General features: G+C 44.5%; 1 protein-coding gene and 1 non-coding gene across 4 annotated transcripts; both read left to right on the top strand.

Moving 5' to 3' along the window:
• The first annotated feature begins 44732 nt into the window (after positions 1–44732).
• Sash1 (SAM and SH3 domain containing 1) lies at positions 44733–269239 on the top strand. Of its 3 annotated transcripts, none has more exons than XM_029482360.2 (20): positions 44733–44813; positions 141691–141819; positions 178437–178487; positions 178605–178654; positions 202950–202990; positions 206819–206905; positions 209047–209159; positions 212588–212689; positions 234958–235090; positions 240271–240617; positions 245535–245609; positions 247109–247252; positions 249229–249364; positions 250124–250293; positions 251347–251556; positions 252247–252397; positions 257989–258102; positions 261120–262228; positions 263570–263701; positions 265763–269239. In XM_029482360.2, exons 1-20 carry the CDS (start codon positions 44793–44795, stop codon positions 266024–266026), a joined length of 3579 nt encoding a protein of 1192 aa, XP_029338220.1. In that variant the 5' UTR covers positions 44733–44792; the 3' UTR covers positions 266027–269239. The 3 variants fall into 3 exon arrangements, with proteins under 3 accessions (XP_029338220.1, XP_021029900.1, XP_021029899.1); XM_021174241.3 differs by lacking the exon at positions 44733–44813 and adding an exon at positions 105389–106120; XM_021174240.3 differs by lacking the exons at positions 44733–44813; positions 141691–141819; positions 178437–178487; ... (3 more) ...; positions 209047–209159; positions 212588–212689 and adding an exon at positions 228967–229558.
• LOC115032204 (small nucleolar RNA SNORA36 family) lies at positions 168759–168886 on the top strand. The gene has a single exon (XR_003837861.1). It is a non-coding gene; the product is annotated as a small nucleolar RNA SNORA36 family (small nucleolar RNA).
• Positions 269240–287484: the final 18245 nt, after the last annotated feature.

The following is a 287484-nucleotide window of genomic DNA, read 5'->3' as shown; positions in this document are numbered from 1 at the left end:
GTGGTGACTATGCACACAGGAATGCATCATCTGCCATGTTAGGGAAACTGGAATAGATACACAAAATCCATTTGCCTTGGTTACCTTATAACTGCGGTTATAAGGCAAGCAAAGGTTTTGTTTTTAGCTTTTCTTGCATGCTTCACTCCCATCTCAGATCTGTATAGGAAGTGATTCCTGATGTCAGCAGCTCCCATGCAATTAGAGGCTGGGGCTTCCATTCCAACCCTATCACAATTGCTCTTAACTGACCTCTTACCTCTCTTGGCTCTCATCTTCTTATCTGTCTAATGGTGGTAATAACAGCTCAGGGGCAAACTCACCTTCAGATGAAAGGTAACTGGAGCTCTGTAAATACTACCCTCATCCCCAAATAGCCTGGTCCTTCTGGGTGTGGCTGACACAAGAAGAGGACACTCTTGAGAACTTCCCCCAAAAGATTGGATAATAGAATGACTCTTTTTTTATTGGTTATTTTATTTATTTATATTTCAAGTGTTATCTCCATTCCCAGTTACACACACACACACAATCACCCCATCCCCCTCCACAGTGCCTCTATAAGGGATCCACACACACACACCCCCCATCCACTCGCACCTAACCGTCCTAGCATCCTCATACGCTGGGGCTTCAAGCCTCCACAAGACCAAGGGCCTCTCCTCCCACTGATGCCCAACAAGGCCATCCTCTGCTACATATACAGCTGGAGCCATGGGTCCCTCTATATGTACTCTTTGGTTGGTGGTTTAGTCCCTGAGAGCTCTGGGAGGTCTGGTTGGTTGATATTGTTGTTTTTCCTATGGGGTTGCAAACCCCTTCAGCTCCTTCAGCCCTTCCCCTAACTCTTCCATTGGGGTCCCCGTGCTCAGTCCAGTGGTTGGCTGTGAGCATCTGTCTCATTATTAGGCACTAGCAGGGCCTCTCAAGGGACAGCTATACCAGGTTCCTGACAACAAGAGTTTTTTGGCACCAGCAATTATGTCTGGGTTTGGTGTCTGCAGATGGGATGGATCCCCAGGTGGGGCAATCTCCGGATGGCCTTTCCTTCAGTCTCTGTTCCACCCTTTGTCCCTGCATTTCCTTCAGACAGGAACAATTCTGGGTTAAAATTTTGAGATGAGTGGGTGCTGTCTCTTGAAGGCACAGCCTGTGTTCAGGGGCATAGACTTGAGGGATTCGGGTGTACTTGGTGGCAGGATGCTTGCCTGCCTTTAAATCCTCACTTTCAGAGGATAAAACAAAATCATCTCAGAGCCTAACTGGATATAACTAGATGTCTGGTTTGCTTCTGACTGGCTGGGCAGGCCTTTCTCACTTCTCCCAGCTGTGACTCATGGCCTCATTATGGCCCCTCAGAAGACTATAATTAGGAGTATACACATTATAGGAGTATTAAGTTCTTGGGGCAATGCTTTAATTAATTTCGAAGTGCTGTGTAAAATTAAAATTTCACAATTCTAATAATACTAGGGTAAAGGTCTCTCTGAGTCTGAAAAATCACAGTTGTGACTGTCACACTCACGTCTGTCATTACTGATATGGTCAGTTGCCACTCAACAAGAGGAAGGTAGAAAGAAGTTTCAGCTGGTACAAGAAAGAAGCAGCCACTAGATATGGCCAGGTCTCCACCATCAGTCTTTAAACTGGTCTCCACCATTGGTCTTTAAACTGTTGCGTCTTGTTTCTCAAGACTGTCTCTTCACCTAACAAATTTTGAATGTGATATGCAGAATTATACCTTAGCCTTAAATAAGTGTGATTTCATCACTCTGTTTGTGAGGAGGCTGCAAATTTGAAATAAGATACAGGCAGAATGTAGTTGTAAAAATCATCTCCTTATTAACATTTGAAACTGAGGACTGGAAAGATGGCTCAGCTGTTAGGACCTCACATTGCCCTTGCAGAGGACATTTGCAGGCCACTACCCTTGTCAACTGGCTATATAACTATGATATATATATATGTTATGTGTGTGTGTGTGTGTGTATGTATATATGTGTGTATGTATGTGTGTGTGTGTGAGATTTATCCCTTCAAAAGGCGGAGCATGAGTCTAGGTAGCGATGGTTAGAATCTCAAAGGTGCTGCACAGGCCCCTGTTTTAAATACAGGAATCCTCCCATGCAGCACTGGCTTTGAGGATGTGGAGGCCTGAGGAGGTAGTGCCTGGCTGGTGGAATTAGGCCACTAAGGGATGGGCCTTCCTTTGAAGGTCATATCTAGTTCTGGTTCTGATTAGCCATGATGTAACCAAGCCACTGCAGCACATTCCCAGAGAAGGAACCCATTCCTATCAGGATGGATTTAGATTGCTCTGAAATTGTGAGTCAACTGTAATGAGCTGTTTCTCCCTTGCCTTGTTCCTAAAAGGTTTTGCCACTCATGGGTAGCTTCCCAGCTCCCTTTATCCACCCAACAGGTGGGAAAGTACATCCCCTGTTTTAGTTAGGGAAAGCAATACTGTGATCACCTGTTAGAGGATAAGATAAAATAGACTAGAAAGTGAACGGGTCAGAGATCCTGCTGGATGTGGGGTGATAGAAGTCTTGGGACTGCTGTAGATGTGAGATGGCCTTCTCAAGGCTACCCTATCTTTGTTCCTGGCCCAGTACACAACAGATCTCAGTTATCTCTGTGTACTTCTGGTATAATGTACAGATAGTCAAATGTGGAATTGTACTTATAGTGATGTGTTTATTAAAAACTGTATACTTGAGTGTCTCACATGTACCCATTCACTTGTGGGAGTGTATGTGTGTGGAAGGCTGAGGACAGAGAGCCAGTTCTCTCCTTCTACTGTGTGGTTCCCAGAGATTGAATTCAGGCTGTTAGGCTCGGTAGCAAGTGCCTTTACTCACCAAGCCATATACTCTGTGTGTGTGTGTGTACATATATGCAATAGGTATACATATATGTGCAAATTGTTAACATTTTTGCTTCAAAAATAGAAGCAGAAGGAATTGGGTGTATAGCTGAGTGGTACATCATGTGAGAGGTTCTGGGTTCACTAAGCAATCAGATAAAGAATGAATTGCTAAATGGTGACTGGGGTTGCTACTGCCTCTTTCCTTTCTCCAGAAACTAAAAAGTCTTTATAAATATTAAAGAGCTTTGACGATGTCGAAGTGGCCAGCAGAACACCGCAAATGAAAAACGGAAAATATTTGCAAGACAATTGATGTTTCATTTTTAGAGAAAGTGGTTCCCCACAGAAATTGCTCAGCAATTTTTTTTCTGCTTTTGCTTTATTTCAAGGTAGACCCAATAGAAGAACTAACTGTAGATAGAAGAAAAGGCAGCAAGACAAGGCCTGTGCTCCTCCCTCATCTCCATACATAATGTACACTTGAGGGGGCAGGAAGCAGCTGTGGAATACACTCATTGGTTGCAATGCGTATTCCACATTTATCCTACCAATAAAAATGAAAGGCTGGACTCGACTTCGGATGCATTATTAAATAAAGGAATTTTAAAAATAACTTGATTTATTTGATGTCTTATTGTGTTTTAAGCATTTAGCCAATTTGTAAGCTTTTACTTAACTATCACAATGCTATACAATAAATTGAGGGTTGGTTTTTTTTTTTTAATTATAATACATTCAGGCCTTTATTTTCAACCCTGAAATTTTCTAATTATACAGTTTCTTTTGCCTGGAGTAAAAATAAATGTGACAATCATGAATGGAATAGAGAGGTAATTTTGCCTCCATATACATTTAATCAGTCACTCATTACGTATGTGCATTTCTCTCTACTTTGATCTGCTAAAGAGCTTTAGGCTGCTGGTAGTGGAGACCCAGATAAAGTGGCTTTAAAAATAGGAGGCCAGGGAGATGGCTCAGTTGGCAAATGCTGGCCAAATAAGCATGAAGAGCAGGATTTGATCCCTAGAACCTAAGTTTTCTTGTTTTGTTTTGTTTTGTTTTGTTTTGTTTTGTTTTGTTTTGTTTTGTTTTGTTTTGTTTTGTTTTAGTCAGGTATGGTGGTGTACCCTTGTGGTCCCAAATCTGAACAGTCAGAGGCAGGCAGATCCCAGGAGTTGCTAGTTAGCCAGCTTAATGGCAACTAGTAGCCAACAAAATAGGGAAGTTCCTATTTTGTTAACATTTTTGCTTCAAAAATAGAAGCAGAAGGAATTGGGTGTATAGCTGAGTGGTACATCATGTGAGAGGTTCTGGGTTCACTAAGCAATCAGATAAAGAATGAATTGCTAAATGGTGACTGGGGTTGCTACTGCCTCTTTCCTTTCTCCAGAAACTAAAAAGTCTTTATAAATATTCAGGAGCTTTTCAATAAGCAAGGCCTATCTCAGAAACCAAAGTGAATGATGACTAAGGAAGACACCAGGGCCGGGGTTCATCTCTGACCCCTCACTCATGTGCATCTACCACACACACACACACACACACACACACACACACACACACATATATATATGTATATGTGTATATATATATATATATATATATATATATATATATAAAACACATAAAAATAAATAGCAAATAAATAAAGACACTGCATTATCACCCTGCAAAAATGTTTGGAGTGTGATGTCTTCAGAGCTGGACTATCTGTTGGCCCAGCTTTGGCATCAGAAAAATAGTTTCTCCTCTGCTCCCTTCTGTGTATCCTCAGCATCCTGGGCTCTGTGCTCACACTAGCTTTCCTTTGGTTACAAGATGAATGTCACAGTGCACAAGTCTTATCCAGAATGTCAGAGTGACAAGAGTTCATCCCCTTTCCTAGGGACTGCAGTCAGAGTTCAAGTCCTGCCAGCAAAGGTTGGGTGATATGCTTCTGCCTAAGATTGCAGTCAAGGGGGTGCAGGTAGGAATGCTTGGCTCTGGTGCAGACTTATTCAACCCATAGCCGGCAAGTTGCATGCAGCCCAGGATCGTGATGAGTGTGGCCCAGTGCACAGTTGTGAACATACTATATAGATATTTGTAAGTTGTGTGCATCTTGAGTGTCGATTTCATACTGTGTCACCGCGTCAGAAGATTGTACCTTAACGATGGTCAAAGGTTCAACTGGACCTGTGAGTTCCATAGAAAAGGTACAGACTCAGAAAAGCTTGGGTTGCTAAGCATGGAAGATTTGGGATGGTGAATCATGAGGTAACACATACCTGCTGGAGATGAGACAATATGGTTCTAGTTGTCTTTCCATTACTATTACAAATGCTTGAGGCCATCAATTTAATGAGAAAAAAAGTTTTATTTTTATTAAACAGTTTGGTAGGTGGCCTTTGTTGCTTTGATTTGTAGAGATGCAATGGATCATGATTGGAAGTTTGGGGTAGAATAAAGCTATTCACCACATGACTTGTATAAAAGCAAGAAGGAAAAACAGGACTGGATCCCACAATCTCCATGAAAGGAACACCTCCTGCTAGAGCCTGCCTCTGAAAGATTTCACCACCTCCCAATAGCACCACACTGGGAACTTTACATGTAGACCATTGAGAGAGACACAGCAGGTACAGAGTAGAACAGCAGATCCTAACCATACGTTTGTATGAATATGGGTTTTGGAATATGAGTTACCATTCCGATATATTTGCTACAGCTTCGGTCACTCTAGCCCTTAAAAGAAGTGACCTGGAATTCAGCCTCCATAATGCTTCATTTTCTGAGTGACCATCAAGAAAATGTTTTCTGAACAGTTTTTAGTTTGGCTTGGGTGTTTTCTCTTTTTTCCTATAGAAAGGAAATTAACAGTAAAAACTATATGTGAAGTGTTGAGTTTCACCTCCCTCCAGCACAGTAAGCACTTGGGAAATACTTGGACAGATGTTCAAGGTAGAGGATGTGCAATCTTTCTTTAGCCACAGTATAAATGGGAAGATATGTGCTTTTAACCTACAAACAAAAAATGGAAACCCCGGGGCTGGAGACATGACTCAGCAGTTAAGTGCCTACACTGCTCTTGCAGAGGACCTAGGTTTGGTTTCTAGCACCCAAGCACAGCAGCTCCCATCCATCTGTAACTCCAATTGTGTGGATCTGATGCCCTCCTTTGGCTTCTATGGACATGGTACACACAGGTATATACCCACACCCCGACACATATCGATACATATAACTATAAATAAATAGTTCCGATGTAAACTCTTTCATCATTTCATAAATAAGTACTCAAGTTTCAACCCTTGACACAGGAGAATTCAGGTTGTCACCCACCTTTCCCTGAAGAGATGCTATGATTTGGAGCACAGAGGTTTGCCTATGTCTGCTCCTGCACAGCCCAAGTGAAGACCCAAGCTAGCACCTATGAGTGTCATCATAACACACACAGAGCTTACCCGAGCATTAGACACAGACAAAACAGGAAGCATGCAATTGCAAGAAATATTCCATTTCAAGCTAGTGTGGCCAGGCTTGAAAACTATGAGATGATTTATTCACTGTACTCTAAACATATCATTGAGATGCTCATGCATAATTATATTATGAATAATTGAAGAAGATTAGGGGTAGGTACTTACTCTAGCAGAGCTTTTTGATAGGAACTATCTCAAGTTATTTTAGAATTTGTGTATACAGAATGCATTTTTCAGATATATATATCCCCTGATGGTATTGAGATCTAATAGTACTTTTAATAGTACTGAATATTTTATTTATCTATTACTTCTAACACTTAGGAAGCATCCAAAACTTCAGAGAGGTAAAAGTGTTAGGGAAAGTACAATTCCTCTTCTTAAATATATTATGGCCTAGAGCAAGGATTGAGGCACACCTTGTGAGTAATCACAATCTGCACACGTGAACCACTGCTAAAGGGGCATGGGATGTCTCAAGGATGCCGCAAAGAAAATATAATGGTAAACTGAATAGAAGTAAATATGTATTCTGGCTGACACTGTCAGAGAAAGGCCCATCAAATACAAAACACTGAATCTGGTCAGGAAGCTCTGGAAGGTGACTTCCAGAGAGGGACAGAACTAGGTCACAGAATGGTTAACTGAAGCCTGGAGCCAATTCTATCTTCAGGTAAATGTTTAATGTCCCATCAGCCCTTGACCTCAGTTCTGTCCTCTTCAATGTTTTATTGGCATCATAGAGAAAGGGTTTGCAACACAGAGCAAGCAGCAACAGACAACAACCTGGACAACAGAGTAAGGATCCAAGAAAGCCAGTCATCACTAACCAAAGTCTCAGTGTGTACCAACAAGATACAAATTTAGCGGGCCGGGCGTGGTGGTGCATGCCTCTAATCCCAGCACTTGGGAGGCAGAAGCAGGCGAATTTCTGAGTTTGAGGCCAGTCTGGTCTACAGAGTGAGTTCCAGGACAGCCAGGGCTACACAGAGAAACCCTGTCTCGGAAAAAAAAAATTTAAAAAGGTACAAATCTAGAAATAAAGGGAACACTTTTTCCAAAATTATTTTAAGATTTATTTACTTTATGTATATGGGTGCTCTATCTATATGTACATCTGCATGCCAGAAGACTGCACCAGATCATACAATAGATGATTATGAGACACCATGTGGTTGCTGGGGATTGAACTTAGGACCCCTGGAAGAGCAGACAGTGGTCTTAACAGCTAAGCCATCTCTCCAGCCCCAAGGGAACATTCAATATTTATTCAAAAGATTTTAAAAAAAGCATTATTGCCTAAGAGCCAGGTACATTGATCTGGCTTAGCAATTCACACAAAAGAGATGCATAGAAACTAAGTGGATGACTATGAACTGTCAACCTACAACTTAATGCAAACTGTATCCATTTGGTTCAAAAGCCATTAATTCAACTAACAACATCTTTAACTTAAATATTCTGAAAAAACACTCCTCTGTGAGGAAATGAAGATATAAAAATGTAAAATGACCCTCATCCCTGGGGACATGCTTCATACAGGGGATGAGAATAAATGAACATAACAGCGATATAAATAGACAGGTAAGTGCAGGTCTGCAGAAGCTGGCGAGGTTCCTCATTGGTTAAGAGCACAAACTGCTCACATAGAGGTCCCCACATTGCATGGCCCACAGCTGCCTGTGGTACCTGCTCCAAGGGTCCAGTGGCCTCTTCTCAACTCAATGGGCACCCACATACACATGCATGCAAACACACACACACACACCAGTAAAGAATAAAAATGAATCTTTTCCTTAAAATATAAATAACTCAGAATAACAAATAGTTCCAGTGAGAAAATTCTGGTCCAATTGTAGGCAAAATAAATAAATAAATAAATAAAAATAAAGTCTTGAATTGAACATCACATTTTAGAGAGAATCACTGAGATGTGATTTAAATAGTATAAAATTCACAGATTTAAAGTGGACAAGTTCATGGAGTCTAATGCGATCCCTCCAACAGCACTACAGTCTATAGGCTAACGCATCTCTATCATGCCTAAAGAGCTCACGTTCCCATTAGCAGTCATTCCCCAGACATCCACATCCAGTCCCTAAGCAACCATTAACATACTTGCATTCTTATGGCTTTCCTACTCTCCATCAATACTACCCCTTTGTCATTCCTTTTATGACTTTTTATGTTCTGCATGTCCGTCCGTATGATTCCTATCTTGTTCCTCCGATTCTACAGGTTGTCTTCACAGTTTCTTGTTTGCATTGTCTGTAACAGGAGTGTCATGGTATTAGTTATATTTGTGTTTATACACATATGGATATCCAATTTGTGGCATCATCGCGTTGCAATATCCTTTCTTTCCTCCTTTAATTGTCTTGACACCCTTGTTAGCAAGTCATTGGTCATTTGTGTTAGGACATATCTCTAGACACAATTTTTTTTTAATATTTTTATTTTCTAGTTATGTGACTATGTGGTTATCTATATGTGGATATGTGGATATGTGTGTGTGTTGGTCTGTGCAGTCCAGAAGAGGATCCCCTGGAGCTGGAGTTATTGTGGTTGTGAGTTACCTGATGTGGGTGCTGGGGACCAAACTCAGGTCATCTGCAAGAGCAGTATAACGTTGAACCACCCAACTTTCTCTCCAACTTTTTCCTCAAGTCTACAGTTGGACTTGAGTTACCAATAGTCTATATGAATGTGATTTTCATTTTTGGCATTTTTTATTTATTATTATTATTTATTATTATAGGTACATATGTATGTATGGATGTGTGTGTCTTCGTGTATATGTGTACATGTGTGTGTTTGTGTATGTGTATTCATATGTATGTGTGTATATGCATGTATATGTTTGTGTATGTGTGTATAAGTGTGTGTTTATCTATATGTCTGTGTGTATGTGTATATAAATGTGTCTATATGTGTATATGTGTGTAGGAGGTGTATGTGTGTACGTGTGTATAAGTGTGTATATGTATGTGTTTGTATGTACGTATGTATATGTGTGTATATGCACATGTGAGTGTATGTTTACGTGTACATGTTTGTGTGTGTGTGTGTGTGTGTGTACCATAGTGTGAGTGCGATATCAGAGAACAATTTGTTGGTACTCTCTTTCCACCAAGAGGTTCCCAGGGGTTGCACTTAAGTTGCCAGACTTAGCAGCAAGCTCTTTAACCAGATAAGCTATCTCATTATCCCCACTAAGTCTAATCTTAAATCAATACCATACAAGTTTAATTACTGTCACTTTGTACTGTGTTTTAGAAACCCTTCTTTGTCATGATTGCTTTGCTTATTCTGAGCCCATGGAGGTTTCATGATTGACTTATGATGGGAGCTTTAAGCAGGATACTCATAAAGTGGATTGGAGCCAGAGGTCGCTAAGAGAAAGATTACAAAGCTTTGTGGTAATTAATCAGTACAGTGAAATAAAAAGTGGAGCATGAGAAATGAATCATAGCCTTAAATGTTCTTCTAATGTGGAAAATGAATTCCTCATTACCCCAGATGGTTTCAATGACTGAACAGGGAGTTTCAGCCCTATAGACAAGGGAAACCTTAGAACAATTAAATCTGTTCATATATAGACGAGGTTTTCACACACTCTAGTCAACTCATGCTTTAAAGATTCAAGCCAAGGCCTGTTAGGAATGCTATGAAGACATTCCAGCATTGGATGGAAGATCATGACTCTGATAAGAAACAGGAACTTGTTTTGAATTGTTTCAGTTGATCTCAGATTCATGAGATATGAGATACAGACACTCTTTCGGAGACTGGAGCCTTCAACCAACCAGTCCCCACCTTCTCTCTTTCTTCCTTTTACTTTCTAGCCATCCAAACAACCTCCTACATCTTTGAGAATACATACTGCAGATGTTCTTCTGTCTGTCAATCTTTGATCATAGAGAAAGACAAAAAATCAACTCCATTCAATGCCAGTGTGGGCAACCTAGTGAGATCATGCCAAGGAGGCGGGAAGGTGAAAGAGATAGTGGGAGCTATAGCTCCATAAGAGAGCACATACCTAGGACACACAACCTGAGATCCATCCCAGTACTGCAGGGAAAAGAAAAAAATGAGGGAGAAAACTATACCTACTTTCACGATGAGAGCACAACATTAATCAAAGAATTACATAATTATCAAAAGTCTCTAGGTGCCCCTCCATAGTCTTATAGAAAACAAATAGAATTCAGAAAGAAGAGGGATGAAGTGGTCAGCTACCACAAACAAGAACCACTTAGGTAGCTAGAAGGTTTAAAGTTTAATTTTAAGGAGAAATCAAGGTGAGCGATTCTTACTTCTACCAAAATGTGACTTTTGGGTTATTGTCTCTTTAAAACAACCTTAGCTGAAAAACAAGCGATTGTTTGTTTTCATTGCTTCAAGAGGTTCATAAGAATGAAGTGGGCCACTTGGGGAAGGCCCTTTACCTAAATGTTCACATTTGGCTTCTCCTGCTGAGGGCTCCCCAGGACTCCTAAGTTGGTCAGGGTTCTGTCCTTTTCCATGGACTTCTCTCCCTGTACTGAATTAACTACAGGAGAAAAGGTAAAGAAAGGGTGGTAGGTCTGGAGCTAGACCAAAGACAAATGAAATGCTGTGAGACCTCATTTTCTGAAATCGGGAATACTCTCAAAGGTCGCTGGATGGATCCACAGGCCCAGGGGAAGCAGACAGAATCTATTTGGGGAGAATCTGCTAGCACACACCCAACCAAATATGCATCCCAGATCTGCTAGCTCACACCTGACTATACATGCATCCCAGTCCTCCTTCCCCATATGACTTTGACTCAGATGTCTCTTGAAAACAAAGGTTGACAGCCCAGAGTTACATGTGTCAGAATGAAAAGTGTCTAATTTAATCACATAACTAAATCAAATTCTGCAAAGAACAAAAAATTTAAAAGCAATTGGTGCATTGTGGCAGAGGTAGAAGCAAGGGACTGTGTCATATGAAAATTGATCAACCCTGACTGCTGACCTTATATAATCATGGTCCTTAATCAGGTCAGGTGTAACCAACTCGCAGGAGAGGGGAAGAGGAGAGAGAGAGAGAGAGAGAGAGAGAGAGAGAATCAGAAGAATAAATACCTCTACTTAAAGAGGTATTTCTGTGTATTATGCTACTATTGACTTTTTTGGCCTACTCAACTATGGAAGGACAGCTAATACTCTTGTTTATATATTCATGATTACTTTCCATAGAACATGGTATAACTGATTATAAAGTGTGTAATTTTGAAAATGTGTGTCTGTGCCTGGTCTAAATTGTACATAAACTCAGTAATTTCCAAGCAGTAATAACATATCTCGGGGACCATATGGTTGGCCCCCGTATTATGATGAGTCAGGCCCACACCTCCTTATATTTCATTCCACTTAGTCAAAGGGACCAGTATAAACATGTTTCTAGTAATTGTGTGCAGAAAATAATAGTACGTGAAGACATGGGATACTCTTGGCTCCACACCAAGCTCTCCTACCAAGCCCAAATGCTCTCCCATTACTCCCCACTTGATTAGTTGTGTGTTGTCTCTAGAACCTTTGTTATGTTTATAGGTGATAAAGTCAGCCAAGCTTTGAACTGTCACTCACAATAAATGGAAATGTCAAAAGATGGCCATGTAGGTTAAAGTCCTCTTCATGTTTTAAGCTAACTTCTTCCTGTTCACGATTCATGATGACCACTGGACTCATAAAGGAAGCAAGCATGGGGATAGTTGGAAATGCCACAGCCCCTGGAGCTTTGTACTCACACAGAAAGGGTGTTGACAAGAAAATGCCAGGAAGCAGGAAACTGTCCCAGGCTATCCAGGGGTCAGAGGACCAGACCAAACTAAGGTACACAGACCAGAGCAAGATTTACACTTTTTATTTAATTCTTGTAAAACACAGAGAAAAGCCAGTTTGAAATAGTAGGGTCTGTTGCAGTAAATATTATTTGAGGGGGTTCTACCCCACCTTAGATCGTTTAGTTCCCAAATAAAAGACACGTCCCTTTATATTTATAATAAGCCTTAAAAGCAGTAGAGCTGGGCAGATATCCACCCTCTGTGCAGTTTTGTCTACTTCCTTGTGGATAACCCAGAAATATCATTTGCCCTGTCCCATGTGGGCAGCTCCTGTTCCCACAGGCTGGGCCTTCATGGCCACGTACTCTCAATCCATGGTGGCTTCTTCTTTCAGTGTCCTCTCTTCCCTTCTCCTGGTCTCTGCCTGCCTCAGACCCCAAGCCTGAGAACTTGGCTCTTCCGCCTGTATTCTGCCCAGCCCAGGCTATAGACATCTTTATTAACCAATGAGGAATAACTTGGAGGGCAAGTTTTATACAACAAAGATGGAGGTCTACATGGTGATCTCCTCACCATGGAGCAACCAGTTCTTGGGTACAAAATTTAGCATTTGAATACAAGCAGCACCTGACCAACCTCCTTCCAGGGTCAGTTCATGAGGAAATCAGGCTCTCGAGTTCTAGAATAGGCACACCCCATGCCCTCTTCCTCTGCACTGGTGGTCCAGCTATAGGCACTGGGTGTAAGCAGTGGAGTCCACACACAGAAAGCCCATGAGCCAATGATACATGTTTGCTCTAAAAGAACAATTCAAGAACAGGGGTCTCTGGCCAATTAGCTTGCTGAACAAAGAACTTGTCTGCATTTTCACACAATTCAAGTGAGGACAAAATAAAATCATGTAGAGGGATACCGGTGCATAGCCACTCTGGAGACGACCCAGCAAGAGCAAAAGTCAACACTTATAACTTGATATTTCAATGCAATTTTCAGGTAATATTATCGTTTGCTCCGTCATACATCTCAATCACTCTATGTGGTTTTGATACATCTTAACACACACTAAATTACTTGTTATCGTATACCAAATGCAGTCTGTGAGTTCTGCTTAGGCTGTGGAAATACCGACTGGGCCCTTAGCATGTAAATCCATGATTTATTAGGAATTTCAATCATCCATTTCTGTTCTTATCCTCTAAAACAAAATTCACCATTTGCTGATCACAGGGCCAATTCACATTCTAAAAGGTATTGGTTAGGGTAAACATTTTTAATCCAATGGGAGTGAAAGGGCTGAAAACTTGCTATGCAAAGACATATGGCTTGTTTCCGTTCTTCACGAAGCTCAGTCGTTAAGAATTACATCTGAGGAGGACAGACTCAGTACAGCCATTTTAGAGCATGTTTTTATGAGTAAAGACAGCAGTGGTATTGGCTGATTATTCCTCATATGTAGCTAGTGGGAGGAACCTGTAATGCCTGCCCCTCTACTTCAGACTCTCTATAGCCTCCTTGTGGCTCCTAGAATGTCCCTGTCTTGTGACAAGTTGGTCATGTCTTCCCCTACACATGTCTCACAGCACAATTCCAGCGGATGCCGTTAGTAACCTACTATGAGAACGGTATGTGATAAAAATGGGATGCCAAGGTGACTGAAGCTCAGAACTGTGCTTGACTCCATGCCTAGAATGTTCTACCCTAGGTGGCTTCTGCTTACTCTAATTTCTTCAGGTTTTGTTCAAATATTTCCTGTTTCACTGAGCTTCATCTTATGGCCTTTTTTGGAGTTTTACTCATCATCTTCCCATCTCAAAACTCCACATTCCTTGTTTCTATCTGTCGTTACCCTATAGTACTTGTTGCCGACCAAAGATCATACAAATGTTTCCAATGATTTGGGTCATTGTATCGTACCCACCCCATTCCTAATACAGGAAGAAGTCTGTAAGAGAAGGGATGTTTGCTTGGTGTATTTTCAAAACAAGAAAACTATCCCAAACATACAGTGGATCCTCAATAAATTATTTGTTTAACACATCCACTCCACCCCCTTATCACAACTCTACACATTTTCTTGCTGTAGTTTGTCTCTAAAATGTCTCCCATAGAATCATGTGTTGAAGGCATGGTCTCCCAACTGGTGATACTAGCAAGAGGTATATTGATCATGAGAACACTAACCAACCAATAGATTATCCCTGAGAACCCCTTAGATGAACAAACTTGGGAAGTAGGGTCTGATTAGCAGAAGCAGACCTTTGAATGGTATACCTGTCTGAAGTTCCACATTTCTTTCTTGCTCCTTTCCTGCCTCTGCCTCTGTCTCTCAGCCTCCTCCCTCTCTCCCTTCTTTCCTGTTTCCCTTACCCTGCCCCGTCGCTCTGTCTCTCTGCTTCCTGGCTGCCATAAGGCGAACAACTTTAGTCTACATTCTCTTTTTGTGTAAAAGTAGGGGCTTTTCTATGCCCACCCTTGCTCTGAATAATGACATAGAAACATTGCTATTTATTAAAATCTTCAGGCACTGCAGCTGGGTAAATATTCAGCTATTCTAGCCCAGCAATGCTGGTCTGGCCTACTTTCCACACACATGGCCTGTTGCCTGCCATCATCATCTCTCCCTGGGCATCCTTCTTCATCTGTGTGCCAGTGGTGACTCTCCTGGTCCCCACCTGAGACCCTCTCTCTCTATGCATGGAAGCCCTGCCTTTTACTTCCTGCCCTTGGCTGTTAATTGACAGGTGATGCTGTCACACAGTGCAGGAGAGCCTATCCCTACATTCTTGCTGGGATGGATGTTCTGCCTCACCAAGTGCCTACCACAGTGGAGCCAACCCACCATGGACTGAAACCTCTGAGACCATAAGCTGAAACAAATATTTCCTCCAAGTCATGTATGTCAGATACCTTGTCATGGCTGAGGAGAACAACTACTCTACCTCCATTATGAACTCTGCCTACATACCAGAGTAGTAGCAAAAAGTCAATAAGTCTGTTCAAAAATATTTTTACATTCACTCTGGGAAATGTTGTCATTCTATAACTAAATCAGTAGGCAGATTACAGGAAGCCGGAGAGGATCGTGGTCAGGTGGAAGCAGAGACAAAAACTACAAATCTGCAATTGCCAAGTACTTGACTGGCCTATGAGTTTGTCATGCCATGTGGCTGCTTCAACTAGGGACATAAGACTTATGTGTGCATGTGTCTCAGTCTATTGTGAGCTGCTAAAAGTCAGAATCACAGATCTCATAACTTTTAAAGGATGTAAGCTGATTGGCTTATAGTTCTTGGGACTGAGGAGTCTGCCATAAGGTTTGTGTCTAGAGAATCTGTTCTTTCCCTCCAACTTGGTGCTTTTCACATTCTCCAGCAGGAACAAAGCCTGGATCCTCACCCTTCAGAAGGCAGAAAGGGCGGGAGAGAGGAGCACATTGGACCGAACTCACCTTTCTTTAACAGTATCATAACATTATATCAGCATGCTTTGATAATATCCACGAAAGCCCATTGCCCATTGTTAAGGTTCCCACCTTTTAATAAAGTTCATTAATGTCAATTATATTCCAACCTGAGTTGGAATGAGGACAATAATTTCTGCTCGTGGCAGCTCTTATCACCAGGACCTGATTAAGTGAGTTTTGCATCAAGCCTTGGACTTGCCAATCCTAAGCAAAAAGTGTAGGTTTCCTCTCTAGGGAGCCGTGAGAGTTAAAGAATTGGGTGTGTTTGCATTTCCTAAAGCAAATGGTAGCATCCCCAGTGTGGTCCTGCCAGGAGTATATTAAACCAAGACACTTTCACTGTAGCATAGCCTTCTAGGTCTTGCCAGAGGGAGTAGCAGTGAAAACTGGCTCTCTCACATCGATTCGGTCCAGTGTTCGTTCTGCCATGAGTTGGCGGCTTCTAGCTAGTGAAAGACAACCAGGTAGATGGTATTGAGGAACATTTCCCAGAGTTGTCCTCTGGCCTCCACATGAAATGAACACACACACACACACACAGAGAGAGAGAGAGAGAGAGAGAGAGAGAGAGAGAGAGAGAGAGAGAGAGAGGTTTAAATGGCATACCCCACCCCCCACACACGAAGTCTTGGGCATTTGGATTCTCCATCTCCAGTTGGTGGTGCTATTGGAGTAGGTTTAGGGCCTATAGTCTTGTTGAAGGACATATGTCATTGTGGTTAGGCTTTGAGGTTTCAAGAGCCATGCGCTACTCCCACTAAGCTCTCTGCTTCTGATGCCTGCTGCTCAAGATGTGTGCTCTCAGCTTGCTCCTCCAGTTTCAATATTTGCCTGCCACACTTCCCACCTACCACAGTGATGGACAGTGATCTTTTGGAAACCCAAAGAAACCCTTCTTCTTATGTAGCCTTAGACATGGTACATTACAGAAATAGAAAAGTGATGAATTCAACATGTATTCACAAACAGCCTCGCACACACACACACATGTATACATACATACACAAGCACAGCCCATATATACACACACAAATGTTATTACTCTGAGTGCTTTTTTTTATACTTCATCCTAATTGCAAAAACCAACCTTCATTAATACCCAGACAAGATACCTAGGAAGCACCTGGATACCCAGCACATACTTCCATGCCTCGAGTAACACACGAGTGCTCATACACACCCCAGGTAGGAGGCAACAGGTGTCGGCTCCTTCCTAACCAGTGCTCATGCACGGGCCCTCAGACTGCCTCTGCATGACCTAGTTTCTCAAGCAGTTGAAAATTTCAGAGTTGAACCAGAGAAATATCCTTCAAAGGTTCTAACAGAATTCCTGTGATTCAAAGCCGAGGTACCTTTATTGTGTGCATTTTTCAGTCTCTGGGGATGAACCAGGGTTTCACTGAAGGTGGGGAGCACTCTGACACACATAGCCGGAACTGGCCGTGCTCCCCACACAGTATAACATAAGTTGACATTTGGCCCAAGATTGCACTGCAACTCTAGTTTCCTGGGTTCTGTGAAGGGTAACGTCGACTCCTCCTTGTTTTCGTGGAATAATTGCTAATGAATATAATCATGTTCCAATGTCATCTGTTTCATTTGCAAGTTGGCAGGGACAGAAAAAAGGCAGCTTTCTTTAGAAACGATTAAAACATGGTATTGGGATGAGATCATCAGCTTACAATTAAGTCATTATTTTCCCCTTACATTAATAAATTTCAGTGATGGAACCCAGGATCTTGTAGCTGGCTCTCCAGCCAAAGAAGATCAAGTGTTCAGCATGTGGGCTGCCTTCCCTGAGTTTTCGGCATACTTTCCCACACCCGGGCTGTGGTGCCTGACAGGCTCCGCGCTCTACATGCACTGTGTGGGGCCTCTGTGGACCAAGGCAGCTTGCAGCACTGGCCAGCTCAGAACTGAAGGCTTTGCAACCCAGAAGAGGGGAAAGAGATTTTTTTTATATTATTTAAAATTCCCAGTTGCCTTTATTGTCACCTGATCTGCTCTGAGCTAGTAAGTGGAAGAGACATTCTTTAAAGAGGAAGAAAAGCTAATAATTTTGTGCTGGAGGAGGTATCCTCCAGCTGAGGTCAGAAAAAGTTATCTGCTGCAAACTCCTAAGGCAGATTTCGTCTCCCACGTGACTCATTTTGTCTTCCTTGTCACTGTCTCTTTAGTTAGGTTTTTTATCTCTTTTTCTCTCTTACAAATGAAACATTTCAAAGCATCCAGAGACCTATTTGTGGTAAGCTCAAAAAAAAAAAAAAAAAAAAAAAGTCTGTAAAATATTTAAAACCTATCTCAGGGAGAGAAATATCCCCTGGAATTAGAGCCGTCAGATTCTGGGTTCTTTGAAATTCCATCGCTCTATTAAAGATTATTGCTATCTCTCTCTCTCTCTCTCTCTGGCCTTAAGACAGAAAAATAATCAGAAGAGCCCAGAAATGAGAACTGAGACCTGTCATCCCGCCCATCCCTTTAGCCATTTGTCAGACACTGAACAAATCATTTAACCTAGATGAAGAGCTGGATCGTGTCCACAGGGAAACCTCCCATACTCTGAGCACTTCCGAGCAAGCAGACATGGACAAGTACTGTGAGCACCAATTTATGAGGGTGGACTTCTAGAACTTTCCTAAACATACATGCTTTGAGATGAAAACAAGCAGACAAATGGCATCTCCCCCTACTTCTAAAACTTGAAATTTATAGTCCCTTTGAGTTATGTCTGAGGAAGCTATAAGACTATACCCATTGTAAAGTCTCAGGGTACATATCTATATTCTGCATAAATATTTAAACAGAGAGTTTAGAATGCCTCTCAGTCACCATAGAGGGAGTAAGCTATAGCATCATACAGTTTCATAAAGGAGGCAAGCCTTGTGGTTCAGAGAGTGGAGTTCTGGGAGCCACAGAGCTGGGATTTATGTCTCTGGCCTTGAGATATTGATTTGGCCTCCCCGTACTTCAGTTTCATCTGTACACAGGCTAAGTCCAGTACCTACAACTGTTGTAAGGACTTCAATAAATCAGTGGTTCTCAGGCTGTAAATCATGACCCCTCTAACAAACTTCTGTCTCCAAAAATATTTACATTTTGATTCACTACAGTAGCAAAATTGCAGTTACGAAGTAGCAAAAATATGATTGGGGGGGGCAGGCACCACCACACAAGGAACTGTATTAAACGGTTGCAGCATTGGGAAGGTTGAGAACCAGTGCACTAGATAATAATAGATTATCAGCACATAAGTAGTCAAATATGTATTTAGGTATGACTTTTATGAGCTGAGAATTTGGTTGAAGATGAAGAACATTAGTTCCTTCTGTATGGACCGGCTACTTCATTAATCCTTCTAATAATTTTCTTTCTCTTTCTTCTTTATAGATTGGGAACTATGTTTTATGTATACATTTTATGTGCAGGTGTGTACGTGTGTGTGTACATGCTTGCGTGCTTTTGTGTGTAAGTGCATGTGCACATATGCATGTGCATGTATGTGTGTGCATTTTTGTGTGCATGTGTGTGTTCGTGTGTGTGTGTCTGTGTGTGTGTGTGTGTGTGTGTGTAGACAAGTATGTGTCTGTGGTCTAGAAATCAATCTCAAATAGTGTTCCTCATTATACTACCCACCAAGCTGAGTTAATTGTAACTCAGCTTGGAGCTTGCAGATACCACTAAGCTGACTAGCCAGCAAGCCTGAGAGATTCCCCCTGTATTACCTCTCCAACACTCAGATTACAAGTGTGCGCGCTCAGCTGGTTATTTGGTTTTTGGGGTTTTTGGGGGTTTTTTTATGGATTCCGGGGGGTGAAGCTCAAATCTTCATGTTTGAGAGACGAGCACTTTATCATTTGAGCTATCTCCTCAGAACCAAGTTTGGTTTATGTCCCAAAGCCTTCTCCTTATAGAAAACACACGCTCATTTTATTTCACTCTCAGCATTTGGGCTTTATTAACTGTCAGTCTTCTTCAGTTGTGTTCCATGTTTGCACTTGGACAAGCTTACATCCTGATGGTTTTATTAGCCTTCTCTGTTTTACCTAAATCTAGTCTTCGGCTCAGTTTTAACAGACCATTTTTCTTTTGCAAGTAACTGGCTGAAATCAAATCCTTATGATTCAGAGGGGGCAGAAAGGGTGGGAAAATATGTGAATGACTTCTCCAGTGTGGTGGGAACCTGGAGGGAGCACTCTTTGGGGAAGCCAAAAAGGCAGAGTTCCGTTTTACTTTTTTCTTGGCAACATAGACTCTGAGAGTCTGATTGTCTTTGGACTCCCTGTTTTGGGAGCACAGAATTGGCCTGGGAACATGTTCATGCCCAAGCCATTTCAAAGGCTCTCTTCAAACAACAAGGACTCTGATTTCTAGTTCTCAGTCTTTCTCAGGGTAAAACAAAATGTGAAGATGCATCTGTCCCAAGTCCCTGTCACTTGTCCCTCACACCCCATTATTTGTTATGATTTTCACAGAGACTGTTCTTATCATTGGCAGCATGATTTACAGGTTCAAAGATCGCCTCAAAAGCTGATTAATACTCCCTCTAGATTATCAGTTTACCACTGAAATATATATACTGCATTTTACTCTGATCTACATTGATTAATCTATCTATCTATCTATCTATCTATGTATCATCTATCTGTCTGTCCATCCTATCTATATTTTGGTAGAAATTTCCAGGGATGCTTTAATATGCTATTAGATCATCTACAGCTTTATACTGTTTTTTAGTATTGTCTTTTTCCTCCCACTGACCAGCTCAAAACAAAAAAGGAAAAATAATGGCAATGAGCTGGTGCTATATGCTGTAAAACCTCTAAGTGCTCTGGTCTGTTGGCACCCAGTGTGCAGTGGTGTTATTTTTAGCCTTACTAATGGTATGACCCCCATATGTTGGCCACCCTGTTGAAACAGGATGTTGCAGTTGGCAGATCTTATGGGAGAGTTGAAATTGGATGTGAGTGAGAGGATTGGAATCCTGCTGGAAAGCTGGCTCTGAACTTCAGCTCTGTAGCCATGATAGCCATTGTTGAGATTTGTCACCCACTAGTCCCTGTGAAGCATGTAGAGGTGACTAGCAGTCTTAGTTTAAGAAACAAGAGAGGAAGCCAGACCATCAGAGTTAAATCAAATACACTTTTCCAAAGTGGGCTGTGCAGGGAGACTCACCTCAAGGCCACATGAGAGACCCATAGACTCATTACTTATTTAAGACCCGAACCTCTTCTGTGACAACCACACGAGTCTCAGAGGCCCCAGCCTCCCTCTAGCCATCTCCTCATTTGCTAACCCAAGACTATTCTCAGAATTCCCGAAAGTTCCCCTGAGACAAGACTGGAACACTTATAGATAGGCCAGGTAAAGGACAGAGGATGGCATAGGCTATGGATGCCACCCTCCGCTCAGAGCTCATCTCCTCCCCCCTTCCTAGCTCTGATCCAGCATCCCACTGCCTGCAAGCCAAACATCACCACCCACTGCTTTCTGGTTCTCATCCACAAAAAGCCTGTTTGACCCTAGAGAATAACTTTCTACCATGCAGGGAAGCTGTCTTTACTCATAGGGCATGGCTTTTCCCATGACCTCTCATGATAACCCTATCAGAACACTGTGTTGATATCTGGATGGGTAAACGCAGTGTCAGGAAATTATTTTACTGGTTATTATAATAATAATATTGGTTGGACAAGTGTGCTTAGGTGTGAAGAGACTGCTTGAGGTCTTTGCTATGGTACGGAATGAGCAAGACAGTGTTCAAGAGCCACTGGCAATCTGAAATGTCTTTAGGAGAGCATGTTGATTGATGCTCAAAGGGCACACTGCAGATGACACTGGCATTGCAATAGGTGCTGATGATCTTTCTGGAGTTCTGTGTCTGGTGGCTGCTGTCTGGTGACCACAGCTGGGTCACAGCTGAACCACTGTCCAGAAGGTTCAACTAAGCATGTATCCCTGGGGATGTGGGGAACAAAAGAAGAGAAAGGTCACACTGTTTGACAGAGTGGATTCTGGCTTTGCCTGACCAGGAGGCAAAAGACTATCTATCAGTTAGCTGCTCACTGTGTGTGTGTGTGTATGTGTGTGTGTGTGTGTGTGTGTGTGTGTGTGTGTGTGTGTGTGTGTTACAAGCTGCGTCTCTCAGCATTCAGCATTCCTCTTTTAAACCCAGATTCCAGTACCCCATGTTCAGCTCAGTTGGTTGCCAGGAGCCCTCCCAAGAGAAACAGCTGCTTGTAAAGAGAAAACATGCACGGCTCTGGAGGGTTAGACTTTTAGAATCTGCCGGCCTGATAACTTCCTGTCCGCTTATGAAAGCAAACAACAGTAAATCTTCTCTCTCCCAGCTCGGTTCCTGGCTGATCCTCTCCCAAACTTGGCTGTGTGCAGAGGTAAAGAAGATAACAACCAGCCCATAACAACTCAACTACAGATGCCGCTAATAAAATCAGGTCTTGACAGTAGAGCGCGCACACTGCTTATCATCAAGCCACAGTCAAAACACGATCAGAAGACAGGGTACAGATGATCTCTGCTTAGGACCCCTGAGGTCTTACTCTTACCTTGGCCCAGTGTTGCTATGACAGAAGCCACTGCTGACTTCGATATGTTATTAATTTACCACAGTTAATTATCCCATCGCTAACATCCTTAGCAGTCTCCACTGTGTCTTTTTTTACAAAGGTACAAAACTATCAGCACAGTTTATAACTAGAGGTAACTTTCTTTTGGAAAATGGGAAATTATATTAAAGACAATGGGATGGAGTATGTTGTTTTGGTTTTGAGTTTGAAAAAAATAAGAATTAAGCTTTGAAACATCTTTGTGTGTGTGTGTGTGTTCTTATTTCTTTGTGTATCTGTTTCCTCTCTCTCTCTCTCTCTCTCTCTCTCTCTCACACACACACACATACATACGTGTGTGTGTGTGTGTGTTTGTGTGTGTGTGAAGTTAAATCAAAATAAGAGTAAAAAGATAGACAGACAGACAGATAGACTTACCCAAACAAATGTCTTTTTATTTTTATTTTGAGATAGGATCTCATGCCACCCAGACTGGCCTCAAGTTAACTATGCAACCTAGGATAACCTTAAATTTTTGATCCTCCTGCCTCTGCTTTGAGTTCTGGAATTACAACCATGCACCCCCACACCCAGTTTTGTGCGATGGAGGAGATGAAATCCAGGGTACACATGCTAAGCAGACATTTTGCCAACAGAATAGGGTCCCCAGCTCCCTAAAGAGAAGTTTTTTCATTGTAATTGCTGTCATTGTCATTCAGTTCGTGAATTTCCCTCTGGAAAGACTTCTCTAAGGCACAAAGAAGATGTCTGTTGCTGCTGAAAGTGATCTTGAGCGACATCAAGTCTAGTCCCGCCTGTTGTTTCTCACAGTCTTCGATAAACGTCTTCACCTAGGAATAGCTTTTCCTTGACTTGAAGTTTCTCATCACTGCTGGCGAAGACATAAGGACTTGCCATGCCACCAATCATCTGCCTGACACAAAACACGCAATACTATATATAGCAAAGGGCAGAAGTGCAAGGAAGGAAATGCTTTGCCTCAACCATAGGTGTGAAATGTATGAAATGTATCTGATGACTACAAACACACAGAGGAAGGATCTTCCACCTCCAGATGCCAAACACACTTCCATGATGAAAATAAGTAAGTAAATAAGTAAATGGTAGATAGATAGATAGATAGATAGATAGATAGATAGATAGATAATTTTGAGCTAAGGAGATAGCTCAGCGATTAAGAGGATGTGTTGCTCAAGCAGAAGACCAGGTGAAATTCTTAGCATCCATGTGATTACAACTTGGAGTAGACCAATCTTGACCAATTAAGAGAAGACTTACAACTGCCCTTCCTTCCAAGTCCAAAGAATCCTGTACCCTCTTCTGGCCTTCAGGGGCATGCCGTGCATGTACATACATGCAGGCAAGCATTTTTTTTATACATAAAATAACTGAAAATCTTTCTAAAATGTATTTGTAAATTTCAGTTTGCCTTGCTATATGCTTGCTAGTTCCCAAAGGAACCACATAGTTTCTATTATTCCATTTATGCATTCTGTGAGCATTTAGTGAGCCCTTCCTTTTGGGAGCCTTTGTACTAGATATGCACAATGCAAATGGCTTCTGCTAGAAATGAGCTTACAGTCTTTGAGGGTAAAAACAGTTTCAATCTTCTGAGTATAGTGAGGCAGGCCTGTAATTCTAGAGATAGGGAGGATAAAAATAAAGAGAATTTTGAGTTCAAAGCCAGACTGAACTATGTAGCAAGACTCTATATCAAAAAACATTAATGATAGAAATAAACCATATTCATGGTGAAAAGTCCTCATAAGGAAGACAGCCAAAGAGTATCTGTCCCTGGAGACATAAGGTTTACTTCGGTCAGTTTGCTGTGGACTTCGGTGTAGTCTCATAGAGTTGGAGGCTCAGTATGAATGGTCTCTCAGAAGCAGTCTCCCATTGGCCAAGCAATCACAATAACTCATACAAAGCTAATTTTATTAATTCATCACCAGAAATAGAATCATCCAAAGATATGATTTAAGTACCAAGCCTCAGCAGGCACTTCTATCTTCTATCATCATGACACTACTTGATGAGCACAAAATAGAAAAAAAAAAAGAATGCTGCTTATTGAAAGACCTTGGGGATCTAATTATATTGGGCTAAGGTACACACATCCTTCCCCTGCAGAGGACAGACCTGATACCATGATGGCGCCAGCCAAAGCTTTATGTAAGAACACCTTCTCCAGTGGACATGGGCATGCTCAAGTTTGGTCTACCCCAACACGCAATACAAATACATTTGAGAGTTGCCTACCCAGCCATGTTGACTGGGTGGATACCAGCTGCTGTGTTCAGGGTTGGCCACTTCAAGGATGAAAAACTCAAGTCTGAGGGATGATGAAACCTGCACTGGTTTGTGAGGCCCCTGTAGTTCAGCTGATAAAGCGTTCATGTTGCACGCCAATAGTTCAATCTATAGTTGTATGTAAAGCCAGGAACCATGGTGGCTCATGCCTATAGTCCTGGTGCTAGGAAGTCAGAAGTTTACAGTCACCCACAGCTCTATAGCAACTTCTGCAAAAATAAATAAATAAATAAATAAATAAATAAATAAATAAAATAAAAAGAATTACAGCCCTTTTGAGGCATACATGTATGTATGGTCACCGGCGTCCAAATCTTGAGACTCCCCTTGCATATGTTTAGGTACATACAGAGCAGGATGTTACTCATGACATGAGTATGATTGTTTGTTTAGAGAAGGAATTACTATATCTTTATAAAAATTTATTTATTTTCATCGTGGGTATGAGTGTTTTGCCTGCCTTTATATTTGCATATCACAAGCATGAGGTGCTCATAGAGGCCCAAAGAAGAAATTAGAACCCCTGGAACTGGAGTTAGAAATGGTACAAGCTGCCTTATGAGTGGTATGAATGCTGGCAAGTGACTCGAGTCTCTGCTAGAGCAGCCAGTGCTCTTAGTGGCAGAGCCATCTCCAGCCCCAGCAATTATTACATTTGATTATAGACTATTGTTTCCAACAAAATCATCCTCACCAACGCTCAGGAAAGTGTTGCTTCTCAGAGTCTCTACATTTCAAATCAAAAAGGAACAGTTCAGAAAAGCAGTTGCATTCCCTGTGGGTCTCCGAAGGAGATTCGTTTGGCACTAGAAAACCCCATGGAGTATGTAGCTGTGTGTTCCCAAAGGGGAAGATGCACAAAGGATGCTGGGAGAAAATGTGTATCTTGTTGAAGCTGTGAAGTAGTGATAGAATTGCCTGTCTCCTGGTCGTCAGTGGCAACCACAAGAGACAGTCAAAGAAGACAAGCGACAGTTCTGCTGTATCCCATCCTTTTAAACTAATGTATATAAGCTGTGCTATTAGGATTCAATGCTTCGCATACTAATAAAGTCTTGTGTTTGGTTCATAAAACATCAGCAATTTACCTAGTACAGGATTGCTACCCAGTAAATACTGGGTCAATGACTAGAAAACAAAGGACTGAATAATAAATGTACGAGTGATTAAATATGCAAGTTGGCAAAAGCAGATGCAGAATCAAATATGAAAGATGTGAATTTATATTTTTATTGATTGTCTACCAAAAAGTAGACAGGGCCTAGGACAGTGTTCAGAGAATTTGGTAAATATATGCCTAGTGGTGTAGATTCTGCAAGAAGACAAACTCCTTACTAGAATAAACAGTAAATGAAACATTATAGACAGGGGTGTATGTGAGAGAGAGAATGCTTGTATGCTTGTGTGCATGCATGCGTACATGTGTGTATGTGTGTTTGTATGCACACACATGCATGGGACTTAATGGAGAGACCTGGGGGGCTTGGAAGTAGCATCCCCATGCCACAGATTACTGATGTATAAGCTTTCTGTGTCACTTCAAGCTGGACATTGAGTGCTTCTGGGGCACCAATATACCATAGGAACACATAGGCTTTAGAGCCACACAGATAGGATGCTAATACACAGCCTACCTTCCATTTGACCTTGACTGAGTTTTTCCTGTCTTCCTGAACTCTCTCAGTTAACTCATCCTCAGAGCAGTGACAGTAGCATTTAGCTCCAGGTTATCACAGAGGTATCTATCATGAGCACTAACACTCATGTGTGTCAGGACTGTCCCATGCATAACATCTTTAAACCTCACGGGAGCCATGTGAGATAAAACTCTTTGCAAAAGAGTAAAACTGAGACAAACAGAGACTCAGTCATTGCCCAGTAATATAACTTTAGTGTCTGTTCTCATAAGGCCCTCCACTGATGATAAGAGCCATTATCGCACTCTAAATGTTGTTTATCCCGAGAACAAATCCGTGTGTCTAGAACAGTGCCTTGTAGATGTCTGCATTTTATGAACACTTGCTAAGTGAGAGAACTCAATCTTTCCCATACAGAGAAATAACCCACAATGTATGAACAGCTTTCCCGTTCACAGAGCAACAGATGAACCCCAGGGACCTTTAACCATGCCTGTCACTTTAACCATGCCGGTCACTAAGGGTCTCTGAATCCATCTCCTGGATCAGAGAGGGGGAAAAAGGCACAGGATACTACAGAGGTGGGTCCCCAAAATCTTGGCAGATACAAGCATGAAGGTCATTTAAGGAGCTAAAACAGAACACCTAGAGGGTTGCTCAAAAGCTGGGCTGTCATACATCCTCTCGCTCATTCTGTCTCTTCATCCTTGAATCCCTAAAAATGTCTCTCTGCCAATTTCTACTTTGGCTAGCAGGGAGGAAAATATTAGAGATTCTACTTGAGCTATCCATCACTCGACTGATAAATCCTCAAGGGTTCTTCAGTAATCAGTCACTTGCAACTTGGGATTGCATTCAGGGGAGAGGCTATAATGAGAAGGATAAAGGACCTTGTTATTCGTCTTAATAGAGCCTTCTTGTGGGCTGCAAAAACGGGGTCCAAAATCATCTAAAATGTAAACTGCCCTTTACGGTGTAATAGGGCTGGAGAAATGGTTTGGCAGAAAAGCACCAGCTATGCAAGCACAAGAATCAGAGTTTGAATCACTAGACCCATGATGTTAGGGGGCGTGGCAGTTTGCCTATGTTTGAATCACTAGACCCACGATGTTAAGGGGCATGGCAATCTGCCTATAATCCCTATGATGCTCTTGGGAGGTGGAGACAGGGATCCTCAAAGTGATCTGGTTAGTCAGACTAGCACATTGATGAGCTCTGACTTCAATCAATAGACCCTGCTTCTGTGAACAAGATGGAGTGTGATCCAAGAAGACACCTGACATTAACCATGGGCTTCTGTACACACATGTGAAATACCAAAATATGCATGCATCCCCACACATGCAAGCATGCATATGCACATATGTATATGACAAACACATTTTAAAATCAGTGTAATGGGTCTCAAGTATTGCGCATTGACTTGTAATTGAACATGAAAATGGATTAATTCACTTTATATGTCTTTGTCAATAGTGCTATGTGCACCACACTTCCAAAAGCTATTTCTTTGGTTTAGAATTTTAAAATGTGGGCTGGACATGATGGACATAATGGCGCATGCCTTTTGGAAGACAAATCTCGGAGCTTGATGCTATCCTGGCATACAGTTCCAGGACAGACATGGCTACATTGAGAATCCCTGTCTGGGAAACAAACAAATATAGTGTGTGCTTGTACCTATATCGATGGACTATTAAATTCTCTCTCTTTCTAGCTCTGTGTGTGTGCATGTGTGTGTGTCTGTGTATGTCTGTGTCTCTATGTCCGTGTCTGTGTTATGTGTGTCTGTGTGTGTGTGTCTGTATGTGTATCAGTGTCTGTGTGTGTCTGTGTCTATGTGTGTCTGTGTGTGTGTTTCTGTGTGTGTATGTGTGTGTATGTGTGTCTGTGTGTGTGTCTGTGTATATGTGTGTCTGTGTGTGTCTGTGTATATCTGTGTTTCTGTCTATGTGTGTGTCTCTGTGTGTGTGTGTGTGTCTGTGTCTGTGTCTGTGTTTGTCTGTGTCTGTGCATGTGTGTGTTCCTTCTTTTCTTTTTTGACTTTTTTCAGACATTGTCTCTGTCTGTATCCCATGCTGGCCTTTAGCTTGCAGTCCTCTGTGTCCTCCTGAGTGTCGAGGCTACAGACCTACATCAACCATGTTGGCTAGATTCTATCAACTTTAATCTTTCAGTGTTTTGATGTGATTAATCACATAAAAAAAAAACTAAAATTAAAAAAGAAAGCAAGAAAAGTCCCTCACCCAGTATGGTACTGCATCAGTAATTTCACGCCAGTTTCTGAAGGACACTGTGCCTAGTTATGACAAGGAGTTATTCATAACGAGTACCTAGCATATAGATGGCATCCTTTATTTAAAACAATAAAAGAGCCATCTTTAGTAGCTGATGGAAATAAATAGGCAGGCAAATTTTAAAGGGAGGAAAGAGGAAAAAAAATAAAAAAGACCAACCAGCAGGGCTCTATAATAATTGCGTGTCACCATAACATCAAGCAGTTCATCCTTTTAAGGACTCGTTATGTGGCTTTGCCCATTATGTTCCAGGGATGGAAAGAAAATGTAGTCATTCACAGAAAAGTAATGGCAGGATCCTGCCGGGTTTCCTAATAGTATTGACTAGACGGGAGAATTATAGCTTCCAAGCAAAGAGTAGCTCTGTATTTGGAATTGTTTTGCTGCCAATCAGAATTTTTTCTCCTCTTAAAAATATCAATACCCTTGAAAAATATCAAAGAGACTGCAGCCAGGTTTTTTTGATCTGACTCTGAGAGTGCACAGTTTCCAGGTTCTGGCCCAATTACTTGCCTGCAGAAACCTCTTCTGCGATTGCTGGGAAGGATGGTGGAGAGATGCTGTTTTAGTGCCCCTTGCTGGTCAACCTGAAGAAAATCTGGGCAGATGATTACCCAGAACCCAGGTTTCCACAGCCGAAGTGGCACGTTCCATCGCTGTGGGAAGGAAGGCAAGCAGATTAAAGCCAGACATCTGCAGCAAGCCTTAAGCATCCTTAGACAGATGAGAAGGGGCGCCTGGAAACTCACAAAGAAAAACTGTGTGTTAGCTCTAAGCTCATTTCAAAATAAATCCAGGTAAATGCATTCTTTCTATGTATAAATAATCATTTTACTTAATTGTGCCCCCACACAAATATCTCTGGCGTCTCTAGCCATATGGGAACTTGATGTACCCCTTCGAAAATTCTCTTGAATTCTCAAGGCCCAAAAAATAATGGAAAAATGTCTTTTACAGAGAAACAAAGTGTCTCTCCAAATGATGCACTAAATGATTGGTAATTATTTTATAACTTATGACAAGTGAATTCCAATTATAGTGATTTCTTCTGCTTATGATTTTATTTTAGAAGATGATTAATTTTAAACAATAACGACAACAAGGTTTGGTAGTAAGCTGTCCATCAAAGCTGATTAAGTTTTAGGAATCAAAGAGAATTATCAGATTAAATGTGTCTATCCTATTTGGAATACCAGCTCAGTGGGGCCTCGGGCTTGGAATTCTATCTCTTTCTCCACAAGGAACTCATTAGTAACTTGAGTTCATGAGCTCCAGCTCTAGGGACTAGAAATGTGTGCTCTGGCATACTAATAGTGATGTATGGACACGAGCCTATGAGGGAGTACTGGAACACATGTGTCCAACCTGATGCTCCAAGCTACAGACAAAGAAAGTCTGGGGATTCAAAATCCTAGACAGCATCAAGAAAACAGAAGAGCCAAGACAGTCCGTAAAAAAGCTAGAACTGGGGCGATGGCTCAGCGCGGAAAGTGCTTGCCTCACAAGCATAAGAACTGGAGATCACATACTCAGAAGCCATAGAAGCCTAGACATAGTAGCATGTGTATATCATCCTGGCGCTAGATGAGAAGCAGAGACAGAAGAATTTCCACAATTCCTGGGGCCAGTGACCCTGATATACACAGTGGCAAACAGTAAGACACCCTTGAACAGGGAAGAGATCAAGGGCTGACACAGGTACTTTGACCTCTACACATGGCCGATGCCTGTTGCCCATATACAAACAAATGAGCACACACACACACACACCCTCACACCCACATCACACATAGTGCAGAGGGGGGAGGGAGGAAGGTGGAGAGAGAGAGAGAGAGAGAGAGAGAGAGAGAGAGAGAGAGAGAGAGAGAGAGAGAGAGAGAGAGAGCAAAGCTGGGAATTAGTTCAGGTAGATAGATTGCTTGCCTAACATGTACACAGTAAAATTGGGTTTGATTTCAGCAGCACATAAATCAGGCGCAGTGGCTCACACCTATAATCCCACCCAGCACTTGGGGGAAGTAGACACAGAGGATTCAAAAGTTCAAGGTCATGCTTACCTACATAGTGAGTTCAAGGCAGAACTGCATACATAAGAGCATGTCTTTAAAAAAGATAATAAAATAAAAGGACTCAGGCTAAAGAGGACTCACGTCTCAGTCTCAAAGCCTGCTGCACAGCTATAGTTATCAAGAGAAATGTGCAGATCAATGAGATCATCCAAAAATAAATTCTTATATTTATGATCAATTGATTTGCACCAAGCATACCGAGCAGGGCTGGGCAGATGACTCAGTGGTAGAATGCTTGCCTAGCATGCATTAGGTCCTGGATTTGATTCTCATGATCATAAAACTAGAGTGCTGAGATGACACTATTGGGAGGTGAGCAACCAGGGTAACTATATATCATGTCCGAAAGAATGTACATCAACCCTCTATGATCTATAAATGTAATCAAAGATCTAGATGCAGAATGTGAAGAGTGGATGCTTCCCTAGGTCTAAGACAATTTTTTAAGCATGAAACCACAAATCAAGCAAAAACAACAAAAATACCACTTTTGCTTGTTTTCTGGAGACAGTTCCTTACTGTGTAACTGAGACTGTCCTCGAACTCACGAATGTCCTATACCAGCCTCCCAAGCACTGGGATTACAGGCATGCACCACCATACTCAGTAACAACATTTTATTTGTTAAATTTCATAATAATTAAAACTTCAGCATCTCAAAGAACACTGTCAGGAGGTAGCCATACAATGGAATATATCTCTTGCAAAGCATGTGTTTGGCAAGGAGCTTTTATCAAGAATTTACAAAGAATGAGTGGTCAAAAAATATCAAAAATAGGCAAAGGTCTGGATAGATATCTGTCCAGAGAAGACAGACAAATGGTCACTAAATGCTGCTTGAAAAATGCAAATCCCAACCACAGTGAATTACACTTCACGCTCCTTAGTAGGACCAAAGCAACAGACAGGCTCTGTTGACTAGGATGTAGGGAAATTACAATAAAGCAGCCATGTCAGAGTCTGGAACTTCCCCAAAGGTAGCCACATGTTCCCAGAGTTCCCAACACTAAGTGTATAGGGGTGTCATTCTGAATAAAATCTGGCTTGAACCTGAGTCACATAGATTTTTCCCAGAATTTCCTAAACTCCTGTCCCCACCTAGCAGAGACATCCTAGCCTAGGGACAAGAGGGTTTGAAGCTAGAAGTCAGCGGGGCCTGAACCAATCTCTCACATCCCTGATGTCTCGCTTCCAACCCTTTAGAATCATAATGTCAGACTCAAGCTGGCATGCAGCCTTGTCACATTCTTCTCTTGGAAGTTCTGGGGTTTTAGGGCCCGAGTCTGCCATGCTGTCTTGTGGAGCACAAATGTCTCATCATTCTTGAAAGTTTATTCATACATCTGTCCCCCTGGAATTCAAGATGCTTGAAGACAGGAGCTGTTTTAGATCTGCCTTCCAAGTCCCACCCACTGCCAAGCCCATAGAAAATGCTTGTTGCATAAATGAGTGCTTGGTTCTCTGTTTTCTACTCGTTAGAATGCACATGGCACTCCGTAGTGCAGTAAACCATTTTTCAGAATTATCAAACTAAAGAACCCTAACTAAAGCATTGATTTTCCTGAGTTGACATGGTATCAATAATGGTAGTTTAGTGTGTATTGAACTGCTCTGGACTACACTTCACCCTATGTAGTTTGCATTCAGTTGTCTCCTTATATTTCTATTAGAAACCCCTCAGTGGGTGTTTTCATTGAACCCATCTCACAGATGTGGAATTGAGATGCACAGACATTAAATGATATGCCCAAAGCTAGAAAGGCAATAGTAGCCATTTCTCTAAGTGACTTTGTCAGGGGAAAAAGGGAAGAGAAGTAATAGTATGACTCTGACTTGTTCATGTCATGTTCTTGAGCCTTTGGGCCTTGTGTGTCATTTCTTGGCTTCACAGTTTAGGCAACCCCTTCTTTATTTCAGATTCATACTTCTTCAAATCAGGCTGAGGCATCTAGCGCTCCTCTTACCTAGACCTCTAAACTACTAACCAAAGAGACAGGGACTACCAAAATGGGCACACACAAAGACCGGGTAGGTGTCTTCCATCTGGCCACAAACTTGGTGATCAACCAAACACAGAAAGCTTTTAGCTATACCTCACAGTGGTACATTATCTCCTTCTACTTGAGATAATTCAATGTGAGTTAAACACCTAGCATAATGGCCATAATTCTGGCATTTCTGGACTGCAAGCTCAGCTCGAGGTGCCCCAAGAAGGCTTGTATCACATGTCTTAGAAGTTGTTACAAGAGATTAGCAGCTTTCCTGTTGACCTCAACCTCAAATTAAATGTTTACTCATTTCATGGTTGTCATGGCCCCAAGCAAACCACCTGACATTTTGCCCATTCTCTGTTTATCTCCGTTACCTTTCTCGTGTTGTGACTAAACAGTGCTCAGGCGCCATTACGAAACCCTGGGGTTAGAGATTAAGGGGATGGTCATGCTGAGGCAACTCTGTAGAAGAAGAACATAGAATCATGCAAAACACCACCTACCACTAGAAAAATGTATATAGCTCTGACTCTGCCAAAACTCCTCCAAAGGGGCAGGCTTGCCCGGGGCCATGGTATAAACTGTCCTTAAACTTCTGTGGACCTCAGAGGTGCAGACAATGGGAGTCCAGCTTTTGTTCTTTCTTCTTGTTTCAAAGCAAGAGTAAAATACCACCCACCCTTGTCATCCTAGCCAAACACACACATTAGCTGCCCGTTAAAGACCTCAAAAACATGCCTTTAGCCCATGCTGGCCCTTTCCATTGGTACTATTTGTGTTGTTGTTGTTGTTGCTGTTGCTGCTGCCGTGTATTGCATGATGGTGGATCCACAGCTGGCTTTTAAATCACTGTACCACCTTAACCCAGCACACGCCTAACTTAATATATTTTCCTTATGGCATAGATAAATTATACAGTCAAAGGTGAAGAAGTGCGTGGAAAGACATCAGACAGCTTGACATTTTTGGCTTTTTTTCTTTAAGATTTATGTATTATTATTATAAATAAGTACACTGTTGCTGTCTTCAGGCACACCAGAAGAGGGAGTCAGATCTCATTATGGGTGGTTGTGAGCCACTATGTGGTTTCTGGGATTTGAACTCAGGACCTTTGGAAGAACAGTTGGTGCTCTTACCCACTGAGCCATCTCGCCAGCCTGATTTTTGGTTTTTGAGCAAGGGCCTTAGTGTGTGGTTTGGGCTGGCCTGGAACCTACTATGTCTTCCATGCTTTATAGTAATAATCCTCTTGTCTCAAAATCCCAAGTGCTAGGATTATAAATAGAAGGCACCACACCCAACCAAGTGGACACATACACACACCACACACTCACACATATACACACACACACACACATACACACACCCCTTCCTGAGTCAGAGGCATACCAGTGTGGCATCTATTTTCCATGAATACAGGTTGGGTCTTCAGTGTGTTTGTGGGCTTGCTTGTCTCCCGCTTACACACATCCCCACATACTTAGGAGACAGGACAGATGATCAGACTATGGTACTCACTAAGTGGAAATTCAAAACAGGGCCATGTTTGATGAGTGGAAGCTGCCCAGCAGTGGGAGTTCCCCAGCACACAGACTCCCTTGATAATGATGGAAGGCAGTGTCAGGCCAGGCCAGGAGGCCAGTTGCAACACCTGCAGCTGCCAGCTTGAAGGGAAATCCGGCCTTGGGTTGGACAGATCCCAGGAGCAGAGGGAACCGATTGCATTTCACAGATGGAGCAAAGGATTTCTAGGTACAGGTGGTGGAAGCAAATTGCTTGTCAAGAGATTTATTGCAGAGAGAGCCCAGCCATGTAGAACAGCCACTGTGCCACCAGGGCCCAGAGCTGCTGGCCCAAATCTTCAAGGCTCACAAGCAGGCTTCAGGAATGACAGCCAGTGCTACCCAGAAGAAACCACATCCCTCTGGGGAGGGCTGGAGGCAGACAACAAGGTTAGTACCACCCCTTCACACTGCCACTGAAACCATCAATCAAACAACAGGCAGAAAAGGAGGGAAAAATGTGAAGTCATGCATGGTGGGGGTGGGGAGGAGAAGGAAATGGAAGAAAACGACCATTTGTCTTCACGATCTTTTCTCCATTGCCTAACAGGTGATGGGTAGACAAGAAGCAGACGATTGTGTCCTGAATTGTCTCTGTTAGGGGTACTGCAAGTTTGATCCACTCAGATTCCCATCAAAACCTTTTCCCACTTCTCAGATCTCTCTCTCTCTCTCTCTCTCTCTCTATATATATATATATATATATATATATATATATATATATATATATGTGTGTGTGTGTGTGTGTGTGTGTGTGTCTGTGTGTGTCTGTGTGTGTCTGTGTGTGTGTGTGTGTGTGTCTCTGTGTCTCTCTGTGTCTCTCTGTATGTCTCTGTCTCTCAGTGTGTGTCTATGTGTCTATGTCTCTCTGTCTCTGTCCCACTGTCTTTCTCTGTCTCTTTGTCTCTCTCTGTCCCTGTCTCTCTCTGTCTCTCTGTCTCTGTCTCTCTCTCTCTCTTTCACACATACACACACACACACACACACACACACACACACTTCCCTGTGCATGTCTTATCAATGAGAAAGCAGTACTATGGCCGGGAACTGACCTTCTTTCTCACCACTGAGCTCCTGTATCAGACAGAGATTTTCACAGACAACCAGACAAGCTCAGTCCCAAGGTCAAGATCAGCTATAAATCACTGACTCCTGCTGAGAAGAACTCCATCTCCCTCCTCAGTCACTATCCTCACCCTGTCGGGTCATTAAGGCCACGGGACAAAGAAAATGCTATATCATTAGTGGCCCCTCCCAGCAGCGGGGATCTACAGCCCGATGGCAGTGCCAGGGAAGGCCAGGAGGCCAACTGCAGTGCCTGCAGCTACTATCTAGAGAAGAACAGAGCTTACCATCAGGTAGAGCCAAGAGACCAAGTCTGATAACAAAGTGCTCAGTTTTGCATTTAGCAGAGTAGAAGTTGGCAGTGTAGTAAATTTGGGGTGACATTCAACATCTGGAATCTCTGTGTTGTTGAGACAAGGCCCTTGGGAGAGGTGACCATAATGAGCTTTGAGAGACATTTCAGATCTAAGTGGAAGAGAAGACGAGAAGCAGCAAAAAAATCATGACAAGGCATCTGGAGACAGACTTCTTAGCAGGACTGATATTGGCTTCTCTGGGGTACCTGGTAGCTAGTAAATGCCCAAGAGAAACCCTGTGTATGCAGGCAGTACCGCTGCGTTCCCAGCAAAAGCAGAAGATGACAGGCTGTGCCCCTGTTCTTAAAGGAGTCTAACTTTTGAGAAGCCAGCATCTTTGGTTACTTCCCCTGCCCCCTGTCATTCTACTGGCCAAGTGTGAGGATATCAGGCATATGCCATCACACCCAATGTGGGGCTGGAGATCAAACACCAAGCTTCATGCATGGTAGGTGAGCACTCTAGCAACTGAGCTATGTCCCCAGCCCCTGAAATCTCCTGTCCTAGGGAAACAGACGGCAGTGCTTGGGACCACTGAGCTAGAACAGCATCTTGATGCCCGTAGACCTGGGCCTGCAAAGTTATACACTTGGCAGGTGCACCCCCCCCCCCGAGTTCAGACAGAAAGCACATCTATGCCTCATTGATAGCATAATAGCCTACATTACAGTGTTGTCCAAGAACACCTGTGCAGGGCTCAGAATGCCAGCCCAAGGCAACCATTCTGATGGAGGCAACATTAACAGCTTCCATTAAAACCGATGACTGTAGCTTTGCCCAGGACTGTGGCTGCAGTAACGTCTGCCCGAGGTGACACCATTGATCCCCCAGTTTGGGAGTTCCTACCTTGATCATAGGAATGCATTTCATCTTGAATGGAAATCTGAAAAGAAAACTCTCATGGGATAAAGAGAGTTTGCCTTTCAGGGCTGTAAAAATGCTACATTCCATCTGTGTATGACACTCTCAGGATTGTTAGGGGCCCTATGATGTCCTTGTCTACCTGAGTAATAGAAACAGACTGTCTGAAGGTAGGAGATTCGTTGCTGGCTGGCCCAGGAGAAAGTGGACAGTCTTCCCTAACGTTATGTGTACAGGGAATGCCAAGCCTTCTCCCCTGGTGGGAGGTAATACTTATCTGAGGATCAATCCTGCATCCGGCCTTATCTTCAAGTTTGCTTATCTCAGCCTGTCTATAACGTGGAAGACAGAAATTCTAGTGTTTTACCTGGGATCCAGTGAGGTTAAATGTGAGTGGAGGTTTCTGGCTTTCAACACAGCACCTGTCTCTGATGGAAGGGCAGCATGGCAGCATGTCACTGATAGCAGTCTAAAAGGATGCTGGTATCTTTTGTATTGACCCACAAACACACCAGAGTTGGCAAATGTATTCCTGACCTCAGCTTGGTAGGTTATCACTAGATGGTCTATAAATTGAGTCCCAATTTTAAATGTAGAATAACCATTGTGCCTTTTTTAAAAAAAATGGGAAGGAGAAGGCATAAGTTCACAGAAGATTGCTTTAAAAAAAATGCATGCAGATTTTATAATTTCAACATTTTCCAGGAAGTGTCATCTGGGTAGAAAAAGCTCACTATTGTCTTCAGTATTCTCTGGTACTTTTTCCACACACCACAGGAAGTGCATTAAGGCACAGTTCACGCTGCTTCTCTGTTTAAAATTCCCCAGTGGTTTCTTACTAGGTTTTAGGTAAAATCCACCCTGCTTGCTATTGCAGGTGGTGGCTGCCCAAGATGGATGCTCAAGAGCCTATGGCCTCCTGTCCGACCCTCTCCTCCTCCCTCTGTACCTCATGAGGCTTAACTTTCCCCAGCATTCACTGTACTGACCTTCCCTCCCCCACCAACATTTAAAATTTTTTGCCTCCAGTGTTTTCTCTCCATACCCAGAACAACTTGTAGTTCAAATGTTGCCTCCACCTAACTGCCCTGCACAAGTAAATGTTGTCTCCCATCCTCTCCACTCCCTGTGTGGAGTTTTTGTCAAATTTAACACCAACTGGGCCCAGGGATATAATTCAGTTGGTAAAAGGCATGTCTAACATACAGAAAGTCCTGGATTTGATCTCTAGAACCTCAGGACCCCAGGAATGGTGCGCACTCAATGATCCCAACACTCAAGGGTGTAAAGTTCCAAGGATTGGAAGTTCAAGGCCTTCTTCAGCTACAAAGCAAGTTTAGTGCCAGCCTGACCCATGAAACTCTGCCTACTAAACACAAACAAAATACCATTTAGCAACTGCTGTTTTAGTGATCTGCTTTCACTCATGTTCTTGGTCTGCATGCACATAGAAAACGTGACTACAAGAGGGTAAAAGGACCCAGGCCACCATTGTGTGCCCAGTGTCTAGCACAAGTGAAATGCCCAGTGATATCTGCGAATGAACTGAGCTTTGCATGTAAGCTTAACCATTAGTGGCAGAAGGATTGTAAATTTGAGACCAGCTGAGTTACATAGTGAATTATAGACCAACCTGGTTTATATAGCAAGACTTTCCCACTCCTGGCATTCTTCAGTTCTCCGTGCAAGGTTGAGGCCTCATGGGTCTTTCCACACCCATTTTGGCAGCCATTATTGTCATCCTTGCTCAACGTGTGTTTGAGCAGTCATGTTGGCAAGACTTTATGGGTGTAGCTTGTGATGCTACTAGGCTTCGCCCTGACCTTCTGGCTTTTACAGTCTTTCCACCCCATCTTACACAATGTTCCTGGAGCCTTAGGCATGGGAGTGTTTTGTAGGTGGGAGCCACTGGGACTAGCAAACAACCAGACCTGAAAGGTATGTACAATTATCATGATAACTGAGTCGGCTATATTTAGGAATATATATGTATACACAACTACAGATAGGCATACAATAGCAATGAAAAAAGAGGTCATAAAATTGAAAGAGAGGAAGGAGGAATATATGGAAGGGTTTGGAAAAAGGAATTATGTTATAATTATAATTTCAAAAATTAATAACAGTAAAAGAAATAAAAATTTAAAAGCCATGAAAAAAGATGTCCCACACTTGTGCAATGACAAGGAACCTTTGAGTCCCACCGTACCATCTAATGAGCTTTCCCAGGGAGCAAGGCTGGGAGCCAGCGATTTCTACAGCATCCTTAGTTGGCTATCAGCAGCCAGTGCCAGGAAGCAAGGCATTAAAACATCCCTGGGGAGTTGGAGGGGGTACTGCATGCAGCCTTCACACCTGGATCACGCCAGACCCACATGAAGCCTTACGAAGCCCAAGAACAGCAGCCCATGCGTGCTGAGCAACTGCATGAACAGCGAGTGATACAACAGTTAGCTGGTTCTCTCTGTGGAAGGACATCTTGATTGATGCCCAGGATTTTCAACATTGTGAAATCCTTTCTTCGAAAAACACATTGGAGCGGCATGAAACGCGCTGGGAAAACTCTTTCATTTGAGAAGATGTGTCTGAACTGTGAAATAAGATTGCACAGTGGGCTTTTTGGAGTGTGTGCAGTGGAAACTGACTTGCACACGAAGCAGCCATAACTAAATTTTACTCTTCTTCCTCCAAAAAGGATATATAGCAGGGATCTATAAAGCCTTCAGAATTCCTTTTAGTGCTAGTGAGAAACTTAGGCAGATGAGGTTTATTGTGAATTATGTACAGACAAGCTGCCAGGTCACAGTCAGATGATAAATATGTGAAGAAATACAAAGTTAAGCAGCTATTGAGTTCCAAGTACAGGAACTAGACTCAACTCTGCCCCACACCAGACATCTCCAGATGACCTCGTTACCAGCCATCAAATTCCGTGAGAACCACAGATCTATGAGTTCCTGGACATTTGGATGCAGTCTCTGAAAAGTCGCTTCCAGGAATCCTATTCCCTCTGGGCCCAAATCCACCTGCTTGGCCTGTGTAGTTAACCTGCAGGTTTCCCTCTCTCCCATTTCCTGCCGTGTTAGAAGCCTGTCTTACTTGGTCCAAGTTTTGAGTTATAAACATTGTCAGTATTTACAGACCGGTTTCCTCTGTGCTCTTTGAGAAGAAAGACGCTGGAGATGGGCTTTAATAAATCTAAAAGTTGGGGAATTTATGAGTGCTTCCTGATGGCTTTACACAGGTTGCTCTCGTTGGAGCTTTGCCAGAGTCTGCATTGGGGACTGACCATGTTAGATTCAGTCTGCATTTTATCTTTGGAAACTACAACTTGCTATGTGTACTAAGTGCTTGTGTGAATGTAGGTCTGCCACCCCCTGCCTCAGTATCTGTTACTTTTCTTTTCATTGTTTCTGTGCTAGAAATCAAATACAAGCCTCATCCATTTGAGGTAGATGCTCCTCCACTGAGCTGTGTCTACAATGGCCCTGTATTTAGACAAATTGCTGTAAAGGGAAAATCAATACAGCCTGCCTTTTTGTGATATGAAAGAACACGTTGCTGCCTTTTTTTATATTTGGAGAAAAGTATTTAAGCGGGTATATCATAGACTCTGGGAGCCATGTGCTGCATGCTTGATTCCTAGATTATAGAGCTGAGCAGCCTTTTCTCTCAACTTGAATGTGGGCGGAGTCTGGAGTGTCCCTGCTCTGTGTCCTCTCCTCGGCTAGTCTCTTTCTTTGTGGAGAATTTTTTTGGTGTGCTTTATTGGATCATTTCAGTCTTAACTTTGCATGAGAGGTGGAAGACAAGAGAAATGTAAGGAACTTTTTAATTAACATTGGTTATATATAAAATTATGGACTTCATTATGAAAGTCTCATATGTGCATGTGTACTTTGATCACATAAAACTAAATAACTAGAGCAAGAAGATAGCTCCGTGGCTAAAGGTGCCTGGTAACTTTGTGTGTGTGTGTGTGTGTGTGTGTGTGTGTGTGTGTGTGTGTGTGTGTGTGTTCTAAGATGAAGTCTCACTATGTAGTCCTGGCTGACCTGGAACTAGATATATAGACTAGACTGGCCTCAAACTCACAGAGAACCACCTCCCTCTGCCTTCTGAATGATGAGTATAAGGCATGTAACACTATACCTGACTCTGATAACTTATTGTCAACTCGTGGAAGTTACATAGTAATAGAGACATTCTCAGTTCCCCAAGGCTACCCACTGATCTCCAAAGGCATGTATATACACACATACACACATGCACATAAATAAATACAATTTTAACTTCAAAGAAAAGCTAAGGGCTGGAGAGATGACTCCGTGGTTAAGAGCACTGACTGTTCTTCCAGAGGTCCTCAATTCCCAGCAACCACATAGTGGCTCACGGCCATTTGTAATGAGATCTGATGCCTTCTTCTGGTGTGTCTGAACACTGCTACAGTGTACTCACATAAAATGAAATAAATAAATCTTTGAAAAAAGAAAAAAGAGAAAAGCTAAATAACTAAATATGAATGACTACTGAAGAATTCCCCTTGGTCAGCCCATTCATGGAGTTCATGTCTTCCATCCCACCATCCTCAGGCACTAAGATGCCTTGATTTGTGTGTGGTGAGAATCTGGGACAGAGTGGGATAAAGGTACAATGGAAAATCCAGGCTTTGGAAGATGCTAATTGTGTTTGCTAACTAGGGCTGCCAGAACAAAGCACTGGTGTGGTGGATCACATGGTTCATTGCCTTAATGTTGTAGAGTCTGGAAGTGGAAGTCTATGACCAAGGTGTTGCAAGGGCTGGTTCCCTCTGAGGACCGAGAGAGGAGGATCACTTTCAGGCTTTGGCTTGCCAGTGTCTCTCTTCCTGCACAGTGTTCTTGTTGCCCATGTGTCTCTGTGACCAAGTTTTTCTTTTTTTTATAAGGGCACCATTAGAATTGGACTCAGCCATATCCTGATTGCCTCCTTCTTATTTCATTCCTTCGGTAAAAACCCTTCCCCAAATGAGGTCATATTCTGAGCTATAGGGACCAGGACGTTGGTATTGGGATTTGGGGATGGGGGTGAAACACAATTTGACACAACATCGGTATTATACGTGTTGATTTTGAAGAAGATTCTTTTGGTATCAAACCAAGAAATGAAAGTAGGTGCATGAAAAGAAAGTCTTAATGGTGACACTAACAGGACACTCCTGAAGTATGTAAACTCCTTCATAATGGTGAGCAGATGTCTCTCTTGACTGTGAAAAAAGAGCATCTCAGGGGAGCACTGTGGTTCTTTGATGAAACTCAGAACCGCTAAGCACTGGACACGGGTAGACACTGCTTTTATGAGCATAACAAACTATGCTCCTAAGACCCAAATTCAAAACCAAACACGACATCGTAGGCCACAGAGTTCCTCTTCTGGCTGTTTGGGGAAGATCTAACAGACCAGCACTTCCTTTGTATGGATGAGCCAGGAAAAAGGTAGAAGTCAGTTGTGCTGGGTAGTTTTGACCCACTTGACACTCACTAGAATTGTCTGGGAAGAGGGGACCTGGAGTGAGGAATAGCCTCCTTCAGGTTGGCTTGTGTCCATGCGGCATTTTCTTAATTAATAAATGATGCAGGAAGGCCCAGCCCTCTATGGGTTATGAGATCTAGGCAAGGAGGCCTGAGTTGCCTAGGAAATGTATTTGAACAAGCAACAGAGAAAGTGAACCAGCAAGCAGCCCTTCTTTATGTTCCTCCATGGTTTCTGCCTCAGTTTCCCCCTCCAGGTGCCTCTTTGAGCACCTACCCTGGCTGCCCTCCATAGTGGACTTTAACCTATAAGTTAAAATAGCACGTGCACACACCCGAGCCACTTTTGGTCGGCACATTTATCACAGCAACAGCAAGGAAACCAGAACAACAGGGAAGTGCCAGGGGCAGGGTTATACAGTCAGCTAGATCGACCCTAGGACTAACAAGCAGTTAGACTTCCTGACTCATAAGCCAGGAGTCACTCCCAAACACTCTGCCTTCGTGTTACCTGCACTTTTTAAAATGACCCACTTTGATTTCCACAGTCTCCCAGCCACTTCCATGCAAAAACATTTTTTTCTTAAACCAGTCCTAATTATTTAATAAATATATTAGTGATGCCCATAACCAAGGACAGAATTTAGAAATGACATTTTTGGGAGTAGTTTCTCTTGTATCCTATGCAGCCGACCATGACGATCTAGGTTCCTAGTGCTTATGAAGTCGCAAGTTTCCTTGTATATCAAGTCCCATTTTTAAGCTAAATTTTGCCTCTCAGCTTTTGTTATAAATTCAAGCTCCAAGGTGGGAGAAGGCCTTGAAATGTTAGCAGGATGGTAGTTAATGGTGATTTCAAAAAACTGGAGAGAAGGCCTCACTCTCCGGTCCGCCAGGGCTTAGCTAATATGCCATCACTGTGTGTGAACTTTGCTTTAGAAATCATTTATTGAATTCAGCCTCTGTACAAACAGACAAACTGACTATGGTGATGGTTTATCTAGGTCACTTCCTTTAAAGAGAGATGTAGGGAGACATCCCTTTCTGTCCTATCCAGAAATCTCAATACCCCTGATACTGATGCCTTATAACCCAGCAATAGAGGCACATGCCCAGCACTAAAGACAGAAAGGTCAGGAGTTCAAGGCCATCTTCAGCTACATAGCAAGTTCAAGGCTAGCTTGGGCTACATGAGACCTTGTCAAAAGAATAATAAGCCCTCTATCTTTCATCTCTTCTCCTCCTCTTTTCTCTGCTCATGCACCCTTTCTCTTTCTCTTTCCTCCCCGGCCAATCTCTCCCCATGGTGACTCCCCTGGCCTCAATCTTTAAGGCCAGGGAACATGCCTGAAAGCAGCTTCCTAATAAATTTGCTTTTAATATAAAAATTTAAGTAATAATGATAATCATTATCATCATAGAACAAATAAACAAGAATGAAATGAAAAGCAAGTACTGATGCCTGGAGATGATTTAACACATTCTTAAGAGAGAGTTTAATGAACAGTTCAGGTCTTTCCCCTTGAAGACAGAACTCACAGCTCCAAGGGTCTTTGGTGATTCACGGTACTTAGCTCCATCATGTCACATTCACCATACGAAGGAACAAAATTATTTTCTATTTATATATTAGCACTAGTACGTGGCTGTACATGTGTGTGCATGCCAGTGTTCCTGTAGCAGTTAAAGGATAACTTTCAGGAGTAAATGCTGTCAGTCCACCCTGTAACCCAGGATATCTGTTAAGCTTGTATGGCAAGAGCCACTGAGTACACTCTAAAGTATGTTTTTTAAAAATATACACATTTTAACGCAACTGTCTTCTCTTTCTTCACTGATGCGACTCACACATAGACGTATCTGTGTGAACCAAACACAATACACACCAACTTTTAAGCACTTTATGAAACTTGTATTTTGTTGGGTTATTTTTAAAAGTATTAAAAATTGCTGGGCATGGTGGCACACGCCTCTAATCCCAGCACTCGGGAGGCAGAGGTAGGCAGATTTCTGAGTTCTAGGCCAGCCTGGTCTACAAAGTGAGTTCCAGGACAGCCAGGGCTATACAGAGAAACCCTGTCTCGAAAAACCAAAAAAAAATTAAAAAAATAAAAAATAAAGTATTAAAAATTTCCCCTTGAGATGCCTTCAAAAATTAATGTTTTTATAACCTTTCTTTTCAGGGTTATTAAACTGAATGAAGTTATAGTAAACCCCAGACAGAGTTTGTGTGGGTGGAGTTAAACCTGGAGGATGGGACAACACCATAAAGCAGCCTCTGGATGGGGGTGGAGGTGTTTGGAGGTGTGCTTAGATAGAGACAGTTTGTGCCCTGAGAGCATTAATTCTAGAACATTAAACTTGCCATGTTAAATGGATTTCTAGATGTTTCTCTGTGGAACTCTTGGACTAGCCCCCTCCCCCTTCCTTTTCATGAGCCAAGAAAAGACAACCAGAACAATTCAATTTCAGTTTTTGGAAAAACTAAACACAAGTGAGCCAAACGGTATAAAGCGTCCTGGAGGCCCAGGAGGGAGGGGCGTTTCGATCCCTGATGTTCGCTCCTGATGCATCTGAAAGTCTGGTTAAGCGCTCTGAAATATATGTGCAAGCTTGTTTCTAAGGCATGTTTGCAGCCTTCGCTTTACAGGCTGAGAACCTAATAAGCCAGGCTTGCTTTCCTGTCACAGTGTCATACATTAAGTGTTTGGAAGGAGCCCCCGCGAGGCCTCAGGAAGCAGATGCCGCCTCTGGACTTATCATCCTCCGGGCCATTTGTTTTAAAGTTCATAAGCTCAAGGGCTACATGAGTGTCCCACATCTGCCCTGAATTGAAAACAGCTTCCCACTAAGAGCCTTACATCAGAGCTGTGGATGCGTGAGTCAGAGAGGAAGTCCAGTATCATTTGAACGTATGGCTCGCTAAGCCACGAGCAGCTCTCTCCATGGAGGACCAAGACTTCGGGGTACGTAGGCTGTGGATTTTCAAGTTCTAAGATATTTGTTTTATTGTTCTGGTTGGTGTCCTTCTCACTGTGAGACATGAGAGGACAGTGGGGCGGGGGAGCGTTCTGTGAGGAAAAAACTGAGCAAACTTGCAAGGAGTCAGGCAGCCTCCGTCTCCAACTGTGTTGCCAGGCGTTTGCGTTCTTTTGCGACTTGATATTCATTATACACGATACATTGATTTAATTATGCAGATACTCATTTTTCTCTAGGGCTCTAAAAAAAAAAAAAAGATTTTGTAAGCCAAGAGAAGTTTTTACTGTAAAACTCCAAAGTTTTTCCACCCTCCGTTTATCTACAAAATCATTTTAAAAGATTTCCACACATGCTAAGAATGAAGGCTGGGACTCTGAACTTCATATTACAGGCCTCTGGGGACCTGGGGCCTGCAGAGTAACCATTTACTGTCTGATAATTCACTGAAATGGTGTCTTTCTCAGCTTTCTGGTTAACTGGGTATTCTCTGCAAGAACAATATTTTGAAGAGTGTGAAGTGTGTGTGTGTGTGTGTGTGTTCCATATGTATATGGTACATGTGTGTATATGCATTATGTATGGTGTGTGTGTGTGTGTCTCCAAGGAATAAAATTAAAAGGAAATAGAAAAGCACAAAGCTCTGAAAGTCAGGCTACAGGATGCACAGTTGCTGAGACTCCGTATATACCGTTTTAACACTAGTACTCTCTCCATTTGCTGTCTCTGAACAAGAGTGGGCAATATTTGGTATGGTGACCAGGTCTCGGGAAGACATGTCACTAGAAATACATGAAGTTAACAAGCCTCTGCTTGAGTGGGTTTCCACATTCCTTGGTACAGTGGAACCCCAGAAGTCAGGAATAGGGGGGACAGGTAATTAAAAGGGTCAGAGAAATGGTAGGGGAGGTACGCGGTGCTGTGGTTATGATTTGGACCAAATAACCATTCTGTTGTATGAGTCCTGCCCTGTGAGAATGTTCAGGAACCCCAAGGAAAGCTGAGAGGGGAAAGTGACCTGGCCCATTTTCCTTTTTCAACTTGGTGCAGATGTGTTCATCAAAGGCATCCCAGCGACACAAACCTCCTCTGTTCCTTATGTTTCCCTGGTCCCAAAAACAATAGGCCAGAACAACCCAGTTGGCAGGTGGTGTTCTCATCTCAGGGCCCAAAGACTGCTTGCTCTCGACTGGTTGCCTTGGCTCTTGAAAAAGGGAAGGTTTATTCGAATGCCAGAATTTGACTGGAATCTGTGTCATGGGACTATGCCCTCTTAATGCCCCAGAGACAGAGGCTTTATTTTAGAGAAGGAAGCAAACACATTGGGGTTTGTACTGGAGGGTAGAGAAGATGGATTGCTCAATGCGGACTGAAAGGAAGACTGTCAGGCATGGAACAACCATCCCTGACCTACCTAAGGCCACTAGCGAAGGTGCCTTAAAATCTAGAGGCACAGTGAATGCGGGTCAGCTCGCTGTACAGAGATGATTATGCCCACAACTTAATCTAATTTGTTTTGTGTTTTGAAGCAGGGTCTCTTATAGCCCAGGCTAGCCTCCAATTAGCTATGTGGTTGTGAATGAGCTTGAACTTCTGATAGCCGCCACCCTCTCCAGAGTGTTGGGGTTATAGGCCTGTTCTGTCACCCGCCGCCCCCAGGCAGATTATGCAGTGCTGGAGAATGAGTCTATGGGTCTGTGTATGAGGCACACACACTGTACCAACTAAACCACAATCCCAGTCCTGTGTCTTGATCTAACTAACCTAGTAAATCCTCTTGTTAAGTCTCGCAGCTGTAGAGGCATGGGAATAACACTCAGGCGATATGCTAGAGGCTTCCACAGTGCTACATAGAAAATGGCTTCTTCAACTGCCTCTTTCCTCACCAACAGAATGAGCAGGGTTTTCACTGTGGCCTGTGTCCCCTCCCCTCAAGCCTCTTTTTTTACTCACAGCCCCCTCTTGGAACATCATTTGGTGCTCTACAATTAGGGCACCAACCAGCCCTGCCGCCATGCAGGTTCACAGGCCCTTGCTCCTTGGAAGTTCTGAAAGCCACACTTGGAATTCAGAGCACATTATCACCCAGAAACAAGCCCCGAGCTCAAGCGCAGAATGCAAATTTATCCTAAAATAGAATCTTCCAGAAACTTCTGGAAAGGAACAGAAAGAACGAACATTTGACTAACAGCATTAGAAAATAAACTTTACAATGAGCTCTAGTAATAATTGTGAGAATGTTTTTAGTATTCTTGCCATTCTTGCTTAGTCTTGAACATTCTTGCTTAGTTCTTGGTCTGAACCCTAACTCTTTGTCTTGGTACTTTGCCATCCCCTACTGCCTCGAAGAGTCCCCTGGGTTGGAGTCCAAGCCAATTATTTGTGTGTACTTTTCCTCTTGTGGTTTCTTTTGTCTGGTCCATGTTCTTCCCTTTCTAAGATCTGACAACCCTTGCTCCACTCAAACATCAAAATCATGAAAACATCCATGTGATGTCCCAAGATGTCTCTACTCCCTGAACCACAGACCCCTCTGAGAAAACTTGGTACACAGCTTCAGGTGTTTTCTCTACTGATGTAAAAGTTTGAGGGCTCCATTTAAAATCAATCTCAGGGCCAGGGAGATGGCTCAGCAGGTATGGGTGTGTGCTGCCAAGCCTGAGGTTTCTGGGACCATGTGTTAAAAGGAGAGAAAAACAATTCTTACAAGTTATCTTATTATCTTCACACATGAACATGAGCATATACACACAGAAATGTAACAAAATCCATACACTATAGATAATAAATATATATACATATAAATGTAATAACGCCGTAAATTACATACACATATATATATACATAAAATAGAATATTTTAAAATCATTCCACCAGGTTTAATGGTGCATGCTTTTAATCCCAGCATTCAGGAAGCTGGAGCAAAAGTTCAAGACCAAACTGGACTGGGCAGGGAGAATTCTAGAAGAAATGTATCCCCAGAAAAGTTATAAAATCCTCTCTTTCTACATCTGCAGTCTTATGACATCTCATAAGCCCCATTTCTACTAAGATTCCCACATGACTGTGATATCTATTGTCACTTTCCTGTGCTCAAAACTGCTTAAAGATGGGGCTTTCTTCAGAGCATACTGCAATGCCTGCTGTGAAGAAAATACTTGATGCAAGAGTCCATGTACGCATAACCTGAAGGAGAGCACTCAGGATGGGAGCACGGATGGGATACTGAAGGGAAGACTCCTTCCTTAGAGACTGGTGGGAAGCTGGGGAGATGGTTGTGCAAAATTCCAAACGAGCATTTATGGCAGTCTCGTGAGTGTGCGACCGTCAGAATTTGTCCCTCTTCGGTGTACTGCTTACTCTATGTGGGCAGAAAGGGGACAGCAGAGATGCAATAAACAGGCTCCAGTTCTGGTCTTCCGCCCTGCGGCGGAGTGGCCTTGGGGTTTCCTTGCCTTCCTTTGTTTCTTTCTTTTTTTTTTTTCCTGTAAAACAGAAATGACACCTGCCTTCAAGGTGTTGTTGTAAGGATTAAGTGATAATCAGTCAGAAAGAATTGGCCAAGAGTTTGAGTCCTGTCGGGTGCAAGATGGATGTAAGTAAACAATGTACCTGAGTCTGGGCTGGCAGGCACCAACTTTGAAGCAAGAGGAACACCAGCCTCTCTGGCTTTGGATGCTTCTCCTGTGCTATTGGATCACCATGTTGATGTAACACGTCAATCATCTGGCTCTGCCTTTTATCAGCACCTCTCTTGTCACTCAAAAGAAAATGAAATGAAACCTGGAATCACCCGAGGGAGAAGTGAGGTGAGCTCAATTTTCCATACATCAGAAGCAGGCAGTCTCTCTCCCAAACAGTGTCTAGACAGGTCTCAACATTCTTTCTGAAACTGTAAAGATACTATTATATATCCATACCCCATTGTTTCCCAAATATAAACATAAAGACAATTGTGCCAGGTATGGCAGTGCCAAACTATGGCCCCAGCACTCAGGAACTTTATGAGTTCAAGACCAGCCTGGTATACCCGTCTCAAAACAAACAAACCAACAAAACAGAGGGCCTAGTTTCCACAGTATTAGAATTCAAACCCAGAGTCTCTTGCATGCCAGACAAGCATTCTGCCCTTAGGCTCCATACAACACTATTCAAAACCCAGTTTTTACTTAGACTTAAGGAAGGAAGGAAGGAAGGAAGGAAGGAAGGAAGGAAGGAAGGAAGGAGATCACTGACTGTTTTCTAGATTAGGTTTTGACAGTTTCATGTTCTAAAATAATTCTGTTATTCTTTTCTATTTCTAAATCTTAGTTTGTGTGTCTGTGTGTGTGTGTGTGTGTGTGTGTGTTGCCTACATGCATGTCTGTGCAACATTTGCATGCTAAATAACCACAGAGTCCAGAAGAGGGCATTAGATCCCTGTAACTGGAGTTACATCCTGTTGTGAGATGCAGTGTGCTTTGAATAGAACCTGGGTTCTCTGGAAGAAGAGTCAGTGCTCATAACCACTGGACCATCCATCTCTCCAACTCCAAGTTCCAGTATTCCTATGCTTAATTCTGACCTCCAATTTCTCTTCAAATTGCTCTGAACCCTTGATCTCATTGTCTTCTATCAAAAATAGGCATTTTATCAGAGTCAGCACATTCAACCAAAACCAAAGTCTGACCCAATGCTGTTAGACAGGTATTGTGTAGGCCCTCTTTTTTCCATCTGTCTCAAGTTAATATTTTAATTTATATTTTACTGAATTTATAGAGTTAATAATTTAATATTATAAGTACTTCTACGTAAAGCCTTCCAAGGCTATCTGATTCTCTGGCTGTTTCTCCCATCCCTATGTTAAGTCATTAGCGTGACGCTCAGATGATTTGGGTGGGGTTTAGGTGAATAGGTGGGTTAGAATGTGTGAAACATTCCCAAAAAGGGTAGTGTGACTCTGAAACATCCATAGAGGAGCTCTCTTTTATGTCTGACTTCAAAGAATGTGAAATCACATCCTATATCAATCAGGAGAACACACACACACACACACACACACACACACACACACCAGAGAATAAGAGAAGCCCCAGTAGCCTCCGTGTATGCTAGTGAAGAAGAGGCTCTGTTAACTGTTGATGGACTTGCCCAACCCTTCCTTTGCATTGTCTTCTTTCCCAGCTTCACAGAAGAACCAACCTAAAGCCCATTGGTGGGAACTCAGTGCCCTCCAGAGTGTGTGTGCAGCAGTTCAAGTGTCCTAGAAATAAATATTAAATTAAATTTTAATTTAATTGAAATTCTCAGTCAAAAGGCTTTCCATACGCTGAATAAAAAGAGCTGATCTGTCCAAAAGTAGGTCAGATAGAAAAAAAGGCACTTTTGAGTGTTTGAAAGAATCCTGATCTTTAAAAGAATAAGTTTCCACAAATTCAACAGATACCTATCATAAATATCAAATCTAGTTAGTTGTGCCTAAACAAGAACCATTTTGTTTGGTTCATCTCATCATTAAACTGCCCCAAAACACAAGAAAGCATAAGACATTAAAATGAAATCTAGTTGTCAACCAGACTTGAATTTTGAGTAACTCTTCCATTGGGCAAAGGGATATTTAAGAAACTAAACTGAAGCCAACTGGCTACCTAGGAGTCGGGGGACATTTGTGAGAATAAAAAGAGATTCCATGAATATAAAAATCTCCATATCTGGTGCATAAAATGTACTGGACACTCACTATTTTGTTAGATAACTGCTGGGTTATTCTGGCCTACCTTAGGCCAGCTCCTTGACTGTCTCATTAGAGCCTGTTACCCTGAGCTATGGCACAGCTGAGAATGGGTGGTTGTTGTGGATAATTCTCAGACTGCACGTAGGTAGCACACCTAGAAAGTAAAGGCTCCTGGGAAACAAAGCCCAAGGATTATAGAACGTGTTTCCTAGCCTCCTACCAAAGGACTTGCTCTGAGCATTCAGTGAGGTGACACCCCTCACCTCCCTCCATTCGTGATTAAAAAAAAAAAAGAATCAATTTAGTCAGCCAATAAGGCAAGCGTTGTTCTCATGCTTGGGAGATGGTGATGGGAGAACTGCATACGGTCTCTGCCTTGGTGGACCTGTCATTCTCCCGTGAAGCACTTGGCATGCACAAAAGACTGTTGCCTAACATCCATCTCTTCTTTAGGACTGACAGCGAAGTGCCCCAGAAAGAGTAATCAGGTTAGATGTGAGATGACCAGTTTGAATCCAGCCTTTGAACACCTTGCCTGCTGTTCATTTCTTGAAAATCAGAATGTCCTAGGAGGAGTTTATAAACTGGAGTCCTCTCCATAAAAACGAGTGTGATGCCCACCTTGAAAAGGTTCCTTGAACCTCAAAGGAGGCATACTGACTACAAAACACACTCTAGCAACTAGAGCACAATAGTCACTCCATTGATTGCATTGCTTTATTTATGTTGTTTGAATGGCAAGCCTTTGTTACATTAAAGAAAAACTAGTTTAGAGGCCCATCAAAGAAGAAAAACATCTAGAAATTAAAAAAAAAGAATAAGGAGGTTTTCTCTAAACACACTCTACAATGGAGGTGTGCTTTCAGTGACTTTGAGGTAGTACATTGACTGGCCTGAAGTGTGTTAGCAAAATAAGTAGCGCAGAAGTGACTTTGCACTATCAGCGACGTCTTGAGCACACGATCATGCTGCGAGGGGCAGAAGTGGGTTACAGAACGAAGAATACCAACAAAATTGGGGAATGTAAAAACGGCTTGAGGGACACAGTGGCAACTAATTAGGTGAGTCTGAAAAACTCCTAAGGAGAACCTTACAAGTCTCAGAGGAGGAGGTAGAGTTGGGGTGCAGGGAAGGGGGCCAGAGCATGTGAGAGGGCTGAAATTGGGGTAGGGGTGTGAAGCTTTGGAAGTCTGTGGTGGAAGCAATTAGAATCCCAGGTGCAGCTCCAGTTACCATCCCAGCCCTGTCTGAGTAGCCAAGAAGCTGAGCCACCTGCTCCTATCACCGCAGAAAAGCTGGGGAGGGTGAACCCCAAAACTGTCCTGTTTCCTGAAACTAGCTACAAAATTAGTGAAACTCTATCTTCTGAACTCAGCTTCCAAAAAGTGATGTTAGGCAGGATTCATTTTTAGTTTTTAGTTTAGTTTTTTGGTTTGGGGGTGTCTTTTTTGTGCTTTGGGGGGTTTTTGTTTGTTTGTTTGTTTGTTTGTTTGTTTTAGTAAAGGATTCCAGCCAAGACAGATGCTCCGTCCAGCCCTTCCAACACCAACCCGGCATGGCTTGTGCCCCTGACCTTTCCTCTCTATTCTGTGTTCCCTATTGCTTATCGAGGGTGCTTTTTCTCTCCGTGCAGGCCATGTCTCTTAAGTGTGTTTGGGGGCTCATTGTTCTTGACATAATCCAAGGAATCGCATACACCACGCCAGTTGTGTCACCAGCCCTAGGATGAGTACGGAATCCAAATTCAAAGATGGTATCCAATATGGTCTTGTCTAATTTGCCTGATTTTGTTTTGGGGGTTTCCTTGGGTTGTTTGTGTGTTTGTTTCTTAGATACTATTGTATTCCTGGGATCAGAGACAGGTAGCTTTTGTTTTCTTTGAAGGAGTCAGTAGGTCCGACTAGTTACTGCGTCAAGAAGGCAGCCAACCCTCAGGCAGCCAAGGAGGAAGCAAGTACTCAGACAGTTTTTACCCAACCTGGCCTTCCCTGCCCACCAGCAACCCAGGAGATGAAAGGCTTCCTCTTTGTTGCAAGGGGTATTATTGTTATATTATCATTATCATTATTATTATTAAATTAACTGCCAGCATCTAACAAAGAAACAAAAAACAAAACGAACAAAAAACCCACACATCACTGTGAAATTTCAAAAAAGAGGAAAAAGGAGTTTCTAAAAACAGTGAGGAAGGAAGGAATGGAGGGAATGGAGGAAGAGGGAGGAAGGGAGGAAGGGAGACAGACAGAGAGAGAGAGAAAGAGAGAGAGAGAATGACACACAGCAACATGAATCCAAACAGCAGTCCCTTCCATCAGGAAGATGAGACACCAGGAAGCAGTGACCTCAGGATTATAAGGACAGGTGATGTCTGAGACCTTTCCTCAGTAGACCAACAACATTAATCTCCTCCTGGAAGTTTCTGGAAGACCCTGTCCAATAAGATTATGAGAGAAGACTAGGGATGTGGCTCAGTGGTAGAGCCTTTGTCCCCACATCTGAGGCTCTAAACTCCATCCCAGCACTTCAAACCCAACAGCAAGCAAATTAGAAGGAAAGTCCTCAGGGAAGCGTGAGGTGTGCTTCCTCAGAAGTGTGGCTCAGTGTGCGACATGCTTGCCTTGCTTGTGTGCAGGCCTAAACTGGATCTCTAGCACTCATGGGGAAAAAAACCAGTCGGAACAGTGACAGTGTGTGGGTGTAATCCCAGCACTGAGGAGCCAGAGACAGGAAGTGCCTGGGGCTCACTGGCCAGCCAGTCCAATCTGTGGACTCCCAGTTAAAGGGTTTAATGTGAAATCCTGTCCAAAAGAAAAAAATGGAGAAGCAAGACACTGATGAAAGAAATTGAAGGAGATACAGATGAAGAAAAGAATATCCAAAAATAAATGAAGGAAAGTGGAGAGCAATTGAGGGGGGCATCACACACACACACACACACACACAAATTTCTAAATACAAAAGGAAACTCCAAGAAATAAAACAGTATAAAATCTGTTTATAGCATATACTAAGGTAAAGCCCTTAATAGGAACAGATCCTAAAGTTATAAAAATATACAAATATAAACCTGATAGCCATAAAGGCACACTGCTCTCACCTGCCTTTAAAGCAGCGGCTCTCAGTGTCCCTAATGCTTAATACAGTTCCTCATATTGTGGTGACCCCAACCATAAAATTATTTCATATCTGTAATTCTGCTTCATATCTGTAATTGTGATACTGTTATCAATTGTAATATGCAGGATATCTGATATGTGGACCTCCAAAGGGTTCAGGACTCACAGGTTGAGAACCTCTTGTCCTGAGGCTGGCTTGACTAAGGAGTGTGTCACACTGAGTCAGTCCCCTGCTGTCCTCACAGAAAACAACACTATCTGAGCATAGCAAGAAGAGAAATGAGCAGCTAGCTGGTCCCACCCAGAACATCACGTGGCTCTGTTTTGAATCTCCCTTGAGAGTGACTGAATTCCTCAGAATCTCACTACAGTCTAAAGCTGTCCCAGGCCCCTTCCCTCCCAGAAGTCCTCAGACCTTAACTGAGCCTAGACATCTTTACCAATAGACAGTGTGCCGTTCAAGTCCCGCCTGCAGCTTCTGCCTGTCAACGGTATTGACGTAATACAGTGAGAACAGAAGAAGGAAAATGACGGGGAGAGCAAGATGGATGATTAACTATCACTTGTAAGCTGGGCCCAGTGCAGCAGACCTGCAGTCCTTGTGACTTGACAGACAGGCTGGGCTTGCCTAGATTATGGAGGGAGCCCAAAACCAACCTGGACCACTTAGTAAGACCCTGCCTGTAAAGGTCAAAAGAACTTTGGGGACACACCTAAGCAGCAGGGAGCTTGCCTGGCGTGCATGTGGTGAGGCTCCAAGTTCCAATCTGCAGTACTGAGAAGAAATAAACAGCTTACAGTTTAGGAATCCGATGCATAGGAATGTTCAGTTCTATCTTATAGAATGAATTATGGGCTGGTTGTTCTCTGAGACAGGGTTTCTCTTTGTGTAGCCCTGGCTGTCCTGGAACTCAATCCATAGAGCAGGCTAACTTCACAGAGATCAATCCACCTGCCTCTGTCTCAAGTGCCGGAATTAAAGGCATGTGCCACCACCACCTGGTCATTGCCTGGTTCTTGAACCAAAACTAAAGGCAATTATTTTTCAGGTCAGTAGATAATACCTATATGTTCCCCATAGGGAGACAAAGAAATAGCAAAAATAAGCTCATGCTTTAAAAATGAGAAAATGCCAGAATAAAAAATAAACAAAAAGCAACTGAAAGAGTTAAGAATGGTTGTCAGAGGAGGGGTAGACAGATGTGTGGTACAGGAGGGGATGAACCACTGGGCGCTGTCTCACTTGATGTGGGGAGAAGTTTATGAGGCGCTTTGACCACCATCCTGATAAGATCACATATTTGCATAGTGAAGTGTGTTCAGTGAAATTTAAGATAAGACCCCTACGTGGCTTGATGGATAGCAATCAGGAAGCTGAGACAGGTGGATATCTGTGAATTCAAGGCCACATAGGGGGTTCAAAGACAGCCAGAGCTGTATAAAGAGACCCTATCCAATGTGGTATCTCTTCTCCAAAGTCCAGCTCAAGCCTGGCCTTTTGTCCTAGGCTCACTTGTCCCTGTTACAACCTCAGGTTCTGAGCCTCTTTCTCTGCTAAAGAAGACTAAGGGGAGGGACCCTTCAAAGACCCGTATCCCAAGGATGCCTGGAGAGATTCCCCACTGCCTCCCAGTCCTCTCCAGCAAGATTGCCACTTGCTTGCCACCAAGCTTGCTGGCCTCCTTGTCCTGAGACATCATGGGTCCTTAGAGTAGTTACTTACCTTTTGAATGGCTGAGTGGACAGAGGTAACTGGAGGTCAAGGCCATCTTCCTCACGCCACACTCCCATTCCCATCCCCAGCCCCCACAGCAGCTGTGATACTCACCCTGAAGCCACCTGGGTTCTGAGACAGCTGCCACGGACTCCTGCCACATGCCTGCCTTCCACAGAGCTCTAGCTGGGCAGGAGGTGGGCGGAGTGGCAGGGTGGTGAGTGTGCATGTGTGTGTTTGTGTGCACGTGTCTGCATGAACACTCACACACACATGGTCACAAGGGAAACCTGTGGTCATCACATTGCACCAGTATACACAGATGAGCAAGAACACTGCCTGCTTAGAGCATGTGTGTCTATTCAGATTTCACACTGAGCCAATGAGGTGCTTCCCCATTGATGGGGAAGTACAGGAAACAGAAAATAGTTGGAGCGGTGTCATCTGTATCAGGAAATATCCACAGTAAAAATGCATACAAGAGACCAGGAACTTCCAAATGCCCGCCCATAACTCTACAGCTTAGCAGCAAAGTGCACCAGCTGCTTGGGTGGAGAGGCAGAGGCCACCCTGCTCAACAATAAAAGGAAAACCTACCTGGGGTGTTTTAATGACAAGAACCAATAGCCAAGCTGTTTTTTAATCATCTTTCCAGTTCGTAAAAGAGTTACATGCTCACATGTATAAAGATGGAAACTTTCAGGGGCTGGGTGCTTAGCTCACCATAGCCTACGCAGCATGACCAAGGCCCTGACTTTGGTCTTTGATCCCCAACCTTGCAAAACAAACAAAAACTTGGACACAAGAAAAAGCTGTAATTACAAACCCAGGGATACTTCCTACTTGCTGTATTTTCTTCTGCTCCTTTTTTTTTTTCCTTCAGTCTTTTCCAGGACTTTGAAGTCTTGTTTTATGCATAATTTAATATTCTGATTTTCTATTTAAAATTTTATCAAATGCTCCTTGTACCACTAAGACCGCTTTGTAAGCATCTTTTTTGAAGTCTGTGTAATAGAAGTAACATAATTTTCCCTAGTCCTTCTTCTTTGTTGTATCTTTAAAAGTTATTTCCAATTTGAAAAATTGCAAATAACGCTACCGATGAACTTCCAGGTCCTCAATTCAGATTATTTTCTCCAGTGCAGTCCCTGAAGTAGAGCCTCTCACACAACTGGCATGAACATTTTTAAGGCTAAGTAAACCTTTTTTTTCCAAGATGGGTTGTTGTAAAGTTTATTTAATATTTAATACTAGACTGTTTAGATTAGATGAGTAAATGGCCAAGTTCATGGCCAGAACACAACTTAGCAAAGACACCACATGCACAGGGAGAGCCGCTGTGGGCCTCCCAGAGCTCACCTCCCTCCACTCGAAAGGAAGCAAGTCATCTAAACTGTTCTCAGAGGGGGGTGTTGTTATTCTAAGGACTAGAATTTGAACATCCAGCCTTGTTCTTAGATGATAGGAGTTCTGGGGTGTAGCCCATTGGGAATGTTCTTGCCTACCATTTGCAAGCCCTGGGTTCTTTCCTCAGACCTGACAAAACAGAGAGATTCTCACCCAGCACTGAGTGTGACCTCTGGGTATTACACACACACACACACACACAAGCCACTCATTCTCCAGAGTCATATCAAGAGAACTCTACAAGGCTTTTCAAGAAACACATTTATATCACCCATGCTATTTATCCAAAATCTATGAGAGGTTATATCTTTTTATCCTTCCCATAAATTTCCACACATTTCAAGGAGATCTATATGCAATGTCCGTGTGGGGTTTCATCGATGATGGTTCCATATATATGGTCCATGCATAGAGTTTCATTGATAGTTCCAATAAAAGATTTTGACCCTAGCTTTATTTTCATTTTTAAAGCATGTATGTATGTATGTGCATGTGGTATTCCTATGTACAAGTACACTTTCACATGTGTGTGATACATGTAGGTATACACACCTGTGCAGGTACAGATGTATGTGCATATGTATGCAGGTACAAGTTCAGACAGTAGAGGTTGCCACTGGGTGTCTGCTCTTGTCTCCACCTTAACATAGAGGCCAGAGCTCAGTGATTTAGTCAGACTGGGTAGCCAGCTTGCTCTCCACATCCTGACACTGGGACTACAAATGGGCCACTGTACCCACCAAACTTCTATGTGGGTGCTGGAGATCCGAAGTATGGTGCTCACCCTTACAGGATGAACTCTTTACAGGTTGAGCCATCCGCTCAGCCCCGACTTTACTTTTAGGTGAAAATGAAATGTTCTAAGCATGTCAGGCTAGCAATCCTGGCCCGGCTTGTACTGTGCTCAACCACGTGATCAAAGCAGCTCTACCAATTCTCGGTACAGCCTTCAAAAAATGAGGGTGGCCAGACGTCTGGACTTGAGATCTGGTGACCTGTAACAAGCAGGTGTCCCAGATTCTCCCTGAATTACTATAACCTCAAGTTGCCTGTGTGTGTTAGAGATTGAATAGGTCCTGTTTGTTAGAGTTGAAATTTGGCTTCGAGAGGAACTTTTGCACTACCTAGGCATAGACAGTGCTCGTGAACTTTCTTATATCATAAATCAAGACTGAATCCTTCCTAAAGGATCGATCCTTGAACTAAAGGGTGTGCCTAGTTGATAAGTGTGCTTGCTTAGCAAGCAATAAAGATCCCCAGCACCACATGGTATTATATACCTACAATACCAGCACCCTAGAGGTGTAGGCAGGACAATCAGAAGTTCAATGTAATCCTCTTTATGTAGCAATTTGAAGCCAGTATGGGATACATAAGTCCCTGTTTGGGCATCAGTGGTGACGGCATTGGCAGCAATGGTGGTGGTGGTGGTGGTGGTGGTGGTGGTAGTCATCGTCACCGTCGTCATCATTGTTGTCGTCATCATTGTGGTTGTAATGAATATATCATTCCTCTAAAATGTTTCTCCGCATCATGGGATTAAAGACCTCTTTGTCTCTGCTTCATGCCCCCCTCTTTTAAAATCCTATATTAGTACATAAAACTGCTGTAGAAAATCCATGGTCTGAATGACTTATTTCACAGGAATTTATTTTCCCCGTCCCAGAGGCTGCAAGTCTAAGATGACATATCAACAGGATTGGTTATTTCTGGAGCCTTTCCTTTTGGCTTGGAGGAGGCCATTTTCTTCCTGTATGCTCATGTGTCATTCCCTACATGTGACCATGTCCTAATGTCATGTTATAAAGTCACCATTCCCATTGACTTGAAATCCACTATGATGACCTCATTTGGACACAAGCACCCATTCTAAAACCCTCTCTCCACATCAACATATAAATCTAGAAGGGTGCCCAATTCAGTCCATAGCAAAGCCCCAAGCTAACCAGGGATCTATAATCCCGTGAGGTACAAAGACTTGAACAGCAGACACAGAACTTCAGCTCAGGTACTATGTCACCCAGTCCTCCACATGCCTCTGCCTATTACCTGGCTGCTTTGTGTGTGTGTGTGTGTGTGTGTGTGTGTGTGTGTGTGTGTGTGTGTGTGTTGGCCCAAGAGCCTGCCTACAAAGTCCAAAGAGTCACATCTGAGGTGAGATGAGAACAGAAGTTTGGCTTTTGTCCCAGCTCTCTGACAGTATCAGGATGAGACAGAGGGTCCTGGTCATGCTCCAGTTCCCTGAGGATACCTATGTAATACCTAAAGTAACCTCAAGGAGCCTTCATAGTGGCTTCTGGGGAACCAGGGAGGCAATGAAGGGTGCCAGTGTGATCCAGGTCCAGGTTTACCTTCCCTCCACTACAGAGGATGGGATAGGCTGCTGTCTCCTTAAAATCTTGGAAAATAAAGGACTTTGGTTACAAATCTTGAGTCTAGAGGCATGTCAGTATCAGGCCTTCTCCTATGATGGTTGTAACGGTGTTGGGGACCCCCAGACTTTCCCCTCTAAGTGTGAAGATGTTAGTGTCTCTGCCCCCTCAGCCACAACTTTCCTTGGAGAATCCCAAAAACATTCATCAGAAGTGAAGAATAGCTATTTCTTTTCACATGTGTATGTGTGTATATGCATGTATATGTGTGTATATGCATGCATATGTGTGTGTGCATGTATATGAGTATATGTATGTACAGGCACTCTTGAGTCTACATGAGCTACAGTTCTCGTGTGAAGGTCAGAGTCTGGTCTTACCTTTCACCTTGTGAGATCAGGATATCGAATTGAAGACTTAGCAACAAGTACCTGTTGTAGTAGATATTTAATCTTAGTCAGTGTTTCTCCTCTCTCTTTGATCACTCAGTTCCCAGATAAAAAACACAAACCTTTATATTATAATAAGCCTTCATCAGCACTAGAGCTGGACAGGTATCTATCCTTTCAACTATTAGAATCTACTTCCCCACTAATAACCCCATTATAACTTGTCATGTTCCATCTGGGCTGCTCTTCACTCCAATTGGCCAGCCCTCATGGCCATGTTTTCATGACTCACCTACTCCATGGCATCTTCCTCTCTCCATTCTCTCTCTTCCCCTGTGGTCCTCCTCAGACCCCAAGCCCAGGAACCCAAACCCTGCCTATCTCTCTTCTGCCCAACTATAGGCTGCAGGCATCTTTATTCGCCAGTCGGGGAAGAAAGTTACATAGCATTGCTTGGGTCTGCTTGCAGTTTCTCTTTTGTCCTTGTCTTGTGTGTGGGGGGGCGGGAGGGGGTCAGTATTTAACATTACAATACATAACAAAAGACCAAACCTCAACAAGTGCCACTGAGCCATCCTGCCAATCCTGAATCTTGCCATTCAAGAATTCTCAACTTAATTCTGGAGGGAGCATATGCCGCTGCTGTCTATATTTATGATGATTTAATCTCAGGTTTGTTTGCCAAGCCAACGTTTACTGCATTTCCTGCTTTGTGTGCACACATGCATGTAATTAGTGTGTGTGTGTGTGTGTGTGTGTGTGTTTCCTCTGTTGTTTGTAACACCTCCCAATTGGGAATCATTTGTACATTTAGTTAATGAGCATTTAACACATTCTCTTTGATGAAGCTGTTAAGTCTGCGTTCCACACAGGCATCCCACCAGACATCTCCCCCTTGGAAGAGCCGTTTGTATTTACCTATTCTTAACTGCTCAGTGATGGTTTCTTATTTGTTGGCCCAGTAGGGAACTAACCTTTAGTCTTCTTGAGTTTTGTAAGAAAATGCCTACATCTGTATTCCAAGCAGCTCCACTCTGCTGGCAGGCTTTCATTTTCACCAAACAAAATGAACGGCAGGCAGAACAAACATTTCAGAGTCACCTTAACTGGCCCTGCCAGTGTCAGCCACATACAATCCAGAACTGTGGGCTTTTGCAAGAACAAATAGCAAATCTAACACCTGCGGGCTCCACCGTCAGCAAGGTTTCCTGGATTTAATTATGGCTTGATCTCTAGAAAGGGAATGTGTGTCAAGTACGCTTTTCAATCACTTAGAGAAGGCAGAGTAGGCAAAAGAGTGGCCCGAGGATTTGCCCATAACATGAGCCCTGCTCCCTCCCTTACCACTAGCACATCCGGGAAACATAGACTGTTCCAAAACAAAGACTTAACCAGAAGCAGCAGACAGGGACTCTAAAAGATCAGGTACTTAAAACTGAACATAATTGAAAATCTACAAGGAAGAAGAAGGAAAAGCTCCGGCCAAATATTCATCTTTACACAAAACAGAAAGCCATCTCTCGGCTTAAAAACACCTTCTTACTTCATAAATCTGTGGGTGTGCACATACAGGGGCAGGCATGTGGGTTCCAGTGTATGAAGGACAAAGGATACCTTTTTGAAATTAGTTCTCAATTTATACCTTGTTTGAGCCTGAGTCTCTACAGCTGTGCATCCTTCTCCAGGCTAGCTGGCCCATGAGCTCTTGGCCAACACTCCTGGCTCTACCCTTTCATCTTGGCACAGGAATGCTGTGCTGGGAGACACCACATGCAGTTTTTTAAGTAGGCTCCAGGGATTGAACTCATGTCATCAGGTTTATGTGGCCTGTTGTTTGACCCACTAAGTCATCTCCCTGACCTCTGACCCCCAGAACCACTGTATTCATACTTGTCTGCTATATACCCATGGTCATTTTTCTCTGGAGTTCAAGAATATTTTAATTCTGCAGGTTTCTACTTCTCAGTAAACTGGATTTCAGTCTTCAAGCCAATATACAGACATACATGGAATGCACATTCCTGAACAAGTGTACCTGAATGCACATACACACACACACACACACACACACACACACACACACCCCAAACTTTTGGTCTACTTTAAGGCCAGAAAAATGGGTCTTGGTAGCAGTTAGATTAACAGTGAACATAGCGCATTGACAAAATCGTCTGTAGCCAAATATGGTTACCAATCAAGACAAGGCACATAGAGTTTACCTTCTGATCTTTAGACTGCTAGGTAGTCAGTCAGTCAAAAGAAACTGCTGAGTCTCATGGAAGCACAATTTAAGGGCATCCCTGCCCACCTCACCCCCTCCCAACCCGCACAAGGACAATGAAAAAAGAAGACAATGGGCAGTGTCAAGTTCGAGGGAGCATTCCTAGCCAAGTCACCTAGCACATTGTGAGTGCATAATGAGAAATGGAAGGAACCTGCCACTGTTGGCTCAAGGTGGAGCAAGAATGACTCACCCTATGCAAATGTTGTAGGCTGGTTTCCCTTGCTGAAGACTTGATTGACCCAAATCTCCCTGATGACAGATTACGTCACTGTCTCCAGAGCTGCCTCTCACTTCATTTTCTGTCATCACTGTCCTTTTCTATGGCTTTGGGATAGAGTAGTAAGAGGGCAGACTCATCCCTTGTCTGTCTCCAGGCCTCAAGTGCATCTGTCTGAAGGAGGTTCTATGGGGAGCCTCAGATCTTCATGGTCGCCAGTGGTGGCCTTTGTCATGGGAAAATCAGCTTCTTGATAAGACCAGTCAGCTTCAGAGATCTAGCTCTAGATTGCTGGCACTAGCAAGGCTCTTGGATTTGGAAAACATGTGAAAAATAGAAACTAAGGCCAAGAGCAATGAGCTTTCCATTGTATGTGTACACATACATGTAAGTTACACATGTCTACCTGAGAAGACATCTGCTAGGAATCAGTTCCTTTCTCGCCCCACCCTGCCCCCAAGTCTGGATCCCTGACATCAAACTTAGATCTTTAGCCTTGATGGCAAATGTCCTCATCTACTGAGCTAGCTCGCTGGCCCAAGGGCAATGAGCTATATACAAGGACTCCATGGTTCGGTTCCGACACTGGGATGCTGCTTGTTAATATATGACTGCCATGACTGCAGTAAAGAGTCTTACGTGTTCATGAAGCCATGACTATTTTTATCTGAGAGCACAGCCAACACCTCTTAGATGTTAATCTTTGGTTCCATTGTACATGATACCTCAAAGTTAAGCACTAGGATTTCTGATACATTGTACCATGATTATTACGGGAATATAAACAGCCACATTCTATTGAATGCAAGTCCTTCTCCATGAGACAGAAGCCATCCCCAACACTGATGAGGCCAAGAACCTGAGCTGTATAGGCCAGGGACACTAGGGACAAGGACTTACTACTATGACTCTGTCAAAGAGACATGGAATAAAAATCACTCCTAAAGATACACTGCTATGCCCATAGACCAATGCTCAGCCCATGTTAGAGAAACTTCTTCTTTTTTTTGTTTTTTTTTTGTTTGTTTGTTTTTTTCGAGATAGGGTTTCTCTGTGTAGCGCTGGCTGAGCTGGAACTCACTCTGTAGACCAGGCTGGCCTCGAACTCAGAAATCTGCCTGCCTCTGTCTCCCAAGTGCTGGGATTAAAGGCGTGTGCCACCACCACCTGGCAAGAAGCTTCTTCTTACAGATGGAAACTAAACACACACACACACACACACACACACACACGAACAATGTGCAGAGACAAGAGAAAGCCTTTGGAGCACTCAGTCCTAAATGGAACGTCTATATCGCAGCCCTGACCTCAAGGCTCAGGGAATCTATCTATGTGAAAGAGGAAGTGGAAAGACTGTAAATGTCAGAGGTGGTAGGAGAGGACCACAAGGAAACAGGGTTTTCCAGACACAGTAAGACAGGTAGATGCACAGAGACTGTGATAGACATGGACCTGCCCAAGCTAAAGCCAGACAAAATATCAGCAGAGCGGGGCACAAGTGGGCATGGAGTCCCATCCCTAGTGAAGGAGCTGTTGGCATTAGATTGCTGCAGTGAGCAGAAAGGTTCGTTTCTTCAGTGGAGCTACAACTGGTATATCCACCACACTCCAGGGCAGGCTCCAGGCCTAGGAGTAGCTGACACAAACTGGACTCCACAGTGTTTTGGTTTTTGAGGGGAGGGGGAGTACTGTTTGTTTTTCTTTGTTTTTAAAGAGAGGGGATCGGAGTTTGAGTGTCAGGATGTGGGGGATGATCTGAAATGAGTTGGGGGAAAAGGATAACTCTAATCAAAATATATTGTGTAAATTTCTCAAAAATATATATTAAAAGAATAAAAAGGAAGAAGAAGAAAAGAAAAGAACTGGAGGACTGGGGAGATGGCTCAGTGGTTAAGAGCACTGACTGCTCTCCCAGAGGTCCTGAGTTAAATTCCCAGCAACCACATGGTGGCTCACAACCATCTGTAATGGGATCTGCTGCTCTCTTCTGGTGTGTCTGAAGACAGTGACAGTGTACTCATATATACATAAAATAAGTAAATAAATAAATCTCTTTTTTTTTAATGAAAGACGTAAGAGGGACTTTGTTCTTTGTCCCCCCCCCCCCCCCCATCCTCGGCTGGTCCACATCATGCCATTCCTAGCACTTCCTGTCATCACTGTTCATAACTGCTCAGCTACACAGTGCAGACATGACACTAACACCTCCGTTTTTCTATAGGAAACAGGGTGATTAGGACAATTTCCTGGTGCTGCTTCTTTTTATTGCTATTTTTAGAACACTATTTGCCACATGTCGTCTACTCTTTCTCCTACTGAGGAGTGAATATCACAAAAAAAAAAAAAAAAAAAAAAAAAAAAAAACAAGGAGCCATCCTGTGACTCAGTGGTAAATCACTTGCCAGCATATGAGAGGCCCTGGGTTTGATTCCTAGAACTGTAATTAATTAATCAGTCAATTAATTAATTTAAAAATTTTTTAATTATATTCTCACTTTTTGGTCCTTGTATTGCAGATTCAGTGGGAAGTCTTTAGAATACCTTAAGGGGTCTGACCCATGTGGTCACATCTCAGAGCAGATAGCCCTGAGGACAAGCCTCTCAAAAATAAAAAAGCTTTCAAACTCTAATAATCAATTCTGTTAATGTTGATCCGAGGGGAGCAACACCTCCAATGTGGGAGATACCCTTACTTCTGTGACTTACCAGCCACAGCTAACACACACTCTCTCTCTCTCTCTCTCTCTCTCTCTCTCTCTCTCTCTCTCTCTCTTCTTGATTCAAATTCAAGATACTCTGAAGTCTGCTTTGCAAAATCGCAGATTACAACAGCAAAGAAATTAAAGTCTGATTTCCTTAAGAAACGTTAGGAGGAACCTTGTATAGCTGAGAGCCAGGCTTCTCCTGTGGTCTTCTACCTGTAATTCTCATTAATTGGAATAATGATACCATTCAGCAGTGATTGTTCAGACTCCTGACAATCCTCAGAGAAGAGGAGCTATCACTGAGTTTATAAGCCTGAATTTTCATTCCATAAACTAAAAAGCCTTGAAAGAACCAGTACAACAGAATTTCCACTAAGAAGAGTCTAGGGCCATTCTCCTTGTTCAGGCTACTGAGCTAATATCAGCAAATTTGGGAAGCCAGGAGAGTTTGTTTCTGCCTTTGGTCTTCAGAATTCTTCTGTTACTTTTGTGTGTTATTTTCTTTCCTGCCTCCTTCTAAAAAAAACTATCTGTATTTTGATATTTAGACATGTCATAGTTGTAGGTATCAGTGGATTAGAGTGTAACATTTCACTATACAGCTGCAATGTGTAATATCCAGGTATTAGATGTTCGTAACTTCAACTATGTATCCTTTTCTTGTATTGGAAACATGAAAGATCCTCTCTGCTACCTTCTCTAAAATACTCAGCAATTTGTTATGAACCGTAATCATCTACTGTGCTCTGGATCTGACATCGTCACACTTAACCCTGCCTCCTTTTTCTCCTTCCTAATTAAAATCAGACATGCTAGGACATTTGAATTCTACTCTGACTACACTTTGTCTCACCTTTGCCTTTTCTTTCCTATAACACTTGTGCCCCTTTCTGCATCTAGAATTGAATTGCTTTGACCAAAGACATTTCAGTCTGTGAACGGTGGTGCACACCCATAATCCAAGCATTTGGCAGATAGAGGCAGGAAGAAGAGAAGTTCAAGGTCATTCTTGAGAATATAAGGAGTTGGGGGCCAGTCTGAGCTATATGAAGTCCTGCATTGGGGTACAGAGAGAATCAGTCACTGAATTCACCCCGGATATTCCCATTGTGAGGGCCAATAATCTCCCTTGGGTTTAAACCGATATGAATAGCTGGATAGTGTTGGATAACAACATTATCAAAGAAAACCTATGTAAATTCACACCAGTGACACTCGTTTCTGTAGGATGCTCCTCACTGACGCCTTAAGTGCCGTGCAACATAATCATCACATACATCATTAAGTCTCTTCCAGATTAATTTAACGTCTTGAGTTTTAGTCGATGACATTTATAAACACCATACACATGCACACTCTGGCTTTTCACTTCCTGCTGCATAAAAATCGACCATCTACTGATAAGACTTTTTTTTCTTCAAAGTCCATAATATCAGTAGATTTATTTGCAAGGAAATGAGGGACCAAAGATTGGTACACGAAATTATCACCCTCATTCCACAGGGCTGTATCATCCCTGACTAACTAGGACACGGTTGAAAAACAGAGATTAATAACTTGCCCATACTCGCTTCAAGCAAAATCAGTTTGAAGTAGCCTTTAAAAGGGTGAAAGATTAATGCAAAGAGGCAGGACAGTAGGGGGTGGGACAGGGGTGAGGGGCGGAGAGCATACAGCAGAACTGCCTTCTTTCAGCCTCTCTAGCCTCGGTGTTTAGATCTGTGATATGGTTCTGCCTCATGGGATTGGTAAGGGACTAAATGGAGTGTTGAAAATAGTAATTAGGGGATGGAGAGATGGCTCAGCAGTCATGAACACTGACTGCTGTTCCAAAGGTCCTGAGTTCAATTCCCAGCAAACAGATGGTGGCTCACAACCATCTGTAATGGGATCCAGTGCCCTCTTCTAGTGTGTCTGAAGACAGTGTATTTACATAAAATAAATAAATATTTTTTTAAAAAAATGAAAGAAAATACTCTTTAATAAGTACTGAGATTGTCATGTATGGACACAAGTAGGTATCTGCCTGCAGGTGGCTTTTGTGAAGGGCTTTTATGTGAAGGGCAGTCAGCCTGTTCTCCTGCCTGCCTATGTAGGTGTTTCCATGAGGATCGTGATAGTTCAAACTTATGTAAGTACTGGAAGTGCTATGTAGAGTCCCCCCAGTCTCGACTGATGAAGCCACATTGTGAGAACCATTGGTTCAGTCCAGTGAGGTAGGCTGCACATTCTCCAAGAATGCTAAATAAAGAGGAGAAATAATGAGCTGAGAACAAAGGAACGAGATAGAATTTATCCACTAAGTATCCGCCAATTCATTGAGGACCAACCCAGCAAAACCTAGGGCTGGGAATAACAGCACAGCCTTGTCCACCAGGTGCTTTGTGTCATTGTGATTGTGTTGTTGCTAGTTTCTCAGGGGACTCTGGGGGCTAAGGTAAAACAAAACAAAACAAAACAAGAGTTGGGAATTTCAGACTTGAAGAAGAGATGTTTAGAGCCAAGAAAAACTGATCTAATGTGTAAGAGAGTTTGGTTATGTTAAATTCTTTCTGAAAACAGAGCAGCTAGTATTTTTAACACCAGTTACACAGATCAGGCAGGAAGCATAAAAAACACTGGCTTGGAACAGGAGAGAACTAACTGTGGGGATGTACTTAGTGGAGTGCCTTCGGGTGCTGCGACTGGAGATTAGAAGGTGGGCAGAGCTGGCTTCTGGAATCCTCTTCTCACTCACACAGCTGGAAGACAGTTGAGTCTGGAGTCTGATTGCTTGCCTCAGGGAACTATGGGAACTATGTAACTAATCCATCCATTTTTAATTCCTAGCCAGTTCAATTTTTAAAAAGATTTTTAAACCACTGTCTCCCCCAAATTCTGTGCTCATCTGCCATCTACCACAAGCAGAGAGTGACAGAGCTACTTTGGGGGGTCCCTTTGCAGAACCCCACGCCACTTCTTTCTAGGATATGGGCTAATGGAGCCTTCCACAGAAATGTGGGGATAGGAATATTAATACAGATACTAGCAGCACTGGGCCTTGAGGCACTTACAGATGTTATGTACTGCCCTGTGGGGCTCTTCCCCTATAAAAGTCACCACTGGGAGAGGCTCTGCCCCCTGGGAGTGGTGTGAAGGACACACTGCTCAGGTATCAAGTCCCACGGGAACTCAGTCACCTAAAATGTGGTCAAAAGCAAAGCTGACTGCTGACAGCTCTGCTGTCCCAGTAAATGAGCCCTGGAGCCCAGCAACATGAACAAGTGACGTGCCAGTTACATTGTTGATAGATTCCGTACCAAGTCTTTTTTTTTTTTTTTTTTTTTTTTTTTTTTTTTTTTTTTTGGTTTTTTCGAGACAGGGTCTCTCTGTGTAGTCCTGGCTGTCCTGGCACTCACTTTGTAGACCAGGCTGGCCTTGAACTCAGAAATCCGCCTGCCTCTGCCTCCCGAGTGCTGGGATTAAAGGCGTGCGCCACCACGCCCGGCCCGTACCAAGTCTTTAAAAGCAGCAATGAGAAGTCAATCTGATCCACCATCATCTACAGAGAACCTCAGTCCACCCAGACGGTCCGGAATAAATTGCCTGATGCAGATGTACCAAACCCTCCAGGGGCCAGCAGTGCAGGGACCAGCCCTGCAGACGTTCTCAGAACCACGGCTCCCCTGCAGCAGAGCTTGGCAGATATTGCACTTTTCCTTATGCCTGCTCTTTGCATACATATCCTCCACCCCCAGGAAATCGGCAGTCAATGAAACACCCTCAATCCATTTGCACTTCCTGAGCGATGGATTTGAGATGGTCTTGACAGCTTGCTCTTCTCCTTTTCAGAGTGTAAGTGAAGTGAGCCGTCCCAAGGGATTCCCAGGAGTCTGCAGATTAATGTGTACTCTGTTGATCCCCAACGCAGGCTGCATTGTGCGAGGCATGTTCTTTGTTCTTTCTGGAGCTGGAGACCCAGCTCATGTCGGAAAGGGGAGAGAATCAGAAAATTACACTCACATTACTGGTGCCAGATCTGTATTTTCTAAAATCTGCATACTAGCATCCTGTAATATGTCCATGGATACAGTGAGTTAGAATATTCCCCACGTCACTAAACTTGCCAATCAGTTCTCTACCAATTGCCCTGTAGGCTGCTGTAGGACAGTCAGGCCAACTGGCCTTGTAAGAAAAAACAGTAAAGGTTCCATGCACTAATTGGACTTGGGAGATATTGGTTATGTTTATACATTTTATGGACATTGCCATTCATTGGGCAGCGAGGGAAACCTGAGGAAATGTCCCCTTGCCTGGTATGAGTGGGCCACACTGTTTCACAGAAAACCCTATGAGTTACAATAGAACAGCAGTTCTCAACCTGTGGGTCACAGCCACAGGAAAGAGGTCATATTTCCAATGGTCTTAGGCACCCCCAGCCACAAATTTATTTTCGTTGCTATTTCATAACAATAATTGTACTGCTGAGCAGTGTCAGCTCCTAAGGCCATCAGAAATACGTGTCTTCGGCTAGTTATGACCCACAGGTTAAGAAGCACTGCAATAGGGCCTTGGCATGGTGCAGGAAAGCCAAGTGAGGCTCCAGCTTCTGAAAAGCATGGCATGTCAGTATCTGCCATATCCAGGCTGGTCCCACCCCAGAATATGGGTGACACTGATCATTCCTATGTTTCTAGAGTGATGCACTTTTAACTTCATAGACAATTTCAGTTCCATAGGTCATCATTGTGTTTGCAGATGTATGGTTGGCAACAAGAGAAAGGAGGCAAGAATTAAACCGATGCTACACGGTCAGGAACCTGACACAGGGTCAGGGGACCCTGACCAGGGCTAGAGATCAAAAAACTAGTTCAAAGCAAAGACCAGTGTGGCAAATTTAAAAATGGCTGGTAGCCGGGCATGGTGGCACATGCCTTTAATCCCAGCACTTGGGACGCAGAGACAGGTGAATTCCTGAGTTTGAGGTCAGCCTGGTCTACAGAGTGAGTTCTAGGACCGCCAGGGCTACACAGAGAATCCCTGTCTCGAAAAAAAAAAAAGGCTAGAAACAGACTTCAGAGTCAGTTCACAAATCCCACTCCTTTACCTTAGTGACTCAAAGACACTGACCAAACGTCCTCACTTCCATGGAGAGGACAATGGGAAGGTCCTCTGCACTATAGTGAGGTCCAGATGGGAATTATACACTAGGTTCTTTCTCACCAGGATGCAGAGACTCAACAACTAGTTATACACTTGCCCAGCACCTGCCTGGAGCCTGAAGGTCCTTGATACACAGTTGCCTCTGCTCTTTTGGGTAGTACCAATCAAAGGACTGCATTTATTGCTAGTGCATCCTTGCTAATGACCCACACTTTCAAATAATACTTTGTAAGCAGCAATTCTGAGCTGCAGACCTCAGCCCATGAGACTCGATCCAAGGCTCTAATTTGTCATAGGGAAAGAAGGAGGCACAAAATAGTTGGCTGGAACATTTGAATTGGGTTTGCCTCATGTTGAATTGGAGTGGGAGGAAGCACCTGGATAAAGCACCAATTTTCTCTCTAAAATACCTCAACAGCTTGGTAGGGTTTTCCAGCCTCAGCTCTCTGGGCTACACAATGACATTTGCCTCTTCCAAAGAGCATGAGTTGAAAATCTTAGCACAGTCATTTACTAAAATGCACCGAGTCTGGTTCTCATTTCTAACTCAGGCAGCACCAAAGTATATAGATGCCTGCTAAGTCCTTTCCACTGATCAATCTCTTCCTACTTGAGCTTGCTCTCTCACCCTCTCTTGTTCCCCCAAATTTGCCCTATTCTGCAGAGAAGCCAAAATAAACAAATCAACAATAAGGCCCTTTCCCGAGCAGGATAGATACACTGTTCTTTAGGAGAGTCTGAATCTACCTTCTGACTTCTGTTCTAGCTTTTCCCTTGAAGGAGGAAAGGGGGTGAGGGTAGGAGAAGAAACGTGCAATAACACTCAAAGAAATTCTTTTTTGATTTCCCCTCTGTGCCCTGGTAACTAGATACCTGTGCCCTAGAGTATAGTGCCATCTTCTTGGTGGCCTATGCCATGTTCAGACATCACTGATGCCAGCAAAGTGCTAAAGAGAAGCCCTATCCCTGCGTGAAGAAGTCTAGTCCACCAAATGAGAAATGGCTCCCAACATGTCTCTCTCTAGCAGGGCACTGCACAGGTAGAGATTGCATAGTGACAGCAGCCTGGGCTTCTCCACTGACCACCCGCTGTCAGCATTCCAGGGGTCTGGGCTGGGTTCTTCTGCTCCAGCTCAGCGCAGACATAGTATCAGTTCGTTGTTTTTGCCCCTCTGCAAGTGTTGGGAGTCTAATTGCTCAGAGTTTTCCCAGGACAGGAAGTGTGAAATTGTACACTATGATGCAAATATATATATGATATTTCCTGTGTTAAGCATTTTGCTAGTTGCCATTAAGAGCTGCTTGTGCTGCCAGAGAGATGGTTCAGTAGTCAAGAGTGCTTTCTGCTCTTGCACAGGACCTGGGTTCAGTTCCCAGCACCCACATAGCTCATAATTCTCCGTAATTCCGGTTTCATGGAATGTGGTGCTCTCTTCTGGTCTCCAAAGGCACCAATCATGCACACAGTACAAAGACATACATTCAGACAAATAGATAAAATTAAAATAAATGCGTTGTTTATAAAGACCTGCTGGAAGTTCTTATAATTTTAAAAGAGAGAATACTTGCTAGAATACCAATTTTCCATGTAATAGCTTTGTATACCTAAATACATATTTTACTTTAAACCAGTGTGGTTTAATTAGTATGTACAGTGCTCCTGTTGTTCTACAGCAGTGTACCTGCGGTAACCGTACCACCATAGCACTCGGAATGTGCCCCACCTCATCTGAATGCTTCCATCACTGTCTCCTGTAACTAGACAGGCCGCATGCTACTTCTGAGCTCCATTTTAGAGAAGAGAAAATTAAGCCTCTATAGAATTGAACAGCAGTTCAGCAAGCGGCTTTAAGTGATTCTCTCTCAAGACAGCAAACCTGGACCTGCAGCCTTCCTGAGTGTTCTGAGTGTCACCTCCTCCCTGAAACATGTCTACCATCTATTGAATTGACTTGAAGCAGTATGAGGAAGGAGCTAAGAACAGGGAGAAGGAAGAGAAAGTTTTCTTAGCACAAAGCACATAAGAGGAAAAATTTGCATGATATACTAAAATACTATGCCACTCAGCACCAACATTTGAGTGTTGTTGAAAGGGTCAGAGGCCTTCCACGGCATGTACAATACACAAATCTGCAGGCCTGTGAAGGCAAAAACCAAGAGCCAAAGGTCTGCAGATGTGGATGATCTTAACAACTGTAGGAGGGTATGTTGATCCCACCAAGCAAGAATAAGACCACTACCACAATTTTGGAACCAAATTTGAAGCAAACTTTATTAAAAACTGGTCAAGACAATGGACACTGGCCAAGTCCATACCAGGGAGTCCCAGAAAATGGCCGTGAATTACAATATTCAGGTCCTTACAAAGGCAAACCTCAGAAGGCTACATATGTCCCACCTCCCTCCAATCAGGGCAAGCATATATCCTGACATACTTCCTGCCTGTATATCTCCAGCCTGTGTATGATCAAGCACATCTTGTGCAGTTGGAGCAACCAACACTGTTTATAGAAGAGAAAACATGTGGCTTGTTATCTTACATGAGCAGCCTCCATCGCTCTAGAAAGTTATCTGTCCTTGGGCAAGTAGGGCTTATGGGTTAGATGTAATTTTGCGTTCTAGATCTATTCATCACAGTAATTAAAGCTTAGAACATAACTTTAGCCCTCATACTTAACCTAGCCCAAGAAAGGTCCTTGGGGGATAAAAATCTCTTTTGCTTCTTTAATAACATTTTTGGTATTTCCACAAGGGCAGGAAGTGCCTTGGGAAGTGGGAGAAAGTCCTGGAAGAACACCCTCTTGAAGGTCTGTAATGTGAGTCATAGGCGTTCGGCTGGTCAGCATGGAGAGGAAAATTCCAGGTCACAGTGTGCACAGCCACAGGGATCCTCTAACCTTAGGAAGGAAAGGAGCAGCCCTGTGCAGCATCACACCAGGGTCTGAGGAAGAAAGTCGTCATTTCCCCCACTTTGTTTGTTTGTGAAGATAAGATAGCGCAAACTGAGGACACTGTTAGAAACAAGTTTCAAGCTTTCATTCTTTCTTTAGAGCTGCAGCAGTCAAAACTACTATATATATATATATATATATATATATATATATATATATATACACACACACATATATATATAGATATATACATATATATATATGTGTATATATACAAACATGAATTTCAGGGGATGTGTATGTGTGTATATGTGTGTGTGTACAGATGTGTGACTATGTACATATGTATATGTATACACATATAAAATTATGGGTATATATGTATGGAAAGAGAGAGTACAATATTTAGGATAGAATTATGCCAAGAATGTATATTTTCCTGCCCATCCCCATAAAGCAGTCATTTTAATAAAATACTATTACCTTTGATTAAAAATTATGTGACTATAAATTAGTAGTTTTAAGGAAGATGGTCATTAGAATAAATTATAACTTCAAACTTGCCATAATTTCTCTTTCTGTCTGAGGAAGGTTCTAGGGACCACACAGAGGACCTTTGCACATGCTAGGCAAGAGCTCTAACATTGAGCTGCTAACATCCACAGCCTTTATACAATATCTCAGGTGGTAATTTTCCACTTTAAACAAATCTGTGAGTTTGCTGTCGGGGAAGCAATTAGGTGAGGTTTTTCTCTTGAGTTGAAGTATCTATCATTAAGTGTTCCATAAATGAAAGCACACAGACAGCATAGCATGCCTTTGAACTCCTTTATGCTTTTAGAAGTAAACTCCTGTTGAGCCTTTGCTCGATGCCCAGCACGGTTGATGAGATGTGGAAAACAGAAGAAAACAAAGCCATCACCTCCGCCTTCTTGAGACAGACTCTAGAGACAGTTTCCTGAGGAGGTGTAGATCTTTAAGCAGAACTATAAACAACAGAGTCATGATATTCTGTGTGGAGAAATGCCACATTATAAGGATTCCCATTCAGAATGGTTTTAGAGCTGGCATTTATTTTTGTTTACTGGTGTTGATAGAATTACATATCCTGATCATTGAATTCCTTTGCACAGGTCTCTGACGTTTTATGCCTGAAAATTGTATAAACTTAGGAAGTGGGTGGATGGGGCTGAGGATGTAACCCAGTGGCAGGCTGCTTTCCTAGCATGTAGGGAGCCCTGGGTTTGATCCCCTGCAGGGCATAACGACTAGGCATCAAGTCCCAGGCCTGTAATCCCAGCACTGTGAAGATGAAAACTGGATAATGGAAGTTCAAGGTCATCAGGGACTGCTAGTGAGTTTGAGGCTAGCTTGGGCTCTATAAGACCCTGTTTTCAAGAAATAAAAATAAAAATAAAATAAAAAAGTCTTTAGGGTGAAAAGTAAAATTAAATTAGGAGGGTACAAGAAAACTTGTCACAAAGACTCAGCTCTGATCCAAACATAAATTGCCAAATAAAATAGTCGGTTCTTCTTCCCACATTTCTGGGCATAGGTTTAGAAACAGAAAATGTTGCAGAGATGTTGAGAAGGAAACAAAATTGAAAGTCCCTGGCTGTCATAGCCAGTGCAGCACAGGGAGACTCCTATCTGAAAGGCAATAAAGGGCATGGGGTGGAGACGAATTAGCTCTTTGCTGTGTCTACATCACTATATTCGCTGTCAGACATGACTTAGTAACATGACTATCAAGGATGAAATCCTCAGTACAGTTCCAAGAAATGAACTGACTGACAGCTTGTGCTTAGTCTGATCAGATGCGGTTTTAGGCTAATGTACGTTATTGTGGCTCCTATTGTCCGAAGCAGTAAACTCAAGGTCGTTGAGTCAGACCTTTCTGGGCCTAGTACACGCTTGCTCCCTCTCTAGTACCCTCACTGAATGGTCAGACCTTTGGCAGAGCCCCAAGTAGAGACATGGCTACCAAAACTAAACTAAACGGAACCTGTGCATCCCAGAAAAACAGTTCTGTTCTTTGATGTAGGACAAGGGCTGAAGCTGAAGCTAGAATTTCTAGATCCCCAGAGTGGCTCTGGGCATTCTGTAATCTGTAATTCCAGGTACTCAAGAGGCCAAGGCAGTCGCAGCAATTTTAGAAGTTCCAGGCCAGGTGAAGCAGCATAGCAACCCCTCAAAAACACGAACAGCAACAACAAACATCAAAAGACACACAAAACCAACCAACCAGCAAACAAACAAACAAAAAACCCCACTATCACCAAAGTCTCAACTCCGATTTTTTTTTTTTTTTTACTTCAGGGAATAAAGGAGGATGAAAATCCGTTTTTTTTTTATTTTTAATATTTTTATTACATATTTTCCTCAATTACATTTCCAATGCTATCCCAAAAGTCCCCCATAGCGCCCCCCACTTCCCTACCCACCCATTCCCATTCTTTTGGCCCTGGCATTCCCCTATATTGGGGCATATAAAGTTTGCAAGTCCAATGGGCCTCTCTTTCCATTGATGGCTGACTAGGCCATCTTTCCATACATATGCAGCTAGAGACAAGAGCTCCGGGGTTCTGGTTAGTACATCATGTTGTTCCAACAATAGGGTTGCAGATCCCTTTAGCTCCTTGGGTACTTTCTCTAGCTTCTCCATTGGGAGCCCTGTGATACATCCAATAGCTGACTGTGAACATCCACTCCTGTAGAAAATCCGTTATTAATGGGGATGTTACCAGGGAGCACAGAGTCTGTCTTGCAGGTAGCACAGTTCTGTTTTTCCAGGAACATGGGACCTGTTTTGACGGTTCTTATTCTTATAGATGAAAGAATACAAAATACAGTGCTCAAAGAAATGCTAGGTAAAATGTACTGGAGGAAGGAGGAGGAGAAGAAGAGGAGGGAGAGGAGGAGGAAGAGGAGGAGGAGGAGAAGGAAGAGGAGGAGGAGGAAGAGGAGGAGGAGGAGGAGGAGGAGGAGGAGGACCACTGACGGCCAGTCAAGCTGATGACCTCAGCAGCAGCCAAGGGGGTGGGGAGGGAAAGGAGAGGAAGGAAGAAAGCTGTGCTTTGGGGTTAGAGTCTGAGAGTCAGGCTCAGCAGTGGTAATCTGTAAGCAGCTACATGGATGGAGTAGGGTCTTCAGAGGAAGCAAATGCCCAGAATTTCTGGGTAGGAAGGCTGCTGTCTGAAAAGAAAGGCAGAAGGAGAGAAAAGAAAAAAATCATTGAGTATTGGGTGCCAAATGTACTAAATTATTTTCATGCAACTTCTCCTGGCATGAAGTATTTATTAAAAACAGTATCATTTAATTTCTGTAAGACCTACACAGCTCTTATGTTCTGGGCTGATAGAGATGAGTAAAGCCAGAGGTGGATGCATAAGTAATTTGGCCACCTCCTGTACATCAGAAGAGCCCTTTGGAGTTATAAGATCCATCTTTCGCTAATTTTAATATAAGATCTACTTCGGTCCTTGTGTGAGAGAGCTAGTGATGGAAATCTCAGAACCCGGCTGTTTTCATTCCTTCATGGGAAGCCATAGAGCAAGGCTGGATAGGGGAGTACTGAAATCATTCAAACTGAGTTTTCTAACCACAAGGGGATTGAATTATTGTAAGTCAATACCAAAGGGAAATTGGAAAATATGAAACAATGAAATCTATGATGGCCAAGGCGGCAAGGAAGTTATCCCAGGAGAATGAGATGTTTTGAAGTAAAATAAAACAGTGTAGCCGCTGAGCTGCAGGCAGGGGCTGTTATAGGCTGTCAATTGCTATCTCAAAAGCTGGATGTCAGCTGGGGGGTGGTGGTGGCGCAGGCCTTTAATCTGAACACTTGGGAGGCAGTGGACCTCTGCGAGGCCAGTCTGGTCTGCAGAGTAAGTTCCAAGACAGTCAGAGCTACGCAGAAAAACTCTGTCTTGAAACAAAACAAAAAGAAATGGGTATCTCTTAAATCAAAAAGTAAACATTCTACTTCAAGAAACCTGAAATGACCACATATGTGAGCTCACATTTATAATCCCAGCACGTGGGAGGCTGCGGCAGGAGGAAAATAACAAATTTAAGACCAACTTTGGTTACACAGTGAGATCTAGGCAAGCTATCATCCCTGTCTCAAAAAGAAAAAGAAAGGAAAGGAGACATTACAGAAACAGAAGGAAAAAACCCTCAAGATCTAGCACTAAAACCTCTTGGTGTCTAAAAAAAATTTTTTTCAATTACTTTTATACTATGTGCTAATAAGTTTGTGACTAGACAATTCTTTGGCATGTATCCACCTTGACTCTCTATCCACTTTTGGTGGTTGTTGCAGGATCGTTTTATATTGATATTTGTGGGGCCGGGCTTACTTTCTCAAGTCCTTCGTCAGTATCAGCCTAACCTAATGAGGCCGTTCCCAAGGAAGTCGACAATTCCACTTATTCTTGAGGGTTGTGGTCAGGAGCCATCAAAGCTCTTGCACGGTCCTGAACATGTTTACTTTGAATCCTGTTTTTGTCAGGACGCAAGGGATGGTGCTCTCTGTTTGACTACTTGCAGGAGGACACTTTTCAATAGAGGTGTGAAGAGAGTAAGATAGTAAAAGGCAGGACATTAGTGACTTTTCTCACCGAAGTGATCAAATGCCTGACCCAAACAACGAATGGGAGAATTTCTTCAGCTCACAGTTGAGGGGGTACTGTACATGGTCATTGGAAAGTCAGAGCTGTACCGGTCTGTAGCAGATGGTCATACTGCAGTGGGAGTCCTTCTTTAGTGACTTACCCACCAGCTAAGCCCTGTGTCCTAAAAGGTCCACAGCTTCCCCTCAAACAGCACCCCCTGCTGGGGATGAGCGTCTGACACCATAGCGGATGGCAAGGCACCAGACACTAGAAACACCAAAGCAGCCTCCACTGTCTCCAAATCTGAGAGCACAGTTAAACCAAGAGCCAGTACCCTGGGCTAGGTGCTACCCTGATTCCTCATATGTGATGGTGGAATAACAACTTCTAGAATATCAACAAGCACGGGATGCAGAGAACAATAGATATAATGGGATGTTTATAGGCCCTGCCTCTTCCCTGGCAGCTTCTGCATCCTCTGCCACTGACCCAAGCAATGGAAGGCAGAGGAGCATCTCCTCTCCTCTGGGAGGATGGAGATGGTCTGGGGGCACATGGAGACCAACCAGCTTAAACTCTGGATACATCAGAGCCAGGGCCTCTAAGCTCCAAGCTTTCAAGCGACACCTCAGGAGCCTCTCTTAGACCATCCAAAAAACTTCACCCTCCTGCCACGCCCTCTGCTGCTCTTCTTTCTGATACCTGGAATATCTGAGGGTTTCAAAGGAAGTCAAACAAACAAACAGACAAACACTTCCTAGGTTTCTTCAGGAACTTTGACCTTGCTGAGATAGGGAAATGTCCCTTCCTATTTATAGTCCTTCCTTTAACTGAGTCAGGAAGCCAGTTCTTTACAGTTTTATAGTCTCCACTCCCTAAAATCGCAGGCAGGTTTAATCTGAATTGAGTCTGGGTTAGCTTTCTCACTTCCCCCTTAGGAAGAGACTGAAGAATACAGCACCCAGAATCCTCTATTGAGTTCACGGAGAGGTCTTTAGTGGCCAGTTGCTATTTCCTTTACTTGAAATTTAGATGTAGCAGGAGGAAGTTGTATAAGAACAAGCCTCAGTAGGGCCAATAGGATGCCTCCTTCCATCACTGGAACCCATGTAAACAAGAGAACTAACTCCACAAAGTTGCCCTCTGACATTCACCTGTAGGCTGTGGCACATACTTGACCACAGACAACATGCACACAAGCACACACACACACACACACACACACACACACACAAGCACACAAATAAACATAATCAAATTTAACTTAACTTACTTTTTAAAAATTCAGAGAACCAGGCAGTGATGGTGCACTCCTTTAATCCCAGCACTTGGGAGGCAGAGGCAGGTGGATTTCTGAGTTCGAGGCCAGCCTGGTCTACAGAGTGAATTCCAGGATAGCTAGGGCTACACAGAGAAACCCTGTCTCAAAAAAAAAAAAAAAAAAAAAAAAAAAAAAAAAAAAACCTAAGAAAAGCGTGTCTTCAGTAGGGTAGGGCTGGGCTCTAGCTCAGTCGGTAGAGTGCTTGCCTAGCACATACAAGTCCTGGGTTGGTGCTGTGCAAAGCCAACTGTGATGCCTTTAATCCCAGCACTTGAGAACTAGAAGCAGAAGAGGCAGAAGTTTGAGGTCATACTCACCTACATAGTGACCTGGAGACCAACTGTGGATATATAGGATCCTCTTCTATAAGTAAATAAACAGATAAAAAAATTTAAATAGATAAATAAAAAGAATGGCCTCGGTATTTATATCGGTAATTATTGTGTTTTGTTAGTAATGTAACAATAACCCCACAACTACTCTCAGGTCAAACTCAACGACGAAGAATCCGCTCTGGGAATTCAAATTTCTTTTGTCACTGTGTTGCAGTCAATGCTTGTAAGCTGCTCCCTGTGTGTTTGATCATTTTATACACAGACCTGAGTGGGCTTTCTGATGCTGCCCCTGATGAATATTATACTTTTAGTAGCTTCATCCTAACTTGCAGGCCTTTTCATCTTAATTCTGAGTGTGTGTAAACTAGTCGAGGTTGCCAAGAATCCGACCTCCACAAAAGTCTTTGGCTTCACTTAAGTTGTTTCCTTATACAATGGAGCCATCCAGTGATCGCTACATTCTGAAATCCAGTGATGTGTTATGTTTAAAGAGACAAAAGTAGAAGACGGATCTGAACAGCAGCTGTCCTGGTGGGCATAGTTCCTAAACCAGCAACAGTCTCCTAAGAACCTGCTAGAACTAGTCATCTTCAGACTTGGACCACTTCACCTGGATCAGACCCTCTGGAGCCCCTCAGGGCACTGTGATGGGGTCAAAGCCTGAAAAACACTGGGCAAGGATCTGAGAGAAAGCCCTTGAGTGTGCTCTATCTAGGGTCTTTACAGTGCCTGAATAATGAACATTACCACAGGAAGAAGGCTTTGTATTCTAACTGCCAGGCTCCTTCCCGACTGCTTCGGCGATATTGTACAAAAAGGAGAAATGGCACTGGGCTCACTGGATGTTAGCAGAGTCATCAGCTCCCCATGTTTTTGGAAATGTCAGTACCCAAGGTCTGAGAGCAGAGCATTCCAACCACGGGGTTCAGCCTCCTTAGAGACTTGCTTTGTACAATGTGTTCAGCTAGACCTAGGTCAGATGACCCGATCTTGGTATTTTTAAACATACGTGGAAAAAAAAAAACTTCTTTTTAGTCATCTTTCCGTGCCTCCATAAAACTGGCCACTTTCTACATTCATAACACCACCTTCATAGGCAACTGGAGAGAAGATGAGAGAATCCTGCCCTAGAAGAGCTTACAGTATAATGAGCTGCCAAACCCTCCTGGAACAGGATATTTACGAGTCAGCTTCTGCAGCTGCCCCAAGCTCTGTGCCTCCCATTGTATGGCTTCCACTCCTTGTTGCTTACAGGCTTCACAAGATGATGTATGATTTGCACAGAGAATGTGGCCCTACCAGAACGACCTGTCACCTCCCTGGTGTGGCTAATGGCAGCTCCTGGTGAATTAGGTTATTAAAATTTTGCCCAGCCTCTTAGTAGATTTAAGTTGGCTCTGTTTTACTGGAAAGCAAATCGCTTGGTTGGTTGGAATGAGTCAATTTGATCGCTTGGCTCGTGGTTTAATGGGTTTTCCATTGATATTTATACAACAAACATATTTTACTTAATTTTACCCTGAAATAACTCAGATAATCTGATGATTTGGGTGTGGAAAGGGAAGGCTGGTTCCAAAATGAGTTCTGAATATTAGGACAGAAAATATGGAAGAGAGACAGCTTGGGCGCTCCTCAGAGATTTGCTGCGGGAACAAGCAGGGCATAGAATAAACATAATACTTTCTGTTGTCTCTTTCCTTTGCCTCATCTGGATCTGTCTTCCGGTGTTTTACAAACACCGTCTCCCTCTGTCTTACCTCTCGCTCTGCTGTATCACACATGTTTCCTTTATCTACACACATACATCGTATGCATGTATGTATGTATGTATGTATGTGTATAAGCATAAAACTTAATGGCATTTATCTGAATTAAAAGTATTGTTTTAGGCTGGCCAGTGGTGGCTCAAACCTTTAGTCTCTGGTCAGGGGAGGCAGAAGCAGTTGGAGGCCAGCCTGGTCAACACAGTGAGTTCCAGGACAACCAAGGCTGCACAGAGAGACCCTGTCTTGAAAAACAAGCAAACAAGCAAAGAGTGAAAGATATTGTTTTAAATGCTGGGCATGATGTCAGACGTCTGTAGCCCCAGAATTTGAGAGATGATGGCAGGAAGACTGAGTTTGAGGTCAGCCTGGTCTCACAATAGCTTCTAGCCTCAGGTTGCTCCAAGCTGACCTGTCCACTGTCCGAACAGACCAGCAAATGACCATCTCTTAGGGCATCCAAGATATGGACACAATAGAAGGATGTGGCTATAGGAAACGCAGTTACCTCCATGCCATTAATAGACTGAGATTAAGACTTGCTGCCAACTTTTTTTTTTTTAATGGAAAGGCTAGTTCCTTTATCCTTATATTAAGGCTTAAGGTATGGAGGTGAACTGCAATAGAGGCGCATGCCCCACTTCACATATACAAGCACCATCCTCTTTTTGCACAGACAAGTCAGAGACTTTTAGTGGGAGCAACTGTATCTGAGACACCATGCCTTGTGGGATGCAGAAAAGTCTGTGCAAGAGTTTGGAGCACAGTAAAGGAGACTGGGAACCTAGCTCAGTTAGTGGGGTGACTGCCTAGCACGTACCATGCTCTAGGTTTGACCTGCAGTACTCCACATAACCAGGCATAGTGGTGCCTACCGTTAATCCCAGCACTTGAAAGGTAGAGGCAGGAGGACCAGAACTTCAAGATCACCCTTGGCTACATAGCAAGTTCAAGGCTGGTTTAGGTTACATGAAATCCTATCTCAACCTTCCACTCCCCAAGATCAAAAATTAGGACCCAGTAAAGAATTCAGTGTATGAATAACCCAGCAGCAGGAAGTATATGGTAAGCACCCAGACTCTAGAACCAGAGAAACCTGATTTCAAGTCAGTCGTTTACACAAATGTTGCTGGAACTGGACACCATCCATGTGTTAGAAAAAGAAAGCGATTCTCCTCACGCTCTATCAGTTACTCTCCTCACAGCTGTGACAAAATATCTCAAAGGGGCTGGAGAGATGGCTTAGCGGTTACGAGCACTGACTGCTCATCTCGAAATCCTGAGTTCAATTCCCAGCAACCACATGGTGGCTCACAACCATCTATAGGGTGATCTGATGCCCTCTTCTGGTATCCAGGTGTACATTCAGATAGAGCACTCATATACATAAAATAAATAAATAAAAACCTTTAAAAAAAAATCTCAAGATAACTGAAGTAACTCACACGAACAGAGGTTTATTTAAGCTCATGTTTCAGGGAATACAGTCCTGGTGGCATGGAGGACAATGGCACTCTATTGCTGTGAAGAGGCCACAACCTCCCCATTGCTCTACTTCATAGTTACCCAAATGAAACACAAAACTTATGTCCACCTAAAATCTGGCCACACTTGTTCAGAGTGGATTTGCTCTTACAGTACAAAACCGAAAAATAGCCAAGGCTGCATCAGCTGGCAAGCATGCAGACTACGGTACATCCTCACAGTGGACAACTAAGCAGCAATAACGGGGCATCACCGGCACCTAAGTGGCTATCACAGGCTTCCTCCTGAGTCAAAGGCTCCAGGTCTCCAAGGCTACATGCCACGGGATTCTGTGCATAGAACATTTTTTGGGAAAGGCAGAATAGGAAAATCCCAAATCTGATTAGCGTGTTCTAGAGGTTGGGGATAGGAGGAGAAGTTGGCTACTGAACAGCAAAGAGGATTCAGCGGGGTGAGGGAACATCTTGACTGAGATGCTGGCTGCATGGTATAAAGCATACTACACTGTACTGTGAAAGAGTCTTTGCATTATATAAAATTCACCTCCATTACCCAGACTTAGGCCTGGGAAGATATAGCACATTGGTAGAGGATATGCCTGGGTTTAACCCAAAAATCTCTCTAAAGGATGAAAATAAAATAAAATTTTGTTTTAAAAAAAAAAGTACTGAAATATAGACAATAATGGGTCACTTTCAAATTTCAAAGCTAAGTAAAAGGGCAGAAACATTCGTTGTTGACTTCTTCAACATATTTATTCTTTCGTTGATATTTGGAAAGGATGGCTCATGGAGCCCAAGCTGACCTCCTTTCTGATCTTCCTGCCTCTACCTCTCAAGCGTTAGTGTTATTAACAGGTATTGGTTATCTTGCCAAGGTTTGCATATAGCTGGATCTGGCACCCAGAGCATCATGAATATTAGGCAAGCAGTTTGCCAACTGGACTACACCCCCAACCCCGCCTTCCTAAATTTCTAGTTCCTCATCTTGAAGTTGTAGGAAAAGCCGTGGTAGCACTGCCAAAAGGCCTGTTCTGAGAGTTAATGACATAGACCATGGAGTAATATGAGCAGAAATCTGTGCCTATTAGCCTCGTGTCTGGCTTTCAATATGCCTCTGTTCTCTATGTAAGTCAGTGTGAATAGTCTCGGGTGGGAGATGGGTTCTGCTATGATCATGCATAGGGCAGTACCCACCATAGAATAAGCCCTCTGGAAGAATCGACTCGTATATTTTGAGCATTTTAAATTTCCAGGCATTATGTTAGTGCTAAGAATAACGGCTGGGGGCTGCGGGGTGGGGACTGGGGGTAGGGGTGGGGGTGCAGGTAGCAAGCCACTGTAGTCTGTAGTTCTGCCACTGGAGAGACACCACCCTGAAGGACAATGAGATAAACTAACAATTAAAATGCAGGGTGGTAAGACTCTAGGGAGTGGGTTTTGCAGGATGCTGATGCAGGAAGAGGAGGAGGGGAGGGAAAAGCTGAGTGCAGGCGGAGGAGGATGTAGAGACAGTGTGACCCACTGGGAAGAGACCATTCCGAAAACCTTCTAGGGAAAGGAACATCTGGTTGCATCTTGATGGACGAGTAGATGTAACATTAGGAAGAGGCCCAGTGGGAATCACAGTGAATTGGGAAAGAGATGCATTAAATGATACCAACGTGCACACACACACACACACACACCTAACCCCCAAAGCTAATACCAAACTGAAGAGGATGGGAGAACCCAGAGATCTGGGGAAGGAGCAGCCCTGGCTTCAGTCCCCTGAAGCACATAACCCGGTGCATATGCTTATAACCCCAGCACTCAGAAGGTGGAGATGGAAGATCAGAAGTCAGAGGCCATCCTTGGCTACAGAGTGATTTCAAAGCCATGGGAGTTAATGTCAGAGGAAGGAGAGGCGAACGGAGCCCAGCCTCAAAGTTGGGCTGAGATGTTGTGAGTCGGACACTGTGTCAGCAGACCCCAGGATGGAGGCCTCTGGAAGCCAATGTGACATCCTGATTCCAATGTGATGTCCTCCTGTCCAGATCTTTAGGGAAAAGCTCCCATAATCCTCTCGTTGCCTACTCTGGTGCCTCAGGATTCATCCCTGAAAGTGCACTAGAGCTCAGAGTGGTGGCCCTCTAGGTTAGTGTAATTGTGAATGCACATGTAAGGTGACTCAGAACCCAAAGCTGTTCATTGTGCCTGCCCCAAGCTAGGTCTACCACACAAGCCCTGTGACTTAGCCGCAGCTTCTGCTCTTCTGGGTACCAAGTGGAGCAGAGCAGTGGCTGCAGGAACAGGACATTGAATGAAGTGACCCTTTGTTTGCATGAAAATACAAACCTGTGTTGAGAGTACCCATTCCCCACCACCCTACAACCCCTCAACGGGTGGCAGAAGCTTGGTGGCATTTGCACAGCAGATAGGGTGTCATTTTTATATTTCTAACTTTTGAGGACCTTGGTGACTGTGTCACATGTTGCTGTTTCTCTCTCTCTCTCTCTCTCTCTCTCTCTCTCTCTCTCTGTGTGTGTGTGTGTGTGTGTGTGTGTGTGTGTGTGTGTGTGTGTGTGTGTGTGACTGTGTATGTGTAGTACACTCGTTCATGGAATTCAAAGTTGCTACCTGCTCTTGGCAGAGATCACAATTCTGTCAGCTGCCTTGAGTGTACTGTTAAGTCAAAAGACTTGCCTGGCTGATATGTCTCCCTTGACTTGCTCATCTTTCCCTGTCTTCTTGAAGGGCTCTAAGTTCTGGAAAACCTCATCAAGGGAACCTTTGCCTCCTGCACTTAGCCTTAACATGAGTCCAGTGTTTCCCTGTCCAGAGTTTCATGAGCAATGAACAATTCAGGTTGTATTAAATTTGTACCACAAACAGCTTGGGCTTCTCAAAATAGGAAGCAAGGAGGACTAGGAAGTGGCCTCAGAAATCCTTGCAGGCTACCAACAATTCCAACAGGAAGACAATGTGCGGGCAGACATCATGCCCCTGAACAGCTGTAATTTGTGCAACTTTTTTATTATAGAGCCATATGTGAAGGAACGCATCGGCATGTCATGTCCTAGGAGTAAGCAAAGGCAATGCCAAGGCCACACTGCCCCTCACCCAGTACCCAAGGCAACCCTGCACACTCATCTCACACACACACACACACACACACAAAACACCTGGTGAATTTAGGAATGGACTCTGAAATTCTATTGGTTTTCCTCCATTCATTCATTAATCATATCCTATTCGATCAGACTTGAAAACAATTTATATGGTAATGAGGAGTGCACTGAGCACATTACCTTGTGCCTGATGTCTGAGGGTTGTTTCTCAGACATTCATGGTCATTTTTCTATAATCAAAGGGGCATATGCTTTCATTTGAGTTCCTCGAACTAAACTTTGGAACATGATCCCTTCTCTCCCCTCTAGTCAGCAACACTAAGGTGTTCTCAGTTCAAAGGAAGGAACAAGAAAGAGCAGAGAGCACGGGGGGGGGGGGGGGGGGGCAGGGGACATAGAAGGAACTTTTCTCTCTTAAGTGCCAAGGATCTTCATGGGGAAATACTGTATATGATTTCCTTTTTAGGGTCTTAGATCAAATCTAGGGGTTTCAGCATGCTAGAGAAGTTCTCTACCTATAGGCTGCGTCCCTACCCTCTAATTGATTTTGTAAATCAGGCAGGGATCTGCAAATTTTCACGGGACTACTATTTATTATTGATATCAAATGAAAGTTAGAGTAAGCACTATGGCAGTCTATGTAATCATGCCTTGTGCCTGGAGCTAGCTAATAAGATTAAGCGCTTTTCCGTGAGATATGTTTTCAAAAGTAGAAGGGCTTCTTAGGGTGGCAATGGCAGTCTGTAATCCTAGCACTTAGGAGGCTATGGTGGACAATGGTGGAGGGAGACTGACATTTGAGGTTGAGGTCAGCCTTAGCTTCATAATGAGCTCCAGGCTCCAGGCCAGCCTGAGCTATAGAGTAAGACCCTCTATAAGCAAATAAGTAAGTAAGTAAGTAAACGAATAAAATAAAGCTAGTATTCTTTTGTTCATCATTAACTGTGGGCCATTTATGCAATATTTGTACCTGAATTTACTAACCACTCTTATCGATACTTTGGCATCTCCTTGTTCACTAGGCCCCTTTTATCATGAAGAAAGTAAACTTCAGAGACCAAGTTGCCAGGAGATGAACCTAGTGTGGTTGAAACCAAAGCCCCTATACTCAGTCCCTTTCTTGAAGTTTAGGTAAATTTCTTAGAAGGCAGGATTTTTAAAAATTTATTTATTATATGTAAGAACATTGTTGCTATCTTCAGACACTCCAGAAGAGGGAGTCAGATTTCATTAAGGATGGTTGTGAGCCACCATGTGGTTGCTGGGATTTGAACTCAGGACCTTTGGAAGAGCAGTCAGTGCTCTTAACTACTGAGCCATCTCTCCAGCCCCCAGAAGGCAGCATTTTTTTCCTGATACAAATAACCTTACTATTTGGTCAGTTTTATATGACTTTGAACACTGGGACCCTAAGAAAGACATCACCTGAATATCTCCCATGAACACTTGGGGCTCAGACAAGGGAGTATATTCTAGCCAACCTTCTTCTTGTTGCTCCTCTTGAACTAAAGGCAGCATGGTGCTGATGTCTGGAGGAGACAGAAGGAAGAGTTGAAAGGTTTTCTTACCTTGTTAAATCAGTGTTTTGTCCTGGCAAAAATCTCAAAACTCAATGCAACCTGCCAGCAGCATCCTGGCCATCTTATGATTTCTGGATCCCTGTTCTCTGGCCCAGTGGGTGCACCCCTCTCAGCTCTGGGGACACAATACTCCTTCTGTTCACTCACGTCTTGGAGCACTGAGGTTTTCAAACCAGAATCACACAAAGTCCAAATGTTCCTTCTACGTCCTTCCTCAAACGTCCATTACTGGTACCAATGACTTGTCGTAGTTGGATGTTTACTCCAGGAGCTTGGGTTGTATCTAGGTTTGGAAAGCAGTCAGATGTAGCTTCCATGTCTCCCCTTGGTTCCTGGAAGTCTCGGGGACCCACCAGAGTCTTAGCAGCACCAGCACTGGGCTGACTGATCTCTTGGACTTTCAAGTCACTGAACATGAAGGGAGTCGCTCAAAGGTTGTTTTCAGTCTAGACAGGATATGAGGATAATAGCAGAAATAAAAATTCGTGTATTCACGCCAGGAACAAATTAAGTGGGTACGTGACACAGATGATATACGTCATGGTACTATTGACGTTGAGTGACCCTCGGTCCCTGCCCACTTCAAGGCATGGTGCCCAGATTAATTGGCTTGTCCAGAATGAATTTTGTGATTAGCAGAAAGCTCTCAGGAAATGGTGGGCAATGTGAATTCAGACCCTTATGTATATATTTTTCTTCTCTTGGCATTAAAAGTGAGGTATCTTAGTGTACAGATCAAAAGAGCGGACTTGGCATGACCAGTTTCTGAGAGGTTTTGATGGTTTTCTGTCATAGACTATAAATGTCTCTGAGTGAAACCTGGCTCCTTCTGTTGAGAGGACACAGGTAGAATCAATCAATCAATCAATCAATCAATCAATCAATGCTTTACTGAGATCCTCAGTCCCCCACACAGTTGAGCATTACAGAATCGTGGGACCAGGTCTGTATCTCTAATAGGTAAGCACTTGCAAGAGCAAATGAGGATGTGTTTGCAGTAAAGGCTGATGAAACCAAAGAATGGGAATGTTTCACAATGCTGCCACTTGGGCCTCCAGGAATACGGTTTTGATCAGACACAGAACTGGCTACGTTTGCAGTAGATTCTGAGTCAGCCAGAAAAAGGACAGAGTCAGGAGAAATGGCCAATCGTTCGAAAAATAGTACCTCTTAGTGGAAAACCTAGAGATGAACAGTAAAGGAGGCAGACTCTATGTCCAGGAAATTCTAGCGGGAACTTGTCCAGAGGCTAACTAGTTGTCTTGGATGCAGGCATGAGATTCCAATGGCATCTACAGACCTAGGCAATTGTAATACTCGGTCCAAAAAGGAGTTCTTGGTCACCCATGACACCTTGTTAATCATCAGACCTGAAAAACCAAGAAAGTGAAACTCCATGGGTGGATCAAAAGAGGTGGTTCTGAGTATCGATTATTATCGCCAAGCTTTGAGGCCATGCTTAAAGACTTACGGCACTGTGGACTTAGTGGTTTAGGCTTACTGTTGTTGGATAGGCTCATTTGCCATTTGTGAGCTATTTGCCATGCCGTTCTGTCTTTCTTCAAACACTGCTTTTTGTAAACCTTCTATGACATGCTCCATCGTTTGGGGGGAGGGGGAGGAAAGGGCAGGGGCATTGAGGAATGCTCACAAGGAAGGTGAAAGGGTACACTTCTATGGCTGTTCCCAGAGGAACTTTCCCTTCATCCCTCAGTCTCTGGAACCCAGTCCTTCCAGTTCTGGCAAGTGTTTGCTCAGGGAGCCCAGGCATGAGTGAGAACTCAGACTTCTTAAGTGCTGAGATTTACTGACTATGCTACACACTGGGATCCTTGTGGTCTAAAAGACCTGTTAACGAGCCTCGGTTTCTGTCATACCCATTTACTAAGGTAGCCTGCTGCCTGCTTGCCTTTGTTCCCTTTCCTCCCTCCCTCCTTCCCTGTTTCTTTCCCTCTTTCCTTCTCTTTCCTATGGGTCTGCTAGCAGTTGAATTTGCCTCCATGAATCCATGAATCTGAAAGCGGAAGACTAGCAGCCCCGTGTTAGAAGGTAACAAGTAGGTTGTATTACAAAATATTAAGCTGGACATAGTGGCGTGCTCCCGTCATCCCGGGAGGATCTGAAATCTAAGGTCAGCTTCAGCCACATAATGAATTTGAACTCATCATGGGTTCCAAGAGACCCTATCCCCCAAAATAAATTTTAAAATAGAACTCAAAATATTTCCCATCTAAGGGAGCGCCCACACAGAGTAATTCCCGAGCAAGCATTAGTTACCAACAGTAACGGTGTCTGTTATTAAGTAAGCATAGTAGCAGCACAGAAGACTTTTCAAAGATAATTTAATTCAAATTTCAACCGTCTTAATAGTCAACAGTTTCTGTTTCATAGTCACTTATTCGTTAAAAAAATAAAATAAAACCCAGATCTCCTACCACACCATTGCAAACACTTGCATAGGATGTTTGTGAGCCCGCCTCACCTGTGTGCTCATGCTGGGTACTTTATTTCTGAGGAATGTTTTCCCACAGAGGCTCATTAGCATGCTCGTGACATGTGTTTCCACTAACATCTTAATCTATACACATTAAGCCTTCAAGACACCGTATCACCATTGATTCGACCATTCTTTAGTTATAAAGTGGGATGTTTCTTTGCAAATCTTCAATATCACATACAATTCAATAATAAACCTCTGGGCAGAGCTTTTGCTCCAACAATTTACAGGGGTAAATGACCATGATTCTGAATGCTGGGTCAACGGATATGAATCCTGCCAGATTTTGAATCTTGTCGCAAATAAACAAGTTACAATTTTCCTTACACCAGTCATGTTCCATTGGCAGCTTTTTGAAGATACTGTTTGCTTTCCAGGTAGAAAACTTTAGGATGCTTTTAGTGTCCTCAGCGAGGTGTACATTTCAGGACTGGGCATGTTGCTCAGTGGTTGAGCTCTTGCCTAGTATATACTAAGGACATATATATAGCACTGTAGAAATAAAGGGAATAGAGAAAGAAAGGGAGGTGGGGAGGGAGGGAGGAGGCAGAGGGAGGGAGAACACAATGCCTGCATTTTTAAAATGGGATGATCATTCTACTATATAGAATATATAGAACTGCTACTAAGTAGGAAAGGTATTTCTTTGGTTCTCAGTCTTTCAAAGCCTCCTTTTAAAGCCAAGTGTGGCACATACATACAATCTCTTTACTTGGGAGGTAGAGGCAGAAGGATTAGTAGTTCAAGGCCATGCTTGACTACATAGTAAGTACAAGGCCAGCTGGGGCGATGTGAGTCTGTCTCCAAAAAGCAAAGGTAAAATCAGGGCCTCCCTTCTGTTTGGGGCCTGAAGTCATTTCCACTCTGAAAGTGTCCACTTGTAGATTACAGAATGTTGGGGATCAAAAAGACCTTGGGCATTTCCTTTAATGCCCTTTTGAGTTTGGGATAAAGGAGACCAAAGGTGTGAAAGGTGACGTCACTTTAGATTGGAGACCAGACAAGACAGTCTGAACCAAGACCTTCTGGGAAAACTCTGCTGCAAGGGAGGTGGCTTTCTTAGTCCCTGTTCTGTTGCTGTGAAGAGACACCAGGTCACAGCAACTCTTACAAAGGAACGCATTTAATTGGGGCTGACTTACAGTTCCAGAGGTTTAGTCCATTATCATCGTGGCGGGAAGCATGGTGGCACATGGGCAGACACAGTACTGAGGTAATAGCTGTCAGCTAACATCCTGATCTGTATACAGAGAAAGAGAGACACTGGGCCTGGCTTGGGCTTTTTACTTTTTTTTTTTTTTTTTTTTTTTTTTTTTTTTTTTGGTTTTTCGAGACAGGGTTTCTCTGTATAGCCCTGGCTGTCCTGGAACTCACTTTGTAGACCAGGCTGGCCTCGAACTCAGAAATCCGCCTGCCTCCGCCTCCCGAGTGCTGGGATTAAAGGCGTGCGCCACCACGCCCGGCTGGTTTGGGCTTTTGAAACCTGAAAGCCCACCCCCAGTGACCAACTTCCTCTAACAAGGCCACTCCTCCCAATCTCTGTCAAATAGTAACATTCTTTAATGATAAACATTCAGACACAAAAGCCTATGGAAGCCATTCCTAGCACAGTGGCCCACTGCTAATGTTAAAAAGAAAAAGAAATTAACACTGCTGAATAGTGTACTGACTTCTAAAAAAGGGAGCCTTATGTCTGTCATTCCTCATTAATGCAATTTACTATCACCAGCATCTCTGTAATCTCCATCATCATGTCACCACCATCATCTTCATCATCACAGTCCTTATCTCTGAGGCATTATTTTTATCAGAGCTTTCTCTTAAATCTTAAAGTCTCCCACTGTAGTAGTTTTGGGCTTTTTTTGTTTGTTTGTTTTGCTTTTTGTTTTGTTTTTCGAGATAGGGTTTCTCTGTATAGCCCTGGCTGTCCTGGAACTCACTTTGTAGACCAGGCTGGCCTTGAACTTAGAAATTTGCCTGCATCTGCCTCCCAACTCCCAAGTGCTGGGATTAAAGGAGTGCGCCACCACGCCCGGCTCTTTTTTTTTTTTTTTTAATTTATTTATTTTATGTATGTGAATACACTGTCTATCTCTTCAGACACACCAGAAGAGGGCATTGTATCCCATTACAGGTGGTTGTTAGCCACCATGTGGTTGCCAGGAATTAAACTTAGGACCTCTGGAAGAGCAGAGCAGTCAGTGCTCTTAACCACTGAGACATTTCTCCAGCTCCGATCTTTGATATTCTTAAACATTTTTCTTTAAAACTCCACCACTAGTTTTATTTAAAAATGAACCTATGGAAGATGGCATTGTAGTGAGTAACGGAGCCCACTCACCTCATGATACACAAAAAGCAGAGGGTGGGGTGAGGGAGCCAGGGACCAGTATAATCATCTTCAAAGGCACATACCCAGTGTCTTATGTCCTCCAGCTAAGCCCCAATTCCTGACATTTCCACCATTTCTTACAACAGGGCCACCACTGGGGATAAGCTGCTCAATTAGTGGGCCTAGGCAGCCCCAGTTTATATTCAAATGTAGCAAACACCTTCTCAACTCGTTCCTTCAAGTTTGATCCTGTTGCTTTGAGTTGGCTCCTTAAAGTACAAAAGTCATCCTTAGGACTACGGACGTAGCTCAATGGTAAGGTCTGTGCTTAGCAGTCCTGAGGCCCCAGCTCAGTCTGCCACGCCCAAACTGAGCAAACAAATTAAAAAAAAAAAAAAAAGGCAAATTCTTGCACAGTCTGGAATGAGTCAGTATAAATGATCAGCTAAGGCGAGTTTATTTATGGGTTTACTGGCAAGCGATTAGCCTGAGCCTTTGCTCTTAGGACTTCTACAGAAAGGAGCGCAGGTTCTGCGTATGCTGATGAGCAAAGCAGAGCTCCTTCTCCAAAGGCTCCTTATCTATGCCGCAGTGAAGACTGCTTGGGCAAATGAAGACTGTTTTTCCTTTCTCTCCCATGTGTGCTCCATTTAGATCAGGAAACTGGCATCTCAGCCTGGAAGCTTTCGGGCCAGATGTTGGTTTGCTGGCTGAAAGATTTCCTGCCCCAATAGGTGACCTTGGAAGCAGAATAGGCTTTTTCTTAATGGGTAGACTGTCCAGATGACCTAATTTCCAGAACAAGGGTTCTTTGTGAAGTGTCTCTTTGCTATTAGAATCAACATCATCTGATTCTCGAGAACATTCATTAGACAGAGGGTAGATAGCACCTAGTTGTTCCATTTATGAGCAATGAGAACAAATTAGGCCCAGGCATGTCATTAAAACATTTTCTTTCTTGCATTCACTGAGAGAGAAAATGGTAAAAAGAGAATCTGGTGCCTGCTTGCCCAGGCGACTATTTTTTTTTTTTTTTAAATTTCAAACCCTTTTCAGGCCAGCCCCCACCATAGGAACAGTGAGTGGTATATACTTCCCTAAACAGGGAACTGTTTCACCAAACTCCACCAAGGCGTTAATTAAAGAGGCCCTTCTGACCCACTGTCCTGTAACTAGAACCTTCTGTATCCTCATGTGAGAAGCTCTTTGAGGCAGTCCCCTGTGCCACCTCTTTTGATGAGTTTGTGACAAGGCTCATTTATTAATATATGCAGTTGTGTAAGGATTCTCAGAGAAGCTGCAATAACTGAGCCCCCCCCCCCCCGCCTCTATCTGTATGTGTGTGTCTGTGTGTCTGTGTATCAATGTGTGTCTGTATATGTCTGTATCTCTCTGTGAGCCTGTATGTGTAGGAGGGTCTGTCTCTCTGTGTATATGTATATCTCTCTGTGTGTGTGTCTATGTGTGTATGTGTCTCTGTGTCTGTATGTCTATATGTCTGTGTGTCTATGTGTGTCCATGTGTATCTCTGTATGTTTGTGTGACTGTGTTTCTGTGTGTCTTACATGTATCTGTGTATGTGTGTGTATGTGTGTCTATGTGTGTATGTGTCTCTGTGTCTGTATCTATGTGTCTGTATGTGTATGTGTTCATGTGTCTCTCTGTGTGTGTCTATGTGACTGTGTAATTCGGTGTGTCTTACATGAATCTGTGTGTATATGTGCCTGTGTGTTACAGGAAACTTGATGTGAAAGAAAGGATCCAGGAGAATAAAATGACCTTGATCATCTCTAGGAGAGTCCGTTAGACTCCACTTTTCATGGGAAGCAGGGAAAACTGTATCTCATGAGAAGGAAGAGCTACAGTACTGAGATTCTAAAATAATAGAGGTTTACAGCTGGAGGGACAGTTGGAGTTCTTTTGTTCGCTTTGTAACAGGCAGTGGGCGAAGGTTACTAGGAGAGAAATCAAGTTTCGTGCGATCCAAAATCTGGGCTTCTGCACGAGGGACAGAGCAGAATGAAATCAGCCACGGAGAGCTAATGCAGGCCTGGGTATCCTCGAGTCATGCCTATAGCAAATTTCTTAGGCTTTTAAAAAATGATTAGTGAAAGAAATATTACACTGTCCTTCTAAATTTTGTGCTGAGCCAACACATATGTTTTGTTGTTGTTGTTGTTATTGTTGTTTTGTTTTGTTTTTAAACAGATCGTTATACTTAACCAGAGGCTTTAGAAATGAAAATTACTCAAGGCTGAGGAAGTAGCTGACTGTGTAAAGTGCCTGCTGAGAAATCACCAGGACCATAGCTTGATCCCCAGAACCCATCTAAAAACTTAAAAAAGAAAGAAAGAGAGAAAGAAAGAGAGAAAGAAAGAAAGAAAGAAAGAAAGAAAGAGAGAAAGAGAGAGAGAGAGGAAGAAAGAAAGAAAGAAAGAAAGAAAGAAAGAAAGAAAGAAAGAAAGAAAGAAAGAGAGAGAGAGAGAGAGAGAGAAAGCTTAATGCATGCTTGTGATGCTGATGCTGGGAGACAGAAGGATGCCTGGGGCCCAATGGCTAGCCAGCCAGCCCTTATCCCACACGCACAGTAGGTTCCAGGCCAGTGAAAGACCCTGCCTCAACAACAGCAGCAGCAGCTAAGAACTCTTACAGCCTGTAACTCTAATTCCTGGGCATCCTCATCCCCTTCTGACATGTGGGCTCCTGCATGCACCATGTGCATCACATACCCTCAGGTGCACGATGCCTGAAAAGGACCCAAAATTTCCTCTGGGCTCCTCACCAGAAGCGGAACTGGTGCCCAATGTACCATGACACTGAGACAGTTTTTGTTTCTGTTTTTGTTTTTTTGTTTTTTTGTTTTTTTTAACATTCTCAAAAAGTTTAAGTAAAATGATAAATAGCAAGGTCTTGATTCTAAGTATCAGTCTCCACGGGTTCTTTTTTTCTTCTTGTGGCAGGGCCCTCTCCTATAGTGTCATGGCTTTCCTTCCCATCTTAGTTTATTTTTTAGTTTATATTGAGTTGGATTCCTTTGGTTCTTTGCTTTCAACAAATAGCAGTCAGCTCTAGTTGCTCACATTTTTGGTCCTCATAGGTACCCATAGACAGCCTACTAGAATCTTGCTTCCTGCTAGTAATGCATGTTTCTGAGTGTATTCCTTTTGGCTGTGACCAAAGTTCCCAGAAGAGACAAGTTCAGGAAAGAAGCTGATTTTGGCTCATGGTTTCAGAGGGCCATACTCCACCACAGTAGGAATGACAGTAGAAACTGCGGACTGGAACATCCAGGTTCACATGCAAAAGAATCCAGTTAGCAGAGGAAAAGCTAGAAACCCTTCCTCACTTGGGCATCATGGAATAAACAGAGCATGCTCAAAAAAAGTCTGTGCCTTCCAAAGTAGAAGCAAGTGTGATGTAAATATCCTATACAGAGCTATACACCTGGTGGCTCAGTCTCAATACTCTTGAGGGCTTTCCCTCAGCACACTAGACCACGCCCACTCTTGCTAATTTTTTTCTTTCTTAATAAATACTATCATCTATCTATCCATCCATCTATCTATCCATCCGTAACCTATCTATCAGCTATCATCTTTCTACGATCTATCTATCTATCCATCATCTATCATCTTCCATCCTCCTACCATCTATCTATCTATCCATCTATCCATCTATCCATCTATCCATCTATCCATCTATCCATCTATCCATCTATCCATCTATCTATCTATCCATCTATCTATCCATCCGTAACCTATCTATCAGCTATCATCTTTCTACAATCTATCTATCCATCATCTATCATCTTCCATCCTTCTACCATCTATCTATCCATCTATCTATCCATCTGTAACCTATTTATCAGCTATCATCTTTCTACGATCTATCTATCCATCCATCATCTCTCATCTTCCATCTTTCTACCATCTATCTATCTATCTATCTATCTATCTATCTATCTATCTATCATCTATTTTTCATCTATCATCTATCTATCAGCTATCATCTATCCAGCTATCTATCCTCTTTTTAACTATGTGCCCCTGGTGCAGTCCCTTGTTCTGGAGCACAAGAGCTTGGCGTCAGATGCCCTCACTATGCATGCTCTTCCTTTCCCTTCCTCTTCTTCTTCTTTTTTTTTTTTTTTAAATCTCTGTCTTGCATATTGACCATCTTAGTTAGAATTTCATCGCTGTGAACAGACACCATGACCACAGCAACTCTTATAAAGGCAAACATTTCATTGGGTCTGGCTTACAGTTTCAGAGGTTTCATCTTTTATTGTCATGGCAGGAAGGTTGGCAGGCCCAGGCAGACGTGGTGCTGGAGAGGCAGCTAAGGATTCTACTTCTTGAACCACAGGCAGCAGAAGGGGACTCTATTGCACACTGAGAGGAGCTTGAGCACACACATCCTCCAACAAGGCCACACCTCCTCCAACAAGGCCACACCCACTCCAACAAGGCCACACCGTATAATGGTGCCACATCCTATGGCTTTCAAACATGTGAGTCTGTGGGAGCCATAACTACTCAAACCACAACACTGGCCAAAAGCCCAAGCACACTTTCTATGATTGGACTCTCTCATTTTTTCTCTGAAGCCTCTGTCCCTTCCACAATGCAACACCTCCTGACCACTATAGCTGAACATGCCAACATTTTGACCTCTAACTCAAAAGGCTTGACGTTCTTGCTTTTCCCTCCTCACTGTGCTATCCCACCCCCACCCCCTCCAAGCTTCCTAGATTTACAGATTGCCCTCCCCGCTGTTCCCCTCTCTAATTCCGATGACATTGCTCTTGGAATCCCTTCTATGTCCATTTTTAAATTCTTTACTGATAAAATTAAGAACCCAAATGGGAACATCAAACTCCTTGGTCTCAGTAGCAGAGAAGGCAAGACAGAACTGATGGCATCAGGAGTGTGTGACAGACTCCGCGTGGCAGCAGGCAGGACACAATGACTATGTGCAGGAAACAGGAGAGGGCATGACCTCCAAAGGCCTGCTTCTTTTAATCTACTTACATCAGCCAAAGTTCCAAAGGAGCCCTACTTTCCAAAGGAGCACAGTCTTCCAGATAGTGTCTCAACCTGGGAACTCAGGGTTTAAGTGAGCCATAGAGACATATTTCAGATTCAAACCAGAGCTCTATATAATGTGCCAGTTGAGAATTACATATGGCTTTAGGAATTTTCTAGGCTGCCTGGGCATGATGGCACACATTGCCATTCCGGTGCCTGGGATGTTAAATTAGAAAGATCTCATATTTGAGGCCAGCTCAGGATGTAGAGTTGGACCCTGACTTAAAGAACAAATGACTTAAAATCTATTTTAAAGTTATTTGTATGCGTGTGTCCACCTGTGAATGTGTGTGTGTGTGTGTGTGTTTGTATGTGCTCATGGTGTTCAGGTGACTGTGGAGGGCAGAGGCCTCAGATCATTTGGGGTTGTAAGCACTAGGCACTTGTGAGCTGTCTAACATGTGAACTGAACTCAGGTCCTCTGCAAGAGCAGCATATGTTCCTAAACGCTGAGCCATCTCTCCAGCCTCCTGAGTCTGATTTTCATTGTTGTTACATTTGTTTGTTTGTTGAGATGGGTCTCACTCTGTAGCTCCAGCTGGCCTAAACCTTAATATATGGACCTGCTGGTCTGGAACTCACAGAAATTTGCCTGCCTTTGCCTCCCAAAGGCAATCGCCACCACAAATGGCTAGTAGTGTGATCTTAGATTATGGAATGAAATAGCTGTGATGTTACTGTTGTGTCCAATAGAGTCACTCACAGACAGACTCTTGATATTTCTATGGCAACTACCACAGAGGAAGACCTGTAACCAGCCAGGGTTAGAAGTACTGTTGCTTCTCATAGTAGGAGAGATTTCAGCCGGGGTTAAAGAGATGACTCAGAGGGCAGAAGAAGTTGCTGTTTTCATAGAGGACGGATCTAAGTGTGGTTCCCAGTACTGACATAGAGAGAGGTTAACAGCCATGTAGAATCCCAGCACCAGGAGATCTGTCATCCTCTTCTGGCTTCTGCAAACACCCACGTGCACATGTTTTTATAAGCATGTGTGCATAGGCTCACACACACACGCACACACACACACACACACACACATACTAATAAACATATCAATTAATAATGAAATGTACAAATAAAGAGATTTCACAGGAATGTAGACTTTCCCATTCTTCCTTCATTTGCCTTGTCATCTTGACTTTTTTTTGACAATATTCAACATAAAAAAAGTTCTCAAATTATTATTTTATGTTTTGCCTGCATGTATGACTGGGCTCCATTTGCAAGTCTGATGCCTGTGGAGCGCAGACAGCTTGCTAGATCCTATTTAGTAAAATTGGAGTTACAGATGGTTGTAAGCCATCATGTGGGTGCTGGGAATCGAACCCAGGTCATCTGGAAGAACAGGCAGCACTCTTAACTGCTGAACCATGTCTTCAGCCCATGTTTTCATTTTTTTTTTTTTTTTTAGTTACTCCTTACCTTGCTCTCAGATTTTTTTTTTTTCTCATTTCTCTCAAGTATTTACAGCAAAACAACAGCAACGGAACCAAATCAAACCAAAAAGCCAGGCACTTGATTTTGTATGGAATTGGATCACCTTTCAGGTCTTTGTGAGGAAAAAAAAGAAATCATTGGAAAATTTGTTGGAGAGAAACATTTTAGCCTGTCAGATGCTCCTGGAATTCAGTTCCCCAAGGCACTGTGGATGCCCCACTTGGGAGTGCCAGAGAGGAGCCATTACTGATGAGTGGCAAAATAATTAAATGGGCTTCTCTGTTTTCATTGCTCAACTTCAATGCCAAGTATAAATTAGGGTATTTATAATCTCTCAATTTTAATATATGCTATACAAAACAAGTATTTAACTAATTTGTTAACTAAATTTTGTTCCGAAGAAAGGTGTCATGCTTGCAGAGAGTTTATTACTTTAGTGTAGATACTTAATTTTCTGCCCTTTGAAACCTGGGTGTGAAAATGTGGAAGCCTGGGATTCTGGCATTCAGGAAGCTAAGAATATAGAGAGTTTAAAGTTTACATAATAAGACGGCCTCTCACCCAAACAAAGCAAGCAACAATCAAACAATCAAAACACCCTGAAAAGTAGCTTCAGGCAAGTAATTCCATTTTCTTCCCCTTTTCCTTTTTCCCTTTCTCCTTTCCCCTTCTTTTCCTCTTCCTTGTCCCTCTTCTTCTCTTTCCTTCCTTCCTTCCTTCCCTCCCTCCCTCCCACCTCTTTTTTTTTTCAGACAGGGTCTTAGGAAGTTCAAGCTGGCTTTGGGTTTCTGGTTTCCATGCCCCTGCCTCTCAAGTCCTGGGATTATAGATATGTGAAACTACAGTTGCATGCTTATCTCCCCACAGCATCTTTAATCAGTGATTTCTCCTTCCTTCCTTCCTTCCTTCCTTCCTTCCTTCCTTCCTTCCTTCCTTCCTTCCTTCCTTCCTTCCTTCCTTGGTGTTGAGCCTAGCCTTTAATGGCTAAACCTTCTCTCTAGCCCTAATCAGTAAATTTTAAAAGTTGCATATTTATTCATTTGTGGGGACACACTGGTGTAATTTTTCAATATAGTCTGTTAAAACTTCACATTTTTTCAGCAGTACCCCACTTTTCTTGTTTCGGCTTGCCCAAAGTCTGTCACACTTGAGCCCACAGCACCATCCCCTGTGAAGTGGCATGTACAAATTGCCTGGCCAGGCATGAAGGTACAGCCCTCTCATCCCAGCCCTCAGGAGGCAGAGGGAGGTGGAATTCTGTGAATTTAAGGTCACTCTGGTCTACAGAAGGAGTTCCAAGTCACCCAGGTATACATAATGAGACCCTTTTGAGACCCTGCCTCAAAACCAAAACCAAAACCAAACTGTAAGATCTGAAGGAACACAAAAAACGAACTTGTAGATGATGTTGTGATTGTGCCCTCGAGATGGGAAGAACTGCTATTGGTAACAGAGTAGAAAATGATAACAGAGGCTGGCAGTGAAGATGAAGGAAAGTGGATCAACTTGACCCAGTTCTAGGAAACCATCAACTGGGCTCATCTCTGTTTGGGGTGGGCGTGGTACGGATCAGAGGAAAGAATGAAGAGAGAGCCAGGGTGTGGAAACCAGCAGATGAATGGAATGCAGGATTCAAATGGGAAGGAATGAGTTAGGGGTCCAGCTCACTGGATGAACCCTTGACCAACTTGCTTAAAGCCTGAGACACTCATGGGGGGTGGGAGGGATGTACAAGACTGACCAGCTGGCTCAGGAGTTAAGAGCACTTGCAACACCACCTTGAGGACCCAAATTCAGATCCCAGCGACCACCTAGCAGGCGAGGAATGACAGGTGTTATTCACACCTCTAACCCTAACCCTGGGACTGTGGAGTGCAGGGATAGGAGGATCACTGGAGGTTGCTGGCTGCCAGCCTATTTGAAAAACAAAACAAAAAACAAACCCAGAGCTTTGGCTTCAGTCAGAGACCTGGCCTTTATGGAATTAGGCACACGTTAGCCTCCCATCCCCGCTACACACGCAAACACAACTTAAACACAATGCAAAGGAGCTGGGTGGAGGTTTGGATGGTGAAGGGGAATCCTCAGCAGTGGTTTAAGAATGTTGACGTTTACAAGACTTGTTTGTTTGTTTGTTTGTTTGGAGACAGAGTTTCTCCATGTAGCCCTGGCTCTCCTGGAATTCAATCTGTCCTCTAACTCAAAGACCCGCCTATCTCTGCTTCCAGATAGCTGGGATTAATGGCAAGTGCCACCACACCCAGTCATAAAATGTATCTTAATTTTAAGCACAATTCCAAAGAGAAAGTATGGGTAAACAGATAACTGTCTTTACTGTTATTATTATTATATTCACTGTGAAGGCTGATGAGAGATGGGTAATACAGCTTGGTGGGAGAGGCTGGGCTTGATCTCCAGCACACAAAAATGAACAAACACCCCAAACACAGAAAAACAAAAACAAACAAAAACAAAAACCAGAGAGTACAAACGGAGGTGACTGCAGAGTCCTTGTGACCACACCCGGCCAGAGGTAGCCTCTCAGCTTTGTGACTCATGACCACATTCCAGGGCTAGGAATGACTTTGTGTGACCCAAGACCTTAGGTATGATGAACACGGAAGGAAACTCAGATCTGGCCTCACTGGATGAGTGTGTGTCTGTGTGTGGGGAGGGCTGGGGAAGGGGGCAGAGTTCTCCTGGGTGAAGATCCTTGCATAATCACCAATAACCTCAGAACTCTGAAAACAGGCGGCGTGGCCCTCTTTTACATAGGACATAAATAATTTGCCAAATGTTTCAAAAACATAACCGTAACTTGTCTCATTTCTGATATTTGTGCTTTCTGGGTTGGGATTTAGCTCAAGCGGTAAAACACTTATTAGCAAGCCTAAGGCCTAGGGTTTAGTCTTCAGCTCCAGGGGATGGGGGTGGAGGGCTGGGGGCAAATTAATATTTGTGCTTTCCATGGTAAATCTGTACTTTCACCACCACACCGCCTGAAGTCCAGTTGCCTTTCTTGTTGTTGTCATAATGGCTTACTCAGACTGAATCAAGAAACCTAACTACCTAGCTACCTTGCAACTTCCAGTGACGGGGCCTGAAAACTTGGAATCCTGACTCACTGAAAGAACATTCACAAAAAGTCATTATAAACATGTATATGTAGTCCTGTGTTTTATAATAACATACGTGTAACATATGACATATGGTGACAATATGTCAGCCATTTCTAATACATTTACTTGAGCTGACCACATTGATTTGTAATGGTCCAGACCTGAAATCCCAGCACTTGGGAGGCAAAGGCCAAGGCTATCCTTTGCTACATTGTGAGTTCAAGGTTAGCCTGGGATACTGCCTTAGTCATTGTTCTATTGGTGTGAGGATTCGCTCACAAAAGCTCAATTCTTTTATTTATTTGTTTGTTTATTTATTTATTCATTCATTCATTTATTATTTTTTCAAGACAGGGTTTCTCTGTATAGCCCTGGCTATCCTGGAACTCACTCTGTAGACCAGGCTGGCCTCGAACTCAGAAATCTGCCTGCATCTGCCTGCCTCTGCCTCCCAAGTGCTGGGATTAAAGTCATGAGCCATCACCCTGGCAAAAACTCAATTCTTAATCCTAATCCTTTCAGATAGCACCACTCCCAGGTGATTTAGCATTCAAATACGGGAGCCAAAGGGGGACATTCTTATTCAAACCACCACCAGGACCACAGAAGCTCTCGTAGAAGAAAGCATTTAATTGCTTTTTGTTTCAGAGGTTTAGTCCCTCATCATCCCGGTGCAAGCACAGCTGACAACCAGAGCAGGAGGTGAGGGCTAACTTTCTGGTCTGCAGACAGACAAAAAAAGGAAAGAACACTGGGCCTGGCCTGGGCTTTTAAAACCTCCAAGCCTACCCCTGGTGACACACTTCCTCCAACAAGGCCACACCTACTTTAACTAGGGCTCAACTCCTAAATCCTCTTAATCCCTTCAAATAGCACCACTCCCAGTGGTCTAAGCATTCAAATACTGGAGCCAAAGGGGGCCATTCTTATTCAAACCAACACCATACATAATACCAACAAACAAAAGCATTGGTCAAGAGTGGCAGAATTGATTTCCCAATTCCAGCAAGCTGGAAGAGAGCCTGGGTGGAAAGGACCACTTGGAGCCATAGGATCTTAGTGTACTCTCTCTCTCTCTCCTTTCCTTACCTTGACAGGGTTTGTGGAAATCAAACATAGACCAAAATCAGATGAAAAATGAAGATGAGCGATGATTGTAATTCTTTGATAAAGGAAAAGGAATAGTTTAAAAACCTGAGAAGGCATTTTAGGAGACAAGACCCATTTTAGGGCAATGTTTAGTTACATTTTAAGTTAGTTTATGAAATTTGATAAGGAGATTCAGCATATACTTATGTTTGTTTGTTTGTTTATTATTTTTTAGTGTTTTATATAGCCAAAGCCAGACTTTAACTCCTGATCTTTCTGTCTGTGTTGGGGTGTATAAGCTTAAGTCATTAAAAATAGACAGAACACACACACACACACAGAGACAGAGAGAAAGAGAGAAACAAACACTTCTGTTTCACCTTTTTAATTATTATTATTTTATTTATATGAGTACACTGTAGCTGTCTTCAGAGATACTAGAAGAGGGCATTGGATCCCATTACAGATGGTTGTGAGCTACCATGTGGCTACTGGGAATTGAACTCAGGACCTCTGGAAGAACAGTCAGTGCTCTTAACCACTAAGCCATCTCTCTAGCCCCTGGTCAAAATGATCTGTTCCAGAAGTAGAGAGGCAGACATTCAGGCAAAAATGTAATTTGCCACCATAGACATAGCCATATGCCCACCCCCAACATATTGTTTATCTCCTTCCCCCAGCCAGGTGTAAGGCACTGCCAGGAAAGGGAGCTCACTGTGGAGCAGATTCAAGGGCAGCCTGCTATAAGCGCCAAATGCTAGCTAAGGTTCAGATGTAGCTCATGTGGTACAGCAAGGCCTTGCTAGCTTTAGGTGACCTGGAAGCACACTGGCCTCTGAAGGACCTGCTGGGTAGCAATTAGCTTGGCCTTACTTCCTCTTGGATAGGGAAACTGTTGCATGGAAAGGCCCTCAGGTCATCTGAGTCAAGAAGACATAGAGTCCTGATTGGTGTCTGCATGGGTTCTTCTTAGACCCAACCCGAACTCCTGCTTGCATAACTCACTCTGTAGGTTTTCATGCAGAGGGCAGACTGCATGTCTCCACCTTAAAGATCTCTATAAAGTCTATTTTCCTTTTCTCACCATTTATTTTGGTGTCTTTATAGATAAAACCATTTTCTTTCTTAGTGGAGTTCGTTTCGACTCCTAGCATCAGACAGCACCAGTGCTGCTGGGACATAGGTTTCTCCGACGATAGGATAAACCAATTCAAGCCAAATTAAGTTAGAAAGGCAGGTTTATTGGAGGACAGCTCTCAATCGGTTCACCAGTCCCAAGGAACAAGACCAGGGAAGTCACCATGCAGAAAGGAAGAGGGTGGGTGGGGGAGAGAAATTAAGAAAGAAAGGAGAGAGAGAGAGAGAGAGAGAGAGAGAGAGAGAGAGAGAGAGAGAGAGAGAGAGAGAAGAGGTTGAGGGAGAGATAGACGGAGGGAAGGACAGAGGGAGGAGAGAAAACAAAATGTCTGATTATATAGGGAAGAGCCCCTGGGGGAGGGGAAGCCCAGGTCTGGTAGGCCAGGGCCAGGCAAAGGGGACTGAGGGATTCTGGAAAAATCTAGAGGCTAGGTCCACTTGGAAATGTTAAATGGGCACCTAGTTCACTCCTCCCAGCCCTGAAACCCAACATCTGGAACTGCATTAGCCCAGAGAAACTTCTGGCCTGGCTCCACTCATTCAGGCTCTAGGGCTCTTCTTCAGTTAGAACACCACACACACACACACACACACACACACACACTATCCTCCAACCTAAAAAGTGTGAGAAGGGGTAGTAAAATCTTGTGTGTGTGTGTGTACATTCACTTATACACATACCTGTGGACGGCAGAGTAATGTCAGGTGTCTTTTTCTACCATATACCACCTTGTTTTTTGAGACATGATCCATTCTCAATGAACCTGGAGCTTAGCAGCTGTCTGGAATGCCAGCCACTAAAGCCATGAAAATCCCGATGTCTCTACTTCCCAGCCTTATAGGCCCATACTGCTATGGTAGGGTTTTACTTAGATTCTGGGCCTATCAGGTCACCAGGCTTCCCGAGCAATCACTTACACCCAGCACTCCATCTCTCCTGCCCACCTCCCACTTCTTTTTAGGCTTTGACATTGTGAATGAGAGCTATTCACCCATTGCATAGAATGGTGTTCTCAATGTATGCAAGCTGAGAAAGAGATAGAGACACTTCAGAAGTAATTGTTCTATCCGGGGGACCCTCACTTCACCCCCTGCCCACTCCACCTCCTTAATTAAGAGGCAGATTCCGTGGGTTTCTTTAGTTTCACAAAGTGAGCAGCCACAAAATCAAATAGGATAGGCATTGTCATCTCTTAGAAAAAATTTTTGATTAGTTTTTAAAAGGAGGAGGAGGGGGAGAAGGGGGAAAATGGACCTCTTCGGGGATATTTCCCTCTGGCATTTTCACTTGGTTAAACATATCGAGGCCTGAACTGTGCATGGGCTTAGCGGCCATAAAATTAACTTTTATTTTGAACATACCCCTTGCCTGTTTCTTCCACGAAAAAAAAAAAAAAAAAAAAAAAAAACCTTACAGCTCAAAGAGGGCTGAAACCCCTAGAAGTGCACGGCACTGCGGCCACTCGGGAGCCGAAACGCCCGGACTTACGACCCAAACAATGGCTCGTGACCAGGCGAGCTTTGTCACACTTTGTTTTCCAAGAAGCTTGACAGACAGGACTGTAATTTTAGGGGTTGTCACCATACGGACTCCTCTTGAACTCAAACTCAGCGAGAGGCTTAAAGATTAACTTTCTGCAGTTTCCGTGGCGGAAGGCGCAGGGTGAATGGCGCGATTGGGGACTTGTGCAGGGCCCCGGGCCCGTGGCGCGGTGGCGCTTTCAAAAGGCGATTTGTTGGCCAGGCTGAGGCTCATTTCCATGCAAAGCGCCTGACATCAGAGCACCTTTTGTTGCTAAACGCTTTCTTGAGCCTGGAGGGGAGGGAGTCATGTGGAGTTGGAAGAGCTCATTCTTAAGAGAGGGGTCCAGGACTAACTAGCCCGGGTCCACAGGCGTCACTGTCCCCTGCCCAGCCTTACACAAACTCTCCAGTAGAGGCGAGTCGTGTGCCACCCGTAGCCGGTCCCCGAAACAGGACGCAGCACCCGTGCGGTGTGGCTCCTGTTTCCCTGGTCCCGTGAACTCCCCGCCGCAGACAGTGTTGTGGACTCCGCTCCAGCTACCCTGTTGCTGCGCCCGGCCGGGCTAGGAAAAGTTTCTGGAGTTGTCAATCGCGGTCACCCGGGATCGAGGTGCCAGTCTAGGCAGTGGTGCTCGTACCCAGAGGAGCCTGGGGCATGCGACGCGGGGGCGCGGCCCGGTGACGCCGCGGGCGGAGAACTTGCGCCCCGTCTGCCGACGCGCTGCTGCGAGCCGTGGGCAGCGCGGGGACCCGGACACACGGGGACGCGGCCATGGAGGAGGACGCGGGAGCTGCTAGCCCGGCGCCGGAGCCCGAGCCTGAGCCGGAGGTGGATCCTGCCCGGGAGCTGGAGCCCGAGGCCGGTGTCTCTGAGTCAATCTCCCGCCTCTGGACCGACGTGATGGGCATCCTGGTGAGCTACCTGGGGAGGCAGGCGGGGGAAGCGGGGCTCACCCCTCGCCCACCTATTGGTCACCTTTCTTCTCTCCGCTGTGTTCTCTCTATATAGGGGTTGAAACTGTAATTTAGAAAAACCAAACCAAACCAAACCAACCAAACAAAAAAAACTCTACTCATCGGGTCGTATCAGAGACACCTCTTGAACAATCGACTGTAATTAGGGACACCTGCTTAGAAAAGTTGGCGTGGAAAAAGCCAGAAAGAGTAGATGTAAATACTACTTGTAAATATTTGGCGAGTGGATTCCTAATGGCCTCTTGGTATTGATGTTTATCCGCACAGGGCTTGTCCTGTGCCCATGAGCGGAAAACAACCGTTTCCTTGTGCAGAACTACCACGGTGTTTACTTGCTCTGCCCTCAGCTCTTCTAGTTTGTAGAATTACAGGATATTTGTTTTATATGTTTGGCGCGGAGAACAATAAGGCATATATTGCTGAATCGGTGCTGATAAGGGGTTGTGAACTGCCGGGCGTGGTGGCGCACCTGGGAGGCAGAGGCAGGCGGATTTCTGAGTTCGAGGCCAGCCTGGTCTACAGAGTGAGTTCCAGGACAGCCGGCACTACACAGAGAAACCCTGTCTCGAAAAAAACCAAAAAACCAAAACAAAACCAACAAAAACAAACAAAAAAAAAACCCACCCCCCCCCCCCCAAAAAAAAAAAGAGGTTTTGAACTGTCCAGTGGTTAAAACTGCCTCTGGATTTATCTTAGTTCTGGAAAGTAGTTCCACTGAGGATGAAATTTTAACCTGCTACGAGTTTACCTTGGATGGATAGGGTGTTAGCCGTGTCTCTTTGGGAACGATATAGTTTTCTTCATAGTGATTACAGTCTTGGGCTTTGGAGTTAGTCTGGTTCAAATCCCTGCTCCCTAGGGTTTTAGCAGTGCCTCTTTGGGCATGATACAGTGTGTAGTTTTCTCCATAGTGGTTAAAGTCTTGGGCTTTGAAGTGAGTTAGCCTGGTTCAAATCCCTGCTCCCCAGTTGTCTGTCTACAATTACCATATCAAGGTGATTCACTCCTGATTCTCCATCTCACTTGAAAAACAGGAAGATGTGTCCTGGGTTTTATGAGAGGCACTAGGTCCATGTTTATGAGGTACTCAGCATATTGCCAGATGAATGGTAGATGGTCAATGAATACAGCTCTGTATATTTTTTTCTTGCAAATAGAGCCTATGTCTCATCTTTTTGGGCATCTTGAAGTTCAGTGTATCTCATTTTCCTGGGTTAAAGATTTCTGTCTGTGCTTTCAAATACATAATAAAAGACATATTTACCTACGTTAGAGCTTTATGTATGTATGTATGTATGTATGTATGTATGTATGCTGTGTACGTAAGTCTTGTGGATTTAAAATCTGTTGCATCTCCTAAACTTTTTCAGAGATACATACAATTCCCAGTTGAATTGCAGGAAATCAAGCGATTGTTTTGTGAGTGGTGACAGACAATCTTAAGTTTTAAACCGGCAGACACCTTATCTTGGTTCTTGCCCAAAAGCCACTCTGACTTTTTCAGTCCCAGAGAGTGCTGCTTTGATAGTATCTCCCGGTTGCCATCCTTAGGTGGGTGTGCCGTGGGTGGGTTGGGGGAGGGGAGTGCTGGGAAAAGTGCAAGTCACACCAAGTGCTGTTTGGGGAGGAGGATTGGCAGGTCACCCTTTCTGAATATTTGCATCCCTTTCCCTGGCAGATTCTAGCCCAGTTGTAGCTGAGTGTTCTTTGGCTGAGGTAAAAGAAGGGGTGGGGCCCTAGGAGATCAAACCTGGTATTCAAAGAGCAGATGAAAGAGAAAATAGATGTTTTCTTACTCAGCCTGGAGTTGAGTGTGAAGCAGGAGAGAGCGTCAGTATGGCCCAACCCTTCTCCTATCCTTTATACAGTCTCCATTTCCTTTGGGACAAAAAAAAAAAAGTTGGGCATTCGGTAGTAAAATGCAGAGAGGTAGACCTGGCTGCCGTGCCTCTGTACATACTAGCGGGAAGGTCCTATGTTATGAGGAGGGCTCTTGCTACCACTAGAGAGCTGCCTTACAGGTGTTTATTAAAACCTACACCTTTGGGGCAATATTTCAAGACACAGAGGTGACATTTGGGTGGCCCCGTTTTTGTTGAAACATGAGGTACAGTTTCTTTTATTTTGTGTTTTTAATTATGGAAGTCTATAGTCATCTGAAGGGTTTGACTATAATGGCCTGTACATTGTTGGTGACAATGTTTGAGCTGACCCCAGACCATTGCCTATCACCCGAGTAGGTGAACACCTTTGTAGGTAGAGAGCAGGACCCTATCTCTGAGAGTGCTGAACAATGAGAGGGGGCCCCCTGTTCCTAACAGGGCCAAGGCAGGGGGAGGGTGGAATTTCTACGTTATAATCTAGGGAAGGCTGTGGCATGGCATCATTAGTTAATTAATTAGCTCTAATTCAGCAAACAAGGTATGAATATTTGAGTTCACAAGAACACCTTTTTGCTTATAAATTAATTCAGTCAGTGCACAGATAAGCAGCAAATGGTTGTGTTCAATTGTTAACAAAATACTTGCTGAGAGAATAATAAAACAGTCTAAAACAAAGTAAGCAGTGGAAAGTAATGGAAAGTAAGCAGTGATAGAATAAATATTACTAATAAGTCAATACAGAAATTGTAAATGAAGAGACTGTCTCATGGAAAGCTCTACTTCTCATTATCTAGAGAATGGAGTCGGCCGGCATCTGAATCCAGTGTTCAGTTCCCAGTGCCGGGAATTAACTGGGTACTAAGAGCATAGTGTCAAAGTCAAAAAAGAACTGTGTACTTGTGAAATACAGAAGTCTCATTAAAATATCCCTTATAACAAGTTCCTTTTGAGGGTGCTAATGAATTCTGTTCCTGCAGAAGCTACCATTTGGGCAATTCCATCCGCCAAACCAAAACCCAGGCGCTTCAAAGGTAATAGCAAACTGTGAAATGTGTGTGAATCCTAAGCATAAACATGCCATCCCCCCTGGTGTGACAGTGTGGCCAGGCCTAGATTTTTAAAGCACAGCACCCTTCCCTATGGCATGATTCAACAGATGTCTGCCCAGAAGTGCAGAAGTATTCAAGTCCCACATAATTGTTCTCTATTTACTGTGGCTACCCTCAGGTTTTTGACTGGTGACAATACTTGGTTTTTGGGTTTCATTTTGTTTTTGTTTTTTGAGACAGGGTTTCTCTGTGTAGCCCTGGCTGTCCTGGAACTCACCTTGTAGACCAGGCTGACCTCGAACTCAGAAATCCGCCTGCCTCTGCCTCCCGAGTGCTGGGATTAAAGGTGTGTGCCACCATGCCTGGCCAATACTTGGTTTTAAGAGTGGGAATTGCCAAATTTATTTAAAATGTGGTTTAGATATGAGAAGTTTTTTTTTTTTCTTCTCTTCCCTGGTTTATTTTATTTTTATTTTTCTAGGACTGCTTAATCTTGTGGCAAATGGGAATGGTCATTTAGCTTTGGCCTCCAGTAACTAAGGGCCTCTAAGGCTAAGCCAGGCCTCATAGCTACTAACTGGGAAGAAGTTCAGTTAAGTCCTTCTTGTTCCCAGGATCCTGCAAGGCACACCTCCCCCAACCCTGAGCTTCCTCTGTCCCTTGCAGACTCTGTAGTTTATCCTCAGTTCCTAGCACTGCACTGAAAATACCCATTGTGTGGAAAGGTCCCGAGTCTTAAGCAAGTTGTGGAAAACTGCAGAGTTGACAGGAATCCTCAGAGTTATTATATTTAGATGTCTTGCTGCTTACTTCAGTTCCGAAATAAAGCAGAACCCCGACCTTCAATGAAAGGAGAAGAGGAAACTGAAGAATCCATTCCTGTTTCTTTGTCAGGTCAAGTGTGGGGGAGGAGAGTTGTTAGTGAGATCCTGAGGGATTTTAGCAAGGTGACTCCTCAGGGAACAGTTAGTTCATTTACAAGTACTCTTGGGAGGTGTCTTGAGTTAAGCCTATCAGCTAATGATCTAATTAAATTTACACATTGGGATTTGAGAGTCGGGGACTGGAGGGGTGGCTCAATGGGTAGCCTGCCGGCCTAGCCTGCCCCAAGGAATACCCACCACATCATCCCAGCCTGGTGTGATGGCCTACAGTCTTTCCGCCCAGCACTCCACTGGAGGCGGAGGCAGGAGGGGCCGGAAGCTCACGAGTGTCCCTCAGCTACAAGGACCTGAGGCCAGAGATGGGGCTGGGGTAGGCTGCGGTGGAGAACCTTGGCTTAACAGTACTGTGACCTCGCTGGAATCTTTCCTTCTGTTGAAAGCCTGTGCCTCACCTGCACAGGCTGGGAGGGTCCCCAGGTGAGTTTGGTTGATGACTTGGTCCAGGAAGTCCTGAAGGTTACTTGTCTTCCTGAGAAAACCAACCAAACCAAACCAAACCAAACCAAACCAAACCAAACCAAGCATTCAGAGTGAGAGGGGAAGTTGCATTTTCTCCTATAGGAGGCGCCTGTTCCCAGCCACCTACGATCTTGGTCGCTTGCCGATTGGCTTTCATTGGCCATTCTCTGCCTTCTCTGACCCTTTTGCTCCATTGTAAGAACCTTCTCTCTTCTCTGTGGTTGGATGTGGCTATAGGGTAGAGGCAGCCCTTATCAAGTGGGAGGATGGTGTTCCATTGCTAGACTGAGCCTGTGTGTGTACCTGATCCTGGATCCTTTCAGTAGGTAAGACCTGTTCCAACAAACCATGCTTGTGCCTGCATCCCGATTTGTCAGTGAAAAAGACAAGTCCTGCGAAAGCAGAGGAAAGCAGTGTATTCGGTCACTATGGCCGCACTGGCGGAGGGGCGTGTCAAGACAGACCCCAGGTTGGTCTTTGGGTACTGACTTGAGGATTGGGTTTAAATAGCGAGTGAAGCAGGCCTGGTCAAGGTGTGCTCCTGAAAAATAATGCATGTTGGTGTAATAGACTAGCAGTGAGGTGGAGGAAGAAATGAAACACTCACAGAAAGGGTTTTTATACCTGCAACAGCAGAAGAATCCTGTGAGTTTGGAGGCTGCAGTAGTGGGCCAGCTAGAGGTGATGAGAGCAGAGGCTACATGTACATACATTTCTTCATTCTCTCTCCTCTGCCGGGCCAAGCCCCACATTTGACTCAGTGTTAACAGAAATGAAGGGTTCCTCACCAACACTTAGAAAGATCATATCCGAGTCCTCTTCTGACCTCTGTGGCCACCAGCACACAATGTGCATATACATAGCACACACACACACACACACACACCAAATACAATATATCTTATTTTTATAGTCTTGTATGTATGTAGCTCAGGTGGCCTGAAGCTCTTATGTAGTCCATGCTGGACTGAAGCTCATAGTCCCTTCTACCTTGCTCTCCCAAGTCCTGTTTACAAGTGTGAACCACCACACCCAGCTACAAATGAACTTTAAGAAAAATAATAATAATAAATGCTTCATTGCTTAGTTCAGACCAGAGGTTCTCAACCTGTGGGTTGGGACCCTTTGGGATGTCAAATGACCCTTTCATAGGCGTCACATATAAGATATCCTGTACATCAAATGTGTATATTACAACTTGTAACAGTAACAAAATTACAGTTATGAAGTAGCAGCAAAAATAATGTTATGGTTGGAGGTCACCCCAGTGTGAGGAGCTGTGTTAAAGGGTCACAGCACAAGGAAGGTTGGAACCTTCCTAATGAGAACCTGTGGATAAGATAAGATATGAGATATTTTTGTAGCCATGGTTATCTGTTGTCTATTTTACCTGATAAAATTCATACTTGCTATAGAGTAGGTTTTTATAACTATAACAAGAAAATCCTGTGGTTCATTTTTGTTTTGTTTTGGAGTACAAATTGAGCCCAGGGTCTCATATGTGCTAGACAAGTGTTACCACTACCTCTGAGGGTCTTCCTGACTTACGGAAGAGTTTGAATGACTGGAGGCTAGAACTCAGGATGGACTATCCCACATAAACCAGTGCACCAAGCCTTTAAGACTTAACCGAAGCTTCGGATGAGTTTTGGGGTAAGCTGTATTTTGGTAGCTACACAGGCACTGCCATGCCTCAAAAGTGTCCGAATTCATTTAATTTGCCTTGGTAATGGGACCCGAGCATGGCAGCCCTGCTCACTGGCCTTGCTCCTTGCCAGCTGCCTACTGCCTCTTTTGTTTTGTTGAGCAGCATCAATTCTTTATGAGGAGGGATGCCACCTGGAGACAACCAACCTGTCCTGTGTCTTTCTAGGCACATTAGGCTCTGTGTTCTCCACATCTCCATCCAAGAGATTGCCCTTGCCAGGCAGGGTAGCTCTGCCTCAGAGGGCGAAACTGGATGCTCCAGTTCTTTGTCATCAGTCCCTGGGCCGGGGTGGAAGTGGGGGTGGGGGCTGAGGGATGTGGGGGGCTTGAGGGGTAGTGCTTGCCTATGTCTTGGATCTTTGAAAGCTGTCTGGTAGAAATGGGAATCACATGTATTTAGACTGCGCTTTCAAACTGAAGCTGCCTGTGCAGAGACCCCTGCTAACCTCCCTGGGCATCTTGAGATTCCCTCCTTGCACAGTTGACTTAGCACCCGGTCCACTGCCATCTCCCCCTCCCCTTCCTTTCTTCCTCTTAGACTGTCTTTTGAGACAGGAGTCTACTCTACTACTGGGTTGGAACTCACTATGTGCCCCACCCCTCACTAGCTTTGAAGTTGTTTCAGTCTTCCTGCTTCTGTTTCCAGAGTACTAGTGTTAGCAAATAAAATGCCTCGGTGGCCTTAGTGGCAGGGGGCAGAGATTGGGGAGTGGGGTCGGGAAGGGGGGGCATGCCAAGGTGTCAACCTGAGAAATCATGCCACGTGACAGACCTGGGAGGTTTATTGTGGGGGGAGGGAGGGCAATGAGGACCTGGAGAAGGGATAGAGGCAGACAGAGCCTTGAGGGCAGAGAAAGTGGGGATAGAGAAGGACAGAGAGAAAGAGAGGCCGCCTGGGAACTCGTGGTAACTGAAGGAGGGAAAGAGAAGGAGATGAGGGAGAGAGGGGGGGTGGGGTGGGGTGGCGAGCAGTCCTCTTACACCACCCCCACCTGGCGGCAGGTGATGACCTAGCGGTTGCTAGGTCCCTGGTAGGAGTCTAGCGGAATTGTTTGTAAGCCACCAACTAGGATTGCAGATGTGAGCCCACCAAAATCAGGTTTTCATGATTTTTGAAGCAGGTGCTGGCAGAAGGAGCACTAGGGTGGATCAGTGCTGTGTGCCTGCTCGCGGCTTCATTCTTTCTCTTAGGACGTAGTTAATAGAGAAGAAAATAGACGAATGTATCACATACTTTCAGCTAAGTTTCCTTCAAGACCAAATTTCGGTTTTCCAGTATGTGTCCTATGTCCCAGCTACTGAAATTCATCCTAAGACCATGTTGGTTTTTAGTACTGTCTGTTTTTACTGTCTAAGTCTTGTCGTAGGACAAGTATATATATATCCATTTGGAGCAAAAACAATTTGTTTCTATAATTTTAAAAAAATGTGTGCTTTGAAAAAAAATTGTGTTCTATATTGAGTTATTTGTAGAGAAAAGGAGTTATTTAGCTCAAAAATGTGTATCTCTGCTGTAGGACTATTCCTATAATGGAGGTGGGGTTTAAAAGCCTTATGAAATAAACAGTTAACAATCTTGCTTTGCTATCTTAAATGTCCTTTTCTTTTTTTTTGTTTTAAGATTTATTTATTTATTATAAGTACACTGTAGCTGTCTTCAGACACTCCAGAAGAGGGCGCCAGATCTCATTACAGATGGTTGTGAGCCACCATGTGGTTGCTGGGAATTGAACTCAGGACCTTCTGAAGAGCAGCCAGTGCTCTTAACCGCTGAGCCATCTCTCCAGCCCCTAAATGGCCTTTTCTTGTATACGGTTTAGGAACAAATGAGCAGCCAGTCTTTGCGGCCCGTTCCTATAACTTTAGCCCTTGGAGGAGGCAGGAGGATGATGAAAGGCCAACATGGGCACAGCAAGACTCTGATTCAAAACAAAATGAAAAGAGAGAGAAAAACAAAAATAAATTCATTAGTCATTTCAAGCTATTAACTTGTCAAGTTACATGCCAAGAAATGTGTTCTTAAAATATTTTCTGTATTCAAAGGAGAAAACATGAATGTTATTAATAACTAGGGTTTTCTTGGGGCCAAATGATAGTTTGTAATGAAAATGTGATTTCTGTTTAAAAGTTGTTTAGAATATTATTTATTTATTTTGTTTTGTTTTCTGAGACAGGGTTTCTCTGTGTAACTCTGGCTGTCCTAGAACTCACTCTGTAGACCAGGCTGGCCTCGAACTCAGAAATCTACCTGCCTCTGCCTCCCAAGTGCTGAGATCAAAGGCGTGCACCACCACCGCCCGGCAGAATATTATTTTTATATTTCATTGTGTCTAAGTAATACAATAAGGTGTGAATGTTTTATTTTTAAGATTTTTAAGAGAAAAATCTCATGTTTTTTTTTTTTTATATTTACAAGTACATAAGAGAGTAAAGTTTATCTTTTATTAATTAATTAATTTATTTTTAGGCTGGATCTGATGTGGTCAAGACTGGCCTCACATTAGGTATGTAGAGCAAGATGGCTTTGATATAGGCATAGATTTTTCTGTCTGTGCCTCCCATGTGTAGGAATTGCAGGTGGTCCCCTCCAAGGCTAGGTTGCTAGAACTTCACACCTCCTAGACAAGAAATACCAATATGCTGTGCCACCATACCCAGCCTCCTATTTATTTATTTATTTATTTATTTATAATTTATTTTTATTTTACTTGCATTGGTGTTTTGCCTGCATGATGTCTGTGTGAGGATGTCAGATCCTCTGGAATTGGAGTTCCAGACACTTGTGTGAGCTGCCATGTGGGCACTGGGAATTGAACTCAGGACCTCTGGAAGAGCAGTCAGTGCTCTTAACCACTGAGCCATCTCTCCTGTCCTATTTATTATTGTTAATTTTTTAAAAAAGGTTTACTTTACTTATGTGTCTGTGCACTGAAGCTTATGTGCACACATGTACAGGTGCCTGTGGTGGAGGCCAGAGGGTGTTGGATCTCCCAGACCTGGAGTTATGGGTGGTTGTGAGTCCCATGATGTGAGTGCTGGGAACTCAACCTGGGTCTTCCACAGGAGCAGCAAGTGCCCTCCACTGCAGAGCCCTTTCTCCAGTCCCTGTTAGCCATTATTCTTCTCTCAGCTTCTGTGAGATTGACTTTGTTCTATCTCCACATCTGAGTGAGATCATGCAAGAGAGGATTTAAATGAAGCAAATATATGTTGTTTGTGTGTTTGGGTTTTGTTTTGAGTGTAGAAGGCAGGCCAATTGTGTGTGTATATGTGTGTGTGTGTGTGTGAGTGTGTGAGTGTGTGAGTGTGTGATTGTGTGTGTGTGTGTGTGTGTGTGTGAGGAACACGTGGCTCTCTCAAGGATGAGACCTGTATGTCCGTCTGCATGTTTAGGCTTCATGTTGTTCCTCACAGTTTGTGGTGAGAGCATTTTAATAGGCACTTTAATAGAAACAAGCAATGTGTTAAAAGCCTCCAGTTAACTGATGACTTTATTTGCTGAGTTTCTGTGGCTTCAGGGAAAATCATAAACCCCATTGTTTAATAAAGTGTTTCTTCAATATCCCTTTGGGGTACTTTTTATTTATTGATTGATGTAGTAAGGTCTCATATAGTCCAACCTGGTCTCAAGCTTGCTATGGTGAAAGATGACGTTGAACTTCTAATCCTCTGGCTTCTATCTCCAAATGCCAGGAGTTTAAGGAGTGTACCCCACATCAGTGTACATGGTGCAGGCAGTGAGCCCAGGACACTGTGACTGAGGCAAGCATTCTACCTATGTGAATTTTTATTTGGAACCAACTTTACTATTAAAGTCTGCAGAAACATTTATGAATGTATAGAAAATGTCCAGCAGATATTTGAGATCTGGAGGAAAGTCTGTAAAGACCGTGAATAAATTATCCATAAAGGGCAAAGCATTCCATTTGAAGGCATATTTGCTTATGAATTGCAAATCTACCAACAACTTTCTAAGAATGTTTGTATTAGGCGGTGCCTCTTGGGGTATGCCCATGACTGCCTTCTTGCAGCATCCTCTTGGGACCTAGGTCTCCTGTGGTGTCCAGGTTGTAGTTTAATGGAAGAGCCTTGCAACACTAATGCGGTGTAGCCGTTCGCCTTGATGAGAACATTATGAAACTGAGACGTCACGATGAGTATTAAGTAGGTGTCAAATGATTCATGTATAAATGATACATGAGAGGAAGAGGAAAATCTGTGTGATGTAACTTTAGTGTTAGCCAAGAGCAATGTCTCGTCTCAGCAGAGCCGGGTCAAATACTCTAACACCCATCCCATTGCTGTTCTGTGTCAGGACCTTTCAGCTGACACATCTTGGAGTCTGTGTCACTATAGAAGGCAAGCAGGATGCCTTCTATAGTGGAAACACTTCCATAGAAACCAAGAGGGGAGGTAAATGGGGGCAAGTACTCCTTAAACGTGGGGAGATATGTAGCAGGGTCTTGCCGTACCCCTTGCTCTAATTCTGTTTGAGAGGTGAGAGTAAGCATAGTTGTATATAGTTGTATCCTGACATATAGTAGTGTGTCTTAAATACATGGAGGATCAGTTTACTTATTGTTGTGTACTTTTTGGGGGGTGGGGTCCCGGTCCTGATTTTGGCTGATCTGGAGTTGCCTATGCGGCTGAGAGTAGTTTTGAAGTCATTGGTGATCCTTCTGGTTCAGCTTTCCTAGAGCTGGGATTCAGGTACGAGACAGCGTGTCCTATTTCCTTGGCCAATTAAATGCTGTCATAGCTACTTACCAACAGTTACCCTTGTTGGCGCCCATTGTCCTTTAGTCACATACGCAGTTTCAGCTTCCTGGTTCTTTATTATTTATTTTAGAGTTACTTTTATTTATTTAAGTACGGCATGTGTGTGTGTTTGTGAGAGCATTACGTGGAGATTTACCCTCTTCTGTTGTGTGGGTTCTGGGGATTGAACTCAGGTAGTTTGGGTTGGTGGAGAGTGCCCTTACCCACTGAGCCATCTCTCTAGCTCCTGGTTTTCATTTTAAAAACACTGCTGTATTTTATCGCACATGTTTTAGTACCCACAATTCAATAGTTGTTAGCTGAGTCTGGCTTTTGCAGATTTCCAGTTCAGGTTTCTAGGCTTGCCCATTTCATCTTATGTGTATACAAAGTGCCCTCTGCTGCAATTGATTGGATGCAGATGGATGTGGCTCAGCTGGTGTGCTGTGGTGTGTGTGTGTGTGTGTGTGTGTGTGTGTGTGTGTGTGTGTAGGGGGGTATTAGCCAGAAAGTGGCCTGCGGTCTGTTTTTTCACGAGGCTACCTGGTTCTGGAGATGTTGGATGTTTTCTTTGGGTCAATACTGCAAACTTACTGCTTGCAAGGAACCAGAGAGACCGGCTGTCTTCCTGCGACTGTCGCTGTGCTGATGACAGCTCTGGAACACCACCACCAAGTCTTGTGACTTCCAGTCTCTTCTGTTTTGGAAAACAGGAAGCCCCACTTCCCCAACATTGGGAAAGACAGTCTCTTGTTGTTGGCCAAAATAGTGGTTCAAATCTTAGAGTTGTTTGTTCAAATATGAGCGTTGGCTTCATAAAAACATTGAGGCTGCAAGACACATAAATCTATTGTTTGTCTGCCTATAGATAGACATGCAGACAAGTTTGAGTATGTTGTTTCAGGTCTTTACACAGGGAGAACAGAGTCCAGGCAGTGATTGCTCAAGGGCACTAGGTAACTCATGGTTTCTGAGGATCAGCCAGAGATCAAGAGAGCAGGCCAAAGCACATAGGTTTTGAATCCTGCATTTGCTAGTCATGTCAAGATAAATACTCAGAGAATTATGCAGTGGAGTTGGCAGAGATTGTCGGTAAGGCTCCAAGGGTTGTTTTGGTAGAGAAATGACTTAGCGAAATAATTGGGAGGAGTAGGTGGTAGTGACACAGTTCTGTGGTACTGTGAGAGTCTGTATCCAAACAAGCTTTCTGAGTGCAGAGAAAAGCATGCCGGGGCTGTACAGCTGCTCGGTTGTCACTGTTGTACACACTGAAAAGTCTGGTTTATGTTCAGGCTAAATCCTGCTTTGTTGCTCAGATTGGTCTCAAACTCCTGGCCTTGTGGGATCCTGTGTCTTAGCCTCACACATAGCTGGAACTAAGGCGTGTGCCATGGCTTCTTAGGAATGAACACTGAGTGGGATCATGCTTTGGGACAGGGTCTCCTGTATGCTACATCAGCACTCAGTCAACTGAACTCCACTATAAGCCTTAGGTCTCTCTCTTTTGGATGGATTGACAGTTGCTGAATACCTTTTTGGTCTTCTATAGCCATGCTTAACCTTCTATTGTCCTTGGCCTTTTTAGTTAGTATTTTTATGTATTCTATAATTATATATAATATATGTAACATAATATATATTATGTATAAATATACATAATGCATAGCTCCATATACATATATATATATATATATATATATATATATATATATATATTCATACAAATACAGATGTAGCTATATGGAGCTATAGAAAGGCCGCATAGTAGACTTGGAGTTCTTTTCTAGAAATCAGAAGAACTTAGCCACTCAATTGTCATCAAGCCCACGGATTCTTTGGAAGCCTCCCTTTTGTGATTCCTACACAGCTTTGCATTCCAGGCAACCTGGAAGCCACAGAGCTCTTCCCTAGGACAAAGGACATCCTTCAGTTTACCACCCAGGCTTCCATTGTTATTACATTTTTCCCAGGGAGTTTGGTGGGCGGTGGTGTTTTTGTGTCTGCTTGGAAAATTGGCTGCCACAAAGATAAATTGCATCTATCTATCTATCTATCTATCTATCCATCCATCCATCCAAGATCTAGCAGTGTACCCCAGAGGAATCTCAAACTTGTGGTTTTTCTGTCTTGGCATCCCCAGATTTGGGATTCTGGCATCGGGTCACCCCTCTGGGTTAAGACTTGCTATTTATTTATTTATTTATTTATTTATTTATTTATTTATTTATTGGTTTTTCGAGACAGGGTTTCTCTGTATAGCCCTGGCTGTCCTGGAACTCACTCTGTAGACTAGGCTGGCCTCGAACTCAGAAAGCCTGCCTTGCTTTTTTAAAACCCATCCCCCTCCCCTCCCCCCTTCTCCAGCCCAGCTCACTCAGGCCCCACTCACTGCTTTTAAAACTTTTTAAACAAAGATGCCATAGGGCGAAAAGAATAGGTGATCTAGGAATAATGAGAACTGCATTAGACACTGTCACTAAGTGCATTCTCAGTACCACGCGCGGCAGGAGTCTCTTTGTGGGTTTAACTCTCCCCGGGACCCTGTTAGGTGGTACCGTGGCTGAAGTCTTAACTCTTAGAGGCTTATGGGTTCTTTGTATATTCAACAAAGTTTTAAGATGGGGTCATTAGGATGGTTTTCAATTATAACTGATATCCCTTACAGAAGGGAGATTTGGACATTGTCACAGTCAGGCACCACGTGGAGATTCATACTGGAGAGGTGTTCATAGCTAAACAGTGCCCAAGAGTTGTTGGCACACCACTAGCTGGGAAGAAGCCAAGAGTCTCCTGTTTCTACAGGTTTCAGGGGAAATCTGACTTCTGGTCTCAACAACTAAGACAATACATAATATATTCCTGTTGTTTGAAGCCTCCTCGTTGTTGGCATGCAACAGTCAGCTGTAGGACACTCCTGTAGGGGGTAGGGTGCTCTGGCTCTGTGCTGCTGTAGCACAAAGCCATTGAGAGGAGGCAAAATAATCACTTTGTAGGGCCCAATGCCTCAACAAATAGAGAGAGAGAGAGAGAGAGAGAGAGAGAGAGAGAGAGAGAGAGAGAGAGAGAAAGAGAAAGAGAGAAAGAAAGAAAGAAAGAGAAGCAGGGCAGCACAATACAAACCTGTCTGGATGCTTGGAGACAGAGTCAGGAAAAGCTGTTTAGGGGGCACGAATGGGGGAGGTAGATAAGTCCTCGGGGTATTTAGCGAGGAGAAGCAAAGACCAGAAAGAAAGTTTGGCGTCCAGCACTTCATGATAGAGACTACCCTGAACTGAACAGGTGAACTGGGCCTTGGGGCGACATTAGAGTGTGTCTGTCTACTTCCATGCACGTTTCCCTGTGGCCTTCCTTTCTTCCTCTACTGACTGTGATTTATATTGAAGTGGGAGGGAACAAAAAGCAGTGGTGATTGGGTGCCTGAAGAACGCCTTTGAGCTGTCTTAAGCTTAGTTTTCCGAAGAGCACAACTTTTTGCCTGTAGGTCCCCATCTCAACCATCTGAGGCAAAAGAACTAGGAGAGGGTGTGCAGAGAAAAACCTTACTACACAAAACAGGCCAAAAATGAGTGTCGTTGATGCTAGGCTTTAGAACGGACTTCCTGGTTGGGTGGATAAGATGGTGTGGGGCAGGGCTCTGTCTGGTAAAGGATTTGGGGATGTGGATATCATGACTCCTGAAAAGAGAAGTAAAGATGGTAGTTCCTGATGGACCCAGCCTTTGTAGCAAACGTGATTCTGGGGGTGTATGCCTTCTACTGAGCCAAATCCCCTAACCCTTGGTGTTCTTGAGGACTAAGCTAGGGAAGGAGTGATGGAGGCTTAGTAGTAGTTAAGTTCTCCGTGTTGGGAGCCCTCCCGCACCACTTTCTGTCTGGCACACTGGACAGACATCTCGCCTGTGACACCATCTTTGGGAGTTCAGAAATCACTCCTCACCATATTACTGATTAGGGATGAGCGGAAGGGAAGCTGTGGAGAAAATGGAAACCATTTATAAAATCTTTTATTCCCTGTAGAGTCTGTGTTGGACATTTTAATTAAAATCAAATAGGTCATCCCGTCACTTAAGAATTCATTTTAATCTCTACTATTCACCCAAGCTAAATGCATCCAGAGGAATGTCTTCATATAGTAATATAAAAATGGTCAATTAGAAAAATCAAGACTCCTGACTCATCTGTAGCCAGCCCTGTTAAGCGTTTTCCACTCCTTGTAGAATATTACTGCTCATGACCATCCACTTCCAGCCCAGTGACTCAGGCCAAGACCTCCATCACTTCCCCTTGGAGACCATGATGCAGCCCAGCACACTTCCCATCAGCCAACTTTGGATTTGCAGAGGAAATGCACAATTTTAAAGTTGAGACTGAGGCCCATGAGTCATGCTTCCGGAGGAAAAGGTCCCTAGAAGATCGACGAGATGGCCCGCAGCTGCCACCCTGCCTTTGCCAGTCATGCAGCTACAGGATTGCCCAGTGGGCTGTCCACTCACAGAAAGAAGGGGTTGCTTGGAATCAAACTGAGCCATAGACATGAAGGAGCCGGGTGTAGACACTGCACTGAAATGCGGCTACTTCCTGTCCTGAGTCTACTCATAGTGAAGTTCTGGACCATGGGGCTAGGTTTGCTTTGGGGCTAGGAAATGATAAAGATGAGAGGAATGTTTTCCTGCAAGAATCAGGGTCAAGTTGAAAGTTAAGTTCTACCATGGGCATCACCACCATCCAGCAGCTCGCAACTTGGCAAACTATTAATAAAGATATTGGTTTTGCCAAATGAAGACCATTTCATGGTAGATAAAACAGTCTCTATTAAGTGCTTCCATGTGTTAAGGCCAGGCAAGTTCCAAGCTATTGGCTCTGCTCTGTGGCTTCCAAATCTGGACAGTTTCTTTTGGGGGGTAGAAGGCTTGACATGAGTTCTTTACCATGTTGTATCACTGGTTGTCCTGGTGCTAGCCTTGAACACTTAGCAATCCTCCTGCCTTAGCTTCCTGAGTGCCAGATTTTCAGCAATGTACTGTCCTATGCACGTAGTGGACTATTCTCTCACTTCCCCCTCTCCCAGTCCTGTTTTACTTTTTAAAATGTATTTGTCCTGACATTGTAAAATTAACCTTTTCTCATGTTCACATAATCTTTATTTTTTCCTGTGTAATCTTTATGATACTTATTATTTGTATCATGAGTTTGACATTCAGCCTTCTGTAGGCTTGGACACTTGTTGGGTTTTGTTGTATGAAATGCTTGTCTTCTTATTTTCACCGAGGCCTGTTGGGTAAATGGACAGAGCTGCACAGAGCTGGGAGGGGGTCACATTACCATCCTCGTCAGTCACTCTCCTACTTCATCCTGTGTCCCCTCCTCATAGAAACCTCTCTTTCCACAGCCCTTCAGGACCTCCTGGGTCTTGCTCCTCCCTGCAGTAGTGGCCCAGGTAAGAGGTGTTCTGACTTAAGGGGAGGCGTGAGTGGAAAGATGGAGGCTGGTTTTGAGAACAGGGTGTTGAGGAAAGAAATGTGCTGTAAGATGCAGCTTGAGGAAGAGTTGGGTGGGTGTGCAGGAGTCCAAGACATAGCAAGAAGAGCCTCGCTGGCTGCGTTCTGTCTAGACTTGGAGAGGTGAATGGTGGGTTTTTCTGTCTGATTAGGGGTCTAGCCATGAGGATGAGCTCAGCAGGTAGTTAGTGGTGGCCCTGAGCTCTGTCCCCCTCTTTATGTAACTTCTCCCCTTCTATTTTATATCTGGAGCCTGATGGGTTGTGGAACTACTGTGTAACTCATATTCTGAGGTTTTCTGGGCGTTCAGAATATCTTTTATTTCCTTGTTTTGCCCCACCCCCTTTGTGTGTATTAGTGGCTTCACTTTCAGGTTGATTTTTCCTGAGAGAGAACATCTCTCATAGCATGTAGAACTCTGTAAGTTATGGGAATTGACCATGAGAGTGGACTTCATCTAACGTAGACCATGGTAGATGGATAACGCGTGGTCCCTTAGTGACTCAAGCATACTGTGAAAAAGCGGGCCTCTCTAGGACTTTGAATTATCGCCTTGAGTTCATTGTGAAGAAAGGCACTGATAATACTTAGCACCTGCTCTGGATGGGAAAGGAAGTACCCCGTGCTTGTGTTGTAGTGAGTCTGTTACATGTGTACCTATGGAGGAGAATGAAAACCACTGCCGTCCTTCACATGTGGAGGGCACTCTCAGATATGACTGTTCCAGTCTGCTTTCCGATGCATCCAAGTACATCCGATCAAGTAGAGATGGCCTTCAGTCATCCCTCAACCCCTTCCTGCCTTTTCAATTAGGATTTAGTTTCTAATAAGTCTCTTACTCCTCCTAGGAAGTGGCCAGAAGTTGTATGGTCACCCTTTTAAGGTGTGGCCGGTCTATGGCAGTGGGAAGCTTGTTCCCACGCTGACTAGCTAACCACTAACACGTAAGTAATGGCATTCATGCAGTTCCCAGGTCTTAAAAACATCATTTCAGATAATTTAATGAAGCTTTTTGTTTAAATGTTCACAGTGGCATCGATGGGTTAAAATTGTGTCTGACTTAAGTATGTCAGAGATCTCTTCAGGGTGCAAGGCAATGTGGCTTGGGTGGCAAGATGCTTGCTTGTCACTCATGAAGCCCTGGGTTTGATGCCCAGCATCTCATAAACTGAGTGTGGTTCCATAGGAGGGTCAGATCATTTTTGGTTTATATACAATTCAAGGCCAGCGTAGGCTACCTCAAACAAGCAAAGCAAAACAAAACATAACCAAAACCCCATTTCTCCCCTTGAAACTCCAGCACTGTTCCTTAGGGTAAAAAAAAAAAATCATTCCTTTCATGGATGAGGCTGTAGAAAGGTAATGCCCTAGGTCTCCCCTCAGTAGTTATTCCTGGTGGAGGTCATTGTAGCTGGGGAGCAGGCCATGTGCTCGTTCACAGCTCTAGTCTCTGACCTGCGCACAGCCCAGTGTGCTGAGGTGTAGGGTTTGTTGTTATCATCTCCATTTTACAGATCAAGCAAAGTAAACTTGGGTAAAAACACAGAAATCGGCTTCCACTGCCCTGAAGCGGATACTCAAGTTTTAGTTACAGCCCCTGAGAGGACACACAAGCCATTGCTGGCCTGTGGTATGGTGGTGGCGATGATGGTCAGGTGCCAGCTCGCCTTCCAGTCTGACAACAGGAACATCTGGTAGCATCTGTACCTAGTGTCGCGGGTGAAGAAGATGGGTAGGAAGCGGGGTTGGATGAGGGAGACACTTTTCTACACTGATGAGAGGAACACACAGATTCTATCTGGCTCCGTGAGATGTGGGTTCATGAAGACATCAGAGCAGAGAACGTATGTTAATACCCCTGCTGCTAAGGAAGAATTGAAAGACTACCGGAGTGAAAGAGTGGGGTGGATGGGGCTGGGTGGGTGTGAGAAGGATGCTGGCCAGGACACAGCCTTCTTTCTACCCCTCCTCTTTCCCCTCCCCTTTTCATACCTCTGAGTAGTGGTCCTGACGCATGTGCCTCCTTTGAGGTGAAAGCCAGGAAGAGGCTTGGGAGGAGAAGTCTTCATTTAACACTATGTATTGAGTATTTCTATGTGCCAGGCACTCTAGAAGAGATGCCAAGGGATGCATGGAGTCCAAACAGAGGCACATGCTGGGCATTCTGACCACTGATAGAAAACCTATCTTCGCAGTGGTCTATGTCTTTTGCTTTGTTCATCTGTGGTCTTATGTTGCCCAGGCTGCCTTACAACTCCATGTGTATGTAGCTGGAGATGAATATACTTCGGATCCACAGGCCTTCTTCTTCCCTGTGATAGGATTTCTGTCCTGGTTTATGCAGTCGGTGCTGGGGATCCAACCTAGGACCCTGTGATGCTGGGGAAGCATTCTACCAACTAAGCCAACTCCTTAACCCCTTTGCCACTTAGTGTAACTTCCCTCTTCAAAACCAATCAGCTTTTGGTGAGAACCGCAGTCCCGACAGAGGCTGTCTTCATGTGAGCTGCTCTGTGCATTCTGGACTTGTAAATTCTGGTTCTATAAGCCATGGCAGCTCAGCCCACTCCTTAGTTGTCCTGTGCCAAAAAATTCTTGAACCAGAGGCTGGACAGGTTTGCAGGACACAGAACAAAGGGCAGACCATGAGGCTCCTGTTTTTGTCCTCAGGCCTGGGGCCACTGTGTTTCTGGAGAAGTCAGGATTTCCTGAGGAAGCCTTCCTGAGGAGGGCGTGGCACCATGATCAGGATGTGATGACATGCAGCCCCCTGCCCTGGCCTAAGCCAAGCTAGGGTGTGTGCCTTGGCCCTCCATTCCCAGCCAGCATATTGTCAGGTTAGCCTCTTACCCAAGTGGGGCTGGGGAGCTTGGGTGGGGTAGACCAAGTTTCTGGACCTGGCACCAAATCTCTCAGGATGCAGTGTAGCCCAGAGTCAGCCAAAATCTCAGGCAGGAGCTGCATCAGCATTTGAGGCCCAGTTTTTCCCATAGGACCTTGGGTGGGGTCACTCACGGCTGCTGCCGGGTCAGCTGAAAGCCCTGGCCTCAGGAAGAAATGATGGATCTAAGGATGTGACAATTTGTTTGGGCTGGCTGAGCACCCGGGCATGTGCTTCCTCTGCTGTGTGCTGAGTGTAGCTGAGGAATATTGTAATTCACACTGATTTTTATTTAACCATATAAGGTGGGAGCTGGGGGCAGGGGGAGCACTACTTAGTTTATAGGGCTCTTACTGAGCATTTGCAAGGCCCTGGGGTTGATACCAGTACCATAGTAACCAGGTGTGCTGGTATCACTTGCAGTCCTAAGGAGGGCAAAGACAGGAGGATCAAAAGTTCAGGGTTATCCTCTGCTAATATAGGAAGATCAAGGATAGCCTGGACTACAATGAGAATTTGTTTCAAAGTAAAAACACATGACAGGGAGATGCCTGTTAGTCCTAAACTAACCTCGAGAGTTCTTCCCTTTCATTGACTAAAAACTCAGATGTTTTTCGAGGAATAGAGGGAAAACCAAAAACTACCCTCCAAAACAACTATCTAGAATCCAAATATCTTTCTTACCCCAAAATTTATAGATTAGGCAATCTATTAATAACAAATACTGTTTTCTCCTCGAATAGAGGGTGGAGGTGGGAAACTCAAGTGAGTGATCTTTTAGGTCTATGTGTGCAGCTTTTATTGAAAAACAATTTATACGAACAAAATGCAGCTGTCATAGGTAATGGTGTAAGCGCATACATAATCCTAGCACCCAGGAGGCAGAGGCAGGAGGATTAGGAATTCAAGTCTAGCCTCGGCTACATAATGTTCAGTGCTAACCTGGGCTATATGAGATCTGTCTCAAAAAAAAAAATTGACAAATGAAATAAAACACAAAGGGGATGTGTGCAGAATTCATTGCCGTCCTAAGGAACAAGTAAGCCTCATCATGCTCCTAGAGATGTAAAGACAGCAAGACTTGGGATCCGGGGGAGAGGAGAGTTACCTCGCAGTTATCTCTGGAGAGGTTTAGAGATAGTGGCCCAGGTCCTCTGGGTCTTGAATTGTGCCCCTGTGAACACGCTAGATGAAATGACTCCCCCTTGGACTTTCTCTTTTCTCTCAGCCTTCAGCTACGCCATCTTGGCTTCCTCTAATTGAATTTTCTCTCTGCTTTAGAGTTACGAGTTTCATGTCTTTTCAGAAATATGTTCCAGTCTAATTATTACTAAATGAGGAATGACCTAAAAAGATGTGTATATGAACTAACTGCTGCAGATAGCATGTTTGTCTCATGCTTCCTAAGTCCCCTTTGCATGTCCTGAAGGTACTGTTGAAATGCCAGCCTCGATGGTGCCACAAAGTTTCCCACAAGGTCTGTTTCCCCCTTCATTGTCTTTCTGAGCAGGGGCTCCATTGCCACTAAAGGACCAGGAGGAAAGATGCTTATTTGTCGGGCTAACGTTCAGGAGAAAATGAAGTCAAGCAGAAATTGGAAATCTCTGTTTAAAAAGATTTATTTATTGGCCAGGGGTGGAAGTGCATATACCTTTAATCCCAGCACACTGGAGGCAGAGGCAGGTGGATTTCTGTGAGTTCGAGGTCAACCTGGTCTACAAAGCAAGTTTCAGTATGGCCAGAGGTATACAGAGAAACCCTGTCTGGGAAACCCATTAAAACAAAACAAAACAAAACAAAACAAAACAAAACAAAACATTATTTCTCTCTCTCTCTGTGTGTGTGTGTGTGTTTCTGAGTCTGTGCACATTGTGCGTGTGTGCACGTGAGTGTGCACGCATGTAAAAGCCAGAAGAGAGTGGGAGTTACCGGTGCTTTTAGGCTGCTTGGTTGTTATGTGGTGCTAGAACCTGAGTTCTGGTTCTCATAGCTGTGTAGCAAGCCATAACTTAAGTGCTGAGCCATCTGTCCAGCCTGCTTTTGAGACCTAGAGTCATGACAAACACCCAAGGTCACTCTGCAGGTAGAGTCCAGACATCCCTCTATCATATTCATAGAGTCAAAGCAGCACAGGGAGACAACATCAGGGGACATCAAAATTGGAGATCAAAAAGGGTTGTTCCACAATATTTTTGAACACAGTAATTTCTCCCATTCATAGTTGTGCATAGAACTTTGTCTCTAGTTGTCACACAAAATATTATCCAGTTAGTCCACAGGTACACTTTGTGTCCCAAAGGCACAGAATGTCTGGAATACCCCCCATTCATATGGACATCTTAGGAGAGTACAAATAACTGTCTCCCTGTTTGAGCCGTGGTTGCAGAAGGGAACACACCATGTCGCCTCTATCTGTCTCCACCAGCATGCAGAAACCTGTCTCTGCTGCTGCTATGTTCCCTGACTCTTGGACTTAAAGACTAGAGCTGTTCGTAGGCTTGGCTATGGAGTGGAATAATTTCCCTTTGGTAGAAGCTATTTTGCAATATTATGCTTACTGTGTTTGACTTTCTCACATGTATAAAACTAATAAACCAACACACATAAAAGTGCTCGGTGTTAGAGCTGACAGTCTCGGGGGCTTGTTTTTATTAAGCGTGTGTAATTAACACCTTGAACTGTATTCCATTTGTTTCTTTTGAAACCGTACAAAGAGGTTGGCGAGATTTACTAATGCAAGGCACTGGCAGAGTTAATACTGGCATTTTAAATGATAATGAAGACATGGGAGTTGAAGAAATTAAAACATGCAAGCTACTTTTATGTCTGAGGGATGCAAAGTAGGTTTGTTACTTAAAGGGAAAGTTAAAACATAAAGCAACATATAAAGTGTTACTATTCATTTGCCCCCAGGCCCAGCCTGGCACAGTGCTTACTGATGGATCGTCTGATTTTTTCTCTCCCCCATGGTCCTTTGTCCACACAGTTAATATGCTTATATTGAGAGGCTTCTAAACATTGGTCCTAAACCTGGAATAAAACTCAGAAAGATATTCTCTCTCTGGAACACAACATTTTTTTGTTTTTGTTTTTGTTTTTTCAAGATAGGGTTCCTCTATGTAGCCCTGGCTGTCCAGGAGCTCACAAACCAGGCTGGCCTTGAACTCACAGAGATCCACCTGCTCCTTTCTGCCTCCTGAGCGCTGGGATTAAGGTGTGCATCACCACCAACTGGCTGGAAGTCAACATTTTGTTGGGAAATGGAGAGGAGATAAAGATCAAATTAATAGTAGCAAACTGTTTTAGGTATAGAAAGTGGAAAAAGACATATAAGGTAGAGAATTCATCAGACCTTTTAGATATAGGGGAAGGAGACTGCGATTTACTTATATATTTATTTAATTTATTTGGAGGCCAGACATCATATAGCCCAGGCTGAATTGAAATGCCACACTCTCTTGGTTCCTCCTCCCTGGCACTAAGGTGTGTGGTCTGATGATATCTGGTTTATGCAGAGCTGATGTTGAACCCGGAGCTTTGTGGCTACTAGGCAAGCACTCTATCTATCAACTGAGTGACTTACTCAGTCTACTGAGACTCAGAAGAGCTGAAAGATGTCTGAAAGGTAAGGGCGAGTAAGTAGGAAAACCAGAGCAGGCAGAGACAGGGGTATTTCACAAGTAGGCATGGTAGAGAGGGATGAAGCGAGCCAGGCAGGGGGTTGACCCTTGTGTCATCTCTTTTAATTTTATTATTATTTAAGTTTTCATTCTTTATGTCTATGGGTGTTGTGCATGTATGTGTGTCTGGGTACCATTTGAGTGTCTAGCAAAGGCTAGAAGAGGCCAGATCCCCAGGAGCTGGAATTACAGACAGATGTGAGCCTAGGCTCTTAAGTGCTGAGCCATCTCACCAGCCCTGTGTTCCCTTTTACTTTGCTATGTCACCGAGACTGTGGCCCTTACTCAGAATGAAGCAGGAACTTAGGAAAGAAGTCTGCTCAGTGGGTCAGTGGGTCATGGGCTCTTAGGTTCTGGTAGGACTTTCCAATCTCTGTATTCACAGGAAGGGAGCCTAAACTTTGATTACCAGGTATAAAATGAGTCATTGAACCGCTGCCGTGTTTGTGACTCGGGGAAACTGTCATGACAGAATCAGACTCTCCTTTAAAAAAATAAAAACAAAAAAAACAACAACAAAAAAAGAAAACCAAAGACGACCCCCCCAAACCCAACAACAACCTCCCTCCCTGAAACCCCTGTAGATCTTGATAGCACATTTAATTTTCACAGTAGGCTTTCCTCCCAACAGTGTAGTCAATTAAAATAAGCATTATTTGTTCTATCCACATCAAAAAGAAGAAAGTGAAACTCCCCCCCCCCCCATCTTTTTATAAGGCCATTCAGAAGAGGCAAGTAGTCTGGGCAAAAGGAAAATGTGGACATGTCCTAACTAGTTTATTTCCCATGTGAGATTGCATCCTTGCAGACCCAAATGTGTGAATGAGCAGCTGGGGATGCTGGAGTAAAGAGCTGCTCCCCAGGCTCTGATTGATGCGCTGGTAGAAAAGTTCATGCTTTGTTAGATCAGTTTGTCCCCCCCACCCCCCACCCCCAAATGGGCGGTAGATTCCAGAACATTAGATGCCACACACGGAATCCAGTGGCGTTCTTTAGTAACCCCCCAGCTCATGGGCTATTTGAGAAACATGGACATTTCTCTTCCCTCCATCCGCATCTGGAAAGACAGGCGTATATTTACTGCCTGCTGCTGCAGGTGTTAAGAGGATCGTCCCGTTTACAGAGCAGAACTGGGTAGCAATCGAGCCCTCTCTGCTCTCAGCTTCTCAGATGTTTTAAGTTTGAGGATAAGAACTAACCCACATGCGTCCGGTGTCTGTCAGAGCACTTCTACATTATATATTTTGGCAAAAGCAAATGTCTTTTAGGATGAAAACTGAGATCATCCAGAAGAGAAATAATGGAGTGAGCAGAGAACTTTGAGCTCTCAAGAAACCGCAAAGCGAGTCTGACTGTCTGCTCCTCCGGGGTGGTGCGTTCACACAGTTGTATGGGTTGATGGACAGACAGCTGTTGGAACAGGCACGCTCATATGCAAGAGCCGTTCTGTGAAACAGAGGCTCCTTACACCCAGTTTCCCGTACCTTAGGGGTCAGAGAGTTGTCTGAGGTGAAACTGTCACTCCTCCCATCTATAACCTGTGCATGAACTGGAGTTGAAAATGAGATTCTTAGCACAGTGGTTTGGTTCCAGAAGCTAGCCACAAAGGAGCCTGGGGCTGGGGGTCGGGGGAGGTGTGTGAAAAAATGTTGCTTGGGGTCCTTGGGGTCTTTTCCAGGAGCCTGGGCAAATTGTCTTCATCCTGACTTTTGAGAGATGTCCCACAGTTGATGTCTATTGAAACAAGGGCTCAAAAACAGTTGTCAGTAATAAGAATAAGACGTTTCTCCTTTGCCCTCGGCATGGGACCTGCCTGCTTGCTCATTGCCCCAGGAGTCTTGAGTGTTTCTGAGGCTCCAACATTGCAATTTGTTTGTTTTCTTTCCACACCTGGACCTGAGGCTTTCCAGCTGTGCTTTCCTGTTCCTGCCTGTCTGATGTGAGTGGAATATCAAGGAGTCAGGCAGACAAGCTTCTGGTGTTTTCTTTTTTCTTTTTCTTTTCTAGTTTTTTTCTTTTCTGTTTTTGGTTTCTTGAAACAGGGATTCTCTGTGTAGGCAAGGACTGCCCTGGAACTAACTCATTATGTAGACCAGGCTGGTCTCTAACTCTCCTTGCCTGTGATTTCTGAGTGCTAGGATTAAAGGCATGTGCTACCACACCAGCTATTTAAGTCACGATGGTGGAATATTGGGACCCCAGAAGATGGCAAGCCCTTAATGGCCTTAATTAACCATACTACATTAAGGAAACTTCCATTTAACCTTTTTGCTTTAAGAATTAGCTTTGGAGCCCGGCATGCTGGCACACACCTTTAATCCCAGCACTCTGGAGGCAGAGGCAGGTGGATTTCTGAGTTCGAGGCCAGCCTAGTCTACAGAGTGAGTTCCAGGACAGCCAGGGCTATACAGAGAAACCCTGTCTCAACAAACAAACAAACAAACAAACAAAAAAAGAATTAGCTTTGGGCTGGGCAGTGGTGGCACACATCTTTAATCCCAGCACTTGGGAGGCAGAGGCAGGCGGATTTCTGAGTTCGAGGCCAGCCTGGTCTATAGAGTGAGTTCTGGGACAGCCAGGGCTACACAGAGAAACCCTGTCTCGGGAAAAAAAAAAATCAGCTTTGGGCCAGGAGTGGTGGTGCATACCATTACTGCCCGCACCCAGAAGGCAGAGACAGGTAGGTTTTTGTGGGTTCAAACACAGCCTAGTCTACATAGTGAGTTCCAGGCCAGCCAGGTTTATGTAGTGATATTTGACACAAAACATCAAAAGGGCAAAAGGAAAACCATAACAGCAAGGTAAACAAAACAAAATAACAACAAATCCAGCTGGTCATGATTACCATAGTCAGAAGAAGAAGAACTCAAGACTAGCCTATGGTCACATAGAACACTTGAGCCAGGGCTATATACAGGGACACCCTGCTCCCCAAACAGAGAACAGAAAGGAAAAGACAAACAAGCAGAAAGAAACAATAGCCTTTGGCTTACATGAACATTTATAGCCCTCAGTATGTTGAGCATTATTAACACTTAGAATGTCAACACCTTGCCTTCCAGCTTCCATTACTCATCGTTCAGATGAAGTAATGAGATGAGGCCATGTTCTAGATCCTTCCTGACTTTCTAGGTGTCTTCGTGTATATTAAATTGGAGTCCTATGAGTGACCATGTGGTATGACCTGGTTCTTTCGAATAATACGGGTGGATGTGGGGTTTTGCCTTCCTGTTAATAAAGGGGGATGACGTCATGAGTATTTCCTGGGTACCAGCTGCCCTACTACTATAGATGTATACTACACGCATTTTACTTAATCCTGTCCATTGGTTAGTAACAGCGCTACCATTTTAGATACTAGGGAGAGGTGCTACATCTTACCATGGACCATTAACCAATAACTGGCCGAGAGGAGTTCACATGTAAGACCTCTTCATCCATGCCTGGTGTCCTTGGCCACAGCACGATTCCTTCTTTCACAGGCCATTCATATTCCATGTAGCTTTTCTTTCCCTGGTTGACCAGCTATCCCTGGAAGAAAGGACTCAACTGAATCTAGTCTTTATTGTTGGGGTGCAAGCCTTTCTATGACAAAGATAGGAAGATGTCTGCTGGCAGCGATCACGGAGACACATACATCCCGTTGTGCTTCTCCTGGGGCCCCTTATGTGATGAATGCTGGTATCAGCAGCATGGATGGATGGTTGCATAACTTGACAGAAATGAGATGTGGTAGAGAGAATCAGTTCCTCATTTTCTTAGTGGTGGTTTTCTAGCTGGGGAGGGGCAAGGTGCTGCCATACCACAAGTCTCGAGGACGATTTTATGTGTAATATGCTGTTCATGAGATCAGTGACACTGTCTCTAAAATCACTGTGTGATTTGATTGTCCTGGACGTACATGGCTAGTTCAAGCAGAATGCTTGCATGCCACCTCTCTGAGCTTAAAGAGCTCTGTGTGATTATCGACTCACCAAGAAGCCCCAACCCTGGGGTCCCTCATCTGTCTCTAACCTACTGGACCTCTGCGATCTGATGCTTTAGTCTTAAGTAGCTTTTCTTCTTGAAACAAGTTGGTCTATCTCTTAGAATCTAAGAGCCACTGTCCTTGCTTCTGCCACGAGCCACTTCCCACGATTTCTACCTTCCCATGCCTTTTTACTTACCACAGTTTCTAGAGATACGTTTCTGATCCGCTGTCTCACTCACGAGACTTGCATTGTGGGTTTAAGGTCTGTGAGAACAAGAATTGATTAAAAGCTTACCAGTCTGCATTAAAATGATGATGTAGGGCCAGGGGGATGGCCCAGAAAGTTAAAGCTTGCCACCGTGCCTCAGGACCTTGAGTTTAATCCTGAGGGCCCACATGATAAAGGAAGAGAACCGACTCCCACAAGTTATCTGTTGACTCTCCCGTGTATGGTGTGGTATCACACATCTAAAAACAGATAAAGAAATCAAAGTAACACCGTTAAAAAATGTGGTATAGTGGGAAATTTCTCAATTCATAGTTGCTGAATGAACTCGGGAGCTCTGGAGAGAGGTACAATGTGCGGATGAGTGGGAAGCACACTCACTGGACTGCTCTTTCTTACATAACTGGTTAAATGTAGGGTGTTGCTATGGAATCGGGGACGAGGTACAAGCCCTAGCTGAAGGCTTCAAAAGTTTAGGAAGTGTTATGCTGATAACGAATACATAAACACATCCTTAAAAGACCGTTGATAATAGAATATTTCAGACAAAAGTAGAGAGATTGTCACAGAATTGCTATGTCACATCTAGAATTTTCAGTCCCTACTGACTCTTGTTTTATCTCTGTGTCTTCCCCTGCCCTCCCGACTCTATGAGTTCTTGGCAAAGCAGGATTATCAGACTTGCCAGACTATCTGTGTCATGGGGTGGGAGCCGGTTTGTGAGTATATGATGAGCTCCGATGCCTGGAGTTCAGACACAGACTGTGTAGCTGTTAACTGTTAGTTCCTAAGTATGTGGCTTTTTGGTAGCAGCATCGAAAAGCCGTTTGAAGAATTGGAATTACAGGTGTGGTGGCTGCTATCCACCAGGTATGATAGAGTTGGTTAGGACACCTGTTTCTCCATTTGCACTGAGGAAAGGAAGAGGAAGGAGGCTGGTGGGCCAGAATACCAGAGAGAGCCAGCCAGACCCCAAGAAGAATATCATTTTCTAGGAATTTTCAAGCATGACAGAATACTCGTATATTGTGGAGTGTTTGACAATTTCCTCAGAAGTTTCATGATTACCGTACTTACTGCTACAATTTGGGAATGTCATAGACTAGTTTTTTCCCAGTCAGATCTTGGTCAGTCATACTTAATAAAATTGCCTTCATTCTCGGGTTCAGGTGCCAAAGTCATCTTGAGAGAAGAGTGATTCACCCTCATCAAAATCTGCAAGCATGGCCTGAAATGGTGACTTCATTCCCATCTAACTAACTGTGCTGTTCTTTCCAGATCTGGGACTCTGTTAAGCTCAGGGCAGCTTAGACATGGAAAATGAGTTCAGCCTAAAATTGCCATCTGTTAGATCCCAGTGTGCACAGGGGGCTGAAGTTATACTTGTATTTAAAAAGCAGATTATCAGTGCCCTGCTCTCTTCTGCTTTTTTCAAGTCCTTGGGTTCTTATCATACATGGCAAACAGAATGGCTCTTTTAGAGGCTGCAATTGCAAAGAGACCTTATGTTCACTAACTCCCTTTAACACATTTCTGAGGCTAGGCCGTCTAGCCACATTAAGTAAACTAAGCAACAATAATATTTTTTTGTTGTTGTTTTTTGTTTTTTGAGACAGGATTTCTTTGTATAGCCCTGGCTGTCCTGGAACTCACTTTGTAGACCAGGCTGGCCTCGAACTCAGAAATCTACCTACCTCTGCCTTCCAAGTGCTGGGATTAAAGGCATGCACCACCACGCCTGGCCTGGCTATATTTCTTAATTTTTTATATATTGCATTATTTATTTATTTATTTATTATATATAAATCTTCAGACACTCCAGAAGAGGGCATCAGATCTCATTACAGATGGTTGTGAGCCACCATGTGGTTTCTGGGATTTGAACTCAGGACCTCTGGAAGAGCAGTTAGTGCTCTTAACTGCTGAGCTATCTCCCCAGCCCTATATATTGCATTCTTACTACTAGTTATCGAATCTAGAATGTAGTCCTGTGTATTCTGTTTTTGTCATTGCTCCTGTGGTGCTAGGGTTGAACTCATGGCTGGAGAAAAAGCTGTACCGCTGAAGTACACTCTTGTACATTGCAGAGAAGTGTAGAATAAAAAGACTGATATGAGTAGATACTTGTGAACAGATAGAAAACTCATTGAGTGGGTCCTATAGCCCCATTCTTTCCCTTGATATTTTTTTCCTTCAGATTATGGGGACTCCAGTGGTCTAGCCTTGAGAGCTAAGCATTGAAGACAGGGCGAATGCTTCATCCTGCCTTCTGTCAGGAGCAGTTTGTGTTAATTGGGGCACACCTACACACAATAGTGAGACTTTATTTGCCAAAGAGAGAATTACTTATATAGGTTCTGGTAAGTTCTGGGTATTTTGGAGAGGGGAGTGGAAGGCATGAAGTCAGCCCTCTCCAGCCACCTGCTATGTGGGCGTGCACCCTCCCTTCCTCCCCTTCTCCATGACCTCATAATCCATTCCCCTTAGTGTAGATATGTAATTGTATGTATTAATTCTTTTTCCTGGACTGTGGTCCAGTTCAAACCATCTCTAGAAATAGTGGAAACGATGCCTTAGAGATTAATCAGCTATCTGAGATCAGTTATTATATGTTCAACACATTTCTTGAAACATACTCAACAAGATGGGATGGGATGGGATGGGATGGGATGGGATGGGAAGGGATGGGATGGCAGAGTTGGTCGAGCAGTGTCGTTGCACGAATTCAGTAAGGCTGAACACAGAAACCAGGACTAAAGCTGTCTATCTGTTCACTTGCAGCAGTTTTACCTGAGAAAATGCTGAGAGTCTTTATCAGCTCAAAACCTTTAAGCAAGCTAATTAAGGATGAAAACGCATTGGGAATTCATTTTAGGAGATCAGTTAGGCTTCCTTGAAGTGCAGTGATTTCTTTTAATGGATTTGGCTTGTAGTGTGTGTGTGTGTGTGTGTGTGTGTGTGTGTGTGTGTGTACATACACTCATGGACTCATGCAGTCTCTATCTATCCAAGGAAAAAGGAGCAATATAAATAAAACATACAATTTATATTCGGAAAAGTACACCATGCATGTACTTAAAAGGACTGAAATGGAGAGAGACTATAAGTCAGGAGTTTGCTCTCCTTTCTTCTGTCAACTCTTAAAGAGTTACAACAAAACACAGGCTTTCTCCTAGAGCGCTTACCTTTAGGGAAACGTACAATAAGAAATTAGGGGCTGGAAAAAGGATGCAGCAGTTAGAGATGTAACTGCTTTTCCAGAGGCCCAGCGTGTGGTTTCCAACACACACATCAGATGGCTTATGACCACCTTATCTCCAGCCTTAGGAGATCTGATGCTCTCTTCTGGATACCTTTGGGTACCTTGTGTACACATTGTATGCACACATACACCACACATGCAGGAAAGAAGACCATTAGTTCCCTTGCTTTCATTTGAGCATAGTCTACATAAGATCTCTCTCATTGCTACTGTTCATTTGCATTCATTTGCTTATAGTCGCCAGAAGATCTGTCTCACCTTGGCTCCCGGTGTTTTCAGAGGTCTTTGCTTTGCTTTGGCTGTCAAAGGTGTTCTAAGCCATAAAAGACATCTGGAGAGAAGAGAGCAAAAATATCCATATACATAGCTTCTGTTTTCTTAGACTCCTCAGTTTTACATTTTCCAGAGACTAACGTTTCACTGGGATAAATTTGAGAAATACTGTTAAAATAGTTGTTGAGAGAACAAAGTAGTTATCCCCCCCACTCCCCTCCCCCCATCACAACAGCAGTCCATCTTATCTGAACTGTTTGTTTAAAGTGCTTTGTCCTGTATCTTTATGCTGTATAAAGTGCCAGATAGAAATGTGCTTCTTGGCCTCAGGAGCAGGTTACAGTTTGTCACCCACTGAACGGACTGTCTAGTGTGTCCCAGATTTCATGCACACAGATTCCGTATGGATGCTGGTGATCGCCTGCACTGTTATTATGGAAAGAGCGGTTGGATTTGCCCATAGCTCTTTTTCTTGTTGATAAAGATGGAATGGAAAGAAAACTCCTACTGGAAGATAATATGACTCAAAATTGAACAGTCTACTTACACAGTCTTTTAAGGAAATGGAGTTAATTTTCTTCCTAAAGTCAGGCTATAGACTGGGCTTGTCTAATCTATGAGACCCAAAAAGGGGAGAATAAGGAAATGAAACAGATTAGGAAATTAATAAAGTCCAGTCTAGAAACTGACTACTTAAAAAATATTTTTAATTATGTATATGTGGGTCTGTACATGTGCAGGTGGCAGAGGAGGCCGGAGGCCGCAGATCTCCTGGAGCGGGAGAGATACAGGCAGTTGAGAGCCTATATCTGATGTGGGTGCTGGGAGCTGAATTCAGGTTCTCTGCAAGAGCAGCAAGTGCTCATTGAGTCTCGGCCATCTCTCCAGCGCCAACACTAAATACTTTAAAAGAAAGGAAAAAGGAATGTTTCAGGGTTTTCTTAATGGTGTTTATGATGGCAACTGAAGACATGATACAGAGTCACTTTTTTTTTTTTTTGCTAGCAGATTATTTAATAACATTTAAGGTGAACCTTCTAGAGTAGGTAAAGGTGGAGTTTCCACAAAGAAAGATGCAAGCTGGGTGTGTTGGCTCACCTCTGGAATTCCAGCGTTGTGGAGGCTGAGACAGAAAACTGAGACAGACAAGACGATGCAGGGTGGAACAGATCAGCAGCAGCATTGAGATCCCTGCACCGGCTTGGGTTGCAGATACTCAGTGGGGTAAAAACTTTCCTAAAGTAGCCCTGTCGCCTTGTCAAACAAGGGCGAGTTGGTTCAAAGTAATGCTGAGGTCGGCAGAGCGCTTTGAAAGAACACACAGTAACTCTCCAAGCTCAGCCCCTGCCCCCACACACCCCCCAATAAATATCTGTCCAGAGGAGAACAGACATTGAGCTGATGGTCCCATAAAAAGCTTTGCAGACTTAATGCACACACCTGGGTGAGCTTGGAGACCAGTCTTCCCATTGAAAGCATCCCTGTCATCAAGACCGTAAAATTCCCCCCCTCCCTTTTCATTATTACTAGTTTCCTGTTTTTAATTTAAGAGCTTGGAGTTTAAATGGATAAAAAGAGAATCACCAGGTATTTCTGTGGTTCTATTTGATTGGGACATTAAAAAAAAAAGATAATTTTGTGACTATGGTAGACCCACCTTTGAAAGACACTTGCATTCTTGTAGTCTTTGGCCACTTTGGCATTTAAATCATCAGGACAGAGAAAGGGAGCAATTACAGAGACTCGCTGCACATCTGGGAAGTGATTTGGATGCATGCAAAGGCAGCTGTGCTGCCTCACTTTAACTTCTTACCCACTGAGCGACACATGAGGAATGGCTGCATGGCCATATTGAAGGTGTGAAATATGGGCTGGCTGCGGCCTGACTGGAGCAGAACAGATGCTTGCTACCTCGGGAGTAACAGAAATGTTTATTAAGGCCTCCGGAGTTCTGAGTGATGCAGAATGGAGCTGAAAAGCCAACTGTTGAGCTGGTACAGGAAACCCATCAGTAGCCAGTGTTAGATGGGAGATGGTAGGTGGTATTGAGAGAGACCTTTAGAATAGAGAGAGAGTAAAACAAACAAACAAACAAACAAATATATAGTTTGGATATATCTTTGTAAGTAGTTTAATGCTTTCAGGAGGCCTGGAGTAGTTCAAGTAAGCAGTCAGTCATGACTGAATCTATAGCTCAGAAATGGGAAAGTGGTACAGAAATATCCATTTTATTTGTTTGTTTGAGACAGGTTTCTCATGTACCTCAGGCTAGCCTCCAGCTATCAGTGGAGCTGAGCATGGTCTTGAACTTCGGATTCTCCTTTCCACTACCTCCTAAGTGCTGGGATGATTCATAGGCATGAAGCACTGGGCGCTGTGGATGTTGTGCTGGGAATCAAACCTGGGGCTTTGATCATGGCAGGCAAGCGCTCTTCCAGTTGAACCACATTCACCATCAAATGCGTGAGCGTGAGCGTGAGCGTGTGTGTGTGTGTGTGTGTGCATGTGCGTGTGTGTGTGTGTGTGTGTGTGTGAGAGAGAGAGAGAGAGAGAGAGAGAGAGAGAGAGAGAGAATGAGAATGACAGAACCCAGAACTAGCAGGCCAGAGCTGGAGAAGTGTCTGAGGGTCAATTAAGCTCAATTACTGTTCTGGCAGAGGACTCAGGTTTGGTTTCCAGCACCCACAAAGAGCCCAAAACTGTCTGTAACTCTAAATACAAGAGATCTAGTACCCTCTTCAGGTCTCAGTGGACACTGCATGCACGTATGAGCAAGCAGGCAGGCAGGCAGGCGGGCAGGCAGATAGACAGACAGACAGACACATACACCAATAGCAGGCAAGGTGGCACATGAAGTTTGACACGTTTAGTGAGCCTACTTGGTTGGGTATTAGAAGATGGAGCCTAGTGTATTTGGTCCAGCGTGAAAAGTGTGTTGCTTCCACGATGGATGGAGACAGAAGTTTCTGGGGGAGGATAGCACTACAGTGCGGAGAGAACTACAAAGTGAGGAACCCAGTGTTCTCCAGAGCCCTGGTTGTTGTTGGAATTGGGACTCTTGACTCATGCCAATGAGTTCTCTCAGCCAGTGTTTCGAGTCTTACTCTCCTCAGACACACTGAGAAGGACACCCCCATTTTTCTGTCTTGCCACTCACTGTTCCCTACTGGAAACCTGGCAGGCAGATGGTGGACTTTCTCCTCTTCTGCTCTGTCTAGCCTGTCTTTTTTTTCTTTTCCCCAGACAGGCTGATTTGTATTTGGAGACAAACTTCTGCCCAGACATGTTCAACTGGCCTTGTTTGCATCCCTCTCTCACCGTCTGTGTGCTAGGAGCGCCTAGGCAGTTCCCTCCGAGGCAGAATGTGTTAGTGGTCGAAAGGCAGGAACATTTCTAGAAAACCATTTATTTCAATTTCTGTGCCCCGCTCCCAACTTAGTTCCTAAAAAAAAATAAAAAAAAAAGACAAAGTAGGATAGGATGGTCGCCGACTCTCTCGTCCTTAGACCTCCAAGGCTTAGGTTTGCACAGAAGACGTCTGCTAGCTGTTAGTCTGCTTTACCGTGAGAGATCTGTTGCTGCCCGCAATGCACTGACACTAAGAACCCAAGGGACTGGTGACCAGTCTGCACTGTGGATAATCGGGTGTGAATGAATTTTAGGTCGTCTATCAGTTGTGGCTGTCTTAACAAAATCATGTTCTTCTTGGCTGTCCTGGTCAAGTCACCTAAATTATAGAAGCCATGTGAGAGATAAAGAAACAGGAGTGGAGGGTGTCTTTTGGATGGAAGACATGATAGGAGAAATGCATAGTTCAGACCCATATAGCATCCTGGTCACCCTCCGTGTGCACGTGTTCAGACATGTGCTGAGGAATCCACTAGCCTTGGGGACTGCGGGGTGGTTAACGATTGTAGCGAATGTCACTGGGTAAGGAAGGATTGCATATTTTCCATGTGCCAGACGGTCTGCATGTTCAGAGGTGATGCTCTGTTCTGGCTCACTGTCTGGCGGGTACTGTCATTAACCCAGTGTCACTGAGAGCTTGAGAGATAATTGAGGGATCACAGAAATGGATGTAAACCCGTAGCACTGCCTGGGAATCTGCCTCTGTGAAGAAACGAGTGACGTATTTACTTATTTATTCAGGTGAACTTCTGCATTGCGCTCTTGTGCCTGAATGTCTAATTAATAATAAATCTAATGAATATCATGAATATGCATGACAGCAACAATGAATAATGACTCCTAGCAAACACAAGTGGTGAAAGGCTTTCTGTTTCTCTGTCTCCCGTGAGGGGACGCAGTATGACCTCCGTGTAGCCTCCTCCCATGGAGTCAGGAGTCCCAGACTTTGTTCAGAGTTTGGACATCTGAGTCTTTGAGAAGCTTTCTGGGAAATTCTGTGCAGCCGTGGTCATGGTTGGATATCAATGAGCCTGTTACAGAGTCTGCTAACTGACTGCACTTGCTTCTCTGGTGGCTCCTCTCTCAGCCAGGCAAGGCAGGTATGAGTTGGTTATTGTGGCTTTAGCCAATAGATCCAGAAACTTGGTTTCTTGTTAGCCCTGGAATCCACAGGCAGATACTCGTGTTCTCTGAGCTAGCTTACCCAAAAAATACAATAAGGAAAAGACCTGGTCCCATTTCAGAGGACTGTCCTGGGCACACTATCTCACAAATAAAACAGCCTGGCCCATGAGTACCAGGTAATGAATATCAGCTGTTTTATATGTGTGTGTGTGTGTTCAATCAGCCACTATTTTATATATGTATGTATGCATATATATGTATATATATATATATAATTATTATTATTACTATATAAACACCCATTAGCAGGGAATTAGATGCTATGTGGCTGTTCCAAAGTGGGCTGATCTGACCGCCTCTCCTTTTCCTGTCTCTTCCTTCCTCAGGATGGTTCCCTGGGAAACATTGACGACCTGGCACAGCAGTATGCAGATTACTACAATACCTGCTTTTCTGATGTGTGTGAGCGGATGGAGGAGCTCCGGAAACGCCGTGTCTCCCAGGACCTGGATGTGGTGAGTGTGCAGGTGTGGGATGTGGCTGCTGTCGAGTGGGCAGTTCCCATTGATACTTCCAGCCTTGCAGCCTCTCCGTCCGTCCTACAGCCCAATGGTGCCTGCAGGCTTAATCTGTCAGCTCATGCTTAGGTGTGGTGAGATGCCAGATGCCCCAAAGGCCAACTTGGTTCTTCTGAATGAGTGTTGGGGCAATATGACCAACCTTCTTGTGCAGTCATCAAAAGGCTAGTCTGTCTGTCTGTCTGTCTCTCTCTCTTCTTCCCTCCCTCCCTCCTTTCTTCACTCCCTCTCTCCCTCCCTCTCTCCACCCTCTCTCTCCTTCCTTCCTCTCTCCCTCCCTCCCTCTCCCCCTCTGTCCTTTATCCTTTCCTTTCCTTTCCTTCCCTTTCCCTTCCCTTTCCCTTTCCCTTTCCCTTTCCCTTTCCCTTTCCCTTTCCCTTTCCCTTTCCCTTTCCCTTTCCCTTTCCTTTCCTTTCCTTTCCTTTCCTTTCCTTTCCTTTCCTTTCCTTTCCTTCCCTTTCCCTTTCCCTTTCCCTTTCCCTTTCCCTTTCCCTTTCCTTTCCTTTCCTTTCCTTTCCTTTCCTTTCCTTTCCTTTCCTTTCCTTCCCTTCCCTTTCCCTTTCCCTTTCCCTTTCCCTTCCCCTTTTCCCTTTTCCCTTTTCCCTTTTCCCTTTTCCCTTTTCCCTTTTCCCTTTTCCCTTTTCCCTTTTCCCTTTTCCCTTTTCCCTTTTCCCTTTTCCCTTTTCCCTTCCCCTTCCCCTTCCCCTTCCCCTTTTCCCTTTTCCCTTTTCCCTTTTCCCTTTTCCCTTTTCCCTTTTCCCTTTTCCCTTTTCCCTTCCCCTTCCCCTTCCCCTTCCCCTTCCCCTTCCCCTTCCCCTTCCCCTTCCCCTTCCCCTTTTCCCTTTCCCTTTCCCTTTCCCTTTCCCTTTCCCTTTCCCTTTCCCTTTCCCTTTCCCTTTCCCTTTCCCTTTCCCTTTCCCTTCCCCTTCCCCTTCCCCTTCCCCTTCCCCTTCCCCTTCCCCTTCCCCTTCCCCTTCCCCTTCCCCTTCCCCTTCCCCTTCCCCTTCCCCTTCCCCTTCCCCTTCCCCTTCCCCTTCCCCTTCCCCTTCCCCTTCCCCTTCCCCTTCCCCTTCCCCTTCCCCTTCCCCTTCCCCTTCCCCTTCCCCTTCCCCTTCCCCTTCCCCTTCCCCTTCCCCTTCCCCTTCCCCTTTCCCTTTCCCTTTCCCTTTCCCTTTCCCTTTCCCTTTCCCTTCCCTTCCCTTCCCTTCCCTTCCCTTCCCCTCCCCTTTCCCCTCCCCTTTCCCTTCCCCTTCCCCTTTCCCTTTCCCTTTTTCCCTTTCCCTTTTTCCCTTTCCCTTTCCCTTTCCCTTTCCCTTTCCCTTTCCCTTCCCTTCCCTTCCCTTCCCTTCCCTTCCCTTCCCTTCCCTTCCCTTCCCTTCCCTCTTCTTCCTCCACCCCCCCACCCCCCCAATAAAGAAAAAAGCTATTTATATTATTGGCCAGATGCTTCTGTGGTTTGTTACTGACTACCAGCGGAGGACTGGTCAAGACAAGTTCTTTCCTTCTTTTTCCTCCCTGTTTCTTTTCTTCTGGTTTACCCCAACCCAACCATGCATGGGTGCTGGGGATTGAACCCAGAGCCTTGTATGAGTTAGGTAAGTTTTCTGCTGGTGAGTGTTTGAAACGTAAACTGAAATTTAAAGAGACAGGAAGTCAGTTATAACTTCCCTCCCAGGCAATGAGGGGCGTGCATGGGTGCTACGGGGCACATACGTAGGTATCAGAGCACAACTTACAGAAGTAAGCCCTAGGGTCAAATTCAGGTCATTTTTGCCAGCCCTCATTTTACATTTCCCTCCTTCTCCACCGACTCAGTGATTTCTAAGGCTGTGTATTAGCTAGAGAAAGGTGACTGAGAATGAGCTGTGTCGGCCGGGGACAGAAAGATATCATGACCAGCGTAGCATATGGCATCGTCGCTGCCCAGGCAGCGATTCCTCTCAACTGTCACCTTGTCTGTGTGAATGGCAGAGTTCTCTTTCTGTCTCCCTCAGTCTTGGGGTATGTGGGTGGGGGTCAAAGGCAGGTCATCGGGCTTGGTGACAGGGTCTTTTACTCCCTGAGCCATCCCGGTGGCCCTATTTTATTTTTTGAGACAGAGTTCCACATATCTTATTCTAGCCTTGAATTTACTACCTAGGAAGAAATGATCCCGAATTTCTGATCCCCCTGCTCTACTTCCTAAAGGCTGAGATTACTGACCTGTACCACCTTGTTGGGTTTATTCAGTGCTAGGGATGGAACCGAAGACTTCGCGTATGCTGGGCAAGCACTCTGCCAAGGAGGCACAGAATTGATTGATTGATTGATTGATTGATAGATTGTATTTGAGTGTTCTGTCTTCATGTGTGCCTGAAGAAGTATATGCATTCAAATGGTTGTGAGCCACCATGTGGTTGCTGGGAATCGAACCCAGCAACTCTTGAAGAGCAGCCAATGCTCGTAACTGCTGAGCCATCTCTCCAGTCCACCCTGCTATTATTTATTTATTGTTTGTTTGTTTTGCAGAGTTAGGGAATGAATCTAGGTCCTTGGTACATGCTAAGCCAATGCCATACCACTGAGCTCGAGTCCCGGCTCTTACTTCTTGATCAGGCCCTTAATTCTTGATCACTGTCATTCGCAGCTGGAATGAATGACAGTCTCATAGCCTAGTGTACGTCTCCCCAGACATCTCATTGTGTGAGGAAATGATGGCTGTGAACTGGTAGATGGAGGCTGACACAGCACTAAGCCGCTCTTCTCAGACTTCTGGCTTGTGCAGATTTGGGGTTACTGTAGTTCCCCATGGCTTTTGGGAATCCCCACTCCCGCCAAGGCTCCTTCTCAGTAGGACAAGAAGCTTGTCGGTGGACTAAGTAGCCTTCTTCCTGTTTAGACAGATGGGCCTAATTTGGTATGCTCTCTTCCAGAGCAGAAAAAGACAGTCTGGGGAGGAAAAAAAATCACAGGAGCTTAATTAGTTCCCATCAAAGGTGGTGGTGGGTAATATTGATGGGAGCTAATTTGAAGCAGGCTGGGAATTTGACGCTTCATTTTTAAACTGTAGTTAGAGAGATCAGTAGGACTCCAGAGGGGCACAGTCAGATCTTCTTCCAGTGCAATTCTAAGCAAGCCAGAGTGTAAAGGTGGTTAATGTTTGAGCTGCTGCTGGCCAGGTTATCAGATGGATTTTCCAGAGCCATTCACTCAGCGCCAAAGCCTAGAAATCCATGTTAGATGCAGTTCAGGTTCCTCCCTTCTTCAGGCCACACATACAGTGCCAGCGTCTTGCTCATAGTCCCCCTTTCTCGGTGATTAGCGTGCCATGGTTTTCTACCACAACTGTAACTTTCAGCTTTAACTACCCCCCACCCCCAACTTTAAAAGATTTATTTATTTATTTTATGTATATGAGTACACTGTCCCTGTCTTCAGACACACTAGGAGAGGGCATCAGATCCCATCATAGATGGTTGTGAGCCACCATGTAGCTGATGGGAATTGAACTTAGGACCTCTGGAAGAGCAGTTTGCTTCTAACCACTGAGCCATCTCTCCAGCCCCAAACCTCCCATTTTTAGTCCATCTGAATTTTACGTGTATTTCTAGATTTTCAGTTCTTCCTTTAAATAACTCGGACATTACCACCTCCGTGCTTACCTGTTGCAGAAGCTTTAGGCCCAGTGACTTGGAACCATATTCTGTGTCCCTAGGCTGCCCTGGAAAAACCACCTGAGAGGTAGCTTTAAGGAAAAAATAACCCATCCAAAGCAGGAAAAGCATCATCATGGACTGGGAGCGTAAGGCATTTCACAGGAGCGACAGTGGAGTGATGTGTGTCACGGGTTGCACAGTCTCTTAGAAGATGGCTCCAGTGGACTGGGGATATTGATTAGTTGATAGGAGTGCTTGCCTGGCATGCAGGAAGCTCCAAGTTTAGTTCCCAGGACTACATATGCTGGCTGCCTTGGTGTGTGAGTACCTATAATCCTAACCCTTAATAAGAGGATAAAGAGTTCAAACTCACCCTCGACCACATAGCTAGTTGGAGGCCATCCTGTACCTGGGCCCCTGTATCAAAAATCAAACTAAAACAATTAACATTGAGTTTGGGGTAACAGGCTAAATCATATTATGAATTTATTCTAAATCTTTTGGGTAAATTTTTGAGAATTGAGAACAAATATTCCGTAGAAAGGTATTTAGATATTGATATTTTATTCGCTTAGTCAGGAGTAAGGACCCTGTACTGTCCCTAAGAGCTAATTACATGTTAGCTGGAGGACAAACCAACCAAAAGGATGACTTCACTACAGAGATGATTGACTTAGCCTTGAGAAAACAAAAGGTTTTGATAATTATGGTGGTAATCAACTTTCTGGACTAGATGGTAAGCCGCTTCTCAAGGACCTGAGTAGAATACATTTGGTAGCATGTCCTTGGGGCCAGTGATGAGGAAGGAAACAGAGAGTACAGACAGGTAGGACCTCCACAGTATACGCAGAAGTTCTGATTCGCATATTGATGGGGATCATTTTTTACTTAGTACCAAATAGGCCTTAAAGGGACAGTGTGTTTGGACAGCAGCCATGGCTTCTACTGAGGATAAGGACATTAGTGTTTGTGAGCTGTGGGGAAGAGGCCCATATTTCCACACATTTGGCACCTCCTAAGCACCGTGTGATTATTTTGGGCTGGGGGAAGATGCAATCAGAAGTGGCAGCATCATTCCAAGTCTATAATGGGCTCATCTCTAGTGATGCTAAGTCTGACATCTGTCAAAGTGGCACCCAGGCCAGGAAAGAGGACACGCTCGAGGCGGTGGTGGCAGCGGCAGCCTCGGCCTCTTATTACTGGCAGCATCAGCTTCCTTGGTGTCTTTGAGGTCTAGACAGTTTGGATTTTTGCAGAAGACAAGTGTGTGTGGTCCTTGATAGGGTGTAGAGCTGATACAGGAGTCTCCACCTGTGGTGACCTGCAGTTGATGGTGTTTGTTGGCAGCTAAAGCCTGGCCTGGAGATTCTGCCAGATTGTTATCATGGTGATGTGTGTACACAAGAGAGGAGCCAGGTGGAGACTTCCCCAGGTCTTTGGAGAGTAGGAACATAAGCAATGATAGAGCAGAGCACGGGTACAGGGGAGCATCAGAGCCACTGGTCTCGATGTGTGGAATGCTTCTCGGTTATAGTTGCTATTTCTGGCGATTTGAATAATTTATTATTATTTTTTTAAGGTTAAGTTGTAGTAAGATCATCCTTCCCAAATATAACTCTTAAGTAGTAGAACAGCAATAAAAGCAAATCTGGTGGCATCCATCTGAGTCCTAGCACTTAGCAAGCTGAGGCAGGAGGACTGGGGAGTTGGACCCTGTTTCGCGTTCTCATCACCAACCCTCAGATTCCCTCTCTATAGCCATCTCCTAGTTAAGAGGATTAAGGGAAACAAGCTGGAGGTCACCCTCAGTGACTTGGAACTGTTTGTTTCCTCTCCTTCTTCCTCGTCCAAGTTCAAACATGCCTGTAGGAGTGGGGAAGAGTTTCCATTATTGATACTTCATTAATATCATGTGGGATTTTAGCTTCTTGTTTGGGAGAAATTTCAAACACACATAAACAGTAATGACAATGAGTTTCCTGTGCATGACACCCATCCTTGGCCCTTCCAGCATCCTGTTACACTGATCTCGTCTTTACTCCCTCCTCCGACAGTGCTGGTATGACTCTTTTAAGGCAAAATGCAAGCCCACACTCAGCTCTCTAAGTGAACACACACACACACACACACACACACATCCTGATTCCCATTTTTGAGATTGTTTATGTATGGAATCAGTTGAAAATATTTAGTGAGCAACACTTGGTTGGCATTTTAGTGCTTCCAGAGATGCCAAGTAAAGATATTCTCTCTACCCAAATAAGAACTCAGAGTGTGCTAGGCACAAGAGAAGCTAACAGACTGTTTGGAGGTCAACAGAAATGCAGAAGAGGGTCGCTGGCTCAGGAGGAAAGTTTGGAAGCAGCCTGGAAGTGACGCCTGGGCTTCCCAAGTACAAAGAACTTGGGAGGCTTCTTTTTTTTTAAACCTAGGAGGTGAGCATAGTGTTAACTAACCCGAGGTAGAGGTCAAGGTCATAGTTTGGGTGAAGGCCAAAAGCTGAGAGTCCATTGAAGAGCATGTATATTCCCGGTAGTCAAAAGCAAGGACTGACTGATATGGGGACAGAGTTGTGATGCTCTTCGTGGGACCTTGAGTTATCAAATACAGAAGAGATTGAGCGGAAGGCTCTTCTGATCTGTCTGTTAGGCAATGAAAAACAACCGTTTCTCTCTTTTGACCCCCATTGACCAACCGGGCCAGGATGAACTTGTTCTTGTTTGGCATAGCTTCACACAGACCCCTCTGTGGGACTTTTTGTTATGGTTTTTGATCGCTCTTCTATACAGACAGCAAAGCCCATGGAAAGCATAGTTTCTGCACACCAGAGCTTCTGGATAGTCTAGAAAGTATAGAGAAAGTGAAGTCATCTAGATTAATCTGCAGGGCCCCGGTATTGCTAGGGAAGGCTTACAGAACTGAGAACAAGGGACCTCTGAATTTTTACTGTTCCTGTTCTGGAACAGAAATGCAGAAGAGGGTCACTGGCTCAGGAGGAAAGTTTGGAGGCAGACAAAACTCCGACAACCTTGTTACACACCACACTCCTGAATGACTCCTCTGGAGCCCCCGCCCTCCGAAGCTGGCTGCTCTGAAGGGCGTTTGTTTTGTTGTTTTGCCTTGTGTTAGCTTCCATTATTCCCTAGCTCTGGGCCACTGTTGACTAGCAGATTGCAATCGGAATCCGTGGGCCGGAGCCTGGAGTCTGAAGTCCGTTCTGCTGGGGGATTCGCACACTCGATGTCAAAACACACTGAGGCATTATTTATATCTTAAGCCAGATGGTAACACTGCCCCTGCTCTGGCTCCTCTCAGACAAAGTCACATTTGTGTTCCCATGGCAGGTCCCAATTTTGTCAGCAGTTTTTGTGCATTGCACGGCACGAATGTCACCGTAAACAGATCTCTTGGTGCTGGGTTTGATCTTGGCCTAAGGTACCTCTGCTTTAACGAGAAGGGCTTTGCCATTCTGACAGTGCATTTGCGGCTTCCGTCTTTTCCTTGGTGGTCTTTGTTTGTGCAGTCACAGACACCTGTGTGTGGTGTGAGGCCTGTAGAGTTTTCAAAAATACCTCAGCAGCCTCGTCGTTTTGCTCACAAGTGATCAGAAGTAACGGGTTTTAGTTTGAGTTGATAAAAGACACCAAGAAGAGAAGGCTCTGAAATGTCTTGTTTAAAATATAAACACCCGGCTGAGGAGATGACTCAGTAGCCTATACTGTGCCTGCCTGTCAAGCAGGATGGCCTCGGTTCAGATCCCCGGGATGCATGTGAAAGCTGGGCATTGTGCTTTGTGTCTATCTATGATGCTGGTAGTTGTTGAAGACAAGCGGATTCCTGGAGCCCACTAGCCAGTTGGTCTAGCCAGTCGGTGAGCTTCAGGTTCAGTGAGAAGAGACCCTGCCTCAAAAATAAACAACATAGGAAGCTACCTGAGACTGCCCATTCCCCATGAGCACGGCGCACACACACACACACACACACACACACACACACACACACACACACAGAGAGAGAGAGAGAGAGAGAGAGAGAGAGAGAGAGAAATATTTAAGTGTGAACAAATGTCAAAAGGGGAACAATTTGTTGTTTCTACTTATGTAGGTCTGAGAGACTTCCCGAATGCTAATAAAATTCACATCAGCTGGGGAGAGAAAAGCCTAGAAACTCAAGGGAAAGATCTGTGGATAAATAAATGAGCACTCACTTCCCTGGGGCAGGAGGCACGTGGCGATATTGCCCGTCCTTTCCAGTAAAGGCCAGGCTAGTGTTTCTTTTGGAACCCTGGACTATTAAAACCAACTGGGCAAAATTGTAGTGTGATCTAAAGGTTTACATTTATTAAACACTTTTAAAAAAACATGGAAGATTACAGTGCTAATCGTGAGCTAATTACAGGCTATTAAAAAAAAAGTTTAATTTGTAACCCTCTAGAGGTAGTTTGGTCTCGGAATGAAACACAATTTGAAGGAATGAGTGTGGTCCCGAGGGCTTCTTCTTAACTGGCTTGGCTGTAAAGGGGTAGGGCGTTTGGAAGGGGCCAGTTGATGAAGTCATAATTTATAGACACTTTTGGGGGTGTAGGGGGGACTCGAGGTGGGACCTGTTGGAGGAGGTGGGTTTCTGGGGTTTGTGACTTAGAAGAGCAAAAGCTGTCCCCTTCCTTGTCTGCTCTTTGCCTTCTGTCACCATGCCTGTCACATGCTCCCTGCAGTGTGGATCAGACTTACCATTTATAGCAGGTCCGAAGCAGTAGAGAGCAGAGCCATCGTGGCCTCTCAAACTGTGCCAAAATTTTTCTTTTCTTCTCTTTTTTCAAAGTTGTTTTCTCAGATATTTTGTCACAGCAGTGAATGTGTGTGTGTGTGTTTAGGCAGTCAAAGGGAGAAGTTTCCAAGCTATGTCTGTGATGTCATTGGATGAGACCATTTGATGAGACAGTCTGAGGTCAGATGTGAGAACTATGGCAAAGACATGATAGTAGCCCACCTATCTTCCAGGGTCCCGCTTGGAGCATGGGGAGAATTAGCATCTGGAGTGGGGTCACAGACAGGTCTATAGAGAATCTAGCTTGCTGGTCACCTGGGGCTGGGCTCTGAGCTTTGCAGAGGATATCATAGCTGCCCTCGACTTCCTTGGTCCACAGATCCACATTTTAGACTGATGTCCTACCTCAGCTCTGGCAGGGGAAAAAAAAAAGATAAATAAATTATTCTCCACTCATGAAATGAGCCAATTCAAGCCAGATTAGGATATATAAAGGCAGATTTATTGGGAAGCCACTCTCAGGTGGGTTCACTGGTCCCAATGAACCAGGCCAGGGAAGTCACCATGGGCAGGGAGACAGAGTCGAGGGGGAAGAGAAAGAGGAAAAGCTCACACAGGGAGAGAGAAAGACCCCAAAACATCTGGATTACACAGAAAAATAGCTTCTTGTGGAGGGGAAGGCCAGCCCCTGGGCTGGAAAGTTCAGGATAGAGGCCCTGCCTATGTGCCAGCTAGGGACTGAGGGATGCTGGGAGGACCTGGAGGCCAGGTCCACGTTGGTATGTTAAATATGCATTTCAGCTGTTTGTCCCAGGTCTGAATCCCAACAAGCACGCACGCGCACACACACACACACACACACACACACACACACCTATGCATTTATTTATTTATTTATTCATTTATATGCTGGGTGGGGATTTAACCTCAAGCCTTGTATGTCCCTTGCAAATGCTATTTCAGTGAGACACTGCTTAGCCTCATCAGCACATACTTTGGTTTTTGGTTGGCCATGTTTCAAAAACCTCTTTTCAGATTACTGTACCCATTTCGGCAGGATGTTTTGATTTGCAGTTGGTCTTTTTCATTTAGTTTGGAAGTTTCAAGGTTTGAATTTATTTATTCATTCATCCACTTAGGCTTTTTGAGACAGGGTCTTTCTACGTAGCCTTGACTGGCTTGGTATTTGCAGGCTACCTTTGAAGTTTTGAGCGTCCTGAATGCTGGGGTTAGAGACATGTGCCTCAACAACCAGCTTTAAGAAGAGGAAAGCAAGATAGTGAAGTGTTGATGAAGTTCGTTTTGTGTCATTGGTTGGGTCTGCTTTTCAACCATGTATGTGGTATCTGGTAAGAAGAAACTATATGCTGATGTGGTATATTTCAGGGACAACACTCCATCCCCCATCCTACCAACGCCCCACAGAGCTTTACCCCATCTTACCTTTTCTGTACTATGCCCTGCATCACTCATCAAAGAAAATCCGGCGCTAACATCCCCACCTCCTTGATCTGTCCATTTGTAGCCCTACTTCCCCTAAATGTCAGGCCTTATATTATAAGTGGAGATTTAATTTAATACCTTTAGCAATAAAATTAGAGTTCAGAGTCAGGATTCTATCCTTGGCATTCCACAGCCTGTGAATAAATTATTCATTTATAAGGGGTAGTTTGAGAGACTTTCTGCAATTACTTAAAATATGAAGATGCTCTAAATTTGTGCCACAGCCCCGCCATTTATCTCAGAGATCCGCCAGAAGCCAGTGGAACTTAATCAAAAATAAATCAAGGACAAGTCCAGACCAACTTGGAAGCACATCATGAATATTCGTGAACATCTGGGTTTGTTTGTGGGGGTGAGAGTTATTTTTCTAAAATGCGCGGGGGCTCTCTTAACAAAGATGCCCAGAGGAAGCTGGATTTCCATCTGTGATTTCAAAGGGTGTATTTGTTTGTGTTTGCCCTTTCTCCTTGGTTCTGGGCTTCTCTTCTCTAAGCTATTCCTTTGATCTCTATCTCTGTCCGTTTCTATACTTTATCTGAATGCTTGGTTGGAGGCAGGCACTTGGCTTGTGGAGATTAAATCTTTATAACTTAAGAGAAATTTTACTATTTAATGTTTTTTGATGAATTTTTTACATGTCAGTGATGTTTTAATTACCTAGTGATACATTCTGCATCCTTAGGATTCTCTGCGTGTCTCAGCCTCAGGGTGTTTTATTTGCTGCAAGGAACTGGAGTGGAGGAGGCTATACTAACTGCCGTGCTGATAATTACCGCAGTGACATTTTAAAAAGCGCATTAGGCTTGATAAGGCTTCCATGTCTCTTCCCTTATTGAGTTCTGTTAGTGAGCTGTGGGGTGGATATGAACAGCTGTATGTAATCCACAGGACAGAGGCAAAACCCAGTGATCCAGAAAGGGAGATAATCTAACCCTACAGACATTGCCCAATCCACTGTGTTCCCCAGGCTAGACCTTTGTGAATACCCTTCACTAACAGTGTATGTGTGTGTGTGTGTGTGTGTATGTGTGTGTGTGTGTGTATGTGTGTGTGTATGTGTGTGTGTGTGTATGTGTGTGTGTATGTGTGTGTATGTGTGTGTGTGTGTGTGTGTGTGTGTGTATGTGTGTGTGTGTGTGTATGTGTGTGTGTGTGTGTGTATGTGTGTGTGTGTGTGTGTGTATGTGTGTGTGTGTGTGTGTATGTGTGTGTGTGTGTGTGTGTATGTGTGTGTGTGAGTGTGTGTGTGTGTATGTGTGTGTGTATGTGTGTGTGTGTATGTGTGTGTGTATGTGTGTGTGTGTGTGTATGTGTGTGTGTGTGTATGTGTGTGTGTATGTGTGTGTGTATGTGTGTGTGTATGTGTGTGTGTGTGTGTGTGTGTGTATGTGTGTGTGTGTATGTGTGTGTGTATGTGTGTGTGTGTGTGTGTGTGTGCGCGCGCTGTGCAGGGAGCAGCTTACAGGGATCACTTCTTTGCTTCCATGTTGGTTCCAGGGACTGACTTGTGTTGTCCGGCTTGGTGGTTCCTTACCCACTCAGTTGTCTTACTAGCTCCTCCTCCTCTTCCTTCTCCTCTCTTTTCCTTCTTCTCCTCCTCTCTCCTCTTTCTCCTCTTCCTCCTCACCCTCCTCTTCCTCACCCCCTCCTCTTCTCTTCCTCCTTCCTCTTGTTCCGCCTTCCTCTTTCCTCTCCTCTTTCTCCTCCTTCTCCATACCCTCTTCTTCTTCTTCCTCTTCCTCCTCCCCCTCTTCCCCCTCCTCCCCCTCCTCCTCCTATAGGGTTAGTTATATTCTCAGCCCAGGCTGGCCTTGATTTGTAATCCTACTTTGGTGTCCTGGGCAGTTAGAATTTATAGACACGCTGTCTTAGGATTTCTATTGCTGTAATGAAACAACATAATCAAAAAGCAACTTGTGAAGGGACATCACAGTTGACCGTCACAGGAATTTAGGGCAAGAACTCCAAAAGGGCAGGAACTAAAGGCAGGAGCTGATGCAGAGACCAAGGAGGGGTGTACTTTACTGGCTTGGTCCTTACCCCTAGGTAGCTCAGCCTGCTTTCTATAGAACTTAGGACCACCAGCCCAGGGATGGCACCACCCACAATGGGCTGGGCCTTCCTCTGTCAATCACAAATGAAGAAAATGCCTTACAGAGGGATCTTACGGAGGCATCTTCTCAGCTGAGTTTCCCTCCTTTCAGACAACTCTAACTTGTGAAAGTTGACACACAACACGCCTGGATACCTGCACTATAACTGTGTCTGGTTTATAATCTCTATATCCTTTCAGAACACAACAGAAAAGACTTCAGAAAAATTCTATTTGAGAAGTTGAAATAAGATAAAGATATTTCCGTTTTTACCTGTAGTTTTTTTATTTTTAAAATGTTTTTCTTCTCTTTCTCCATTTGTTTATCCTCCTTTCCTCCTCCCTTCTCTCACCTCCCTCCCCCCTTCTGAGAGAGAGAGAGAGAGAAAGAGAGAGAGGCAGGCTGACTCATGCAGGCAGGTGAGCATACATGCAGGTGGAACTTAAAGGATAACTTGCAAGGTTTAGGCTCTCCTCCCAGCATGGGTTCTAGGGATCCAACTCAGGTGGTCAGGCTTGGTGGCAAGCTCCTTTACCGGCTGAGCCATATTGCTGGCTCTGTAAGCTGCTTTTTAAACAAACAAACAAACAAACAAACAAACAAACAAACAAAGTTTATTTAATAAGGCAACCTGATTCTACAAAGTCCCATAATATTTTTCTTTTAGATTTATTTATTTTATGTATATGAGTACCCTATTTGTATGTACACCTACATGCCAGAAGAGGGCATCAGATCCCAGTATAGATGGTTTTGAGCCACTATGTGGTTGCTGGGAATTGAACTCAGGGCCTCTGGAAGAGCAGACAGTGAGTACTCTTAACCACTGAGTCATCTTTCCAGCCCTCAAGTCCCGTACTATTTTAACTAAAAAATTATGTATATTGATGGGCAGGCAAAGTGACAGATTTTTTTATGGCATTTTATAGATGCTCTGTCCCCCTTGCCCCATGTTGTGATTTTTCGTGTATTGTGTAAAAACTCTTCTATTGACCGCTAAATGATGGAGTGCCATGGTTTACTGGAGAATAAGTGTTGGGAAACGGTAACACGACAAAAGGAAACCAAATACTTCGTAGAGTTCTTGTGTGTTTTCATAATTTGGTATCACAAAGAACTTGCTGTTAAGATAGGAAGCACTGCCGTGTGTCAGGCAGGTTGTGTTACAAGGGGCTAGATACTCACAGATAAAGATCTGGTCAGTCACACTGGTCGTGGTAACAGGGATCTGTGTACAGCAGACTCTAGCCTCTAGTTCTCGCCTGTTCTCACGGAGATGAGTGAAGCCCTAGAACAACCGGACAGAAGTGAAAGTCATCATGCCAGTGAAAGGAACGGTCAGCTGGGAGTGGCCTGGGAGAGCAGGGTTGGGGTTAGTCCCTAAGGCTGGGACTCTGCGGTGTATAGGCTTTAAGGATGGGGAGAGCTTGTATCATTTCTCAGCCATGCCATGCAGTAAACTGGACCAGCTAATGGGAACAGCTAAGCTGAATTCATGGGACAGGGCTGGATTAAAAAAAACACAGTGGCAGAGCATTAATGTCAGCTCTAATTCTAATTAAGGCTCTATATGTAGACATTCACCTCTGTTTAGGTAGGTATCTTTTTATTAAATGCTCTAGCTGATCGATAATTGATTGAGACAATGTCTCACTGTATAGCACCAGGCAGCCTTGAACTCAGTGCATATATAGCTCAGGCTATATACTCTGGATTATCCTTCAGATTCTCAAGTGCTGGCATTATGCCTGCACTTCACAGTGTGGCTCTGATCCTACCCTTTAGAAGACATCAGCCATGTCAAAACATCACCCGCCGCCTGCCAAACTTTCACAGGTACAACCCGTAAACTTTACTTCCTAAATGTAATTCAGCGGTTTGCAGTATTTCCATAAGATTGTACAACCTTCCTTGCTAATTCCCAAACTTAAAACCTTGAGCTCGGTTTCTCACCTTTTCGTGGGGACCATACACTAAGTATATTGTCTATTACTGTATCTCCAAGAGTAGAACAAGTCTTGGCATAGAATATATTATAACCAATAAGTGTTTGTTGAACAAATGAATCTCTGTGGTTGTGCATTGATTTTGCAATCAACAAAGTTTTCTATTATTCTGTTGTTAAAAAAAAAGACGTAAGAAAAACTAATTTTAAAGCCAGAGAGATTTTTAGAATTAATGCTTCCAAGAAGGAAGTGCCAGTATTACCTCTGAGCCTTCTGGCGAATAAAAATGTAAAGTGCATTGAGGTTCACACGTCTAATTAGAGGAGGAAGGGCTCCCAATTAAAGTATATTAGGTAATAAAAAGCTCTTTCATGCTTTAAGGGTCCCTTCTATAAACCTATTTTTTAATGTGGTTCTAGAGATAGGCTGTTGTCTTTTTTTTTTTTTTTTTTGTTTTTTTTTTGTTTTTTTTTTGAGACAGGGTTCCTCTGTGTAGTCCTGGCTGTCCTGGAACTCACTTTGTAGACCAGGCTGGCCTCAAACTCAGAAATCTGCCTGCCTCTGCCTCCCGAGTGCAGGGATTAAAGGCGTGTGCCACCACCGCCCGGCTGGCTGTTGTCTTATAATAGTTATCAAAGTGTGTAAGTCCAGAATTCAGTGAGAAAAAAACCTGTACGAACTAAAATCTAGGAGAATAATTCACCATAGTCCCAAACCCATTTTTGATGCTCTTTCTATGTGCCTGCCTTCTTCCTGTTAGTTTTGGCCCGGGGAGAGGAGGGTGTACTGGAGATGGAGCCCAGGACTTGGTGCATGCTGCTAGGCAAGCACTCTGTCCCCGATTCAAATCCCGTCTGTCCAGTAGTGAGCGCGTCAGGAGCAGCAGCCGAAGCTTTTGGTTTAACCCAGCCGAGTGTATGGCTGGAGAGTGAGTGGCAGAGATGATAAACTAATCCTGTGTTGGAAGCTGCTCGGATTGGGGAATCACCTGTAGCTCTTTCTGACCAAGGAGAACTGGGTTCTGCTCATAAGCCCACTTCCCACTGCCTACCAGGTGCCTACCAGCTTCCTGTTCGTTCTCTGACCGCTCGCCCCAGGCAGGGAGAGCTCTTGGGGTGCGTGCGTGCGAGCGAATATGAGCAGATACTGATACTAGAGGATACTATTCTTGAGAGGAGAGGAGGAGGAAGAAAGGGGAGCAGAGAATAGAGGGCTGAAGCTCCTTTGCTCCTCCCCTCAACCTCCTATGATGAAAATGGGTTGAGCAGGCTGGCAGGTGAGAGGCTCTGCTCTATTTCTGGGGGTCTACTCCATGTGGGGCAGACTGGTTGAGAGAGATGCTTAGGAGCCGCTGCCTGCCGTCGGCACCCTTCCCCTCTCAGCACAGCTCTTGCTTACTCTTGCCTACAACTCGTCATCCTCACCCACTCGGGGTTCATTCCTCCACCCTACCAGCTGCTTCTCTATCCAGCGACTCCTAGGCCTTCTCCTCCAGGAGTCAAGCGCAAACAACCCCCAGTTTTGGCTCCAGTTGTCCGGCTGGCCCCACCCACCCCGGAAGCTTGTGCATTTTTTTGCATTTCACGCAGGTCCCTTACTCCATCTCACCGTAGAAACTTGCTCTACTTGGTGGCCAAGTCCCCTATCCAGCATAGCCTGAGACAGACTCGGTTTTGTGGTTTAGCCTGGCATTGTGACTGTTATTTTTGCTAACTTTGCTCAATGTGTAAATGAAAACAAAGGAAAAAGAAACCAGACAGCAACAATGTACTCTTTCTATTCCCATCTCGTTTTGAGCTTCAAAAAAGCTTTCATGGGGCACCTTGGGGATATTTTTTTCTCTGAAAAAGAAAGGCCTTAGGGCCAGATATCCTTTGATGGACAAGGGACAGAGTCAAAAGGGGCAGGACTGTAGGTCACTCTAGGTGGTCACTCCTTTCTTTTCGTTGCTGGGTGCCTGTCACCTGGTTTGCTGCAGAGAGGTGGAAGTGCCGCCCTTTTCCTCCAACTTGTCTGTTGCGCACCGTGCTTGCGTTTCCACTCTGTTTTGGCTTCAGAGAGCACTCCTGAAAGACTTTATTAAGACACCCGGTGTGAAGCATACCGATAGGAGGAAAACCTGCTTCTGAGCCACAAGAGATAAGAAAGGGGTTGTTTGGTATTTGCTGGGTGCTGTTGTAATTCTCGCAGACAGATTCGGAATGGTCCTACTTTGCTCGAGGAGGACAGAATGCTACTATTACTTTCTAGGTCTTGGTGGATACTGAGAGAGATGGCTTAGATGTAAGGAAGAGAGTGGCAGGCAGGGCAGGCCTCTGAGCTCAGGAATGTTCTGGAGGGGCCAGCAGGGTTGGAGGCATTGACAAGAGTGGGGATGGAAAGGGGAGTGGAATTTCTTTTGGGTGAGGTTTATCTCTTTTTCTCACTGCTGCTGTGCTCCCTGTCCCCTCCCCCCAACTAGAGACCAAATCTAGGGCTTTGGGTAAGATAGACAAACACCAAGCCGGGCGTGGTGGCGCACGCCTTTAATCCCAGCACTGGGAGGCAGAGGTAGGCGGATTTCTGAGTTCGAGGCCAGCCTGGTCTACAAAGTGAGTTCCAGGATAGCCAGAGCTATACAGAGAAACCCTGTTTCAAAAAAACAAAAAACCAAAAAACCAAAAAACCCACAAAGATAGATAAATACTATGCCACTAAGATGGTCTCCTACCTTATCATCTCCATTTCATTCATTCATTCATTCATTCACTTATTCACTAATTTATCGATTGATTATTTTTTTCCCAGACAGGGTTTCTTAGTGTAACCAGCCCTGGCTATCCTAGATTCGATTTGTAGGCCAGGCTGTCCTTAAATTCACAAGACATTCACCTGCCTCTGCGCCCCCCCCCCAACCCCCAAATGCTGGGATTGAAGGCAAGCACCACCAAGCCTGGCTATCATCTCCATTTTAAATGTATTCTTCCCATCACTGTACAAATATCACCCCTCCCCCCACCATCTTCAGAACCCTTTTCCTCCCCACTTCAGAACCGAAGCCATGTCCTCCTTCACAGCAACCTCCTGGCAGCCTACCCCTACCCTCCTGCCTCTGACTTCTGTTACTCTAGACTCTACCTCCAAGTGAGAGTCGTCTACAGTATTCATCCTCCCTCCTCCCACTGGCTTGTTTCACTTAGCTTAAGGTCTTCTGTGTTCATCCATGCTGGGTTACCTGTCACAAGTATCATCTTGAAATAGTGTTTTATTTTTAGCAGGCCAAAGAGATAGCGCAGTGGTTATGAGTGCGCGAGGGCTGGGTTCCCTCCCGGCAGCCAGATGGATTAGAATTAGATTGCTTGCCTTTTTGAGGCACTTCTGTTTGAAGAGCTTTTCTCAGCGGTCTCTTTAGCCAGCAGATAGGGCTCCCTCTTCTGGACTCTGGTGGCCCCTGCACATACCACTCCCTATGTCCACACGTGTACACATTAAAACTCAGTATCACTTGTGGTTTTATGTCTGTGGGTACATGTACATGAGTTGGAGACAACTCTGTGCAGACCGTTCTCTCCTTCCGCCATGATGACTCGGGTTGTCAAGGGCTGCATGGAACGTGCTTCTCCCTCTGAGCCATCTAGTCAGCCCACAATCTCTCTTTTAAGATCGAACAATATTGAATAATTCTATCCTGTTCACACCCCATGTTTTACCCACTTGTTTCTTGACATTTGGCTGTGATGGGGTGTATACATCTGAGTTCCTGCATCCCTTTTTTTGGAGGGAGCATACCCAGAATGGCTGCTTTTAATTAAATTACATCTTTGTACCCTTTGGAGGTGGACTGTTTGATCGCATAGAATTAGACTGCTCTCCATTTTCAGGAATTTCTCCTGTGTTCCTTATTTTGGATCTTGCTGGCGGAGCACAGACATTCCCATTTCTCTCCAGCAACACTTACTTTCTGCTTGGTTTGTAAACACTGCCATGGCAACCAGCACAGGTGGCATCTCATGCTCTTTCAGATTTGCATTTTACTAAGGATCAGTATCTTTGGATGTTGTATGTCTTCCCCCCACCCCCAGTATATCTTCTTTGGAAAAATATTTACACCTGTGTTTTTGTGCTTTTCCCCTTTGGGAAGTAGGCTGGTTATTTTTGTTGTTGAGTTGTGGGCATTCTTTATATAGTCTGGATATTAATCCTACATCATCAGTTCTGTGATTTGCACACATTTTCTTCTGTCACAGGTTGTCCTTCTCTATGCTTGATAGCATCCTTTGAGGTGTAAGGGTCCATGATTGGCAGAAGAATGATATCCCAGACTCAAATAGTATGTAAAAGCAAAGAGTGTTTTATTCTGCTGAAGTCCGGCATGCTGGGGTCTTCCATTCCAAGATGGGGATTCCAAAGTGAGCTCACAGGCCTGATTTAAAACCCATTGGGGGTAATTCTGGGGAGGGGTAGGTGACCTCTGTCACTGGCTTTATCTCTAGAGACATTCTAGAACCATTGCTAGGGAAGTCTGGAAACTGCTGCTGACCCATTGTCCTTGCTTCAGGCTATGAGGTGGGGCAGCTTCTGAGGCCTGGACTTGCCTGGACTTGCCCAGTACTTGGAAACAGATTCAGGCCTAGTCTCCTGACTGCCAATTTGAAGCCTGTCATGGAGTCAGCCTGTCTCATTAGAGGCACAAAATTTTATAATTGTGATAAAGTCCAATTAATCTTTTTTTTTTTCTTGCCTGAGTTTTTTCTTTTGGTGTTATACCTCAAAAATCATTGCCATCTCTGTGCTGTCTTTAAGAACTTGCTACTTTAAGCTCTTAGTTAGGCCTTGTTCAACCTCTAAGTATAGGGTTTGAGGTTCTCCCTTAGGTTCTGTTGTCAAGATATTTTAAAGAAATTGTGTCTGTCATGCGTGTGTACATGCATGCATAAGTGTGTGCATGCATTCATGAATATGGTAACATGTCTGTACAGTGTGTGTGCTGGCTAGTTTTATGCTAACTTGGCACAAGCTAAAGTCATCTGCGAGGAAGGAATCTCAACTGAAAATACCTCCACGGGATTGGGCTGTAGACAGAACCACCTGGTGGCGTGTTTCTTAATTAGTGTTTGATGTAGAGGATCCAGTCCACTGTGACTGATGGTCCTGGGTTCTATGAGAAAGCGGAATGAATAAGCATCCAGGGAGCAAGCCCATCAGCAGCACCGTTCCATAGCCTCTGCATCAGCTGCTGCCTCCAGGTTCTGCCCTGTTTTGTTTGTTTTGTTTTTTTCTCTGGCTTTCTTCATAGACTGTGATTCAGGATATGTAAGCCACACAAACCTTTTCCTCCTCAAGTTGGCTTTTTGTCATGGTGTTTTATCATAGCAGTAGACAAGCAAAATAATGTACCTGTAACGGAGGTCAGAGGACAACGAAGGACATGACCCTCCTTGCCTCCCACCTCTTTTGAGAGAGAACATCATTGCTATACCCCACTTTGTATGCCAGATTAACTGGCCCAGGAGCTTTTGGGGATCTTCCCACTCTCCTTCCCCCAACCAGAGCACTTGGGTCACAGATGTTTACTGCCACAATGGCTTTATATGAGTCCTGAGAATTTGAACCCAGACCCTTATACTACGTGGCAAACACTTTACCAACTGAGCCATCTCCCCCATGATTTGTTTTAAAGAATCCCTTCTTCCCGCCATCTGTGGGTCACCATTGATCATCCCTGTCTTGTTGTTCTGCTGCTCCTATGCGACTTCCTCTCCCGGCCCTCGCTGCTTTCTCCAGGAGAAGAGAAATATTTGTTTCTGAATGTCCGTGGCATTGTTATTGTACATATAGCACGCTGTCTGCTCTTCTGTCTTGTACATTCTTATTTACTATTTATTTTCTTCTCACATTATAAACCCCGGCATGGCTAGTGTTAAAGCCACAGCCATGTGTTCTCAGAACATGTGTCACAGTCCCCTGTGTGGAAAGTAGACTTCTACTTTTCAGTAATTCAGCAATACCCATTATAGAGAGTCGTACCCAGAGGTGTTCTGCGGACAGTAATACTGAGCTTAGAACTTTTATGGCAGAATATTGAAGTTCAGTTTGGTTTTTTTTTTAAGATTTATTTATTATATGTCAGTACACTGTAGCTATCTTCAGACACAGCAGAAGAGGGCATCAGATCCAATTACAGATTGTTGTGAGCCACCATATGGTTGCTGGGATTTGAACTCAACACCTCTAGAAGAACAGTCAGTGCTCTTAACTGCTGAGCCAGCTCTCCAGCCCCCTCAGTTTTGCTTTTTTTAAAGTGGAACGCTGACAAGATGCCATTATTACTGAAGAGAGAAAGCTATTTTGACACCGATGGGTTTGGTAAGGATTTTTAATTGAGCGACTTCAACATTGTCCCTGAAGACTGCAGTCGTATTTACAGCCAAACAACCTAGGATTTCTGTAATAAAGTTGAACTGCTGGAGGCCATCATGCGGCATCCGTCAGATGACAGCCTGGTCGCTCTGCGTGTTGTTTTCCTCACGTACGTACGGCAAGGGAACACTCTTTCCTTGACACACAGACACATTCCACTGTGTGGCTGTAAACACACTTAGGACAGTGAATTTTTGAAAGTGTCTCGTAGAGCAGTCCTTGGACACGCCCACCGTAAGGATCCGTTGAAGTACTGAAGTACACATACATTTGTTTATAAGCAAAAAAAAAAAAAAAAAGTGGAAGCCATACCCACATTTCCCACATTTAACAAGCCCAAATGGTGACGGAGGATGGAAAATCTAGAGCAGATGGTCTTAAAGCTGTCAGAGTGGGGCCTCTTGATGCAGGGGTCATCTCCCTTCCTATAAAGCCAAGGAACCATAATTACCAACATTACATTTTTGTCTCTAGGGTAGCCTTAATTGTAAGGTTGCACTTAAAGTAACAAGCCACATTACACGAAGCTGCCTTTTATAAGGTGGCAAGCAGCAACCACATGGCTTCAGAAGGTTTCTGCCAAAGGTGGGTCATAAAGAGGGCCTCCCTAACAAGCAGGCCCAAGTGCCACAAGCTACCCTGAGGTGCGCTGAAGGCTCTGCTCATGAACCTGTGGGCAGTCATGAGCATGGCGGGGTCCTGGGTCAGTATGATCTCATTTAACCAGTTCAACCAATCTTATCCAAGGGCATTGTCCTGCCCTTTAGTCAGTCACCAAATATTGATTGAACACTGACTGTGAGACTATGAGAAATGTAATAGGAAAGTTTTTCCTACACAAAGAACCCAGATTTTTGGAATTTAATGTTATGCAATCACATCCACTCAACATTAATCGAATACTTAACCTATGTATTAGAATGCATGGAATAAAAATAGTTCCCTTTTATCTGGGTGCACTAGAGCATGCCTTAAACCCCAGCACTTGGGAGATAGAAGCAGGTGGATTTCTGTGAGTTCAAGAGTAGCCTGACCTACTTAGAGTGTTTCAGAATGGCTAGGGCTACATAGAGAAACTGTCCCAAACACAAGAAGAAAGGAAGGAGGGAGGGAGGGAGGGAAGGAGGGAAGGAGGAAAGGAGGCCCATGCCTTTAACGCCAGAACTTGAGAAGCACAGGCAGGAGGATCTCTCTGAGTTCAAAGCCAACCTGGTCTACATAGTGAGTTTCAAGATTATATAGAGAGACCATGTCTCTAAACAACAAAACAAAGCCAGTAAGTTAATAAAAATAATGCCCTTTGACTTTTTAGTAATCATCTCCTCCTTCTCTCCCTCCTCCTCTTCCTCCTCCTCCTCCTCCTCCTCCTCTTGGGCAGGCTTCCCTGCATCCTAGGCTGACCTCATTCTATCATGTGGCCAAACACTTAACTTCCTGCCTTCTCCTCTCTAGGGCTAGGATTCTAGCCTGCACCACAGTGCCTGGCACATGCTAATATCGTGAAGTAAGAATTCTTCAGGACATCACAGCTGCACTGAATGCTTCCAAGAACAAAAGAAGTTCCCTGAGTACTCACATAGAAAGACACGAGGAAGCATGAGGTGTTTGGCTTTGAAATGTGGCGTTTGTACCATGGCTACTTCAGTTACTAACGAGTTCCCAGAGCAAAGATCCTCCCCAAACAGATGTAAGGGGTTAATCACAGGAAGATTATTACTGTTGAAGAAAAGATAAGGCCGAATTTTTAAAGGAAGTGGCTCAGTGTGTCAGAATATCGCTCTGGTTTTACTGATGAAAATTAGAGGAAAACATTTAGCCTGTGAACCCAGAAATGGCGATTTCTTATAACTCCAGTAAAACATGGAGCTGTTTTGTTACCTTTCTTTTGTTTATTGTGAGATAGGAGCTTACTGTTTAGGGCCCAGGCTGGCCCCAAACTTGAGCTCTAATCTCAGCAGTGGAGAGGCCGAGACTGGAAGTTTACAAATTTGATATTAACCTGGGCTACATATTGGGACCCTCTCTCAAAGGTAGGGAAAGAGGAGGAAGAAGAGGAGGAGGGGGAAGAGGAGAGGAAGAGGAGGAAAACATAATGATAATAGTGGTAATTATGAGAAATGACCTTTTAAAATCTTACCCACCACATACTTGTTAAGTACTTCTTGTGTGCCCAGCAGTGGCTGTGGACCTGGCCTGTTGCAGTGAGGCAGGTTAAGTGCATGCTCCCAGGAGCCATCATTCCCTGTGTTCAGTGGTGCAGTGGTACATTTGTTGATATAAAATATCTGATGAAAATCACTCAGGGCAGGAGGGGGTTAATTTGCCTACAGTGTGAGAGGATGTAGTCCTTTGTGGTTGGGAAGGGATGACAGACAGTAGGCAGCTGAGGTGGCTGGTCACATTGCATCCAGAGCCAGGAGACAGAGAGATGAATGCTGGTGCCCACCTAGATGTCCCCTTCTTAGTCAATCTAGGACCCCAACTCATGGGATGCCATTGCCCACATTTGAGGTGATCCTCACTAATTTAATAATCTCTCCAGATACACTTAGAGACCCGTCTCCAAGGGTTCTAAGTCCTGTCAAGTTGACAATCGGTATTAACCATTGCAAGAACTGAAGGCATCTCTGTAAGGCTCTACCAAGCACAGTGACAGGTGGTGCTTACTCAGCGGATGTAGCACTATTGCCTTAATAAACAGTAAATTGGATGAGGTGGTTGGTGATCTTCCCAGCTCAGCTTTGAACTCAGCTCAGCCAGTGCTCCCTTCTCAGACTCCCACATTTCTGGGACTACAGACACATGCCACTCTATCCAGCTTGCGAACTGTTTTCAAAGATTTATTTACTTTTAAGTGTGTGGTGTGTGTGTGTGTGTGTGTGTGTGTTTGTGTGCACGCACATGTATTGAGTGTATGTACATGTTCAACATGTCTGCATGAGCCTGCAGATGTCAGAAAAATGCATCAGGCCCCCTGGAACTGGAGTTATATGCCATTGTGAGCTGGGAGCCAAACTTGGGTCAGTGGAAGAACACTTAGTACATCTCTCCATGCCCATGTTTCCTTACTTTTCTGGTGACAGATACGTAGGGCTTCCAGTGGCAAATGACTTTAGAATTCTTAGTGCTGCTACTAGTGTGTGTATGGTAGCTGAAGAATTTAGGTATTGGTATTAGTCAATAATAGTCACATGTGTCTAGGGAGTCTAGGTTATTCTCAACCTTCCTAAGGTTGCGACCATTTAATACAGGGTCACATCAAGTCCTCATGTTGTGGTGATTCCCAACCATAAAATTATTTTCATTACTCCTTCATAACTAATTTTGCTACTGTTATGAATCATAGTGCAAATGTGGGTGTTTTCTGATGGTTTTCTGCAACCTCCGTGAATGAGTTGTCCAACCCCTAGGGGGCCTCGGGTAGAAAAGTGCTGCTCTAGAGGACGCCGGGCACTTGCTCATAATATCTTCCCTTCTCTCTGTTAAATAGCAAGCACTAGAATGGGCCTGACATTTTTTGACATTTCCTCAACACAGGCTTTACTTCAAAGGGTCCCCAACATCTTGTCACATTGTCTGAGTTTGAAAACAAGAGCCAAAAAGCAAAACTTGAAGGAGTTATATTAATTAAATACCACACAAAACTGTTTCCAAAAACAGTTGAGTTCAAGGTGAGTTATAACTCGGCTTTGAGTAGGAACTTCCTATGGGGGAAGTGCTGTCTGAGACATGAGACTGTAAAAGATAAATCCAAAAGGGTTTGACAAAACAAAACAAAAACCAAAAACAAAACCACAGTGGTGGTAGTCATCAGAGGGCCAATGGGCAGAGGTCCCAGAGCATGTGGCTGTTATAGGAGAAGCCAGGTAGAATGTGGGCAGCTTTCAATAGTTCTGTCATTGGCAAATGTCACTCTGAGGGGGACTACTCTCAAGGCTCTTAGCCAGAGGCAATTCCTCAAACCTCCCCGCTAATTCACAGGATCCCCTTTAGCAAAAGGAAGCACTTTGAAAGAGGGAATTAGGGACCTACCCTCGTTAATTAAAAATAAACCCTTGATTTTTCCCGAAGCCAGAAGAGCTTTTGCGTAATTATGGTTAATTTAGGAAAAAACGTGATACCACATCTAAACCCACACCCACAGAGCCACTTGGCCTAACCGCCCCAGCGAGTACAGCCAGGCTGTCGGGAAGCTGCTTTTGTTCTTGTGTGAGCCATCCCTGAAGACGCTTGAGCACGTCCTGGGATTGCCGCAAGTGTTGGGAGTCATGGACTTGTGTGTAAGTGACATCCATAGCATCTTCCCTCATTTCCCCTGGGATTGTTGTTTTCAAAAGAATATATGACACACAGCAAGCACTTCATGGGTTCCCTCCAAACTTGGCATGGAATGCAAATTCAGGAATTGTTTTTTTTTTGGGGGGGGGGGTTGTGGGGAGGTGGGGTGGGAGGTAAGTATCCAGCACCGCTCCACACTCGTGACACTTTCTGAGGTACTCTCTCTCAGTGGACAAGTAATGAATTCACAGCGCACGGCAGGAGACATGTGTAAGTTCTGCTCAACTGGAAGATTTTAAAAATAGCTCTTGGATTTTGTAGTGTGGGGCGCCATGTGTGAGATCCGGGATGACATATGTGCTACGTGTCGCAAATCCCCTTCACAAGTGTCACCCAATTAACTGCATGCCCTCTGACAGGTGGTGGGCCTCTCTGTGGCTTGCAGAAAGGCAGCTCCTGCTTGCTTGCCTTTCTTTTCTTTTCTTCTTCTTCTTTTTTTTTTTGGTTCTTCAAGACAGGGTTTCTCTGTGTAGTCCTGACTGTCTTGGAACTCACTCTGTAGACCAGGTTGACCTCAAACTCAGAGATACGTTGTCTCTGCTTCCCGAGTGTTGGGATTAAAGGTGTGTGTGCCACCACTGCCTGGCTCCTGCTTGCCTTTCATTGGCTCAGGAGAGTGTCTCTGTTGGGGAGGGAGGTGTCTGAAGAGAGAAGGCACCTTTACCAAAAGTTCTTATGGGTGTTAAGTAATTCCAAAGTGAGTTTCAAACCCACGCTTTGCACTTCTAGCTTTTGCCAGACAAAACCAGTTCTTTGTTCATTTTGTGGTGGTGGTGGTAGTGATAGTGGTGGTGGTGGTGGTGGTGGTGGTGGTGGTAGGACCCAGGGCTTTACTCTGGCCAGGCAACTGCTTTGCCTCTGAATGACTTCTGACCAACATCCCAAAGTCAGTCATTGCAAACAGGAATAGACCACAAAGGAGAGAACCACTTGGAGATTGACCCACCCTGTTGGAGAGATCTGCATGCAGTACCGGTAGCTGGGCTCTTCCAGGCAGGTTAATGGATTGGCAGAGTGGCGGGAAGTTGAGTCTGTCCTGTACTTACCTGGCTGCTTTTATGATAGGACTGGTAGCAAATAGAAGACACTCAGGTACTAAGCCAAGCAAGGAGGGAACAGAATCCCTGTCCTGAGAGAAGAGGATGGCTATTGCACATTATGAGAGCCAGGCCTTAGGTAAGGAATGGAATGGAAGGGTGGGCACAGGCGAGGCAGTGGAGGAGGACAGGAAGCCCTGGAAGCTGAAGGAAGCCGTTTTGCATGAGCACCAACCACAGGGCTCAGCAGATGTGACTGTGGACCCACTGTGAGTCAGGGACCCTCCATAGACTCGGCCACTCCTAACACGCCTTGGAGAAGACCTCTCTGTGCCTCGGCCTTTTCTTGGGTGAGAGTAGAAGCATGAAGTGCCTGAAGCAGTGAGTGGGTGGTGTCAGACAAGTATTGGGTAAGTACTGTGAGCGATAGGCACGGAATAAGGAAGACTGAGATTCTGTTAGCTTAATTCCCATTACTATAATGAAACACTCGAGATAACCAATTTATAAAGATAAAAGGTTAACTAAATTAGGCTCATCATTTTGGAGGGTCTGATGTAGAATGCAATGATACATCGCTTTGGGCCTCTGGCAACATGCTTGGCCAGGGCCTCTCGCAGAGTAATCTACCCATCTTGTGAGCCAGGAGGCAAAGGCAAACAGAAAGAGATAGGGTCCTGCTAGCCCCTTTGAGCATTTCTGAGGTGAGTTCATGATGTCGGTATGCATTGCTTCTCTCTTACTGTGATAAACACTTAGGATTGGGACAATGTATAGAGTGAGTTTATTTTGGCTTCTGGTTCTAGAGGAGTAAGAGTTGGTCAGGGGCAGGCATGGAAGCAGGAACATGAAGGAGATCATGATGAGAGAGAGAGAGAGAGAGAGAGAGAGAGAGAGAGAGAGAGAGAGAGAGAGAGAGAGAGCGAGCGAGCGAGAGAAGCACCCTCACTGGGAATGATAGCAAGCTTTGAATCCTCAAAGTGTGACATACTTCCTCCAGCAAGGCCATGATTTTTAGATCTCCCCAAACAGTGCCACCAACCAGGCACCAAGGATTCAAATGGCCAAGACTATGGGGAACTTTTTCCATCTTTCATTCACACTACATGTTGTCTCCTTATGTTCCACTCCCTAAAGGTTGCGCGAGTGTGTGTATGTGTGTGTGAGTTCAGTTCAGGGCAGCTTCCCTGTTCTGTTAATTAAACTTTGGGACATTGAAAGTTGTTGAAGAAAAAATAATTGAATAGAGAGTATTATTCTATTCATATACTTCCTAGCCTACACCAATTAAATAAAAATATTCACCACCTCCCGGTAGCCCTAGCCTGGGGATGAAGTTTTTAAAATAAAGACTTGGGTGGGGTTGCCCATCTGACCTGAGACAAGCTTGATTTCTGGGTGGAGATCCAGTGGGTGCTCTTAGGGGAGGCAGACGCAAGATGAGAATTGGTGGGCCATCCTTGGTGGGTACTTAGGTAGTGTGTGGGGCTCATGAGGTAAACGGAGCAGATAACACACAGCGATTAGCCGCCAAGTCAATTTGGAGTTAGATGACTACCTCAGTGCGGATTTCTTCTTTACATATATTATTTTGATTGAAATTATTTAAGAGTTGCTCTTCAAGAAATCAGCTCTCTGTGTTTATTGGCCTTGCCCTCCTGTCTGGTGTTTTATGACAATCTCAGAGTAAGTTAGGACAAATGGCTGTGATCCCTATCAGAGCCCTGGCACGCACCTGTGGTGGAAGATATTTATAGAGCCTCATGCGGCTCCTGCCCTTCCTCGAGCTTTCGTGTTTCTGCTGTGTTTTGCTTTACAGTTTTGGTATTCTGCCTTTTTTTTTTTCTTCATGCTTTATGAGTCAAATCTACAGTGTGAACACCTCATTAATAAAATCTGAATTGATGTATACATTTTTATTAATAACCACTACATGTAGCACACTGGTTGTTTGTACCACAATGTCTCCCACCCCCTTATATCTTTAAAACTTTTTACTCACTTATTCATTCAACTAAGTGTTTTTAGATCCTTAATTCACACAGATATTTGTTAGCTCTTGAGACAACAGTGCCTAACTAAACATAACTCTAGAAGCCTTGTCGGCAGGAGAATATGATTATCCCTAACATGGGAGACCTGACCCCGTTCCAGAGGGCCAGGGAGGCTGATGGAGAAGGTAAAGCTTTTAGTTTTCTTAAGGTCCTGTCAAAAAACACACTTTAGTCTCCAGTCTTTGCTCAGCACTGAAGTCGCCTGCTGGTTCCTTCGTCCCCGTTCCCACTTTTCAGAGGGAGCAAGCAGCTCTAGAACACTTGGTGAGATTTTAAGGTGACAAGGACCTCAAGAATCCGCTACATTTCCCGAGGTTAGGTTCTCTCTTTTGTACAATGGGCGTCTTCATGAGGGGTTCAGGGCACCTGTGTGGTGAGGAAAAATTAGCATAATCAAAAGAAGAGCCTTCAGATTGACTCTGTGTGACCTTTGACATCTAAAGTTTATATTTTCGCAGCCTAGCTTTGTTCTTGCGGCAAAGGCTTAGTGCTCTCCAGGACTCTCCTTGTCAGATTGTAAATAAGTATGAATGAAAAGGGTCAGGTGTGAATGCTTTGATTTGCATACACTGTTTTAAGGCTTCATAGGGAAAACTATGTCGGGCTTGGAAGTAGTTTCCTACTACTTTAGAAGTTAAGGTCTTTAAAAAACAAAAAATCCAAGGGGCTGGAGAGGTGGGGCAGCTGTTAAGAGTACTTTCTACTGTTGTAGAAGCCCAGAGCTTGGTGACCAGCGTCCATGTCAGCTGGCTCATAACTGTCTGTGTCTCCTGTTCCAGAGGATCTAATGTCCTCTGCTGGCCCGTGTGGACACTCACACGTGCATACACATGTGTGCACGTACATACACACACAATTAGAAAACGAAACCTTAACAATAAAACCAAAACACCAGATCTGTTCATATTGTGGGCAAACCCTTTCTCATCTCGGTTTTCAGCTATAACCTCGCCTGTGTTGACTTCCCTTTTAAATAGACTTGTGGTGGTTAGGGACACTGCCAGGCTCCTCATCCTGTTTTCCCAGGTATATCACTCAGTGTGTCCAGGCTCTCTGCTTTTATCTGCTGTGACCATGTGTGTTCTGCCCTTGACCACCATGTCTGAATATGTTTCCTGTTTGTATTCTTCTGGGAGGGGTTTATTTGTTTGCTTTGCCTGAGAGTAAAAAAAAATCTTTGTCTGGGTGGTAAATACAGGCACAATGGACTGCTTACATGCAAATTATCTGAGTATGTCCTATGTCTAACAGTTTTCTGATTACAGACTTTATGCTATGTAGGTGACTGAAGTAGAACTGAGGAGAGATGAGAAAATGCCTTTGTCCCTCCTTACCATGCACCACAGAAGGGGTGGGGGCTGGGGGAGGGGATCTTGCTCTGTTTCAGAATTTTAAATTATATAATGTAATATAAATAATATGGTATGAGATGTCTGTTCTGTTTTGAGGGGTGGGTTTAAGACAGGGTTAATGTAGCCCAGGCTAGCCTCTAATTAACCATGAAGCTGAGGATGGCCCTGAACTTGTGACCCTCCTGTTTCTATCTCCCCAAGGCTGAGATTGCCACCCAGCTTGCATCTTTAAATGACAAATGTTTCACAAAGAACTACAGAGAAGAAATTAGTGATTGTACAACCAATGCATTACAAACAACAAAACCAAAACAAACCCCTTACCACAGTTCTGGGTCCCGAATCTGTTAGGTCCTGGTTAACAACATGAGATTTTAATAGTGTGTGCTTGAGTGCGTGTAATCTTGAACCAGAGGTGACATAAATTCTGAGAAGAATAGCAAGTAATTTAAATAGAAAAGATTTACCTTTGCTTTATGGTTATAAAAGTAGAATATACATACTGTAGGGGAAAGTCGGAAGCACTTAAAAGGGAATGCAAGTGACACGGAAGGTTCCCATGTGCCTTTCTAACTCAGATGTGGGCTTCTGGTTGGCACAGATATTTCATCAGCCAATACTGAATAAGTCTTTGTACGTGCATGCTTTCATGTCTTTATTCCTGTGATTTATTGCCTATTTCCTATCTGAAATAATGTTTCTTATTAATTTATAAGCATTCCTCTCCCTCCCTCTCTCCCTCCCACCTTTCTCTCCTCCTCCCCCTTCTGCCCCCTCCCCCCCCATGTGTGTGTGTGTGTGTGTGTGTGTGTGTGTGTGTGTGTAGGGGCACTCATATTTGTTGACTTGTATGCCTGTGCGTGTGTATGGGCAGAGGTCAATGTCTGGATTCTTTTTCCATGGCTTTTACAGATTTTGAGACAGCGTCTGCTCTAGACTAGCTGACCATCGAGCCCCTCCCCAGGGATGGATTTACAGATTCACAGAGTGCATCTGTCTGCAGGGCAGCCGTCTCCTTAGCACGCGTAGTCTATATGCTGACCGTTTCATCCGTTAGCCGATGTGGCATACCCTTAGGTGGAAAATGTGTCCTTTTTGTTCTGTTTCCACAGTCCTGGGACTAGAACCCCAGGCCTCACATGTACCAAACATTCATTCTTGCACTGAGCTACACCACCAGGCCCAGAGAGAGGCGGTGGGTGGGGTGGGGGATAGAGACACAGAGAAAGTCAGAGAAAGAGTTCCTCTAGGTAATGGAGAGAAGTAGTCTTTTTAGACTAGAATTTCTCTCACTGGCAGGCAGCAATGTCCTGGCTTCCGTGGTTTCAGTATTGGTACAGTACCCACAGTCATTAATGCTCAGTAAACAAACATTTGTTACAATAGCTGCTTTTCCCATTACTATGATCAACTAACTACTTGACTGTCTTAGTTATTCTCTCTCTCTCTCTTTCTCTCTCTCTCTCACACACACACACACACACACAAATACCTCAACCAAAGCAACTTAAGGGAGAAAGGATTACTTTGGTTGACATGCACAGCAAAGATAAGAGTGCCTCAAGACAGTGAGGCCTGAAAGCAGGGCCACAAGGCCATCCTATCATACATCAGCGGTCTGGAAGCAGAGAGCAAACAGGAGGTGGGGCCAGGCTGTAAAACCTCGAAGCCTGGTCCCAGTGACGTACTTCCTCTAGTGAGCCTCCGTCTCCATAATGTTCCAAGAACCTCCCAAATTGCAGCACAAGTGTTCAAACTCAAGCTACAACACCAACAAAAAGCAAGTTGGGGGGTGAAGGGGGAGCGTATTTGCATCCCATTAAGAGGTGATGCAGTCTGCTGTGGCCAGAGGCATGGCCGGGGACATTTGGTTATACTGGGTTACTAATGGTCGAGTGAGGTGCCCAGATGGCTCCTCTCCTAGCCACTTTATGGATCAGGATACCCCAGCCCATTCAGCACACTCAGTTAAACCTCTCTGCAAGTATCCTTAAAGTCATACCTAGGCTTGTATCTTCCAAGTCATTCCAAACCCAGCCACATAGAGGAGGATTGACCATCCACTAACAATCCACTGGATTGTGGATTGTCTTCAACAGGGCCAATCTCTGCTTCCTGTCTGAGCTGCTGCAACCATGAATAATCTAAGCGGGCTTTTGGGCCTGGTGAGTGGACTCTATCCCAGTTACACAGTGCTTCCTCCCTTCCCCACTGTAATGGTTAGTACAGCGAAGAGCGAAGAGCGGAGCAGTTTAGAGTTGCAGAGAGCAAAAGTTGGCCTCCTGGCTGTGAAGGCACTAACAAGATCTTGACAAATGGCTGCTGCTGCGAAGTGAGAGTGAATTTATGTTTACACCGGAGTAAGCTATGCATCCAGGTAATAATTTTGAGCAATGAAGTAAGTTTGCTACAGGAATCTTAAAGAAACAGATAAATCACAATAATTTCAACATGGCACTTTTGCCATTCAATAAATGGGTATTTTAAATTTCATTTGCTTTTGAACTAAGTTCAATAATTTATAGAGTAAGTCATTCAAAGATTAATGCTCAGGAGGGAAGAAAATACAAGAACAGAAACATATCATTTATGTATATTACATTGGAGCCTTCCCTGCCTGTGTTTCCATTATAAATCCGATTTTGCAAGCATGTGTTATAAAAAGTTTGCCATGGGCTAAACTTTGACATTTGTCTCAACCTCCTGAGACTTTTTTAAAATTTGATTTTCTTTCTCAACTAGTATAACAACTAGTTATAGGTTGTTGTTGTTGTTGTTTTCCAGAGGTGTGTGTGTGTGTGTGCACATGTGCATGCAGGTGTTCCTTGCATGTGTGTGCATGTGGAGGCTACCAGTCAATGTTGGGTGTTTTCCTAAGCTATTCTCTTTCACCTTAGTGTGTGTGTGTGTGTTTGAGAGAGAGAGAGAGAGAGAGAGAGAGAGAGAGAGAGTATGTGAGTGTGAGTGAGTGTGAGAGAGTGTGTGAGCATGTGTGAGTGTGTAAGAGTATAAGTGTGTAAGTATATAAGTGTGTGAGTATGTGAGAATGTGTGTAAGTGTGTAAGTGTGTGTGTGTTATGAGTATGTGAGTGGTGTGTATGTGTGAGAGTGTAAGTGTATGTGTTGCCCACGTGTATAGGTGTGAAGGCCAGATGTTGCTTACTGGGTGTCATCTTCTAGACCTCCTAAGCCTTGAAAGTCAGAGGTGGTTGTGTTTAAATCTTCTCAGGCAAAGCTTCTTTATGTGAAGTGCTCTGTTCCATGTTTCTGTTTCTGTACATGTGTGCATGCACATACAGAGCTCAGGGAAGGATCAGAAGGATTCAGGGAGTTGGTTCTCTCCACTTACGGTGTGGTTCCAGGGATGGAACTTAGCTTATCAGGTTTGACAATGAGTGCGCTTACCTACTGAGCCATCTCCCTGGCCCTAAAGGACCTTTCAGCTGTACCGATATGGACTACGGGCTCCCTGGTTAACCAGCTTACCAGTGAGAGCCTGAGCCAATTTGCTTTTTCCTCATGTTCCACTACGTGAGCCATGGAGCCTGGCTTTGTCCACCTCCTTTGCGGTCCTTGTGGAGGAGGAGTTGGCCCTGAGCTGAGCTGGTGGGTGCCTGGTGTTCTTCCTTTCTGTCTCTGGAACAGCACAGTGGTTTGTCCCTCCTTCCTTTCCAGCTGTAAAGTTCATTTGGCATGGGATTCTGGCAGCCACAGGGACAGAGAAATGTGAATTTCCACAATTACTTGGAAACAGCTGGAGAGAGGGATGGCTCATGAAAGCTGTTTGCCAGGACCTTATTCTGCCCTCAGGTGGGTTTGGAGTCTGGTGTTACAGCATAGCAGGTTAGAACACATTAGAAAAACAATATTCATTTAAGCCTTAGTGTTGCATTGGACCTGCGTGCTGGTAATGTAACTGGACACCACATGTGTACACCTGGACAAGCAGGGCAGGGCACACATGTGTATATCTGTTGAACCTTGTCAAGCAACTGGTTTTGCCTTGAGCTGGGTATATTTGAAAATAGTACTTTTTTTTTTTTCTTACAGAAATGCATTCTAAGCTCGACAGTTCTCTATGTATTGTTTCCAATGCCTAAGTCTCTGCATTTTAGATTGAGCTGTAAGCAGCAGTCATGATGACCACAGAGGGCCAACCAGTTGGACTTTGAATTGAACATAGCTCTGACATGTTAGAAACACTGCCTCGTTAAGAAAAAAATATGTGTCAAGTTTGCTACAGAAATGGAGATACTCTAGACAAATGGCAAGTAGGAAAACCAGGGGGATGGGCTGGCAGGATGGCTCAGAGGGTAAAGTGACACTCTGAGTAAAATCACTGGAGCCTACAGTACAAGGAGAGAACTGGTCCCCTAAAAGCTATTCTGTGACCTCCATAAACAATCTGTGGCACACCATAGTCTTCCTGTCCCGTCACAATAAAACACACACACACACACACAATCCCCGCAGGGCCTTAGGGCAGTGAAGTTCTATGGTGCTTCATATGCAGGGGTGTGGGCTGAGAGGCTGAGCAAGCAGCCAGTCCCATAAAATGTGTTTTCCTCACTCGGGTTGTTTGTGCACAGTCGTCTTCTCAGATCTACCCATTCTGGCACGTTCATTGTTTTTCTTGTGGCAAAAACAAAAACCAGCCTACATAGCGTGCAACCCACCCTCCTTCTGCTTTCAGTGTATACTGTACAGGGTCACCCACCACATGCAGCATTGAGCTGCGCCTTCCCAGAACCCACCCCTTCACCCCGGGAGAAATCGCACTGATGGGCATGGCCTGTGTCTGGGCGTGATTCCCACCGCATGCTCACATCTGTGGCTTTACTCTGAATTGTCCCCGTCCTCTGCTGCTTCCCTCCTTCAGCAAAGTTCCTCTGCTGCTCTCTTATGATCCTGCTAATCGTGACTCCTAGTGAACTTAGTACGGAGGCCCATGAGAACCCATCACTGCCCATGACCATGACCATGACCATGACCTGTCTGCTTCCTGGATGTCAGTTGAGGCGAACCAAACAGCTCCTAAAGTCAACCCATAGTCCTGTAGAATAGAACAGTGGTTAAAGCTGCCACAATCAGATTATTGAAGAAATTGGAATCATTCAATATAGACTATAGACGACTTTTGCCTCGTGTGCCCACCAAATTACAACTGACTGATAGGGGAATTATAGCCAGAGCCTTGGGTAACCATAACCTGATAACTTGAGTTCTGCCAATTCTGACATTCTAGGCTGAGGCTTTTAGCCCCAGTATGCTAATTTCAGAGATGGGGAATGGTAATGAGCACACGGGAGATTTATTCAAAGCGGCCATGTTAGAAGGAGGGACAGATAAAGGTGGGAGAAGGGAGGGCTGTCTACTGGCCTATCCCATCTTCTAAGTGACCTCAAAGAGATAGCTTCAAAATGCCAGGTCTGCCTAACTGGTCTCTCTGAAGCTACAGAGGGTAAGGCCTGAGGCTTGCTAAGAACTTGGGTTTCTTACAAATCAAAGGTTCAAATATGATTTCTAACAGCACACACACATACACATGCACACACGCACATACACACACCACACACACACACACACACACACACACACACACACGCACGCACGCACGCACGCACGCACGCGCACACATACACACACACACACCTTCTTATAGTAGCTGGAGTTTTACAGGGCAGAAACCTGACCCCAGCAGTTCTCAATAGGCTCAGCTGCTCATCTCAATATGTCAATCAAAGAGTAATCTTTAAAAGCAGAGAGAGAAAATTTTAATCAGTGTCACCACTCTTGGTAGAGCAGATGAAAGGTCCAGTGACGCCAAGCCTGTCTTCAGGGTACTGACAGGTGCTTTTGGAAGATCAGAGGTCTGCATAGGTAGGCAGTCTCTGTCAAAATGTGGTCTGCTTGGCCATTGTTTTGGCTCTGTGAGGGTGGTCTGAAGATGTCTTAGTCTCATGCATGCAAGAGGACAGCTCTGGTCTCTGTAAGATGAACAGTGCTACTCTGGGGTGTGGAGTGATAGCGTAGTATCCCACTGCCCTATGGATAATTATCCTATTCTAGGAATCCAAGGTGACTACAGGATCAGGATCAGGATTTAGCTTTATGCCTTCTGCTGAAGTAAAGATGACAGACAGGTGCACAGTGAAGGCAGAGGTGTCAGACTTTCAGTTAGCAGTGGCCTAGGTATGGCCCTGGTGAAGAGTCAATGTGTTTTGTTTGTGTTGTTTTGCCAGAAACTGCTTCTAAGTGTGTGCTCTTGAGCCACGCCTTTGGAGACCTGCCCAGGATACGAACCTTTGTTTACTACACTGGTGTTGATTTAGAATTAGTCTCTTAAAAACAAAACAAAATCAACCGTGTGAGGCTCTGTTCTGTGCGGATGGCTCTCCCTTCCCTAGAGTTACATCCATGTGTTTCCTTAGTACTGTCTTTCACATGTAAACCATCAGAGCTCCTCCCAGCCCACTGTTCGCATCACGTGCTATGCTGTCTCCGGCTCCCGTTTGCTTTACATTTTCAAGGGAAACACATCCTTTCCTATAAGACCAAGGTGTCACAGGACCTGGTTTTTATCTCTAGAATTGATTTCTCTGTCCTTGTGATTTAATGGTTCTCAATAAACTCACAGCATCATGCACTTTTATATCATTCATAACCTGTAAACTGAGAGCTTTTATAAGTTTTCAAGCAGGCCAGTTCATTTGTATTACATTATACGATGATTTCTTTTTAAAAGGCTAAAGCAATATCCAGTTAGTGTTCCAGCTTTCTAACACACATTTACAACAAGCCTTATGTTACTTGAATCCTTTGAATAGATTTAGAATTTCAAAAATCACCTTGGTTGCCAAGATAGCTGTCCCAGCAGGTGAAGGCACTGGCTACCAGACCTGGCAACCTGAGTTTGATCTCTGGAGCCAACTTGGTGGAAGGCATGAATTGACTCTTTCAAGATGATCCCTGACCTTCACATGCATGCCAGGACACCAGTGTGTTGTCCGGTCCTGCTCCATCACCCCCCAGAAATATAGACAAACATAAAATAATTAGGCCCGAACTCTGCTGTTAGAGAGTTCAATTCAACAGCTGTAGTAAATTCAATGCCCAATGGTGGTCCAGTGTGTCCAATTCTCCTTTCACCAGTAACTGTCGGTGCCTTTCAGTCGATGGTGTTTGTGTGTAATACAATTTCGAGCAGATGATAGCAGTGGAATTTGGTCAACAGTTCAGTTGTAAAGTCCTGAACTTCCATTTGAAAAGCATTTCAGGTTTTCCAGAAATATCCATTTAGCTCAGCCATGTCCTCCCTCTATACGGCGGAGTGTTTTCTAAATCCTCCCATCTCTTCTTACACAACTATTTATCTTTCTGTGTGTGCCACGTTTGGGAGTCTCATTAAAGTTGCATCTGTTCTGTTTTAGGAGAAACCCGACGCCAGCCCCACGTCACTTCAGCTGCGGTCCCAGATCGAAGTAAGCACAGCCACGTTCATCATCTAGTTTTGCTTCTGCCTTTTCCCTTAAGTGACATTCTGTAGAAATCAGACTCGGCTCTCCCATGCTGACATGAGAACCTTCTCTCTCTTCTAGGAGTCTCTAGGCTTCTGCAGCGCCGTGTCAACACCAGAAGTGGAAAGAAAGTAAGTCACTCTCGTCCTGCCCCAGCCTGCGCTTCCAGGACGGCTCAGGCCTGGAGCTGGACGTGATATTTTTTAACATGTTCTGTGTGGCACATCTACCAAGGTGGCCTTTGCAGTCCAGCTGGGGATGCCTGAGGCTTTTTAGGAGGGTTATTAATTTTGCATAACTAGTTGCAGGGGAGTCCCAAATAAATGTCTGGAGCTAAGGGAAAGGTCAGGTAAGTCAATGGGGGTAGAGTTGCATCTTTGATGTTAGCTTTTAATAGAGGATGAAATGCAGAAAGGAACCAAGTTAAAAAAAAATAAATAAATTCTAAGTAAAGCCATAGATTTTGAAAGGCTTCCCTGTTTAGGTACGCCGTCCCAAAATGTGTGATGTATGTGCAAGAAGCTGGCGCAGGCTCATGAACCTGTTCTGTTAAAGGAATATTTTTGTTGTCTTGTCCTAACTTAGACTCTATAAGTTCTACTCCCATCCAAGATAATGGTGTGTCTTATATGTTCTGCATTTCTTTTGGACAATTTAAAAAAACAAAACAAAACCCACCAAACTTCTTTATATATAGGCTTTCCCTTTTCTCTTTTATTCTGGTATCATCATGCTAGAATGTTCTACCTGTGACTGTACCGAAGTAAAGAAATTTAAAGAAAGTCCACATCTCTAAACAGACACTTCCTCTGGCCCAGAGCCACTTGTCCTGGTTTGTGCCAAAGGAGACAGAGCAGTGGTGGTTTAGGGATGAAGTATTTTAGGAATGAGAGGCACATGCTGGGCGAGTGCGCATGTGTGTGTGTGTGTGTGTGTGTGTGCTCTCGCGTGCATGCTTTACAGCCCCCTCTGCCTAATCCGGCCACGTGTGTGCTGCTGGCAGCGTCCAGGAGTGAATGCCGCTTTACCAGAAAGCTGCAGTTCTGAACCTAAGGGGCCCAGTGGGCTTGGGGGGCAAGACTAAAGAGTGATACCATGAAACCAAAGAGCTAACAAAAAGCAGAGGCAGAGGACGTTAGCACACACTTTGTAAGCATCTCCTGTTCTAGCTGACTTGTATCTTGCCAGGATCCTAGTCACGCCCAGGCTGAAGCAGGCCCGGGGTGTCCGTGCACATTGGCTTTGAACTTGGAGGTACTGAGATGCTGGGGAAGCACTGGGAGCAGGGGCCGTCCTTCAGGAAAGAAGAAGAAGTGCTTTTCCTTCCTAGGGGGAGGTGACTCATCCAGCAAGGATTAGCCTTGGTTAAGTTGGGTGTTCCTTTCCCTCGGTGGGGAGGAGTCATGTTTTCCCTGTTAGTATTCTTTCCTTCAAAATATGGTGTGTCTCCTGTGGCCAAGGGAGAGACAGATGGACTCCTGAGGTTAACAACAACAAAAAATCTGCACCGCACACACTGTTTACAACATCACCGCCGACCCCTTCTCCCTGTCCGTATGGTGCAGCCATTTTGCTTCTGGTCTTTAATTGATTCATGTTTAAGTATTTCTAAACATTTTGAACTTTTAAAAAAAGTATCTGATTCATTTCTCTAGTAATGTTTCTTGAAAATTATAGCATTCCTTTTTACCTTCAAAACAAAGCTCAGCTTCAGAACCAGCATTTACTGACATGTGTGTTCTTGGTTCTCTGTCTCTGTCTGTCTGTCTGTCTGTCTGTCTGTCTCTCTCTCTCTCTCTCACTCACACACACACACACACACACACACACACACTTGCTGAGCTATTGGAGAATAAGTGACACACATCACAACCTGAAATCTTTAAGTCCTTTGGCATTTCTTAAGGACAAAGAAAGACATTCTTGTGACAGAAACAAATGGGATTTGCCAAGACAAACACTTACAGTGAGTTCTGACTTGCAGCTTTCTCTCATTGTCCCAGTGCTGTCTTGTATAGCGGTTTTTGTTTTTTTTTTTTGTTTTGTTTTTAATTTTAATTTTTAAAAAATTACTCATGACATTGTGTGAAAGGCTTTCTTAGTCTCTTGCCGTTTCTTTTTTTTTTTTTAATTAATTTATTTTATTTATATGAGTACACTGTAGCTGTCTTCAGAAACACCAGATCCCTTTACAGATGGTTGTGAGCCACCATGTGGTTGCTGGGAATTGAACTCAGGACCTCTGGAAGAGCAGTCAGTGCTCTTAACCGCTGAGCCATCTCTCCAGCCCCTCTCTTGCTGTTTCTTACAGAGTGGGTAGTTGTCTTATGTTAGGTCTTTCTTGTTTCTCTTCTACACAGTATGTTACATCAGGAGGCTCATGACACCCACGAATCCCATGATTGGTGATGCTGAATTTTGATCATTTGCTTACCATGGTAGCTGTCAGCTATCTTCTGGGAAATGATGCCCTTTTTCTTTCTTCCTCTTTGAAACACTCTAGGAGGAAAATATCTGAGACTCCAGCCCTGCTCACCCCTCATCAAACTTTTACCAGGTTCTTAGATTCAGCAATTCCTCCTGAGTCAATTTTTACACAATGGCTGTAAAGTAGAAGACACTTAATAGTTGATAATTATTTTGAGATTAAAATACTTTTAAGAGGTTCTAGGTTTTGTCTTGTCTTGAAAGATGAGCTATCACTCTGAAATGTCTCAGTCAGATATAGTTAGGACAGATTTAATGCACGATTTACTTCAAAAAGTTACTCACTGGGCTTCAAAGTGCAGGTATGTTCAACTCGAAAATTCCCCGATTCCTCCCACCCGGATACTGGCTGGCACCCTGGCAGTGAGTTGCTCATTGAGACTGTGGAAGATGGCCTGGTGAACCAGTTGGTTGTGTCTGCTTAGTGTCCTTTGAGTGTCTGCCAACTAAAACACTTCTCTGACTCAGAGTGTTGCTTTATGGATAGAAATGTTCTTCTGCGTTTTATTCCAAAAGTAAGAGACCTTAGTAAACAAAAGGATGGGCTCAGGGGCTACAGGCAACTTCAAGCCTAGAGCAGCTTTCTGCTGTCTGCACCCAGTGTCCCCCAGTGTCTTGAGGACCAGAGCACCCACTCTGCTGCCCCAGGTAAAAGCTATGCTAAGACAGGGATCTGTCTGTCCTGGCTTATGATGTAAGGTCTGTTTCTTAAACAAAGAAAACAAACACAAACAAACAAACAAAACAGTTACCTTTTCCAGGTTGCTTTTCACTTCACAGGTCTTGAAATCTTGAGTTCCAGGAAGTGAACTTGGATCAAGGGAGGTAGGCATGGTAAGTCTGTCATGGAGAGGAATGGAAAGAGGAGGGCGGACACAGCAGCCATTGCCTGCCTTGATGGTCCTGCCTGCTTTGGCTGTCAGCTTCTGGGCTCTAGGCTGCTTGGCCCGCCCAAGAAAGAGTCAAAGAGAAAGACAGACAGGGAGGTAGGTTGATGGGAAGAGAAACTGGGATTCTCCCACCCCATCACCTCCGTGACAAACACCTTCATTCACCCTGGTTTTCAACAGGATGGTTTCTGTTTTGCTTGTGCCACTGGGCATTAGACAGGAGACTTTGTGTGACATGTGCTACAGCCGATCTGTGACTGAGCTGCGTGGCCAGCCACCTCCCCCTTCTCTCCTGCCATGTGCTTTCACTGAGGAGATTGAGGGGACAAGGAAACTTCCCTTTGAGCCCTGAATTTTTACGCCTGTCCACATTACCTATTGATGAGCTAGAGTATGCACATCATGGCCCCGATCCTGGATCGGTGTCTGCTACCTTGTTGAGTGAATCGGAGCTAAATTTCTTGTTAACAGTTATTCTCAAAGATTGTTGAAAAGCAAAGCCTTTCTTCCTTTCCTTTTATTTTTCTTGGCTAGGATCCATCTTCCTATCTATGAGGAATTAGACTATGACTGTCAGGAAGCCTGATACATACTGACATAATGCCAATTTCAATAGATCCAGTTTTTTTTGCCATGTTGTTGTTCCTAATCATATACTTAGGACTGGCCCTGTGACTTAAGTCTTTCAGAAACCCAAGCTGTGCTTCTTGTTTTGTTTTGTTCTGTTTCTTTCTTCTTTTTTAATGGGAGTGGAGGGAATGTGTCATCGTGACCACAGAGCGGCCACAACAGCAAGGACTAAGGGGAGGGGAGGGGATTGCAAAGGCCTGCCTTTCCACAAGATTACCCAGAAGCCTCTTCCCACACCATCCCTGTCTCTACTCTTTGTTTTTTCATTCAGCAGCTCTTTACTGAGCACCGGGTTTGGCATGGATGGGCAGGCGGTCTTCTGGGTGTTGGGGTGTGGTGATGCCTGAATTAGGAAGCTCACGTCGGAAGGGAGAGAGAATTACAGGGGAAAAAAATCATACGTTTCATAGCTTAAAGCAGAGACTTGGGGGATTTGAGGCACTGGCGTTGGTAGCCGGTAGACTGATGTACAGTGACATGAGGACCCCCTGTGAGGACCCTCACGATGTGCTTCAGCTGACATGAGTCCCCAAATTCTACCACTCCGCTGGGGTTCCTCCGAAACCAGGAGCCCAAACAAACATCTCCACCCCACCCACCCACCCCCCAAATAAATAAATAAATAAATAAATAAAAAAGAATTGGGTTATTCCATTGCTGGATCGCAAGAAAGTTTTGAGAGCCGAGCACAGTTTTGCCCTGAACAAAGTATTATTCTTAAGAGCGAGAGAGTTGCCTGTGGTGGGAGATTAGTAGCTTCCTTCCACAAGAGCTAATACTTCATTGTTCTATACACGCGCACAAGACTGACCTGAAAATGAGCCAGGTGCCTCAGTTTCAGGTAATGCCAGGATTCTCTGTTGCGAGTGACCAAGGAACCAGGAAGCCAGCAGTCTCTGCGGTCATCGGCCTGTTTCTTTTATCTGTGCAGAGATGGTATCATAGAGTTGCTTCATACGGACTGCAAATCGGAAAAGAGAACAGTAAGAATGCGTGCTTTAGGGTTTGTTATCTCCGAGGATGGCTCTGGGCATTTCATTCACACCCAGTACGTCCAGTCCCCTGCCTGTGATGCTGTGCCCATGACTGTCCCTTACTTCTACAGACACAGAAAGTGAAGCACTGGGAGGCCATTACGTTTCTCAAAGCCACAGAGCCTCTCAGTATAAGAACCCAGATTTGATCCCATTTGAAGTGGCTGAGCGTGTGCCCAAAGCACTCTGGTGCCAAACTGTTTACAATTATTTTACTTCTGCCAATCCAGAGGCTAGGGGCTAGGGCTGTGATGGTAAATCATCAGTGTAGTTGTCAACTTGATTGGATGTAGATCACCATGGAAACACCTGGGGGTGGAGCTTCTATAAGAGTGTTTTGGGAAGGTTTAACAGGAGTGAAGACATACTTTAAATTGTGGGTGGCATCTCCTAGGGGCTGGGATCCCAATTTGAATACCCAGTTGGGTACCAGCAGTCACCCCTCCCTCCTCCAGGCAGAGGCCTGGCCAGCTCAAGTCCCTGCTTTCCTGCCTTTCCCATCATGACCTGGATCCCTTCAACCCTGAGCCAAAGTAAATCCTTCCTTCCCTCCCTGCTTCTTTCTTGCCAGGTATTTGGTCTCAATGAGAAAGGTAAGGATGGTGGAGCCAAGCGGCTCATTTGCATTAGGTAAAAAGCAGTTACAACCTACATTCTGCTTGGAAACAGGTGCCAGGTAGACTCTCACTGAGACCTAAGCTGGACCTCCGTCCTTTATCTATCCACGGAGGCAAAGTCTATAAAATAAATCGCAAAGCTTCGCCGTCGGCCAGTATTTATAACTTGTTTCTTACTAAGTCTTTCACCAGAGTTGAACATTCACTGATTTAGTTTCACCTTTTTCCATTCCAGTGACTACACTTGAACTTTTTATGGCCAGGAAAAGTCCAAATATATAGGGCAATAGAAAAGGCAGATAAATAAATGGAGCCAAAGGTGGCAGTAGAGCAGATTCTGTGTTCCAGCAGTGGATGGGATAGACATACTTGGTGATGGATGAATGGCCTGTCCACGCATGTGTGAAGCTCAGCACTGCTTTCCTGCCTTGTCTGGCAGCTGAGGACTTTTCCTAATGTGTCAACTTCCTATCACCCACCTAGTTAACCCCCTCTTCCCTTCACACCCCTCTCCCGTGCTTAGCAGCTGTGTGCTCCTTTGGCCTTTCTTCTCCATCTTCCTGTCTTCAGGGAAATGGCCCCTGGTTGAGTTCTTGCTCAGTGCCTGACTCCCCCCTGACCCACCCTGCACTTCTGACTTAGCTTCCTTCCTTCTCTTTGAGCCCAGTGTGTCATATTCTCTTCTCCACCCACTAGGTAACCTCATGCCCTGTGTCACCCGCTCCCCAGGCAGGTTCCTCAGGCTGGGCTTGTTGTGTGATGTGCTTAACCTCTGAACTTGCTCTCTGTCTCCGTGGGATGTTCCCTTGTGTGAGATACTTTTGCGTTGCTGTGACCAAAGAGCCGACAGAAACAGTTTGAGGAGGAATTTATCTTGGCACAGGATTCAGAGGATTCAGGCCATCCTGGTGTGGCGAGCACAGTGGTAGTGCCAGCTTCTAGCCCTGGCAGCAAAAATATGAGGCAGCCAGCCACATCCTGGTAGCTGAACAGGAACCAGAGGGCTCCAGCTGGGAATAGGGGGTCAGACCGAAGCCTCAAAAGTCTATCCCTCGCCATGAGTTCTGTCTCAGAGGTTTCATAACCTGTAAACACAACCCCACTAGCCAGGAATGACATGTTGAAACATATGATTTAAACCTCTCGTCATTACCTGAGCAAGACCCATCTGTCCTCGGCAATTCAACTATGAGCTTGCCTGCTCTGTGGGGTCTTTCTGGATTCATCCTTGATACCAGCCAGTTATTCCTATACTAGTCATTTAATCGTGTCTTGTCACTCCATGGTTCATGAGCTCTTTGGAAGGAGATATCATTTTTGAGAGCGGTTTGCTTGCCTAAGGTTCCAGAGTTGGGCACAAACATGCTGGTCCAGTCTTGGTGTCCCTTTGGGCATCGGGTAGGGATGACCTGCCTGGTTCCAGACTCGGAGTTTGGATTTGGGCACCAGCTCTGCAATCCTGGGGCCAGTTCCTAGACTAAATGGGATGTAATTATAGTAATTACCTCACTTAGTAAGCTATCTAACACACAGTAAGTACTCTGTAATCTTATCTTTTGCTATTATGTGTCTACTATGGCTCAAGTTCATGCCCTTGCCCATGGCGCTGGTGATTATGTTCTCGAACCTCACAGGACTCAGCCTGGCAGGAAGCTAAGGCTTCCTCCTCTGCATCTTCTTGGGGCTCAGAATTAGAGCCCATTTGATACGTGCATCAAGCTCACTCCATGACTTGGGTTCTTTGAAATAGGATGTGACAACGGATTGTTCCCAGGCATGACATGACTTGTGTAGAAGACCCCTCTTGGTTGGCATTTCCTAGCATGGATCAGTGTCTCCCCAAACTGAAAGTAGCTTAATGACATGCTTTCTGCCTGCAATAACGAACACTAAAGGTCATCTTAAAAACAACTTAGTGGAGAGACTCCCAGCTCTCACCATCCTCCCATCTGTTTCTCAGGACAGTCTCCTCCTGATTCCATCCCGCACCCTTCAGGCCTCCTCTCATTGTCTTCATCTTCAAGCAGAAACACCACATAACATCATGTAAAACCCCCTACTTGTTCAATTCTTTTAGCTTCTGAAAGAAGCTATTTGGTTGAAGAAGTGCTTTTATGTCATCTTTGGTAATTCCTTTATTGAGCTGTAATTCGTATGCCATGCGGTCCTTCCATTAAAAGGATGCAGTTAGAGAATGTAGAACACTCTTGTGTGGCCTTGGGTTTGATAGCTGGCACTGCACACAGGCAATAAGGATGCTGTTCAGCTGTTTCTAGTATGTTCAGAGTTTCGAAGACATCACCACAGTAGTCGGTAGCTGGGTTCCTGTCACTTACCCTACTGTTTTCCAACAGTTTTACAGCTTCTGCGGTACTGTATGCCCGCACGCATTCCCGTACGCATGCCCATATGGCCTTCTCTTTACCCATGACTGACTGATAGGCATTTGTATGGTTTTTACCTTTGGTTTCTGGGAAGAATGCTACTGTCACCGTTTGTGTGGGGGTCTCTGTGTGCACAAATGTGTTCTTGTCTTCATCAGCTTGGTTAAGATATATATATATGTATATATGTGTATATATATATGTGTGTGTGTGTGTGTGTATGTATGTGTGCGTATATATATAATATATTTGTAAATGTGTCATATAAACAGAAAGAAAATGTGCTTTTGAAAGAGAATTTATTATATTGATAGTGCAACTATTATATTGATCATCTATTAATAATAGACCCTTGTGTCTGGTTCTTGGTAACTTTCCACCTAACTCTTTTAGAAACTTGTAAGAAATTGTTCCCTTTGTAGTACAGTATTTCTCTACAGGCATGGTTGTGGGCGTGGCTCTAGGAGGGCGTTGGGGCTTCACCTGCCTGTGAACAGGGTCAGTTGGCTGGTGTCATGTAGACCTCTCTGCAACAAGACCAGACTTCAGCACTACCTTCTGGATGTGGGAGTTCACGGGTGGGGGAGGGGTTCTCCATCCTTGGAAGTAGAACGTATTCACTAAAAAGAACAAATCAGGGCCTGAGATAGCTAGGAAATCCAGGTCAAGCCGTGTCCTCTGAAGCCAAGACTAATGCATCCTGTCTCTACATCCTGTTTGTGACAGGAATGTGGGGTGGGATGGGCCACCAGTGTTCCCATGAGGCACAGGCCTGCATGCTCCAGGCCTGGGTCTGCCTCCATCTGAAGAAGTCACATGAGGCGTGCCCTTGAACAAGTTAACTAGTTATCCTGCCTGTTTGAGATGGGCTGGCTTCTCTGCAGTCTCTCTGTCTTGGGAGGTGGACACAGTACCATAGAGAACCAGGACAGGCTGGGCTATCATAATTCGGTCCTCGTACTGTAATCAGCATAGGTTAGGTTCCGGAGATAAGTGTGTTGGACCAAAGCCATGTATTAGCATATGAGCTGTGTGTTCTTTTGCCTTAATAGGTTTGTTAATTACCATGTATGTGAAGGCCAAGGGCATAAGGACAAGGTCCTGTCCAGGAGTTTGAGGGAAGGCTCGCTCCTCTCTGATTCATCCAGGACAGCTCACCAGTCTGGGCTTTCCCTTGTACACGTCCACCTTGCTGGGATGAGAAGCCTCTGGAGGCTCCTTTACTTCAAGTGCCTTCCATTTGCTGACCTCAGTGATGTTGGGGTTGCCTATGTGGTTGGTATGAGCTCTAGAGCCCAGCAGAATCTATACCTGAACTTCAGCTCTGCTAGCCTCATGATCAGAAACAGTGGGTTTGAAATTTTTAAGCTTTGAGCTCCTAATAGATCAGTTGGACACAGTAACAGGTCTTCCCAAGGGCTGGCACATACCCAGCATAGTACCTAGCTTGTCCTCTTACCTTAGGGGGCGGCTGTGCTGCTCCCAGCAGAAGTCCTTAGGGCATCTGTCATGGATGGGGCCATACACAGAACCAATCAGTGGCCACTTAAACTTTCATTATTCCACCTGACTTTTAGTTTCCTTTCCAATTTCATAAGTTGGAGGAGAAGCTAAGAAATCACAGCCACTTTCCTGGAGCCCAATGTGCTTAGCGCGCTGAAGTCTGTGTTTGTGTGTTTCTCTGTGTCCACATGTGTGCACGCCATTGCGTGGCATATTTGAGGGGCTCGACATTCCTGAATGCAGGGGCTGGGGGATGGATAGCAGCTGTACTAATGTTCCCTGCCTCAGCTGTTCCTGACCGAGAAGGCTGTTTGTTGCTCTTCATTCTGTCTGATCAGTGAGCTCCAGCTGGCCTAACCCCAGCTGGAGGCCACGTGCCCGGGTTGCTTCCTGCGAGGTGGCAGGCTGTGTGCTGCCATTGGAGGGGGACGGGCACTGCAGCCAAGGAGGTTTAACACATAGACGTGGCTGCTGTCTGTCCTCCTGCCCTAGAAGTGAAGAGAACATTGGGTCAGTGCTGAAGGAAGGGAAGACAGTTCACATCTATATGCAGGCTACAGGCAGAATAAGAGGGGACTTGACTGGAGTTTACCAAGCGATCCATGTGTCTCTGTTTCCTTTTTTAGATTTATTTTTGTTTTATGTGCATGAGTGTTTTACTTGTATGTGTGTAAGTACACAGCACACTTTCCTGGTGCCTGTGGTGGTCAGAAGAGGGCAGAGGATCCGCTAGAATTGGAGTCACCGATGGTTGTGAGCCACTGTATGTGTGCTGGGAGCCAACCCCAAGTCCTCTGCAAGAGCAGTAAGTGCTCTTAACTGCTGAGCCATCTCTCCATCCCCCCCGCCTCCATCCTGTATATCTCTTTTCACTTTTTTTTTAAAAATTATTTTGGTTTTTTGAGACAGTGTTTCTCTGTGTAGCCCTGGCTGTTCTGGAACTCACTCTGTAGATCAGGCTGGCCTCAAACTCAGAAATTTGCCTGCCTCTGCCTTCTAAGTGCTGGGATTAAAGGTGTGTGCCACCACTGCTCAGCTTTGTATATCTTTTTAATCCTGCTAACTAATCTATAATTTGGATGGGTTTAGAGTTAAGGAGACCAAGGTACAGAAAGGTTAAATGATTGCTAAGACCATGAGACTTGGCCGAGGAAGATCAAAACCTCCTATCCAGGCCCATTTGTCTGCAGGCAGCAAGTTTGGAAAGACCCACGATGGGCTAGGCAGCTAATAAGACTTAATTTAATAAACACTTCCCCCATTTCAGGCTTATGCACAAACCTACGAGATCCCGGAAGTAGGAGGATAGAAACAAACAATGATAGGCAGCATGCAAAGCATCATGGGAAAGAGGAGCCAGGGGAGGACTTTGGAGGATGGGCTTTAAAGGCTGTATAACTTAGGGTCTCAGTGAGGCAGCATGCCCACACTGTATGTTCTTCTGGGATTTGACCGCATGCGTTAGTAGGGGCTGTTTCCACAGTCTGGGTGAGGCAGTTCCTCCACTGTCAGATGGCATAGCTTGCAGTCAGCTGAGCAGTAATGTATGCATGTAAAGTGGGAGAAACAAGACAGACTGCAGCCAGCCAGGATGGGTGTGCGTCCACAGCATCTGTTAGCATCCACAAGGGAACGTTTAAATCCATCCCCGAGTTTTTGATATCTTTCCCCACCCCCACCCCCAGTCAACATGCCTCGAGTCTGTAAGTCAACAGGATTATGAGCGACACAGACCAGTTGCTGTCCCAGGCTGCCCAAATCCCAAGGGAGCAGCAGTGACACCTGCTAGCCACGGCTGGTCTTCATGCCTGTACTGACCTTGAAGGGCAGAGAGAAAGTGGCTACCTCCACCTCCGCTGTCTGCACCTCCCAGAAAATGCCGCGGTGGCCCACACCGGAATCCAAGAAGGGAAGAGAATTCTAGAAGCTTTGATGCAGTGGAGCTGTGCCAGCCTACTCCATGTCAGGTTCTTAAGGAGGGAGCTGAAAATTCCTCCAGGGTTTCTCAGCAGAACAGAGAAGAAGTGAATTCCAAGCCCAAGACAGGACCAGCAAGGGTGCTTGGAGAAAGTCTGCATTCTCATCTGGCTCTTGGTGGGCCTTCAGAAGGCAGCCCAGGAGGCCCACAGTGTGGGAAGGACCATTATTGGTGAGAAGTGGATGTCCCATGGCTTGAGTGCAGCCTGACTCAGTGGTGGGAAGCCTGAAAATCTGAAACTCTCCAGGCCTCATTTAACCCGTGCTTGTAGCTTAATGCTTTAACCCACTGGCTCATTCTGTCATTAGTGCCTTAAGGAGTACCTCCGAGCTGGGAATCACAGCCTTGTCTAGATGAAACCAGACAGACAGGGCACTGTTAGGAGTGGCCTGGTTACTTGTGTCTGGGTTGTTCAGCATTCTGTTCTTGACTGAAATTCTCATCCCACTCAGTTGTGGGGGTTATAAGGACGGGGGCGAGGAGGAATGGAAAAGGATCCAGCTGGTACTATCCTGTCTGTCTCTCTTTGACTGACACCGTTCTTCCACCCATATCCACACCTGGGGAAACAGCTGAAGTGGTAGAAAGGACAACCCACAGGCTGGTGGAGTAGTTTGCAGTTGTGAAACCCTGGAGACGGACCGGGGTGGTACAGTGGAGTGCTAGGCAGCCAGCTGGGTTTTAGGAAATGCTACCCAAACCAGTCTTATCATCAGCCACATATTAGGGCTCTGTCTCTCAAACACAGGTGGAATTGAGGGGGGGCCCAGTCATCTGGCGCTGGGGGGTCTTGTGCTCATGACGAGCGTGGCAGAGCTTTCTGGTATCCTGGTCTTCTCTAGCAAGTGCTGCTGTGTTTGCCTTGGATACAACCACGGACTGTGAAGCGGGTGGGATACGAAGCCATCCAAAGGCGAGGTAAACGCAGCCTGCGGATAGGATAAGGGGTGTGTGTGTGTGTACTGCCCAGTGGGCTTTCACGCATGAGGACACCAGGGTGTGACTAAGATAATGCTGAGGAATTTCAAAATAAGATATGACGAGACAGGAAAGGCGAGGGTCTCATTTCCATTGTGTTTAGATGTTCTCACAAATATGTCATCACCTGTCTCTGTCAAAGAATGTAAAGTGTCGGGGAGAAAACAAGGCTCAAGTGGCTCTGCTGGCAGTCACCATGGAAGGGATCCAGATTCAGGTCATCACTTTGTGCTGTGGGCTAGAAGTAGGGCAGGCAGGAGGCTTCCACAGTGGTCTCCAGAAGGGCCTCTAGCAAGGAGAGTAAGGGTCGCTCCTACCCAGAGTTCTCTGGCTTTGACCTTCAGCAGCAGTCTCATCAGTGCACCCCAACCGCTCCTGTCCCCGGAGCAGGTGACAGAAGAAAGGCTCCTTAACCCCCTGTCCCTGCCTGGGCGTCTGCACAAGCGGCTAGTGTGGCCAGCAGGCTTGGGTGCTGGTGAATGGGAGCTCCTGTTTGTTTCCACTGAGAAAGTTCCGACCTGCTTCCGGAGCCATTGCCATGGAAACCGGGGAGGAGATAATTGAATGGAGTCTCTTTTTCTTCCTCTCATCCTCGCTCCTCCCCACCCTGAGGCCAAACCTGGTAAAGACTGCCTCTTGAGGCTTGTTTTCCCCGTAGGGCATAATAGCTTTGTGAGGAAATCCAGCTCGCCTCACCTGGGATCCATTACCCAGAGTTCCCGTGGCCAAGAATGGTTAAGTAGCAAATGCTACCATTTGCACCCTGGCTCTCCAGGCCTGCAGGTCTGATAGCTACTTGGTCTCCAGAGCCGAATGCAGAGGTGGCCTGTCTATATGTTCAATCAAGCTCCATTGCTGGGAAACCTCTTTTTTTCCCCCACATATTTATTACATATTTTCAGAAACTCCTCAAGCAGAATTAGAGGGAAAAATAATTTTGTGGCAAACACAAAATGAGTAGCAACTATTTAACTGTTTTGTTTCCTTTGTGTTTTGCAGTGTGGGCATCACACTGAGCCTTCACACCGGACAAATGCTCGCCCCTAAGCTACACTGCGCAGTCCTACATATTTCAGTTTATTCATTTTTCTTCTTCTTAGACTATTTAAGCTCATATAAAGTTACTTATATTCTCCTTTAGTTTTGTGGAAAGTAGATTTTTGAGGAGAACCCCCCCCAGCCCTGTTTTGTTTAATTTCTTTTTCTTTAGACAAACCCAATAATTCTGAAAACATAAAAACCTAAATAAAAGCTGAAGTTCACAGGGAGCTGTAAAATGAAGGCGGAGAGATTGACTGAGAGCAGTAAATAGTATGAACAAGATATTCAAGGTTCTTTACGGCTCTTTCTGCCTTTATTTGTATGCCTGTTGAGGAGTCAGTCAAAAGCCAGAGTTTGAGGCTGGGACCATGGCTTAGCAGTTAGTAGTTGTTTCCAACAGGGACACCAGGTAGCTCACAACTCCAGCTCCAGGGCACATGTAGCCCTCTTCTGGCTTTACAGGTAACTGCATGCTTGTGCTGGAAATAGACATATATATGTATACCACAAACATGGTGATGGTGATGACTGACTCGCTCGCGCTCTCTCTCTCTCGGTCTATTTCTCTCTCTCTTACTTCACTAACCAACTGTCTGTTATGGATATACCATCAGGCTAATATACCCTCAGCATTGACAAATTCTCAGCTGCACATTCTCCTATAGCCAGGACCCTGTAGGGCAGAATTCCAAGACTGGTCGAGCTGGAATTCCTTCCTTTCTGCTACACCATCAAGTGTGATTCCCTCCCTTATGGTAACTGATGACTACTTAGGTATGCGTCCTGTGTTTCAGACAAAGTAGAGAAGGAAAGCAAAGGAAGAGGGTGTATATATTGAGATAGTTCTTTTAATCACACAAACACTAACTTTCTTAAAACTACCAGAAAATTCTAGCGTTTCTTTTCTGCGTGACGGGATACATGCTCTCCCTTAGCTGCAAGAGAGTCCAAGAAAATGTTTCACAGATTACACTGCCACCCAGCCCAAATCATGACTCTAGCAGGAAGAAAGAAAATGAGAAAAGTTATTGAGTTAGGAGGCAAGTTAATTTATTACCTTAGAGCAAGTTAATGAAATCTACTTGATTAATTGTGGACGCATAGAAGCTGTGTACTGGACTGTGATGTAGTTCCCTCATCAAGTAACACAGAACTTCATTATCTCTACCAAGCAAACAACAAGCCATCATTGGCATCATTTTTATATGAAAATAATCGGTCATGATTCCTTTCTATATGATCTTACTTAAAATATTATGGGCCATCCAGTGTGTCATAAAGATGTTCTGAAGATTGATTGCTTCATTTGGAGGAACTGGAAAGGCATTTATCATAGATACTGGGATGCATGCTGTTACTATCAATGATTATTACCAGCAACGCTAGCATCCATGTAACCCTTTTTATAGTCACTTCTTTCTTAGTTCTGAACCATTGAGTCACAAATGAAGAAAGATAGGAGAGCTGGAGATGATGTAGCTCACCACTTGGTAGAGCGCTTGCCTACAGAGCGTGCATAAGGCCCTTGGTCCCGCCCCGAGCAATGTATTAAGCCCTGTGTGATGGTGCATGCCTGCTATTCTAGCATTCAGAAGGTGAAGACAGAGGGATTGGAAGTTCAAGATCGCCCTTGGCTAAACAGCAAGTTTGAGGCAGCCTTGCCTACATTCGAATCTGTCCAAGACAGGGAAACAGAGATAGAAAGAGGAAGGGGGAAGAGACAGAAGAAAATACGGGAAAAATATGGCCCCTATGGAAAAGTAAGCCACAGTGAGAGGCCCCTGGGAATTGAGGGACAACATGTCGATAAAGATATAAACAAAGCTGTCCTGGATTTGGTTTTTGCATGTCTCTAACCCTTAACCTGAAATCACGTCACAGCGTGATTTCCTCCATCCTTCTGCTCGTAAGTCCTGGCCTTCATGAGCCCGTAGCCCGGACACAGTCGGGCCTTGGACTTCCACTGTGGATAGATGGCATTTGGCTGCTCGCCAGATGTGAAAGTCTTGCATTTCTGCCAGTGACCTGCCTGAATCATTAACTTGCAGGACAAGTTACTAGCTGGTGCATGAAAAGATGGACATCCCTTGAGTGCATCTCTGTGAAGGGTTTTCAGTTGCAGAAGGCTTGGAACTCTGCTTTTTGGCTTGGAGAACTTGTCTACCCCGGAGGTGCCAGAGACCCAAGCTGAGAAGGTGAAGTACATTTTAAGAAGGCCTGAGAGAAGCATGAGTCAAAGCCAAGGAAGAAGAGTTACTCCCTTCCTCAGATTTTATTAAGTTCGTGCTTAGCATGTGTCGGCATGCTCTACGCACCATGCAGGTCATCTTCTGAATCCAGTGTCTTTTTGAGACATCTCATGAAAGGAGTAGCCTTACTTAAAGTGGTTTTGAGGATAATTAGAACCAAGGAAAATATGGAAAGGAGATGAGGTAGAAAAAGTTACAATTGTAAAAGGTCATAGATTGAGATTTCAGTTGTCTTCCACGTGCGTTTAGCAGTCTCTGGGCCTAAGAATTTATGCCATGTGGTAACAGGACCTTGTCCTGTCTTTTCTGAGCTGTGATAAAATGCCTGACCAAAAGCAGCTTAGGGGAGAAAGGCTGTTTGTTTGTTTGTTTCACTTGTAATTCCAGGTTGCTGTCAGTCATTGCAGAAAAGCCAGTGTAAACACTGAAAGCACCTCATCTAGATCACATGCAAGAGTGGAGGGAGAATAAGTTCATGCATATTTGTATAGAGCTAGATTTCTTTAACTCCTACAGTGTGAGGCTCCCTGCCTAGGGAATGGTGCCACTCATAGTGGGCTGAATCTTCACGGATCAGTTTATGTGTAATCAAGACAATCTCCCACAAACATGCATACAGGTCAACCTGATCCCAGTAGTCCTTCATGAAGACGATCTATCCTTGGGTGATCCTAGGTGTGCCAAGTTGACAATTAAAATTAGACCTGTAAATAGCAGAATTAAAGTGTGGGTTGGTTGTACTGTTGTGACAACAATTATATTTCATCAACTTGAAAAGCCTGCCATTACTTGTAGAAAGTTAATGTTACATAATTGATGGATTCAAATAATTTTCTAGGAAATGTATTCATATTGAAAAAAACTTCTCAGCCTTAGTAAAAAGAAATTAATATATACCATGCTTTACCAAGCTAAATACTGCACTGGGAGACAGTAGGATATAAAAACTTTTAAAAAGTCTTTAAATTTTAGACACACACACACACACACACACACACACACACTGGTACCCTCAGAGGCCAGAAGAAGGCGTGGGGTTCCCTAGAGTCGCAGGTGGTGGTTGTCAGCTGTTTGATGGAGATGTTAGGGCCCGGATGCTGGTCCTGTGAAGAGCAGCAAGCACTCTTACCAGTGAGCCATTGCTTCCGCACACCCGACAATAAGATATAGACAAATGGAAATAATATCATGCTACAAATAAACCAAAGAACATTTGACTTCGCACTCCATCACCAAGTGTATGTTATGTTGGGATTCTAATAAGTCGCTTCTGGAAATGAGAAAAAGAAATAACTATGTCAAAATACTGGAGAGGGGTTGACATGAAAACAAATTAGCACTGAGACAGTTCAGTGACCAGAAATGGCTTAATCTAGCGGAGGGGGTGTCTGCCAGAGTCGTGTGCTGCAGCGGCAAAGGTGAGCTTTGTAGACGACGCTGGAGGCTTCAGTTTGCCTATGGCTTTGATGGATACTTACATAGGTGTCATTTACAAGGATATTCCCAAGGGGCAGGCACCACATAAGGAGTTTCCATTTATCCACTCAAATCATCTCCCAACAGCCTCGTAAGGTAGGAGCCATTTTATTATAGCTGCTTTACCCAGAGGCATCAAGGTGTGAATATGCCTCTCCCCAAATCTGCTTGACTTCACAGCATGTGACTCTTATCCTGGGATGGGCTTGTTGCCTTGGATTTCACACTACACAAGCCACCTTGATCATTTATGGAGGTGACTTTCTACTTTGTTAAGCAGAAAGCCAGAAACTACAGGCCAAAGCTGAGAATGGTGGCTTGTACCTACAGTCCCAGAAATCTGGGACCTGAAGGCTGCTGTGGATTTGACACCAGCATGGGCTACAGTGTGAGATGCTCTCTCAGACAAAACAAAAAGCCAGCAAGCTGAACTGAAGACAACAAGAAGCAAGTTCTAGCTGAGAAAGGACTCTGAAATGAAAAACAAACAAAACAGGTCTGAATAAGAGAGTGTTTTGACTGGGTTGATAAAATATGACTGGTGTTGCTGTTTGCCGTGGATATTTATGGAGTTCTAAGACTCCGTGGGAGAATTACTCTCCCTCACAGTTGGAGAATTGACTGCACTGAGATATGTGTGAAATGCCTCCTTTCCACTAGGAAGGCCCACGTTTGGCCTCAAGCAAGAGACTTATGCAGGACTGAGCACTAGGGGGCGCCAGCCTCTGTCTCTTCCCAACCTTGAAAGTGAGCCTTTCCTTACTGCCCAGGCTGTTCTGTCTCTGACTTCACTTCAGCCTTGTCCCTGCAGCTGGGTAACCTCTTGAGTTTTTATGGCCGGTAGTAGATGGCATTAGCTAAATATCCGTGTTTATTTCTATTAAATAGAGAAGAATGTTCACGAGATAAAAAATGTATTTGCTATCTTATGGATAATATTCATTAGGCCAGGGGCGATGGCTCAGTTTGTAGATTGTTTGCCTACCGTGATTATGGGGTGGGTGGTGCCTTCCTATAGTCTCAGTGCTTGGGAGATGGAGGCAGAAAAAAGGAGAAATTCAAAGCCAGTCTTCAGCCACATAGCAAGTTAGAAGCCAGCCATGGGACACGAAACTCTGTCTCAGAAAAATTCCATATAGAAGTGGGCACAATGTCCCACTGCTAGCCAAGAAGCTATCACAGTTGATAACCAATAAAAAAAAAATCAGTTACTTTTGCCCAGTGGAGTGTGGGTATATCAACCACACTCCAGTGCAGGCCCCATCCCTGGAGGGTGAAGAATCTGACAAACTCGTGAATAAGTTCTCCAAGAATAAATAAAAACATTAAAAATCCCATACATATCTAATACGTGTATATTACTAAGCACAATATAGATTATACTTACGACTTACGTAGCTCACAAAAAAGGAAATTGCTTTCTTTAAGATCAGTCAGCTGTTTTTAAGACAGGAGTCTAGCTGTATAGCCCAGGCTAGCCTTGAACTCAACACTATTCTTGCCTCTGCCTTTCTAATGCTGGGAGTGTAGCCCCAAACTGTCACACACTAGCAAGCCCTTTCTGAGCCTTACCACCTTGTAGCACAGCTATGTCCCTTCTCTGTTTCCAGAGGAGCAGGTGACTAGCTTTGGGGGCAGCCTGTGGTGATGCTGGGTAATAACAGGAACAGCAAGATCCCCGAGTCCAAATCCAGCAGGGAGAAAACTCGCGCCGAAGTTTTATATCCTGAGATTTAAGATTATTGTGCCATTAAAAAAAAAAAAACTCTGTAAGTACAGGTTTCAAGTAATGTATAACATATGTTGCTTTTTACAAATTAGGTTATAACTGCATTTGTGTGTGTACGCACGTATGTTTGTTTGTTTAGTTACAGTGAAGCGTCACTAAGCCTGGCGTGGGGTATAGTTTAGGACTTTCTTTGAACGCCGACATTTATTGTGCTTTTGCTAAGTGCTGGTCTCCACATGTGAAAGTGAGATGGGTTGTTTTGGCCTGGGTGCACCTTAGGATACTTAAATGTAGCTACAAGAAGAAACGAGTCGGACACACAGTGGTCATTCTCTTTCCTTCCGTCAGCAGACCAGAAGGTGTCTCCGCAACATCCCCGCAGCCAGCTCCTCAAGTATCCCCAAAACACTTGGCAATCACGCAGGGCATTTCTGTGCCCCCTGCCCTGAGACTTTAGGGGGCACACAACATTCTGCACTTGGAAATGTCTACGTGGAAGTCTTGATTTTGAAGGTTGAATTCTACAGAGGCTCAGGGAATTCTGACATGTGGGTGATCTAATGAGGATGTCTTCACCAATACAAGAAACTCCATAGAAAGTAGGGTAGCCCGTGTACAGCCTGTGCTGAGAGTGACGCAGCACTGTAACTATAAACACTGACGAGTTTTAACTCCAGCCTGTATTTCTTCTCTTTGTGGGCAGCTTCTCCACATATCACTGCCTGGCCCCACTTCTTTCTGACTCCTAAAAATCAGGACTCGGTCTCCAAACACGCCTGACTTTGTTTTGTTTTGTTTTGAAGATTTATTTATTTATCTATTTTATGTATATGAGTACACTGTAGCTGTCTTCAGACACACCAGATCCCATTACAGATGGTTGTGAGCCACCATGTGGTTGCTGGGAATTGAACTCAGGACCTCTGGAAGAACAGTCGGTGCTCTTAACCACTTAGCCATCTCTCCAGCCCCCAGTCTCTCTGTATTATATTCCACTGTCTCTATTGTTTTATAATATGAGTAATAACTATTAAGCTTTTGTCTGCAGCTCTGGTCTCACATATGCTCCTGGCTCCTCCTCTCACCTTCCCCCAACCCGATGCCACTGGCCCAAGGTAGACTCTTGGACGCTCTCCTTCGCTTCCGCCCTGTTCTTCCGCCTCGCTGGGGTGTGAATGTCACAGCCGTTCCTGTTCTACTTGAAGGCTACCTCTTCAGGGAGGTCTCCTACACCTGTCCATACTCCTCTCCCCACCCCCACACCAACCCCCACTGACCCTGCAACCCTTCCTGCCTCCTCACCCCAGCCCCAAAGCTGCAAAGCCTCACCTGTCTCCTTTAGGCAATCTCCCTGTGGCCCAGCAGGTGCTTGACTCACTGGGGTCTGAATGCAGATGGGAGAAAGGAAGGATGGTTGGAAATGCCTGGATGAAGGAATGACATGGTCCAAGTTCTGAGGATATGTGCCCTGGATTTCTTTTCTTAAACCAATAATTCCTTAAATTAGGAATTTTCTTAAATGAGTTTTGTCTTTAGAAACAGCCAAAGTAGTTTAGGTATCTTAAGGAGCAATGTTCACATGTTAGCAATGTAGGGGGGTCTTAACCATAGTTTAGAAAACATGTTCACTCTGGCTTACTGCTGGAGAATTAAGACAGGCTTGTCCTGGGTTTGAACCCGGGACCGCTTGACCTGTAAACAAGAAATCACATCCCCAGACTTTTTGAGACTTTAGGTACAATACCTTCAGAGTGTAACAGACACTAAGTATTACTTCCTAGTGCCCGTTCCTTTTACTCCCTTATCTATGATGGTGTGTGTGTGTGTGTGTGTGTGTGTGTGTGTGTGTGGCATGGGGGCTGGGCTAAACATCCTTTAGACCTGTCACTCTCCAGCACACAGTGTGGGCTTGGAAGAAGTTGTGATTGGAGGCGGCCTCCTTTTGAGAGCTGCTTCTTCCATCACAGGGCCAGGAGATGATGACTCCTGCCTGCTCTTACGTAGTTAGTTTCAGGTCCTGTAGGATGGTTGTTAGAAGGGCTCTCAAGAGCATGCGTGCGCGTGTGCATATGTGTGTGTGTGTGTGTGATTTCGCATTCCTCTGCCAGCCATGCAGGTCCAAATGCATATGGTGTCACTTTTCTCTCTTGAGCAGTGGTGAGCTGAGGAGCCTCACACTAGCCAGTCCGTGTGTTGTAAACTTGTGAAAAATTAAAAACAAAATTCCACGCTCTAGATCACCACTAAAAGAAGAATCTACAGTGCCATCTTCAGGCCATCTGGGGAAATGCAAGAAGTGTGGGTATGGACAAACCAGAGGATAAAATTACCCAACATGCATGATAATTTGAAGAGAGTGAATGAAAGTAACAAAGTCTGTACTTTGGGGTAGAGCCTATGAGTAGATTTTGTAATGTCTGGGTAGCAGTGAGAACGAGCCTGTCCTTAAATGGCAAATTTGTAAGCATTTTTATTTATGGGATTGGACATTAGCATTTGCCTGAAAGTATAGAAAGATGGCTTTGGGATAGAAAGGAGCTTTCGAAAATATCAAAGGTAGGATTGAAATGATTAATCTTCATTCTACCCAGAGAGAAAAAGGCATACATTTCAAAGACAGCCAGGCCACAGCAGGCCACTTGGCATAATCCCTAGGGACTACCAAGTGGCCACCAAGCAACAAGCTATCCATCCATACCTTCCCTCGTGGGAATCATCGCTTCTTATAAAATTGGAATATACATCAAGTGATAGTTAAAAGTCACTTAATCCTTTAAGATCTACTATTCTCTGTCTTCAGAGGAGTTAAAGAGTTCTGCAGACCATTTGCCTGAGAACATATTTCTTTCGGTGTAAGAAAAAATGGCTGGGGAGTTCTGACCTCCTTGGTGCTGGTTTTAAGCCAGCACTGCAGATATCTCATGTAGTTGGTTCTTAGCAATGGTCAGTATTGTTCAGATCCTAAGAATTCAAGAACAGCCCAAAGATGATCACTCTTTGAAAGATTCCCTTCCTTCTTGTCCTGTCAGATAGCCAGCTGATGGCTCAGTGTTGACAGTCTCTGTTGGTCTCATAATTCACCTGTGGCTATGAGCCTGCAGTTGTCCCTGCTTTTTTGGCTTCTGGTGTGTATTATTGTGTCATGTTGTGACAAGGACCAGAGAGGAAACAAGAGAGAAAGATTTGTTTGTGCTCCTGCTTTGGCTTGTTTGGGGACTAAGGTAAGATGGAGGCACGGAGAGCAGGAGGCATGTGGTGAGAACAGTGCTTACGTCACAGTGTCTGGTAAATGTAGACTTACCGTGGAGTCCTGGATCATGGAGACTGTTGCCTTGCCACTTTTTAGCCCATCTAGGCTTCAGCCTATTAGATAATAAAACCCATATTCAGGTGGGTGAGCCTTCCCCCTTAGTTACCTATCTATGAGGACTTTCAGAGATGAATCTAGAAATGCTTTTCTGATCTCCTTGTACCCTGCACTCCAGTCAAGACCAACCAGACCCCACCTCATCATCTTTGAATGCCTCCTTGTTTGCTTATTTGAGACAACTCCAGACTGGCCTTGAACTCTTGGTGTAGTAGAGACCCTCTTGCTTTCACTTCCCAAGTGCTGTGATTACAAAAGAACACCAACTCCCGTCAGTGCTGTGCAGTGATGGGTCAAACCCAGGGCTCTGTGTGCTAGACAGACATTCAAACAGCGGAGGTATGTTTTTGTCCCAGCAAGCATCCTTGTTCATAAACACCCACTCTCTAACCAAAAGCCTCATTTCTCCATACCTTTGTCCCTAATGTGATATTGCTAGATATATTTTGTCTGAATGTTTATAGAACTTAAAATGGCTACCGCTGGGCAGCCTTTCGGGTAGATGTGAGTTGAATCTCTTATTTTTGCAGTACAAAGGAGGAGGGAAAATAGATTCTAGAGCTTTGGGAGAGGGGTGTAATTTGGTGATCAGGTATGTTTTCTGACTGTAGGTGGGACGGTGTATTTGTGTACGCACACGCATTCGTGCTGTGTGCGGGGATACATCTAGCTCTTGACCTTGACTTCTGCAATGGTTTCACCTGTGTCTGTTGTTTTCGAACCTTTCCTAGTTGATTGTGGCGAGCTTTCAGGGTTTTGTGCCTGTCAGAACTGTTCTTGCCTCTCAGATGTGGAGCATTATGTTACTCACAGGGTCTGGGTACCAACCCGCCTGTCACCATCAGTGCCCGGACATCTAAGTAATGCCTTGATCACTGGGGTGGGGAGGAGGGGGCTGCATGAGAAACCTCCCCTCTCCATTCTGCCCCTTAAATCCTTGAGGCCACTGTACCTGCAAGGTCTCTGTTAGATGTTTAAAGTTCTGCCACTTTTCCTCTGACTATTCTCAGTCTCCCTTCTCAGTACCTGGCCTCACAACTGGCTTTCTGGGCAGCAGCGACAGTGTTTAGCCAAGCTTCTTTTAAATCTTGCTTTTTGGCAGTGAACTTGGAGAGAAGATTTGGGTGTTAAGTCTCTAAGTTCCCAACTTCTCCTCTGATGCAAGCTCTTTGGCATGCCCAAGGGCACCAACGTTGTCCTCTACAGTTTGTATCCAGCAAATGAGGATTTTGATCTGATCTCTACTTGCCACCCGCCCCATGCTAATATTCGTTGCTTCTCCTACTATCGTGCTCTAAGTTGGTGCTGTCTGAGTGCTTCCCAGAGAAGTTCCTCACTCGCTGGCTGTTACTATTCCACATTGCCTGGGGTTACCTGGGTCGGCTGCCTCACGCTGACAGCCTGGTTCAAGGTGGAATGCCAAACAGACACAGGTTGATTAACTTGGATGCATTAAAAAAAAAAAAAAAATCTGCCGTGACTCCAAATCGTGAAGCCCTCACTGGCAGATCTCTGGCTTGATTTTGAGTCTTACAAGATCTGGCAAAACCAACTGTCACCCTTGCCAGTTGGAAGTCACCAACTACAGGAGCTCTCTACTAGCTGCCCCTCCACCTGGGCATTGAGTCTCACTTTGACAGCATCTCCCACCTTCCCTGTGTACACAGATCTGTTTTCCAGCTGCCAAGCAGCCACTGTGCTGTGGTGTTGATATGGTCGCTCTGATATACATACTCTTTCTTCCTCACTTAGCCTACAGACGTTCCTGCGGCAAAGAACATTCCCAGTGCTGAGCTCACAGACAGACGATCTGTAGTGACACCGATATTCTAATTTTTAAATAGAAGTCCCGTCTAGACTGGGTCTTTTATTAATCAGTATTGACAAACGGTACCCATTTTCTATTATGTCAGCAGACAGATGGGAAAGAGCACCTATAAAGATTCCCCCGCCTCCGTTACACACTGTTGGGCCAAGGTCCAACAGGTTAGGAAGGTTTCTGTGAAAATCCCTTAAAACCAAGGCCTTCTAGTAATATATATGCATTGTGTTTTCTTTCCTAGGTACCCTCTCCATAAATCAAACTCAGAAGACGGCTGTGTAGGTCAGTACCACTGCCCTTGATTTAAATATTTAACTGAATTATTTCATTTTCATAGCTTATAGAGGATATATAGACATGTAGAGTTATAGACCTCGCTGAAGTCATCATTATCATCATCTGTCAACTCAGAAATAGATACTGTAAAAGATTATGTGTGTTTGTTTATATGTGTGTGTATGTGCATGTATGTGTGTGATTGAGGTGCACACTAGATGTCCTCCAGACACTCTCCCCTTTACTTTTTGGGTTTGTCCCATTTGGAGCTCCACCAGTTCAGGTAGACCAGCTGGCCATCAGCCTCTGGGCAAGCCTGCCTGCCTTTCTCCCTGGCTCTAGGGTTATAGACATATGCCATCATGATGTGATTTTTACTGTGTGAGCTGAGGATCCAAGCTCAGTTCCATGTGCTTTTTACCAAGCACTGTATTGCCTAAGCTGACCATCTCTCTGACCCTGGTATTTGATGTACAATTTTCTTCTCTTTCTGCCATTATGAATGGTTTTGTTGTTGTTGTTTTGTTTTGTTTGTTTTTGTTTTTTCGAGACAGGGTTTCTCTGTGTAGCCCTGGCTGTCCTGGAACTCACTTTGTAGACCAGGCTGCCTCGAACTCAGAGATCGGCTGGGAGTTACGTCTCAGTGTGTTAGACAGTCCCAGTGCTGGGGTTTAAAGGAGTGCACCACCACCGCCCAGCATGAATTGTTCTTTTGAAAGTACAAGTAGCATCTTGGTCTACATACTGTTCTGCAAGTCTTCAGAAGTGGCCATTTATGAATATCTCTACCCGATAAATATTGTTAACAGAGAGAGGCTTCCTTGTGCATCCTATTGGATAAGCCATAATCTCAGCCACCAGCCCTTTTGCCAGCTTATTCATAATTTCCTCTGTCATGAGCACATGACTCTGTCAGGAGAATTTCCTAAGTTTGTTTGTTTCTCTAATGATGCCCTCTGACATTTGGAACGTGTAAATAAAATAATATGCATTCAAGGCATTATAAATTATATATATCCTTGATTATAAGATCTACTCTTGTTATAGCAAAGGCCAGAGGGTGGGTGGGTAACAAGAACTGAACTCCGGCTACCAGGATTTGAATCATAAATGCTGACCCAGCAGTGAACATGGTAGGACTCAAGTGTGATCTCAGCAGTGAACATGGTAGGACGCAAGTGTGATCTCAGCAGTGAACATGGTAGGACTCAAGTGTGATCTCAGCAGTGAACATGGTAGGACGCAAGTGTGATCTCAGCAGTGAACATGGTAGGACTCAAGTGTGATCTCAGCAGTGAACATGGTAGGACTCAAGTGTGATCTCAGCAGTGAACATGGTAGGACTCAAGTGTGATCTCAGCAGTGAACATGGTAGGACTCAAGTGTGATCTCAGCAGTGAACATGGTAGGACGCAAGTGTGATCTCAGCAGTGAACATGGTAGGACTCAAGTGTGATCTCAGCAGTGAACATGGTAGGACGCAAGTGTGATCTCAGCAGTGAACATGGTAGGACGCAAGTGTGATCTCAGCAGTGAACATGGTAGGACTCAAGTGTGATCTCAGCAGTGAACATGGTAGGACGCAAGTGTGATCTCAGCAGTGAACATGGTAGGACTCAAGTGTGATCTCAGCAGTGAACATGGTAGGACTCAAGTGTGATCTCAGCAGTGAACATGGTAGGACTCAAGTGTGATCTCAGCAGTGAACATGGTAGGACTCAAGTGTGATCTCAGCAGTGAACATGGTAGGACTCAAGTGTGATCTCAGCAGTGAACATGGTAGGACTCAAGTATGATCTCAGCACATGGGAGCCTGAGGCGGGAAGGTATTTAGTTCTAGGCCAGTCTGAGCTACATAAGGCCCAGTTGCAGTTAAAAACAGGAGAAACATGAGACTTAAGTGAGATAGACTGTTAAATAGCAAAGGGTTTGTGTATTGTAAGTGCTGAAAAGATGTTAGCTACTTTTATTATCTCCATTTTACAGAGGCAGAATTTGAGCTGCCTCTAATCACATGCCTTTAATCCCACCACTCAGGAGGCACACACACACATATATGAGAGAGAAGGAAGGGAATATACAGCTTATAGATAGAGAAATGCACTGTAGCCTCCTCCTTAAGGAAAAGTCAAATGACTGACACTGAATCTGCTTTCCCTTTTGGTGGCTGATGTCTGCTTTCAGGGTTCACTTGCCAGCAGCAGACCCCACGAAACTAGCCTTGAGGATCCAAGAACCTAGGGAACTCAAGGCAGAAGGGCTTGGATTTCTTTCCCAGGCCTCCAGGGCTGTCGGCATCTAAATGAGGGCATCCTGTTGTGACAAATGACACCCTTGCTAGCTTGTGAGCACCAGAGATGGAGTTCTCACTTGGCTACTCCATGCTTCACTGCCTGGCACTGCCAGTCTAGACTGTGGAAGCCGCTACTTTGCTGGGTCTTGCTTCCAGTGGCCACAGGGCAACCAGACAGACAGCCAAATGGAGACAGAGCTGCAGTTCGGGCAGGGCATGCCACATCAGCATGGTGGCGGCCATTGCTGCCACTGCCTCTTCTTTTTAAAGAATGAAGAACTTTCTTCCTGCTCACTGACTGTCTTCCCTTACGTTTGTCTTTTAAAAGTGTGTGTGTGTGTGTGTGTGTGAGAGAGAGAGAGAGAGAGAGACAGAGAGAGAGACAGAGAGGAGTAGAGAGACAGAGACAGAGACACACAGAGACAACTTGATTGTCATTCCTCAGGAGCCTGGTTGTTTGAGACAACAGTCTCTTTCATTGGCCTAAAGCACACCAGGTCACTAGACTGGTTGGCCCAGGAGCCAGAAGGACCTGCCTACTTCTGCCTGTTTGGTGATGGGGTTTTAATATGTGCCACCATGCCCAGCTTCAAGCTTGTGGATTCTGGGAGATTCAACTTTGCTTCTCATGCTTGTGTAACAATCTGCTCACTGACTAAGCTATCATCCAGCCTTTCTGTTTGCTTTTAAAAAGGTATTTTGTATTGTCAACTCCTAGAACCATAATAGATTTAAAAAAATGTCTATCGGTGGCAAATTTATTTTCATTGCTGAATCACCTGATCCTAGTCTGAGATGAGAGGGAGGTCAAAGGGGCAGAGAGCTAGGAGAAATCCAAGCACTCTGTTTCTCTTGTTTTTGTGACTGTGTTAATCTGTAGCTTGGTCACCAAGAAGCCTAAACATCACAGAGTTGGGCTATAGATCCGTGTCACCAAACACTGCAGCGAACCAGGCTGGTTAACTGTGTTGACCAGCGAATACTAGGGCAGAATAAATAGCCGGTGTGTTTTCTTCCTTAAGTTTGCAATAAGAGAAAGAGAAAGCAATGGTGGGCAGGCAGCAGGAAGAAAACAAAACAACGTGGACTTCCGCAAGCCTTCTATTTGTGGCAGAGTGGAAATAATTGTGGCTGCCACCAAAGGTCTGGAGTGAGCCCCAATACAAGGCAGAAGGCAGGCTGGCTAAACAAGCTTCAAAGTGAGCCCAAGAGCACATGCCAGCCCTGCCCTTCTGATGTTTCTGTGTTGCTTTTCTTATCTCTATCGAGACTTTCTTTTCTTCTCCCCCCCCTTTTTTTTCTTTTTGCTACTAGCAAATTTATTTTCTTTTAAACCACTTTATTTTTTTAGCTATTTCTCCCACCTTTCACAAACCAAAAAACTGTCCTTTGTGAAATCAGAGTATTTGTTTAAGCTCTGACACTGGGAGAAAGACACTATGTTGGATACTAGTGGAGTGGATTTACTGCTTGTGTACCTCTCCCTCCCTCCCTCCCCCCCCTCCCCACACACACTCCTTTTCTTTGTTTCTTTCTTAAAGGCAAAGGAGATTGGAAGAAGAAAAACAAATACTTCTGGCAGAATTTCCGAAAGAACCAAAAAGGAATAATGAGACAGACTTCCAAAGGTACAGTGATGTGGCCTTGGACCGTGGGTCCTGTGACTTCCTGAGACTCAGAAGCCCCATCCCTGATCTAAATGGATGTGCCCCCCCCCAACTCCCTCTTGCAATGTAGGCTTAACTCATTGCTTATAACTGTGAAATAGTCAACTTTTCCGACATTCCTTTCATGACTTCAAGATTTTGACCCCATGAATTTCTTGAACTTGAAGAGAACATAACTAGACTAGCTAGTGGTCTTCTGACACCAGGGACCAAGTCTGCAAATGTCCCCCTCACACCAGCCACCCTGCTTTTTTCTCGTAAACTTGCCAAGCACTGACCCCACCAGGTCAAGGGAATCTTTGCTTTGTTTGTTAGTTTTGGACCCTCCAGCGCACACCCCCTACTTGGAGCCTTCGCATTCTTCTGACCCTTTTTGCTCTGTGACAGAGACAGTTATGGGGTTGTTGCCCCTGGAAACCCTCTCTGGGTCTGACAGCATGAGAATTTAGCTGGCCTCTGTTGAAGGGAGTTCTTCCCTTTCTCCAGGCCTCGCCTTTGCTTTTGTTTACATAGCAAATAAATATGTCGTGCCCAGGAGCCTGGGTTCAGTAATTTACACTTCTTCCAGAATTCAAAGGAAACCAGGACACATTGACTTCCACATTCCTGTCTGTCTGTCTGTCTGTCTGAAAGGAGTTATCAATAAATGAACATGTTGTGCCGTCCACCCCTGACACTCTTTCCCTTTTACACAATGGCATGACCTCTCCTGGCCGGAAGTCTCCCCAGCCACTCCCACGCAGACACCAGAGACTTGGCCGTGGACTTTAGCTTCCACTCTGCACACCTGAGTTTTCAGTCGCCTCTCAAGTGTCTGTTGTTAGTTGTCCCACTTTGAGGCAGTTATTTTTCAACAAACTCCAGGCTTTCCATTTTGGTTAGAGACCCAGCATCCTCTGTGCTTCCAAATAGACTTTGTATTCTGACAAAGCATTACTTGGAAAGCTGTGGAGAAAGAAGGCAGTGAAGAGAGGGGGCAGGGCCTAGAGAGAGGGCTCAGTGGTTAAGAGCACTTGCTGCTCTTCCACAGGACCAGAGTATGATTCCCAGTTCTTATGGCAGGACAGCTGAAGCTGTGTATAACTCCAGCGCCAGGGGAATCTGATGCCCCTTTTCTGCCCTTTGTGAGGGTCCACATATGCCATTCACTACTTATACAGAAACATGCATACAGACATTAAGAAGTCAGGTAGGTAGAGAGAGAAGGGGGTGGGTGCAGGCAGACAGGTAAGATAGATGATAGGTAGATAGATAATACGTAGATGATAGATGGATAGATAGGTAGGTAGGTAGGTAAGATAGATAGATAGATAGATAGATAGATAGATAGATAGATAGATAGATAGATAGATAGAGTCAGCAGTTCATATGTGTACTAGCCTGTCACTAAGCTCTTTCCCACATGCTAACCAAAAATACAACTGGCCAATGGAGCTCAAGAGGAATGATAGCTCACATTATCTGCCGTGTGGGAAAAGGCTTTTTAGAAGGACTCCGTGGGAACTTCTTTTCCTCTGTAGTTCTGGTGGTCTTCTACTCTGAATTAGACGGTGTCTACCTGTCACAGTCTGCAGGCCCACGTGACTGCAGTATTTCCAGATGCAGGTGGCTGTAGCCCCTGCCCTCCACGAGGCTGACATGCTTAGCATTCGGCTTGCTTTATGTGTCTCTTCTGTGAGAACGGTAGAGGAAGGCAGTTGAATCAGGCTCAGCAGGCTTGGTTCTGTGGCTTGTCTTCCTGTGTTCCCACACAGATAGGTGTCCTTCTTCCTCGTTCTTATTTCACCTGGTAAACTACTAACCCAAAGAAGCCTTGTAATGCCTGTCTGACCCAGTCGAGTGTTTAATGAGATTCCTAACTCAACAGTCATTTGGGAGGGTTGCTTCTGTGGTAACTCACAGATGGTCTTTGCAAGCACTTCCCAAAGAGATGCGCTTTGGCTCTCAGACAAGCAGCTTAGCTCTACATCCCTCTGATCCAGCCATAGCACGCAAGGTCGACAGGGTACCCGAGAAACATCCCTCCCTCACCCAAACTGAGGGGCTTCCAGGCTGGAGGGCTGCTTGGTTCCTCATTTGTGTTTGTCTTTTTTAATCCCCAGGAGAAGATGTGGGCTATGTAGCCAGCGAGATTACGATGAGTGACGAGGAGCGGATCCAGCTGATGATGATGGTCAAGGAGAAGATGATCACCATTGAAGAAGCGCTCGCCAGGGTAAGAGTGCAGGCACTCAGCTTTACCTGTGAGTGCCGGCTAAAACACGTGTGGGGGCATCCGAGGGGGCAGGAACCTAATAGCTGCAGTGCGCATGTGCGTGTGTGCACAAGTGCGCCTCTGAGCATCAAAGTCCCCAAGTATCCCTCTCTGGTTCCCTTCCTTGTGTGTGCCCCAGCATTGGGGGAAAGTCCAGCAGGCTCCCCAGAAAATGCATGTAAGAGGAGTCCACCTATATGTATTTTCCTTGTGGTGAGTAGGTTTGCTTGCTTCCTGGGGAGTCGGGGAGGCCCCTGTTCAAATAGCAAAATCTGTCATCAGAATGCAGATGTACACGGCCATCTCGAGGCACCTGTGTTTGGCATGAGGGCCATGTAGGATGACATTTGCTTGTTTCCTTGGAGTAAGGAAACCATTTGTAGACTCTGTAGACCATTTAAAAGGGCCTCAGGATAGTCTCACACAGACAGCCGGGAAAGAAAGGAATACCTTCAAACTTGGAGTAAAAAACGGAGGGGAAAAATGAGCTCCTAATTTTAGCAGCTAGATAGAAGTTAGAGGATAGCCTAAGGTGGCCAAGCTTTACGCAACTGAGTGTGAGCTTTCAGAGCTGCCTGCTGCCTGGCTGCCACTGGCTTGGTGACCTTTGCCCCGTCTCTTGTACAGCCATAGAGTTCACAAAACTCTCCATTCAGGATTCTGTCTTTTTAATTCATCTCTCTCTCTCTCTCTCCATATACATATATATATTCTTTTTTTCAAGACAGGGTTTCTCTGTTTAGCCTTGGCTGTCCTGGAACTCACTTTGTAGACCAGGCTGGCCTTGAACTCAGAAATCCGCCTGCCTCTGCCTCCCAAGTGCTGGGATTAAAGGCGTCCGCCACCACTGCCCAGCAATTCTGTCTTTTTTAGATGTCAAGAGATAGCTTAAGATAGCTTATAGATGATTTCTATATTAGCCGAATGATTCTGTCCAAGAAAATGTCAAACGTTTTCTAGGAGTTTTGTGGTAGACACGTGCTTTGGGCTTTAAGGAAGTCACTCTTGTTTGTTAGAGAAGATTAAAGGGTTATGAGGGTCTAGTTGGTGGTTTCTGAACACTACAGTTAGCAAGTGCTAATTTTAAGCACACGAGTAACTGTTGGCAATTATGTCCGGGTCTTCATGGACTAGAAAGTTCCATGACATACTAGGAAGGTATGAAGCATTCATTTATTTGGGTGATTGTACATTTGTGTGGGTGGAATATTAGGCTAACACAGGGAATACACTCACACGCCAAGCCTTGGCTAGAGCTAAAGCCTTGCTTATTCTCTCACAGGGAAACTCAGTCAACACAATGGGCCTGTGTCATAGAAAACATATATTGTTAGTTTTAAGGGAAAAATAACAAAGGAAGGTTAAATGCTTTTGAAAAGCGAGCAAGTTTCATGTAGCAAAGCTGGGTAGAGGCTCTTTCAGAGCGCCATGTTTGAGACGGTCCAGGGGTGTTTGTATATAACATCGGGGAGCTGTACTCTGTACTCAGAATTGCTGCACTCAGTACTCAGAATAATTTCAACTTTCTGGATAGCGTCTGGGCAAGGTGAGAGCCCATAACCATGGCACCGCAGTCTTACTTTCTTGAAAATGTAACTCTTCAAACCAAAGCTGCTACCCATACCATGACCTAATTACTAAATTGCACATTTACCCATCTGACAACACGCGCCTGCTCCTGAGCTATGTCTGTGTGAGTCAGAAATAAAGTCCCCGGGAGCTCAAACGGCGTGCCAGCTCAGTTGCCCGGCTAGGAATTTGTTTCCTAGTGGTACTTGAAGATGAAGCTGAGTTAGTGACTCCTGGTAGGAGGGGATAAGATTGGGTGTAGGGATAGAGTAGAGAAGAGGTCCGGACAAAACTGACATTTTTATAAGGATCCCTTGTAAAAACCTGGCATTTCGTCCCAAGCATGCAGGGCGGGGATAGCGTTTCAGAAAGCAACATATATCCAGATGGAAGGATCAGCCCAGTAGACAGAACATGAGCGTACCATAAAGATGAGGACAGTGTATATGTCCCTGGTGATACGTGTATGATTAAAATGATTAGTGTCACTAACAGCAGGAGCTTCGGGCCATATGCTTTTAATGTGAGCTGTGCGCTTACCTGAAGCCACGGGGTGGTAGTCACGGTGCTGTAGCTCTCCTGCATCAGCTCGATTGTGGGAGGGAGCTTCTAACAAGGGTTCAGTGTATCCCCTGTTGTCCCAGAGGAGAGGATGAGATGGGGGTGGGGGGGTGGTCAGTGACCTGTCCCAGAAGCAGTGCTGTCTTCCTCCTCCTCCTCTCCCAGGCAGAGGGAAAAGAGATATTCAAGGCCATGTGTGTTTTGGATGGTGACTTTCTGCGTCCCACAGATCCAGTGGAGGAGCTCTGCAGTAATCCCTCGCTCTCAGGCTGTTTCTCTCTTTAACTTTCTTGCTTCATGGACCACAGTTTGATCAATGTCTTCATTTGGATCTGAAGACTAAATTACAAGGCGGTGTGACAGCGGTAACAGCCTAGGTGTCTGAAGAGCTTGGGGCTGCTCTGCTGTGCTTACACAAACCTCCCTGGACTGGCTCGCACTCAGCATTCGGAAAGAGCCCCTACTCGGTTTTGTCGTATTTGCTCCGTTTTCTGTGACATTTCCTTTCCTTTCTGTGTTCGTTTTGCTTTTTCCTATCGTTTAAACACAGACTTTCTAAACCTACGTGTTCAGCAGCTTTGGAAGGTGTTCTGTTTGTTTGTCTGTTTCTTGTCTTTGTTATTCTGTCCCTGTGTTCAAAGTCCCTAGCGAGCTATTTCATATTAATTAGGTGATAAAATTAACAGACAAACGGGCCATAGCCTTGAATGAAACAGGCCAGCCTCCTGGTGCCTCTACGGCTCTGTGCTGGGAAGACAGCCACACCCCTCCATGCCCAGCTTGTGCAAAGCTGGGGAGTTGAACCCAGGGATTCCTGCAGGCAAGGCAAGTGCTCTACTATTTGAGCAACATCCCTAGCCCTGCCCTGACATTTCTAAAAGTTGGTTTAAGGCATTCTCCCTTTGACATTTGGATGTCGCTGGCCTCTTCCACTGTCCTCTGAGAGGAAGGACTCGCTTTGGGATGTATACATGTGGACCTATAGAAAGTTCCGGGTTTCAGGCTTATGGACAAAACAAGTTTTAGTGTTGGAGGAAGAAAATCAGGTTCCTTTTGGAGCAGCATACTGAGAGTCTGTTGTGTCTGTTGCTCTGATTTAAAACCTGAAGGTAGGGTAGCCACCCTGCTTGTGGCTCTGGAAGGCTTAGCTTTGGCTAGGCCTGGGTCTCTGTCACCAGTGTGGGGAAGTTCTTTGTGATTTCTGCTGTGGAGTCCATGAGCTTTATTGTGCTTCAGTCTCTCATGTGTTCTTGCTACAGCTGAAGGAATATGAGGCCCAGCACCGTCAGTCAACCACCTTGGACCCCGCAGACTGGCCTGATGGCTCCTACCCGACACTGGATGGCTCCTCCACCTGCAACGTGAGTCCACATCCCGGGGGTGTCTTGACCATTGTGCTAATCGGGGTCAGCCTGAGCTGGCCCAACCTTTGTGTTTCTTTCTAAGGTCTCTTTCCATAGACCTCTCCTTCTGGTACTTCTCGGCTGAGTTGGAATCCTGCCAATCAGGCTGACTTTCTTGGGATTTGTTTGTAAATAGCAAGCAGCACTCCCACATTAACTGTCTTTTAGCGTTCAGTTCGGCTTAAGTAAGTGCGTTCACATGGTGGACCATAGTCCACTCCCAGAGGCTTCATGTCTTCCCACACAGAAATGTCTTCCATACGCATCCATTGCTTATGGCAACCACTGCTGTACTTTTGTCTCTTAAAAGCAGAATTGCTCCACGTTAGTGTTTGTCCGTCCTGTTGTCTGTTGTATATTAGCACCACAATATCTATTGCAGATTCTTATTTAGTTTACCCATGCATCTGTTGATAGGCACAGTTTATAGGGCGGAGCCACCCTTTTAGTCTTGTGAACAGTGTTGATAAGATCCCTCGGGCTACACTGTGTGCTTTCTGTGGAGTTAGGTAGTGGTCTATGGAGTTAAATATATGTCTAAAGACTCAGAATAACTAAGAATTCTGCACTTAACTTTCTGACAACTTCTGTCTGTTTTCTACAGTAACTGTAAACCATACTGTCTACAGAGTACAGGCGTTCCAAATTCTTTCTCACCAACACTTTTTATTTTTATTTTTTCTAATTTCTTGACAATAGCTGTGTAATGGGATTCCTTTGCATTTCTGCTTTGCATTTCCCTAATAATTGAGTATCAAAGTTGAACATCTTTTCATGGGATTGTCGGCCTTTGGTGCGTCTTTGGGGAAAGGTTTATTCAAGTGCTTGGCACTCGTGACCTATGACCTGTTTTGTTTTCTTAAATGTAACAGCAACAATAACAACAAAAACCTGTTATTTTCTCCCATCCTATGGGTGGCTTTTTTATTATGTTGATGGTAATCTTTATACTGACGTTCTTAATTTCAAAAATCCGTTCTCGTCCTTTTTTCCCATTGCTCATGATTTGGGTGTTATATCCATGCCATCATTGCCAAAACAATGTGGAGGTGGTGACAATGATATCACCCATCTTCTGCTAGTGGTTTTGTAGATTTTTTAGCACTTACCGCTTTTAAAATTTTTTTTATTCACATTAATTTAAAAACTCATCTGTTTGTGGATATCCAGTTTTCCAAGATCTCTTTGCTGACATTTTCCCATTAAATGGAGTTGGCATTCTTTTTGAGAATTAAGTGACCATCCTTGTGTGGGCTGCTTCTTGTATGATCTGTCCTTTTACTGGCATCTGACTGCTTACTGTGCCTTTGCAGTAAGGCTTGAACTTGTAAAATGCGACTCTTCCAATTTTGTTGGCCCCTTTAAATTACTTATATTATAAAGTTATGTGTTTGTGTCTTTGTGCATATGCACATGTGCATGTAGTGCTCATGGAGGCCAGATGAGGGCGCTGCGTCACTCGGAACTGGAGTTACAGGCAGTTGTGAGCCACCAGACTCCATGTTGGGAATGGAATCTGGTTCCTCTGCAAGAACCAAAAGCTCTCTTAAGCCCCGAGTCACCTTTCCTGCCCCCTTTATTTACTTTTAAAAACTTGATTTAACTATTTGAAATCCCTTGAGATTCCATATGAATTTTAGGGTGGATTTTTCTATTTATACAAAAGTTGCCATTAAGACTCTCATTGAAATGGCACCCTATCTGAGGACATCTTTTTAGTTTCTGTCAGGAATATTTTTCAGGTTTCGGTGTGAAAGCTTTGCATTTTTCATTATGTCTATTCCTATATGGTTTCATTATTTTTAGTGTTTGTAAATAGAATCATTCTTTTAATTCTCTCAGTTTGTTACAAAGTATACAGTCTAGCTTTATCTCAGTGTGTTGGGCTTGTCACCTTACCGGTAGCCTTGCTGGTTTAGTGTGTTTCCTCTGATCGTGTGCACATGTCCATGCCCCTGTGTGATTTGATGGTTTTCTCCGAATAAGATCGTTTTACCCACAGATAGACATTCTGACTTCTTTCCCCACCAAAATGCCATTAAATGGTTCAGACTGTCTGAATATGACCAAAAATGGTACCCTTTCAACTAGGAATTTCATGATGGTTGCAGGAATTGGAATCTAGACTTTTTCCGCACAGTGCCATCTGCAAACACGATATGGAGCAAGAATGGAGGGAGTTCCCGTGTCTCAGACTGTGTAGAGTTTTGTTTGCTAGGTCTTCTCCTTCCAGGTTGTTGGAAGCCACTCTTTCCCCATGACCCCCATAGGTTCCTGTCTATGCCTACATAGGCAGTCTGTCTGACACAAACTTCTTCTCTTTTTCAGCCACGTTGCATAAAAAGCCGATGCTTCCTTATTTTGTATAGCACAGACTCCATGCTTGCTCTGGCATCCAGGGCCCCGTGAGATCTGGCCTTGGTCATCTTTCTGATCCCATCTTTTACTCCCACGGACAGTACCCTTCATTCCAGCCACACCAGTCCCCATACCCATTGCCGAACAAACCCCGGACTTTTCACATTTCCCATTTTTAACCCCCACAATTTTTCTGCCCAGAACATGTCCTCCACTTCCCCCCTGCTGAAAATATGTGCATTCTTCACGGTGAAGCCCAGTTCTTAACTTCCTCTATAAAACCTCGCTTAGCCTCCCATAGCACATTTATTGCTTCCTATTTTATGCTTTTGTTGAGCCAGATTTAATACAACAACCCTCGGCTTTTATCCCCAAGTATGAGAAATAATTGTACCTCTCTTGGGCTCCTTGAGCAAGGCAGACATGCTGTGTTCTTTCCCTCTATGGGGAGTGCCTAGACCAGTGTCCAGCTCACTTAAGCAAAGCGTTACCCAGTATCCATCCTCCTTCCTCCTCTAGGAGCATGTGTGGGACTCTTGCAACTACAGATTAATCCTAACTTTGCTTTGTGTCTAAGCAATGAATGGTACTATATCAGAAGTAAATAACCCTTTTCACTCCCTTCTTGTTCCCGGTTCCCAAAACAAACACCAGATTTCCATTGCAGCTGAAGGACTGTGCATTTTAAAGCCATGCCAGACTTGCTGAGAGACCAAAATGGTAGCATATATAATAATAAATATGTCGCAGGCTAGCAAGCCTTGGGTCCTGAGACTATGGAGTCATTGAAGAACCATGTCCGTAGTTTTGAATATGACCCTAGCTCTCTCATCCCAAATCCACAAGACTAATAATAAAGAAATAACCCAAATGAATCATGAAGAGTTAACACAGGGATTAAAGAAGGATGTGATTCACTCAAATTGCAAGAGAAGACAAAGCCTGGCCTGTCCATAGTGCATCCTTTAGTGTCAAGCCCTCTGTGTACTGTCCTGATCAGTGGTGCCTGACTCAGGGGCAAGGTTGACTTGTTCATTCAGAGAAACAAGGTCAGTGTAACACTTCACACACTTAGTCTACAAGCAGCTAGCTAGTCATCTCTCATCTAGGAAATATATGCTAAGATGTGTATGGAGGCTTGCTTTGAAGCAGGCCTAGTACTAGCAAAGGTGACTAAGAAAGAGAGGCAGGCCCTGCAGGGAAAGAGCTCACACGTTTAGTGTAGATGTTAAAATCATACTCATTTGCACATATAAATTCAGAGTTCCAGGTACACAATTCTATTAGTAACCTCTCACCACACTGTCTCTTTCTGCATGTCGCCCAAATAGCTGCAGTCGGTCACAGTCCAGTAAAGTGTCAGGAATTCTTACATTCCCTTCAAATATAGCACGCTCTTCCCAAACTCTAAAGAATGACTTCTGCTTGTGGGGTGAGGTGCGGATGATGACCAAGGGATATTTACTAATGGACTGAGTTTACTAAAGTGAGTTATTTACTGCGTATTTTGCCAGTTGACTTTCTGTGCACTCCCATAACCACTTAGTCATGGTGCGTGCACAGAGCTGCACCCAACAAGCGCTTCCTGAAGTTTGCTTGAACTTGATTAAGGCTTCCCTGTGTTTTGAGGGAGACTGAGTTCAAACATTCCCTCAGTTCTGAACTATTCCATCATTATTCCGCAATTGCCTCCTTCTCAGGGCTCAGATAATGTCTACTGTGATGATTCCCCGCCATCCCAAGTTAGGCAGACTTCACTTTTCTATTGATTCCTTTCTATGAGATGTAAATAGCTCACTGGTCATAGTTGGGAATGCCCAGACCTTGAAAGGCCCAGTGATCATAAGGCCTTTGTCACCAGACCTCAATGCCTGTATTGACGCCTGGCATGCCTTGGGATGTCATTTGCACTGATTTCATAGGCTCCCTGCCCTCATAGCTGACATTAGATAATTGCGAGTTGCTTCATAGTAAATCCATGTGTGCATTCCTAGTTCCTAAGAGTTTAAAGTGCTAAAGATAGTTACCAGGGGAAGTGAAAAATAGCCTCCTCCTTGCCAAAGGAGCATCTGTTCTGTGCTGGATTCCGTTAATAATGAACTTCTGTTGTCCATGATGGAGTATTTAGAAGGGGCTCTGGATAAGAATTTAATTTTATTCCTCCTTAAATAGCTGACTGTTTGCTTAAGTATTTTCCTTTTAATTGATTGTAGCACTTTGTTGTTGTTTGCCTCCTGCCAGGCAGAAGGTTATAGGGACTGTCAGGAGGAGCTGTCAGGTTTGTGGCTTCAGGATCAGTTTACCTTCTGGTCTAGAACACATTTAAGGGGCTGGAGAAATGGCTCAGCCGTTAAGAGCCCTCTCCTAGAGGCTCCAAGTTCAGTTTCTAGCACTGGCATCCAGTTAGTGGTTACTGCCTGTAGCATCAGCTCCTGGGCATCTGATGCCCTCTGCTGGCCTCTGCAGGTATGCACAATCACCACACACACACATACACACACACACACACACACACACACACACACACTCACACACTCTGCAGGTATGCACAGTCTTGTAGTTATTATGCCATAAGTCTTAGTAAATAGTTTTATATTTTCACAGAGGTAATGGACAAGAGCTGATGAATTGTGTCTGGTGTTTTAACATTAGTGAAAGTGCTTGAACGGAAATTAGTGATAAAGCAGATGGGCTCATGGAGTATTGCAAACCTCTTGGAGTGTGACAAACCTGTACTGGATAATCTTCACACCTTGTAAAGTGTTCTAGAAAAAGTTGGAATCTTGTGTCCAAGGCCGAGCTTCTTTGAGAGGATAAAGACATTCTTGTGGAGTATGTTTGTGAAGCCAGTTGTTTTGTGAAGCAGATCGCCCTGTCATGTAACACATTCAGGTTTGTGGAGGTTTAGCGTATGAGTCTGGAGAGATATCTTTGTAAGGGAAAATTACCGTGCACTACGAGGGCGTTATAGTTCCTCACATCCGGGAACTCCTCTCTTTCTAGCCTTTCATTCCAACTATAAATATGACTGCTAACCTGGTCTGAGGTTCAGGGGAGCCATGTGGGTGGACCATTTCCAAAATTTGAGTAACAAAATGTTATGTGGTCTTTTCCAAAGACGCTATTTTTAAGTGTTGATGGAAGTGTTCAAGGAAGGTCGGCACTAAAATATGCCCTCAGTATGTTATGATTGGGGTAGAAGCTGTTAAAGCGTCAGAAATGTTCTCAAATTATAAACTGTAGACGTTCAGTGGCTGGGTTTTGCTCAGGAGGTTTTGTTACTATTTCTGTATGTAGCACTAAGGATAGAACTCACGGCCTTGCGCATACTAGACAAAACACCCTGTCCTGTATCATGTTGGCAGCCCAGGATGTAGGCTTTTCAAAGTCACTTCATGTGCCCCATTAACAGGCATTGTCTGCAAGCCAGAGAAGTCAAGTTTGCTGTTCCTCTAGGGGAGGTCTGCACTACAGCTTTCTAGAACATCATCACTAGCTATTCTGGTAGAGTTTGCCGAAAGCTACAGAGCACACCACACAGGTGCTTGATACTAGTTCTGGTAGCAGATGGCCTATGGCATCATGGAAAAGATACAGTCTACAACTGGCATGTCCTGAGTCGGTTTCATCTTCACACTTTGGTTCCCCCATCATTTCTGCGTATATGGTGCCCCTCTTAGAGTCTAGAGTCTGCCATTCTGCATCGAACTTTTCTCCTCCTCTTCCTCTTCTTATTAGTTTATTTTTTCTTTTCTGAGATGGGGATCTATGTTGCCCTGGTACATGCTGACTTCCTGAGATCAAGCAATCCTCCTGCCCCAGCTCCCAAGTATCTTTGATAACAGCTGTGTACCCTTATGCCCAACTTCTAACTGGACTACTTTTAATGTGTTTATTGAATATGCTTATTTTAACATAGAGAACTAATACCTATAAGTTAACATTTGTCAGAAATGTGATTTTCATATTCAAAAATATTCAAAGAAAATCATGAACCAAATTGGCATCATCATATGGGGAGATAACTCTGGACAGCATGTGAATTTACAAAATTTAAATAATCCTCAGTTGAAAAATATATGGTTTTTACATTTTTACCAATTTGGATGGTAACGAATATTTATTGGGCACATAAATGATGCATTAATATTACAGCATCAGAGCTGCCAGTCCAGGACCCATTTTCTCCAAGAAAACGGCTGGCCTTGTTTCCACTGTCTTCTCTTATATTGTTTTGCTCTAAGAGGAGGGCATCTACGAGAGGCTAGATTCCAGGAGTACACTAACTCGGGCGACTGAGTGAGTGTGGGTTTTCTATAATATCCCCTGTTTGCCTTTGTACTTTCTGCTACAGGAACTTTTGTGTAACTCAGCTTCATCCCAGATAGGTTCAAATTAGCAAGATGGTTTTTACCTTGTGGCTAGGCAATGGCTCTAAGGTTGAAGCTTTAATGTTATGCTAGCTGGACTTGACCATGAGGTAACTGGACCTATGCTTCGGTTCTCAATTTCACACACAAAACATGAATGTGCCCAGTTCACTTGTAAGGTGAAGAGGAAGAAAGAGAAAGGCATCCCAGCAATAGTTATCAGAGGGCATTTATATCCCAGCTCCGGTAGGCATTCCCCTTTCTTTAAGTGCTGGGGATTGAGCCGTGGGCCTTACACGCACTGGACAAGCACGCTACCGTGCACACTACTCCCAGCTTAGCAGTTCTGCACACCTTGATGAGTTCCACTGGACCTCGATAATTAGCCCTTTTCCAAATGTCTCTGAATGATTGAGAGAGAGAGAGAGAGAGAGAGAGAGAGAGAGAGAGAGAGAGAGAGAGAGAGAGAAGAGGGAGAAACAAAAACTGGTTACTGATTCTGGTCTTTTAATACACCCTCAAAGCTTTTAGAAGATCTTTCTGCCTTTTACGAGTATTTGAGTAGATTTCGTTTTGTTTAACTGAGTGATACACTATAGGAAGCAACAGTGCCCTGTATTTTATCAGTGGCTTTGGAACTAAAGTAACAGCAAAATAGAACCTTTCAAATTCATGTTGTAAACGGAATCACTCCCTGGGTTTCAAGTTTACTATGACATGTGAGACAAGAGACAATGGGAAAACAGGCACATGAAGTATTTTATTTATTTATTCATTTGTTTGTTTGCTGAGAGAGAGAGAGAGAGAGAGAGAGAGAGAGAGAGAGAGAGAGAGAGAGAGAACAAATGTATACAGTGCTTTGGTGGATGTGCACATGTTAGGAATTGATTCTTGACCTTTCCCATGTGAGCAATGCCTCTCTTATCTGTGCTGCTACACTGTGCAGCACTCCAGGCTTGTGGCCACAGTGCTTCCAGGTCATTCTCCCATCTCTGCCTCCCATCTTGCAACTTGCCACCTCTGCCTGGTTTGTTCTTGTTTGTTTGTTTGTTTGTTTGTTTGTTTTGTAGGCCATGAACATTGATCTCAGATCCTCAGGTTTGTGTGAGATTTATATTTACTGGCTGACCTGTCTTCCTAGCCCCACAGTGAGAGGGTTTGTGAGAATTAAGAATTTGCCCCAAATTCCAAGTGGTTTAAAGGTGGTGGTGGGGGCTGCTGAGGTGACTTCCTGTTGTTCATTTCCCCACTTCCTGGTCTTTACTCAGCACTGTCCCCTCCCATTCCCAGCCTTCTCCCTGGGACCAGGGCCAAAGTCTGAGGCATGTGTTTCACGAGTCCCTTAAGATCACCATGAAGAAATCAAGTTAGACAAGAAGGAGGTACTAGCCTCTGCAGACCTGGAAGCCAGCATTCACCCACTGTGGGTAGGAACAGGGCTGGGGAAGCGGAGATGTGAGTCAGGCATGAGGTCTGGATTCCACTACCCTGTCAGCTCTGCCTCTGGGGCAGAGCAGCCATCTTTGTGCTTCATTTTCTTCCCTAGCTCAGCCAACCCAGTGTGCCCCGTGAGTGTTAACGGCACAGAGCAATCAATCCTGATGGGTGTCGTCACCTTTAGTTACTCCGTGGGAAGATCACCCGTCCTTTCTGTCCACTGCCATCGTTGAAATGTTTGAGTCCTCCATCAAGTGCTATTTATGTCCATGCCACTGTGTGTGCATGTCAGTAGCTCAGTTGGGAAAACTTACCAATGCTTGCGGACTCGACTCTGCTCTTCTCAAACGCACACGCAGCTGACTGCCTGTAAGTGGATTCAGGCTAGGTGTGAGTGCAGCCCCACGTGTAAGGAAGGAGGAAGCAGGTAACTGCGTGGGGATGGTCTTCTAGGTGGGTGGATTTAGTATATGGTCTGGCTTTCTCGTAAGTGGAGGGAATCCTCATCCGAGGCCCAGGAATCATAACTGCAAGTTGGGTTCTCTGCAAACGAACCAGGCACACCTTTGTTTCCAATTGTTTGTGGGGACCTGCCTCAGTGTATCAAGGGCCACGTGAATACAAACAAATACTGACAGAGTGCCCAAGTATGACATATTCTGATGGTGTCTATTTCTAAAGAGATCATTTTAAACTTAAGATAGCCTTTTAATACACTTTGGTCTCTTGTTTCTTTTTTTATCAGGTTGAAATCTATAACATTAGAGATAAAGATAGCTTTTGACCTATACAAATGGAGCTTCATTTGTCCAGCCTAATATACAGCTACCAGATGAGATATGCCACATTAATTCCACTAGCTGGTTATATCCAAGTGCAGATAAAATCTAATATGGGTCAGGGTTTGGCATTTGGATTTGCAATAGCCCTTCCTCTCTCCGCTGGAGGGAGAGACTTCAGGGAGTTTGAAGATAAAGAGGATGGCCGTCATTGTCCAGTGTTATTGATTCGTCACATCTCTGCCCTTCATTAAGTCATTTGCTCCAGTGCCAAGCCTTGTTTATTGGGCCACAAGGCCTTCTTGTGGTTCATGAGCAGGATTCAGAGTCAGGATCCAAGAAGCTGGGTGCAGAGCCAGTTCATTGAAGGCACAGGCCGCCCATCGCTTGTTTATGGTGCGTTTGAACTTTGTCATCATAATTACCCATTATACCAAAACTCTCAGAACTACAGTCAGCAGCAGACAATGACACTCATTTGGAAAGCAAAAATAAATAAATAAAACCATGTGGGTCCTGGAGGTTGAACCCAGGGTTTTGAATGGGAAAGCAGTATTTAGCACAGCCAAATCCTAATTGTATAGAATAATAGCCACTGAAAATATTCCTCTGTCCTCTTCTGAGCTCCACTTCCCCTTCTCTGCGTCACACCACGCCCTCCGGGGTCCTGATGGTGTACTGTTAGTCATATAAAGCAAAGAGCATTGCATAATTGGTTCCGAAAACTATGTGATTCGTCTCCTGCCTGCCCTGTTGTCCATTTGATCCAGTGTGTAGATGAAGTAATGCCATCTTGGGCATTCCTCTAATCACCCATTGGGCAAACATTTATCAAGGCTGTGCCGTGGACCAGTTCTTTATTCCCAGTGAGTTTGTGGTTGGGATGATCCATCAGACAGATGGATTCCACGTGCCAGGCACAATGGAGGTCCATCCCCTCCCCCTGCCCCCTCCCCTCCCGCCACCTCCTTCCCAACCCTCAGAGGTTTTCCCAAGGATGGTGCCTGATACCAGATGGTTCTCCGGGTGAAAAAAGAGAAGTGGGTGTCAGGTAAGCGGGGTGGCAGGGTTCAAGGTGAAGAGCTGGAGGTTTTCAATCAGGCATAGTAGGAGAGAAATGACGTACATGGCATGGAGCTCTTTGTATTTTGACTTCTGGGGGTACACGGTGTTCTTGGTCCCCTCTTCCTAACGAGTTGATTCTGTAACTGGTTTTGGCTTTTTATTTATTTACGTCTGTTTCTTTAAAGTTGTATCATCTGTGCGTGCCATCTTTGAGGTATCATTTAATTAAATTAATGACTTAAAGTATTTAAAAAATTTTTTTTTAAATGTATGTGTTCAAATGCTTGTTTGTGCGAAAGTCTGTGCGCAGTGTGTGCCTGGTACTCAGGGAGGCCAGCAGAGGGCCTCAGAGCCCATGAAATTAGAAGTACAGATAGTTGTAAGCTGCTGCGTGGGTGCTGGGAACAAAACCTGAGTTCTCTTCAGGAGAAGTAAGTGCATTTACTCCAGCCCCTTAAACTAGTTCACACAGTGAAGCAACTGGAATTTCCATATGGCTCATGTGTGTGTGTGTGTGTGTGTGTGTGTGTGTGTGTGTGTGTGTGTGCTTGTGTGGTTGTGTGTGTGTGTGTGCATGTATTTTTTTCCCTAGTGAAGATATAAGATCAAAAACTTGCCTCCATTTTTCCAAAGTTCGTGTGCTCCCTTTTGCCATCCACTTTTCCCCCCTCTACTTGTCACATCTTGAATTTTAAGTAGCTATCATACATGTTTTCCCAACCTGATCGCACTGGGGTGACTCTAGTCACATTTTGTACTGGAGCTGATGTCAGGAATGTTATGTTTGTGTAACAGTAGCTCTCCCCTACCCCATCCCAATTCTTCCAAGATTCAGCTGAGGTCTCTCTTATGTAGTCCAGTTGTGTGGCCAATGCTGTCTCCGACTGGACAGCCCCATAAGTGACAGAATGCGGTCTCCATAGGCATCCTGGTACTGGACTCCTCCCCACCCCAGCTCTGTCACAGCTCACACCCGTTGGTTCATGCCAGCAGAGCCACCCTGTCTTTATTCAAGTCTACCATTCTAGTGAGTTCCAGAGGCTTAATATTGATTAGGCAGCTCTGTGATCAGCTGATCAGCTGTCACTCACCAATTCCCAGTTCCATGTCCACTGTTCCTGAGTCATGAAAAATCGAGTCAGGGACAGTTTGTTTTCAGAATTCAGAAGTCTCTGCTGTTTGCTAGTCTGGTTTGTTTGTTTTTAAGTTGGGGGGGGGGGACTTTGATGATTTGTCTCTTACCTTGGCCATGCAGTTTCTAAGTGTTAATGCACGAGCCTTTCTTTACTTGTTGATGGGGAAGTGTATTTTGCTGGGCTCTAACACTTTTTTGGCAGAGGAGGCTGATCATTTTTCTGATCTCTCTGAGAAGGCCATCCAATGGTTCAGTGTTCAGCAATCGTATCCTGATGGTTTTGCTAATTCGCTGATGACAAACAACCTCCTCAGAGCTAATGATCTTATCTATCTATCTATTTATCTATCTATCTATCTTTTTAAAGATAGGCATTCAGCCTGGATCCTTTAGCTTAGAACTTGCACCAAAGCTACTTCTTATTAATTCTATAGACAAAACCAAATAGATATACAGATTGTGACTTTAGGAATGGCATGGGCTCACCTGTGGGCCTGGTGGCATAGGTGGGTCTCTATACCCTCCTTCTGTGCTTACTAGATTCCTTGGGCTCTCTGTATTTCTGCATTGTCATGTGCCTAGACTAAGTTGTTAGACAACCCTGTCCTGAGAAGTCACTGTGCCTGAACCATGAGTCAGTAGCCTGAGATGCCAAAGCAATGTGACTTTGCAACACACCCAGTCTCTGAGGAGACTTAGCGCTTTGGGAATGAACACTGGACTTTCCAGTTCAAGTGTGATTGTCCCACTTGGCAGTGCTGTTCTGAGTCAGCCGTCTCCATTGGCATGGGGCTTCTTGAGAGCCTGGGGCTCTTGGGGATGTGCAGGACCAGGGGTCGGGAGAGTTTGCTAGAATCTGCAGGGTGTCTCATGTCATTGACGTTGTGTTGGGTACACCCCCCAGCCTCTCCCAAGGGAGGTCTGCTATTGTTGCTGGCTCCCTAGGTCCTTCTTGGTCCTTTCACTGTGACCTTCAGCTGCTTCAGATCAACAGCCGGTCCCCCTGACCCCTGAACGGTATGACAACATGCAGAAAAGTCACCCAAGGCTTTACCTGTGGAGAGGAAGTCAGCCGCCTTCCTCCATCCTTCCCACCCCCAGGGGAAGAAGGAAAAACATGGAGCTTGTAGCTTTGGAGTGGGTTGGCTTCTTGGGCTCAGAGTCACCCTAGGTTTGGTGGTAGGACTGTTGGGATCTGTTTTTTTCCCCTCCTCCTTTGGGAAAAAGAAGGTAGCACATTGTTTTGAGGGTGGTTAAAAGTAATTCCATGTTCTTGAGTTTAGGAAACAGAATAGAGCAAGTACACTGTAGAAGGTGACACATACTTGCGTTCCATTGGGCCGCCTATTAATTTTTAAAGTTTTTAAAATGAATTAAGTGCTGACAGTCCTTTTTCTCCGGGGGATAGTAATGTTACTTCAAATTCCCATATACTTTTTCCCCAAATAAAAGTCTCCTATAATTATCTTCTCTTCTTCCATTGCTTCCTCCTCCTTTTCCTCCTCCTCCTCTTCCCCTTTCCTCAAGCTTGGCGACAACTAGTTAATTTGGAAGCTGCCAAAGTGATTATTTCAGTGTGGCCCGGTACCTTTGGGAGGAGAATGGAATCTTATTTTTCCCCCATCTGCTGACAAAATTCTCCTAATTTCAGAGGGCAATGATGTCACTCTCTAATGAGTAAAATATTTCTTACTAAACAGATGGGTCTCCTTGCCTGACTTCTTTGTAATAGAGTAGGATGTCAGGCACAGTATGCTTCATGTCTTATGTAGCTGTTAAGATTTAAGTTGAACAGGATTGCTATGAACTCAGCGAGACTAATATTTTTCTCTTTGTAAACATAAAGATTACCATGATAACAGTGACCCAAAGGTCCCTGCCATGACCGGTCATGGCTCAGTCCTCAAGTGTTGGGAAAATTTTGAGTGTATCCAGGCAGAGCCAGAATGTAGCCCTAAGGTAGGGAGGGATCCTGAATACATCACTGCTTGGACCATGGAAGGAGACCGGACATGGTGGAGAGATGATGAAATCCAGCTCAGAGAAGGGGGAACGGAAGCTGCCATTGATTGGTGTCACATGCTCTTTATACAGTGACATCAGCTGAACTCTGCTTTATCCAACTAGATAGGCAAGCATCTGTGGTCAGAGTGGACAAGGAATTATGGTTTTGGGACCATCACAAGACTAACCTCTAGATCATGTATGAACATGGATGTGCCCTGAAACCCATAACTAGTGTTAACCAGCCACTAATACACATTTCAGTTTCCATAGCTGAGGTGCACGGACCCATGTGCAGATCTTTTCTCCATCCCAGGCTGAGGCCATCATACCTGATCTGTATTAACCATCATGCTTCAGGGCCTCCCACGAGCTTTTCCTCACTGTGCTTTCTGTCCTGTGACTTTGTAAGTTTAGAGGATGCTTCCTAGTCATGTTGATACTTCATGTTCTTCTGAGTGCCTTCAATCAGTGTGTTCACTCATTCGCTCACTCACTCATTCACTCATTCATTCATTCACTCATTCCAGTCAATAAATACCTATGTAGCATCAAGATAGATAGAAGTTTTATTTACCCAAGTAGAAAAAGAAATTGTGGCACTGGTAATGATGGGGAACATAGTTAAGACAGCACATTTCTTCAGAGCAAGTTGCAATGGGTGTCAAAAGCCTTGCAGATGTGCACATTTTAAAAAACCCTTCAATTCTAAAAGTTAATCATATGTTCAGAGAAAAAGACTGTGCTGGACATATTAATAAATTTTGTCACAGTATGCATCTAAATTGGTTTATGTTGGAGACATTCAAATGTCCAGCGACACGCACATTGCTTAAGTAAAGGATAACATACTTCTGTTGTGACAGAATGCTGTTAAATCACTAAGCTGTTGATGTACCCTATTGGAAGAGTATTTGTTGACATGGAAAAAATTTCCATGTATTCTTCTTTTAAAATTTAAGACGTATGCATGACTTAAGAAGTATCTAAAACAGTAATTCTCAACCTTCCTAATGTTGAGGCCCTTTATTTAATATAGTTCCTCACATTGTGGTGACCCCCAACCATAAAATTATTTTTCTTGCTAGTTCATAACTGTAATTTTGCTACTGTTATGAATCATAATGGAAATATCTGTGTTTTCCAATGGTGGTCTAAGGACCATTTGATCCCCAAAGTGGATGGCAACCCACAGGTTGAGAACTGTTGTTCTAAAGACAACCACAAGAGGCGCCAGAGGGAAGGAAAGCTTTTACTTCAACAAAGTAAAGCAAGAGTCAGGAATGGTTTTAGTACCCTTTGTGTCACTGGGATTATAGATCATTGTGTGTATGTGGCAGGGTGGGGGATTTGAGAGCTGTAAGTCAAAAACGCTACCAGTTTTTCTCAATATGAGGATCCGGGTCATTTCTTCCTGTGTGGTTTTGCATTTTGCAAAGTTTTAATTGCCATGTGAAATAGATAGAAAGTGTTACTCAAGTATAGCTCTCTGACCGTGACCGTGCTCCTTGCGGTGTTCAGCGAGGGACCAGATGATACAGTGATAAAGGTGGGTATGCCAAGTCTCTAATAAGTCAGTGGTTCTCAGCTTTCCTAATGCTGTGACTCTTCAAGGCAGTTCCTCATGTTGGGGTGACCCCAACCATAAAAGTATTGCATTGCTACTTCATAACTGTATTTTTGCTACTGTTAGGAATCGTAGTGTAAATATCTGGTACTCAGGAGATCTGCTATGTGACCTCTGGCAGGAGGGTCACAGCCCACAGGTTGAGAGCTGCTGCTCTGGATAAAGCTTGTCTAGGTGCTGTGCAGCCACATAAGCTAAGACAGTGAAAGGGACGGCTAGAAGGTCCCCCACTCCCCCATTGGTGGACAGAGGCGTTGTTAGATGAGTGCCTGGCAAACTCGGTGATGTGCGAGCACCCAAGAACCTGGGGCACTTGAGTTTCTCTGAGGAGGTAGAGGGTGAGAGGCAGACCCTCTGGGAGGCCCTTTCCAGAGAGCGTCTGAACAGTGTGGAGCAGAGCACACTCTTAACTGTGAGGAAGGGAAGGGCCACGCTGCTCCATGTTCCAAGGCAAGGCTTTGTGCGCACCCTGTCCTAAAACTTATCCGATAGTTCCTTAGCATTGACTTCAGGCATTCCAAATGTGAATGTGAGCCCATTTGCACACCTGCTGTGCTTAGCTAGGTTCATGTCCACTGTTAAAAAAGCTAGGCAGTACAGGGGAAGCTATGGCGAAGCTTGTGGCAGGAAAAAAAGAAAGTTTCAATTAAAAGTAGAAGAGAGGCTTCTGGGACAGCAGACTTGGAGGGGAGGGGCATGGAGTTAATGCTTTCTAGCCAAAGGAAAGGGGAGGGAAGGGAGGGAAGAGGAGCAGGTGAGGGACCCAGCAAATGGGGAAGACGGGCTGCCAGGCTGCCAACTAAATTGGAGACTCTGGGCAAAGCAGGAACTTCCCTTTGTGAGCTTTGGGTCTCAAATGTTACTCCCCCCCCATTTAAGTAAGCCCTAGACCTCCTCCCAAAAGACCTTCTGCTATTTTAAGGAGATAGAGATTGGCACTCATGGTGAGCTCTGGGCTGCCAGGTGTTTTATCTGTGTTGTGTATCTGTATCCGCCTCTAAAGACATGGATAAGGAAGACCCTCACGACGGAAGAGGCAGCTCACTGTGATTAAGGCAAACCGCACCGTGGGTTAACTCAGTGAGGTGAGCCACGGGAAGGGATCGCCGCACGTCATGGAGACTTCTTTCTTCCATTTTTTCAGCTCTGTGTTGTTTAGCCTATGTCCTGTTTCAGTAACAGCATGTGCCTGGTGCTCCCCTGGGACTCCCCAAGAATATTAAACAATCATCTTGTGACATAGTCCCCAGGCTCGCTGTTCCAGAATGCCCGAGAACACAGCTGCCCTGAAATGACGGTCGGAACAGTTTGGGAAGACAGTTTTAGAAGCCCCAGGAAAGGGGAAATCGCCTACATTTACTCTGGCTATTAAAATAGAAAGGGGTGTGGGGAAGAATGGGGAGAGAGAGAAAATGATAAATCAGGGGGAAAAACCAGAATCACAAGCTCCATGATAGTAATTTCAAAAATAGCCCTGGAAAGGTGTCCACTTTCAATCGTGACCGCTCCCCTCAGGGAGCGTTTGGAAGCCCATCTGCAGAAGCGATCTGTTTTAGAGTTCAGTCACTCGGAAGGGTTAGCCCTCTGTCCCGGATTCGCTCAGATTCTCGCGTTCTTTCTTTCTTTCTCTGGAATTCCATAGACAGTAATTAAGGAACTGAGGCCAGCAGGAGGTCAGGGAGCCTTCCTCAGTGAAAACAGGGATTGTTGGCCATGCACAGCACTCCCTTTTTTCCTTGTGGTGAATAGGAGATTTGCTTAGAGCTGATGACTTAGGCCTTTCTTACAAGTTATACAGTTAGCAAGCAGCCAGGGGATCGGGCAGCAGGCAGAGAGAGGCTAATTGAATCCAGTCAGTGTCCTGGTGCTCTTCGTCAGATGTTGGGCTGTGACTGGGAGAGCCTGCCTGATCATGTAACTACGGAGAACATGCTCGTGGGAGTGCCTGGTCCGACTCGGAGATTTCAGGGCTGATCAAGAGTGGGGTTTGCTCTTCGTGGGGAGGGGGAAGGGGCAAAAACTACCCCTTACGCCTGCTAAATGCCGAAGCCGGTAAGTTGATGAATGTTTTTGTTTGTTTGTTTGTTTGTTTGTTTTTGTGTGCAAGCAAAACTTTTCTGTTGCTCCAAGAAAAAGGCTTTCTGTTCACTTCTGCTTAGGAAGCAACTTTGTTGGCTTCTTCGGTTTCTCTAGCTCTGCATTTCTCCTCCTAGCTACTAAACCTTCCACCCCTGAGCATTGTCACCCAGCCCGGTCACCCAGCTGCCGTATGTAACTTTTGGAGAATACAAAACATGATTTTGAGACTATGAAAGAATGAGTAAGTGTGAGCTGGAGCTGCTCCGTGAGCTGTGCTGACTCTACTTAGAGCTAGACAGCATCCGGCATTGCTTCAAATAAATCTACAACTGACTGCCTTTCTTCTCATAACATTTACAATTTAATGTAATGACAGCGTGGCTGTAGAAGTTGAGGGGTGTGTGTGTGTGTGTGTGTGTGTGTGTGTGTGTGTCTTTTTTATGGACTAAGTTCAAACAAAACTGTTGTATGATCTTTCCCAAGCAAATATATTTGCAATTGAAAAATACTTCTCAGAAAGGCTTAAATATTGTATGATGTTGTCTCACTGGATGGAGGGGGAATAAAGTGACTGAGTCTGGCTGGGCGGTGGTGGCACACGCTTTTAATCCCAGCACTTGGGAGGCAGAGGCAGGCGGATTTCTGAGTTCGAGGCCAGCCTGGTCTACAAAGTGAGTTCCAGGACAGCCAGGGCTACACAGAGAAACCCTGTCTCGAAAAGAAAAAAGAAAAAAAAAGAAAGTAATATGACTGAGTGTGGCTGTTCTGATTGTTAACTGTGACAGTGTGTCCCGGAGTTGTTCTGATTGTTAACTGTGACAGTGTGTCCCGGAGTTGTTCTGATTGTTAACTGTGACAGTGTGTCTCGGAGTTGGAGCCGGGGGGGGGGGGGCAGACTGTAACTCTGTGCTCAAGATGGTCTCATGTGGTCCCCCAAGGATCTAACTGTTCCTTGAAAATGTAGACTACCATTTATTCTGCACATCCGAACTGTTTGTTATAAGGACCAGTGGAGGATCTGCTCGGGAGCAATGACAGGCTCAGGATAAGCCGTGTACGCCAGCACACAAATCTTATTTACAGATGTGATTAATTTTGTTCCTTTCTCCCGATCATATTGCGTGTAGTTGTGTTATAAAAAGTTCTCCACGCTGGCTCCATGGCTTTTCCCATTAGAACATCACAGATGTGTCAAAGGATGCACTTGTTCCAAGAGAAGCTGGGAAGAAAGGAGGCTCCACCCTCCTGTCCGTGCCAAATGGCCCCATAGACTCTCAGTCAGTGCCTAGCAGCCGAAGGACTTGCTATCTCTAAAGCAGCTATAGTTTTGTGCCTTGGCTTGGTCAATTTGTTATGGTTTAAAACTGTGGAGCCAGCTGTCTGCAAGCTGATGTAATGTTGCTATGGAAACCAGAAATGAAACACTTAAGCATTCACCACAGAATTACTACATATAGCATTAGCCAAAGTAATTAAAACTTGAGCCATATGGGTTTTCTGGTAGAAAGAAATCTGCAGCGGAAAGCTTGAAGTGAAATGTCTCTGTTTACAATACTGCAGAGGTATTTGCACGTCTTTCGGTGAGGTCACCCTTTTTTTTCTGGATGGTTTAGAATGGGGGCAGATAAAGCTGATGGAGTCGCCTTCTTATTTATAAGATGATCAAACTTAAGTAAGATGTAAACTCTGACTTAGAGCTGCAGGGGTACCAAGATGGAAAAAAGTTTGAATATGTGTGAGCATATGCTTCTATGCTTTTGTTTTGTTTTATGTGAATCTGTGTTGGTGATGAGCCTTTTTCTTAGAATCATTTATATATAAAGTAGAAATCCTTTATATTCTACAAACCCCCATTAAGTAAGAAGGTTAAAAAATACACTTATATAATATTTATTTTCTGTTTATCAATGCTATCCCAAAAATATTTAAATTTTAAAATTATATACACATGTTTTTAATGATTCTTAATTTAAGGGATTCTCAAACTCCCTTTTAGGATAGTCAATTTGAATAAAAGATGTGGCATATATATATGTTTACATGTATAATATACATATTATATATACATATATCATGCTATGCTACTTTCAGCATTTAGAAAATAACACATATTTATTTGAGTGAGAAATACACAGTGAAGAGTTTATTACTCAGTTTAGAAGATATGAAGTCATTTGTGTCTTTATCTGAAACCAGGAGAGAATTTCTTAAAAGCAAATATGTCAGGCTGGAGAGATGGCTCAGTGGTTAAGAGCACTAACTGCTCTTCCAGAGGTCCCGAGTTCAATTCCCAGCAACCACATGGTGGCTCACAACCATCTGTAATGGGATCCGATGCCCTCTTCTGGTGTGTCTGAAGACAGCAACAGTGTACTCACATACACAAAGTAAATAAATCTTTAAGAAAAAAATATCTTTTGAAAAAGGCAAATATGCCACAGGTCTTTTCTCTGGCACTCAAAAGGAATCCAGGAGTTGACCCTCCCTATCCATAAAAAGAGTCTCAAAGACTCCCTGTAGAACTCAAACATCTCCCAGACTGACTACAGAGGACTTCTAATTAAGAAGATGAACCACACAAGCATGCATTTCTTCCATGGCTTGCTGCCTGCCTAGGGTCCAAAGCGTGACAGTGCAGAGGAAGTCCTTCGTTGCTACGGCTTGTGGTTTGTCAGTGGCCGACACTGCCAGAGCCTCTACTGAGTTAGAACGAGACAAGTACCACCTATGTAAAGTTCCCAAGCTCCTGTTCCTCTGAAAGTGGGTAGACCACGTGAAACCCGTGACGGGACCCGCGCAGAGGGGAGGAAGCTTCTGCGAGGGAACGGATGTTGGCTTTCAGTCTCATGACCTGACGTGACCACTTCCGTTCCTTCCTGGAAAGCTCACAAAACTGCACCTTTTCTGTCTCTATGCCTTCTCTGTGTCTCTGTAGAAGATTTTTATGTTAGCCTTTCTCTATTCTATTCTGTTCTGTTCTTTGTATGCTCTTGTCCGCACCCTTTCCCCAATAACACAAGCCATTAGCAGCCACTACGAACAAACTCGCTGTGGAGCGTATTGACATGTCAGAGTTTGATCTAGCTTCCTAAGTGCATACAATTGATGCTTATTTCAACTTTGACTTGACTCTGGAACTTACATTGTCAAGGTTAGATACTTAGCCTGGGTTTGTTTTTCAGGGGGTAGGAGTGATACACAGAGACCTTGTGTAGTGTAAGGTTAGTTCTTTGGTTTGAATCGCTGATACCTGAACTGCAATGGGAAGACACAGCATTTTGAAGCATTTGCACGAATCCAATGCACGGTGACTTACTCAGGTGCTTATGACCCACAATGAGGGTAGCCAAGTTCTCATGCCTTTAGTTGGCCGCGCTGACCATTTTATTTCCGTACACATCAGCAATTCAACAAAGTAAAAACGAAATTTAAACCAGATGGTAACATTTTGTACTTGGAACAGCTAAACTTCTTCCTTTTTTTGTTTGTTTGTTTGTTTGTTTTTAATCTTGCACCTTTCAGCTTAGTGCACCAATACTAACTGTTCAACACAACTGTCTGTTTCCCGTACTGAGATGGGGGTGGGGTGTGGGGGGGGAGATGGTTCTTATTGCCTTCTAGTTTGTCAAGTACACAATAGGCAACATTTTTAATTTCTATTTTATTTTATGTGCATTAGTGTTATCTGCCTGTATGTGTGTGTAAGGATGCCAGATCCCGTGGAACTGGACTTACACACAGTTGCGAACTCCATATGGGAGCTGGGAATTGAACCCCGGTCCTCTGGAAGAGCAGCCAGTGCTATTTAATCACTGAGCCATCTCTCCACTTGAACAGTAGGCAGCTTTAACTGTGAATCTGCAGGCAGTGTTTTCCTAGGAATTTTAGAGATGTTGGACATAGATAGTGATTTACTTCACAGACAGGAAGACCAAAGACTATTCCAGTCTGATGGTTTGCTGAGGGGTTTATACTAATCAGTCGTCAGTGGGTAAATTGCTTGCACACGGGAAGGAAGTACAGTGGCTCTATGCTGTGATCTCCAGGGAAAATGGACCAAGTTTATCCCCAAGAGAGTACTGCCTTGCACTGGGAAAGCACCAGCATGCACCATTTCTAAGTCGTCCATATGGTCCCAACCCCTCTCCTTTTGTGCCTTTCTCTCATTTGCCTATTTGATTGCCTATAAAATTGAGATTAGGGAGGGCTTTTCTTGGGGAAAGGGGCCCTCATTGGTCTCCAAATCGAGATGCTGTTTGTTTTTGTCTTGTTGGGAAGGGGTGGTTGAGTCATCTCCCTCCCTGAGGATTGCTTGCAAATTGCTGCTGAGGACAAGAGAGGATACTGTTGTCAGGATGTGCAGGATTAGCTGGGCCGGGCGCGCTGAGGCTCGGGTACTCCCAAAAGGTCCAAGCAGCCCGGGCGCTGCAGCATGCGAAGCACTGCTACAGTGGGAAACTTCTTTTGCGTTTTCACAGTTTGAACTGATAGAGCAGAGGAAGCTGCATACTGAATGTTGGACTGGACTTGGAAACGAAGCCCTCGTTCTGTTCACAAGGAAAGGATTGTTTTTAGCCTGGGTCACTGCTATGGAGAGAGATTCCCCTCCCCTCCCCCCTGTAATGTTTGATACTTGAGGGAAAACAGCTGGGCCAGAGCACATTTGAATCTCCGCAAAATGGAATGGGATGCTGGGGAATATGGACCGTACTGCATGGCTGTAAAGGTCAGCTTTTTCCCTTGTCTCTTTGGAGAAATGCGGGGCTGTCCTCAACCTTGCCCTGAGAGCCCTCAGAAGGAGCTAGGGGAGGTGGAAGGGGTGGCTGGGATGTGGCAGGCCTTTCCAACAAATAGAAAAGGTTTTTCGGTTTTTGTTGTCATTGCTTCCCCCTTTCTGCTTGCTGGTTTTGATTTTTTTTTTTTTTTTGGTGGGGGAGGGGGCACTGGAAAAAGTCAACAAAATTTTTGGTTTGGAGAAGTGGTTGATGACCATGCTCAAGCAAGTCCCAGTGGGCCAGACAGGAGAGGCTGGTCCAAACCACAGCAGTGTAACTGGAATTACAGGGGCAGCTTGGGGAGAAAGCTCTGCTGGACTCGGGGAGTGGGCCGATGGGGCGGACACCCCCACGGTAGTCAAGGCCAAAGATGTGTACTTTGCCCCTGGGTTTGAGTCTCAGCTATATTAGGCCATCTCAGGGTATGTGTGGCTTCTATAAACCTTGGGGGGTAGATTTGCTGATGCCCCACGTTGATGTCTCGAGTTTGGCGGTGGGGCTGCGGATGTTTGGCCTTGGCTGCGAGGCCAGCTATGCCAGCTGGGAGGGCACAGCTCTGGAGCAATTAACTGATTAACTGTTCTGTTTCTTTGCCAGTCAAGAGAGCAGTCGGATGATGACACAGAGGATTCGGTGAAGTTTAAGAGGTTGCACAAGCTGGTAAACTCTACTCGAAGAGTCAGAAAGAAACTCATTAGGGTGGAAGAAATGAAAAAGCCCAGCACAGAAGGTAAAAAAAAAAGAAAAAAGAAAAAAAAAAGGTGTGGGGTGGGGGCAAACTTCACCCTGGTTCTTCAGAAAGAAATCACTTAGGGTCAGATATTCAGTAGAAACAGAATATGATTTTCAAGTAGGAAATGAATTGAGTTCTGGCGGAGGCCAACAGTTGTCTGTGTGCCAGAGGGTGATGCTCAGAGTGTTATGGAATGAAGGATCCTGGTGTCAAGTATTTTGGGCACTCAGTAATTCAAATGTGACAGAGCTGGGAAATGGCTCGGATCTGAGGATAAAGTCTGAAGGTGGGGCACTGCTTTAATTATGAGCTTGTGTTGCTATACATAAACCCTCTAAGTTCTCAGCATGAACCTTTCTTCCGACGAGGACTGGTGTCTGTAATGCAATGGGTCTGGTGCAGATCTGATTCACAGTGCATCAATCTTGCAGAGCCACCTGACAGACAAGGCACTTAATATCCCTTCAAAGCCCCGGGTCTGCTTGGTTCTTCCCGCAAACAATCTCAATTCTCTATTCAAAAGGGGGGCTTTAAGGACCTTCAGTTCTAAGGGGATCCCTAAGAGCTGCCTGGGAAAGTGAAGCCGTAATGTCAGGGGCATTAACTGGGGATTATAGAACAAATAGTAACCTTTGAATTATAATTATGAAGGTTTAATTTGTGACCTTACTCATTTTTATTTATAATATGTATAAGCAATATAAAATTCTACCCCCAAAAAAGATCAAATAAAAACTTAAAATTCTGGAGTGTGGTGGCAGACACCTACAAGGTTTATAATCCCAGTAATCCTGAGCTTGAGAGGGGAGCACTGTGTGCTACATAGTGACACTATAGTGACACTCTGTTGCCACTCAGCATAGCAGTAAGATTGATAGACACTGTCTCAACCCTACCCAGCTGTATGATTCTCTTGTTTATAAAATGATAGTGGGTATGTAGGAAAAATACTGGACAACTTTAATAAGAAAAGCACTGCTTGTTAGAAAATATTATGTCTGTGTTATAAGGAATTTCAAAAACTTTAACACATGGGTTTTTAGAATTATTATCATAAAGGCCTTTTTGATCCTTGTGAATAAAACCAAAACTTCCTTTTATTTTTAAAGATAAGGGTTTCTTGCCATTATTGATGCTTTCTAATTAATTCAGTTTGTTGCTGTACAGTGATTTAATTCTTTAAGATAAAGCTGAAGATGCTGGTAGCTGTAAAAGAATGGAGGGTGGGAAGAAGAAAAGGGGGGTTGGCTAGAGAAATAAGCTTGGTGGGTAACTTCATAAATGTGGGCCTCCCTTTAACGTGGGAGCTGCGTTTGAGCATCCCTTGGTCTAGTAATTCTGTTTACAGTTGACTGTCACTTTCTGCTGGCCAGCATTTCTACTGTACAGAACCCACACATACAGAACAGCAGGTCTTACCGAAACGTGAGCATGGGGAGGGAGGTTGTACTTTTGTTGAGAACTACACAGAATCACCAGTGCCCAACCCTGAGTATGTGTTGGGGAGCAAACCAAAATCCAGTGTCAGCTGTGACAATCAGAACAACGGGCTTGCCCACCAGTGACATTAAATGACTGCCACAGTACTGAGCCGGCAGAACTTGTCCTGTAGTAGCCTTTATGCATACATCTTGATATATCCAAATTTGCAGAGTATATTAATTCAAGCTATGTTGAGGGGGTAGGTAATGGCAAAACACCAGAAGAGGCAATTGAAGGATAAAAGCAGTCACCTAAGATAACTTCCAGGTGGGTTTCTAAATGAGTTCATCTGAGTGGGGACTGGGCCTTACAGTTGGGTTTGAACTCAAGTTGAAAGGCTTACTCTAATGTATGATGAGCTAGGAAGCTGGGGAGAACCATTCACTCTGTGTGCATGTGAGTGTCTGTGAGCACATGCTTGCCTGTGTGTGTGTGTGTGTGTGTGTGTGTGTTCGTGTGTGTGCGCATCCATGAGTGAGTGTGTGTGTATGAGTGTGTGTGTCTGCCTCCAGCCTCCACGTGACCAAGCTCCAACTGGAGGAAGAACAGGGAGGTGGGACAGGTTCCTTGGGTTGTGAGATGTTTGCCTTCTTCCCCAGTGTCCTTGGGCTTACAGAGATTTGATCAAGTCACTGATTGCCTGCACGCACCACTTGTAAGGCAAATCATGATCCTTTTTGGAGATGCGCTCTGCGTGCTTCGAGTTTCTCCCCCACACTTGAGAATCGATGACCCCTTTTACTATGCCATCTCTGGAATCCCCACCGGAGGCAGGCACTTACTCATTGCACCAGGAAGGAGACAGAGATAAAGAAGCCAGGGAAGTTCCTCAAGGTCGCTCAGCCGGCCAGCCAGACTTCCTCAGGGTGTCCTGCCTGCTCTGGACAGCCTACCTACCACTCAGGAGATCTGATGGCTTTAGAATTCTTTATCTGGTCTTCCTCTCCTGTGTTGACTTTCCAAGTATATCCTGACATGACAGCCCTAGATGATATTAAACATGGGCAATGTCTGTGCCTGTCATCGGCCCCTTCTGTGTGTACAGCCACATTTCCACAGCGCACCAGCACTTCTAAGCCAATACAGGATCATCAGCTTCTATGTGGTGCCTTTTAGCACTAGAAGAAGCTTCAAGTGTCTCTTTTTTATTAACTTAACACCCACTGTAATTGTATTGGGGCATTAGCTAAAGATCAGTAGGTGTTGTGACAGAGACGGCTCGGAGCGAGAACCAGACGCCCAAGGTCCTGGAGCTATGACTGAAGACCAGAATTTGTACAAAGCTGTATCCTCGCATGAAGTGGTCTCATGTCCTCACTTCTCCTTGGGTATTGTGATCTCAGCTTAGACAAAAAGGCCCTTGTGAAGCAGGTTACATAGTGTACAGGGATTGGGGGTGGGGTGGGGCTCCCCTGGCTCACCACACCTGCAGAGCCAAGCTGTTCCTTTTGATCAGAAGAGGGCAGGAGAAGAGTACTGTATTGATGGAGCCCAGGTTGGGGCTGGGCTTCTGGGCTGCCTCTCAGACATGGACTGTGAAGCTCACACTGCATGGGGCCAGCTCACAAAGGCTGACACAGCCCCTTTGGAGGCATTTCCTATTCCCCTCAAAGTTCCTTTCCAGGGTAAGGCTGCACATGTCAGGAACATGTGTGTCCCAGCTAGCGCCTGACGGCTGTCCCCAAAACACTCCAGAAGATGTTCAGACCACTGATGAGTGACAGCTACTTAGAGAGGTGGGCAAAGCCCACCAGCATCCTTGGAGCCTTTCGGGATTGTGTTGCTTAGACTTTTCATGAATCTATTCCACCTGACGAACTTAACATAGCCGTATTCATTCACTGCTTGGGTACCTCTGCCACTAGGCTGGGCCTCCAGTCTTAATCCAGTTGCTTCCTTCTGGAAGCAGGGAATAATCTTTAGAAGTTTCTATATTTACTTGGGAAACACTGCTGTCGGTCTCCATACTTGTTAGGGACCTGAAGGAGAAAGCAGGAAGGAGCTCTCACATTTGAGTACTGTCCGTGGTCTGGCTAAATCCTGTCCGACCCTGGACCTTGCTTTAAACTGTCCCAAAAGATACTCAGACAGTTCTTTTGTGAACGTGGGACTAGGTGTCATTTTGATTTCTCCTTCCTTCCTTCCTCACCACTCATTTCTGCACATGAATGTGGAGTCGGTCTTAAGTAGGATTTCATGCTACAATTCTTTCATAACTAATAGCCATCAATTAGAAAAGGTAGCCATTTTTAGAATCTTCTAGAAATGGGAGCCATTTTATCACCTTCCCCTCTCCCTTTCTCCCTGATACTTAACCATCCATTGTTACCTTTATCCCCACTTATGTACAGTGCTGACCTTCTGTCCCAGAGAGGTTTGTATTTTTCCCTACGCCCCTGCTCAGCTGGTGGAGATCTTCAAGGCTCCAGTGTTTCCTTATAATTAAGGGATGCAGCCAGTTGGGCTCTACACCCACAGCTTGACCTAATTCCTCCCTCACATCTGTTCACATAACACATGCAGAAAAGAACTTGGCTCTCCTGCCAGCACATCCAGGCCTTTCCACTGGGCTCCAGAGGCCTTGGCTCGATACCTGGCCCCAGCGAGAGCGTCAAGGCCTGGAAGCCGGAGCCCAAGTGGAGCACTTAGTGAGCTGCCTGCGTGTCAAGGCCCTTAAATGCCCTTGCTATTTCCTCCGGGGCTGGGTGGATGGGAATATCTGGCTGCAGTCACTCAGTTCCCCTGGCTTTTTGTATTTGGCCAGGCAACTGGAGACCATTTGTCAATCACATTTGCAAGTATAACCCTTTATAGTGTTTTCTCCACCCAAACTCTCGGAGATTTAATCACTTAAATGGCATATGTACCAATAAAAAAAAAAATCATTGTCTGACATATGGTATTCATCACACTCCAACTATAAAAGCCACCAGAGCTGACATAAAGGAGGGTCTTTTAGGACAGGGAAGACTGTTCTTAGCTTCTGAGTGCTGCACTTGCATACCACGGTGGCAATCGTGCAGTGCTAACATATATCATAATGATGGGCCTTGATTTCTGCAAATGGCATTTTTTAATAGGTCAAGGGAGATGTTGGTCTACAAACTTGTTTTGGAGGAAAATAAAAAGATACCACAAGTTTCTCAGCTCTAGTTTTGTAGTGCTAGGTTTGGATGTAAAACTGCACACGTGCTGAAAGCTGGATAAGTCCTTCCTGCCTTTCAGCTATGCCCCCATCTGGCTTTTGGTTTGGTTTGGTTTTTAGTGTCAGTGTCTCAGGTAGCTTAGGCTGGCCGTGACTGTATTTAGCAGGGGATGACACTGGACTGTTCATCTCCACCTTCACCTCCCAAGCTGGGCTCAACGCCATGAACAGTAAAACCAGCAAGCTTTTATTTTGAATCTCATTAAGTTAGCCGGGTTGATCTTGAACTTGCCATCCATCCTCTGTCAGGCCCGGCACCTCACAAATGTGTAATGTTAAGCTTTCTTGAAACAATACACTGTAGTTTGATTACCTTCGTCGTTTCGTGTGCATTGACCTGTATGTAAGTCATGTTTATGAAGAAGTTCAGCTCATAGGGCAAACAGGAAGAACATTACCATTGGCCGTGTGGGATGACGTGTTTTACAGATATAGACAAAGGTGTATGGGACAGTCACTCACAGGAGACCTTGTGTTGGTTCCCTTCCAGGTGGAGAGGAACATGTATTTGAGAATTCCCCAGTCCAAGATGAAAGATCTGCACTCTACTCTGGAGTGCACAAAAAGCCATTTTTCTATGATGGCTCTCCTGAGAAACCTCCAGAAGATGATGCAGACTCTCTCACCCCATCTCCATCATCCAGCAGCCTGGATACGTGGGGAGCTGGCCGGAAGTTGGTCAAAACCTTCAGCAAAGGAGAGAGTCGGGGCCTGATTAAGCCCCCTAAGAAGATGGGGACATTCTTCTCCTATCCAGAAGAAGAGAAGGCCCAGAAAGTGTCCCGCTCCCTCACAGAGGGGGAAATGAAGAAAGGTCTTGGGTCTTTGAGTCACGGGGTAAGTACCGATGGTGTTTTCTTCTATGACAACCATCGGCGCAGGCACCACTTTCTGGTGTCCCTGGAGGAGGTTCAGAGCATCCGCAAGCAAATCCGCTTGAAGAAAACGGATGCTAATTATTCCTGTTCCAGAACTTTTCTCTGCCAGCGTCCCTCCAGAAAAGGAGTAAATGGCACCACCTGTGACCTGCTGCCACGGCCGAAGCCCAAGGGGGGCAGTGGCTGCGGCTTGGCTGGCAGGAGGGGCCGAGGGCGCACCTCAGTCAGCGAGTTCAATATCACCTATGTGGTGGAGCGGAGCCTCTACAGCCACCTGAACCTGACCCAGCTCGTGCGTCCTGCCTCGGACAGGACGCTGAGCAAGGCGGAGAAGCAGGACCTGAGGCGGTGCTTGCTGGAGGAGGATGAGGAGGCAAAGAGGAAGTGGGCTGCCACGGTGGACCGCTGTACTAAAAGGGTTCTCTTGAGAATCCACCAGAAGTCTGTGAGTCACCAGGATGGTCGTGAGGAAGGCCTTGTCATTTTCATGATGTGTAGTCAAGCGTTATGGCCTCTCTTCTCGAAAAGCTGCCTTCCTTCAACTAACTCACCACTTCGGGGTCCATTCCTGTCACTCTCCGATTTCTCGCCTTTCATCTTTCTATAGCGGTGCCTTTTTCTTATTTCTGTCTGCCCTTTGGCCAATGATATTCTTAACTGGAACTAAACCTTGAAGTTGATCTTCCAGGGTGCGGGGGTGGGCTTTGGCTAACTTCTAGAAGTGACTTTCTTTATACCCGGCCCCGGCCATCTTGTCACTTGACCCCAAAGAGGCTGATTGGAATCAGAAGGACATTGAACCCTGGAAGAGATGCCTGCTTTTTTCCATTAATGAAAACAATAGGAATGACCTGACGGACAGTCTGCCATCACCATCCTTAAATACATTTCTTTAATAGTAGAGCTAGCTTGAAAGTTCTTACATCCAAGAGAGGCGGGGGGGGGGGGGGGGGGGCGGGGGGGCGGGGTCACTTAAAGCCTTTTTATTTTAATTAAACCAATTCAATATTTTTACTTTTTAAAATACAGGACTTGGCATGTAGTAATGACCTCCACAGCTGCCACTCAGATTCTTGTGCACAGCAAAGAAAAGGGCTTACTTACACAATTGCTCATTTCGTGAATTTTTGTTTTTCAGTTTTCATATTGAAGGATCAGGGAAGCCTAGTTTAGCTTTTCCTTTCAGAGAGTGACTTAGTTTGAACTTGAAAGTATAGATATTCCCCCTGGATTCCCACCTAACTCCGAGTTTGCACAATGGCCCATGTAAAAGGGGACCGCGTGAGGCGGAGCTGGCAGTGCTGCGCTCTGGCACCTTGCTTAATCCTCCCGGGGCCGCTGGCGCAGAGCCCCTTTGAACGATCTGAAAGAACCTGTGGAGAAGAATGGGCTTCCAGGGTCCCTTTTCCCAGGGTTCCTGCACACTCATGAATAGGATGCTCTTGTCCAGAACTGTATAACTGTAATTTAAATTCAAGCAACTGAGTTCTGCTTTTGTGAAAACGAAGACGGATTGGCCACTGCCATCCTTCAAGTGACCTCCCCTGGTTCTCAGAGGATCTGTGGGTCTTTCCTCACTTTGGGGTTTTGAAAATAATTCCCATGTGTGTTGACTTCCGTCCTAGATTTTACTTTCTGTCTTTTCCCATCCTTATGAGCCTTATAACACTTTTTTTTTTTTAAATGCTACCAGTCTGTTGAGAAAACTTTGCTTCTGTCTCTCTCTGTATCCTGGCAACAGTGTTTTGATTTTCCTGGTTTGTTTTGTTTTGTTTTAATATCAGAATTTTCTTCGTCACCCATTCATTCAGTCTCTGGTGTGCTCTAACCTCCATATCTTTTATAAAACACTGGGCTTGGTGTCAGAGTTGAGCCAGGTTCATCATCTGCCAGCTGGCTTTCAAACATCAGCACCACTCATTAACGATGGCATGATGAGCTGGAGGCTTTTAAGATGCTCAGAGCTGAAGACAGTACTGGGCAGTTTTAATACCCAAATTAGAAATCTGTGCATAGCCACTCTTGAGAATACAGTTGTATAATTAGAAAAAAATAATTTCCTCATTACTTGGACAAGATAGGCTAAAGTCAATGTCTTAAGAGTAGAAAGCAACGGACATTTTTGATTGGCTGTCTTATTTCTTACTGGGCTTGAACCCACAGCCTCATGCATGTTTAAGTAAGAGCTCTACCACTGGGCTACACTCTCTTACTTCTTTCGTCTCTCAGGTCAAATGCTCCTTTCTGTTCCCTTTGTCTTTCTTCACTTTACCCCAAAGTGCACAGTTTGCTTTAATTTTCAAACTTGATCTTTTTTGTTCTTTAGAGGTGCCATACTTGCTTGACCAAACCTCAGGGAAATGATAACGCTTTAAATTCACTGGAAACAGTCACTTGTCTTGCTTTTAATTTTTATTCATTCAAGTTTTTTTGTTTTTGTTTTTTTGGTTTTTTTGTTTTTGTTTCGGAACACAGGCTTGCATGACACTTTGGAATCTTGTCCCTTTGGAATTCAGTCTCACTCCCAACATGTTGTCAGTGCATGATCATCCCATTGGCTCGCTCTCCTCATCCTAAGCATCAGCCAGAGAATGATTTTATAATTATCTGTACAGCCATGAATGAATGAAAAAAATATTTTTTGCTTGTGCTTCGTTAATGTAGATCACCAGAGCTCAAAGATTTTTTTCATTGCTTTTTTTAAATCCATTTTTCCTCCGGAAGGAGTCTGCTCCTTTAAGAACTGGTGCTCGAGGGAGACTTGAGAGCTTCCTCCACTTAATGCTCCAGGCTTTCTAGCCCTCCGCTGAGCGACGGGAAGGAACCTGCCTCCGATATCTTAGCATACAACCTGGAAAGAGTCTAGCTGCTGCTTCTGAAAACTAGACCGTTCTTCAAGCCCTTCACTGTGGCATATAAATGCACGCAACAGGCACACAAGAACCTCAACAGGCTTCTAATTTATTACAGTCATCGTTTCCACATACATTCCTTGTGCGTTATTTCATGTGCATCAGAGGAAAGCACGCTGGGCCCCAGTGTTACCGGAGATGTTGTCATTTAACGCATGGACGTGCAAAAGCCATACAGTGATCAGACATCTGGGCGCCACCCTGTGTCTGTGAAGCCCTGAGTCACAGGAAAGGAACTAGAGTAAAGTCCCTGCCTTTGCAAAACTGAGAACATGCATTTGGCACCACGAGCTATGAGGGCACCACGAGCTATGAGGGCAAGTTAATGTTGAAAGTTTGCCTTGAGGTGGGCCGTGATCTCCTTCCCCGGTGAAGTGAGCTGTATTGGTTTTCTATAGGGAAGCCTTTCTCGTTTTATGGACTGGACACATCTGGTTGACTGTAAAGAGAGCAAGGCTAGCTGCTGATATGTAGTATACAGTTGAGCGAACTCCCACTGGGAAGGGAATAAGTAGGATTAGTGAAAGCAGCACTGTTCCTGTGAGACGGGTGTCTTCTGCTCCTCTCACTCGCCACCAGGGCCACCTCCCTGTATGGCCCGTTCCTGAGTGCTTTGGTTTTACTATTGAACTCCCAGATTATAAAACCCAGAACGAAGCTCAACGCCTCGCCTCATCTACACGGTTTTAGTCTTGACTAAGCCTACTAATCAAAGTGAGCTCCCAGCCTCTCAGCAGAACCAAAATGAGACAGCAGAGAGTAAATGAAATCTCCAGGGTGTCTGCTTTATGACCAGCCATGTGCTATGGTCAGATGTGTGGTGTGAAATACTATCTCAGTGCAGAACCCCAAGGTCACAGAGTTTAAACACTTGAGCTGTGGTCACACAGCAAGCAAGTGGCAGAACCAGAAGTTGGATCTATGTACAGGGTTAAGAAGCCGACTCATTTTCCTCCTAGACTGTGTCTGCTTTCTTGATGCAGTACATTAATATAGGTCTAAAGTATATCTGGTTAAAAGAAGCAGTGCTTAAGTATGCATTCTGCTTTTCCATCCGTTTTGTGGCTGTTGTTATGGTCTCTGAGCAGCAGGTCACACATAGCATCAGAGCCCAAATCTGCCATTCAGGTTTTCCTACCAACTGCCTTTACAGTGTTACTTACAACAAAACGTAAAATACATCGGAGAAAGAAGACCCACATGGGCGTCGAATGAATTTTTATTTTTTTAATTGCTAGGAAAACAAGAGAAATCAGACACAAGTTCCAGAAGCAGATCATAGAAATATTAAGGAGGTTCACAAATTTTGAAGCCAACTTAAAAGTACAATGAACTTTTTGTCCATTTTTACAACAGCTTCTTTTCCTGCTGAGAGCTAAGTATGTGGTCAATGACAGACACACCATCAGCCCCTCCACCACCTTCACCCCACAAATGGGGTGCCATCCGCTGTGAGAAAAGGGGTTAGAAGTAATCCAGAGGAACAGTTAGATGGGAAACTTATCTGCATTTTTGGCCAGGCTTGGTGGGGCGTTTAGTGAGGACCCCTTTTGGTCTGACTAGGTGTCTTTAAACATAACCATGCCCTGCCCGGTGTTTTAAAACTAAACAAGACAAAAATCATTCAGAAAGGCCTGCTGTCCGTGACAGAGCACAGCACTCCTTAGGTCATGGAGAGGCGAGGGGACCTTCCTCCAGCACTCCCATTTGTGAAGGCTTATTTATTTATTTTCTTAGAGTCCCTGGCTTTGCATATTAAGGGACTTTTAGACCCCTAGTGGCCTGAGCAAACACCAAATAAGAAAGGTCTCATGTTTTTCCTCCTCATGTCTCATGCCCCCTTCCATCCTGTACATGTACGTGTGAGTCGGAGGTGCCTTGCACCGGGGGACACGTGTTGGGGTGTCTGTGGCTGCTACGTGAGCATAACTGAATTGTTTCCACCTTCCCTCTCGCTTCCACAGAGAACCTGCAGTTTTGGTGGATTCGACCTGACAAACCGTTCTCTGCATGTTGGCAGTAATAATTCTGACCCCACGGTAAGTGGGCCACAGAGAAAAGAAGTTGGTACCGGATTGCAGTGACCTGGGTTCTCCCCCTCCCCACCACCTCTCCTCCCCAGCACCCCACTTAGTGTCTCAGAGAGTTGATTCCGGCTTTGCACAGTGGTCCCAAACAGTGTTTGCCATGAAGCTCCGCTGCTCCCAATCTTGGAGACAGTCTGCTATTCCCCATGGGATGGCTGATGACCACCCATCTCTGGTGCCTGCCATCTCCTCAGGACACCTTTAGTTCTTTAGTGCCCTTTCTCCAGCGTTCTGTAAGTAACACACACAGATTTGGCTCCTGTGGCCTTATGTGCTTTATAAAGCACATAGGCTTTGTACCTCTGAGCCTTCCTCCTCCCTAGCCTCAGTTGCCCAAGAAGGGTATGATCTGAGGGAACCCTGTGACCTGGGCATCATTGAGCAGTCTTATTATAGGATCAGTGCATGTACTACCAAAGCCTACAATAAGAGTAGGTGTTCTCATGTGAGCTGTCCTGACACAAGCCCAGTTTTCTCGGTGTCAAAGCAAATCAGGGCCTTGATTACCAAGGTTCATGTCTCCTCAGACATGCTTCTGGGCCATGGTCCAGGGCCAGGACACTGTGGTAGTGTTTAAAGTCCCCTAAAATTCAGGCCCCAAGGGAACAGGTGAGCTTTCCGTGGTTTTGCTTCTCCCTTAAATATTCTGCCTTGAGACTATAAAATAAGAGTTTGTGCTTTATAGCTATGATCTTATGTCAGCCAGAATACACACCTGTGAGATAAGAAGTGTTAGGAATTTCCTACAAGATTTAAGCTGTGGTTTTTGGGTATCAAGTTTTATTGATTCATAAGCCAATAATTTTATGTTGTCAGTTTTTAAAAACACAGAAATCCCCCTCTCACCCACTTATCCTGTCTTCGGAAGGTTTGTTTGTTTTTTTGTTTGTTTGTTTGTTTTGTTTTTTGTTTTTTTTTAATGCAAAATAGAACAAGAGGTGGCTACAGTCTAGCTTGTTCAGAGAAACAAGTTACACTCTTGAGCCTTGGCCATACCAAGCAGTTCTGTGCAGCTTGGTAGATAGTGTAGATAGCGCCCTCACGCCCACCTCCTGTCCTGGGGATGAGTCAGTATGGACCCCTCCCGTCTCCCCAACTGCTGAGGTTTCCTGAATGCTGGACCCTCTAGATCGTTCTTCCGTGATGCAATGCAGCCCCTCAAGTGTTTTTTAAATGGTAGGGGAAAAACCCAACATAATTAGAAAAGCATGCACTAAGATTAAATAAAATAAAAAGTGCCTCAAGCCCAGTATAAACACGCAACAAAATATTTCGTGGTAGATTTTAATTCCTAATCTCGAAGATAAATAAAGCCTTTGCTCTTATTTGTGTGACCCTGTGGGGAATGCTAATATTTTCCTGAGGTCTACTGCATTGATGGTGTGAGTAATGGAACTGGTTTGTAGCCTTATCTCCTAGGACTAATGGCATTTATGCTCCGTTTTTTGCAGGGTAAAGAGGGAGATTTTGTGTACAAAGAAGTCATCAAATCCCCTTCTGCCTCCCGCATCTCTCTCGGGAAAAAGGTGAGATCAGTGAAAGAGACCATGAGGAAGAGGATGTCTAAAAAATACAGCAGCCCGGTCTCAGAGCAGGTATGTGGCCACCTTGCCGAGATCCACGTTCTTGCTGGGGATGGTCTGCCTGGGCTATTGAATGGTGTTATGAATATGTGTTCCTTGGCATTAATTGGCCACTAGACCAGGCCGTATTTGTGTAGAAAAAGCAGGCAGTTTGAGAAACACTCATTAAGCAGTCAGGGCTTTCCAGACAGTGTTCTCAGTGCTGGGAATATGAAACACAGACCCTATGTATCAGTGACTTTTCTGGTCACTGCATCAAAATACAGGACAAAGGCAACTGAGGGAAGGAAGCTCACAGCTTCAAGACATGGTGTATCATGACAGGCTAAGTAGTGGCTTGAGTCAGCCGGTCACCCTATGCCCGCCATCAGGAAGGAGACACAGAAATGTCTGCTGCCACCACTCAGCCTCTTCTCTCCTTTGTGTGCAGCCCAGGACCCCTGCCCATGCAATGAGATCACCCACATGTAGGGTGGGCCTTCCCACCACAACTAAGAAATCTAGGAAACCCATCACCGGCACACCCGCAGGCTCATTTCTGTGGTGGTTCTAAAGCCTATCAGATTGACAAGATAAACACTCGCAATAGGTCCTCCATTTCAGAGAACCCAAGACAGGGCCACATTTTTACAAAACAGGTTCTTAGTGCGGCAAACACTCTAGCACGAGAGACTAAAGCTAGTGGGTATATTTAAGCACAAGGCAGAATCAGAGGATACTTTTTCTAAAACACCCTTGTTATGAATTACCTATTACTGGGTGCCTCCTCAAAAAGAACCCTTTGGAGTTATAGAGATAGCTCAGTGGTTAACAGCACTCACTGGCTGCTCTCGGAAAGGACTCAGGTGTGATTCCCAACACCCACATGGTGGCTCACAGCAGTGTGTATCCAGTTCCAGGGAGTCCAGTCTATGCAAGTACCAGATGAACACACATACATGTAGGCAAACACTCGTACACCAAAAATAAAAATTAGTAAATCTTTTTTTTTTTCTTTCTTTTTTTTTTTTTTTGGTAAAATGGTGTTTGTCAGCTGTCTTTTCAGATGTAGGATATACTGTTCTAGATGTATGCAGCAGGTCTAACAAGGAATTTTACACAATCCTTTCTGGCTACTAGATTCTGTTAGTCTTTCGTGCTTACATAGGGGGTGAGAGGAGAGGCTGTCTCACTTACTGGGATTGTATGGCATCGGTAGGATATGAAGCTGACGTCTCACCCCTGGTTCTATAGAAAACCACCTGCATCATCATTAGAAACATGTCCAGTTTCTGTGTTAACTGCACGTGTGGAAGGAAGGAAGGAAATTAGGAGGTCTAAACTTTGAGATAGTTTTGACCTTTGGTTTCAAAACCTTCTCCTCCTTTGACATGCTCAAGCTGAGAGCTTGCTTGAAGTATACAAGGAATGTTGTTGCCCCGGCTAGCCAATGCAGCCAGCTGGGACAGGAAGCATTTTTGCTCAGCTGCTGCCCCCTGGTGGGTAAACACCAGCATCTCCCTCTTCCAGTCACTCAACAATTTATATAACTAGAAGCACTCTGGTCAGTTATGTCTAGGAAATATGCTTTTTCTTAGTGTAGATGCTTTCCCCTTAGAGTTAATCATCTGCCCTCTGATTGTACTTCTAAATATCACGTCAAGAGTAGACTGAACTCGGCCTGCATTGAGGCCCAGCTTGTTCCTGGTGTACTAAGTCCCAAAGCCTTTAGTTGTTTTTATATATGGCAAACAGAGTTTTCCTAGAAAATTTAAGAATACCTGTTTGAACTTGAAAACAATTTGGGGTTACTTAATAAGCAGTCCTAAGGGCTACATATTTAGATGTAAACAAAGATTTAGGCTTAAAGGGAGACTATTGTATGTAAGATCAAGCGAAGGTATAAACAATCAATTTGACTGGTAAGGTTGAGGACCAAGTCATCGACTATGATAAGTAAAACATCACCTTTCTGCTCAGAAAACTCAATTCTACTGAAACTGTTTCAGGACTCGGGGCTCGATGGAATGCCCAGCTCCCCCGCCTCAGGAAAGCCTGACTCTGAACACGCGGACAAGCCTAAGCTCAAAGCCGGAGGCTCTGTGGAAAGCCTTCGGAGTTCTCTGAGTGGCCAGAGCTCAATGAGTAAGTGTGGTTTGTAATTCATCATGGCTTCCTTTTGGAGTTCCAGTCAGATGTTCATTTGCGCCTCAAATCAAGGCAAGCTAAGGATGAGTATAGTCTAAGCAATTGCCCTTAGGATGCTATTATAGATTCCTCCAACCGTGGTGCAGAAGAGGATGTTTTAATTTTGATTGCTGAAGATAGAAAATTTGTCTCTGAGGAAGAACCTAGAGAATAAGCCAAAGGTCAAAGTGCATGAAGATGACCAACAAAATACAGGGGTCTGTGCCATGAGCAGAATCCTAAATTCCTGATACAAATGTGACTCAGCTGCCCCAGGACCAAAGACACCTGGTGTTGGCCAAACAATGAAGAAGAAGTGAGGTCAAATTCAGAACTTTAAGTTGTCTCTCTCAGGCAGGCAAGCACTTCACAGCTAGGGTTGTTTCCTCCTCTGTAACAACACGAGGGAAAAATGGTGTACTCCAAATGAGGTGTTGCATGCTATAGACAAAGGCCAGGGCGATACACCGCAGCATCCTCCCCTGGTGGGTCTCGGTGTCACAAGGACAGGGTGCTGGAAGTCCACAGTCAAGTTAGGATCTGGGTTAGGCTAGCAGAAGGCTCACACATAGGCCTGGCTGTGGTCCTGACAGAATGCTGTGGCTTGTAGCTTCCCTTCCTGGGCCTTATCGATGCACAGTGCTGTTGGCGCCTTTCATCTTTGCTGCCTGGGAAGGCTGTGTTTAATCCCCCGTGCTCCCTGCTCTCCCTGTCCAGGTGGTCAGACAGTGAGCACCACTGACTCCTCCACCAGCAACAGGGAGAGTGTCAAGTCCGAAGATGGGGATGACGAAGAGCCACCCTATCGGGGTCCCTTCTGTGGGCGTGCCCGAGTGCACACTGACTTCACCCCCAGTCCCTATGACACAGACTCTCTGAAGCTCAAGGTAGGCTTGTTCTTCATCTTGGGCAGCTAACCCAGGCCCTCCTGTCTTCCAGGAAGGCCTTCTCTCTTCCCTGCCAATGGATGCTGGACTCTTACCATGTAGACCAGATCATGTTTTGGCCACACTGGGCTCCTTTCTAGTGAAAATAAAATAGAACCAGACTGTGATGAAGGATGCAGAAGCTGTGTTCTAGCTCTCTCTTGCTTCCTCCCCTGGCTTTACCCTTTGACCCCAGCTTCCTTCTAGAACTTCCATGCCTATCCTGCTATGCTTCCTTTATCTGAGGGGAATAACCGCTCTCTGTATGTATGTGTACAGAGATGTTTATGTGGGATCTAAAGATGCAATGGAAAATAGTTCATAGGTTGTGGCCACAAGTTAGGGAACACCCTTTTAAAACTGGGGGCAAGGATTCCAACAGCCGAGGTAGGCAACCTGACTGCAGCATGGCTGACAGATAAGGCCTGCTCTACCCTGCTGAGCAGGAGATGGGGAAGGCTGTGACCTGGGGTCAGTGTGGCATCTAGCACAATTAAAAGTATCAGATCTGCTCTCCGTAAAACTCCCAATCTTATCCTATCTCAGTCACTCAGAATGGTGACCTCTGGCGCTGGGGTGATGACTCAGTCAGTAACATGCTTGAGCACCAAGCATGAATACCTACCTACGTTCATATCCCCAGCGCCTATGGAGAAACTGAGGATGGTGGCGTGCCTCTGTAACACCAGTGCTGTGGATGTAGACATAGGTGGGGTATTCCCCAGAGCTCATTGGCCAGCCAGTCTAACCATCTGATGAACTCTCAGAAGTAAGACAGGGTGCAAGGGAGAAAAGCACTGGACATCTACCTCTGGTTGCCACATGTGCACATGTGCACACACCCATATCCACATGAATACTTGGCACATGTGTAAAAATGCACACAGGATTAGATAGGAAGGAAGCTGGGACTGTAATCGTGATCTTGTAGCATTTCCCCAACCATCTGAATTATGTCATTGCTCAGGCTTAGACATCTACCTAACGGAAAGATCTTTGTTCCCTGGGCCACAGAAAGGAGATATCATTGACATAATTAGCAAACCACCCATGGGTACCTGGATGGGCCTGCTGAACAACAAAGTCGGCACGTTCAAGTTCATCTACGTGGATGTGCTAAATGAGGAAGAGGAGAAGCCCAAGCGCCCTACCAGGAGGAGGAAGAAGGGAAGACCATCCCAGCCCAAGTCTGTGGAGGATCTCCTGGACCGGATCAACCTGAAAGTCAGTCACTGTTACTCTTGTCCTACCTGTGTCCTTGTCGCTTGTCCTCTCTCTAAACTGGATGGGTGATCATGTCACCTTGCTGGTGTGACCCACTAAGGTTACGAGTATTCAATAAAAATGGTTACCAGTATCCTAATGTTACCCTGGCCCTTCGCTAAGGGCAATAGTGCAGCGTAAGCCCTAGATCCGAGTTTGCTTTTGGGGAGGGCTCTGAACAGAAACCCAAGTGTTCTGCTCACAGCCAGCTCCAGGGGACCATGAGGCACCTGCCTTCTCAGCTCTCCCTGACCGTGACTCCCAGCATCTTCTAAAGGAGTACAGCTACCATGGTAGATTCTAGTTTTCAACTTGTAAAACATCTTGGTCCTGAGAAATTCATAGGGTTTGCTAAGTTGAATTTGAATAAGTCTCCCCCACTGGAATGTTAAGGGGAAGCCGTCTCACTACAGGCTAAGTGGTGATAGAGGAATTAGTTCCTTCTTAAGCCATTAGTGAGTGAGCCTATAAACCCCATCTGCCTACTAAGCTGGAAGACAGGGAGGCCCAGGATATATTATAAATGATACTCATCTCTTGACGAGCATAAGGACTATGGGAAAAAGTCTGAAGGGTCTGAGGCTGGCTGTGTGATATGGGTTACATGGCTGGGCCACAGACTCACTTTGATCTTCTTGCTCTGCCTCCCAGGAACACATGCCCACATTCCTGTTCAATGGCTATGAAGACCTGGACACCTTCAAACTCCTGGAGGAAGAAGACTTAGATGAATTAAATATCAGGGACCCAGAACACAGAGCAGTTCTTCTGACAGCGGTGGAGCTGTTACAGGAATATGACAGTAAGCTCCTGCACATGCGCGACACACACACACACACACACACACACACACACACTCACACACTGCTGGATAAACAGCAGCATTATGATTATGAACGGGCCTCCAATAAGCTGTCATTGTGTACTTGGGGTACCAGGAGTATTCAGTTGGTCTTTTTCTTTTCAAAGCCAAGGTTAACTTCTTATTATGACAAAACAAACACAGAGCAGACATGCCTGTCAGTATGTGTGAAAAGAGTGCCAGAGGCTTTCTGAAGGGACCAGTAGGTTCCCCGTTGTTCCCACTGGAACACACATCCATTAAGAATCCCTAGGTTGGCCTGGAGAGATGGCTCAGCAGTTAAGAGCACTCACTGACTGCTCTTCCAGAGGTCCTGAGTTCAATACCTAGCAACCACATACATGGTGGCTCTCAACCAACTCTAATAGGATCTGATGCCATCTTCTGGTGTGTCTGAAGATAGCTACAGTACACTCATACAAAAAATGAATAATTAATTCTAAAAAGGATGGGGGGACCCCTTGGCTAAGTAGAGGGGCAAAAAAGGCTGACCATTTAGGAGTCTCTTTGCCCATCTAAGGGTTTATTATTTCCAAAGTGTGGGTTGTTTTCTTACTGAATAGGCTCAGTAATGAAAAAGTAAACCCATCAGTTTCCAGGAAAGACAGAAGTGTCTCACTGAAGTGAGTGTGTGGATCAGGAGTTCCCAAATTCAGTGTGGGAGCTTCTTCTTTATACTGTGTGCACGGAATTCAGGACCTTCATGGGTTTTGTTGTGCCCATTTCTGTTGCTAAGCCAGGCTTATCATGGTCCTTATTCTTCAGTCTGACATAAAAACAGTCCTGAGTATTCATTATGGAGGATGTATCCTTTCCAGTTCTTAAATCCAAGCGCATTTCCTTTATGTGCACTGCTGCCAAGGTATAAGTAGCCCGTGGATTTCTACCACTCAAAGACACATCAGAACCAGGGGCAATGGTGGAGTGAAGGCGTACATTACAAATGGTCTCCAACTTAGGGTTCTCTTACTTTTCTGATGCCAGGAATGCAATACACAATTGTTAGAAACTATACTTCGAATTCTGGTTCCTGTTCTTTTTCTAGCCAAGCAGTGTGCAGTCTGCACACCTGTAGTGCTAAACAATAGCAGTGAGCTGGAGCCCTGGTCACCTCTGAGACCATGATGGGCAGCGGCTAGCACTGGGTGGTGTCCCAGATTGCTGAATAGTCTGCTCAGTGGATTAGGGGAGTTAAGGGCATCTTAGCTTATAATACCCGAGTACACTGTCGTAAACTGAGGCTCATTTGCATTTCCTGGCTGCATAAGACCCGAGGAAAAAGAAGCAGCTGTATTAATAAATTCACTCTTTAAATTACTACCAGTAGCATAGAGGAACACTATCAAGAGAAGTCTGAACCTTAGACGTGGTGGTTAATTGTGAGCTTGACATCATCGAGACCACCTAGGCGACAAGCCTCTGGACACTTGTGTGAGGAAATGACCTAGAATAAATTGGCTTTGGAGCATGTCTGTGAAGGATTGTGTAGGTGAGGCCCGTTTAAGTGGAAAGACCCGCCTTTGCTGACAGAGTCACCATTGCATAGGCTGGGGTCCTGGAATAAAAGAGAGGAGAACGTGAGCTGGGTGGGTATTAACTTGTATCTCTCTCTGCCGCTCATGGTGAATGCCACAGGCCCAGCTGCTCAAGTGCCTGCACCCACCGTTTCCCCACTGGGATGGACTTTACCCCTAAGTCCTCAGCAAACTCTTCAGCCACCTTTTATGAGTGCATTTTCTCATGGCATCAGAAAAAATCTCTAATAGAGTAAACAGACAGCCTAGGTCTATGCTTGGTCTATGCTTGGTGTCCTCTTTATTCCTTGCCATGTTGCTTCATGACCAGGTCTCTATAGCATTTGATTTGCTAGAGAGGTAGAACAATAGGTTGTGACCCCTCTGGGAATCAAATGACCTTTTCCCAGGAATGGCCAAAGACCATCGGAAAACACAGATACTTACATTACGATTCATAACAACAAAATTATAGTTATGAACTAGTAACAAAAATAATTTTATGTTTGGGGTTCACCACCACACGAGGAACCATATTAAAGGTTACAGCATTAGGAAGGTCTCGAATCACTGCTCTAGAGAAACCCCGGGGTCTCTGGCCAGGTTGTGTGGAAGCAGCCTGCCTTGTGACTGACTGGGACGGCAGACCTGCCCCATTAATATGGATTAATGTAGAGCCATCTGTTCTTCTGAACTACATCTGCTCTGAATTCTATGTCGTTTACTCTTTACGGAGGACAGCTGGCTTATATACATCATCCTTTACATTTCCTGTTTCATTTCCATGTCAGAAGAGCAAAGCTAAAGCCTACATACAGGCAGGGGTCTGAGGCTAGTGTGACATAACACATTGGCTTAGTCCCATTGTCCTAGGCTCAGATCCCAAGATTTGTACCAGAATCATCTCCTAGGATGCTAACTTGAGAGGCTCAGGCAGACTCCTTGTTCATAAATCCCATTTTGAGTCTGTGCATTTGCACTGCTTGGGATTTCTCTGATACTCAAAATGGTATTTCCTTTTATTGATCTTGAAACAAAGGATTCGAGGGCTTAGCAGCTCGAATTACTGTTGAGAGGCCATATCCAGATGTAGCCTAGTGATGTAAGACTTTCCATTTCATGCAGTTAAATTCATTCTATTTAAGAAATACTTCCTGCAAGTACCTTGATAACTTAGAGAACCACAGTAGTGTTCTGCCAAACTCAGTTTGCTTGCAGTAGTGAGAAAGATCCAGTGAGGTTCTTGAAGATATGAAGGGACATCTTGAAGTTCTCCTAGCTTACACTTCCACTGAAAGTATTAAGTATATTTCCAGTATTGCTTGGAAGCCAAACCTTCCCAATGTCTCCCACAGGCAAGGAAAGGTGGTAGTCTGCACTCAGCCTTCTGTTTGGAAAAGATGGTCAGCTCGCTTCTCCTTAGACTCTTTCAGTTCCTCTAAATAAAAACACTCTTAAAATTTACTTTAAAGAAACATTGTAGTAAAATCCATATACCATAGAGCTTGCCATCCTAACCACCGCCGTGCACACAGCTCAGTAGGAACAGCCTTTGAAGCTGGGCATGGTGGTGACTGCCTGTAACCTCAGCTTACTGTTTCTGAGGGAAGTGAGCATTGACACAAGTATGGCAGGATTACTCAAAGTTCCAGGCTTGCCTGGGCTACAGAGACAGACCCCGACTCAAAAGAAGAGGTGTTTGTTTTTGTAAGACTCTTAATTAAAGATTATTTGAAGTATGCAGGGAGTATGGAGAGAAATAAAATGGATGGCTGGTCTGCAGTGTAGGAAATGTGGTAAGCCTTTGAAGGGGCTTCCCTTCAGGAGTCCCATCCCCTCTCCTTCTTCCTGAGAAAAGCACCTTCTAGAAGCCAGTTTGTGCCCTTATATGCCAGTGTTTTTGACGTTTGAGGATCTCTGTGTCAGTGCATATTCAGCCCCTGAGCATGCTCATCTATGCATGCTCACATGGGTGGGTGGGTGTGGTAGGGAGGCAGTTTAGACCATCTTGCTGAGACCTTTCAGGTTGTGACCAAATGGGACTTCAGCCCTTTTGATGATGACAGTTGACTTATTCCTTGTGGTCTTGGTCTTCCTACATTGGCATTGAGGCTAGTGATTGTGAGAGAAAAGTCTAGATACATGAAAGAGTCGGTCACCTTCTCTCTGCACCATCAGATGTCTTCCTTATGACGGTCAATTGCACCGTGGTTCTCGGGCACTGGAGAGATCCTTCCCTTTTCTGTAACAGCAGGACCTTGCAGTACCTGCTAAGGCTGGGGTCCCAGGATGCACTTCTCAGCAGCACCCTGGGGCATGCTTCCCTTTTGTAGCCTCTAGTCTGTAGTCGGCTCTGTTGCTCTGCAACCCTGAGCTGCTGCCCCCAGGGACAGATGAATGGCCATCTCACAGGGTACTCAAAGACAGCTCGAAGCCCTTATTTCCAAGGATCATTTTCCTAAATAGCATGCTAGACAAGAGCAAAGGCCAGTCCAAACCCGCAGGCTCTTCCATGGGATGAGGTCATCACCATGGACTGTCCCAGTTTGGGGTGGTTTTAGGGGGAGGGGTACGATTTGCTCATGTGCTTCTGATTGTTAACTTCCCCACCAATCATTTGGTAATTAGTGTTCTTTGGGGCTATAATTTAAGAATGTGTTCTGACACCTTCTTTGGTATTGTGCATGCTATAGAATGCTTTCCCTTTGAGAAATACAGACAGGAAGTGGGAAGACGATGGTGGGACCCCACCAGTGCATGTGTGGCCTGGCAGGCACCACTCAGCCTCTCTCTCCACATGTTCTTTTTGATCTCCTGAGCATCATAGTTCTGGTTCATTGATTGATTGATTTTTCTTTGTATGTGTGGTTGGGGTGGGCAGGTGAGAGAAATAAATTAAAGCCATTTGTCTTTGTAACTAGCTATTTTATGTAGGAAAAAAAATGTTCTATTGGTTTCCATTTTGTGTGACCAAGTGCTTTCTCTACATAAGTATCTGAAGATGTTCTGTGTGAAACCTGCATGTCCCGGGCTCCCTGGGCTCCCTCTGTAGAAAACACAGCAGCCTGGGAACTGACCACTCACGTGGCTTTGACTCCATGGGATTGACTCCAGGAAGTCATCTCCATCAGCAACACAGTTAACTTGTCTCCTGACTTTCTCCAACCATTACTGAGGTCCAACTGACAAATAATGATGCTACTTTGTAAAGGGGCTGCTGAAGCTGGGGCTGTGCCGTTCGCACTGGCCAGTTCCTTTGCTTGATGGTCAGAGGGTCTCCTGAACGCTCTCCACACACTAGATGCAGGGAATAGAAATGCTGGCCCAAGGCCGTGGGAGAAGGGTAAAGAGAAAGGAAACTTTGAACACTGCAGAAGATGAAAGCTTTGTTTCCCCTTGCATAGGGGTCTGTTCCTCTCTCACCAGCCTTCCATTGACTGAGATGATGTAACTGGCCACATATTGTTACCTTAGGCTAACAATACTCCCCAATACTTATAAAGCAATATTTCATTTGTCACTTTTATCTAAGCTCCCAGATTTGGAAAGCCTGTAACATAAATGATTCAACATACAAGTCTTCCAGGTGTCTGACAAGCATTGGACCGTACCCACCTTGTAAAGGTCCAATTCACACACACACACACACACACACACACACACACACACACACACACTGCTTCTCATTGATGGTGCTATCTCTCTGTAGGGCTCTCCTCCTCCAGTACCACAGTAGCACACTCTGTGTTTCTCCTCCCCTCTGTAGCCTCACTCTCCCACTGTTTAACCAAACCCATCAGCATGTCTCAACCCTGGTTCTCTCGCCAAGTTTATTTTCACACGGTGGACACGTTACTTCAAGAGAGGTGTTCTGATCCGGTTAGCTTGTTTGTTTTGTGTTTGCTTGTTTTTGGTTTTTTTGTTTAGTTCAGCTTTAACATGTGCCAATAGCTGAGGATGAAGATGGAGCTGACTTTGAGGTTCCTTGTGACAGCATGCTGTGTATTCATCCTCCAGGTAACAGCGACCAGTCCGGTTCTCAGGAAAAGCTGCTGGTGGACAACCAAGGCCTGAGTGGACGATCCCCACGAGACTCTGGATGCTACGAAAGCAGCGAGAACCTGGAAAACGGTAATGTTGGCCCAGACCCCCAGAACCTGTCTCAGTGTCACCTCATTGCAAGTGTCTCCGAAGGCTTCATTCTTGTACGGATATGAAGCGAGTAGTCATCTTTCCATTTCTGGAAAGTTTCTTGTCCTCCACTACTCTGTCTAGTCCTCCTGGCTGCTCTGGGCTACATTTATAAATTCTGTCTAAAGTACCTTCAGCCATAAAACCTAAATTGTGTGTCTCCTGTGCCCTTTTCTTCACACGCTAACCACTCACATCTCAGTACTGGGAGCAATTAGGCCCACAAGAAAAACAGTTTGCCAGGTAGACCATCCATCAAGGGAACCCCTGCAGCCGTATGTTGTAGCCACGCAGCCTGATTCTAGAGGCAGTTACCCCTAGAGAGGGTGACTAGAAGGCCACATGTCTTGTTTGTGGCTTCTATCTTTGAACAGTTGGGAAGCAGTCAATATGTAACTCTCAAAGCCTCCTCCATCCAGGACCAAGGTCTTAAGCAAAATGAAGCAGGGAGGATAAATGGCAGGTGACTCTGTGGCTTCCTCTTGTGTTCCCCAAGTTTCCATCATTACAAGATTAGATGCAGTGGTAAAAGGGTCCTGCCACCCTCACGGTCATCTGTAGAACACGTGAAGGCAATAGCAAAAGCATACTTAGGTTTCATAGCCTTTAGTGGTTATTGGGAGTCTCATCCAGTCGTAACAAGTTAGACTCTTTCTTAGCATTTACTGAAGCAAGCCATAGGTTGCAGTTTGTTAGAGGATTATGAAATCAGTTAATGACCCTGGACAGCAAATAGAAAGCATCAGCTATTCCAGGAGGTAAGGCTTAGTATCATTAGTGACATTATTGTAATCTTTGTTTCAGATATGTATGGTAGGCGGTGGGCATAAAACGTAGCTTCTTGATGTCAATCATGCTTTAAAAAAATAGTGTGGGAGAGTTATTTTGGGCACCCAGACCAACTCTAAGGTAAGGTAAATAAAGGCTTGAGTTCAAATTCTCGTGGTACAGTCAACCACATTCTTAGAGAGAGCCCTCACCTCTGGACATATTGCCTACCTCACACTGCTAAGCATATTGGGAACCTAGAAATTTACCCATAAGCTCTTCTACCCAGAATGTTCAACGAACTTGGGAAGATAAACGGGTCCTCTGATGCTTAACATTTAGATAGCCTTGGTTAAAATGCAAGGCAAAACACATTAAGGAGCCCTGCACTGGGCCCTGGTTAGCAAGCAGCAAATCCTTGCGTACGTTCGGAAGGCTCTTTTGGTCAGTTTTTGTTAATAACGTTTTCTATAGCTGAAATAGTCAGGTAAAGTTAACCCCAACAGTGCTGGGTTAGTAAGGAAGAAAGGTGGCAATGCCAAAGGGTTTGGTGTCCCAGGGGAATTCAGTTATTTCTATTGAAGAACTGAATTAAATAAACTGGTGAGCCATCCTTTGATTTCAAAGGTGAACTCAGAGCTCTCCCTATATGAAACAGAATGTGAACCTGGCATTGAAACATATGGTTCATAGTGGGAGGTAATAAGAGAAGAAAACATTTCTATATCCATTTGAGCTCAGTGGATTTTAATAAGAAAGAGTTTTCCATCTTAACTGATGTGGGGGCTTTTTTATGATGTGCTTGGTGAGCAATTTCCCCATTGCATTTACCTGTAGTGATCCTTCCGGTAATAAGAAATGTAGCCAGTACGTTCAGAAATAACTGCAAGCTAGTATCTCCATTTATCAACAGAATAGCAACCCATTGAGAAAGGGCTAGTGTGTCACTGTTGATGAGTGTGGGAATCCAGGCAGGCAGAGTTTGCAGTATAAACTTCTTCCTCACTGAGGACCCCACACCATTTGTCTGCGTCTGTGCTTTGGTGGGCATGAAGTATTTCATAGGCTGATGTGGGACTCCCCAGAAAGGATGGCCTCACTAATAAGAAGTCTAGTATGAGGAAAGCACTGTTCTTAGCTGCCAGCCTTAGGGTCTGCAGTGGTCTGCAACACTCCATGCTCTCAGTTTGAGGTTTGAGTGAGCTTAGAATGCTGTGAAATCATGGAAGGAAACGCTTTCTCCCTGCTGATGAGGGCCCAAAGCCCTTGGAATGCCAGAGCCACAGGTCTTGTCTTTCTGTTCGTTTCCTTCATCTCGATTGCCTCACACAGAGGTGGTGGTGGTGGTGGTGGTGATGGTGGTGGTGGTGGTTTTTATCAAAGAATGCCTTCATCTGCTCTAAAGCAGCTATTCTCCTTACTGAGTGCTCACCACCCAACCCATATTCTTTCCCTCCCTATCAAATTGGCCTGCAGCCTGACTTCACCCTGCTGCTGTTCATGTTTATATCCATGTTACTTAATGGGGGAGAGTCTGGATTCTAAACTGTTTGCTTATAGATCGATTAGCAGAAAAAAATCTCTTAGTTATATTAATAACTTACTAACTTTTCAGAGATTAGACCATCTTTGTACTTTCCAAGCCTCGTGAAGATTTGTGGAGTCGGCATTTTGTAAGTGGTGTCTGACGAAACTCTCCCTTCGGTTTGTTTACTGATCCGTATCCAGGTGGCTTCCTTGCTTCTGGGTACATTTATTCAAGAAGAGCAGCTTTGAAGGAGAGAATGATTGGAAGTTTTGTTCCTCTTCTTTTGATCACCCCTTCGTGGGTACCATTCACAGACCCCATTCTAAGGAACCAGTTCAACCATGACTTCAGAAAACCCATATCCGCCAAACGAAGATCGTGTGGCTTGGTTTCTGAGTGCATTGCCAGTCTTTCCTTACCAAAAGCAGCTTGGAATAGACATTAGCTCTGGCCTTCTGTTTCTGCTTGACCCGGCGTTTCTTTTCCACATAACCAGTTAGTTTCAGTCCCTATTAGAACTTTAATAAACTAGAATTCTTCATAAAAATAAAAATGGATCGCTAATCACCCCACTTTTTTTCCAGTGTCCCCCAGCCCTTGTTTGTACATCAGTTTCAGTGACTTTAAAACGTCGTTGTAAAATAATCTCCTTCTCTCATAGCCAAAACTCACAGACCCAGCGTTCTGTCTACCAAGTCGTCCACGGAGTCCAACTTAAAGCCTTTCACCAGGGGTCAGCCAGGCAACTACCCGACATTGCCTTTAATTAAATCAGGGGAGGTGCGCAAGCAGGGAGAGGAGGGTAGACTGGGACGAGGTCTAGCCCCGGACACTGTCAAGTGCTGTGACGCGCCCTCTGTGACTGGTTTGAGTAAAAACCGAAGGAGCCTCCCGGTCTCCATCTGTCGCAGCTGTGAAACCCTGGAGGGTCCTGAGCCCGTGGAAAGTTGGCCCCGATCCCATTCCCTGGATGACCTTCAGGGAGATGCTGATGTTGGCAAGAATGTGCCTACCGAGATGCCAGAAACCTGTTCTCAGAATGTACCCGAAGTGCCACAGAAGACGTCTGCCTGCACCTCCAAGGCTCTGCCCCGAGGCCGAGATCCCACAGCAGATGCGTTGCTTCTGCCCCAAAGCAAGAGATTTTCCGACCCCCCGAAAACAATGGCTAAGAAACTGGATGGCTCCGTGGTGGCCTCCAACCTTGGGATAGCTCCTCCTCAGTGTATACCCAGAGATTTCGAGGCCCAGCCTCCTGTTAAACCCGGCTTAACAAGGACGTCTCTTGAGGGTCTCAGAAAAGGACATGATCACCACCCCCTGGGCACCAAAGAAGGGGTAGACGGGGAGCAGAGCGCCCCTGAGACCAGGACACAGTCCAGACATCCGTCGCAGCCCCCTCCTGTGCCAGCCAAGAAGAGCCGAGAGCGCCTAGCCAATGGCCTGCACCTGGTCCCCAGCCCAGAGGCGCCCATCCTGCCACTGAAGAAGGCCAGCCCCGCCAGCCCAGTCAGTCCCAGCGACTGCCCCTCTCCCCGGGAACCCAGATCTTCCTCGGGGACTGAGCCGGGCAGCCCAGCCTGTACGAGACCGCCACCCTGGCTGGCTGAGCTGCCCGAGAGCACCAGCCTGCAGGAGCATGGTGTGAAACTGGGCCCAGTGCTGAGCAGGAAGGTTTCCTGCGTCCGGGGTGTGGACCTAGAGATGCTCACGGAGAACAAGCTGCAGGCGGAGGGCATTGACCTCACTGAGGAGCCCTACTCTGACAAGGTATCCGAGGCCTGGGCCTTAGGGCCCTGACTTGATTCCTTTTGGTTTGTTGGTTTGGTTTTTCAAGGCAGGGTTTCCCTGTAGCTCTGTCTGCCCTGGAACTTGCTCTTTAGACCAGGCTGGCCTCAAACTCAGAGATCCGCCTGCCTCTGCCTCCCAAGTGCAGGGATTAAAGGTGTGCACCACTCAGATGAGAGCCAGGAAAGACCTTGGTCACATGTGCTCTGCAGGCCACGTGGTTCATTCTGCCTATGGCCTCTGAACTGGGAGTGCAACCCTCTAACCCTGGATTAAATACAAACACAGCTTCATGGTTTTCTTTTTCTCTTACTTGGTTTTAGTTTGTGGCAGCTGTGCTTTTCAGGGAACAGGCTCAGCACCAGAATTGACCCTCATAGGCTGGTGTGATGGGCAGGAGAGACCCGAACCTAGTGTGCATGCCCCACAGCAGGTTGTGTCTCCGTTTCTGTATAGTTTAACTGTGCTTTCAGATACCTGGCCTGCATTATCTACTCAGAGACAGGCTGTAGTAAGCAAATACCATTAATGGGAGCATATATAGAAAATTGTAAAGCACTTATGGTTCAGAGCCGTGTTCAGATGTACTACAGTAATTATACAAATATCTATACAGAACAGCTGGTGGGGGCATGATATGAAAATCGCTGGTGTACCAAAAACATTTCTATCTATACTGAAATGCAGTTCTCATTTGAAAAGAGAAGAGGAAAAGGCTATCAACACCAAAGCGACTTTGAAGATAAATCAGTAATAATAGAGGTGGCCATACTTTTCTGCTGGAAAGGCATCTTCTGTTCTAATGTGTCCCCAAGAGTCCTTGTTATTAAATCCTTATGATCATGAATGCCACCTAAGAACACCTCCCCCATCCCTACCTCTACCCCCCAGGCCTTTCCTTCTTTTCTTCCTCTTTGATACTCTATGTATGACTGTGTCCTTTGAAGGGAAAATAGGGAGAGTGGTAATGTGGCCTGGTGATGTAGTGGTGTGATTCTTGGATGAAGGGCAAATAGTATCTGTAGAGTAATGGTTTGGCTAAGGAATTTAATTTTGTAAAAATGGGTTTAAGGTGTTGGCCTGGAAAACACAGGATTGTGTTGTCCTAATTCTGATTTGAGATATTTCTGTAGAACTCATCAGTATTTGTAAGGTGAAAATACAAGCAGGCTCCTTTTCAAGAATCTGCCCCATAATAAATAGGTTAGGTTCCTTTTGAGCTGAAACCCCAGGTGTTATTTTCTGATAGCTAAGCTGTGTGTCTTAGGTGGGGTGTGTGTGTCTGGACCACCATTGATGCCACATTTCTCTTTCCCTGGGCAGCATGGCCGTTGTGGGATCCCTGAAGCCCTGGTACAGAGATACGCAGAGGACCTAGAGCAGCCTGAGAGGGATGTTGCCACCAATATGGACCAGATCCGGGTGAAGCTGCTTCGGAAGCAACATCGGATGGCGGTGAGCAACCCACGTAGATTCCTGCAATATATTTACTTACGAGGTCATTACTGGCAGGCATTGATAACACAAAGACTTGCTAGAAACCTAGGGAAAAAAACCTGGGGAGAAAATAATACCGTTAGCCTAGACTTGGATTTTATTTTTCTGTGTTTTATGCCTATTAGAACAGGACTGGACTCTACCACTAAGCTACCAACCCGTTATTATTTACGTGTTTGTTTCTTTGTTTTGCTTTGTTTATTTATTTGTTTACTTAGAGACATGGTCAAGTTAGCCTTCAATTGGTGATCTTCCTGCCTCGGCCTCTTCAATGCTGGGATTTCAGGCACATTCTCTTTTTTTGTTTGTTTGTTTGTTTGTTTGTTTTGGGTTTCTCTCTGTGTAGCCCCAGCTGTCCTGGAACTCACTCTGTAGACCAAGCTGGCTTCGAACTCAGAAATCCGCCTGCCTCTGCCTCCCAAGTGCTGGGACTAAAGGCGTGTGCCACCACCGCCTGACTTTAGGCACATTCTTGGATGACCAAGGCTACGACCGTTCTAGAAAGACAAAAAGGGAGGAGGTTTGTCCTATCAGCACAAGGAACACCTGTTTTAAAAATCCATACACAGAGCACCAAGTGTTAGCAAATAAGTACGTTCATTCAGGAGCTCTGTGCATCCCACACACACTGCAGCGGACAAGAGTGTGCTATGTCCTTGGAGGGAGGAAGATGCTGATGTGGCTGTATTCTTATTCCACGAGAGAAAGGCCTGTGGATTAGCGAAGTAATTGATGTCTGTTAAGTAGCTTGGCTTAGCTATTGTGTGACTTTTGCACTTCTCTAAACACCTTGCTGTGTGCCCTAAGTGTATCAAACCTCTACTGCTCAGTTTTAACCATGCCATTTCTGTGCGCATGAGCAGCAGAGGCACAGTTCTAACCCTGATGGTTTTTACTGATCAGATCCTAAGTCTGTCTTAGTAAAAAAAAAAAAAAATTCCATGATCAGGATTTCAAGATTTTTATTAGGTGAATATTCTATGGCTTAACCAATTACATATCCATAAGTGTTTAGGGTTTATTCCTTTCTTTGTATTTTAAATTATGTAGTGAAAGGCAGCTTGCTTTAAAACACATCTGTGGACGTTCTAATAATACCTGAGGATGTATTCGATGGTGAGAGCTTGCTTCATTAAGATCACACACAGTCAGGGTTGGAGAGATGGCTGTCTGAGCAAAGAGTATTGGCATGGGTACTTAAGCTTTGTCTCTAGGCCCCGTCTGAAAAAACTCCACACTTGTAATCCTGTGTGTGGCTGCAGAGGGAGGGAGAGACAAGTGGATCCCAGGAGGTCACTGAGCACCCAGCCTAGCTGAATTAGCAAGTGCCAGATGAAAGCCAAAGACCCTGTTTCAAAATAAAAGATGGCTAGCTCTTGAGTAAGGACATGGAAACTGACCTCTGACCTCTGGCCTCTGGCCTCCATGCATATGATGTACGCCTTTGTGAATCTGAGTACATGCACAATTGTACAATATTGTGTAGGCTTTTACACCCTGCAAATCTCCTTCAGAAAGGTAGCCTTAGCAATAAGGTTTCAGGGTCCTTTTCTCTGTCCTATTCAACTCAATATTATTATATTTTAAATTGTTGATTAATGATGTACATTTAAATGTTTAATTTTCTGGTTGTTAATATAGGGTCAAAACTACAGTAGAAAATACATTTTATAAAACACTACTCACTGAGTATCTTTTTTACACTGTCATACAAGTTTGTCTCTGTAGTTCACCTTAGTTAAGGGATTTCATGGAGACAAAATAACAAGATAAACGTAAATGCCTCCAACTTGGAGCCTTATACAGGAAATTGGAATTTGGTCTAGTCCGAAATTCCTTCCGGAATCTTCTAGAGATAGCTCTATAAAAAGTCTTTTATATCTTTTAAGCAAAGTTCTTAATGTTGACTTTGACGTCTCATAGCAGTGATGTATTGCAGTACTGTGTCCCTCGGCCATACAAAAGGTGACTCACGGTGCTTGTGCAATCTTTGTGACATGGCTTTTCTTCTTTATACAGATCCCGAGTGGTGGGCTGACGGAAATCTGCAGAAAGCCCCTCTCTCCCGGATGTGTTGCATCCGTGTCGGATTGGCTCATCTCTATCGGCCTGCCCATGTACACGAGCACCCTTTCTGAAGCAGGGTTCAGCACGCTGAGCCAAGTGCCTTCCCTGTCCCACACTGGCCTTCAGGAGGCCGGCATCACCGAGGAGAGACACATAAGGAAACTCATAACCGCAGCCAGACTCTTCAAACTGCCACCAAGCCCTGAGGCTATGTAGCCAGGCCGGCCGTGGCCCTCCCGAGACAAGAGCCAGCCTCTCACTGTGCTTAGGAAGCCGATACAATCCCTCCACATCTGCTGGGGTTGACCTGATTGGGAAGAAAAGTACCCGCTCGGGGCTCACGAACTGCAGGATTGGGACTCAGAACCGAGGACCCTCTCTTCCGGTAAAACCCTCTTTCCCTGCCCCTCAAGGAAATCGAGGCGGTTCTCTTTGATGCCCAAAGGCAAGACAAGCACTTAGTTCCGTTTTCAGGCACTGAAGAGCCAAGACACTGCAAACAGTGTGCGTCCAGTCTGTCTTTGTGCTGTCAGAGGGCTAGGAGGACGAGGCAGCCGGCTCGTGTCTGATCGTGCCCTTGCGCATCTGTTGGTCACCCGATGCCCGAGCCCGATGGGCTTAGCTAGGCCAAAGCAACAGACTCTGGAGTTACTGTATACTATTGACCATGCTCATTTGTTCAAAAGCTACAACAGCTGACTCTATCAAGAACAGAACAGTCCTCCTCTCCTGTAGATAAACGAGAGACATTTTAATTGCTTTCTAGCAATTAGCTTTTATTTGCCTTAATATAAACTTTTAACCAGTTATCTATCTAGTGTCCACAACCCTTACTTAACCCTATTTCCAGATTTTCAGCTTAGACTGCCATCTAACGTGTTTGGGATGTTTCCAGCAAAAATAGCCTTTTTTTTAAAAAAAAAAAAAAAACAGTCTCATTCTAACATGGCTTATTTTAGAAGGGTGACTACCAGGCACACGTTTCATGTTGACTTTTAGTTTTTGAACTAACTATAAATTTAGTAAAAGTCGGTCGGGACTCACAGAGGGGCACGTGTGTGTGTGTGTGTGTAGTGACTGCCCTTCAGTCTTCTCCTTTTAGTGAGAGGCTGTCACGGTGGCCATGGTGTTGTGAGAGGCTGCCATGGTGTTGTGAGTGGCTGTCACGGTGGCCATGGTGTTGCAGTATTTATGTGAAATCCTAACCTCATCCATTCCCAAATCTGTTCATCAACTACCAGATCACCTTTGCAGAAAGCCATTGTAAGTTGCATATTTCAGAAAGATTTTTTTTTCTAAAAAGGGAAGTAGTTTACTTACTCATTTAAAGTTCTTTTTGTTTGTTTTTAATTTTTTTTTTCGTTTTGGCCGGTTTTATTATCTCTCATTTGTTATGTAGATAATTATTTTAATTCAAGCAAAGGTTCATTATGGAGCCAGATAAACCACACCCGCTGGGTGTTAAATATTGCATATTTTCAACTGGTTTTTCCAACTTTGATTTCCATGTAATCTGCCCTCTTTTTGTCTGGCGTCTGGTTTTCTAGCAGTTGGCACACTTAGACAGGTGCACCTGCTCCATTGCTTACAAAGTGTTTTTTCTTCACATTCTTGCAAGCACGATGTAAAGTCTCCAGTTATCTTGGAAGCATTTTGAATACGAGGCCCGGATCAGTCCTCCACTAGTTCATTTGGGTTATTACAACTTGATTCCCCTCAGGAGAGAAGGGCAAGTGGTTTTATGAATAACAAAGCCATCCTGGCCATATGGTTTATATAGCTGCATCCATGTCTCTGAGGAAAATCTCAGGTGATTCCCCCCACCCCACACACATTTTAGTATGCGTTAAAAAATAATAATATTGTTTGGTTTCCTCACTTCCCTTCGCCTATTATTAAATGCCACGTGGAGCAGTTGAGGCAGGTTAGAATGAGAAGAGTAAAGGCACTGGGTTCCTATTGGACTCTTAACAAAGAGGCCTCGATTAGCTTCCAGGGTCAGGCATAGGCCACCCAATGGGTGGGGGTGCAGGGTTCTCTGCCAGTCCAGCACCCAGTCGCATGCTGTAGTGGGGGTTGGCATTGGAAAACAGGCTTCTTCTCTTGCTTGTGAAGTAACCCTGGCCTGACCGTGCGACAGACAGCCCTTTTGATTTTAGCTGAGCGAAGAGAGAGAGACTACGCAAAAGTCACATTGGAGGTAATAAGGGAGGAGGAAAAATCTTTTGGGAATTTCCAAGTTTCAGTTCATTCTTGGTGTAGGGTTTCTGTTTTAAGTCAATCAAGGAGGTCTTGAGAGTGTCAAACAGTAGCTTTTATCACTCTGGAAATTGTCGCCTTTGCATGGAGAATTAAATTCAGGGACCACGAGTTTAGTGTGAATGTCTGATCTGAAGGGGCTGAGATTTCTTATCCCTTCCTTCCTTCCTTCCTTCCTTCCTTCCTTCCTTCCTTCCTTCCTTCCTTCCTTCCTTCCTTCCTTCCTTCCTTCCTTCCTTCCTTCCTTCCCTTGTATCATATTTGTTTGGTTTTCTTTTGCTTTGAACGTTTCATTTGGTCTGAGAAAAGCCTGAACATTAGCGTATGACTCTGAGGAGACTCGGGGCTGCCTGTGGCTGTTAGCAGACAGGCGGCTGGCTTTAGCAATAGCCACTTTTGATCGGTTGCATTTGGTACAGAATTTTGAATGACGGTGAAAATTGTTGTCTTTGCAAAGCACAAAACTAACCTGGAAAGGCGTTTCGGCTCAGGTAGCTACCCAGAATGTGTGTGATTGGTGTGTCTCCACTGTCTGCAGAGAAAGCAGCCGCCCAAACTACTATTTACATTCCCAGATACTGAGAGCAAATAGCTTTTCATGGCCTTGCATATTTGGGGGCCCTTTTCTCTGTCCCGACCCCAGGTGTGGATGGAACTGGAAATGAGTCTTCTGTGAGCAAAGAGTCCTGGACACGGAGGAGTGTGGTTCACAACTGCGGTGGAACACAAATAGATTCCCAAGTCACTGCTGTGTGAGGACTGAGTGAGGTTCCCGAAAAATTCTGACTGTCTTGAGTCCATGTTATCTTGATTTTTTAAATTGATAGGGAAAAACCCCACAAACTGTCAAGAAAGTTATATGACAACTAACAACATTGCACTTTCTGTATATGAAATCAATATTTAAATAACTTATTTTTCTCCATTGCTATTCTTAAACATTGTAAGTAGCTGTAATATACCAATACCAATACGTTCTTGCAATTGCTTCAGCCCGAGAAAGCTGTGTATTGTTTTAAAATTGTAAAAAAAAAAAAATATTGTGATGATCCATTTAAAAAAAAAAAAAACGGAAGGTAGACAGAAGGGTTTTCCTGTGTATCAAAGCTTGTCTATAATTATGTCACCTATGTACCTAGGGGGAAAGGTAAATAAAATGTCGTCATCGAATCTGTTTCTCTGGTTGTTCCTGTGGTGCCTCAAAGACAGATGAGAAATTAAAGGCTGAGAAGTGTCATGTTTTGTAAAAAAATAATTTGTACAGGGTTCTTTTTTTTTTTTTTTTTTTTTTGGTTTTGATTTTTCGAGACAGGGTTTCGCTGTGTAGCCCTGGCTATCCTGGAACTCACTCTGTAGACCAGGCTGGCCTCAGACTCAGAAATTCGCCTGCCTCTGCCTCCCAAGTGCTGGATTAAAGGCGTGCGCCACCACACCCGGCTTTTTTTTTTTTTTTATGATTCAAAAAGGATCTTTGTTTGCCTGATGTCTGTATGTCTGAGTTCACGTGTATATGGGCATGCATGTGCCATGACGCACATGTGGAGCTCCGGAAGCAGTCTTGAGTCAAGTCCCTTGACTTTCATTTTGTTTGAGATTGGAATCTCTTGTTTATAAACTGCTGTGTCCTCTCAGGTCAGCTACCCCCCACCCCCCAGCTGTCTGTGACTCTGATCTCACTGTAGGAACACTGGGCTACTGCACCCAGTTTTGCTTGGGCTCTGGGTATACAAGCTCAATCCCCACGCGGCCCACGTGACTCACATGGCTCACATGGCTCATGTGGCAAGCGTTCTACCCACTAAGCCATCTCCCCCCCGCCCTACTCATTTCCGGTACCTGAAGCATACGGTCCGCCTTGCCAGGTCTCATACTGTTTTCTTTTCCAGTATACAAGAGTGAATCATAATCGGGGCACCTATCAAAAGAGAACTGTTTGGAGGTCCTCTCAACTCTAAGCTTATATTCAAATGAAGAATCTGTCGCCATAGAAGTGATTGGCTGGACCAATAATTCACAGTGGATAAAATAACCAAACTCATATGTACTGAAAGAGAGGAAAAAAAAATTCAGATTAAGATAGTCTAGGAGTTAGCCAACTTGACAAAACTGTCTTTCAACGTTGGTGAACCAGGGTTCGTATAATAATCCTGATTTAGCATAGTGTGGTGTGGTTTTTGTGGTGCCAGGGCTTGAACCCTGGCAGTTGGATATGCCAGGAAAGTGTTCTGCCACTGAGCTATGGGCCTGTCCCCACAGAGGGGGTCAGCAATAACATTTCTTGAGCATATAATGCATGCGTCTGAAACAAGACAAAACACCTCTCCCATCCTGACAGCGACTTCATTTCTCCTCCCCGCAGACAGCAGTGCTGGCCTAGCTTTTCAGACATATTTACAGACACAATGCTGTGCGCATTCCACAGAGAAGAGGACTCTAGTCTTCATTCGTTTTTAAATGAATATATTTTAGAAACCTAACATTAACATCGTTCCATTCTCTTAAAGGCTGTATAGGACTCTGTTGTGCGGATTAATTAACCGAATCTCTACAAGCTTGAGAACTTTTAGTTTCAGGTTGTTTTAAAGATGGTGTATATGAGTACACTGTCTTCAGACACAACAGAAGACAGAATCAGATTCCATTACAGATGGCTGTGAGCCATTATGTGGTTGCTGGGAATTGAACTTGGGACCTCTGGAAGAGCAGACAGTGATCTTTTTTTTTTTTTTTTTTTTGATTTTTAATATTTTATTACATATTTTCCTCAATTACATTTCCAATGCTATCCCAAAAGTCCCCCATAGCGCCCCCCACTTCCCTACCCACCCATTCCCATTCTTTTGGCCCTGGCATTCCCCTATATTGGGGCATATAAAGTTTGCAAGTCCAATGGGCCTCTCTTTCCATTGATGGCCGACTAGACCATCTTTCGATACATATGCAGCTAGAGACAAGAGCTCCGGGGTTCTGGTTAGTACATCATGTTGTTCCAACAATAGGGTTGCAGATCCCTTTAGCTCCTTGGGTACTTTCTCTAGCTTCTCCATTGCGAGCCCTGTGATACATCCAATAGCTGACTGTGAACATCCACTCCTGTGTTTGCTAGGCCCCGGCATCGTCTCACAAGAGACAGCTATATTTGGGTCCTTTCAGCAAAATCTTGCTAGTGTATGCAATGGTGTCAGCGTTTAGAAGCTGATTATGGGATGGATCCCTGGATACGGCAGTCTCTAAATGGTCCATCCTTTCATCACAGCTACGAACTTTGTCTCTGTAACTCCTTCCCTGGGTGTTTTGTTCCCAATTCTAAGAAGGTGCACAGTGTCCACACTTTGGTCTTCATTCTTCTTGAGTTTCATGCGTTTAGCAAATTGTATCTTATATCTTGGGTATCCTAAGTTTTGGGCTAATATCCACTTATCAGTGAATACATATTGTGTGAGTTCTTTTGTGATTGTGTTACTTCACTCAAGATGATGCCCTCCAGGTCCATCCATTTGGCTAGGAATTTCATAAATTCATTCTTTTTAATAGCTGAGTAGTACTCCATTGTGTAAATGTACCATAATTTCTGTATCCATTCCTCTGTTGAGGGACATCTGGGTTCTTTCCAGCTTCTGGCTATTATAAATAGGGCTGCTATGAACATAGTGGAGCATGTGTCCTTTTTACCGGTTGGGACATCTTCTGGATATATGCCCAGGAGAGGTATTGCTGGATCCTCCGGTAGGCAGACAGTGATCTTAACCTCTGAGCCATCTCTCCAACCCTTAAGGTTTATTTGTTTTTTTTTAAGCTGTAGGAATTTCCCAAACACATCTATCACTTAGCAAGTGGGTCAAATGGTTTACAGTATTTTAAAGTTACTTATTAATTTTATTAAAGTATACCTATACCTTACTGTGGTAGGTTGATTTTTTTTTTTTTAGTTTTTTTTTTTTCAGTAACAAATTTATTATGAACTTGACATCACATATAATGGTCTAATGACATTACTTAAAAAAGTCCTCATTTTAAAGACTGAGATATCACAAAGACGTATGTATGTTTTCTAAAACTTCACAAGTCTTTCAAAGGTCTTCTGTTGTAGGAAATAGTAAAAAAAAAAAATAGGCACCATTCTATGCTATACCTGGCTACTCACTGCCCTGGTGGTTTCACCACCTCTACCTCTAGGCTAGCCCCAGTGGTGACTGATTGAGGTCTTCCCAGCTCTGGGTCACTTATCTCAGAGCCACTAGTTCCTTCTCAGCCATAACCCAGTAAAAGCAAACGTAAGCCTATAAGCAATCAGTCAGATTTATATATCAATAAGTTCTCAATTCACAAGATGCCCACACAATAATTTCAGAGCCAGTTGATAATTGATATAAATTGCCAACCTAGATAAGACAAATTGTCCTGTAATTATCCATCTCTTATAAAATATTCATAGGTACCTGTGGCTATTTAAAGCCAGGCAGAGTCTGGATAGCCCTGTTCCTCTATCTTCCTTCTTTCGGTCTCTATCTCTGAAACTCTTAGCTCCACCTCCCTTTCCCCTGTCCAATCACAGGCTTCTTGTATTAATATTTAAATCGATTGGACTGGGAAATTCTGCTACATCTTCCATCTTTGTATCTTCAAGCCTCCCAAGATACAAGCGCTCCAAAGGCCCTTAACCTCAGTTCTTCCACTGAATGACACGGCCCTCCTCAGGACAGGCTCCAGCATCATCTCTGTCTACAACTCAGGACAGTCTGGGGGCACCAAGTGCAGGTAGGATGAGGCAGCCCCATCCTTGTCTGGGGAAGCATTTGTTTGCCTGTGCTAGCTGAAGAGCTCCTACAGGGTGTGGAGTCTGAAGCAAAGGCTCTCATTGTCCTATCAGTGACAGTACCTTGTGCCAACTTTCTGCAGAGTAAATTGGGGGATACTTGTCAAGATGAACTGCATGTTGATGGCCAGGCCATGGCTCATGTGGTCCTGCAAACCTCTGGGTCTTCCTCAGTAGGTGTAGCACGTCAACTTCCAACAGCAGAGAGCCAAAGTTTAATTTCCTTTCTTCTGAATATTGTCTGAAATTTTCTGTTCTTATCATTATACAGCTATGTTGTAATGTAAAGAAACTCAACTCACATTAGTTGTCTCATGCAGCCTTGATCCTAGAAAATGTTCCACTCTTATTTATTCCTGTGCAGCCCCAGGTATTTTCACAGCCCGTTGAATGAAGCAGATGTGTGTGCGTGTCAGGTCAGCTTCCCAACCAGATTGATCTGGATGCTGATTCCCTCACCACCAGAGGCACAATTCTTTGGAAAGAGTCCCAGATTGAAGACTGACTGCCATAAGCTACATTGCGTTCTACCAAAACGTGCCCTTTCTTGTCCATATGCTGGGGCTGCTTGTTGATTTTGCCCAGGAAGAAAGGCTCATCAACAGGCATCTCATGCCCCATAGTCCTCCCATCTAGATGATCCTCACCCCTGCTCGGCACAGCCAAACATCTTAAACAGGTCTCTTCTTCCTTAGGGACTGTGTATGGCCCTGCCTGTTCACAGCTCCCTGACTGATGCCAATGGCAACAGCATTCTGACTGCTGAATCCATCAGTGGACTCAGCTTTCTGCAGCACTATTTTGCTCTCCTTGGTACTGGACAGCGTTCCCTGTTCACTACCAATTCATCCCCATTCTAACCTAACCCCCTCATCTACCTGTTTCACTCTCTGAATATTTATTCTAGAGTCTTAGATTTTCACCACATGGTGGTGACGACTTCTTCTTCTTCTTCTTCTTCTTCTTCTTCTTCTTCTTCTTCTTCTTCTTCTTCTTCTTCTTCTTCTTCTTCTTCTTCTTCTTCTTCTCCCTCTCCTCCCCCTCCCCCTCCCCCTCCCTCCCCCTCCCCCTCCCTCCTCTCCTCCTCCTTCTTTTCCTTTTCCTCTCCCTCTTCTTCTGTTTCTTCTTTTGTTATTATTATTATTATTATTATTATTATTGACTTTATTTTATATCCCTTGGGGGCCAGAGGTACTAGATCCCTCTGGAACTGAAATTCAAGGTGATTGTGAGCCAGTTGTAGTGATTGCTAGGAACCAAACTAGAGGTCCTGTGAAAAAGCAGTTAAATTCTCTTAATCACTGAGCCATCCAGTCCCCACGGGGGGGGGGGGAGGGGCTTCTTGTTACTGGAGTTTTTAGGGTACAAGCCTATATCCTAGTGGCTCTGAGAAGCTAAGCTCAATATATCAATTACAGAAACAATTGCAATAGTGGAGAATGGAGAAAGGAGATCTATTCAATGTGGCTGCATTGAGAAGAGGAACAAAGAGGCTCAGTGAACCCCAAGTCCATCTTAGAAGTCCTGACCTGGTGTTAAAGTTTAAATGGAGCCACGTCCTGGCCCGTTGCAATATGGTAAGCTGTTAGAAGTAGAATGTCATCTGAAGAGAGCAGAGAAGGTTCCTCGGGCTGTACAACTGGTCTTGCCTTTCCTTCCAGCTTGAGACTCTTAGGGAAGCTCAAGTGCCTTAGAGCCCATTGTGCCAATAATCTTATGGCCAAAGGGAGAGGCACAAGAGTGTCCCTAGACTCTTCATTCCTGCTCACCTCCACCATCACCACCACCAGGGATCTCCCCTCTGTAGTTTGCTTATTACCTCAGCTTAGAAACATCCCAGACAACCATCACTTGTCAAACCTACCTAACTCTCCCCAGAGGCACCCTCCAGACCCAAGTCCACTCTCGAGGCTCTGAAATCTAATTTACAGAATTAACAAGCAATCCCATGCAGGAGCTCAATACCGTAACCGCTGATCACAGCTAATCACAGCCAATAAGCTACAGTTCATCACAGATGGCGGGCTTAATCTGAAGAAGGCAGTGGCAGGCTGCCAAACTCACACTCAGGACCTGACTTCAGCCTTGTGCCCCAAATCACTGTCTGGTTAACTTTCAGGATGGGGCTCTTGGAAAGGGCTCTGGTTGTTTCATTAAACTAGTACATTTAAATTATCTAAGGCTTTTCATGCTATGACACTGGCCCAGCCTTGTCTCCTGCCATAACATCAGCTTTATTCCAGAGGCTGTATTCTGCAGAGAAGATACATGGGTCTCTCTCTCTCTCTCTCTCTCTCTCTCTCTCTCTCTCTCTCTCTCTCTCTCTCTCAATTAGATTTGTGTTTTTTTATTTTACAGTGAATGTTTTACCTGCATGTATGTATGTTATGTGTACCACATGCGTGCTTGGTATACAGAGTTCAAAAGAAGGTGTTGGGTTCCCTGGAACTAGAGTTACGGATGGTTGTGAACCACCATGTGGGTGCTGGGAATGGAACCTGCGTCCAATAACAAGTGATCTTAATAGCTGAGCCATCTCTCCATCCCTGCTTGTCTCCCTTGTTGTACTATGGTAAAACTGAAAGGCCACTGCTCAATATGTCCTCAGTCCAAGTTTGTGACAGAACTTGTTATTCAGTGGGTGGGAAGCAGCGAGGAGGGAGTGGAAACAGCTGTTAATTAGAGGAGAATACATTTTGTCTTTCAGTGAACTCTGGGTAGCTGATTGTTACTACCCGTGTCTCACCAGAGTGAAGAGCAGGGACTTTGTTTCATTTGTCCTGTCTTCCCAGGCTCAGTTCCCGGTCCTGACACTGTTCCAGGTGTTTTGCTGAGAAAAACACAAACATTAAGTAAAACCTCCATGGACCTTTCTTCTTGGTCTTTAAACGGAGCAAGCAGGATCTTGGACCTTTGCAGGTTTTTCTCTGCCTGGAATGTTCTTTCCCCAGAAAGTCTCCATGGCTCACACCAGCTGCTCTCTTCCCTCAAGTCCAGATCTGACATATTTAACCAAACCCCTACACTGATATCTTTATCCTCACCTGAACTTTAACCTACTCTGAACTTGTACCTGCTCCGCTCTACCTTCCCAACCCTCACCTTGTAGGTACCCTGTAGAGTACTTCTTGCTGTTTTTTTTTTTTAATCTGTCTCCCCTGCTGCAACTTAAAATCCAGGAACGCATAGGTTTGCTCTCTAATACACCAGAAACTTCACTGCTTGACACACAGTGTTTGTTCAACGTACTAGCTCCTGAATCCTGAGTGACAGCTGACATTGATAGGAGCAACTGGGGTCATACACGATGATGAGGGGGAGAATATACAAAGGAGCAGCTGCTAACAGCCCATCAAAGGTCTAACTAGCATGTGTGCATCCGTGGCTTTTCTTGGAAGAAATCATAGCAAATTAGAGATCTCAAGGCAGCTTTCAGCAAGCTTGTACCTAAGGAGCAGTGAATGCAGCATGCGGCCACCAGAGGGCACCGGTCAGATAGACCTTAGGGAGGACAGGAGGCTGCAGGTAGGGATAGCCAGGGATATATGGGCTGGCAATGCAGGATAGGGGCCTGAGGAGGTCACCAGTGACATCAGCATCAAAAATGAACATCGGCAGCAGAAAACAAAATCAGAGTGTCTGTCTCAGAGTTTCCTGTATCCAAAACATCATTAAAACACTCTAGGAGTCTGTGATCCACTAAAAACCCTGTTTTTTAAAGACTTTTAAAAAAATTGTGTGCATGTGTGTTTGTGTTCTGGTTTTAAACTTAGGTGATCTGGTGTGGCAGAGAGCCCTTCTTACCCTCCAAGCCATCTTGCTACTCCAGGTTTCACTTTTTGTTAGAATAGTATTTTATAGCTCATGCCCAGAATAGCCCGACATTATAATGGGAGCAGTGGCCATCGTTCCATCCAGTGTTCACAGAGCACCTAGATACCTGAGAACATTCAACCTCCACAATGTGCTTGCGGTCCATGTCACAGGCTGAGGGGACTGCCATCAGAGGCTTTGGGTGGAAAAAATGTCACATAACTTGGGCCTTATGACCTTATTTTGTTCTGATGCCGATTGAGGATTTGACTTGTGCTTAACAGTTGTTTTTTGACTAGTCAATAAAGAGCCTGTGGCCAATGGCTGGGCAGGGGAATAGAGGTGGGACTTTTAGGATTCCCAAGAAAGAAATGCAGAGACAGGGAGAAGAAAGGTGTTCCCCCTTTAGGAGGGGAAGGAGACAGACCTGCATCGGGAAAAGATGCTTGAGGGAGAGAATCAGGGATGTGTAAAAATCAAGGAAAGCAGCCCCAGGGGCCAAGCCCTCATTGGGCCCGGGTAGCAGAGATGAAATATAGAACTAGCAAGTATTAACTAAGGAATATCAGAGGGGAGTGTGTTAGCCACGTGGAGGTTCAAGAGTGGGCCAGCCATTGAGCTAGCCGAACCATACTAAAATATAAAGGTTGCGCATGTGTGTCTTTCCTTCATGAGTCCAGAGCTCTTGGGAGGGTGCAGGGACAGGAGAATAGAGCAGACTTTAAGTATTTACTGCTACAGATGCCTTTTGTCTTAACTGCTGCTACACACTTTAAGTATTTACTGCTACAGATGCCCTTTGTCTTAACTGCTGCTACACACTTCCTCTGTTCTCCAAGCTGCATATTAAAACTACGTGGTGTCAGTCAGGCTCCTGGGAGTCAATCAGAAAGTGAGAGATGCACATTTAGAGATGTAGTGCTGGAAGATGGCTTGAGTAACCACGCGAACTAGTTAGAAATAGGAAAGCTACAGGGCAGGCCACCAGAATGAGCAAGCTGGGACTCTCGGAAGCCAAAGGAAGCTACGTTCCACACACAATTTCTTCATCAACTAGGATGCCTCCATTCAGTCTGAAGACATATCAAAACCGAGCCAGATCCTCCCAGGCTGTCTCCCGTGCCTAAGGCCGATGGTAAGAACGTCAACTACACCTACCAAGTCCTGTAAATCAACACTGGGGTTGGTGTTTGACAGGATTCAAATCAAGGTATCAAGGTTGCTCCCTCACCAACTCAATCACAACTGGGAACCTCTGGGTTCATCAGGTGGGACATCCGCTAGACCCAAAGGGACAAGTGAATCTGAACCAGCCTCTTGCATTGTTTTTTTTCGAACTCTCCATGTGATTCTAACACATAATGAGGGGTAAGGAGTATTTCTCCTGGACCTTAGGAGTGCTCACCTTGTTTGGACTGTATCAAGATCACCTAGTGCAGGCCTGCTTTGGCAGAGTGTTCTCTGTCCCCAGATAGGTCACTCTATCACCCAGCACCTTCTATCTGATCAAGGAAAGAATTTAGTGATAGCCCACCCCTGGCCCACCAGCTTGATGCCCACAGCCACCCCCAGCTCTCTTGTGTTTGCCCTCAATCCCTCAGAGTGGCTATTACAAAGTAGTCATGGTACTGAAGACCATACTGGCCCCTTTCCTCAAAACAGCAGTGGGCCCAGGATCCAATTCAGGCCAATGAGACAAGATATTTCTCTCACTAGTGGAAAAAGATCTGTGCATCTCACAGGCAGCTGGAGAGGATGGGAGCATACATGTGACTTTCCCCGTGAACTGGGGCTGAGGAAGACACAACCCCGCCTGCTGAGGAGGTGGTGCCCAGGGTCTCCTCTGCTTCCTTCTGTGAATGAATGTGAATACCTGCTCTCTTTAGCACTGATCAAGACAGGGAAGTTGATGATGATTCTGCCTTGGCGTTGGTGGGGTCCTGGTAAGATCTTGGAGATGGACTGTGTCATACGTGGACTCCCTCTGACTGTAGCACCTGCAGATATAGAAACATCTTTATTGTGCTCTGGCCTCCTACAGGAAATTAAAGTCCTAAAGCTAGTGGTCAAAGCTCCACACCAATCATGTGTGCTTTGTATCCTCAGTGGCTCTGGAATATCCCACAGTGGATTCCTATGTGCATCCTGGCTCGGATTTCTTACCTCATTCAGATCTATCTCTCCATCCCTCTTTCTCTGCCCACCTGTGATGGCCGTTCCTGGTTGTCAGCTTGACTCCATCTGGAAGGAACAACAATCCAGAAATGGAGGGCACACCTATGGGAGATTATTTTTGCCTGGTTTAAAGTGGGTGAATCCACTTCTAGGCTGGGCCTTTGAGGTGGGAAGACATAAGCCTTTGATCTGGATCTTGAGGTGAGAAGAGACACATTTAATCTGGTCCACACCTTCTGCTGGAAGTCAGTATAAGGATGAGCAAGAAGGAATAAGTCCACCAGCCAGCCAGCCTTGTGGACTGAGCAACTACTGGATTCTTGGACTTTCTGTTCACAACAGCCATTGTTGGATTGGCTGGACTGCAGCCCGTAAGTTATTTTAATAACTGTTCTCAACCTTTCTAATGCTGCAACCCTTTTTATAGTTCCTTGTGTGGTAGTGACCCCACCATAGAATTATTGCATTGTTACTTTGTAACTGTCATTTTGCTACTGTTGTGAATCATAATGTAAATATCTGATATGCAGGATGTCCCGCATGTGAATCCTGTGAAAGGGTCATTTGGCCACTGAAGGGGTTGTGACCCACAGGTTGAAAACCACTGGCATTGATGTGTGTGTGTGTGTGTGTGTGTGTGTGAGAGAGAGAGAGAGAGAGAGAGAGAGAGAGAGAGAGAGAGAGAGATTCATCCTATAAGACCTGTTACTCTAGAGAACACTGGCTACTACAGATTTGGGTACTAGAAGTGGTTTTAGAAGAAGAGAAAGGTGATTCTTTTAAGTGTCTGGAATAGGCTTTTTTTTTTTTTTTTTTCATTTTGCCAACACTTATAGCTACCAAAGCCCCTCCAGACATTTCCTCTCCCAGCAGCTTGGGAGACTACTGAAAATCTGTGGTGTGAACTATATTACAAACTTGATTGTCCGATTAACCAACTGTGAGTGGCAAGTTGGTGACTCTGTATATGAAACTTTTGACAGTTTGGGGGAAATACTGCTGCTGGCTGGTTATCCTTAGAATCTCTGAACAGATTGATAAAGGATAAAGGTTGGTTATCTTTAGTGTCTCTGGATAGATTGATAAAGGTTAGGGTTGAACTCCACAATAAAATTAAGCAACTTCTAGCATCTCAGAATACCTTGAAGGACAACCAAAGAACTTAGTGATAAAATTGACTGACTCCAGGTGCACATTAACACTAGAAAGCTTTCTAAGTGGGCCCTGGAACAGAATCTTCTCCCCAGCAGCCACAGGGCTTAAGTTGCAGAAAATCAAACTGAAGTCCTCATTATAAGGTTGACTGAATTACATCAAAAATTACATCAAGAAATGTTTCAGCCTCGGAGGTTGTCAGCAGTTAAAGGAAGGGCATAATTGGTAAAGAATGGGATCCTACAACTTGGGCTGGGGATGTGTGGGAAGACCCTGTTGGATGCTGAGAATTTTGAACTCTCAGATTCTCAAGGGTTTACCTCACCTGAGGAAGTAGTACCCTTGAAATATTGCCTCCTTCACCTGAGGAAATTAATCCTTCATATCTGCTAAACCAGCAGTGTAGATCTCTGAAGGACATACCAGGAAAGACAATACTGATGTCCCTCAGAACCCAGCAACAGTTGCCTTTAGACATAATCAGACTTAAGGCAGCACAGGCTCCTAGAGGAGAGGTGGAAAGTATAGGTCAGAAGGAGGTGCGCCGCACTAATAAGAGCTTAGTGCGTTTGCTAATTTCATTCAAGCAGAAGTCTGGGGAGTATGTGTAGAAATGGCTTTTAAGGGTGTGGGATAATGGTGGAAGGAACATAAAACTAGATCAGGCTGAGTTTTTTGCTATGGGTCCTCTGAGCAGATATGAAGGATTAATTTCCTTGGGTGAAGAGGGCAATATTTCAAGGCTACTATTGAGGGTACTACTTCCTCAGGTAAGAGAAACCCTAAAGTCTAGGCTTAATATGGAAACTCCCAGAGTTTTTGTTTCAGTTCTGTTTTGTTTTGTTTTGTTTTTAAATAAGATGTCAAAAGTTTGCTTGAGTCGTTGGCTGAAGCATTTATCAAAAGATGGCCTACGGAAAAGGAGTTGGAGATGCCTGATATACCTTGGTTAGTGTGTTGACGGGATGTTCAGGCTCATGGACGCTAGAATGGGTACACTGTGTAAAACCCAATCCTCCACACTGGGAAGGCCTTCTCCTTCACTAATCCTATAAAATGCAAAACTCTGAGGGGGCACCAGCACATTTGAAGAGTTTGGGTTTTTAGTTTGGGGTTTTTTGTTTGTTTTGTTTTGTTTTATGAAGCAGGGTTTCTCCATCTCGAAATTAGCTCTGTAGACCAGGCTGGCTTTGAATTCACAGAGGTCTGTCCCCCACCCAACCCTGTACCTCAGCCTCTCGAGTGCTGGGGTCAAAGGTGAGCGCCACCACAGCCCACAGGTGAAGGGTTTGTTGTCCCTCTTTTCCTTGAGGCAGACCTTAGGGTTGGAGATGCTGCTGCTCAATTGGCTGAATTGAATGCAATGGGTTTATTGGGGCCCTGAGGTAGCAAGGGCCAGGAGTCAGCACTGAATCACCAAAGGTGAATGCAGTTATAGTCATGGGCAGCACAGACAGAACAAAGTTCATAATGGTCTAATCCATAATGGTCAACACAGGCAAGGTGAATTTCATGGTGGCAGGACCTGTGGGGACAGTTAGTAAATGGCTAAACAATCATGGTGTTTCCAGGCATGAAATAAACAAGCCTACTGAATTTCTGTTTGATCTGTATAAGCAGAAAAAATTCATACAAATGAAAGAAAGGTTACATTGTATCATAGCAAAAGGCAATCTTAGTTCATGAACTAATTTATAGACTGGAGCCCGTTTGCAGACCCAGAAACCCTGAATGGAGGAGTGGCCAGGTTCCCTGAGGAAGATTTAGATAAAGTGCCTAAAATAGAGCTGTGAGTTCTACATCTTAATCTACAGACAGCCAGGAGGAGACTGTGTTGGGGTGGGGGTGGGGACACTGGGCATAGCTTGAGCATGTATGAATTCAAAGCACATCCCCACTGAGACACATTTGCTCTAACAAGGCCACACCTACTCCAACAAGGCAAACTTCCTAATAGTGCCACTCCCTCTGGGCCAAGCATTCAAACACATAAGTCTACGGGAACCAAACCTATTCAAACCACCACCTTTCACTCTCTGGCCACCTAGGCTTGTAGCTATAACATAATATAAAATGCATTTAGTCTAACTTCAAAAGTCCCCATAGTCTATCACAGTCTCAACAATGTTTAAAAGTTCAAAATCTCTTCTGAAATTCATGCCATCTCTTAACTATAACCCCCTATACAATCAAAAGAAAACAGCAGTTCACATACTTCCAACATATCACGGCACAGGATATAATGACTGTTCCAGACCATAGGAAACGGGGCACAGTGAGGAAATACTGGACCAAAGCAAGATAAAAACCAGCTGGGCAAACTCCAAACTCTCCATTTCTGTATCTGATGTCAAAGCACTCTTCAGATCTCCAAGTCCTTTCAAGTTTGTTGACTGCAACACACTTGATTCTCTTGGGCTGGTTCCACTCCCTGTTATCAGCTCTCCTTGGGAGGTATCCCATGACTCTGGCATCTCTAACATCTTGGGGTCTCCAAGGCATTCCAGGCCTCACCTTCATAGTTCCATACAATGGCATCCCTAGGCATCTATGCAGAGATACCACTGGCACAGTCCTGGCATCAGCAGCTTTCCTTAGTCACAGAGGGAAATTCTATCCTTCATTCTAAAGCTAGAACCACATGGCCAAAGTTACCACGTTTTGCTGCTTGCTGGGGCTGGAACATCCTCCCCCCCCCCCCCCCCCCGCTGGTTCAATTGCATCTTTATTTTCTGTTTTCAATGGTTTCCTTCACTGCCTAAGCTTGGCTGTCATTGAACTTGCACTGTAGACCAGACTGGCCTTGAACTAATGCCTCTGTCTTCTAATTGCTGGGATTAAAGGAGTATACAACCTAAGCCTTTTCTTAATTACTTTTGATTATAGGCCTTTATAAGCATGGTCACTATGGGCTCAAGATCAAGATTAAAGGCATGTGTTGATCTGGATCAAAAGTGTGTGTCATCCCATCTTAATATCCATATTGAAAGCCCATGTCTTCTACCCTCAAGATCCAGTCCAAAGGGATGTTATTTTCCTGCCTCTAGATCTGGATCAGGTGTGCCCTCCACTTCTGGATTGTAGTTCATTCTAGATATACTCAAGTTGACAACTGAAAATAGCCATCATAATCCACCCCTTGTAAACTTGACACACAATCATATATCCTTATGTCTAAATGAAAATAATAACCAGGTCATAATAACACCTAGAATGATATAACTATTCATCCTACAAACACATTGTAAATTTAGAATAGGTGACAATGTCCCTTGGGGAACATCCTTTTCACAAGATGGAAGCTTAGCTGGGTGGGATCTTGCTCTGAGGTCACCACTCCCTTATTTCCATTTAATACCTTTAATCTAGTTATGTCCTTGAACACAATATTTAGCTCCATTCCACTTTCTGATGCCCCTTTCATCCTTGAACCACACATTTGTATTTTTTTCCTTTCTCAGCTTGCTAGTTTGATAACAAAAAACAAAACAAAACAAAACAACCAAAACAAAACAAAACAAAAAACAAAACCACTTTTCATACAAGTGAACAACAGAACAGAGTCTGTGTGAGGCTGTTTTGAGATTTCCTTTGTCAATGCACAAAGTAGAAACTTCTAGTTTCTTTGGAAAGTCAGTTTATGTCAAAGAACATTTTGCTGAAGCAGACATAGGTGAAAGGATATTTTGCTAAAGCCAGCACATGAAAGGATGCATGATGAAGGATTCTTTGCTAACGACAGGCATGTATTGCACCTTACATTGCATTGCTGAACTGTGTTTGTCATGACTCCATAGAAAGAAATACACCAAAAAACTTTCTAGTGTCTTCTTGCCACTTCTGCAGACTCATATCAGCTGATACAGACTGATGTGGAGTTTCACAAAGACAGATTCACATGGTAAAGCAAGACCTGTGGGAGGAAGTGATGTTTGGGGCTTGCATAGCTAGCTGTGCAATGCATCGTTGGCTTCTCATCTTCTTCACTGATCTTCACTTCATTGAGAAGAGGCACAACAGAGAACTTCTTCTGGCATCCCTGCTGGTCCTGGTTGTTTCTGCTGACTCAGTGGAAGCCTGGATGCTTTTGCTATGCTGTGCCACTGCTGCTGACTCATGTTTGCTCTCCTGACACTACTTACTGGACTGCTGGTATACTTGCGAACTGTTTGTGAGTAGACTGAGCTGCCACTGCTGATTCCTGTCAACTGAGCTGCTGATCTCCTGACAACACGGATTGGATTTGCTCCAAAGAACAATTTCTAAACAGGTCCACTTCCCCTGTATCCTAATAACCTTTCTTTTCCACTACCTCTGGTGAGTTGTGGTCTAGAAGGGAGTTAAAGCATTTAAGAAACATTATTAAAAGTAGGTTTTGAAAAATTTAAGCTTACAAATGCAGTTAATCCAAATCCCTTCACTTTAGCCCTCAGGCAGACTCTTCAGATAAGGGCTTGTCTTTAGACAAGCAGCCACATTCTTCACCAAAATATCACAAGAATCATCTCTAGGCATACTAAAGTTCTTCTCCTATGAAAACTCTCAATTCAGGCCTCAACTCTTCTAATCAAATGAAAATAATAACCAGGTCATAATAACACTAGAATGATATAACTATCAATGGACATTGTCACCTATTCTCAGCACCACTGTCTTCCATGTTCCCATTTGTATATACCATTACGCTGCACTAAAAGGATTCTGCTGCTTTCTAATCCAGAGTTCCAAAACCCACATTCCTCCAAACAAAAGCATGGTCAGGCCTATCACAGCAATATACTAGTCTCTGGTACCAACTTCTCTCTTAGGATTTCATTGCTGTGAACAGACACCATGACTGTGAACAGACACCATGGCCAAGGCATCTCTTATAAAGGAAAACATTCCACTGGGGCTGGCTTGCAGTTTCGGAGGTTTCCAGGCAGACATGATGCTGGAGGAAGAGCTGAGAGTTCTACATCTTGATCCGTGAGCATCCAGGACAAGACTGTCTCACTGAGTGTAGCTTGAGCATAGATAATCTCAAAGCCTGCCTCCACATGACACACTTTGTCCAACAAGGCCATGCCCTCTAATAGAGTCACTTCCTATGGACCAAGCATTCACACACATGGGTCTATGGGGACAAACCTATTCAAACCACCAGAGACAATGACTCCAGTTGTAGCTGCTGTTCCAGATGTGGTTTCCTAACTTGAGCAAATTAACATGGTACACGGTATGCAGCTATTGATCTAGCAAGTACCTTTTTCTCATAAGGACAACTAAAAGTATCTGCTTTCACTTGTCAAGGCTAGCAGTATACCTTTAACAGTTTTACTGTAACTCTCCAGCCACGGGTCATAACTTAGTTAGAATGGATCTTCTATTGATGATATTATATTGATGGGACTATATGATCTAGCAGACATGATGGTACTTGAGGTGTCACTGCAGACATGGATGCTTGCTGTTTGAGTCTTTGGCAGGCCCCTATATATACATCACAGAAGAGACCTTTAGCAGTTTAGAGCAAAGCTCTGTCATCTTTAGACAACTATTCTCTCTTTGAAAGACAGCTCTTGGCCTACTATTGGGCCCTAGTGGAAACAATGCTTGATAATGAGCCATCAAGTTACCATGAGACCTAACCTGCCTGTCATGAGCTGGGTGTTATCTAATCCACTAAGTAACAAAGTAGGAAGTGCATAGCAGCAATCTATTGTCAATGGAAGTAGTATATATGTGATTGGACCCAAGGTGGTCTTGAAGGCACAAGCAAGTTACATGAAGAAGTTGCCCAAATGCCTGTGCTTTCTACTTCTGTTAAAATGCACCTAATAGCCTTATGGGGTGTTCTCCGAGGTTGGCTGACTGAGGAAGAGAAGACTAGGGCCTGGTTTTCTGATGGCTCTGCATGTTATGCAGGTACCAACCAGGAGTGAACAGCTGTAGCATTACAACATCTTTCTGGGACAACCCTGAAAGTTATTGGTGAAGGGAAATATCCACAGTGGGCAGAACTTCGGGCAGCACCCATGGTCATACAGTTTGTTTGGAAGGAGAAATGGCAAGATGTGTGATTGTTCACTGATTAATGGGATGTACCAAATGGATTGGCTGGATGATAATGGACTTGGGAAGAGTATGATTGGAAAATTGGTGAGAAAGACATCTGGGGAAGTATATGGATCGAGATCTCTAAATGGGCAAAGAATGTGAAGATACTCATGTCCCATAAATGCTCACCAAAAGGTGACTTTTGCTGAGGAGGAGTTCAGTAGTCAAATAGATAAGATGACCTGTTCTGTGGTCAGTCAGTCTTTCCCTAGTCATTTCTACCATTGCCTAATGGTTCCATGAACCAAGTGGTAATGGTGGCAGAGATGGGGGTCTATGCATGGGCTTAACAACATGGTCTTCCACTCACCAAGGCTGACCTGGCTACAGTTACTACTGAGTGCCACATCTGCCAACAGCAGAGGCCAACAATGAGCCTCAAATATGGCATCATTCCCAAGAGTGCACCAGTCAGCAACCTGGTGGCAAGTTAATTACACACTGGACCATTTTCTCTGTGTCTTTCTATGAAAAGGACAATACTTTTTTCTTACTAGGGTAGACACTTATTTGGGTTGTGGATTTGTGTTTCCTGTATGTAATGTTTCTGCCAAAGCCATCATCCATGGACTTACAGAATGCTCTATCCACCCCCATGGTATTCCACACAGTACCTCTGACCAAGGAACTTACGTCACAGCAGAAAACTATAACAGAGCAGGGCGTGTAGGATCCTGTTACCCGACAGGCATGAGAAATGGCAAGGTTGAATGAGTTCAAACCCCACGAATCTCAGAACTGAGAACAGTCAGAGAGAAGTTATTCTCTGCTTACCTCTGTCTGCTCTGGCACATATAACCATGATGCCACGCCGAGAAGACCATGGCAATCCGTCCCACAGCATAAAATCTTGGAGTTCTCCATGCTAATGAGAGAGGAGGATAGGCTAATCATAGGCTCTGAGCATTCAGCCAATGCGCTTTCCTTCCTGGACCTTCTTCCCCGCAAATTGAATGCCTGGTTCACCCTGAGTAAGGTGCATGCACTCATATCCACCATCAATAAAGCAGTCTAAACAACCAAGGACCATCTCTTTATTAATGATCATTGCAGGAAAGGCTTTCATCTTTATGAGCCACACCTAAACTCTGGAGATCTCTTAGAGGATCCAGCGTCTCTGTACTCGCCTGTCATTCACCAACACCCCCCCCATCTCTACCTTCCCCTTCTTGCTTGCACATCTAGTGCCTGGATGCCTGTGGACTGAGGATCCTCCATTACTGAATCCCAGTGGTATATCAGCAACATCTGGGCACACAGGAGAACAGGAACCACAGCATTCATCCAAGACCCCGATGTTCCTCTGTTTTCTCCTTCTAGTCTGGTTAAAAAACAAAAACAAAAACAAAAACAAAAA

The sequence above is a fragment of the Mus caroli genome, unplaced genomic scaffold, assembly GCF_978045245.1.
Source record: "Mus caroli unplaced genomic scaffold, Mus_caroli_1 scaffold_9, whole genome shotgun sequence".
In the NCBI taxonomy this organism is placed as follows: Eukaryota; Metazoa; Chordata; class Mammalia; order Rodentia; family Muridae; genus Mus; species Mus caroli.
Note: the sequence above shows the minus strand (reverse complement) of the source record. Positions and strands in the feature narration are given on the sequence as shown.

Coding starts and splice junctions, on each gene's coding strand:
- Sash1 (XM_021174241.3), top strand. CDS start 105,980: ATGGAGGAGGACGCGGGAGCTGCTAGCCCGGCGCCGGAGCCCGAGCCT. Junction 206,906..209,046: donor AATGAGACAGACTTCCAAAG/GTACAGTGATGT, acceptor TTTAATCCCCAG/GAGAAGATGTGGGCTATGTA. Junction 247,253..249,228: donor GCAGCCCGGTCTCAGAGCAG/GTATGTGGCCAC, acceptor AAACTGTTTCAG/GACTCGGGGCTCGATGGAAT.